This window comes from Artemia sp. Qi Xiang Cuo, chromosome 15 (genome assembly GCF_049724085.1).
Source record: "Artemia sp. Qi Xiang Cuo chromosome 15, ASM4972408v1, whole genome shotgun sequence".
Taxonomy (NCBI): domain Eukaryota; kingdom Metazoa; phylum Arthropoda; class Branchiopoda; order Anostraca; family Artemiidae; genus Artemia; species Artemia sp. Qi Xiang Cuo.
This window is the reverse complement of record NC_142808.1, coordinates 38,145,061-38,397,325: the sequence shown is the minus strand read 5'-3', so window position 1 is coordinate 38,397,325 and position 252,265 is coordinate 38,145,061. Positions and strand designations below refer to the sequence as shown.

General features: G+C 35.3%; 2 protein-coding genes across 3 annotated transcripts in view; both read right to left on the bottom strand.

Annotated features, from left to right (window-relative positions):
* Positions 1-29,439: 29,439 nt before the first annotated feature.
* Positions 29,440-217,934, bottom strand: LOC148943659 (nudC domain-containing protein 1). Of its 2 annotated transcripts, XM_089100915.1 has the most exons (11): positions 217,822-217,934; positions 186,359-186,513; positions 183,714-183,896; positions 179,102-179,309; positions 172,438-172,620; positions 167,596-167,803; positions 150,975-151,119; positions 144,520-144,648; positions 96,068-96,287; positions 67,141-67,366; positions 29,440-29,576 (listed from the first exon to the last, which is right to left on the bottom strand). In XM_089100915.1, exons 1-11 carry the CDS (start codon positions 217,931-217,933, stop codon positions 29,573-29,575), a joined length of 1,773 nt encoding a protein of 590 aa, XP_088957041.1. In that variant the 5' UTR covers position 217,934; the 3' UTR covers positions 29,440-29,572. The 2 variants fall into 2 exon arrangements, with proteins under 2 accessions (XP_088957041.1, XP_088957042.1); XM_089100916.1 differs by lacking the exon at positions 29,440-29,576 and having other exon boundaries at positions 67,137-67,366.
* Positions 217,935-234,350: 16,416 nt separating this feature from the next.
* Positions 234,351-252,265, bottom strand: part of LOC148943658 (uncharacterized) — an 88,919-nt gene continuing 71,004 nt past the window's right edge. The window contains exon 4 of the mRNA XM_089101059.1: positions 234,351-235,336. Coding sequence (XP_088957185.1) covers positions 234,697-235,336 — 640 coding nt within the window. The 3' untranslated portion in view covers positions 234,351-234,696. The remainder of the gene's footprint in view (positions 235,337-252,265) is intronic.

Genomic DNA, 252,265 nt, shown 5'->3' with positions numbered 1-252,265 from the left:
TGAGATGGCCGAAATTTGAGCTCGATTAAGCGACGTTAACCCGTGCTGCTCATCACTCAAAGTTTGAAAAAAAACCAAATTTTTGGCGAAAAAGCTGACACATGGAGCCATAACTCCAGAATGGGAAATAATAAAAACACGCTTAAAATCTTAAATGAAAGTGAATGTTGTTCTTGAAATTTGTTGGGGTATTCTAAGAACTTTACAGGTTTTTCCATAATTGGTCTCGGAATTAACATATTTTATTATTAAAAAGTATTTTGAAACTCAATTTCCAAACTTAATGAGTCTTATTCAAATTTAATCTTTTATTCTGTGGGGATTACCTGACTAGTTTACCAAAAAAAGTTCCGTTTGACATGTAAAAAGGAAAAGAAAACACATCATAAATATTGTACCCGGTAGACAGCATCTACCAGGAAATTGGGATCTTGGAGGAAATGAACTTCCCTGAAGAAGATTTAGAAAGTCCAGGACCATCTGAAAGCAAGAGGATGAAAGGCATTTGCAAGGGATGTTAAAGACATTTTAAACATGAAATTATCCATTTTGTTAGATTGATGTAAGGTATCCGATAGAAATGCCACGAGAATTTTAATAGCTACTCAAGAAGCACTAAATATTAACCCTCTTGAGTACAAAGTCTCGTAAGCTTCATTACACCATGGAAGGCAAATGTTCAGAGAACAATATATTAATTTCTTTTTGATACAGTAAATATTCCTGAAAAAGAGCCTCTAATTGTCCATTGGGAGAGTAAACTTTTACCAGGTGTTTAAAAAAATAAACAATGGAGCAAATAGCTATTACAATTTCATATGGTGAAAAGGAACAGTTGCTGAAATTTCCTGTAAGAGCAAACAGCTCTGGAGAGGAGCAAGCCATAGCCGTATATGAATGCTTGCATGAATGGGGTCTTTCCAACACCATCAAGGTGATGTGCTTCGATATTGCAGCATCCAACACGGGAAGACTCAAAGAAGCATACGTCATATTGGAACAAATGTTCAGAAGAGAGTTGTTATACCTAGCTTGCCGTCATCATATCTTGAAAATTCTGTTAAGAGGCGTATTCAACACAAAAATAGTATCAACCACTGGGCCTCATCCAGACATTTTTAAGAGATTCCTCACTGCTGGGCCTAAGATAGACAGCGGAAAATACGACACAGGTATCAGTGCCAATCTAGTACAAAAGCAGCTAACTCCAGAAGTCATTGCAAATGTTGCTGCTGAATTCGAAACCAAATTAACTTTGAGCCACCCCAGGCATGACCATAAGGAGCTATTGCAGTTGGCTCTTGTATTAATTGGATCTTTATGCGGCAATTTTGTGGCTTTCAGAACTCCAGGAGCCATTCATCAAGCTAGGTGATAAAGGCTATTTACTACTTTAAAAATGTTCATTTTTCGCCATTAATTTAAGATGTCTGAAGAAGAAGAAAGTTCTGGGCGTGCCATATCTGTTTTCTAGTGATTAATTAAAAAAAAAACTTTCCACAAAATAAATTTTTCAAAGAAAAGTAAAGAACTCCATTAAACCAAAAATGAGCAAAAATAAAATCAAATAATCTACCAAGCGTGAAACTACCACAAATCAGCATTGATAAATAAATGAAATCCAAAACGAACAGAAATTACAATAAATAACCGAGTCAAACTCAAAAAGAGAAGAAATTAACATGAGTAGGGCTCAAAAATCAAATAATCTACCAAGCGTGAAACTACCACAAATCAGCATTGATAAATAAATGAAATCCAAAACGAACAGAAATTACAATAAATAACCGAGTCAAACTCAAAAAGAGAAGAAATTAACATGAGTAGGGCTCAAAACTCCTATGCATTCCCAAGGCCAAAACAAAATTTGCACTTTACTGAAAAAACACAAATGAATGTGCATTGTGAGTTTAATATACATATACAGATATTTCGTAATCAAAATGTTAATATTATTTAATTTATTAAAGTTATAAAAGTAAAAACATTTATATTTTTTTCAGTAAAGTGCAAATTTTGTTCTGGCCTTGGGAAGGCATAGGGGTTTTGCGCCCAATTTATGTTAATTACCAACCAAGGCCAGAACATAATTTGCACTTTACTGAAAAAATATAAATGTTTTTACTTTAATCGATTTAATAAATCGAATAAAGTAAGCGTATTTGATAATAGATATCAATGTGTGCATGTTAAAATGACAGTGAACATTCATTTGTATTTTTTCAGGAAAATACAAAATATATTCTGGCCTTGGGAAAGCAAAGGGTTTTTGAATAATCATGTTAATTTCTGCTCGTTTTGAGTTTGACTCGGTTATTTGTTGTAATTTCTGTTCGTTTTGGATTTCATTTATTTATCAATGCTGATTTGTCGTAGTTTCACGCTTGGTAGATTATTTGATTTTATTTTTGCTCATTTTTGGTATAATGGAGTTCTTACTTTTCTTTGAAAAACTTGTTTTGTGGAAAAAGTTTTTTTTAATTAATTTCTGTTCGTTTTATATTGACATAGTCTTTTCAGGGAAAAAGAAAATAATACTTTAAATCTTTTCGTTTTTTTTAAGACTTTATGGTTTGGCCTGCTATTTGTACGCTGTAGAAAAATTTTCAGCAATTTTTAACAACATACACCCTTTTAAAAATCTGGACACAAATAGTGGTGTTTAATTTAATTTCATACCTTCTCTAGTTGACCTGAAATAGAAAACTTGATACCATTTGCCAAAAAAATCTGTTCACTTTCTTTGATTAATTAAAAAAAACTTTCCAAAAAATAAGTTTCAAAGAAAAGTAAAGGCAAATTTAAACTTAAGCTCAGGAGATACAAACACCTGTTAAAATTCAAACTCAAAACGACCAGAAATTACTAGGGTAAAGGCAACGATGATTCGACAGTGCAATTTCGGAACCACTGTCGAAATTTTCCTTCAAAACGGGATAGCTCAGCTTAGCCGTGACTTAGAGCGCCATCTCTTGGAGCTGTTGTTATATTTCGACGGTGCGAAACGTGGACACTATATCCGGTACACCCAGATAAGAAAAGAACATTCAATTTGGTCAGTTTACTGTTTTTAACACAACAGGAGCCACTGACAATTTTTTAGATTTGTGATGTTCAAACTATCACTACTTAATTATTTATTACCAGACTAAATTGTAGTAAGTGTCAATGTGTTAAGACATATATGCTCTTCTCGGACATCTAGTAGCATTAGCTTTTTCTTGATAAAATTAAATGAAAATGTCGACGGAAATTGCATTGTCGAAACTAGGTTCCAAGTGTCGAAAATTCTTGTTCGATGTAGTGGAATACCAGGCGGACTAAAAATGTTCCTTCAGCCGCATTCAAGCGTAAATATCGGCTTCTATCAAGGGATTTATTTCTTTGGCGAATATCTCGTAGTAACCTTGTCGAAATTTTGGACAGACAGCAACAGGCCCTGTCGAAATATAGGTGACTTTGTCGAAACTTCACTGAACATGTAAAACAGATGAGAAATAATAGGTGTCAAAATTCCAGGATCCACTGACGAAACCATAGGCACCATAGCTGTCGAATTTACGGTTGCTTCCTGTGCAGCAAGAGATTTTGATGATTATTATTTCTAATAATATTTCAGATGAAAGAACATTTAAACAAAAGGTTTTTTTTAAACTTTGAAGTTTTACTTACATACACTGTATTTTTCCATCATCTGAGGAACTGCCACATGGGCTCATACCATGCAGGGGCGTAAATTGCTATGGGACAGGAGGGGCACTTCCCCCCCCCCCGACCTGATTTTGCCCCCCCCCCCCCCCCCGACCTGATTTTGCCCCCCCCCCCCCTAGATTTTGTTAGATTATACCCTTATTTATGCTTCATCCGAATAAAAAATACAAATTATATCGAATACAAAATCTTATACGAAATGACGCGTAGGCCTAAGTTTGAGACGAAACTAAGAATCTGCTTGAGAAAATAAAATCCACTAAATCAAACAAACTTCTTAAATTTTTTGAGATCCACTCCCATTTTTCTAGGCCCTATCCCTTCTTAAATGCTGGTGAAACGATTTTGTTATACTAAATTTGTTATACTAAATACTATTTGTATTTAATAATGTCTATTAAAATTTTTGTACCGATTTTGTTATACCAAATACTATATACTTGAAACAATTTTGTTAGTTTTATTACTTCTACTTTTTGCATAGTCTTTTATACTTTTATACATTAAATGAAGTTGAAGAAAAACAAAGAAATAAGAATATACGTGTCAAATACACCAGGTTCCGCCCACAAGTATTCCCCAAGTATTGAGACACGTGTCGAATTGGGTTCCGACTTGCGTTAAAAACAGGTAACTTTTTATTGTGTCGAATTTGTACGTGTGAAATGCTCTAATTTCGAAAAACCGAAGTTTTGTACTCTTTCCAGACAAAATTTTAAATTCTTAGTCAAACATTTAGAATCCTAGATTTTTTTCTTATATACTAACACTCTTTTCAAGCCAACTGCCTTCAAATAAATACTGTTTGAGCAGAAAAACTGCTTTTTTACAAAAACTGTCAAATCATCGGTTCGACACCCAATATGGGTGTCGAATTGGGTTCCAACTTTTGTCGAAAACAGGTAACTTTTCTGTTGTTTCGAATTTGTAGGTGAAAATGCTCTAATTTCGGACAATTGGAGTTTTTTACCCTTTCCAGACAAAACTTCAAACTTCTCATCAAACAGTTAGATTCCTAGATCTTTTTCCTACATACTGAAACTCTTTTCAAACCGAAAGTCTTTAAATTAACACTTCTAGAGTAAAAAAACTGGTTTTTTACAAAAACTGTCAAATCATCGGTACCTTTACCCTATTAAAGAATAAATGAAACCCAAAACGAACAGAAATTAAATAAACAATCATAGCAAAAAACATACAACAAGTAATAATATAAATGAATAAATAGATCTTAAAGCGAGTAATGCTTAGGCTGAATATGAAAATCTAGCTTAAGACGAAAACAAATATTTTGCTATTAAAGTATAAATGAAACTTAAAACAAACAGAAATTAAATAACAATCAATGCGAACAAACACACAATGTTTATTAATATAAATGTATAAATAAGTCTTAAAACGAGTGAAACTTAAATTGAATATGTAAATCAAGTTTGAATCGAATAAAAATAACTACAAACAAGAGTTTGGATATTACCTCACTGCAGAAGCCTAAAACCTACTGCGTCATTGGCGCCTTGCTGGAAACAATGCTTTCATCAGTTAAGATTCTAGGGAATAAATCAGCATATGTAGATCAAAATCATAATTCACATTTTTTTTCAGTCAACTCATTTGAATTTTTTTTAATTAAAGTACAAATTATATTCTGGCTTTTAGAAAGCATATGGGTTTTTAATCCTATTCATGTTAATTTCTGCTCGTTTTGAGTTTGACTCTAATATTTATTTTAATTTTGGTTTGTTTTGGGTTTCATTTATTTATTGATACTGATTTGGGATAATTCTGGTCTTTGTAGATTGTAAAATAGTCTTGAAGCGATATGTTGAAAGCGTGAATAATACAACGACGGAATGGGGCTGCTTCAGGAATTAGCTTACATTTAACCCCCTAAATTTACCATATAAATAGAGGAATACCACTGAAATTTACGTGTGAGTGGTGGAACATGCAAGTGTTTCATGCAAGAAAATGCATGTTCCACAAAGTTTGAGGTGCAGTTTTCCGCTCAAATAGAAATGCCTAGAAGCCATAGAATGTTTTCATAAAAAACCAACACGATTAGTTAGAAAAAAATGGCAGAGTTAAAAAAAAAATGGCAAAACTATATGAGTCCTGAACAGTCTTGGAAAATGTACACAAAACCCAAATGAATATTATGTATATAATTACATTAATTGTTTGAAGAACCATGAGCTCAAGATTTTTTTTTTCACTGTAATTTTATTTTCATTTTCAATGCTGTAAGAACTGGAAAATAATAAATTTGTAATATACGAGTAATTCGTTTTCAGTAAAGCGCCAATGACGCAGTAAGTTTTAGGCTTCTGCAGTGTGGCGATACCCAAACTCTTGTTTGTAGTTATTTTTATTCGATTAAAAATTGATTTTTTTATTCAATTTAAGTTTCAATCGTTTTAATATTTATTTATTCATTTACATTAATATATATTGTATGTTTGTTCGCATTGATTGTTATTTAATTTCTGTTCGTTTTAAGTTTCATTTATACTTTAATAACAAAATATTTGTTTTCGTTTTAAGGTTGATTTGCATATTCAGTTTAAGCATTACTCGCTTTAAGATCTGTTTATTCATTTATATTATTACTTGCTGTATGTTTTTTGCTATGATTGTTCATTTAATTTCTGTTCGTTTTGGATTTCATTTATTCTTTAATAGTGATATCTGGTCGTTTTGAGTTTGAATTTTAAATGGTATTTTTATCTCCTGATCTTAAGTTTAAAATGGCCTTTACTATTCTTTGAAAAAATTATTTTTCTGAAAGTTTTTTTTAATTAATTTTTGTTCCTTTTTGATTGCAGAAATATTCAGGTTTTTATGGCATGGGGGGTGCTTACTGTCTGATTAATCTTGACTTTAAAAAACGGATCTAGAACTTTCAATTTAAATAGAATGAGGGTTTTTTCAAAGTCTATACGATTACCTCTTTGATAATAACCTTATATATGAACAATAGAGAGCTTGCATAACTTGTGGACAGCGATTGACAATAATGAATGGATTGAAAAAATAGCTCCAATAAGGGGGTTTAGACCATTGCACTTGCTGACACAAAGGGATCACGACTGTTTTGAATTGAACTTAATAGGAATTTGTGTGCCAAAGCAATTTCACATCTATCTCAGAGTATGTATTTTAACCTTATAATTGAATAATTATAATAGATTTCCTATGTGTTCTTCCCATACAAAGCCCCTTCCCATAAGTTATAAACCCCCTTTAATAAGTTATGCCCCAGGGCATAACTTACAACGCCTACCTCCGGGCCCTGGTGGGCTGTGTCGAACTTTGAACTATTTTAACAAAATTTCTATCTCAAAATGTTTATCTGATGCATTTATAGCGTGGAGGAGGGGGGGGGGGGCTAGTCACCCTCCAATCTCTTTCGACTCTTAAAAAGTGAACAAAAGTTTTAATTTTTCAGTCAAATGACACCTCTCCAAATTTTATGCAAGCATCCCTTCAATAAGAAATAATGGGAAGGATTCGGAGAATCCTTAAATTACAACTCTTGCCCTGAGGGCTGTGGGGGAGTTGTCATCCTCAAGGCCCTAATTTCCAGAGCTTAAAACTACGTTCAATAAAATGGCTATCTAAAAATTTTCATTGGATGTGTTTGGGGGAAAGTTAGGCGTGAGAGGGGGGCTGGTTGCCCTCAAATCACTTTCGACTATTAAAAAAGGCAGTAGCTCTTTAATTCCCAATCGAATTAGCCTTTTTTGAAATTTATACGACAACTTCTTCTATAAAAACATTAGATTCCCCCAGGGCCTAACTGAAAACCCTTGCCCTAAGGGTTGTGGGGGATTACCCTTCTCAAAAATATATTTTCTATTAGGAAATCAACTACGCTGAACGAAATGGCTATCTCGAAATTTTGATTGGATGTGTTTGGGGAAATGATCGGCGTGGGGGGGGGGCTAGTTACACTCCAATCACTTTCGACTATTAAAAAGGGCACTAGCTCTTTAATTTCCAATCGAATGAGCCTCTTTTGAAGTTTCTACGACAACACTTTCTATAAAAACCTTATATGCCCCCAGGGTATAACTTAAACCCCTTGCCTTGAGGGCTTTGGGGGAGTGTCTTCATCAAAAATACATTTTCTTTTGGGAAAACAACTACGCTGCACAAAATGGCTACCTCCAAATTTTTTTTGGATGTTTGTGGTGGAATGCTGGACGTGGGGGGGGGGGTTAGTTGCCCTCAAATAATTTTTGACAATTAAAAAGGGCACTAGCCCTTTTATTTCCAATCAATTGAGGCTGTTTTGAAGTTTCTACGATAACGCCTTCTGTAAAAACCTTATATGCCCCCAGGGCAAAACTTGAAACCCTTGCCCCGAGGGTCGTTGGGGAGTATCGTCCTCAAAAACATATTTTCTATCTGGAAATTAACTACGCTGAACAAAATAGCTATCTGAAAATTTTGATTGGATGTGTTTGGAGAAATGATGGGCGTGGGCGGGAGGGGGGCTAGTTACACTCCAATCACTTTCGACTATTAAAAAGGGCACTAGATCTTTAATTTCCAATCGAATGATTCCTTTTTGAAGTTTCTACGACAACGCTTTCTATAAAAAAAACTTATATGCCCCCAGGGCATAACTTACAACCCTTGCCCTGAGGGCTGTGGGGGGAGTGTCGTTCTCAAAAACATCATTTCCAGACTTTTTACCTAAGTTGAACAAAATGGCTATCTCAAAATTTTGATTGGATGTGTTTGGGGAGATGGTGGGTGTGAGAGGGGTGTTAGTTATCCTTCAATCACTTTCGGCTATTAAAAAGAGCACAAGCCCTTCTAATTTCCAACCGAATGAGCCCTTTTTGAAGTTTCTACAATATCACTAATAAATCACTATCACTGGGGTCATATAAGGTTTTCTATAAAAACCTTATATGACCCCAGGGCATAACTTACAACCCTTGCCCCGTGGGCTCTGAGGGGGGTTATCATCCTCAAAGACCTAATTTCTAAAATTTTTAACAGCGTTGAACAAAATGGCTATCTAAAAATTTTGATTGGATGTGTTTGGAGAAAAAGTGGGCCTGAGAGGGGGTTAGTTGCCCTCAAATCACTTTCGACTATTAAAAAGGGCACTAGCACTTTGAATTTCCAATCGAATGAGCGCTTTTTTAAGTTTATACGACAAAGCTTTCAATAAAACCTTATATACCCCAAGGGCATAGATTACAACCCTGGGAGTGTCATCCTCTTAGATATAATTTCTGAACCTTTTAACTAGTTTGAAGGAAATAGATATCTAAAAATTTTGGTTGGATGTGTTTGGATAAATGGTGGGTTTGGAAGGGGTGGTAGTTGCCTTACAATCATTTTTAACTATTAAAAAGGATCCTAGCCATTTAAATTTCTAATCGAATGAGCCATTTTTGAAGTTTCTACGACAACGCTTTCTATAAACAACCTTGTATGCCTCTAGGGCATAACTTACAACCTTTGCCCTGAGGGCTGTGGGGGGGGGGTTGTCATCCTCAAAGACCTAATTTCCAGAATTTTCAACTACGTTGAACAAAACGGTTATCTCAAAATTTTGATTGGATGTGTTTGGGGAAAAAGTTGGCGCGAGAGGGGGTTTAGTTGCCCTCCAATCACTTTCGACTATGAAAAAGGGAACTAGCCCTTTGAATTTCCAATCGAACGAGCCTTTTTTGAAGTTTCTACAACAACGCTTTATAAAAACCTTATTTGCCCCCAGGGCATAACTTACAACCCTTGCCCTGAGGGTTGTGGGGGAGTATCCTCCTCAAAAACATAATTTCTATCTGGAAATCAACCACGCTGAACAAAATGGCTATCTCAAAATTTTGATTGGATGTGTTTGGAGAAACGGTGGGCCTGGAAGGGGTGTTAGTTGCCTTCCAATCACTTTCGACTATTAAAAAGGTCACAAGCCACTTCAATTTTCAATCGAATGAGCCATTTTCGAAGTTTCTACGACAACTCCTTCGATACGAAGTGCCCTGGTCTAAAACCAAGAAAAAAAAAATAATAGATTGTGCCAACATCGTTCATTACTTTGGCAGCGCTATCGCGCTGCCTATGAAAATCTATTGTAAAGCTTCGTTCAATGCCCCAAAAGCTCATGTTGCACCGAAGCGAGATTTAGGTATTTTGCATATTTTTCTAAACTATAAAGAATATGACAACGGCATTGCAGAAATAGCTCTGACCAAATTTTTGAACCATTTGTGGTATTTGAAAGCAGAGTTGGTGGGATTCTCTTTTTTCGACCCCACCATTACAGACGACGAAACGTTGTTAACCGGTAATTAATTGCTCAGTAGCACCGACGAGCCATCAGGGCACACTAGGGTTGTAAGACCAAAAGTCAGTAAAGAAAAATTAAAACAGGTAGTTGATGGAGGGTTGGATTACTAACCAAAGGAATGTTTACATTCATTGACCAATTTAATATATAAACAAATTTTCTATGACAGCATCCAAACATCTGGTCTTAAAGTAATGGCTTCTAAGACGGATTGAAAATTGTCAAAAAATTAAAAGTAGTTAATGATATGGCTGAGCGTGGTGTTAAATTAATAAACGATTTTAAAGCCTTCTGACAAAAGATAAAGGCCAAGAGCAATATGTCCTCCAAGTTATGAGGAAATGCCGAGTATTGCATTCTGACGTTTCAAAAACTACTTTAACAAAAGCTCTAGAATAGATTAAATAACAATGTAAAATTATCAACTCATGATTGTACTACGTCTGTATCATTTTCGGGTCGGTTTTGTATGTATTATATACCTGACTTTTATATTAAAAAAAATGTCATTAGACTTAACTGTATTACTTTTGTATTATATTTCTGCTTTAAACTAAAAAATATACCAAAAAAAGCAAGATTTATCACTTAATAACAAAGTGCACTCCAACTGGTACCAGATCACGTGTTTGGGGCTAAATACTGTTGTAACTCGGTTTGACTTGTAATAAAAACAATTATGCATAAAATACGAATTTGGAAGAACAATATTGGCTTTCTTTTGAGAAATTAACCCGGTTTGCATTATTTATCGTTCCGGAGTTATAGCTCGATATGTCAACTTTTTGGCCAAAATTTGATTTTTTTCAAACTTTGAGCGACGAGCGGCACGGGTTAACGTCATTTAATCGAGGTAAAATTTCGGCTATCTCAATATCTGGAAAGGGTAATCGTTTCTTGGTGTTGAGACAACAAAATTCTGATATTTTTTCTCCTCCTTTATGAGATCTGGTCACCCTAATATACATTAGCGGCAATAAATGCCAGTGAAGATATCATGGAGAGAATCAAATGAAGTGACGAAAACTAGGTCATTTTTAGAGTAGCTGAAGGTGCATGGTGTCTAACTGAATTCATTTCGTTTGTCAGCATAGAAATATGGTCATTTTTTAACCTCAAGCAGATAGTTCCACATCAGCGGTGTCAATTGGGGGCATTTGCCCTCCCAGCTAGATTTTGAAAGATACCGTTTTGTATTTCCAGTGAAAAAAGACTAATTTGCACTCCCCCCTAGATTTTAAAAAATTCAGCCCCCTCCCGTCTAAATTTTCGTGCATTGACGCCACTACTCTACAATTCATGTTTGTTGAATCAGGATCAGGCAAGAATAGCCTTCTTCCAGGATTTAGTTACTGCCCAAGCCATTGAATGTAGAAAGATGAAGTAGGTCCACCTGCTTGATGGACACCCTGTGATGGATTTATTACAGGTATGACCAACTTAGCCTAGCAGTGAACTGTAGTTTCTGGGTTCCCTGGTGACTAATGCAGCAACATAGCAGGAGATCTGACCAGACGTGTGTTGAGAGGGATTCTAATAACTTTTAAGAATTTTTTTAAATATTGGAAAAGTTTATCAGAACCAATATTCCTAGATTTTTTTTTGCCAAATATTGTCTTTGTATACAAACGAAGATACATGCCAAGGGCCTCATCAGCCGCGCGAGTATGGGAGGTTTAAAACTTTAGTGAGAAAATAGATTACCTCTAAAGCTAATGGCCATAAAGATAGAGGTTTGATCCCCGAATATAGTGGGGAAGGGATGGAACCAAGCTCTACAACCGCCCTAATGCAAAGGTATAAGATAAACGCCGCGTTCAGCAGAGCTAATTGCAATAACGTATTGAATAATTGTGACTGTTGTGCTCTATTTAACGCAGTTTCAGCATTAAAATTAATTCCTTGCAAAAAAAAAAAAAAAAAAAAAAAAAAAAAAAAAAAATATTGCCAACCCATAAAAAAAAAAATATTGTCAAAAAAAAAAAAAAATATTGCCAACCCATAAAATCTTGGAAACTAACCAAAAATGTTGCTAGATTGTACTTAAGGACGAAATGCATTACACACAATACACGCAACTCCTACACCCAGTAAGCAAATAGTTAATTGCGATGAGTGATTTTAAGGATTATTCAGTAATTACAATTGCCTATTCAATACCGAAAATTGCAATATGCTTCCTGAACGCGGGGAAGTATTGTAGCCTTCATTCACTTAAATGGAAGTTGACTTATCTTTTTCCAAGAGAAACATGCGTTCACCGTCATGTATAAACTGAATTTGTTAAAAAGAATTAGTTGAGATTTTAAGGCCGAAAAAAGGATACTGGAGAGGCATATTCACCTAAGAAGCCTTAGCTTAGTAGCAAAATTGGAGGATACAAACTAGTGGCTATTTGGAAAGAGCTACAACATCTATTTCGTAACTATGAAACAGCAGACTGGTCGGCTCCTGAAGATGGTCTCAGAAAAAGGGTTACAGAAATGGACATTGACTAACTCAAAAACGTAAATTTCAATAATATCTAATAATGATGTTTAATTTCAAAAACAGTACGAAGTTGACAATCAGAGGCAATGCGATAGCGTTGCCTATAGTAAAGGTCATATGGCTCCAATGTTTTATTATTTTTTTCCCCAGAGGCACTTCATATGGAAGGGGTTGTCGTATAAAATTCAAAGGCGACCCATACGATTGGAAATCGAGAGTTCTAGTGCCCTTTTTAAGGGTCAAAAGTGATTGGAAGGCAACTAACATCCCTTCCACGCCCACCATCTCCCCAAACACATCCAATCAAAATTTTGTTCTACGTTGTTGATTTCCAGATAGAAAGTATGTTTTTAAGGAGGACACTGCCCCACAGCCCTCAGGGGAAGGGTTGTAAGTTATGCCCTGGGGGCATATAAGGTTTTTTATAAAAAGCTTTGTCGTAGAAACTTCAAAAAGAGCTCATTCGATTGGAAATTCAAAGGGCTAGTGACCTTTTTAATAGTCGAAAGTGATTGTAGGGTAACTAACTCCCCTGTAACGCCCACCTTTTCCCCAAACACATCCAATCAAAATTTGTAGATAGGCATTTTGTTCAACGTAGGTGAAAGTTCAGGAAATTAGGTCTTTGAGGATGACATCCCCCCCCCACAACCCTCAGGGCAAGGGTTGTAAGTTATGCCCTGAGGGTACATAAGATTTTTTATAAAAAGCGTTGTCGTAGAAACTTCAAAAAGGGCTCATTCGATTGGAAATTTAAATGGCTAGTGCCATTTTTAATAGTCGAAAGTGATTGGAAGGCAACTAACACCCCTTCCACGCCCACCATTTCCCCAAACAACGTAGCCATTTCCCCAAACAACGTAGTCATTTCCCCAAACAACGTATAATACCCATTTCATTAAAATAGTTCAAAGGTCAGATAAGAAAAATTGCTTTGTCGACGGAACCCGCCCGTACCTGGAGGCAGGCATTATGGGTAATGCTCTAGGAGCACATATAGTTCTTATGGAACGGATGCTCGTATAAACTTCGGAGAGGGCTCATTTGATTGGAAATTGAAAGTTCTTGTTCCCTTTTTAAGACTCAAAAGAGACCGGAGGGCAACTAACCCCCCCCCCCCTACTCCGTGCCCTAAATGCATCATATAAAAATTTGGAGATAGGCATTTTGTTAAAAATTGTTCAAAGGTCAGATAACAAAAACTCCAGTGTTGACACATCCTTCGTTAATCCGAGGGTATGTAGGTTAATTATCGCTCTGGGGGTATATAAGGTTGGTTGGGGCATAGAATTTACATGAGGTTCCTTGGGGAATTATTTGACGTTAAGTTAAAATTTTTTGTATACTTTTTAAGAGTCGAAAGGTGTTGGAGAGCAGCTAGCCTCCCCAAAGCTCCACTTATTTTTTTCAAGAGGCACTTTATACAAAAAGGATCGTCGCATAAAGTTCAAAGGGGGCTTATTCGATTGGAAATCGAGAGTTCTAGTGCCCTTTTTAAGAGTCAAAAGTGATCGGATGGCAACTAGCCCCCCATTTTATTAAAAATAGTTCAAAGGTCAGATAAGAAAAATTCCTGCGTCGACGCAATCCCCCAGGGCCCGGGGCAGGCGTTCCAAGTATTGCTCTGGGGGCATATATGGTTCTTATTGAAGGTATGCCCTTAAAAACTTCGGAGATGGCTCATTTGATGGGAAATTGAAGTTTCTAGTGCACTTTTAAAGAGTCAAAAGATACCAGAGGGCAACTAGCCCCCCCCCCCCCTCCATGCCCTTTTTTCCTCAAACCAATCCGATAAAAACTTCGAGAGAGCCTTTTAGTTTTCAGTAAAGCGCCAATGACGCAGTAGGTTTTAGACTTTTACAGTGAGAGAACGGGGCGATACCCAAACTCTTGTTTGTAGTGATTTTTGTTTGTTTCAAGCTTGATTTGCATATTCAATTTAAGTTTCGGTTGTTTTAAGATTTATTTATTTATTTACATTAATATCTATTGTATGTTTTTTTGCATCGATTGTTTATTTAATTTCTGTTCGTTTTAAGTTTCAATTAAACTTCAATAGGAAAATATTTTTTTTTCATTTTAAGCTTGATTTTCGTATTCAATTGAAACACTAATTGCTTTAAGATCTATTTATTCATTTATATTATTACTTGTTGTATGTTTTTTGCTATGGTTGTTGTATGTTTTTTGCTATGATTAATTTCTGTTCGTTTTGGGTTTCATTTATTCTTTAATAGTAATTTCTGGTCATTTTGAGTTTGAATTTTAAGAGGCATTTGTATCTGCTGAGCGTAAGTTTAGAATGGCCTTTACTTTTCTTTGAAAAACTTATTTTTCGGATTTTTTTTTAAATTAATATTGAGGAATATTCTATTTTCCTCAGTCTTCATAAGTTGAAGTAATTGAACGGGTGCTATGTATTTCGCCCGGAAAATCCCCCCCCACCCACTGAAAATTCATCCTTGTGAAAAATTGAACAACCACAGAGAAAGAATAAAATAGGTACCTTGAACTGAACGTCGATGAGATGTCCTAAGGGGTAACAAAATGACCAGATGTCTGATCTTTTAATAAAATTCACCACATTTTCTGAGCAAAAATGCGAATGAAACAAACCCGATCAGTAGGCAATGGTTAAGCGTCGCCTATAGTAAAGAGCAATAAGGCTGAAATGTTTTTTTTTTCTACCGAAGTGACTTCATATGGAAGGAATGGTCGCATAAACTTTGAAGGGTCTCATTTGATTGGAAATTGAAAGTTCTAGTGTCCTTTTTAAGAGCTAAAAGCGATAAGTGGGCAACCCGCCCGCCCCTCCCCCCCCCCCCGACTGCATATTTATTGGACCTTTCAATTATGATGAACCAAACAGTTATCTCAAAATCTCATTCGGATGTCTTTGGGGAAAAAAGGGATGTATGAACGGGGCTAGCTGCCTTCCAATCTGTTTGGTTTCTCAAAATTTCACTTAAACTTATAATTTTTGTTCAAGTGGGCCCTCTCCCGATCTTAAAGACCTTTGGTTTCATACGATTATCCCTGAAAAAAAAACCAAAAAAACCATGAATATCACAGATTTTTTAAGAAAAAATACAAAATTCCAATTTTCTTGTAGATGATAGTTATAGACCTCTACAATAGGGTACTCTGATGTTTTTGTACGATGCCTCAAAAGATGCATTTTAATGCGAAAACATCCTAACTCTCATTGAGTCTTCAGGTAATTACAGAATAAGTTTTAAGGAAGGGGAGGTAGACATTGATCTATAATTCCTCTTGATTTCCAGGAATATTTCTAGTCTATGTCGCTATTATGAAAGTAAAGAGCAATACGAAACCCCAAAACGAGCAGAGTTTATTCCTTATAGAAGGTAGACTGCCCCCTCCTCATCTCCAACCTCCCTCTCGTGGTCGTAGAAACCTGAGAATGCTGATAAGATCGGAAAATGAGAGTTCTAGTCCTCTTTTTAAATTCGAAAGTGCTTGGAGACCAACCAGCTCGCCATTTTGAGGTACTTATCTTGTACATTTTCTGTGATAGCTAAATTCTGCATATGGGGGTGTTTTCCATGGTAGGGGGAGAGTTTTCCACGAGGAAAACGTCGGTCCTGAATTGAACGGCTCACTAGTACAAAAAAGTTATTTTTTTTGTTCTGACAAAGAAAAATTTGATCAATAAAATATCTTTATCTTCGACTACAAATACAATTGACCATTAATTAATTCGCATATGAAGTTAATCTAAATGCAGTGAATTTTTACAACTGAAAATTTGCAGTATGTTAATTGGTTAAAAATTGGAATAAATTCACTGGAAAGTGAATCTCCCTATGTTGCCACGCAATACGTAACCGTAACCGATCATTAAAAATTCTATCATTCCCCTTGCTATTGGCGTGTAGGATCAATTCCGTACAATAACAATGGATAGAAAATGAACCTGTAATGCTGCATGTCTTTATGCTGTGATTGCTACTCAACAGAGAAGTAATGGCATTCCACAAACCAGGTTTTTTTTAAGGAGAGAAGCAAGTCATTCAAAGCTATTGTTCTTTACAAAGTCAGAGAAATATGGAAATATTGTTGTTGTTTTTTGCACAGGAAATATGACTACCGTGAATACGCAAATTTCCAAAAGATTATAGACAGCATGTGTTTTCGTTTTGCACTTTTTATGCATGCTTTGCTCATGTTTGCATTGCACATTTCCTCCACGTCATCAGCAAAGGTTTTATATAATGTTTGAAACAGGTTAAACCAGTCATTCAGGTCTGCTTCTCTAAGCTGATTGATTATTCCAATTGTTTCTATATTCTTGTTATATGCGTGGTGGCTTTTTTCCTACTTGTGTGTACAATTATTTTTCTGATAGATTGCTCATTTTCTGAGCAGCTTATTTTTCCGGTGAAAAATAAGCTTTGCTTACTCTGTCTTGAGTATGGGCATTCTTTATCCTCCATTCTTTCACAATATAAGCTCTAGAGTCTAGAGCGTGGGTCGGCAACCTTCTGTTGTAAAAGGGCCAAAATTTTACTTGGGGTTATTACGCGGGCCGCACTTAAGTCACATATAATTACACTGTAATGTAGTATTGTAGGTATACAATAAGAATTAGAGTATACCTATAATATTTATATACAATTATTTTAGGTTTAAAAACTAAACGCTTAATGTATGTTCTTACGACATTTATTGTACTTAATGCAATGAGATTTTTTGTTGTTGCATTTGACTTACATTTTCTTTTTACATTGGTTTGCATTTTTGTAGTAGAGATGCATAGTACTGGGTCTAAATGTATATCCGATCACCGAGAACAGTGTTTGTTTTTTCAATAATTTGGAATTGAAAATGTTTGCTCAAAAATATAAGTACTACCAAACATAGTAATTATTTGCTGATCAAACCTTTTTAAATCCTTGTGGTTTTCAGAGGGTTAACTTCCATAGAAATCCACCAAGTTTGTTTTTTCCTAAAAAGCTATTTTAAGTTTGGTATAACTTTGCAAATCTATCGCGTTGATTTGCAAATCACGGGATACATTATTGACATCCACTGCGAAGGGGGTTTCAAAAATATCCATCTTACGTGAAATCTTTTTTGACATCAGCAAACCGCTTTTCAATTTCAGATTGAACTTCTATTAATGTACTTTTCATTTTAGTAGTTTGCCAAAAAAAATTATATCAGCTTCTTCTACTGCTTTCTTGCAATTTGGAAATTGATTATTTTTGCTTGTAAGAGTGTATCGTGTAGATTCAGTTCTGTAATCGAATCAGTTAAAAACCCAAGATTTACAACCCACTGGTTGTTGTAAAGTTCGGGTATTACCTTCTCTTTCATCTCCAAGAAGTTACCAATTTCTTTCTTTAAATATAAAAATCGTTGAAGTACTGACCTTCGGCTTAGCCAGCTTACTCCACAATAATACATCCCGCCACCATATTCAGCTTTCACATCTTCAGAAAACTTTTCAAATTGGCGGTGAGTAAGCCCATGTTTTTTGTAAAATTAATAGCAGATATAACGGTGTCCATTATTTTTCTCGACGATAAAAGCTTGCAAAACAATTCTTCTTGATGGACAATGCAGTAAAATGTATATGGAACTTCAGATCCAGACTCTAGCAGTATGCTCTCGACTCTTCCAACGACACCTTTATTATGACCGCTCATGCTTTTTTCCGCCGTCCGTGGTGATGCTGACTAATTCATCCCAGCTCAAGCGGCATGAAACCGGAGCTTGTTCCAACTGGTGAAACACATCCTCCCCCTTTGTAGTTCCATTAAGACCGCATATTTTAAATAGCTCCTCATATACATGAAAGTTTTCATCAATCCCTCGTACAAATATTAAAAATAGTGCCGTATCCCACACTTCCATACTCTCGTCCATCACAAGAGAGAAGTGCGTAAAAGACTCACTTTATCCTTAAGTTGTTCACACAAGTTAGCGCCCAAGTCTTCGGTGCAGTGGGTGGAAGTTCTAGCAGAGAGATTAATGTTTTCAAATATTTTTCTGTTCCGGCTATACTTCCTCCGCAATAAGCTAAGACACACTCTTTGACAAGTTCACGGTCGGTAAATGGGCGACCATGCTTTACTTTTATTTATGCCACTTTGTAGCTTGCATGTAAATCTGATTTGCTTTTGTCTGTCACAACGTTAAAGATTTTCTGCTGATTTTTGAGTGACGATTTCAAGTTGATGATTTTGTTTTTTCGAGATTCACATCCAAGACAGTCAAATATAGTTTTGTGCTCAGCATCGTAATGTCGCTTCAGGTTATATTCCTTTACTGCGAAAATACTCTTTTGACAGATTAAACACAAAAGTTTTTCTTTAAATTCAATGAAAAAAAAATATAAAATTTTCCATGCCTCATTAAAAATCAGTCTTTCATCAACGATCTTTAAGTTTTTAGAAGCCGTCTTGGGTGTGCGAAAATAAGAACTAAAATATAGGCCTATGTGTATCTATTTTTGCGGAGCCTACCAGCCAGTCTATCCCTGCTTCTTTGGCATTGCTCTAGTTCTGAGTGATTGTCTTGCTGTTTGCTATAGCAAAGTTGTTGATACAGTCAAAGTCACAGGCACTGGCAGTTGTAGTTACAAGTAGTTGGGGTTTCAGTCGCAATCAATCACAGTCGCAAGCATTTGCAGTTGCAAGCAGTCACAAATTCAAACAGTTAAAAGCAGTTACAACTTGAAAAAGTAACAATAGCAGTAGTAGGCCTAATAATTGCATAAATAGTAGTTGTAGTGCCCGGCAAAGGATTTATTGCTTTCAACGGTCCCTCAGGTATTGTCCATATGCCTTTTTGACAACCTTCATGCATTGAGTGTATGCATTGAGTGTATTTTGATCTAGATACACTGCAATCTCCCTTAATAGTTTCACTTTAATGCCCTTAGTCATCCCACATATATTGCAGATAGACCATTTTAACACATATTTAGATAATGCGGTACTCCCTCATAAATCCCCTCAACAGATCTTGAAGTTTCAACTTAATATTTTTATCGGTTCCTAAGATATTGTAATGTGCCCCTTATGACAAACTTTGATGGACATAGCGTGTTTTCACTTAGTTCAACATCCCCAATAATATGCTCTGAAAATTCCAGCGTACCCCCTTTTTCGTGAGATATTGCACATACACCCTTCTCACAATCTGGATATGTATTGTAGCTTTTGATTTAGTTTTACTCGCCCTCTAGTTTTCCTAAACGTAGAAACTTAATACCATATTCTGTTCCTGAGACTTCGTATCTGTGCTCCTTTGACAACCTGGATATAATTAAGCCCTTTTTACGAAAATTACTCTTAGAAAAAAAAACTACCCTCGATTTTATAGATGGATTTCATCTGGTGCATACTGGGATATATCCCAGTGTGTAACTTTTTTCCTGTCTCACTATATACCAGATGACATCCATCTACAAAATCCAGCGTTATTTTTTTCTTCTTCTGAATATTCTGCCACAAGATGGCCATACAACAAGACCAGATAATTTGGCTTTCATTTGGTACCACAAGCCCTAAATTTTACTGGACTAATTACTCTGGATGGTGGAACCTCAAACTAACTATGCTAGATGGTGTTTACGAATTTTTTCGGGAATTCTAGATGGCGACCCCTTTCAGTCTGTTGTGTATTGGTATGGTGTGTAAAAGTGGTCCGTCAGGTGCGGTTCGCCGAGGATCTTGCGGGGCGCACCAAGACGCCTCGCGGCCCCGGGTTACCGACCCGTGGTCTAGAGAATAGGCTAGAGATTTTATCTTTTGAAATACATTATAACGTTTTTATTAAATTGTAATTATTTAAATAGTTGTGCAAATGTAACATTTCTTCTTTCACTAATTAAGGTTTTTGTCAAATTTAGAGTGAACTCTGATTTAATAAATACTATTGTTTGCAACTTTTGTTAGTTACAGTATGGTAGGCCTTTTAGCAAAGATATGTTAATAGCTCTGATATTCACCACACTTTAATTTTGGTCTCTTTTTTTTTTTAGAAAAAGGCAACAACCTCAAAACAGGAAATCAAACACTCGAGTGAAAATCAAAGCTGATTAGCTTTCAGCTTCATGCTTCAGAATTCTCATTACAGATTTCCAACCAGAATGAAAAAAAATCTAAAAAGTATTGTATACTCACCAGAAGTCACCATTAAAAAAAAAAAAAAATTTAAATTATGCAGAAAAGTTAGCTACAAAAAAAGAACCAGAATTTTTATGAGTCGTGTTTTTGCGCGGTAGATCTCTTTGGAAGCATGGAGCATCCGTCACATCCATCGCTCTGGACTAATTTTTAAAACAATTTCTTCATTCTTTTATTTTCTCGAAAGTTGCAATTAATTTCATTTTTATACAGTAATTTATGAAAAGGTCTAATAAGACCTAGTACTAGTAAAAGTAATGTTAACCTTCATTTTGTTGTTGTTGAGTAAGATATGCTTTACAATTGGATAGATTATATCCCATTCGTTTTGTATATTTTTTTTCTTAGGTGGCCGCCTACTTTTGAATATCGCCATCTGACAATCGTTAAAACCGGATAACCTGTCCGAGTCGTTTTTTTTATATGGTTTTATTAGGAGACCGCCTACTTTTGAATATTGCCATCTGACAATCGTGTTCACCTTTGGTGCCAAACTAATTGGCATTGAAATAGACTGATATTAGTGGATTTTATAGATTATTTTGGATATATATTATTGAATCTTTGGAGCATTTTTCCAACTAAATTTTTCCTTAAGGTTCTTTACTTAGATAAAGATAAATTGTTTTTACTTTTTTCCTATCTTTAATAGGAAATGCCTGCATTTAAAGAGTTTGATATCGCGTTAGCTAACTTCAAAAATTATCCTCATTGGCCAGTAAAGATACTAAAAGTGTCCAAGGATAGCAAAGGAAAGCCATCATATTTGGTATTTTGCTAAGGGACATATGACGAATACAGACTTGTTGAAGCCAACTTGGCAGAATATAATCCAAGCGTTAGCCGAACTTCAACAAAACAGACTGCAGGTGTAAAGGCTGCATTTGAGGAATTGAAAAATTCACCCGCTATTTATAAATCCCTTTCCAAGACATTTAATGCATTAACAATTAAGGAATCTAATACAGGAGAATGTGCTTCGTTGATGGATAAAATCACTTCTCCGGAATTGGACCTGGAAAAAACTAAGCGAGAGTTCCTGCAAAATATAACTAAGAAGGTTAATGAAAGGTTTTTGGATGCTGATTCCTTCCGCCAGTCATCCCACGACATTATCTGTCAAATATATGATGCAATTACTCTTGATTATATACCAAAATTTGAAAAAATTGAACAATCGCTGAAAACTTTTCACAATCAAATTATAAATCAAGAAGAGAAAATCATGAAAATGGAGATGAAACTAGATTCATTTGAACAAGAAGTGCTGCTTGATTCTCTAATTTTGCATGGTGTTAATCAACAGTCCGGATCTGACCTCCAATCAACAATTCTGCAGGTTTTCATAACCAAAATGAACCTGACTGAAATTAATGTTGCCCAAACTAGGAATGTCTACAGATTCAAAATGTCTCCTGCTTTAACCGACGCCTCCCTAAACGACAAAGTCCTTCCTGTTTTAGTTAAATTTGTGAATAGTGATATAGCGAAGAAAGTCTTCAAAGCTAAAGCTAGGTTAGCTTCAAGTTTCTCCTATCGGAATTTTCTTATCAAGAATTTTCCTATCGGAAGCATTGACAAAGAGCCGACGTGAGATCCTATATGCCGCTAAGGACAGATTTGGTCATAGAAATGTTTGGACTGATCGTGGGCAAATTTTGGCAAGGCCTAACGGTGAAAGTGTCACTAAAAAATTCATACTCTAGCCGACGGTGTTTAAGATTAAGTTTTTTTTTTTTTTTTTTTTTTTTTTTTGTTTTTTTTTTAGATATCTTTTGTATCCTGCCATTCATATATTCAGCGTACTTTATTTATGTTATGCCGATTATTTTTGTTTATATGTGTCTGTCTAATGATGTATTTTAGTTACAATTAACTTCAATCAAATTTATGGATTTCAATAATTATTCTTTTTTGTTACATGCCTGTTCTCACAAGTTATTGCGTCAGATTAGGATTTTAATCCTTTGTTATCTTGAAAATGTTCTTACTTGTTGTAGTCTCATGGATATATTAATGCAGTGGAGCTTTAGCGTTACATATTTTTTATTTTTTTTATTTCAGAAACTGATTAGTGTCATTATTGATTTAAAGAAATCACTAAATTTATCTGAAATTATTATAATCAATTTGTTCAATAATATAAAATATATATGTATCTTACTTATTGGCATGATTATTGTGATTTTATTTATTTATTTATGTCGTTAACCTTTGGTCTGGTGAGTTTGGTCGCGGAGCGGATCTACCATCCACCGTAAGTGAAATGATTAATTCTTTTAGTGACTAGTGTGATTTTAACTCTTTGGGCGAACGTTTTGTTGAGTTACAAAACAATCCTTTAGATATAGAAAGTATAATTAATAATGCAGTTGGAAGTAGAAATAGGAATTATAATGATCCTAAATCAGTTATTGAAAGTAAATATGTTTCGCAATTAAGTGGTTCTGCCTCTTCTAAACAAGATGGTATTTTCTCTGTGCTTCACCTAAACATTCAGGGACTTTGTTCCTCTTTTGATGAGCTGAAACGGATTGTCAGTGGTGGAAATCCGGATCTTATTGGTTTATGTCAAACTTTCCTGGATTCAAAAAAGGATATGCTTTTAGATATCCAAAGATTTAGGATGGAGAGGATGAACCGGAAACATATGGCGAAAGGTGGCCTTGCCCTGTATATTGCCGATCATCTTGTATATAATTTCCGAAGTGATTTGAGTAGAAATGAGGAAGGAATCTTTGAATCCCTTTTTATTGAGATTAAGTCAGGTTGTAAGGATTTAGTTGTCGGTTTGGTTTACAGATCCCCTAGTGGATCTATTCCTTCGTTTATGAAAATTCTGGAAGAGGTTTTGGACTTAGTCCAAAAGCATCCTTGCAAACTAATCCTTATGGGAGATTTCAACCTTAACCTGCTGGATCAAAATTCTACTTCGGCTGCAGATTTTTTGTCAATGATGCTTTCTGCGGGAACTCTACCTTCAGTTTGTATACCAACCCGAGTTACTGAGATACATGCATCACTTATTGATAATATTTTTTCGTCACTAGATGTCTTAGATAATTCGGTGATGATTAGTGATATTTCTGATCATTTCCCTGCTATTTCACGATATAGGACTGCTAATCGATCGCAGCGTAAAGCTTCGCCATCTAATCTCCCATTTTTCCGTTTTGGTGTCAGTGAGATCAGTCAACTTAAATCTCGTTTGACTGATCAGCCATGGGATAGTTTGGATTCTGAATCGGATTTTAACCGCTCTTTTGGTTTCTTTTATGATTCAGTAAAAGAAGGTATCCTAGAAGTTTGCCACCAGAATCCAAAGCCTCATACCTCGAAAAGGATAGTACTGCTGAATCCGTGGATGACTCCAGGTCTCCATAAAAGCTGGAAAAGGGAAAAATTATCTGTGGAAACTATACAAGGCTTCGTCTCTGCTTCTCATCATCAGCGGTTCAAGGCCTATAGGAATATATTTAATTCTCTGTGTCGGAAGGCCAAGTCTCAGTATTATCACAGGAAATTTTCTGAGTGTGGAAAGGATGTTGGGAAGACATGGAAAATTATTAATTCTGTACTTAAACCTACTACCCCTCCGCCTTCAGTTCCAACAACGCTGATAGTTGACGGTAAAATTGTCCAAGGAGAAGAAAATGTTCAGCTAGAGCTTACGTCTTATTTTGCTAATATAGGAAAAACGACTGCTTCATCTGTGAGCTCTACAACTCCTCGTTGCGACTTCAGAGCCTATCTTGGACCCCCATGTTTAAAGTCAATGGTCTTGAACCCTGTTTCTGAGTTTGAGGTAGCTCGGATCGTAAATGCACTTAAAGGTTCATCGTCTTCAGGGCCAGACAGAATTCCTACAAGGGTTATCTGTGCCGTTCTTCCTGCTATTTTGTCACCATTGACTAAGCTTGTCAATCTGTCTTTCGTGAATGGAATTTTCCCTGAATCACTCAAGCGATCTAAGGTTATAGTGCTATATAAAGGTGGGTCCCGGAGTGATCCTGCTAATTATAGGCCAATTTCTCTTCTATCTGTTTTCAGCAAAATTTGTGAGAAGGCTATGCTATCCAGGCTTCTTAGTTTTCTGGATGTAAAAATTTTTTTCCATGGTTTCCTGTTTGGATTCCGAGCGAATCACTCTACAGAGCATGCTGGAGCATCTCTCTTGAATTTCATTCATTCGGCAATAGATTTTGGTCTTATCTCGGCAGCTTTATTTTTGGATGTTCGTGAAGCTTTTGATTCTTTGACTCATCAGATTCTTCTTTGGAAATTATCGCATATTGGTATAAGATCAAATGTTTTCTCTTGGTTTGAATCATATCTTTCTGGTAGACTTATTTCAATTGATCCGCTTTTCCGGAGCCCTTCTGAAGTAGAGTATGGTGTCCCCCAGGGATCTGTTCTTGTCCCCGTTTTATTTCTGATTTATGTCAATGATCTGATTTCAGCAGTCAAGAACACCAGTCCTCTAGTATGCTGCAATCTTTGTCATCCGGATGTTCCTTCGTGTCCCAATGCTACTTCTAATGAAGATTGCCTCGTTGCTTTTGCTGACGACAGCACTTTTGGGACTCTAGGGAGGACGGAATGTGATGTCAGATCTAATCTGGTGGCAATATTTGAGAGAGTAGTTTCATGGTTTGAGGCGAATTACTTGGCCCTGAATGTTACCAAGTCACATTTTCTTATTTTTTCTCGAATTGGTGTAGCTTTCCCTCAACTGACACAGCTTCAGGTGTCACAAGGCTCCTTGTGTAGACCAAAGAATCGGTTGGTCCGGTTTCTTGGTATCTTGCTTGATGAGAACCTTTCGTTTAGACACACTATAGCCATGATTAGGGTTAATGTTTCACGGAGTTTGGGTGTCATTCGAAAACTCAAACACACCTTTCCTGGATCTATTCTGAAGCTTCTTTTTTTCTGCCTTGTCCAGTCATATGTCTCTTATTGTCCCATAGTCTGGATGTCTTTTTTTCCTTCTACACTGCGGTCGCTTTCTGTCATGTATGATAAAACACGGCGTCTGGTTATGGACACCAACCGTTCTTCACCTAGACCGCTTCTAAATCTACAGTCTATCTACATTCTTGTGCTTCTTTTGTTTTTCATCAGCTTCATGGCAATCTTCCAAAATCTCTTCAAAAAACTCCTCAGTTTATTTCTGATTCAGCTCCATATAACCTTCGTTCGTCACATAATATCTGCATTCATCCTACTCCCACTGTGCGGTCAGATTTCAATCCCCTCATCGCTTGTCATCAGGTTTGGAACTCCCTACCTTCTTCAGTACAGAAATGCCACTCGTTTGGCACTTTCAAGAGGATTCTTAAGGACCATTTAGTTTTTGTGGAGTTGATGTCCCCTGAATGTTTAGTTCTGTTTTATGGTGGTCTTCTCTGCGCTATGACTCCCAGGCCTCAGGTATGATTATCAATATTTATTGCTGAAACTTGTATAGTTCACTAAGGAGTAGCATTCATGAAGACGGGTTAAATTTTATTGCTTTCGCACCATTTTATTACAGTCCAATAATTATAAGCCTTATGACTGAAATAACCCATCAACGTCAATTTTGCTACCTAGCCTCAGAAATAAGCAGAACTGATTGAATTGGGATTTATATAGCTTTAAATACAAGCTTAAAATGGCTGTACATGGCTTAAGTTATGATATTCTTAATATCTTGGATAAGAGTTATAAACAACATCGTAACAGCTATTATGATGTTGGTTTTACCTGACAATACATATAATTCTGTTACGACGATAGGAATTCACTTATAGTAATAATAATTTTTTTTTTTTGAGTCTATTTAATATAATTAATATATTTAGTTTATTTATTCTAATGTTTTCTATAGTTTCCAGTTTATCTATATTTTCTTTTCTTCTCCTTCATATGTGAGTAAGTGATCATTTTAAATTTTCTTTTGTTTTTTATCTCTGAGTATGTAATTCATATATCGTCCCTCTGTACAGGTCAATGAGCCTTTGAGGGATTAATAACATGTAATATTGTATGTGTATTTAATGAAGAATAAAACTTATCTTATCTTATCAATCGCTAAAACCGGATAACCTGTCCGAGTTGTTTTTTTTATATCTTTTTATTAGGAGGCTGCCAACTTTTGAATATTTCCATCGGACAATCGTTAAAACCGGATAACCTGTCCGAGTCGTTTTTTTATATCTTTTTATTAGGAGGCTGCCTACTTTTGAATATTGCCATCGGACAGTCGCTAAAACCGGATAACCTGTCCGAGTTGTTTTTTTTTATATCTTTTTATTAGGAGGCTGCCTACTTTTGAATATTGCCATCGGACAGTCGTTAAAACCGGATAACCTGTCCGAGTCGTTTTTTTATATCTTTTTATTAGGAGGCCGCCTACTTTTGAATATTGCCATATGTAAATCGTTAAAACCGGATAGCCTGTCCGAGTCGTTTTTTATATCTTTTTATTAGGAGACCGCCTACTTTTGAATAATGCCATCGGACAATCGTTAAAACCGGATAGCCAGTCCGAGTTGTTTTTTTGTATCTTTTTATTAGGAGGCGGCCTACTTTTGAATATTGCCATCGGACAATCGTTAAAACCGGATAACCTGTCCGAGTCATTTTTATATCTTTTTATTAGGAGGCCGCCTACTTTTGAATATTGCCATCGGACAATTGTTAAAACCGGATGACCTGTCCGAGTCGTTTTTTATATCTTTTTATTAGGAGACCGCCTACTTTTGAATAATGCCATCGGACAATCGTTAAAACCGGATAGCCAGTCCGAGTTGTTTTTTTGTATCTTTTTATTAGGAGGCGGCCTACTTTTGAATATTGCCATCGGACAATCGTTAAAACCGGATAACCAGTCCGAGTCGTTTTTATATATATATATTTTTGTTAGGAGGCCGCCTACTTTTGAATATTGCCATCGGACAATCGTTAAAACCGGATAACCAATACGAGTAGTGTTTTTTACATCTTTTTATTAGGAGGCCACCTACTTTTGAATATTACCATCGGACAATCGTTAAAACCGGATAACCAGTCCGAGTCGTTTTTTCGCATCTTTTTATTAGTAGGCCGCCTACTTTGGAATATTTCCATCGGACAATCGTTAAAACCGGATAACCAGTCCGAGTCGTTTTTTATATCTTTTTATTAGGAGACCGCCTACTTTTGAATAATGCCATCTGACAATCGTTAAAACCGGATAGCCAGTCCGAGTTGTTTTTTATATCTTTTTATTAGGAGTCCGCCTACTTTTTAATATTGCCATCGGACTATCGCTAAAACCGGATAACCAGTCCGAGAGATTTTAACTTTTGAAATACGTTATAACATTTTTATTAAATTGTAATTATTTAAATAGTTGTGCAAATGTAACATTTCTTCTTTCACTAATTAAGGTTTTTGTCAAATTTAGAGTGAACTCTGATTTAATAAATACTATTGTTTGCAACTTTTGTTAGTTACAGTATGGTAGGCCTTTTAGCAAAGATATGTTAATAGCTCTGATATTCACCACACTTTAATTTTGGTCTCTTTTTTTTTTTAGAAAAAGGCAACAACCTCAAAACAGGAAATCAAACACTCGAGTGAAAATCAAAGCTGATTAGCTTTCAGCTTCATGCTTCAGAATTCTCATTACGAATTTATCTTGAAGATTGGCGCTTCAGCATACTAATTACAGATTTCCAACCAGAATGAAAAAATATAAAAAGTATTGTACACTCACCAGAAGTCACCCTTAAAAAAAAAAAAAAATTAAATTATGCAGAAAAGTTAGCTCCCAAAAAAGAACCAGAATTTTTATGAGTCATGTTTTTGCGCGGTCGATCTCTTTGGAAGCATGGAGCATCCGTCACATCCATCGCTCTGGACTAATTTTTAAACAATTTCTTCATTCTTTTATTTTCTCGAAAGTTGCAATTAATTTCATTTTTATATTGTAATTTATGAAAAGGTCTAATAAGACCTAGTCTAACGAGAGTCCCGTGCCACAATGTCCTAAAATACTAAGGCACATATTCAATAATTGTATTGCACAATATCGACAATTCGCGAAAATTTCAGGGAGGGGGACAAGTTCCTCATTTGTTTTGATTTACAATGAAAATGCCCCCCCCCTGGCTTGTTTCAACGAAAATGACCCCCAACAAGAAATTTTTAAGAATTAGGGGGATGGCACATAACACCCCCCTCCAATAGACACCACTGGTAATGCATGCTTTAATAAGATACTTATAACGGGACAATGAAATAAACTTACTTTACTCACTTACTGAAGACGAGGCACAGGATATTCAGCCTAACTCGGCACCAAGAAGCTCCTGGACAAGGTTCTGCCAAAGTGATCTGTCATCTATCTTCGGTCAAATGAGTTGAAGCCACGACTTGTCCCACTTGTAGCCATATTTCCGGAAACCGCCTAGCGTTTCGACATCTTCCTTCACGACGTTCTGCCATGACTAGATCTGGCCTCCCGGTTGTTTCTTCCAAGAGGAGGGAGGCACTGCAGTAAGAACCTGCCAAGTTAGGGTCTCCTCTGGGCCTAGTGTTACATGGCCAAACAACTTGAGGTGTCTTTCAAATAAATGAATTCGACAAAAAGTGGAAAATCGGTGGATCCGATAGAAAATATAGAAAATACTGCAACATTCTCTGTGTTTTGGAGCGGGAACAGACTCAAAGAACTCACATTCAGTGCATTGCAAAAAAGTTCAACGGGTACCCTTGTAAGGTTCTCATAGTCGAATATTATCATGCACACTTTAATGAATTATTTATATCAGTACAGTAAAATAAAAAAAAAAGAGGAAAAGAAGGCAATCAAAATTTAAATCAGGGCATAGTTTCAGGTAGCAATCTCTTGGAATCAGAATATCTCCATTTACCTGCAATGGAAAGAAACAGCGAAATGACTTGATTGTTATTTTTGAATAGAACATTTTATTTACAAAACTCACCGTCGTTATAAACAGTCATCCTGGTGTTGCACAAGATTTAACTTTTTAATAAAACAAACACTGTTTAGTGTCGTTTTGCAAAAACGAAATAAATTCATAATAGTAAATCAAGATTAAATATTAACAAACAAAAACACACATTGACATAACCAATGCTGATGAATCAAACTCTTTGCCATAAAATGATTGAATCAATCCTACCACTAATATTGATACGAACACTTGAAACTTTCCTTCTTACACTATTTTCACAAAATTAAATGTTCACAAAAGAGCAGTAGCGTGAGTTTGCGTAATTTATGTGCCATCTTTACCAATTTCATATACTTTTTCAAAGCACCTTCTTTAGTTGATAATTGACTTTTATTTGAGAATTAGTAAATTCTCAACACAAGAGCAAGAGCTACGGGGAATGCTGTTTAGACTGTTTCTCAGAAGTCAAGCCCAAGGAAGAGGCAAGTTATAAAAGTGAAAAATTGTTTTCAACAAATATTAAGTGATAACATAAATTCTATTAACATGCATCGTTTATGTACTTCACGGATTTTGCCCATTATAGCCACTTCTTTTCAGTGCACACCTAAGCACCATTTTCAGCCAGCGGTTTCCCATAACAAATTGCCAACCAGTTCCGTTTTGTGCGTTCACAACTCTGAGTTCAATACAAATCTACTAAAAACGGTATTCAGCCACAGTGTTCGCTCCTACGTTCAACCCAGGTTTGTTGAATCTGAAGCCCCCTGAAATACCGAGTTCAAACTCAGGACTCCACGAATCTTGGTGTCGAAATTCAAAAATGAAGAGAATATTCATGACTGAAACGAACATTATGAACCTAAAGTTAATGACAACCTTAAATATCTTAGCTTAGCAAATATCTATACATTTCTTAATCCAATTACCATAGTTATATGAGAGTATTGACTATAACCCAGTTCCTTTATTTCTTTGACATCAAAGAAATATGTTGAATTATAAAGCGCTTGTTCACGATGCAATTTAAAAAATTACTCTTCTATTTGCCTATAGCATAAAGCTTTTCCAGTAGAGCTTCAGATCCATGCTTGGCTCTAAATCCAATTTTTGATAACTCTTCTTGTGCAACACTCATGCAATCCCTGCTAGAACCCACTGAGCCTGGAAACGCGGCTCTAGAATAATACAGTCAAAAAGCAGGAAAATGTAGACATTTTGTTTAGTTTATTTATCATATTGGGCAAATTTGATTTCAACACTTTCGAATTGAAAGGCAGATTCGGGATACAGTCAATCAGAGATAAAGCATCAAAACGAGTGGTAGTCTGAATCAAATTGAACTCACAATTTGCTCTATACAAGTCCAGCGCTATTAGTGGATTATTACCTCTATTTTGTCAACATCACAAGGAATTGCACAATGCTTGTACTAAAATTATGCACTAAACTGCAAATGCTGTGAAGAAAATAAATTTTTAAACGATCGTGTATTCTTTAGCAATAAAGTCCTTTTGGTAAATATTCACCTACGAATAAAGCAAACTTACCACTCGATGCCTTTTTTTATACTCTTTCCCAATAAAATAATCATTTTCAGGCCCAAATTCAATTTTAAGCCCTTTACAGCATGGGCGCCCATATGGGGGGGCAGGGGGGGGGCTCCTGCCTCCCCTGGCTAAATGATGCTGCCTTTATTTTTATATTTTTGTTCTGAGAGTCGTATTCTATTATCATTAAAATTGTCAATTTAACGAGGTTGGCCCCCCCCTAGACTTCAGCTTATGGGCGCCCATGCTTTACAGATCCTCAGAGATGATATCTTTTTCTCTTATTTTAGATACGGCTTATATACCTCGGTTGGCGTCATTCTTGTTAAAACCGGTTTACCCGTAAATTGAATCGACAGTGGCAAATTCGAGAATCAGTAAGCAAATGAGAAATATATAATATGTGCTATATATTTGGGTGAGGTTAGAAAGGTTAGGTTAATTTAGGTTAAAATTGAATTTGCGCCAAAAACGATTATTATATTCGGAAAGACAATAAATCGAGTGGTATGTTCCAGGCACGTAAGCAAGGATCTGTTTCGGGGGGGGGGGCAAATTCTTCAAATCCCTTATTCTCTGAGAAGTATAAGAAACTTATGGGAAAACAAACAATAAAATCGTGAGATTTGGGGAGGGGACCGGAGGCCCCCCTGCGCACGTTCCTGATATATTCCTTTATTCGTTGGCCATTTATGTGAATTATTCAATATTTATCGTCCTTTTAGCACATAAATATATTATGAAAACTGTATAGCCAGTGATGATGATGTGGAAAGGGGTGATTAACAGTGTTGGCAACGATTTGAGATAAAATGTACCAGTTTTTCGACCAAAGTTGTACCACAAGAGATTAATTTGTGCCATCTGACAGTAGGTTAAAAATTAATCGGTCGAGTCGCTTTGCAACGCTAGCAGGTAGTTATGTTTAATTGATTTTGCTGAAAATTGAGAAAATGTTCTAGGGTAAGGGCAGGAAAAATAAAACCAAGGCAGTAGCAACCTCATAGCTTGAAATATGAAGAATGCTTCTATAGACTTTCTCAGCTTAACAATATAGCAGTACGAAACCACTAAAAGCATTTTAGAAGAAGGTTTCGGTAAAATTTTCTGAAAGCGTTCTCGAAGCTGATTGTTGGGAGTAATCCTTTCTTTCGAAATTTTGGACATTAAGGCGAAAAATGGATAAAGTAAGAAAGCCAATAACGCAGTGTCAACAACATATAATCCACCTATAGGATGAGTAACGAGCCCCAGAAGCTACAAAAAAAATTTATCAGCAATCACGCCATGAAAGTGGCTATCACCATAGATTCCAATAGGTCCACGGACTAGGATACCCAAAGGCGAGTTACGGGTAGACCACACAAGTCACTGGTCATTCTACATAAGTTCTTGGTCGATTCTACTAATCAGAACAAAATTAATTTAATAGAAGTATTTCGACTATGTTGCAGAAAAAAATCAGGTTAAACCGTACAAAGGTAATAAAATTGTAACATTTAAAATAGGAACATTTGTGCTAGTTTGTCATTTTGTCTGCTGTTCCTTCTTGTAGTCCAGCTTTTCCATATCCCCTTCCACAGTTTTCGACCTTGGATGCAGAACCATATTCAAGGGTGGTTTCCAAATCTTTGAGACGATCCGTTTTGCACTGAGAAGCCCGTTCAAGGTGGTGAAAGTGAAACGATTTCTAATGCTTGTTTTGTTCGAATTGACATCTGAGAAAGTTCGCTCAGCAGCAGTGGGAGCGTTTGGGAGAACAAGTAGGCTTAAAGTGAAACGCCCAAGCAGAGGAAAACGCTTTGCCCCATTAACATCTTTTGCCTGTAAACCCGAGTCCAAAACAAGGCTGGATCTGAGTGAATCGAACTACCAAGCTCAGAGCAAAAGGGTAATCTCTTCCACTCTTGGACGATATCTTCCAGGTCATTGTCACTCAGTAAATTCAGAAACTGAGCCAGAGGCGGTGCTAGGTTTGGGTGATTTTACTCTACTCCCATAGCATAGCGTAGATGAAGTCTATCAAAATTTCTTACCGATGAAAACCAGGAGTTAAAAAAAATGCTTTCTCTTCTCGTCACAGAGTACGACCAAAAATTTCCTACACTCTTTTTTAAACTCAACTGCAGCAGATAGAGATACCTTTTCTTTGGTAAATATCACTTCCAGTCCTTGACATCGACGTAGTAGCTGGTGTCATGTGGGCTTATGAGGCGGAATCATTTTTTTCGTATAACTAGGCAACAAAAAGTGGAATGCTATTGTCTTGTACACTTCAGAAAAACAATTATAGACAAGATGAATTTGGGTGTCTTTTGCATGAAATTGCTTGTTTAGGTCTTCGATATATTTCAAAATATACACCAGAAGGGCAAAGTAAGCATTGAAACCGCTGACAGCAGATTTTTTAGTATAGCAGTGGCCTTCTCCGGCTTGTTGGCTTCTTTAAGATTTTCCGCACGGAAGAATAAAGTCAAGCAATCCCACTGCTCCAAATTTCGAGCTACAACTGCTTGTCTAGAAAACCATCAAATTGCTATATGTCCCAAAATCCGATGTTCTTTTTAATTCCATTTGCTTCTGTAATTCTAAAATCTCACCGGCCCGTTTTGGGTTGCGGCAAATATAGCCGTATATATCCAGACAAAATCTTCAATTTCTTTTGGCAATTGTTTGCCGGCAGCACTAGTCCATATGTGAATGGAATGGCATGAACAAAACAACCAAGTACAAAAAAACTTGCACAGTCTTCTGACAGCTTCGCCTACACACCACCTTGTTCCCTCATCATAACCGATGCATTGTCAGCGGCAAATCCTATTAGGTTTGCCTTGGAACTCCAATTTCTTGAAAAAGTAGTTCAATTATGCCCCGGTAAATATCTTCGGCCATGGCCGCCCATAAAGGGGAGGGGGGAGGCTGGCTCCTGCCCCCTGGCTAAATGACGGTGTCATATATTTGTATTAATTTAAAAAAACTTTCCACAAAATAAGTTTTCAAATAAAAGTAAAGAGCTCTATTAAGCCAAAAATGGGCAGAAATAAAGTAAAATAATCTTCCAAGCCTAAAACTACCACAAATCACTATCAATAATTAAATGAAACTCAAAGCAAACAGAAATTAGAATAAATAGCCAAGTCAAACTCAAAACAACCAAAAATTGACATTAGAAGGGCTGACAACCCCTATGCCTTCTCAAGACCAGAACATAACTTAGGCTTTGCTCAAAAAAAAAAAAAAAAATGACTGCGGATTGTCAGTTTAATATACCTATACTGATGTTTATTCCTTAAAATAAAAAATGGTGAAAAAAAGTGAGTAAAAAAAGTTTTTTACTTATTTAATCAAAAAGGTGAAAACACTTAAACATATTTTGTTTTCAGTAAAGCGCAAATTATGTTCTGGTCTTGAGAAGGCATGGGGGTTATCAGCCCTACTAATGTTAGTTTTTGCTCGTTTCGAGTTTGACTCGGCTATTTATTCTAATTTCTGTTCATTTTAATTTTCATTTATTTATTCATAGTGATTTGTGATAGTTTTGCGCTTGAATGATTACTTGACCTCATTTCTGCCAATTTTTGGCTTAATGGAGCTCTGTACTTTTCTTTCTTTTGTGGAAAAAGTTTTTTTTTAGATGAATTTCTTTTGAATATTAATACTTTTGAATATTACCATCCGAATACTTTTGAATATTACCATCAGACAATCGTTAAAACCGGATAATCAGTCCTACTCATTTTTTTTATATCTTTTTATTAGGAGGCCGCCTACTTTTTAATATTGCGATCGGACAATCGTTAAAACCGGATAACCAGTCTGAGTCTTTTTTTTTACATCTTTTTATTAGGAGGCCCCCTACTTTTGAATATTGCCATCGGACAATCGTTAAAACCGGATAAACAGTCCGAGTCGGTTTTTAATATATTTTTATAAGGAGGCCGCCGACTTTTTAATATTGCAATCAGCCTATAGTTAAAACCGGATAAACAGTCCAAGTCGTTTTTTATATCTTTTTATTAGGAAGCGGCCTACTTTTGAATATTGCTATCGGACAATCGTTAAAACTGGATAGCCAGTCCGAGTTGTTTTTTTTATATCTTTTTATTAGGAGGCCGCATAATTTTTAATATTGCCATCGGACAATCGTTAAAACCGGATAACCAGTCCGAGTCGTTTTTTTCTATCTTTTTTATTAGGAAGCGGCCTACTTTTGAATATTGCCATCGGACAATCGTTAAAACCGGATAAACAGTCCGAGTCGTTTTTATATCTTTTTATTAGGAGGCGGCCTACTTTTGAATATTGCCATCGGGCAATCGTTAAAACCGGATAACCAGTCCGAATGTTTTATATATATATATATATATATATATATATATATATATATATATATATATATATATATATATATATATATATATATATATATATATATATATATATATATATATATATATATATATATATATATATTCATTAGGAGCCCGCCTAATTTTGAATATTGTCACTGGACAATCGTTAAAACCGGATAACCAGTCCGAGTCGTTTTTTTAAATTCTTTTTATTAGGAGGCCGAATACTTTTGAATATTACCATCAGACAATCGTTAAAACCGGATAATCAGTCCTACTCATTTTTTTTTTATATCTTTTTATTAGAAGGCCGCCTACTTTTTAATATTGCCATCGGACAATCGTTAAAACCGGATAACCAGTCCGAGTCTTTTTTTTACATCTTTTTCTTAGGAGGCCACCTAATTTTGAATATTGCCATCGGACAATTGTTAAAACCGGATAAACAGTCCGAGTCGGTTTTTATATCTTTTTATCAGGAGGCCGCTTACTTTTGAATATTGCCATCGGCCAATCGTTAAAACCGGATAAACAGTCCGAGTAGTTTTTTTTATATCTTTTTATTAGGAGGCCCCCTACTTTTGAATATTGCCATCGGACAATCGTTAAAACCGGATAAACAGTCCGAGTCGGTTTTTTATATCTTTTTATCAGGAGGCCGCCTACTTTTGAATGTTGCTATCGGCCAATCGTTAAAATCGGATAAACAGTCCGAGTCGTTTTTTTTTATATTTTTATTAGGAGGCCGCCTACTTTTTAATATTGCCAACGGACAATCGTTAAACAGTCCGAGTTGTTTTTTTTATATCTTTTTATTAGGAGGCAGCATAATTTTTAATATTGCCATCGGACAATCGTTAAAACCGGATAGCCAGTCCGAGTTGTTTTTTTATATCTTTTTATTAGGAGGCCGCCTACTTTTGAATATTGCCATCGGACAACCGTTAAAACCGGATAACCTGTCCGAGTCGTGTTTATATCTTTTTATTAGGAGGCCGCCTACTTTTGAATATTGCCATCGGACAATCGTTAAAACCGGATAGCCAGTCCGAGTTGTTTTTTTGTATCTTTTTATTAGGAGGCGGCCTACTTTTGAATATTGCCATCGGACAATCGTTAAAACCGGATAACCAGTCCGAGTCGTTTTTATTTATATATTTTTTTGTTAGGAGGCCGCCTACTTTTGAATATTGCCATCGGACAATCGTTAAAACCGGATAACCAATACGAGTCGTTTTTTACATCTTTTTATTAGGAGGCCACCTACTTTTGAATATTACCATCGGACAATCGTTAAAACCGGATAACCAGTCCGAGTCGTTTTTTCGCATCTTTTTATTAGTAGGCCGCCTACTTTGGAATATTGCCATCAGACAATCGTTAAAACCGGATAACCAGTCCGAGTCGTTTTTTATATCTTTTTATTAGGAGACCGCCTACTTTGGAATAATGCCATCGGACAATCGTTAAAACCGGATAAACAGTCCGAGTCGTTTTTATATCTTTTTATTAGGAGGCGGCCTACTTTTGAATATTGCCATCGGGCAATCGTTAAAACCGGATAACCAGTCCGAATGTTTTATATATATATATATATATATATATATATATATATATATATATATATATATATATATATATATATATATATATATATATATATATATATATATATATATATTCATTAGGAGCCCGCCTAATTTTGAATATTGTCACTGGACAATCGTTAAAACCGGATAACCAGTCCGAGTCGTGTTTTTAAATTCTTTTTTATTAGGAGGCCGAATACTTTTGAATATTACCATCAGACAATCGTTAAAACCGGATAATCAGTCCTACTCATTTTTTTTTTATATCTTTTTATTAGAATGCCGCCTACTTTTTAATATTGCCATCGGACAATCGTTAAAACCGGATAACTAGTCCGAGTCTTTTTTTTACATCTTTTTGTTAGAAGGCCGCCTACTTTTGAATATTGCCATCGGACAATTGTTAAAACCGGATAAACAGTCCGAGTAGGTTTTTTATATCTTTTTATCAGGAGGGCCACCTACTTTTGAATATTGCCATCGGCCAATAGTTGAAACCGGATAAACAGTCCGAGTCGTTTTTTTTTATATCTTTTTATTAGGAGGCGGCCTACTTTTGAATATTGCCATCACAAAATCGTTAAAACCGGATAACCAGTCCGAATGTTTATATATATATATATATATATATATATATATATATATATATATATATATATATATATATATATATATATATATATATATATATATATATATATATATATATATATATATATATATATATATATATATATATATACATATATATACATATCATATATACATATCCTTAAAACCAGATAACCAGCCCGAGTCGTTTTTTTATATCTTTTTGTTAGGAGGCGGCCTACTTTTGAATATTTCCATCGGACAATCGTTAAAACAGGATAACCAGTCCGAGTCGTTTTTTTTTATATATTTTTGTTAGGAGGCCGCCTACTTTTGAATATTGCCAACGGCCAATCGTTAAAACCGGATAACCAATCCGAGTGGTTTTTTTTACATCTTTTTATTGGTAGGCCGCCTACTTTGGAATATTGCCATCAGACAATAGTTAAAACCGGATAACTAGTCCGAGTCGTTTTTTATATCTTTTTATTAGGAGACCGCCTACTTTTGAATATTGCCATCGGACAATGGTTAAAACCGAATAACCATTCCGAATGTTTATATATATACATATATATATATATATGTATATATATATATATATATATATATATATATATATATATATATATATATATATATATATATATATATATTCATTAGGAGGCCGCCTACATTTGAATGTTGCCACCGGACAGTCATTAAAACCGGATAAACAGTCCGAGTCGGTTTTTTATATCTTTTTATCAGGAGGCCGCCTACGTTTGAATATTGCCATGGGCCAAACGTTAAACCGGAAAAACAGTCCGAGTCGTATTTTTATATCTTTTTATTAGGAGGCGGCCTACTTTTGAATATTGCCATCAGACATTCGTTAAAACCGGATAACCAGTCCGAGTCGTTTTTTTACATCTTTTTATTAGGAGGCCACCTACTTTTGAATATTACCATCGGACAATCGTTAAAACCGGATAACCAGTCCGAGTCGTTTTTTCGCATCTTTTTATTAGTAGGCCGCCTACTTTGGAATATTGCCATCGGACAATCGTTAAAACCGGATAACCAGTCCGAGTCGTTTTTTATATGTTTTTATTAGGAGGCCGCCTACTTTGGAATAATGCCATCGGACAATCGTTAAAACCGGATAAACAGTCCGAGTCGTTTTTATATCTTTTTATATGGAGGCGGCCTACTTTTGAGTATTGCCATCGGGCAATCGTTAGAACCAGATAACCAGTCCGAATGTTATATATATATATATATATATATATATATATATATATATATATATATATATATATATATATATATATATATATATATATATATATATATATATATATATATTCATTAGGAGCCCGCCTAATTTTGAATATTGTCACTGGACAATCGTTAAAACCGGATAACCAGTCCGAGTCGTTTTTTTAAATTCTTTTTATTATTAGGAGGCCGAATACTTTTGAATATTACCATCAGACAATCGTTAAAACCGGATAATCAGTCCTACTCATTTTTTTTATATCTTTTTATTAGAAGGCCGCCTTTTTTTTTAATATTGCCATCGGACAATCGTTAAAACAGGATAACCAGTCCGAGTTTTTTTTAAATATTTTTTTTAGGAGGCCGCCTACTTTAGAATATTGCCATCGGACAATTGTTAAAACCGGATAAACAGTCCGAGTCGGGTTTTTATATCTTTTTATAAGGAGGCCGCCTACTTTTGAATGTTGCCATCGGCCAATCGTTAAAATCGGATAAACAGTCCGAGTCGTTTTTTTATATCTTTTTATTAGGAGGCGGCCTACTTTTGAATATTGCCATCACACAATCGTTAAAACCGGATAACCAGTCTGAGTCTTTTTTATATCTTTTTATTAGGAGGCCCCCTACTTTTGAATATTGCCATCGGACAATCGTTAAAACCGGATAAACAGTCCGAGTCGTGTTTTTATATATTTTTTTAATGAGGCCGCCGACTTTTGAATATTTCTATAGGCCAAACGTTAAAAACGGATAAACAGTCAGAGTCGTTTTTTTATATCTTTTTATTAGGAAGCGGCCTATTTTTGAATATTGCCATCGGACAATCGTTAAAACCGGATAGCCAGTCCGAGTTGTTTTTTTATATCTTTTTATTAGGAGGCAGCATAATTTTGAATATTGCCATCGGACAATCGTTAAAACCGGATAACCAGTCCGAGTCGTTTTTTTATATCTTTTTATTAGGAAGTGGCCTATTTTTGAATATTGCCATCGGACAATCGTTAAAACCGGATAAACAGTCCGAGTCGTTTTTATATCTTTTTATTAGGAGGCGGCCTACTTTTTGGATATTGCCATAGGACAATCGTTAGAAACCAGTACGAATGTTTTATATATATATATATATTTATATATATATATATATATATATATATATATATATATATATATATATATATATATATATATATATATATATATATATATACATATATATATATATATACATATATATATATATATATATATATATATATATATATATATATATATATATATATATATATATATATATATATATATATATATATATATATATATATATATATATATATATATATATATATATATATATATATTCATTAGGAGCCCGCCTAATTTTGAATATTGCCACTGAACAATCGTTAAAACCGGATAACCAGTCCGAGTCGTTTTTTTAATTTTTTTTTTATGTGGCCGAATACTTTTGAATATTACCATCAGACAATCGTTAAAACCGTATAATCAGTCCGACTCATTTTTTTTATATCTTTTTATTAGAATGTCGCCTACTTTTTAATATTGCCATCGGACAATCGTTAAAACTGGATAACTTTCCGAGTCATTTTTTTACATCTTTTTGTTAGAAGGCCGCCTACTTTTGAATATTGCCATCGGACAATTGTTAAAACCGGATAAACAGTCCGAGTAGGTTTTTTATCTTTTTATCAGGAGGCCACTCTACTTTTGAATATTGCCATCGGCCAATCGTTAAAACCGGATAAACAGTCCGAGTCGGTTTTTTTTTATATCTTTTTTTATTAGGAGGCGGCCTACTTTTGAATATTGCCATCACAAGATCGTTAAAACCGGGTAACCGGATCCGGAATGTTTATATATATATATATATATATATATATATATATATATATATATATATATATATATATATATATATATATATATATATATATATATATATATATATATATATATATATATATATATATATACCAGATAACAAGTCCTGAGTCGTTTTATATTTTTTTTTTTTTATTAGGAGGCCCCCTCACTTTTGAATATTACCATCAGATAATCGTTAAAACCCCGGATAATTAGTCCTATTCCTTTTTTTTAAATATTTTTTTATTAGGAGGCCGCCTACGTTTTAATATTACCATCGGACAATCGTTAAAACCGGAGTAACCAGTCCGAGTGTTTTTTTTTGGCGTTTTTGTTAGGAGTGCCACCTACTTTTGAATATTGCCATCGGCCAATCTTTAAAACCAGATAACCAGCCCGAGTCGTTTTTTTTACATCTTTTTGTTAGGAGGCGGCCTACTTTTGAATATTTCCATCGGACAATCGTTAAAACAGGATAACCAGTCCGAGTCGTTTTTTTATATATTTTTGTTAGGAGGCCGCCTACTTTTGAATATTGCCATCGGCCAATCGTTAAAACCGGATAACCAATCCGAGTGGTTTTTTTTTACATCTTTTTATTGGTAGGCCGCCTACTTTGGAATATTGCCATCAGACAATCGTTAAAACCGGATAACTAGTCCGAGTCGTTTTTTATATCTTTTTATTAGGAGACCGCCTACTTTTGAATATTGCCATCGGACAATGGTTAAAACCGAATAACCATTCCGAATGTTTATATATATATATATATATATATATATATATATATATATATATATATATATATATATATATATATATATATATATATATATATATATATATATATATATATATATGCATTAGGAGGCCGCCTACATTTGAATGTTGCCACCGGACAATCGTTAAAACCGGATAAACAGTCCGAGTCGTTTATATATATGTATATATATATATATATATATATATATATATATATATATATATATATATATATATGTCATTAGGGAGGCCGCCTACATTTGAATGTTGCCACCGGACAATCGTTAAAACCGGATAAACAGTCCGAGTCGTTTATATATATATATATATATATATATATATATATATATATATATATATATATATATATATATATATATATATGTATATATATATATTCATTAGGGAGGCCACCTTCTTTTGAATATTGCCACCGGACAATCGTTAAAACCGGATAACCAGTCCGAGTCGTTTTTATATTTTTTTTATTAGGAGGCCCCCCTACTTTTGAATATTACCATCAGACAATCGTTAAAACCTGATAATCAGTCATACTCAATTTTTTTTTTAAATCTTTTTATTAGGAGGCCGCATACGTTTTAATATTGCCATCGGACAATCGTTAAAACCGGATAATCAGTCCGAGTGGGTTTTTTTATGTGTTTTTGGTAGGAGACCGCCTACTTTTGAATATTACCATCGGCCAATCTTTAAAACCGGATAACCAGCCCGAGTCGTTTTTTTATATCTTTTTGTTAGGAGGCCGCCTACTTTTGAATATTTCCATCGGACAATCGTTAAAACAGGATAACCAGTTCGAGTCGTTTTTTTATATCTTTTTATTAGGAGGCCGCCTACTTTTGAATATTGCCATCGGCCAATCGTTAAAACCAGATAACCAGTCCGAGTCGTTTTTTATATATTTTTGTTAGGAGGCCGCCTGCTTTTGAATATTGCCATCGGCCAATCGTTAAAACAGGATAACCAATTCGAGTCGTTTTTTTACATCTTTTTATTAGTAGGCCGCCTACTTTGGAATATTGCCATCAGACAATCGTTAAAACCGGATGACCAGTCCGAGTCGTTTTTTATATATTTTTATTAGGAGGCCGCCTACTTTGGAATAATTCCATCGGACAATCGTTAAAACCGGATAAACAGTCCGAGTCGTTTTTATATCTTTTTATTATGGAGGCGGCTTACTTTTTGAATATTGCCATCGGGCAATCGTTAAAACCGGATAACCAGTCCGAATGTTTTATATATATATATATATATATATATATATATATATATATATATATATATATATATATATATATATATATATATATATATATATATATATATATATATATATATATATATATATATATATATATATATATATATATATATTCATTAGGAGCCCGCCTAATTTTGAATATTGTCACTGGACAATCGTTAAAACCGGATAACCAGTCCGAGTCGTTTTTTTTAAATCTTTTTTATTATGAGGCCGAATACTTTTGAATATTACCATCAGACAATCGTTAAAACCGGATAATCAGTCCTACTCATTTTTTTTTTATATCTTTTTATTAGAATGCCGCCTACTTTTTAATATTGCCATTGGACAATCGTTAAAACCGGATAATTAGTCCGAGTCTTTTTTTTTTACATCTTTTTGTTAGAAGGCCGCCTACTTTTGAATATTGCCATCGGACAATTGTTAAAACCGGATAAACAATCCGAGTAGGTTTTTTATATCTTTTTATCAGGAGGGCCACCTACTTTTGAATATTGCCATCGGCCAATAGTTGAAACCGGATAAACAGTCCGAGTCGTTTTTTTTTATATCTTTTTATTAGGAGGCGGCCTACTTTTGAATATTGCCATCACAAAATCGTTAAAACCGGATAACCAGTCCGAATGTTTATATATATATATATATATATATATATATATATATATATATATATATATATATATATATATATATATATATATATATATATATATATATATATATATATATATATATATATATATATATATACATATATATATATATATATACATATATATATATATACATGTATATACACATATCCTTAAAACCAGATAACCAGCCCGAGTCGTTTTTTTTATATCTTTTTGTTAGGAGGCGGCCTACTTTTGAATATTTCCATCGGACAATCGTTAAAACAGGATAACCAGTCCGAGTCGTTTTTTTTATATATTTTTGTTAGGAGGCCGCCTACTTTTGAATATTGCCATCGGCCAATCGTTAGAACCGGATAACCAATCCGAGTGGTTTTTTTTTACATCTTTTTATTGGTAGGCCGCCTACTTTGGAATATTGCCATCAGACAATCGTTAAAACCGGATAACTAGTCCGAGTCGTTTTTTATATCTTTTTATTAGGAGACCGCTTACTTTTGAATATTGCCATCGGACAATGGTTAAAACCGAATAACCATTCCGAATGTTTATATATATACATATATATATATATATGTATATATATATATATATATATATATATATATATATATATATATATATATATATATATATATATTCATTAGGAGGCCGCCTACATTTGAATGTTATCACCGGACAGTCATTAAAACCGGATAAACAGTCCGAGTCGGTTTTTTATATCTTTTTATCAGGAGGCCGCCTACTTTTGAATATTGCCATGGGCCAATCGTTAAACCGGAAAAACAGTCCGAGTCATATTTTTATATCTTTTTATTAGGAGGCGGCCTACTTTTGAATATTGCCATCAGACATTCGTTAAAACCGGATAACCAGTCCGAGTCGTTTTTTTACATCTTTTTATTAGGAGGCCACCTACTTTTGAATATTACCATCGGACAATCGTTAAAACCGGATAACCAGTCCGAGTCGTTTTTTCGCATCTTTTTATTAGTAGGCCGCCTACTTTGAATATTGCCATCGGACAATCGTTAAAACCGGATAACCAGTCCGAGTCGTTTTTTATATGTTTTTATTAGGAGGCCGCCTACTTTGGAATAATGCCATCGGACAATCGTTAAAACCGGATAAACAGTCCGAGTCGTTTTTATATCTTTTTATATGGAGGCGGCCTACTTTTGAGTATTGCCATCGGGCAATCGTTAGAACCAGATAACCAGTCCGAATGTTATATATATATATATATATATATATATATATATATATATATATATATATATATATATATATATATATATATATATATATATATATATATATATATATATTCATTAGGAGCCCGCCTAATTTTGAATATTGTCACTGAACAATCGTTAAAACCGGATAACCAGTCCGAGTCGTTTTTTTAAATTCTTTTTATTATTGGAGGCCGAATACTTTTGAATATTACCATCAGACAATCGTTAAAACCGTATAATCAGTCCTACTCATTTTTTTTATATCTTTTTTATTAGAATGTCGCCTATTTTTTAATATTGCCATCGGACAATCGTTAAAACCGGATAACCAGTCCGAGTCATTTTTTACATCTTTTTGTTAGGAGGCCGCCTAATTTTGAATATTGCCATCGGACAATCGTTAAAACCGGATAAACAGTCCGAGTCGGTTTTTTATATATTTTTATAAGGATGCCGCTTACATTTTAATATTTCCATAGGCCCAAAGTTAAAACCGGATAAACAGTCCGAGTAGTTTTTTTTATATATTTTTATTAGGAGGCGGCCTACTTTTGAATATTGCCATCACACAATCGTTAAAACCGGATAAACAGTCTGAGTCTTTTCTTTTACATCTTTTTATTAGGAGGCCCCCTACTTTTGAATATTGCCATCGGACAATCGTTAAAACCGGATAAACAGTCCGAGTCGGTTTTTTATATATTTTTATAATGAGGCCGCTCACTTTTGAATATTGCCATCGGCCAATCGTTAAAAACGGATAAACAGTCCGAGTCGTTTTTTTATATCTTTTTATTAGGAAGCGGCCTATTTTTGAATATTGCCATCGGACAATCGTTAAAACCGGATAGCCAGTCCGAGTTGTTTTTTTATATCTTTTTATTAGGAGGCAGCATAATTTTTAATATTGCCATCGGAAAATCGTTAAAACCGGATAACCAGTCCGAGTCGTTTTTTTATATCTTTTTATTAGGAGGTGGCCTATTTTTGAATATTGCCATCGGACAATCGTTAAAACCGGATAAACAGTCCGAGTCGTTTTTATATCTTTTTATTAGGAGGCGGCCTACTTTTGGATATTGCCATAGGACAATCGTTAAAACCAGTACGAATGTTTTATATATATATATATTTATATATATATATATATATATATATATATATATATATATATATATATATATATATATATATATATATATATATATATATATATATATATATATACATATATATATATACATATATATATATATACATATATATATATATATATATATATATATATATATATATATATATATATATATATATATATATATATATATATATATATATATATATATATATATATTCGTAGAGCCCGCCTAATTTTGAATATTGCCACTGAACAATCGTTAAAACCGGATAACCAGTCCGAGTCGTGTTTTAAATTTTTTTTATTAGGAGGCCGAATACTTTTGAATATTACCATCAGACAATCGTTAAAACCGTATAATCAGTCCGACTCATTTTTTTTTATATCTTTTTATTAGAATGTCGCCTACTTTTTAATATTGCCATCGGACAATCGTTAAAACTGGATAACTTTCCGAGTCATTTTTTTTTACATCTTTTTGTTAGAAGGCCGCCTACTTTTGAATATTGCCATCGGACAATTGTTAAAACCGGATAAACAATCCGAGTCGGTTTTTTATATCTTTTTATCAGGAGGCCACCTACTTTTGAATATTGCCATCGGCCAATCGTTAAAACCGGATAAACAGTCCGAGTCGTTTTTTTTTTATATCTTTTTATTAGGAGGCGGCCTACTTTTGAATATTGCCATCACAAGATCGTTAAAACCGGATAACCAGTCCGAATTTTAATATATATATATATATATATATATATATATATATATATATATATATATATATATATATATATATATATATATATATATATATATATATATATATATATATATATATACCAGATAACAAGTCCGAGTCGTTTTTTATATTTTTTTTTATTAGGAGGCCCCCTACTTTTGAATATTACCATCAGATAATCGTTAAAACCGGATAATTAGTCCTATTCATTTTTTTAAATATTTTTTTATTAGGAGGCCGCCTACGTTTTAATATTACCATCGGACAATCATTAAAACCGGATAACCAGTCCGAGTGTTTTTTTTTTGCGTTTTTGTTAGGAGGCCACCTACTTTTGAATATTGCCATCGGCCAATCTTTAAAACCAGATAACCAGCCCGAGTCGTTTTTTTTTTTATATCTTTTTGTTAGGAGGCGGCCTACTTTTGAATATTTCCATCGGACAATCGTTAAAACAGGATAACCAGTCCGAGTCGTTTTTTTATATATTTTTGTTAGGAGGCCGCCTACTTTTGAATATTGCCAACGGCCAATCGTTAAAACCGGATAACCAATCCGAGTGGTTTTTTTTACATCTTTTTATTGGTAGGCCGCCTACTTTGGAATATTGCCATCAGACAATCGTTAAAACCGGATAACTAGTCCGAGTCGTTTTTTATATCTTTTTATTAGGAGACCGCCTACTTTTGAATATTGCCATCGGACAATGGTTAAAACCGAATAACCATTCCGAATGTTTATATATATATATATATATATATATATATATATATATATATATATATATATATATATATATATATATATATATATATATATATATATATATATATATATATATATATATATGCATTAGGAGGCCGCCTACATTTGAATGTTGCCACCGGACAATCGTTAAAACCGGATAAACAGTCCGAGTCGTTTATATATATATATATATATATATATATATATATATATATATATATATATATATATATATATATATGCATTAGGAGGCCGCCTACATTTGAATGTTGCCACCGGACAATCGTTAAAACCGGATAAACAGTCCGAGTCGTTTATATATATATATATATATATATATATATATATATATATATATATATATATATATATATATATATATATATATATATATTCATTAGGAGGCCACCTTCTTTTGAATATTGCCATCGGACAATCGTTAAAACAAGATAACCTGTCCGAGTCGTGGTTTTTATGTTTTTTTTTATGAGGCCCCCTACTTTTGAATATTACCATCAGACAATCGTTAAAACCTGATAATCAGTCATACTCAATTTTTTTTTTAAATCTTTTTATTAGGAGGCCGCATACGTTTTAATATTGCCATCGGACAATCGTTAAAACCGGATAATCAGTCCGAGTGGTTTTTTTTATGTGTTTTTTGTAGGAGACCGCCTACTTTTGAATATTACCATCGGCCAATCTTTAAAACCGGATAACCAGCCCGAGTCGTGTTTTTATATCTTTTTGTTAGGAGGCCGCCTACTTTTGAATATTTCCATCGGACAATCGTTAAAACAGGATAACCAGTCCGAGTCGGTTTTTTATATCTTTTTATTAGGAGGCCGCCTACTTTTGAATATTGCCATCGGACTATCGTTAAAACCGGATAACCAGTCCGAGTCGTTTTTTTTTTATATTTTTGTTAGGAGGCCGCCTGCTTTTGAATATTGCCATCGGCCAATCGTTAAAACAGGATAACCAATTCGAGTCGTTTTTTTACATCTTTTTATTAGTAGGCCGCCTACTTTGGAATATTGCCATCGGACAATCGTTAAAATCGGATAACTAGTCCGAGTCGTTTTTTTTATCTTTTTATTAGGAGACCACTTACTTTTGAATATTGCCATCGGACAATGGTTGAAACCGAATAACCATTCCGAATGTTTTTTATATATATATATATATACATGTTCATTAGGAAGCCGCCTACTTTTGAATATTGCCACCGGACAATCGTTAAAACCGGATAGCCAGTCCGAGTCGTTTTTTTTATATTTTTTTATTAGGAGGTCACCTACTTTTGAATCTTGCCATCAGACAATCGTTAAAACCAGATAATCAGTCCTACTCATTTTTTTTTATATCTTCTTATTAGGAGGCCGCCTAATTTTTAATATTGCAATCGGATAGTTGTTAAAACCGGATAACCAGTCCGAGTCATTTTTTTATATCTTTCTGTTAGGAGGCCGCCTACTTTTGGATATTGCCATCGGACAATCGTTAAAACCGGAAAACCAGTCCGAGTCAGTTTTTTATATCTTTTTATCAAGAGGCCGCCTACTTTTGAATATTGCCATCGGCCAATCGTTAAAACCGGATAACCAGTCCGAGTCGTTTTTTTTATATCTTTCTGTTAGGAGGCCGCCTACTTTTGAATATTGCCATCGGACAATCGTTCAAACCAGATAACCAGTCCGAGTCGGATTTTTATCTTTTTATTAGGAGGAAACCTACATTTGAATGTTACCATCGGCCAATCTTTAAAACCGGATAACTAGTCCGAGTCGTTTTTTTTATATATTTTTGTTAGGAGGCCGCCTACTTTTGAATATTGCCATCGGACAATCGTTAAAACCGGATAACCAATCCGAGTCGTTTTTTACATCTTTTTTTAGGAGGCCACCTACTTTCGAATATTACCATCGAACAATCAATAAAACCGGATAACCAGTTCGAGTCGGTTTTTTATATCTTTTTATTAGGAGGCCGCCTACTTTTGAATATTGCCATCGGCCAATCGTTAAAACCAGATAACCAGTCCGAGTCGTTTTTTATATATTTTTGTTAGGAGGCCGCCCGCTTTTGAATATTGCCATCGGCCAATCGTTAAAACAGGATAACCAATTCGAGTCGTTTTTTTACATCTTTTTATTAGTAGGCCGCCTACTTTGGAATATTGCCATCGGACAATCGTTAAAATCGGATAACTAGTCCGAGTCGTTTTTTATATCTTTTTATTAGGAGACCACCTACTTTTGAATATTGCCATCGGACAATGGTTGAAACCGAATAACCATTCCGAATGTTTTTTTTATATATAGACATTTTCATTAGGAAGCCGCCTACTTTTGAATATTGCCACCGGACAATCGTTAAAACCGGATAGCCAGTCCGAGTCGTTTTTTTTATACTTTTTTATTAGGAGGTCACCTACTTTTGAATCTTGCCATCAGACAATCGTTAAAACCAGATAATCAGTCCTACTCATTTTTTTTTTATATCTTCTTATTAGGAGGCCGCCTAATTTTTAATATTGCAATCGGATAGTTGTTAAAACCGGATAACCAGTCCGAGTCGTTTTTTTATATTTTTTTGTTAGGAGGCCGCCTACTTTTGGATATTGCCATCGGAAAATCGTTAAAACCGGAAAACCAGTCCGAGTCAGTTTTTTATATCTTTTTATCAAGAGGCCGCCTACTTTTGAATATTGCCATCGGCCAATCGTTAAAACCGGATAACCAGTCCGAGTCGTTTTTTTTATATCTTTCTGTTAGGAGGCCGCCTCACTTTTGAATATTGCCATCGGACAATCGTTCAAACCAGATAACCAGTCCGAGTCGGATTTTTATCTTTTTATTAGGAGGAAACCTACATTTGAATGTTACCATCGGACAATCTTTAAAACCGGATAACTAGTCCGAGTCGTTTTTTTTATATCTTTTTGTTAGGAGGCCGCCTACTTTTGAATATTGCCATCGGACAATCGTTAAAACCGGATAACCAATCCGAGTCGTTTTTTACATCTTTTTTTAGGAGGCCACCTACTTTCGAATATTACCATCGAACAATCAATAAAACCGGATAACCAGTTCGAGTCGTTTTTTCGCATATTTTTATTAGTAGGCCAACTACTTTGGAATATTGCCATCGGACAATCGTTAAAACCGGATGACCAGTCCGAGTCGTTTTTTATATCGTTTTATTAAGAGACCACCTACTTTTGAATATTGCCATCGGACAATCGTTAAAACCGGAAAACCAGTCCGAGTCGGTTTTTTATATCTTTTTATTAGGAAGCCGCCTACTTTTGAATATTGCCATCGGCCTATCGTTAAAACCGGATAACCAGTCCGAGTCGTTTTTTTAATATCTTCTTGTTAGGAGGCCGCTGCTTTTGAATATTGCCATGGGACAATCGTTAAAACTGGATAACCAGTCCGAGTCGTTTTTTTACATCTTTTTATTAGGAGGCCACCTACTTTTGAATATTACCATCGGACAATCTTTAAAACCGGATAACTAGTCTGAGTCATTTTTTCGCATCTTTTTATTAGTAGGCCACCTACTTTTGAATATTGCCATCGGGCAATCGTTAAAACCGGATAACCAGTCCGAGTTAGTTTTTACATCTTTCATTAGGAGGCCGCGTACTTTTGAATATTGCCATCAGACAATCGTTAAAACCGGATAACCAGTCCGAGTTGTTTTTTATATCTTTTTGTTAGGAGGCAGCCTACTTTTGAATATTGCCATCGGACAATCGTTAAAACCGGATAACCAGGCCGAGTCGTTTTATATATCTTTTTATTAGGAGGCCACCTACTTTTGAATATTGCCATCTGACAATCGTTAAAATTGGATAACCAGTCCGAGTCGTTCTTTTATATCTTTTTATTAGGATACCGCCATATTTTGAGTATTGCCATCATACAATCGTTAAAAACCGGATAACCAGTCCGAGTTGATTAAAACCGGCTTGATTTTCATTGATTGTTTATTTGTATGATTCAAGTTAACCGCAATTATGGGAGTGAAAGAGATATAACTTTCAGAATCTAAACAATCATTAGGAGAAGTGATAAAAATAAAATTGAATTCTCAGTAGTAATTTTAAATCGGAACTCTAATTGGCTAGAATTTAAAAACGCCATTTTGTTAAAAAAAATCTAATTAATCGGTTGTGTAAAACTTTCCAAATAGCCTGGATATAACATATGTAATGAAATTGGCTTATTATTATTCAAAATGTTCTTACTCAAATCGTTATACAATCTTAAGGCTTTAGAATGGCGCTAATTAATGAAAATGTATGGGGTGGGATGGAACGTATTTTTCAACATCTAGGGGGAACTCTACCCCCTGAGCCTGTTTTGTCAAGGTACGCTAGAAATATTTTAGTGTTGTAATTGCCAGATATTTAAGGGTATAATTGAAATTAGATTGAAATTTTTAGGTGCAATTTCCAATATTTTAGGTGTAAATTAATGTTTTAGGTGTAATTTTCAATAATATAGTGTAGTTAGTCATAATCAATATAATTAGGTGTAATATCAATATTTTAGGTGTAATTTCTGGGTAAATTTTTTTAAAGGTGCAATTTCCAATAGCTAAAACAGAACTTTCGCCGATCTTTGCCGATCGATATTAATGTTGTCATGTTGTGTTAAAACATTAACCGTTTTACTGCAAATAACAACAAATCCGTAGAGAACGTACAGCTAAAACAGATCTTTTTCCGATCGATATTAATGTTGTCATGTTGTGTTAAAACATTAACCGTGTTACTGCAAATAACAACAAATCCGTAGGGAACGTAAAGCTAAAACAGATCTTTTGCCGATCTTTGCCGATCGATATTAATGTTGTCATGTTGTGTTAAAACATTAACCGTGTTACTGCAAATAACAACAAATCCGGAGAGAACGTAATGCTAAAACAGATCTTTTGCCGATCTTTGCCGATCGATATTAATGTTGTCATGTTGTGTTAAAACATTAACCGTGTTACTGCAAATAACAACAAATCCGTAGAGAACGTAAAGCTAAAACAGATCTTTTGCCGATCTTTGCCGATCGATATTAATGTTGTCATGTTGTGTTAAAACATTAACAGTGTTACTGCAAATAACAACAAATCCGTAGGGATCGTAAAGCTAAAACAGATCTTTTGCCGATCTTTGCCGATCGATATTAATGTTGTCATGTTGTGTTAAAACATTAACCGTGTTACTGCAAATAACAACAAATCCGTAGAGAGCGTAAAGCTAAAACAGATCTTTTGCCGATCTTTGCCGATCGATATTAATGTTGTCATGTTGTGTTAAAACATTAACTGTGTTACTGCAAATAACAACAAATCCGAAGAGAACGTAAAGCTAAAAAAGATCATTTTGTGTTACAATTTTTTTTTTTATCATTTAACGCCAAATGAGAGTAAAACTTCGGTCCCTTAATTCTAACACACTATTTCAAAGTTATAAAATAGTCGAATTTTTTTTTCTTATATCTTTTCAAGGTATTTCTTATCATTATTCTTTCTTTAGCCTCAAACTCGCCTTAAACTTATCATACCAATAAATACTTATACGATTTGCAAAGACTTATTCACGAAATATACACAAATATTTCTTAAATTTAGATAAATATACAGGTTTTTTTCCCTTGGTAATATTGTTTTTAACTTAAAAGATTCCCTCAACAAAGGGAACTTCTTGGAACGACATTGATTATCTCTAGAATAATATCACCAAAAATAAGATAGAAAATTTTCCCTATAGAAATTCTAACAGCTAACCAGATTTTCCCTTCTTTTGTTCTATACTTTGTCATAATGAAAGCATCTGGGTTGATTTTATATTAAACTGAAAATATACACCGAAATTCTACTATTTTACAGCAAAAGATACTCTTTGATAAAGTTGAAAACTAATTTCAACTGTTTCTATAAAATTGAAGAGGATGTCTTTTTTTATTATATATAGGAAGATATTCCTCGTCATACTAAAACATAAAAATTGTGGATGATGAAATATATTAACACGTTGACCTCTTTACAACCATACAACTTTTAGTAAAACATTAGAGATAAATCACCTGTGTTTTAGAAAAAAACACTTGATAGAAGTTTTACACTTTACATTTCGATACGTTTATACAGTTAACATTTGCCGTTTTATAAGAGTGACGAGTAAAATTGCGGCCATTTCGTAACCCTTTCCAACCCTCCCCCCGTTGCAAGAAACCGGTTTAATAAAATTCTGGAGAAAAATTGGGCTATTTTTTCTAAAAATGTGTGCAAGTTCAGATGAATTTACTCAAATATTTACGGGAACAAAGTTTTAATGTTATTGAAAAATTTATTCAATAAACAGTCCATCAGTATTTGTATTTTCGGTCATATAATTTAATATTTGTATTAGTACATACTAATATAATGGTAGCAGGTTTATTATACTGATTAAAATCCCTCCCCGCCCTTAGACCATGTCAATACAATCCCCCTTCTAATAAGCTTTCCCTTTACTCCCTCTTATCTGCCAGATAGGGTCAGTCGTGCTAAGTTTCAGCCAAACGACCCATTTGTTAATGATTTCGGTTTAAATAGACAGAAAAGTGAAACACTGTACGTCGTAGTTCAGTATAGAAAGGCCATAAGGCTCCAATGTACTATTATGTCTTTTTCCTGAGGCACTTCTCATGGAAGGGTTGGTAGTAGAAACTTCGAAGGGGGCTCATTTGATTGAAAATTGGAAGTTCTAGTGCCTTTTTGAAGAGTCAAAAGTGATCGGGGGGCAACTAGCCCCCCCCCCCATGCCCCTTTTTCTCCAAATGTCCCTGATAAAAATTTTGAGATAGCCATTTTATTAAAAATAGTTCAAAATGAGATACTAAAAACTCCAAAGTCGACACAATTCCCCTAGAGCTTGGGGCCAGGCGTTGTGCCCTGGGGACATATATGGTTCTTATGGAAGGGGTGCTCGTGTAAACTTCAGAGAAGGCCAATTTGATTGGAAATTGAAAGTTCTAGTTCAACTTTTAAGAGTCAAAAGAGATCAAAGGGCAATTTAAGAGTCAAAGGGGATCAGAGGGCATCTACCGACACCCCCCCCCTACCCACTCTCTTTTCCTCAAATACATCCGATGAAAATTTTGAGATACCCATTTTGTTCAAAATAATCAAAACAATCAGATAACAAAACTTCGGGGTCAACATACCCCACCCCCCCAGAGCCCGGGGGAAGGGTTTTAACTTATGCCCCAGGGGACATATAAAGGTTTTAAGGAAGAGGTTGTCGTATAAGCTTCGGAGAGCAATCAAATGATACGAAATTGAAAATATCAAGTCCCTTTTTAAGATTCAAAAGTGATCAGATGGCAACTAACCCCCCCCCCCGTCCCACACGCCCTTTTCCCCAAGTGCAACTGATAAAAATTTTGTTCAAAATAGATCAAAGATCATATAACAAAAACTCCGGGGTTTAAAAAACCCAGAACCCCGGGGCAAGTGTTGCAAATTATGCCCCGGAGGCAGAAAGGGTTTTTGTGGAAAGGTAATCATACAAAATTCAGAAGAAGCTCACTCGACTGGAGGGCAACTAGCACCCCCTGCCCTCTTTTCCCCAAATCCAGCCGATCGAACTTTTGAGATTGCGAATTTTTTAAATTAGGTTCAAAGATCAAATAACAAAAATTCCGGGGTAGATGCGATCCTTAAGAGTCGGGGGCAGGTGTAGAAAGTTATGCCTTGGGGGCATATAAGGGATTTATTCGAGAGTTTTAAAACAGTTCCAAGATCAGATAAGCCCGACCCACACTCCCACTAAAAAAACCTGCTAATGACATTTTATTCCAAAAATTATGGAAGATGGCCCCTGTCCCTCCATAGCCCGATCCTCCTCCTCCTTCCCTCCTTAAACGCATCAATGATAAATAAAGGGAGCTGACCCCTGTTGCTCCCCTCTATGGCCCGACCCCCCGCCAATAAAAACAAAAAAACTTATTAACGATATTTTATTCTAAAAGTATGGGAGCTGACCCCCTGTCCCACCTCTTCCCCCCAAAAAAACTTATTGACAATATTTTATTCCAAAATTATGGAACTTACGCCTGGCCCTCAATGGTCCAATCCCCCCCCCCCAAAAAAAACAAATTATTAACGATATATTATTCCAAAACTTATGGTAGCTGACCCTTGGCCCTCCATGGCCTAATCCCCTTAGAAAAAACTTATCAATGATAAATCATGGGACTTAACCCCTGTTCCTCCTCAATGGCCCGACGCCCTCCTTCCAAAAAACTTATTTGCGATTCTTTGTTCCAAAAATCATGGGAGCTGACCCCTGGTATTCCCTCCACACCCCCCTCCACTAAAAAAAACTTATGAACGGCTTTCTACTCCAAAAATATGAGAGTTGACCTCTGGAACGACCCCTTTCAATCCCAAAATATTATTAACGGTTCTTTATTCCAGAACTCATGGGAGCTGACCCCTGGTCTTCCCTCCGTGACCCCCCTCCTCCCGCTAAAAACTTGTCAACGATATTTTATTTCGAAAATCATGGGAGCTGACCCCTGGCCCTCCTTTCAAGGCAACCCCCCCCCCCAAAAAAACAAACAAAAAAAAAACACATTAACAGAAATTTATATCAAAAATCGCGGGAGCCGATCCCTGGCCCGACGCCCCACCCCAAAAAACTTATTAACAGTATTTTTTTCAAAAATCATTGGAGCTGATCCCTGGCTCTCCCTCCATGCCTCCCCCCAAAAAAAATTAATAACGATATTTTATTCTAAAAAAAAATAAAGCCCTCCCTCCGTGTCCCAACCCCTCTCTCTCTAAAAAAAAAAATTATTAACGATATTTTATTCCAATAATCATGGGATCTTACCCCTGGCTCTCCCTGAAAAGAATATAAATGTTTTTACTTTTACAATAATATTAACATTTTGATTTACTAAATATATTAAACTGACAATGCATATTCATTTGTATTTTTTCCAGTAAAGTGCATATTTTGTTCTGGCCTTGGGAAGGCATAGGGCTCGTTTTGAGTTTGACTCGGTTATTTAATGCAATTTCTGTTCGTTTTGGGCTTCATTTATTTATCAATGCTGATTTGTGGTAGTTTCACGCTTGGTAGATAGCTTGATTTTATTTTTGCTCATTTTTTGTTTAATGAAGTTCTTTACTTTTCTTTGAAAAACTTATTTTGCGGAATTTTTTTTTAAAAATTAATTTCTGTTCGTTTTAGATTGACATAGTCTTTTCAGGGAAAAAGAAAATAATACCTTAAATCTTTTCGTTTTTTTTAAGACTATAAAGTTTGGCCTGCTATTTGTATACTGGAGAAAAATTTTCAGCAATTTTTAATAAAATACACCCTCTTAAAAATGTGAACACAAATAGTAGTGTTTAATTTAGTTTCATACCTCCTCTAGTTGACCTGAAATAGAAAACTTGATACCATTCTCAAAAACATATGTTTACTTTCTTTGATAGCTTGGTTACACTTACGCATTTTGATTTGGTTAAATTTTAAGAGCAGAAGTAACCCCGAAAGTTTGAACATAATACCCTCAGTCGTTCTTGGGATACTGCTGAGATGCCTTTTTGGCAAATAGCTTTAACACAGTGCATTTTTATTTAATCTTATGGCAACATTTAGTTTTTAAACATAATGGGAAAATGGGAGGGTGGGCGTGGGAGGGGGATTAGTTGCCCTCCAATCACTTTCGACTATTAAAAAGGGCATCAGCCCTTTCTATTTTCAAACGAATGAACTCTTTTTGAAGTTCCTACGACAACTCCTTCTATATACAGTGCCCTTGCCTATACAAAAACAACAAAAAAATAATACATTATACTAATTTCAATCTTTAATTTGAAAATGTCAAGCCTTCCAATCAGTTTCGATGTTTAAAAAGGGTACTAACTCTTTCGATATCCAATCAAATAAACCCCTTTTGAAACGGCCATGCTTTCTATTAGCACCTTGTATGCCTCCAGGGCATAAATTACAGCCTTTACCCCAAGAGCTGTTAGGGTGGTTGTCATCCTCTAAGACCTAATTTCCAGAACTTTCAACTACGTTAAACAAAATGGCAATCTCAAAATTTTGATTGGATGTGTTTGGGAAAATGGTGGGCGTGAGAGGGGCGTTAGTCACTCTCCAATCACTTTCAACTATTAAAAATGGCATTAGCCCATTCAATTTCCAATCAAATGAGCCCTTTTGAAGTTTCTACGACAATACTTTCAATAAAAACCTTATATACCCCAGAGGCATAACTTACAACCCTTGCCCTGAGGGCTGGGGTGTTCTCTAAGACCTAATTTCCAGAACTTTCTACAAAAACGGCTGTCTGAAAGTTTTAATTGGATGTGTTTGGAGTAATGATGGGCGTGAGAGGGGGGTTAGTTACCCTACAATCACTTCCGACTATTAAATAGGGTACTAGCCCTCTCAATTTCCAATTGAATGAGCTACTTTTGAAGTTTTACGCCTCTATCTATAAAAACCTTATATACCCCCAGGGCATAACTTACAACCTTTGCCCTTGGGACTCTGGGGGGTTTATCATCCTTAAATACATCATTTCCTGGACTTTCAACTACGTTGAACAAAATGGCTATCTCTAAACTTTGATTGAATGTTTTTGAGGAATTTCCAATAAAATGAGCTCTTTTTGAAATTTCTACAACAACTTTCTATATAAACCGTATATGCCCCTAGGTCACAACTTACAACCCTTGCAATAAGGGCTCTGAGGGGGTTATCATCCTGAAAGACCTAATTTCCAGAACTTTCAACTACGTTGAACAAAATGGATATCTGAAAATTTTAGTTGGATGTGTTTGAAAAAATGGTGGGCGTAAGAGGGGCGTTAGTCGCACTCCAATCACTTTCAACTTCTAAAAAAGCACTAGCCCTTTCAATTTCCAATTGAATGAGCCGTTTTGAAGTTTCTACGACAACGCTTTCAATAAAAGCCTTATATGCCCCCAGGGCATAACTTACACCCCTTGCCCTGAGGGCTGTGGGGGGGTTGTCATCCTTAAAGACCAAATTTCCAAAACTTTCAACTACGTTGAATAAAATGGTTATCTAAAAATTTTGATTGGATGTGTTTGGGGAAAGGGTTGGCGTGAAAGGGGGATTAGTTGCCCTCAAATCACTTTCGACAACTAAAATGGGTACTAGCCCTTTGAATTTCCAATCGAATGAGCCTTTTTTTGAGTTTCTACGAAAGATATTTCAATAAAAACCTTATATGCCCCCGGGCATAAATTATAACCCTTGCCCTGAAGACTATGGGGGGAATGTCCTGCTCAAAGGTATAATTTCATGAACTTTGAACTGCGTGGAACCAAATAGCTATCTCAAAATTTTTATTGGATTCGTTTGGGGAAATGATGGGCGTGGAAGGGGTGTTAGTCACCTTCCAATCACTTTCGACTATAACTGGCACTAGCCAGTTCAATCTCCAATTCAAAAAAGCCCTTTTTGAAGTTTCTACGACAATGCGTTCTATAAAAACCTTATATGCCCCCAGGCCATAAATTAAAACCCTTGCCCTGAGGGCTGTGGTTTGGGGGGGGGGGGGGAGGGGGTGTCATCCTCAAAGACCTAATTTCCAGAACTCAAAACTACTTTGAATAAAATGTCTATCTCAAAATCTTGATTGGATGTGTTTGGGGAAACGGTGGGCGTGAGAGAGGGGTTAGTTGGCCTCCAATGACTTTCGACTATTAAAAAGGGCACTATCCCTTTGCATTTCCAATCGAATGAGCCTTTTTTTAAGTTTCTACGACAACTCTTTCTATAAAAACCTTATATGCCCCCAGGGCGTAACTTACAGCCCTTGCCCTGAGGGCTGTGGGCGAGTTTCCTCCTCAAAAATATAATTTCTATCTGGAAATCAACTACTCTGAACAAAATGCCTATCTCAAAATTTTGAGTGGATATGTTTCGGGAAATGGTGGGCGTGGAAGGGGTGTTAGTTGCCTTCCAATCACTTTCGACTATTAAAAAGGGCACAAGCCACTCCAATTTCCAATTGAATGAGCCCTTTTCGAAGTTTCTATGGTAACTCCTTCGATACGAAGTGGCCTGGTATAAAAAAAATACACTGTGCCAACATCGTTCTTTACTTAGACAGCGCGATTGCTCTGCCTATGATAATTGTTTATATAATTTTTGTTCGTTTTGGGTTTCATTTATTCTTTAATAGTAATTTCTGGCCTTCTTTAGTTTGAGTTATTGTAGGTTTCTATTGCTTCTGATCTTAAGCTAATATGGCCTTGACTTTTCTTTGAAAAACTTCTTTTTCGGACAGTTTTTTTTAATTAATGTTTACAAACAGCCAAAAACTCTACAGTCAAAACAGCATGTTTACTCACCTTAGTTTCTAAATCATGAATATTTTCATTTTGCACGTATTTCTTTTGGCTCTTTCTGATTTTGTCTCCCTGAGTTCCCAAAAGAACATTATTCGCTTTTCATGGCACCAACTTTAGTCACCAAGTTTAACAGTTTTACTTTGTGCGTAAGGTAATTTATGATTTTCAAAAAATCTGGCAATTTATGCAGTTATGATTTTTGAACAAAAATCAAGTTGCCATCACACCATGGCTAATTGGGGAAAAGCCAAGAGAGATAGTCTGAGAGAGATAGCTTTTTTCAGAATTGTATAAAAATGATATCATTTTACTTGTTGATAGATAGTCTATCATCCACCCATCTATCCTAGGGCAGAACTAAGGTAGATAGTCATGGAATAAGGGTAATTCAAATAGTCTATGAATTTCTATGACCCATTTGAAGGCAATTGGAATACTTTTTCAGAATTGCATAAAAATGATGTCATTTCACTTGTTGATAGATAGTCTATCATCCATCCATCTGTCCTAGGGCAGAACTAAGGTAGATAGTAATGGAATAGAGTAATTCAAATAGTCTATGATTTTCTATTAGCTATTTGAAGGCAATTGGAGACCCCAAATAAAAATTTTTAAAAGATTTATGACGACCATATCCATAGGACTTGGAAGACAATTCAGCAAATGAGATTCTTCTCATTATATAAGCTTTGATTACTGGGAAAGCTTACTGGAATTGCAATGAGGATGATCAAGAATTTTGGGTTGACTCATGATACGGGGGACTAAATTTGCTTGGACTCACAGGCGAACATGTGACCTAAGCCAAATACTCACCGGCTTAGAACCACAGGCGGACTACCGTGTTTTAGTATTGATAAATGACGGACAAGTACCCTGGATTTGCAGGGGAACGTGGAGACTTATAGTATTCCTAGTGTTTGGGTAAACGGCTCGGGTAAACGACGGGAGTCAGTATGACTCTTATTGGACAAATACTTGTGTGTTAGCTTTTCAAAAGGCACGCCCATCAAGAGTCTCAGACAGGGTGGCCAAGTTTTAGAATTGACACATGATCGTTAAGTCGCCTGAAATCACAGGCAAACAAGCGTCCAAAGCCTAATAGGCCCCGCCCGCCTAGAGTGGGAAACAGAGGACTTTCTTGGATTTTTTTTTAATATACAAGAGCCATCAAATTTCCTATTTTAGGTATTTTCTAAACAATAGTGGCAATAAGAGAAGCGACTGATGAGACTAATGGTAATTAAAATAGTGGTAATTAACGATTACCAAATATAGCGAACGAAGACCACAGTACCTTTCCATCATAAATGTCAAAAACAAGAAGAACAATAGGGAATTCTTTTCGTAAGACAGTGCAATAAATTTTTTTAATGAATATTTCGGCCCTTTGTCCAAGGACCGTCCTCAGCAAAACATAAATATATAAAAGAAGAAAGACTTACAAAAACATACGACCAACAAAACTAAATAAATTTAAAACAGTCCCAGCATCCTTACTTCAGCGAAGTTCGACCAGGACAGATAAATAAAGTGAGATGAAACAAGGCGATTCATTGAAATGAAAGAAGAAGAATTAAAACATGTTTTTATTCCTAATCTTGCCTTTTTGGCAGCTAACCTTAAAGGTCTATTTGTGACTAATTCTGTCTAAATGTCTACTAAATGTTTTTTTTTAATATTTTGTAAGATCGTTTTTAATTAAATCTGTGTATAGAGTATTTAGTGAATATTCCCCCAAGTCCCTATTTAAGGAAATATTATTATTAGTCTTAAGTCTGATTTCAATTTCTTCTCGAACTACCTGCTTTATGCCTAGTTCATTGCTAATAAAAGCAAATTCTTCAAAATATAGTTTGTGGCTAGGATTTTCAAATAAATGGCTGCTTAAAGCAAAATCAAAAGAAACAGTAGCAATATTAGGATTTACGGTTTCAGTTCAGTTCAGTTTCATTTATCTTTATTTAAAAACAAAATACATAACTTACATAAAATTCCTGCCAGGAAAGAACAAAAAAGTATGCTTGGTTAGGGCAGGACATTGACTAATATTAGCTAAAAACAAACAGAAACAACCAATTAACTGAACGTATCAAGAAGAAAAAAGAGGACAAAATTAAACCAGTAAATGAATCAACCTATGGTTTCAACTTTAAAGGTAAAAAAAGAACAAGAGCGAGAAAGCAATAGGGAACGTGGAAAAAGGGAAAATAAAAATGGGGAGAAAAAAGAAATCTGGAGGACAGCACTAAACGCTTTTTCTTTAATGACCCTTCGCTGCTTGCTTAAAGGATATAAGATTATTTGAATTCAGGGTGTCTAAGATAGTCGGTGTAAAAAATCTAATTAAAAAAGATGTTTTTTTCGTAGAGGGCGCTTCTTGGACTGTGTCACAAGAATGTCGTGTGTCGTAAGTGTGCAAATTTCGATTTAATGTAAAAATATTTTAAAATGAAGATGGAAGAAGGTTATTGAAATACTTGAAACAAAAATTTGCAATCTGGAAATCTCGAGTCTTTGATACATCAAATATTTTGGTAAATTTGAAATGAAATTGACGTCCTCTGTGTATTGAACAGGTGGTATAATTTGAACTACCTCATTTTGGATGATTTGAACTATTTTATAACAAGAAATAAAGTTACTTGGCCATATGGAGCACCTGTAAGACAAATGGAGATGAAAAATAGAATAATAAATCATTTTCAGAATTTTGTTAGGGAAAGGAGATTTATGACGGCGGATGACTCCAAGGGATCTTGAGTTTATTGCCTACTAATTTTGGATGTTCTTTCCACGAAAGATCCTCATCAACAATAAATCCAAGATATCTACTGGTTTTTACTCTATTTATAATATTATTAGCTATTTTTAATTTTAGATCAGTTTCAATTGACGATATTCTAGAAAATAATACATAATTTGTCTTAGTCCAATTCAATATTAAAAAGTTTAAATCAATGCTTAAGATAAATTCGATAAAAGCTGTTTTCATTTTTGTAGACAAAGAGAACATGTTATCACAAGGCAAAAAAAGAATTATGTCACCTATATATATGTTCTGTTGTCGTCATACAAATAACATTTTTCTTGGTCAACATAAATAAGAAAAAGTAGGGGTCCCAGTATTGACCCTTGTGGCACTCCACAGGGTATAAAATGGCGCTCAGATGTTAGGTTTACATTATACAGAATTGGAGCTCTATTACAAAAATACGAATGAGACCATTTTAAAGGCACGTTTATCCATATTAATTTTAGAATCTGAAGTAATTTATCATTATTAATAATATCAAATGCTTTTTTAATGTCTAAGAATAATGTTGCCGGTATTAGGCCATTATCAAATGCATCATCCACCCGATCAACCAATTTTAAAATGGAAAGATCCGTTGAAAGTCCTTTCCGAAAACCGAAATGCGTTTTGCAAAGTACTTACTACTCCTGGACTTAATTATATATTCTTTTATGAACCACTTTCTCCTAAAGCTTGAAAAAAAAAGGCAGAATGGATATGGGCCGGTAATTGCTCGGGTCATTTTTTGACCTCCCTTTATGAAGCGTAATACACGTGCCACTTTAAACCTTTCTGGGAAAGTTCCCCTTTCAAGTAACACATTTATTAAATAAGCTAAAATAGGGATGACAATTTTTTTAGTTGCTTTAACTATTTTTAACGACACTTCATCCATTCCACAAAATAGCGATTTCGTTTTCGTAATTATTTCATTTATTTCATTTTCGTCACATTACGTAAACAGAAATTCAGAAGTTGTATTTCGAGGTGGGATTTTGGGGACGGGGGGCTTAATGATCTTTTAGCAGCTTCATGGCACAGTTTTGAAAAATACGTGCATAAATACGAAAAATACGTGCATGATTCCTCTGAAAAATACGTGCATAAATTTTCCGCAGTTTCTTTCGGATCATTAACAATTTCATCACCAAAAGTCATCTTTTTTATTTGCTCCTTCCTTTTTTATGGCCTAGTACTTCATTAATTTTTGTCCAGGTCTTTTTCATATATCTTTTAATTTCATTAAATTCCCTTTCATAATATGATTTTTCAAAATACCTTTTTATTTTATTCAGTCGATTTCGGTATTCTTTGAAAATCTGGAGTTTCTGATCCGTGGGGTCTTTTAGATAATCTTTATACAAATTATTCTTCATTTTTACAAAACAATAGTCGTCATCCATTCCTTCCTCGGAATATTTTTTTTCTTTCCCACCTGTTTAATTGGACAACACTTATTAAACTCCGTAAGAAAAGTATCCAGGAACGAATTATAAGCCTCATTTGCACACTTACTTTTAAAAACAACCGAAAAATCAACATGGTCTAAATTTCACCTAGTTTTTAAAACTATTTTCTGATAAATCTCAATATTTAAGCTCATTTTTTGGTGGCCTGATATTTAAAATGTCATGTTTGCCAATCAACATAAGTTGGTCTGATCCGTTATTAATAAGAACGTCAGTTTAACAATCTATTAATAATTGGCCATCAACAAATATACTGTCTATAGAGTTGCCAAAGACTGTGTTATTTTCGCGGGAATTGATACTAAAGGGTATAAACAAGACGACAACATTATGTTGAGAAAATCAACACGGCCATCTGAATTCAACAGATCAATATTAAAATCACCCGTCATAGCTGTATTTTTATTTTCTCTTGTAACTTTTGACAAAACACTTTCTAAACCTTCTATAAAATCATTACCTGAAAATGATGGTACTTTGTATACTATTCATATTATCAAATTTTCCGGGCTTGACGACCTTGTTTCAATAAACAGAGTTTCAACTTTTTTTTCAAGCCAGAGCGAAAGGTCATCTCTTACATTATAATCAAAGCTGCTTTTAATAAAAGCTGCTTTTTAATCAAAGCTGCTTTTTAATCACTTTTAATCAAAGCTGCTAGTCCTCCTCTCTAGTACATTTTAGGTGATTTCATCTTGATGGTGTTGTAGGCATTTCTCTAAATTCTGGTGAGTTCTACCTGCATAGCATTTGCCACAGTCCCATGGTTTTTGATAGACCCTTCTTTGGCGAGTAACTGGGGTTTTGTCTTTACCAGAATTAGGAAATTTAAAATTTTGAAATTATTGATAAATACTAAACACAGATTTTGTGTGCAGACTTTTTTAATATCCGTAGGCCTTGGAATTTTTGGGATGTATGGGAGAATAATTATGTTTGAGGGCTTATCGGGATTCTCACATGGTAAACTACCACTGATTTTACGGGAGTGTCTTTTCAGTCTACGGTTAATTGTATTATTAATAAATAAAATAGGATACCCATTTCCAAAAAGTATGTCCCTGATAAAGTTTAGTTCTGCTGTGATGCAGGAATTAGAACAAATGTTTAGGACATGATCGACGAGAGGGATTACGATAGCTCTTTCAACTTGTCGGGGGTGGTTGGATTTAAAATATAAACATCTATTGTTTTGTGTTGGCTTTCTGTAAATATTAAAATTGAGTTTATCTAAGCTACGAATAATTGAAACATCTAGGAATGAGATTTTATTTGCAATTTTAATTTCTAAGGTAAACTGTAAATTTCTATCATATGTATTAAGGTGATCTAAAAAACCCCAAAGTTCATTTCCCCCATAATTCTAAAGTGAAATTACGTCATTCATGTAACGTTACCAAAAGATATGTTCCAAGAAATATGAATTTAACACCCAATTTTCAATATGTTGTACATAAATATTCGCCAGTAACCCGGAGAGGGGTGCGCCGATCGATAAACCATTAATTTGATGGTAAAAAGAATTACGGAATTGGAAATGCATTGAATACCTGTTACAGAGTTTAACCAAGGTTATTAAGACCTCGTAGTCTATTCCTGTTGCTGAAGCTTCTATTAAATGATACTTTTCGTTTATTTTATTTCTAATAACTACTCAGATACGGCTACATCAATATTTCTATACATAGAAACAATGTCAAAACTACTTATAATTGTATTTTCTGAGATACATCCGTTTTTTAGTTTTTAGACTAAATCTTTCAAATATTGCTACTGTTTCTTTTGATTCTGCTTTAAGTAGCCACTTATTTCAAAACCCTAGCTACAAAATATTTTTTGAAGAATCCACCCTTATTAGCAATGAGCTAGGCATAAAGCAGGTAGTTTGAGGAGCAATTGAAATAAGACCTAATACTAATAATAATATTTCCTCAAATAAGGACTTGGGGGAATATTCACTAAATGCTCTATATTCAAATTTAATTAAAAACGATCTTACAAAATATTTAAAAAAAAACATTAGACATTAACACAGAACCAGTAACAAATAGACCATTGAGGTTAGCTGCCAAAAAGGAAAGATTAGCGATAAAAACGTGTTTTTAATTATTATTCTTTTCAATTTATTCTTTTCATAATATTTTTTTCAATTTATTATTCATTTCAATGAATTGCCTTGTTTATCTCACTTTATTTATTAGTCCTGGTTGAACTTCGCTGAAGTAAGGATGCCGGGACTGTTTTAAATTTATTTAGTTTTATTGGTCGTATGGTTTTGTAAGTATATTTATGTTTTGCTGAGGACGGCCCTTGGATATAGCGCCGAAATATTCATTTAAAATTTTACTCCACTGTCTTACGTAAAGAATTCCCTATTCTTCTTCTTGTTTTTGAGTTTTGTCCAAACTTGTTTTTGAGTTTTGTCCAATATTTTGACCAAATATTGTTAAATAGAACCAATTTTTTCTATGGCTGTCAAAAGTGATCATATATCCAAGGCCAAACAAATTTATCCTTAAGGAGCTCCAAATCCGTATAATCCAGAGCACAAATCCAAAGAACTAACAACTCCATTTTCTTAATGATACTTATTTCACATAAACATCAATTTTTAATGGCAACAACAAAAAAAGAATGTTTATTTTCTTTCTTTTTTTTTACAAAAACCCAACAAGCCTGCCAGATGATAGGCAAAAAAAGTAGCCTATATACTGTTTTGTCAGAATTACAAAACAGTTTGTCGCCTTATCAAAAATTCCAAGTCTACAAACAATTTAAATATCTATCGTTATAAGTCAGTTTTCTCACTATAAACGGTTTAATAGGATGCAGACATTATTGGATAAAATCAGTGGCATTAATTGTGGGAGGAAGGGGATTTTCAAGAACACCTTTTAGTTGCTTTCAACTGGAAGAACCCCTTCCCCTTACAATTAAAGAAATACTATTTTCGTATCTTCATCTTGTACCTTCATTAATAGAATGCAAACCGATCTTGCCCTATCCCCCCCCCCCCCTTCCTGTTGTTACACATTCATTAATCGATAAAACTGGATGAAATTAAAAAAGAAAAGGGCTTACAATTTAATTGTATAGAGGGAACTTTCAGTAATTACCAAAATGGATTTAGTCGTAGCATGAATTCCAAGGATGTTTTCAGTTCCTTCAAGTGCAACTACTTGTTGCCTCGCAACATGGCTAATTCTTTGAGAATTTTTGCGATTTCGAAGCTCAGACGCCAGGGCAGATGGTTGGTGATATATATAGACATGACGAACCGAATCGCATATCGCTGCATATGAATAATCTAAAAGAAAAAACTTGACTAATATTAATCAACATAAAAGTACATTTCAAGATGGTCTTTGTCCACGTTTATGGATTTCAATCTGACCTTTATATAAGAAACAAAAACCAGATATTTCGGTCACATATGCAGTGACCGTCATCAGTAGTAAAACTAAACTAAAACAATTAAAAACAATAGTTTATATACGAAACAAAATAAAACTACATATTGTATAATTCTCTAATTCTTTTCAAAGCAAAGGCGGAAGCTTGCCTCCTTGACCTTCTTGGACCCGGTTCATCAGCGTTCAATGAAATAACACTTGGACAAAGGTCAACTAAATTGGATGAATTGAACTTTATCAGATTTTAATAAATTATTGTAGATAGAGTTCAACCATAATTCACTTGTGTAACGATTCAAAGCTATATTCTTGAATAAGATTTTCTTTATTTCAAGAGCTTCACGAAAATTTTGCTTTAAACCCCGGTCCCTAGAAATCAAATAGACATTATCGAACAAAATAAAATGGCCTGGAAAATTGAAAATATGTTTCGAAAGGCTGAAGTAAAATTTTCAGACTTAGAACCTTGCTTTAAAGCCGATTAAATAGAATCTTCATGCTGTAATAATCTCATTTCCAAATTCCGGTTAGTACGTCCCACAAATGAGCTTCCGTAAGTACACGGGATCTGATAGACCCCACTTTGTTACCTCAATGGAGATAGATCCTTCCCAGAATTTAGAAAACTACCCACAGTATGATTACTCTTTAAAGCTACCTTTAGACCATTACTCTTTCTCCTGGTTTCTTTCTCCGTGAATGACGTGATTCCTGAATTGTCATTGCCGATAAATCCTGGAGGTGGGCCTATGCAATGCTAGGCGGGTTGTCATATTTATATTAATTATTTTAGTTTAATATGGTTTTGAGTTATTATTTTGTTGTGTTTTTTACTTCTTTGTTTTTTTTTTGTGATAGTATATTGGTATGAAGTAATGTTGTCTCGTGTTTTTTTTATCTTCTTTTTTTAAAAAAGATTTTGTGGATGGAATAATGTAAAAAAAACAAAATGAGAAAAAGTATTAATGGTGTATAATGTATATCGCGGTGCGGAGCGTACCGGGTTGTGATTGGAGTTCTTATGGATTGGTCTTGGCTTTCAGTGATACTAGGCCTGGAAACAGTAGTAGTGTTTTTTGGTTTTTATGAAGATATTTATGTTTCTTTTTTTGTTTTGCTGGTCTTTTGGGGCATGGTGTGGTTTCTCTTAACGTGGGATTAATATTTGATAATGGAAAGAGATAATCGTGAAATTCCATCATCAAGGTTAAAAGAATTTGAGCGGAATTCTCTTTCATTTCAGTCAATTTTTCAAACTATTGTAGCTGGTGATGATGATGATACTTCTAGTAATTTTGTTATCCCAAAAAATCAATATATATTTATGAATGAGCTGGTAAGAAAAAATGTAAATACAAGTAGGATGTCGTTTTGGAATTGCCGGGGTTGGAGGACTGCGCAGGATGTGATTGAAACGTTTTTGTCGGATTCAGATACAGATATATTAGGCTTATGTGAAACTTTTTTAGATGATTTTTCAATTGAAAATATACATGTAAAAGATTACCAATTTTTTCACATCGGTCGGAAAAGACAAAAACAAGGGGGTCTAGGTGTTTTGATTAAAAATTGCATACCAGCACGTATAAGGATTGATTTTTTGCCAATGAATATTGAAATGATTTTTGAATCTTGTGTAGTTGAATGCTCTTTTCCAAATAATCGGAAGTTTTTAATTGCAGTTATTTACCGTACTCCGTCATCCAGCCAGATGGAATTTAAAAATCATTTTGAAAGTATGTTGGATATATTAGCTAGTCTTAATACTCCTTATTTAGATATGGGTGATTTTAATATTGATTTAATGAAACTCCTATCTGCAGATCAGAATAGAATAGATAGAAATATTTTGCAGTTTTTGGAGGGCCCACTATCTTATGGACTAAACCCCGTATGTTTTGTGCCCTCTAGAATAGCTGATACATCATTTTCACTTATTGATAATATTTTTTCACCTTATAGTGCTGTTAATACATTTGTTATTCCTGATGATTCATCTGACCACTGTATAATTATGTCTGATTTTCTTATAAATTTTCCGCATAATAAAAAAATCAAACCAAGCGTAGAGATTTTTCACATAAAAATGTGTTAAGGTTAAAAGAAGGGCTTGGTGATGTTGATTGGAGTCCTGTAATTGATGAGAAGGATCCGAACCAATCATTAGATAAATTTTATTATATTATGAATGAAAAGCTTGATCTTTTTTGCCCATATAAGAGCCCGAGAGGAAAGAAACTTACCCCAAAAAAACCTTGGATAAATGAATCACTTTTGAGATCTATTAATGAGAAAAATCGTTTATTTAAAATTAGAATAAAATATCCCACGGAAATAAATATAACGCGTTTTAAAAATTATAAGAATATGCTGGTAAGGATCCAGAGAGTAAGTGATAGACTGTATTATGAAAAATGTTTTCGAAATTCAGATTCCCCTAGAAAAACTTAGAGTTTGATTAAAGCTAAAATTGGAAGAAATAAAAAGTTGTTACACCCTGAAGTGTTATTTGATATTAATGGTAAAGAATTTAGAGGACCACAAGCTGTTGCTAAGAAGTTTAGTGAATATTTTGCTAGTATTGGATCATCTGTTGTTTCAGGAGAAGTTGACCTTTCTTCCCCAAGGTCGCATAAAAAATATCTACCGCCCACTGAAGATACGAGCATATTTATGGCCCCGGTTACTTTTGCAGAATTTCAAAAGGTCATTAAGAATTTAAAAAATGGTAATTCATTGGGATATGATGAACTTTCAACTAATTTGCTAAAAAATATTGCAGGTGTAATTTTTGAACCATTGCTTCATATTTTAAATTTATGTATTTTCTCAGGTACATTTCCTAAAAGATGGAAAATTGCACGTGTAATACCATTGCATAAAAAAGGAGATAAATCTGATACAAATAATTATCGTCCTATTGTATCACCATTGTCAGATTAAAAATTTAAAGGAAGGATTACTAATTATCTAGATAAAATAAATTTTTTTACCAAATATCAGTTTGGATTTAGGGCAGGCCATTCGACGGAACAAGCAGTTGCAGCTCTTGTATTAGAAATAAATGACTGCTTAGATAGTAATTATCATGTATCTACTGTTTTTTATGATGTTAAAAAAGAATTTGACACTTTAAACCATGAAATTCTTTTTGATAAAATGGAAAATTCCGGTATAAGAGGGAAAGGACTAGATATAATAAGATCATACCTTTATGGACGTAAAATCATGGTAGATGTTGATGGTCATTTATCTAGTTTAAATGATCTTGAAGATATTGGTGTCCCACAAGGATCGGTATTAGGTCCGCTTTTATTTTTGATGTATATTAATGATCTTCCACGATGTTTGCAGGGAAATAATGGTCTTGCAATTTTATTTGCAGATTACACAGCTGTTTTTGTTAAAGCGAAGGATTCATCTACATTAATTCAAAATTTGTTTAACACTGTTAGTTCAGTTAATCGATGATTTGTTTCTAATTATTTAGTACCGAATTTTAAGAAGACTGAATTTATGGTTTTTGGTCATTCAAAACGTGCTACTAAAAAAATTTCATGTCAGGAGCTTCAAGTTGGTGAGCATAAAATACATAGAGTTCAATCAAATCGTTATTTAGGAGTTTTTATTGATCCCCTTTTGTCATTTCAAACTCATATTGATCATTTAAGGGTGAAACTTTCGCAAAATATTGGGTCTATGTATCGTTTGCAACATGTTTTTCCCTTTTCAATTTTAAAAATAATTTATCATTCTTTGATTGCTCCTTATTTAAATTATTGCACAATTATTTATTTAAATACTTTTTGGACGCATATAAAACCCCTACAGATCCTTCAAAATAAAGCAGTGAGAATACTTGGAAATTTTTTAAATCGTCCATCAAAACTTAGAGATGTATCGGAAACTGAAACATTATTTCTTTTCTTGAATTTATTAGATCTGAAACATATAAGAGAACTTATATATCAATATGGCATTTTAAAATACATGATCCTAGTAGTTATTTTTATGAAAAATCTCTGTTGATTCTGCCCCCTCCTTCGGCTCTTAGGTGTTCTGGAACATATCGAATTCCCTTTGTTAATTGTGAAAGATCTAGATTTTCAATTAGATACCAAATACCATTTATTTCAAATAAATATAGGCTGAAAGATAGAATTCAAATTGAGTCATTTCGGCAAATATCAGTTCTAAGGAAGAAAATATTAAAATTATGTATTGACCTGTGATGGTGGAATAGAATTTTTTTTTATTATTATTATTTTTTTTTTTGTTTATATTTGTTACCCATGTTGGGATAGCCTTCCATGCCCCACTTGTCCAGCGTTTGTTTTCTTTATGTTTGTTATGTTTTTTTTTTCTTTAACCAGGTTTTTTTTTTCTATTTCTATCTTTTGTTATGATGAGGAAATGTTTTTTTTTTATTTTTTTTTTTTTTTTTTTTTTTTTTTTTTTTTATTAATACCCAATTTTACGAGCTTTGGTGTCTGTTGGGGGTATATGTTTTTTTTTATGTTGATTTAATCAAATAAACAGTTCTTCTCCTTCTTCTTCTACTCAGTAAAATTCTTTTAAGTTTTTCACTTAGCCCGGGTATATATGGTTAGGAACAAAAAACATCCTTCTCCCGAGTATTTTCCAAGACTTCCTTAGAAATCTCTAGAAACCTTTTTCTTCTTTTTGAAAAATTTAACCATTCTAGATACATGTTACTTATAAGTATTTTTCTTAGAAAAGACAACTCCTCCTCAACAAATTTTGGAGAGCAAATACTAAAGATCCGGTCAATTAAAGAAATAATCAAACCAATTTTTACTTGGCGAGCGTGACCGGAACTATAACACAAAAATCTATTGTTATTTTTCGTTTTCTTTAAATTTTAAAATCCAGACTAATTTTCATTTTTTAAAGAAAAACATCAGGAAAAAGAAAAAAAAACTTTTATTTATCGTCATGGAAAGGAAATGTGGTCTTTAAAATTATCTACGTCACATTTAGGGGGATGATTTGACCAAAAATGTTTATAAATATATAAACACTCAGAAAAAAAACATGCAAATGTTACTAACCAGCAGGATTTTTTCTGCAATGTAAGAAAATAAGAATTAGGCCACCTTCACTAAAATTAAATTTCCATTTGGGCACTTTCAAGGAAGAAAAGTTCGAACGAAGCTTACATTTCAAGACTTTAAATCACATTATTAAGGATAAAAGTCGAAAAAGAGCTTTAATAGTGAGAGACAAACTTTCCATGGAAAATCTTATATAAAAAAAGGTTAGTGTAAATGACTTTTGTTTTATTCAACAAACAGGAAAAAATCACTTCAATCACGATCTTCGCATTTCCAGAGAAAGATTGCTAAAAAAAAGTTTTTGAAATTATCAACAAATAATGCGGTAATACCTTCGTCAATTCTTGGACCAGGTGGGTTTAATTTTTCATTAGAAACTTTAACGATACAAGACCAATCAGTGCTTGAAAAGGGTCCGAAATTTCGTTTTAAACCAGATAAAGTCCCCATGGAAGATATTATCTGGTCAATAGAAACGTCTTTGCATAAAAACGAAAGCCTAATAAAAGATGTTAGCTTAGTAAGAGCTTCTACCGTGAAAATCATTTCTAGTTTTGTATTGAAACCGGGTGGTTCAATTACCATTTCAAAAGCAGATAAGAGTAACACTCTAGTTGTGATGAATACTGAGAACTATGAATCAAAATTAAGGACTTTACTGAATGATGAACAAACATACAAGAAGCTATCGTATAATCCGACAGACTCTTTTACAAATAAGTTTAAGAACGAATTAAAGTGTTTGAAGTTTGAGGGAAGGAATTGCACCTCGACTTTATAACAAATGCCTGCCACGCAGTTCCTTGTGCCCTAAATTATATGGACTTCCCAAAATACATAAGCCTAACCTACCATTACGACCAATTGTGTCAAGTACAAGGTCACCAACAAGTGTTTTGAGCAAGGATTAGTGTCAATCTGTAAACCACTTTTGTCTACAAAAATTTCGTACATTAAGAATTCTTCGAATTTGGTTGAAAAACAGAAAAAAGTAGAAATTTCTTCAAGTTCTTTGCTTTCAAGCTTCGACATTGCATCAATGTACACAAATATTGATGTAGAAGCACCCGAAACTCTTTTTAGAAAGAAAACTATTAGACATTTGGATTTCTGTAGTGTATTTAAAAAGGTTGTGTAATAAGTTCTCTTTTTTTTCAATTTAGAGGAGAATTTTTTCCAACAAGTGAATGGTTTACCCATAGGGGCCCCTTTATCCCAATCATTAACTAATATTTTTGTGGAGAATATTGAAACAATTGCGTTAGATTCATATTTTTTTAAATATTTTTTGGGGCCAGTATATGGATGACATAATTTCAGTATGGGATTATGGGGAGGGGGAATTAAAAGGATTTTTGGAACATCTTAATTGTTGGGGGGGGGGATTTAAAGTTTACTGTTAAATTACAAGAGAAAGGGAAACTTTCTTTTCTTGATGTCCTACTTAAAAAAAACGAAAATAGTCTGTATTTTTAAATTTACAGAAAACCGACAAATAACAATAGATTTTTGTCTTATAATTCCGGTCACGCTCGCCAAGTAAAAATTGGTTTGATTATTTTTTATATGTACCCGGGTTAAGTGAAAAACATAAAACTATTTTACAGAGTAATGGTCTAAAGGTAGCTTTAAAAAGTAATAACACATTGGGTATTTTTCTAAATTCTTTGGGAATTTTTTATCCCTATTTGAACTTTTATTTAAGACAAGAACACAATTTGCGCTTTACTTTAAAAAAAAAAAAAAAAAAAAAAAAATGACAGTGGATTGTCTGTTAAAGTAACATAAAATGATATATCTTCGTTAAGGATTTGACAATTTTATTTATGAAAGTAAGACAGGTGAAAACAATTCAAACGAATTTATATGCCCCCAGGGAACAACTTAAAACCCTTGCCCTGAGGGTTCTGGGGGGAGGAGGGGTTGTCAACCTCAAAGACATAATTTCAAAACCTTTCAATTACGTTAAACTAAATGGCTATCTAAAGATTTGGATTGGATGGGTTTGGGGAAATGGTGAGCATGGGAGGGGGGTTAGTTGCCCTCCAATCACTTTCGAATATAAAAAGAGCACTAGCCCTTTCAATTTCCAATCGAATGAGCTCTTTTTGAAGTTTCTAAGACAACAAATGGCCATCTCAAAATTTCTATCAGATGCATTTCAGGAAAGTATGAGGTGGGGGGTGATATACCCCCTCCGATAACTCTGAATCTTACAAATGGCACTTGAACTTTTGATTACCAATCCAATGATCCCCCTCTAAGGTTATACGATCACCCTTTTTATATATACCATATATGACCCAGGGAATAACTTAAAACCCTTGACCTGAGGGTTCTGGGTGGGGAAAGGGTTGTCATCCTCAAAGACATACTTTCCAAACCTTTCAATTATGTTGAAATAAATGGCTATCTAAAAATTTGGATTGGATGGGTTTGGGGAAATGGTGGGCGTGGGAGGGGGGTTAGTTGCCCTCCAATCACTTTCGGCTATAAAAAGGGCACAAGCCCTTTCAATTTCCAATCGAACGATATTTTTTCGAAGTTTCAAAGAAAACCAAAGGCCATATCAAAATTTCTATCAGATGCAACTTACAAGTCTTGTCCTGAGGGCTGTAGGGGGTTGTCATCCTCAAAGACATAATTGCCGGACCTTTCAAGTACGTTCAATAAAACGGCTATTTCAAAATTTTGACTGGATGTGTTTGAGGAAATGGTGGGCGTGGAAGGGAGGTCAGTTGCCCTCCATCACTTTCGATTAATAAAAAGAGTACTAGCCCCTTTCAATTTCCAATCGAATGAGCTCTTTTTTAAGTTTCTGCGCGCTCCAAATGACGATAAAAAAAAGTTCAAATAGGGATAAAATCCTTTTAAAAGAAAGGAATAACTTTCACAAACAGTGATAAAATTTCACAAGAATGCTAGATATTTCGGTCACATATGCAGTGACCGTCATCAGTAGTAAAACTAAACTAAAACAATTAAAAACAAAAATGTATATTGTTTGAACAGTATGGTCTCCAAAATTATCTACCTACATGTGACCATCTAAAAATTTCTATCAGATGCATCTCAGGAAAATACGAGGTGTATGAGGGGGGGGGGGGTTATCCACCCTCTGATACCTCTGAATCTTAAAAAGAGCACCATAACTTCTGATTATCAATCCAACGAGCCCCCTCCGAAGTTTGAACGATCACCCTTTCTATACATGCCTTATATGCCCCCAGGGCATAACTTACCTTGCCTTAAGGGCTATTGGGGCTGTCATCCTTATAGACATAATTACTGGTCCTTTCAATTACGTTGAACAAAATGGCTATCTAAAAAAAATGATTGAATGTGTCTGGGGAAATGGTGGGCGAGGCAGGGGGCTTAGTTGCCCTCCAATCACTTTCGACTATTAAAAAGGGCACTGGTTCTTTCAATTTCCAATCAAATAAGCTCTTTTCGAAGTTTCTACGACAACAAATGGTCATCTCAAAATTTCTATCAGATGTATTTCTGGAAAATTCGAGGTGTAGTGGGGGGTATTCACCCTCCGATCACTCTGAGTCTTAAGAGTGACACTAGAATTTTTGATTACGCATGCAATAAGCCCCCTCCGAAGTTTATACGATTACTCTTTCTATATATACCTTGTGTGCCCCCAGGGCATAATTTACCTTGCCCTGAGGGCTATGGGAGGTTGTCAACCTCATAGACATAACTTCCGGTTCTTTCACTTACGTTCAAAAATTGCAAAATCCAAATTTGGATTAGATGTGTTTGGGGAAATGGTGAGTGAGCGACGGGGGTTAGTTACCCTCCAATCACTTTCAATTATAAAAAATGGCACAGACCCATTCAATTGCCAATCGAATGAGCTATTTTCGAAGTTTTCTACGATAACAAATGGTCATCTCAAAATTTCTATCTGATACATTTCGGGAAAATACGAGGCGTGGGGGGGGCATCCACCCTCTAATCGCTCTGAGTCTTGAAAAGGGCACTAGCACTTCTGATTACGAATCAATGAGCTACCTCCGAAGTTTATACGATCACCGTTTCTATATATACATTATATACCCCCATGGCATAACTTAAAACTCTTGCCCTGAGGACTGTGGCGGGGGGGGGGGGAGGGGGTTTTCATCCTTAAAGACATAATTTCCGGACCTTTCAATTACATTGAACAAAAGGGCTCTCTGAAAATTTTTATTGGATGTGATTGGGGAAATGGTGGGCGTGGGAGGGGGTTTAGTTGCCCTCTAATCACTTTCGACTATTAAAAAGGGCACTGCCTCTTTCAATTCCCAATAGAGAGAACACTTTTTGAAGTTTCTACGAATACGATTGACCATCGGAAAATTAAAATCAGATACATTTCGGGAAAATACGAGTTGTGATGGGGGGGGGGCATCCATCCTATGACCACTTTGAATCTTAAAAAGAGCAGTACCATTTCTGATTACCAATTCAATGTGACCCCTCAAAAGGTTATACTATCAAACTTTCTATATATATATATCTTATTTGCCCTCAGGGCATAAATTACAACCCTTACCCGGAGGGCTCGGGGAGGGGGTTAGCTGCCTTCCAATCAAATTCGACTGTTAAAAAGGGCACTGGCTCTTTCAATTTCCAATCGAATGAGCTGTTTTCGAAATTCCTTTGACAACAAACGGCCATCCCAAAATTTCTATCACATACATCTCGGTAAAATACGAGGTGTGGGGGGGGGTATCCACCCTATGATCACTTTGAATCTTAAACAGGGCACTAGAAATTCTGATCACTAATACAATGAGCCCCTCCGAAGTTTATACGATCACTCTTTCTACATATAACTAATATAACCCCAGGACATAATTCACAACCCTTGCCCTGAGGGCTCTGGGGGGAGAGATTTGTCATCCTCAAAGACATATTTTACGGACCTTTCAATTGCGTTGAACAAAATGGGTATCTAAAAATTTGGATTGGATGGGCTGGGGAAATGGTGGGCCTGGGAGGGGGGTTAGTTGCCCTCACATTACTTTCTACTATTAAAAAAAACATTAGCCCTTTCAATTTCCAATCGAATGAGCTCTTTTCAAAATTTCTACGCCAACAAGAGGCCATCTCAAAATTTATATCAGATGCATTTCGAGATGATCCCATTCCGGAATTTTACGACCACCCTTTCTATATATACCTTATACGCCCTAAAGGCATAACTTACAACGCTTGCCCTGAGGGCTAGGGGGGGGGGTCATCCTCAAAGACATAATTTCCGAACCTTTCAATTATGTTGAACAAAATGGCCATCTCAAAATGTTGATTGGATGTGTTTGGGGAAATGGTGGTCGTGGGAGGGGGATTATTTGCACTCCTATCACTTTTGACTGTTAATAAGGGCAGTAGCCCTTTCTATTTTGGATCGAATGAGCTCTTTTCGAAGTTTCAACGACAACAAACGTCCATCTCAAAATTTCTACCTGAAGCATTTCGGGAAAATACGGAGTGTGTGTACGGAGGGGGGGGGTATACACCCTCAGATCACTCTGAATCTCTAAGAGGGCACTAAAACTTCTGATTAGCAATCCAATGAGCCCCCTCAGAAGTTTATACGATGAGCCTTTCTATGTAAACCTTAAATGCACCCCAGAGAATAGCTTACAACCCTTGCCCTGCGGGCTTGGGGGGGGGGGGGTTGTCATCCTGAAAGAAATAATTTCCGGACCTTTCAACTACGTTGAATGGTGTGCGTGGGAAATGACGTGCATGGTAGGGGGTTAGTTGCCCTCCAATTACTTTCGACTATTAAAAAGGACATCAACGACCAACCCTTCGATACGCAGTAACCTGGTGAAAAAAAAAATAATAATACATTGTTCCCACATCACTCTTTACTTAGGCAGTGCTATATGATACGTTATATGCCCCCAGGGCATAACTTATAACCCTTGCCCTAAGGGCTGTGGGGGGTTTGTCACCATCAGAGACATAATTTCCGGACTTTTCAAGTACGCTGAACCAAATGGCTATCTCAAAATTTTGATTGGATGTGTTCGGGGAAATGATGGGCGAGAGAGGAGGGGTTAGTTCCCCTCCAATCACTTTCGACTATTAAAAATGGTACAAACCCTTCCAATTTCCAATCAAATGAGGCCTTTTCGAAGTTTCTACGACAACTCCTTCGATATGAAGTGCCTCGGTCAATAAGAAAAAAAAAAAAAAAAAAAAAAAACATTGTGCCCACATCACTCTTTACTCTGGTATCACCAAGAACGTCCTGAGGCTCATTTCATTGGGGAGGGGGGGGGGGACAATCTTCGTAAATTTTTACCGAATCGCTACATGATTTATGCTGAATTCTGCAGAAATCAAGAAGTTAGCTAAATTTCGGCCGATTTTTGCAAATTTTCTCGGCGAAAATTTTATCAAATGCCAAAAAAATTAGGGGGCGGAGTTCCCCTCCCCTCGAGACACCCCTGGGTATCGCTATTGTGCTGCCTATGATTACATAATGCAATATAAAATATGAAGACAAAACATAAACAATATAGACGTAATTTCAGTTCAGGCCTGGCCCTGTCTAGGGCTTTTCGGAACCCCACGAAATTCACTGGTAACCGTTCACCAGGTAAATGTGACAAGACATTTACGTAATAACTCCTTAGACAACATTGCATTTACATTTATAAACAAAATGAAATAAAAATATTTAAATAATTTCTTAAAAGTATAAAAAAACCGGAAAAACAGACATTGTTAAAATTAAAAATCTTAACGGTCGTTTATATATTTTCCCTTTCACTTAATTTATTGATATGAGGAACCTAAAACACAGTTATTGGTTACTTGTTTCAATTTGGTTTTGATTAATATAATTAGATTCTCATCAGTTATAAATGGATAATAGATTGCTAATAATTGCTAACACAATTATTAGAAACCAAATAATAAGAACTTAAAAATTATCCTAAGAGCATGAAGTTTTCGTTTAAGACAACTTTAAAAAACTATATTTCTTAAAAGTAGAGGACATTGTTTTTTAAATTAAAATAATCTTTCAATTTAATTACCCTTATTTATTTCTTCCAATTAATATTAATTACTTATTATAACACAATATTTCAAAATATGTTCACATCCTTTTATAGACTAATGTAGAGTTTGATGTCGTTAATCTGAATCCAAGTGGTCTCTTTCATTGTCTGCCCTTTTGCATTATCTACGAGTGCTGCTTAAATTACTTTTGTATTTTAACATTTTTTTCATTGTTTTGAAATAGTTTTTTTCTTTATGTCTTTAATTTGCTTTTATTTTCTTTTTCCTTATTTTGCTTCTTTTTGTATGTTCGTAACCAGACAATTAAACTAATCTTATCTTAATATCTCTTGATTGAATTAAATTACTTTATTCAAATAAAATACTTACTTGAACTTTTTTTTTATAAAGTAATTTCTTACAAAATTTTCACCGAATCCGAAATAAACGTGTACAAAGTACAATCTATAACGTCATGATCACTGTCAGTTACAAATTAGCTTGCCCGATTACAAGGTCCATTAATCTTCTATTTCTTCTAAAATGTCTACGTTGTTCTCAATAAGTCCCATTAATCATGAAAGACAGGAATACAGCACAGAAAGAAATGATAGAAAACAGAATAATAAAAAAAACGTGGAAAATCACACACAAAAACTATACAAATGAGTAGATGCAAGAGGATAGAACCGAAATTGAATCACAGCAGGTGAAAAAAGGAAAAGTTTTATAATGACAGTAATGGTAACAAAATTGAGATAATTAAGTCAATGTTAAAAAACAATCAAAAAAGTTTAAAATACCAAGGACGGTGAAAATTAAACTTGGTTATTTGAATTCGTTAAGTGAAAGATATACAACCACATGTATCTTAAAAAGCTCGGAAAAAATCAGGAATCAATGTTTAATGAAAAGACCTTCATTTGCAGCCATACAGTTTTGGGAGTAGAGGGCGGCAAATTAAAAAAAAAAAAAACATGGGTGAAAAATTAAGCTAGAAAAAATACACCCAAACATTTAAGGAGGTGTAGCTTTGCTGTAAAGGTAGGGTTGTCTTTGGCAATCAGCAGATTGTCAGTGTTTCAACTTCTACAGACGAAAACCAACGTCGAGCTGAACTAATGAGTTTGCGTATTTATTTTTACGGTTCAATGTGGCAACACTGACAGAGATGTGGCAATGCCCAAAGAGTATGGGTAGTTTATCAGAGTGGAAATTGGCGCTAGTGTTGACAAAAAAAAACTATCAACGCCATCTACCGGTTGGCGACACTTGGATTTTTTTAAGCTGTTTAATCATTTTTGATCAGGAACTGAAATCAGACACTTACTACTACCCTAATTTTACTAAGTAAACTTATTAAATTAATTATTCTTATTATTTCACTGGAAAAAATATCAAGTGTCAACCAACGTCAGATGGCGTTGATAGTTTTCTTTGTCAAAATTAGCACCAGTTCCAACTCTTATAAGTTACCCGTACTCTTTGGTAATGACTTAAAAGCTTTATAATTCCGAAACAAACCAAAAGAAAAAGCTTAGAAAATCGATGTTTTTAGGTGTGAATAAACCTAAGCTAGGATTAGGAGGTAAAAAATTTCTCCATTTTGATATCTTTGGTACTTGAACTCTAAAATATAGTGACAAAGCCAGCTTTAGCTATAACCAACTGAAAGGAAACATCATACGTTTTTTTTCCAAGATTAAAAAATCGACACAGCTTTAACAAAGAAATGAATCTGGAGACGACAAACTGGTCCATGGCTGGTATGAAGAAAAAGAAGAGAAACAATCAAACGAATCTTTCACCTGTGCAAAACAAGGTGTCTTCACCGTAAAAAAAAACGAGAGAGAAAGAAAAATAACAACTAGAATCTAAACTAAAAGAATACAAATACAAATTTAGAAATAAAACAATCCAACTAATATATATAAAAATAAGATTAAAAATTTGGAATTTAAAACAAACTTAATTTATTTTGCTCAGGAATAATCCTTCGGCTAGGATCCAATGCTGCTAATCTTTATGGTTTTTATTTAATTTATTCCAATTCAAATTTTACAAGACTTTGTTTTTGAATATGGCCTCATTTTTTAGGATAATGTCTAAGCTTCTAGTGTTTATATTAATCGTCAAATAGTCAGAAATATATCTTTTCTATTCCAATGCTTCCCTAACCCATTGCCTAAAACCTTTATTATTGGAGATGGCCGCTACTTTCTGGAATTGTACAAACAGTCGGAATGATAAAAATTTTGTTCAGCTAAAAGCGAAGCAAAAATTTCAGGAGGCTTTATAAACTTGAGAGCATTATATGGAATATCTATGCTTAATAAAACGTTCCACAAGCTATTGGTGGGTTTGGTGGGATGTAAAATTTATCACACGAGCAAGGAATGCTATACACCACTCGCTAAAATGCTACCATTGATATCTTTCTCAGAACTTGGAAAGCTACCCAATGGCCTGATCGATTTGAAACAAGTTTTAATGTTATGTAAAGTACGCTCAAATTTCTCACCAAAGACTGGTATGTAAGGTTAAGAAACAAATCTATTTGAAATTAAAGGTCATTTATAAATTTAATTGGATACTTAAAAAAAAAATTCGCAAGCTGATCAAGGGTCTGTGTTGCGAGGTACCGATCTCCTGATTCAATTCCTTCGACCGGGAGTGCAACACGTGGTAGGGGGAAAATCATCCAATACTTCCCGTGTCTTTTCCCCAGATTTCTCCGGGTACCCATTACGGCTGGGTCGAATCTGGCTGAGCTTCCAGGGTCACATTATTGACCACTGTTCCAACCAATTAACCAGTGACGCCAGGACTCGAACCCCTGACCTCAGGATTTCAAGACCGGAGCGCTAATCTGACGGTTAGCGCTACCAGTTGCAAAATAAAATGTCCTCAAATACAATAATTTACTGTCAAGACACTCTGGGGAACAAATTCTACACACCTTATCAACTAATGATATAGCTACTCTTTTTCTCACTGAAACAACATGCCATGAATGAAAGTTCAGATGTCTGCCTTTATCAGTTGGTTTTCTATTTGTTGTAAAAAATAAAGCGCCATTTCTTTTTATTTAGAAACCATCCAGAAAATGCAGCTTTTCCTGTTCTTCCAACTATAGTGTAAATTAATTTTTTGGTCAAATCTGTCTGAATCGTCGAGAAACAGACTTAGGGACTCAAATCCGTGGTTCCAAAGAGATAACATATCGTCCATGACCTTACCCCAGAATAAGTTACCAATGTCATTATAACTTCAATATCCATGCTTACCAAAGTTACATCCTGTAACAGCTCAAAATGCTTCTCTATTTTAGTTTTTAATATATAAATAAAAAAAAAGTTTTTATAAGTGAAAGTAAGGAAAGACATTAAAACTTAAAACAAACAGAAATTATTCCGTATATAAAATGGGCTGCCCCCTCCTCCACACCTCGCTCTTTATGCTAATATTTGACTCTTTCTCATAACTCGATTTTTTTAAACAATAAAAAACTTTAGCGTAAAGAGCAAGGCGCTGAGGAGGGGATGGCCCCTTTCATATACAGAATAATTTCTGTTCGTTTTAAGTTTTAATGTCGCTCCTTACTTTCAGTTAGAAAAACGCTGTCGTTTTTGACCCCCTTTGAAAATTCAAATATCCTAATTAAAAAATTTCAATAATCTTATTAATAAATTAGTAAATCATCGCTTAGACGATAATACAATTATCTGTAGTTTTGATGTTGTATCTATGTACACAAATTGTGAGGTAAAAAAATGCGAATCAAACAGTTCGTGGTAACGAACTGTAAGTAAGGAACGACCTGGGTCAATATTAACCAAAACTCTAAAAAAGTGGGAGGAACTTTCCATGGAGGATATTTTCATGGAGAAGGGACATTTCTATGAGGGGGTGCTAGATTTCCCAGCATTATTTAAAAAACGATCAGAAATTAAATAAAAAAAACAAGTTTTTTCAACTGAAAGTAAGGAGCAACGTTTTAAATTAAAATGAACAGAAATTATTACGTATATGAGGGGTTCTCCCCCAAGTCAATACCTAGCTCTTTACAATAAATTTTGTTTTGTACTTTCAAAGAAGCTATCTATTCTAATTAAACGGCCTTTGTGATTCGGGGGTCATTATTAAAGAATTGGAACAAACTTCGAACTTTAGCGTAAAGAGCGAGGTATTGAAATGGGGAGAACCCCTCATTTACGTAATAAAAATATACGAACATAGAAGTTCGTTACGTAAGTTATTTCGTAAGTTACGTCATATCAAAATTTTGAGAAAGCCATTTAGCCAAAAAAAGTAAAATTAATATGAAAATTTTATTTTAATTATTCATGTACGGTGAGCCAAAACCAAAGCTGCATTAATTCAAAATCGTTCAGAAATTAAATAAAAAAAAAAACAGTTTTTTTTAAGTGAAAGTAAGGAGCGACATTAAAACTTAAAACGAACAGAAATTATTCAAAATGAACAGAAATTACTTAATTTTTTAGATCAAATAAAGTAAAATTAATGAAACGAAGCACAAAGGGATATTTCTGAATTATACTAACCTAATCCCTTTCTACTTGTTCCAAAGAAATAATTATCAAGCACCTCTGAACGTAACATAGATTTAAATTGATTAAAATTATCAAGTCCTTTACGCCTTGACTAAGCGTCATTTCATTCTTCCATTACCAGAGCAAAGATAAAATGTTATCTGTTTACCGGTGAGGGACAAAAAATAATAGGGTAACAGGATACCAGTACATGGTAACTAGAAGTAAAACATTCAAGTTTTGTTGTTTGTTTCCCAATTTAAAATGTAAGCATATACTAACTCTATGGAACAATTATCAACTTAAAAAACTAGCCTGTATATTAATATCAGCATAAAAAAATTTCCTTACAAAGTGCCTATTTTGCTTATTTTCCAACTCTTAATCCATAATATGATGTGCTATAGCTAAAACTGGTTTTGTCCCTATATTTTAGAGTTTATGTACCAAGGACAGTAAAATAAACACTTTTTTTTTTAAACAAACAAAGATTGAAAAATCCAAGAGCCGCCAAACGCTAGATGGCGCTGATAGTTATTTTTTCTCAGCACTAGAGCCAGTCTCCACTCTTATAAGTTACCAATACTCATTGGGCATTACCCATCAGCGTTGCCACATGGAACCGTGAAAGTAAATAAGCAAACTAATTAATTTATATTTAATATGATGAGGGCTGAGTAATTAAAAAAAGTGAAAATTATTCGTACCTCATCACCTTTGAATAAAACAAAAGTAGATTGAGTTCATGACCCCAAAGTATATCTGTGCTAAGAATCGTTCTATAAAACTAATAGACAATTCTTTTTTAAATCTAATTATTAGTAAAAAATGATGTACTTTCTGGAAGAAATGTTTACACGAACTTCTAAGGTATTGAGTTTTTAAACAATACGCTAATCGAATCAAGAACGGAACATCAATATCTTATTCATGAATAAAAACTTGATTGTAGGAAAAAAACTATGAGATCGCAGCACTGGCGGATCCAGGGGGCCGAAGGGACCCCCCTTCTCGCCAAAAATTTTTTCTGGCGCCCTCTTTCTTTTTTTTTCTGTTTTTCAGTTTTTTTAAAATAAATTTGTCAATTTGATCAATTACCAAAAATGCTTATTGGCACCCTTGTCACATTATCCCCCCCCAACCAAGATTCTGCTCTAGATTCACCCCTGGATCGCAGATAAACAGTAAAAATGGAAGACTTTTTCTCAATTAACATTCCACTCCCAATTTTAAGCTTACAAAGTCTTCACATTTATTTGTTCCACGAATTTCACATTCCATTTTACTAATTTCTGCACCATAATTTCATTAGCTCAAATTAGAAAATATATTATCCCAAATTAGTCGAGCCTAAAATAGAATCCCAGAAATAACAGTGCTTTCACAAGAGGAATAACGAATCAAGAAGGAGACAAAAAAAATGAAGAGTAATTTGTTGGAATTAAATTAGCTCGAGCAACGGCTTTCAGAATTTTAAACGACAAAAGAAAGGGGCCATCCAACCATCAAGTCACATTAGAAAGTGTTTTTGAAGAAAGAAAGGCAACAAGACCGTTAATGCAACATTCTCTAACAGCGTTTGTAAAAGAAAAGCGAGAGAAACATCTGGGATGATTCGACCAAAGAGATGAAAAAGACCTCCACCAGAAAGAACAATTAAATTATTGAAGGGTAACCTTACTCCTGAATATTAGGTTTAATGAGATGCTAAATGAAATCAGAATTCCTAGCGTTACTTTCCATAACTAAATCTGCATAAGAAAATCCAGGGAAAAGGTAAAACAAAACTACCAGTTGAGTGTTGTTTATTAATTTACATTATAATCTACATTATTTATGAATTATATTTGGCTATATTACTCATATTGTATAATCAAAATATATTAGTTTATATTAACTTTTTTTTATATAAAAAATAACTAAAAATACTGGGCACCAACTTTGAAAACTCTCAAACGAGTAAGTAAAATTCTTTTCAGGGAAATAAATTCAGGTTTTGAATCCTCCATTTGCTTAAAAAACATATTGAATCAACCATGAAACAGCATTTTTAGCTAATTTTTTAAAAAGTCGTTAAAATTGGCGAAAAATCTTTCTATGATTATACTGGAAAAATACTTAAGTGAAATGTCACAAGATCAACCGTTTTTGTTTTTTGAATTATGACATAGCCAAAAATACATCTTATTACATATGCATTACATTAGTCGTTCGCATGACCCATTTTTAGTTGAACAGAAAACAATCAACATCAACCTGTTTCATTCTGTTATATTTGGCAAAAAGAATTGAAAGCAATCAGGGGCGGAACCAGGATTTTTTTAGGGGGGGGGGAAAAGGTTGATCCGATAAAAAAATTTAGGGGTGGGGCGCAAAATAGGTTGATCCGATAAACTTGCGTTAGGATCAAGTTTAATTGAAGCAAAGTTGAGTTAATTAAGTAAATTACACTACTTTAGACTAAGCTAGGAGGGGCACGCGCCCCCCCGTGGATCCGCCACTGAAAGCAATTCTAGTTACTTTAACTTGTTTAACTCCATAGAGGTATTAAAATTTATACAGAGCCAACACTCACTTTTTCTTATAAACAGCCCGGGGAGAGTTCCATGAGCGAAAATTCCTGAAAACGTAGGGGAAGAGGGGGGAGGGCAAAACATATTTTTCAAAATCTAAGGGAGGGTTTTTTTTGTTAACAATAGAAAGGATATATTTTCAATAAAAATACTAAAAAGGCCTTTTCCAAATTTAGAAAGTAAAAAAATCTAGGGTGCAACTACCACCCCCCCTCCCATGTGCAGCCCTTGACAGAATGCAAAGCCAGAACCTGCCTCTATCGGAACTATTTCGCATAAGACTAAAACTTGAACCTTCCAGAGGTAGTACAGAACTGATACTTAATGTAGTACTGAAAATTCAAACCTGCGGGGTAGTTTTGTAAGATTTAATATTTCCCCTTAATATTTTTAAATATTTTTCATTAATATTTTTTTCGCTGAATATTTAAAATACTTAATATTTTACAGACAACATAGATAGAAGCCGATTGTTGTACAAACAGCTTTCCTTTTACAAGTCACTTCAAAATTTTACACGCTTTGCAAAAGTGCAACTTCTTACGCTTAGCCGTAAGAGCTCCATGTGCAATACAAAAACAGCTAGTATTCTTAATACCAAATTTGATATGGTACAAAATTATCCATGATGACCAACTGTCACTGTGCTCTGTCAACGTCATGGTCACTGTCACGGTCAAATGTCCTCTGCTAAAACCTTGTATTTACACAAAACTCAATTTTAAGCATCTGATAGAACTCCATTAATATTGACATGGCAAGTCCAATGACCCAGTCAGACTTTTTCGATCTGCTATACTCTCAGAGGTACAACCTAGTATCTACAATGGTAAAAACATATTTTCACCAATGGTAAAAACTTATTTCATAATTGTAAAAAAAACATAGTTCACAATGGTAAAAACATATCTCACAATGGTAAAAACATATTTCACAATGGTAAAAACACATTTCTCAATGGTAAAAACACATTGAGAAAACCTATTTCATCAGTTTTCTAAAGCCAAAATCTAGGACGAAAATATTAGAACAGAAAACCTAGCATCCAAGTAGCAAAATCGAGGGGCAAAGACGGGAAAAGAATAGACTTCGGGAAACCGGTTGACAAATTCCCTGTTCCAACAATGAAAAAAAATCACTATTTTATGATATTCCTCGAAAACTTGAGAAAATCTAGACATTTCGTTTTTGCAGAAGGCAGTAAATGTATTCTTTTAGGTCATGTGGCAGATATTCATCAGCCAAATTTTCTCAGTTCATAGTTCTTAGAGTTTGTTTCGTGTGCACAATCATCTTCTAAAAAAACCACTCAGTTTTTCAGGTCGGCAAGTTTATCCTCATTTATTATACATTCTCATTCAAATGTAATGAACAAAATTAATCAAAAGTGCCCCCCTATAAAAAATATGAAAAAAGGGGAAAAATACGTTCCTATGGGTTCTAGGCCCGTTGTCTCCTATAGGTTGGACATGTGTATGTAAGTCATAAATAGATACAAGGGGACAAGTGATAAGGAGATTCTAATCTAAAGGACAGGTCGGGTATTTTTCTGGGGTTTCTATCCTGACAAACTAGAGCCAGCTTCAGTCATTTCAATCCATTCCTTTTTAAATAATTTCTTTAAAAAAAAAAGATCTTTTTTTAATTCCATGGTCTAACCTTATGTTTCAAATGAATGGTATTCTATGCGCAAACACAGAAGCAAACTTAGAAGATAAAGCAAACACAGACCTGCGAAATTAATTTCCGACAATTAAACTCCAATATCAGACAAAAAATTACTGGTTCAGTATACAATTTCTTTGTTTTTTAAGAAAATCTCCCAAACATCAAGTGATCTTAACAGACATCAAACCATCAGATTCAGCATTTCAGAGAGCCCTATTGTAGAGGTTTCAAGCTCCTGTATAAAAAAATGTGAAATTTTGTAATTTTGCCGGAAACATTCCAGTGATCCTAGAATATCGAAAGAGGGTTCATGTTATCGGTAATAAAAAGTTCTACTGTCCTTTTTAAGTAGCCAAAAATATTATAGAGCAGCTATCCCCCCTCCCACGCCCCTTTTCTCGAAGTCGTCAAATCAAAACTATCAAAATTTTTAGATAGCCATTTTATTCAGCATAGTCGAAAGATCTAATAACTCAAAATTTTGAGATAGCGGTTTATATTCAGCATAGTCAAAGGATCTAATATCTATGTCTTTAAGGACTACTTGACCCCCCACGAACCCCAGAGGAAGGGCTGTAAGCTAGGTACTTTGCCCATTGCTCAGTAAATCTTTGTCTACTTCTTTTCTATATCCCTTTTATATTGGCTGATGTAACGGTTTACGTAATTTCTCAAAGATAGTCAATAAACGTCGGTATATGGTCTTTATTTAATAACGTGAGAATACACATACAGAGAAAATAAAGTAGCAGAAGAACAAACAACTAAGACGAAGGCGAAAGATGGACTGACTTTCAAAGTATACACTTGGCCCCAACTCACTAGAATCTGAAGCCCCAGCGATTGGCTGTTCGACCAGCCTGGGAACGAACCGTTTCTCACGACAAGCCAAATTTGGGAAATTTAACTTAAAACAAGGGGGAGAATCTGTAAAGTATTTGGAATATAAATTCGAGTATTTGGAATATAAATTCGAGAATGTTTTTCCGGGTGTCTCATTTCTTAGAGATTTGGCAATTTTATGTGTCAACGAGAGCGGTCCAGGGGGGAGCTTTTGGGTCTACAGCTACGATCACCCATGGAAAAAAACGCAACCGTGATCTTTCTCCTGGCAAAAAATACAAAATTCCACATTTTTTCGGATAGGAGCTTGAAACTTCTATAGTAGGGTTCTCTGGTAGGCTGAATCTGATGGTGTGATTTTCATTAAAGTTCTATGACTTTTAGGGGGTGTTTCCCCCTTTGTCGAAAATAAGGCAAATTTTCTATATATTTGAAATCAGCATAAAAATCTGATTCTTTTGATGCATCTATTGGTTTAAAAATTCCGTTTTTTAGAGTTTCGGTGAATATTGAGCCGCGTCACTCCTTACTTACAGTTCTTTACACCACGAACTGTTTGATTACCTCTCGATAACTCAAATAACTCGAATAACTGATAACTCTCGATAACTCAAACCTCGATAACCTGAAATCCTCTATATCTCGAATGATTTTTAATCCCCTCGGAAAAACCTGTCTACGTCGACGAAAAAAACCATGCTTAAGTTGAATTAACTTTGCGGTTATATCTACCTCTATAAGTCGAAGTGACTTGAAAATTTTCTTCTTTAACTCGAAATTCAGTAGATAAGGCGTTATGTAATATTCACTTTACGTGAACAACTCAAAGTTTACCACTGTATCTCGAAGTTTTTCAAGGGACCTCTGTTAGACGAAACCCCGGTATGCAGGCTGCACCGTGTAAACTTTGATATGTATTAATTTTGTTTAACATAAATTTGTATTAGATTTTCTTAATGTGCAAGTGTCTATGTCCTAGCAAACTAAATTTATTATTGACATTTGAAAGTAAAGTCTTGATATGTCAAGTCTATAATACACTGATAAAGTTATTCTTAACTTTGTAGTGGCTATAGGGAGTAAATCTAGCAATTTTGTATCTCTGTAACCCCAATTTTATGTAGAATGACCTCTATAACTCGAACTATGCATAAGTCGAACTATACATAACTTAAAGAAAAATCGTGGTCCCGTGAATTTCGAATTAGCGAGAGTCGACTGTAATCCCAAATTACGAGAAACTCTTTGACACAAAGTACCTATATGCTCTTTAAAAAAATTTCACATAAAAAAACAATCGAAAGATACTGGCCGGAGCTTTAGTGATGAATTAAAAAAAAACTCTTTAGGCATGGACATTTTTTATATTTTTGGCCAAATGTTTGGTCAGTTTACGTCCAATCTTCGTCAAAACCCAATTTACAGTTTGCCAATAGTGTCTTGACCTAGGCACTAGCACTAGTGTCTTGACCATACTTATATGGGCGTACTTGATTGATGTTTTACATTGTGCGTTTTTTCTAGTATAAACATAAAAGTTAGCACCCGCATCCACATATTCGTTCATGCCTCTTTCATTAAAAAACAAAACAAAAAAAAAACTCTAACAGCAAAAGCGTATTTTGACTTGGATACGACCCCTGTAGTTATTAGAACTTGTTTATATCTTACTTTTTTTTTAGATAAACAGCACGGTTTCCGACCAAGGTGAGATGAACAGCATGGCTTCCGACCAAATAGGTCATGTGCTGACTTGATCTTTAGTCTTAGAATACTTATTGAAGAATCAAATGAATGGCAGACTGAAATCATAATGGTGTTCATCGATTTCTTGAAGGTTTTCGACTCATTCCATAGAGATTCACTGTGGAAAGTATTGCGCTACTATGGCTTCCCTGATAAAGTTGTCAGAATTCTGATGGCGTTATGCGATGAACAAATGTGCGCTGTTCGAACTGATGATGGGGACGTGACTGAGTGGTAAAAAGTCAACTCAGGCGTTCGACAGGGGTGCATTCTGTCACCAGCACTGTTTGCAATGCTCATTGATTTTATCTGCGGACGTGCAACTTCATAGGTGGCATCCAGTTGAATGAAAATCGCACTTTATTTTATGCAGACTTCGCAGACAATATAACACTCCTTTCTCACTTAAGAAAGGAGTTTCACTATAACATAAACGAGCTCTCGAAAGTAGGTGAACGAATAGGTTTGCCAATAAGCACGCAAAAGACGAAAATCATGCGCATTAATGTGAATAAACTATCAGCTGAGCCACTGACAGTTAAAGCAAAGTAAATTGAAGAGTTAGACATGTTTAGGTATCTTGGGAGTCTAGTGAGCACCGATTGAAGCCCCGAGCATGAAGTTGCCACACGTATCGCGTGCGCAGGAAGCGCCTTTGATAAGTTAAGAAACGTTTGGAGAAGTACCACTTTCTCTTTGAAGCTGAAACTGAGGCTCTTTAATAGTAATGTCCTATCAGTACTAGTGTATGGTTCTGAAAGTTAGAAAACAGCTAGAAAAAAGAATCCAAAGTTTTGAAAATAATTGTCTTCGACCGATTCTCGGAATCAACTGGACGGACAAAACTACCAACTCATTCATTACAGAGAAGATTAAACAACCCCTCGTTACTGATAGTCATAAGCAGTCAATGGCGATATTGGGGACACGTGGTTAGAATGGGCAGCAATCGTCTGCCTTATCATGTGTGGTGTTGGATTCCTCCAGTTCGATGACACGGACGACAGAAGGCTAAACCTGGACGATGCCTAGAAAAATACGCAGCGCTCTCAAGAACAACCCTTCATTAACTTTGGCCGAAGACACTGGAGAGGTCATCGTGGAGAGGCATCGTTGCCGCCTAATACGCTGACCGGCGTCGGAAGTCCTAAATCTAACTCTCCCCCCCCCGCATGCCTTTTTTCCCAAATGCAACCGGGAAGAATTTTGGGATAGCCATTTCGTTAAAAATAGCTAAAAAATCATAATAACACAAACTCCGGTGTCGACAAAACCCCCCAGGGCCCGGGATAGGCATTGTAAGTTATGCCCTGGGGAAATATATGGTTCTTATGGAACAGATGCTCGTATAAACTTCAAAGAGGGCTCACTTGATTGGAAATTCAAAGTTCTAGTTCACTTTTTAAGAGTCAAAAGAGGTCGGAGGGTAACTAGCCTCCCCCCCCCTCCGCTCTTTTTTCCTCAAACCCATTCAACAAGAACTCCAAGATAGCCATTTTTTTTAAAAACAGTTCAACGATCACATAACAAAAACTCCGGGGTCGACAAAACCCCCGAGGGCAGGTATTGTAAGCTATTCTCTGGGGGAATATATGGTACTTATGGAAGGGATACTCGTAAAAACTTAATAGATGGCTCATTTGATTGGAAATTGAAAGTTCTAGTTCACTTCTTAAGAGTCAAGAGATCGGAGGGCAACTACCCCCTCCCCCCCGTCCATGGGGTAGGCGTTGTAAGTGTTGTCCTAAGAGTGTATATGGTTCTTATGAAAAGGATGCTCATATAAACTTCAGAAAGGGCTCATTTGATTGGAAATTGAAAGTTCCAGTTCACTTTTTAAGAGTTAAGAGATCGGAGGGCCACTGCCCCCCCCCCCACCAAGCCTTTTTCTCCAAGCCCATCTGCTGCAAATTTTTAGACAGTCATTTCTTTAAATAGTTCAAAAATTAGATAACAAAAACTTTGGTTTTGGTTTTCGTTAACACAACCACCAGGGCCCGGGGGGTGGGCGTTGTAAGTGTTGTCCTGGGGGCGTATATGGTTTTTACGAAAGGAATGCTCGTAAAAACTTCAGAAAGGGCTCTTTTGATTTGGAAATTTAAAGTTCTAGTACACTGCTTAAGAGTAAAAAAGATATCCAAGGCCAACTAGCCTCCCCCACACACTCTGTTTTCCCCAAACACATCCAATAAAATTTTTTATTGGATTCCTGTGTCGATAAAAACCCCCAGAGCCCAAGGGCAGGCGTTGCAAGTTATACCCTGGTGGCATATATGGTCATTATGGAAAGGATTTTCGTATAGACTTCAGAGAGGGCTCATTTGATTGGAATTTGAAAGAACTAGTTAACTTTAAAGAGTCAAAAGAGATCGGAGGGCAACCCCCTCCCCCTTCCACACCCCTTTTTCCTCAAACCCATCCAATAAGATCATGGAGATGACCATTTTTTTTATTTTTCAAATATCATATAACAAAAGCTCCGGAGTTTATACAACCCCGTAAGCGCTGTAAGTTATGCCCTGGGGGCACATATGGTTCTTATGAAAGAGATGCTCGTATAAACTTCAGGAAGGGCTCATTTGATTGGCAATTGAAAGTTCAAGTTCACTTTTTAAGAGTCAAAAGAGATCCGAGGGCAACTAGCCCGCCCCACACGACTTTTTTCCAAACCCATCCGATGAAATTTTGATATTTAGTTAAAAATAGTTTAAAGGTCAGATAAAAAAAAAACTCTGCAATTGATACAACTCCCCAAGCCCCGGGGGCAGGCGTTCTAATTTATGCCCTGAGGGCATGTATGATTCCTATGAAAGGGATGCTCGTATAAACTTCATAGAGGGCTCAGTTGATTTGAAATTGAAAGTTCTAGTTCGCTTTTTAAGAGTCAAGAGATCGGAGGGCAACTAACCCCCCCCCCACGCCCTTATTTCCCCAGACCCATCTGCTACAATTTTGAGATAGCCATTTTTTTTAAATAGTTCAAAATTTAGATAACAAAAACTCCGGTGTCAACACAACCCCCAGGGTGCAAGGGGTAGGCGTTGTAAGTGTTGTCCTGGGGGCGTATATGGTTCTTATGAAAGGGATGCTCGTATAAACTTCAGAGAGGGCTCATTTGATTGGAAATAAAAAGTTATATTTCACTTTTTAAGAGTCAAAAGCTATCCAAGGGCAATTAGCCCCCCCCCCTACATACACACACAGCCTTTTTCCCCAAACCCATCCAATAAAAATATGGAGATAGTCATTTCGTTAAAAATAGTTCAATAGTCACATAAGAAATACTCCTGTGTCGATGCAGCTCCCCAGGGCCCGGGGGCAGGCGTTGCAATGGAATGGATGCTCGTATAAACTTCGGAGAGGGCTCATTTGATTGGAAATTGAAAGTTTGTGTTCACTTTTTTAGAGTCAAAAGAGATCGGAGGGCAACTAGCCCCCCCCCCCTCCACGCCCTATTTTACTCAAACCCATCCAATAAGAACATTGAGAGAGCTATTTTTTTCAAAATGGTTCAAAGATCATATAACCAAAACTCCGGGGTCGACACAATCCTTTAGGGCCCGAGGTAGGTGTCGTAAGTTATGCCTGTGGGGCTTATATAGCTGTTATGGAAGGCATGCTCGTATAACTTCAGAGAGGATTCATTTGATTGGAAATTGAAAGTTCTAGTTCAGCTTTTAAGAGTCGAAAGAGATCAGAGGGCAAATATTCCCCCCCCCCCCATCTTTCCCCCAAATGCATCCGATGAAAATTTTGAGATAGCCATTTTGTTAAAAATAATTCAAAGGTTAGATAAATAAACTCCGGTGTCGAAACAACATCCCAGGGCCCAAGGGCAGGCGTTGCAACATTATGCTCTAGAGGCATATATGGTTCTTAGGGAAGGGATGCTCGTATAAACTTCAGAGAGCACTCATTTGAATGGAAATTGAAAATTCTAGTTCAAATTTTAAGAGTCAAAAGAGATCGGAGGGTCACTAGCCACCCCCCTAGCCGTACAAGGTTCTTATGAAAGGGATGCTCGTATAAACTTCAAAGAAGGCTGATTTGATTAGAAATTAAAACTTCTAGTTCACTTTCTCAAAGTCAAAAGAGATCGGAGGGCAATTAGCCCCTCCCCCTCCAGGCCTTTATCTTCCCCAAATCCATCCGATAAAAATTTTGAGGTGACCATTTTGTTGAAAATAATTCAAAAATCAGATATTAAAACTCCGGGGTCGACACAGCCCCCAAGCGCTCGGGGACAGGCGTTGTAAGTTATGCCCTGGGGGCATATATGGTTCTTAAAGAAGGGGTGCTCGTATAAACCTCAAAGAGGGCTCATTTGATTGAAAATGGAGTTCTATTTACTTTTAAAGAGTCAGAAGAGATCAAAGGTTAATTAGAACCCTCCCCCCCACCGCGCCCTTTTTTCCCAAACCATCCTATAAAATTTTGAGATAGCCATTTTCTTAAAAAAAAAGTTGAAACATCACATAATAAGTTTTGATACTTTGATGAACATTTGATTTAAAAAAAAGTTTGAACTTGACATAAGGAACTCTTTAAAACTTGAAACTTTTTGAAATCAAAAACGAACAAAAATTAATTACAAAAACTTTCAGAAAAAGAAGTTTTTCAAAGAAAAATAAAGGCCATTTTAAAATTAAGATCAGCAGATAAAAATACCTGTTAAAATTCAAACTCAAAACGACCATAAATTACTATTAAAGAATAAATGAAACCCAAAACGAACAGAAATTAAATAAACAATCATAGCTAAAAAAAAACAACAAGTAATAATATAAATGAATAACTAAATCTTAAAGCGAGTAATGCTTCAATTTCATATGTAAATCAAGCTAAAAGAAAAAAAAAATATTTTGCTATTGAATTATATAGATTACTTCCCAGCCTTACCTCGATTGCCCTGAATACTGTAATTGAGATAAAATGTACAATAGTAGCAAAATCAAGACTACAAGATATATTCAACCACAAAATACAATCTTCATTTTGTTTCTTATTTGGATCTTCGAAGGATATATTTATTTTTGTCCTCCTGTAAAAACACAAACAAGCAAGTACGCCCTTTAGATTTCGGTCACCACAAGCACTCTGGGCCTAGATAGCGATAATCTTACCTTCAGGACAAACAGTAAACTTTCTCTGTTCCTTTGAAGCTTGCACGTAGCCTAAGGCTGGGAACGTTGCAACATGTTCTATTTTCCAGGTATTAGTCGTCTGGTCCACATCTTCGGGTTGCCAAACAATCCCATCCACATCATAACGGAGACAAACAGCTGGTGGCATATCAGGTCGAATCTGATTCCAAAAAAGGATCTGATAGCTTCCCACACTTGCCTGTAATTTAAAAGAAAGGAGTAGGCATCAGACATTTTTGTGTATTCTTTTTTTTTTTTACTTGTGTCAGTTCAAAAAAGTAACTAAGAAACCACTATATTTGGTACTACATGACTTTAGATATTCAGTAAAAACAGTACAAATAGAAAGGTGCTTCTTCTATATGGGCTCACATCGTCAAAGTGTAGTTTTGTTTATTTATATTCATATAAGCCCTGCAGTGTCAATTAATGTAGTTTCAGAGACTCCTATCTCACAATTAATGTAGTTTGAGGGACTAATTTTCGCATTCCAATTACTCAAACTTGGCTCTTCTATGTCAATCAATGTAGTCTGAGCGATGTAAATATGTCTCCTCTTTGATTTGTCCTAATACAAAGCCTAATATTTTTTCCATGCAACCTGCTAGGCTCCACAATTTAACTAATTATTTAAACTATTAGCAATGCAATGTCGAACGATGCAGTCTGGGAATCTCCAAAGAGGGGCATCGTTTGGGGGGGAGGGGTAGTCCCCACAATAATTTGGGGGAAAATATTATACAGCCCAATCCCCTTGACTATCCGGGTATGAACCACTCTTGCCCCCCAATAAAGAGGCTGGAGATTCACCCCTGTCTCCAAACGTCTCTTTTTCGACTCGTCTTGATTCAAAACTCAAAAAGCATTTTGTCTCCAACATAACCATCTAAGTTTCAAGCTAAGACTGTTCTAAGTTTGCTAAAAAAAAAACTTGGCCCTGCTCTGTCAATCGACGCAGTCTGGGGACAGGACAATGTGATTATTATTGGTGCACAGAAAAATAAATAAATAAACAAAAAAAATCAGATAGTTCACAAAATCAAATTTATTCAAGAATCTGCTAGACCGCAAAAATCAAGTGAGCGAGTTTTCGAGGCCTCTCTTGGGCTTAGTTTCATCAGCCATTATCCCATTCATTAGGGAGTTTTTCCCTTTTTCATTTTCCCTCTTCTTTTATTGTTGTATTAACCAACTCATATTTTATCTATTACAAACACATTTATAAAATTCATATTTTAAAGTTTTCCACGTGCGTATTTAATACCAAGAAGTCTTATTGCCCGGAGTTGGATTTTCAGCTCACCATTTCTTGACGCAAGGTACAAAAAGATCCCCGCAAAAGTTGATCTGAAAAACTCCACAAAGAGCATTTACACGCAACAATTATCCGATTGGCACAGCTTTCGTTCAATTTCCAAAGGCTCATTCATGGATTTTGGAGGGATATTAACTAGGGAAAACAATCATATAACCGTTATGCAATATAAAGTATATATTTTATACGTTGGAACTGACAATATTAATCCCACCCTAGTAAAACATTTGACCAGTATCGTCAATCAGGGGGGGGGGGTGAGTACGGAGAGGGGGCAGGGAGGTATTTGTTAACTATAAAAACCAATATTTACACCCATTATGCAATATAAAGTATATATTTCATACGTTGCAACTGACTTTATTAATCCCACCCTATTAAAACCTTTGACCTTTAGCGTCAATCGGAGAGGGTAAGGACAGAGGGGGGAGAGAGAGAGAGGTGTTATTTGTTCCCCAAAGATTTTTGCCCCCCCCCATATTATGAAAATCCCCTTTTTTGGTATTTTCATTGAAATGACTTTTTTTTGGTATTTTCATTGACCACATCGTAAAAATAACAAATTTCTCCCCCCCCCTAAATTTAGAAAATAAATTTTTGCTCCCCCCACTTATTTTTGGGAACTGACCCCACTGATTTGATCCCTCTTAAAGATGGGACCTATGAGTGTCTATAAATCTGGCGAATCAGCAACAAAAAACACAGAGTATCTATTTTTAAATGTAGCCCAGGTGGTATGCTTTGATTGAAAGGCTGACATCTAACCTAACTTGGTTTCAAAAAAGAAAGATGTGCCTTCTAATTTCGATCTCCTAAGACCGAAATATACTTCTTCATGAACAATTTGAAAAGTTTGGTTGTTATTGGTTATTAACAACTCACAAACATATAATCTTATCAAGCAAATTGAGTACTACGTAGATATGAAAAAAAAATCATATTTGTTAAGAAAGTTGTTTGTTTGAAAAAACAGTAGGGTGCAAAACAAGGTAACCAAACTTCACTTGTAGAAAAATAGGTAACATAAAATATCGAATAAGCTGCATCATTTGTTAAAGAACAAGGCTGCAAATGATCAGTCTAAGACTGGGCGTGCCACTTAGAGCCCAAATCGACTCACTCAATAACTTCAAGCTTTAGCTTCAAAGCAGTTGATTTTGTCTTAACTTTTTATATTCAAATAGAATTTACAAAAAAAGGACAAGGCTTACTATCATAAAATGACAAGTAATGAGTTTATCGGTTAATATTGAACAATTGATTAAGAAACCAAACCAAGTAACTCCGCTGTGAAATTTACCTAACTATATTCACTGTACTCAAAAATAAGCACATAAAAAGGACAAAACACCTCCCTTCTCTGTATTCTTTCCCTAATTTTACTCTTTTTTTTCGATTGTCTTGAAACTTCCAAGGATCCTTACCTGGGCTAAGGGGACTACAAATTTTGGTGTGATACCTCAAATGGTTCTCTGGCCTATAGCTGGGGGTGGTGCCCTACACTTACTTATGGTAATTTTTTGTTTGTTTTACGTTTTATCTGATCATCCATTTTAATTTCTATTCGCTTTGGGATTCATTCATTTATATATAGCAGTATTTGTTATATCTATGCATGTTATAATTATTTTCATTTTATTTTCATTTCGATTTTGGTTTAATTCATTCGTTGATAGTAATTTCTGTTCGTTTTAAGTTTGAATTGTTATAAGACTTTATTTTTGCTCATTTAAGGTTTTTAATATGGCCACTTACTTTTCTTTGAGGAACCTTTCTTAGACTTTTTTCTTAATTAATATTCAAACGATAGCAAATAAAAGAAAAATCTTAGCCCACCCCCGCTAAATCATTGGTACAACATCATTTCAATTAAGAATACCTGTTCCATTTCTTTTTTATTCACTGTTGCTAAACGAATAAATCAGCTTCGCTTTATAAAAAGCTCTAATGTAAATATTTATAAAATACTCAAAATTAGCTGTAGTTTTGGAATATACCAGCGCAAAGCATATGAGAAACTGATAAGATAAGAAACTCGCCTTCGTGCTGTCAAGCACATGCTTTATCACGAATGGTCTCACAGTTGTTACAAACGTTCACTCTGCACGTGAATCAGGTTACTTCCTCAATTACCCATACCTTTTGGATAAACTGAGCTTATACCTCATGGATCAAGCTAAACCAAAGGGGGAAAAGGAATTACTTCCCTATGATTCCGTGGTAAAAAGTGTGCTTTAATTTCGTTGGTTTACGTTTGCGACGTATTTCTGACAGCAACCAAGGAAATGTAATTTCTGGAGTGACATATAACCCCACCTTTTTAAAACCTGATTCTCTTGTGTGAACTAGCAAATTTTAAGCAAGTAAAGAGGACGAGGACTTAAATTCCTTCTATGTGGTTCATCTTCATACAATTTTTTTCCAATAGACAGCACGAAAATTTTTTGTGTCACAAGCCTTTTTTACTAGTAGTTCCTCTGTTTCTCTTTCTTTAAAATTGAACATGGGTTGCACCACGGTCTTCTAAAATGTAGGTTGTGTTGAAAATTAGTTAGGTGGACTCACAGTAACTAAATTTCGGTCCATCTGCTATGAAATAACAAACGGTTTCACAGACCTTATCAATCAGTACTGCAGGACTGATACCTTTACAAGGTTAGTTTGGACCATCAACAATACACATAAATTGCTTTGATTTCGGTGGCTAATGTATTCTCAGTATAACATATCCCACAGCGTTAATCGTCCCCACTTGGTATATTAAATTGCCTTTTGTGATTACCGAAAATTAAAGCTAGCCTCAATCGTGTTTACTTTTCAATACAAAGAAAGCTAAATATTGAAAATAATGTCTTGCATAAAATCAACTTCTCCAGATTTAAGACTATAAATAGTTTCAATCGTTGCGACCCCCCCCCCACCCCCCAATTTAAGACTAGACAGTGTCAATGGTTTTTAATCCAAAATAAATGCCCAAAGAAAAATAAACTATTCAAATAAATAATATGTTTTATAATGAGGGGGGGGGGGGTATGCTATCTCTAAAATAACTATTGTGAAACCATCGATCAGTTTCGCGTGGTCATCCCAACATATCTAGAGCTATTTTGGAAAAAGAGGACTTTTCTAGACTGAAAACAATATCAATCGTTTTTACTCCTCAATAGCTGGACAAGAAAAAGCTTTTAAAAAAGCACTTTGATTTTGAGCTGCCATGTTATTCTCAAGATAACAAATCTGGAAGCATCAATCATACTTACTTAGTCTGCAGGACAAGGTACATCGAAATTTCTTGGATAAAGAGGAGTTGGGAGATCAAGATAGAGAAAAACCCGTCTATACTCCAGCTTTTGAAAAACTTTTCCTACTTTTCGAAAAATGGTAGTTTTTTCCAAGCCAGCCCCCTCCCCCTCAGATACTCAACATATCTTTTGATCTTCCAATCGGTTTGCCTCTTTTGTTAGAATTAAGTAAAGATTTGGAATATTTGGGATGATGAGTTGAGTCACCATAGCTAAATCCTATTAAGGAGAGGTGGTCATTTGAGCATAGGGCGCAAAAGAAGCTTAAATATACAAATTATCGGTACATTTCATTTATTTTGTTAACATCGCAATAGCAGCAGTCACTTTCAAACGGTTCATGGCAACAAAACGTAAGCCAGGAGCCCAAGTAAGTCAAATAATAATAATAATAATAATATATATATATATATATATATATATATATATATATATATATATATATATATATATATAGTATATATATATATATATATATATATATATATATGTGTGTGTGTGTACATGTATATATATATCATAGTCACGTGTTTATTGTTGTTTTTTTCGTAGGTTCTCCATGGTTATGGTTATTACCAATGGTCCCCAGATATCGGGGGGAGGAGAGAAATTACTCGAAATGATGCAAAAACAACAGTTTTGGCCCGCACTGGATCAAAAAGCAAACGAGTGAAAATTATCAGATGGCCAGTCGATCTAGAATTATTGAAAAGCAATGCATTCAATCTCCTAGTTTCGGAGGTCACAATCCCGAGCTTTGGCAACTTGTTCGTGAAGCTAAACGCACACTAGATAAAATAATCTGGTACTTAGATAAATACTTTAAAGCTTGATTTAATTGAATTTATTAATTTGAATTTAATCATGGAATTTACTTACAATGTTGTATAAAAAAGAGTAAACGATATGGCACTAAAACGATATGGATCTATAGTCCAATCCAGCGGTGCTAATCTCCGTTTCATGATCCTCAAGCCAGGAAGTATAATGGGGGTTGGGGACCAGCCATCCTGTGCTTTTCCCTTTTATTTTTTCCAGACTTCTCCAAGTACTCGTTTAGAGCTGGGTCTGACTGACCCTACAGAGTCATGCCAATAACCCCCATTTCAGACACAATAATCAGCGACACCAGGACTCGAACCCCTCCCTAACGGACACAGATTACAAGCCCAGCGCGCTAACCAATCTTCATGGTTGTCTGAGTGATATCTACCTGTACCTCAGCTATTGGGGAGAAGGACATCTGAATTTTTCTGTGAGTAAGAGGGTAGACGGACTGCTTTGAATCCTTCAAAAGTACATTTTAGGTCCAAATCTTTAAAATTTTATAGAGCGTTAGATACATACAGAAGGAAAGGAAACGGGGGATTCCCACCTAATCCCCCTCCAGTGTGAGAAATATTTTTTGAATAAGCTCGTTATATGGGTGCTGCGTGGTAAGTGGTAACAGGTCTCCTCTTATCTGGAATTTAATTAAGAATTATTCTGAGCTGAGCACTAGTTATTCGGGAAGAGGGTCAGCAAATTTTTTATGAAAGGGCAAAGGGAGTGTCAGAGGCCTCAGAAATGAATTTCATTCCAAAATATTTTAATTTTTACTGAGCGTAGATGAATATAAAAAAAGGAGAGCATAATTTCAACCCTCGGTTTCCCTTCATCCTGAGGAACATTTTTCAAACAAGCATGTAATAAGGGTATTGCCTGGTGACAGCTCCCTCTTGTTACAGAAATATTTTAGGTGTAACATCAAGATTACATTCATATGCTTACCTGCAAACAAGTGGGAGGGGTGGGATATTCCCTATAAGAAAAATTTACACAACTCCCCTCAAAAACTGTAAAGATAATGTCACGAATATTCGTTTTCAATATTCCACTTTCCCCTTATGGTGCGCTTTTTCAGTGATGATCAAAGGATTGTAGTGTGAACATTAAACTTGAGAAAAAAAACAAGAATGAAGATTCTTTGATTGTGGGTAGCTAAGTTTTTCCCATGATAATACATCCATGGGTGTATGTAGCTTCTTCTCTAGCAGGGGGCAGCAGATTCTGTGATGAAGGGCGGGGGGCGGAAGTTATATTGGCAGTTCAAAAAACCTTACATTGTCAGCCAGTTCTGTCATACCTATGAAATCGTTATTAATAAGTAATCACCAAAAATCCTAAATCATCAATAAGGTTCTGCATTAATCAGTTTTCTTGGATTATAGCTAAAATTTTTTAAGACATTATAGATAATTGCTTCTTGTTTGACTTTTATTCTGTCATTCCAGCTGTTTATTTCCAGCTTTTTCAACCATCTACCTTTCATCAACTGCTTTTTTAGCCATCTACCTTATTTCAACTGCTTTTTCAACCATCTGCTTTTTCAGCCATTTCTAGTGTAAATTTGAAGTTCTAGGGGGGAGGGTAGAAGCTCCCCTCTGCCTCCCCCCCTTCCGTACGCCCATGAATACATATACAAGTATTAATTACCTCACCTTGTCTAGCATGAGATACATTGAATTGTCTTGGATAAAGTCAACTTCTTCAGATTTCAAATAGCAGACAAGCTCAATCGTTATACTTCAATAGTCCAACAGGAAAAATATTTTCTACACAAATAAAAACTTATCATTTCATGCTAGACCGGAAACCCTAAGAGAATCAAAATCCCTTTCGATTTGGAAAGCTAGGCAGTCAGGACAAATCAGGGGAACCAACTTGCATTGACAATCATACTTTATGAAAATGTCACAGAGAACACCAGGAAGGACGAAAGTTGGAGGAGTACATTAATATACTAGAGTGCAATATCGAAAAGACTGAAAAAATAAATAATAAAAAGATACAAAAGCAGATTCTCTTATTTGTCATGGATAACATAATAATGAAGAATTTCTTTAATTTGCAAGTATCAGAACCAGAACTTAATGTATTTTATTTTAATTTTGGTATGGTATCTATTTTCAAACCTCTTCAAGTGCTGAATAATAACGTGCTGTTTAATGTCGCTCAACAATTGATCATAATTTTAGTCATCAGAATTCGGGACATAATGTTAATGAAATTTATCAACTGCTTTTTTAGTCATCTACCTTTTTCAACTGATTTTTCGGGGGTTTTTGGGGGGGGGATAACAAATAAAAAAAAATCTTCTTAAACTGTTTTAAAAATTGGGTCTGCTATCGTTGTTTTTTCTCCGTTATTCCCTAAAAATATGTAAAAACCATATATTATTCTTGTATTCTCATAAATTCCTAGAATAAGGAAATACCAAAGATGAACACGGATTTGTTAGACCACATCATCCAAGGAAGATCGGAAGGAAATCATAAAAGTTTTCGAAAGATATATTACTCTAACTGGGACCGAGAGAATAATGAGATTGATAAACTTTAGAAAAACTCTGTGATTCTTTAATAAAAGGAAGCCATCTATGCCAATAAAGTAAAAAGGTGATATTTAAATTATAAAATGCACAAAGCCAAAATTGTACAAAAATAATCTTACAAGACCAATAAAACAAAATATCATTAAAAAGAAAGTGTTATGGAAAAGACAAAGAAGAATAAAAGTGAAATATGTAAACTGAAATTTTAACTTGATGTTAAGTCCTAAGAATTTATATAAAATGTGACTGTCAAGATTACAAAAGAAATCCTAATAAGACAAATAATACATCTTTAGTCGATCTCTTGAAAAAAACTGTTTATTGCTTTAATAAATCAAATGATTGATAGCAGTAAAATAGATGATAATCATAAATGCACAATGTAAACATTTCAGCCAAACAAAACCCAACGAAACGGCAAAAACACAATCTCACATAACAAAAAGATGGTAAACACGTAGAAGTATGAAGTAAAACGTCAAAGAGATACATTGTAACATTAGACCACATCGTCTGATAAGTAATTAAAGAAAATTCTAAAAAGCTGACAGAAATAAAAATTAAAAGAAGTGAGATAAAGAGTAGTACAAGACAGACAATCTATTCTTAGATGATCTAACAAAAAAATCAGAAAAATTGTAAAATTGAATATCTGACATCCTAAAAAATATTCCTCACAGTCAGAAATTTAGGGAATAACCCAAATTTAGGAAAAAATCTTAAGAAAAATATCACTGGAATGAGAACAGCAAACCTATCCCCCAATTCAACCAAAAATCTCACCACAATTTGCTAATGATTTTTACGAACTATATTTATTATGTTTCATTTTTAGGTAAGAGTTAAAGCTAGAGTATCGCATATAGTCCAATGTACCTTCAATATTTTTACTTTTTTTCCAGAGACTTAGCATGGAAGGAGTGGCCATAGAAACTCGGAAGGCAGCTCGTTCGATTGGAAATTGGCGGGTGCGATAACTATACTTTGAAAGAATGCTGTTTAGGGGGTTCGAATCGTACCTTTTTTTTATTTACCATTTAACTACTGTGTTATATCGAAATTTTTCTTTTTCATGTTTTGAAGTGTTCATTGATATAAACAAATCCTCATATTTGCTGTAAGCTAAAAAGTGACTATATAATTCCTGTATCAACAGTGAAGAACCAATATATCTAATACCTTGTGACAGCACAGTGGATACGGTCGTGCGTCTTGATTAAAGATTCTCTGGTTCAGTTCCGCGTGTAGCAAGAAATCTAGGTTGTATATTTATGGTCAGATTTAGAATGTCGTAAATATAAAAATATTTTTTTTCTTAATTCTTTGTTAACAGGGCAAAACTGCATCAAACAAAATGTTCACGGGCACAGGCTTCCTAAAATTTGGGCCACAAAATTCGTAAGAGCTGTTTTTGATTGACCCCAAACTTAAATCCTTAAGCCAAGGGGACCCCAATACCTTAACCCAGAAAAAAATTGGTTTCCCCGAAAACAGATTCCGACAAAGGAGCAAATTTTCTTCCGAAAAGCTTGATACCTATAGTCCTTGGTTTTAGAGTCATAGCCCTAATGTACAAAGACAAAACAGGACAAAACATTGGGCACTAAAAGGGGGCCATAAAGGAGCTAAGAACAAGTTTTTTTTTCTGACCAACTTGAAGCTAAAAACCGTAAGTCCTTGGATCAAGGGGCCTAATATTTAAATAATAACTTTGGCTTATAATGGGACCTAAGCACTTCTCCTTTCGGCTTAAAACCTATGTCCATAAGTCCATGGGTCGTGGTAATAGAAAAAATATTGTTTCCCCGAAAAAGTGATAAAAAAAAAACTATTTTCCCCCTAGTGCTCTGAAACTTAGACATGCAAGCTCCTGGGACAAGAAGACCCTCAAGCACAAAAGTAGTTAGGTTGGGGGCACGGCCTCCCTAAAACTGAGTTAAATTTATTTTATGGGAAAAGTAATAGTAATAATTTATTAATACTTACTATTTACCAAAGGAGCTGGTTTTATCAAACTCATTACTTTTGAAAGATACACAATATCATTTATTTAAAAGGAGGTTTACTCTCTGAAATATGGCCTAAGGCCTAAGCCTAGTTAAATGGTAGTGGGTTAGGTTAATAGAAAATGAAGCGTAACATTGATTAAGTATATTTTTAGATATTACAATTATGATATAAAACACAACAAAATACTTAGTGTAAAATCAGAAAATACATTTTATTTCTTTCTGTTTTTTTTTCTTTGAAAATTCAATGTTACTTTTAGGAATGAAGAAGGATACAAAGACTCTAATTGAAATACTGTATTTTTCTTTGCTTTAAAATACCAATTTTTTTTATCTCTTTTTCTTTTTTTCTCCGAAGTGCAAGTGTATTTTTGGTATGTGATTTATATGCCACAATTCGTAGATATAAGGATATTATGGGGTAAATGAGTTCTTTTTTTTCAATATGGTCATGTGAAGTTAGATATATTACTGAAGGTTATGAATATGGTTTTTGAAAAAAAGAAGTACCTAGCAATTATAGGAAACGTTTAACTAAATCCCTCTATAAGAAAGGTAATAAGAGTGAGTGTAGTAATTATAGAGGTCTTAGCCTGGTTACTGTAGAAAACCAATTACTTTGATGATGATACATTTTAGGATTAGAGAAACTTTATATAAAGTTTTAAGAGATGAACAGTGTGGTTTTAGGATGAGGAGAGGATGGGCTGAACAAATTTTCACTCTTAGACGAATATTTGATAAGTGCCTGTGTCATCCAACCCCTTTAGTCCTTAGCTTTATAGATTATAAGCAAGCGTTTGACTCAGCCGATAGAAGAGCTTGGGCAAAGGTCCTATCCTTATGTGGTATACCAGATAAATACATTACAGTGAATAGTGCTATGTGCGAGAATAACATCGCTGCAACTAGTGTTGGAAATGACGTTAGTAGCTGGTTTCGTACTAAATCAGAAGTTAGGCATGTTTGCGTTTTATGCCCATTTATATGGAACGTTTTGATGGACTTTGTCCTAAGGAACACGGCAAAGGCTTTGCGACAGCATGGAATTCAATGGAAAAGTAAAAATACCCTAGAATTAGATTATGCTGATGATTTGAGCGTCCTATATGAAAATATTATCAAAATAAACGATTTTAAGGGGGTTTGGAGAGCTCAGGTGCAAGAATAGGCTAGAAAGATAATGTTAAGAAGACTAAGTCGCTGAGACTGGGGATAAGTGATGGTGAATAGACGATGATGTATAAGAGAGGATCGATCAAGTAAATAACTTCACTTTACTTGGTAGAATTAGCAGTAAAGACAGTCGATGCAGTGAAGATGTTAGAAGTAGAACAGCTAAAGCCCAGGGTATTTTTTACAGGTGAAAAAAAAAATTGAAAGAATAGAAAAATATATCTGCGAATCAAGATTAGACTATTGGAAGCTACAGCGATGACACTGGTCAAGTATGGTTCAGAAAAGTGGGAAACCGAAATTCGAATGACGATTTATTTAATATTTTCATGAGGAATTGTCTATGAGTTTGGGTATCTGTCTGACAGACCGTACATCAAACATTAAGGTGTAAGCAAAATGTGGTTCAATTCCAGTTTCTAGGGCTATACTGAGAGAAAGGTAGAGATGGCTACGACACGTTCTGCAGATGAAAGATGACAGATTGCCAAAGGTCGGCTTTTTCGGCCAACCGTCTAGGGCCGAAAAAAGCTTGTCGTCCTCGAACTGGGTGGTAGGAGGTTGTAAAGAAGAGTTTGAGGGAAATAAACTTTGGGAGGGTGTAAAGAGGGGAGCTTTAAATAGATTGAGATGAAGGAGGAATGTGCCCAGCTGTATTGGCCTCAGTTAGCTTGGTGCTGCAGTAAGTTATCAGTAGTAGTAGTAGTAGCAGTAGATAGATAACTTTTATTTAAAAAAAAAATTAAATTAATAAATTTTTTTATAAACTGGCCGCGGGGGTGCTGGGCTCTATGTTTCGGCAAAAAAAAAAAAAAAAAAAAAATTCCGAAATAACAAATAAAGCATATAAAAAATGAAAAAAAAAGACACACATGGTAGGAGATAACAGAGGAGGCCACCCCAGCGCGAGAACACCACAACAAATTTCATACTAAAATCCAAATTCACCAATCCCAACATCCAGGCAAAGAAAAATTTTTGAAATATGTTTTTTCAAAGAAAATCGGCTCTTGAATCTTGGGGACACATCTATTAAATTAAATTTATTTGCAATATGAGGGATCTGGTATAGTAGCTATTCTTTAATTATGACAAGCCGCTACACCAATCAAGATGGGGTTTTCACTGACGTTGAGTCGTTTAAGCATTAAATGTAATCCTAACCAAAGTGTAGGTAAAGCCAACAATATGCTAACGTTTTCTAGGACAATTGATGTTCCAGGGGACTTGGGACGTTACCAAGGGACAATTATTTTATTCAAAACTGTTTCAACATGGAACAATGACGCAAATATGACTTTTATTGCAACTAATAAAACACTAAACGAATAAAAGGGTCATTTTGTTATTAGGCACGTATGCTAGTATCTATTTCATGTTGGGTGTTTAGTCAAAACCCTCTCAATGAGACGCATTATAGGGGAACATGAGAAGGTAAATTTATACTTTTTTTTTATAATTTAACTAGGAAGAAAATCAATGCATCACTTGATACTAGGGGTCGGCGCCGTTTCTGTTTCTGTTTTTTTTCTATCGTTTTCTGTTCCGTTTTTTTTGGGAAAACGGAAAAAACAGAAAAAAGGTAGCCGTTTTTTAAGTACCGTTCCTGTTTTTGTTTCGTTTTTTTTCTGGCCGTTTTTGCCGTTTCTGTTTTTTTAAACCCGTTTTTCTTCATTTTCCGTGTTTTGATTACGAATAGCACCATAGCGCAGCTTAGCGACTTTTATTGGATTAGCGATACTTGTCATCTATCGAAAAGCGCTGTCTTTACGTCTTCCGAAGAAAAGATTTGCTATTGAAGAAAACATTCGCCATAGTAAAAATTAATCTAAAGCAGTCTACTTGGATTTGCACCCTTTGGTTAGTCTTGGTAAGTAGATGGTTACCTGGTTGGGTAAAGGTGCAGATTAGCTACCCCAGTAGCGTAGGGTGCAGAGGCCCTGTAAATAGAACCAGGATATACACTAAAAAGTGATTTGTTTACATCCAGCTTCTACTGAACCCTATCTGTGCAAATTTACAGCCCAACTGACTGAATAATATACAGTAAGTAATAAGTTGTTTTTATCAGGGGTTGCTAAACTGCACGTTCACCCAGATTAGCTCCCCCTGTAGTGTAGGGCACAGAGGCCCTGCCAACAGAACCAGGATATACAGGGTGAGTTCCAACCATTTAATTTTCACTACCCTAGTAAGCCCTGTTGCACTAGTAGAAGTGGAACTACAGAAAATCTTTTATATCCAATTGTCAGATATAGGAGCTACTAAACGAATCTTGCTGATTTTGCCTCTGCTAGTGCTGCAGGGCTTACTAGGCATACGAGAAGTAAAAGGTTGGAACCCAGCCACAGTAAGAGATTTGTTTTTATCCTGTTCCTACTGGACAGTATATGTGCAACTTTACAGCCCAATTGACTGAATATACAGAAAGAAATAAGTTGTTTTATCAGGAGGAACTAATCTGCACCTTTACCCCTGGTTTCTCACATCAACATAATTGAATTAGTTGATTGAAATTTATAATCAAGGGACTGTTAAACAAAGGAGTAGGCTGAAGATGTTGATGATCTACCCTTCAGCATGAGGGTATAAAATTTCCAAATGACATGTTGATTTTAGGCATGTTCACTTGCAGCACCCAGGAAGGAAATGTGAATAGCCTCGATATTCTTTACCCTGCAAATGTCATATACTTTATTAAATATTTGGAGCAGCTTATTTCCAATGGTCTAATTAGTCAATCTATTATCTGCATTATAAAATCTTCTAGCTACATCAGAGAGTCCTGGGCCTACGATTTACCATTTCCTGTTATTATTAATATTATACTTTTATTTCCCTTAATATACCATATGAGGAGTATTCACAAATACAGAAAAAAAGATGCTTGCTTATGGAATAAAATTATGCTCTGTCCTACAGAGAAGTGTCTTTTTTGCTTGAATTGTTCTTCTTTCAAACTCGTGTTTACAATCACAGGAGTAACTAGACCTGCACTGCTCCATGCACTTAGTAATGGTATGCTTTGCAGGTACCGATACACATGCTGTCATAAACGGCATGAAATCTGGCAACAAATATTTCATCAAGTTCTGACTCAGAACTTGGAGAGGGCCCTCCATTAAAGAAAGTCAAGTTCTGGGAGCAACATGGGACCAGGAATAAGGGAGCAGCTGTAATTACCTGCAATTACTGCAAAAAAGATGTCAAGTCAAGAAAAGGGTCTGCAACATCGTTTAAAGATCACCTTATGGTTAAACACAAAATTGCTGAACAACCTAAACCAAGTACTGTTCCAAAGAAGTCACATTCTACAGCCTTGTCTCAGCTCAGCATGCCGAGCACATCATGTGAAACTAAGCCAACTCGATTTGAAGGTACTGGAAAGAAAAGGGATATAAGAAGTTTTTTTAAGTCAACGAAGCAGGAGCAGCTGAAGCTGAACAAGTTGTGTAGAAAAACGGTTTGCATTGACAAGCTTCCTATTTCAATATTTGAAAAACCAGGAGTAAAGGCTCTAATCTCTAAACTTACAGGAGGTCTTACTGGCCCATCAGCTCCTACTGTTGCAAGACATATAGTTACAGCAAAGAAAAGGAAGGTTAAGCAGCTCAAAGCTGAACTCCAGAAAGTCCGGAAAGTGAATTTTACCCAAGACTGCTGGTCTTCAAGAACGGGGTCTGGCTTTTTAGGTATTACAGCTCATTATGTGATGAAAAGCACTGATGGCAAGCTAACTTTGGTGCATAGAATCCTTGAGTTTAAGAGACTAAAAGTTGCTCACACTAGCGCCAAAATTCTTCGTGCAATCCGTAGTAGCCTCCAGAAGTTTAGAATTCTACGGAAAGTCTACTTTATAATTACTGATTCGGGAGCTAATATAGTAAAGGCTCTAAGAGACGGTGAAATTATGCGAAGCTCATGCTTTGCACACAACCTGCATAATGTGGTGACTAATGCCCTTAAGCTGTGGGAATGCAGAAACCAGGCAGATTTAGTGAGTGTTCCCCGCCTAAATGATTCAGGATCCAGTTCAAAATCTGATGACAACGTTGATACTGCTGAACAAGATGACTTTACTGACGTGATTGTAGATGATGACATTGAAGAAACTGGGTTTACCGACTGCAGTACTGATTATGATAGTAGCTCAGAATTACATGATCAAAACCTTTAAAGCGAGTATGAGATCTCAATACCTAGACAAAGAGGAATCTCTAGTGAAGTATTGATGCTAGGACCAGAACTGGTTAAAATAAGAAAGCAAGTTAGAATGCTGATAGTATCTTCCAAATCCCACGATCCTTTTGAAGGTATCTTCAAGACATATAATCTTAGTCCATCCATCACAAAAGACATGAATGTTCGATGGAACAGCACACTTACCATGATAGAAATGTATTGTGCCCGAAAAGAGCCACTGCGCGACTTCTTCAACCAAAACCTACGTGACGCTAAGATTAGAGAGCTCGAACTTCATAGCAATGAGTGGTCCATGATGGAAGCTGTCATTGAGGTTCTTCGCCCGTTCAAACAGGCAACAGTGATAGCTAGTGGATACAATTATGTTTCGGCAAGCAAAGTCGTGCTGATGATTAAGGGATTACTGTTGTTTGTCAGACTCCAGATACTAGTATTATGGCTGAGTCAATCAATGGGCTGAAGGAACTTCTAGTTGTTCAGCTCAGGAGATACGTTTCAGCCAGTCCTAAGTTTGATATGATGCTCTTGACAAGAGCTGGCTTTTTGGACCCTGCAATTTATGAAAAAAGGACACGTGTAAACATAGAGTCAGTTCGTCAGTCCATCTCCTCGCTTCTCCAGCAATTCATCTCCGAGCAGAGAAGCACAGAAGAACTCGATCCAATCCAATTGAACTCCAAATCTTTCCTATTGACGTCGCTCATACTAAGGCAGGGACTAACCGAAAAGGGTCACCAGAGACTCTTGATCAAGAACACAGCTTGTTTTCTAAGTTTCTCGACACGACTGGGTTACGGATGAACTCTACGAGGCAAAATGCCAACAGTATGAGCATTGACCGCGTGGCAACAAATATTATCAGGGCATATGAGGAGAGGATTCCTGTGTTTTTGAGCGAGAGACGAAGATCAGGACAAAATAATTCTGATCCGCTAGAATTTTGGTCTGATTACTGTTACACTTACCCAGAGTTACGTGAAATTTCATGTATTCATCTATCAGTCCCTGCAACTTCAGTACCCAGTGAGAGTGCATTTAGTATTACTGGGTACTTTACGCGAAAGCAGTGCTCACGAATGACTGCAAAGTCACTTGAACTCCGAATGTTTTTAAGTGATAAATTTTAATTTATGTGGTCTTTTCAATATTTGGTCTTTTTTTATATTTGGTCTTTTTTATTAATCTATATTAATAAATATTCACTTTACTCTCGTAAATCTAAAGAAACTGAAAAAAAACCAGAAATATCTGTTAAAACGGCCGTTTTTTAAGTAAAAACAGGTCGTTTATGTTTTTCGGTAAAAAAACGGAAAAACAGAAACGGATTTCCGTTTTTTTTCACCGTTTTCGTTTCTGTTCCGTTTTTTTATTGCCTTTTTTTACCGTTTCTGTTTTGGCCAAAAACAGACACGGTACCTACCGCTACTTGATACCTTTGTTATGCTCTTTCAAATATAATAATCATTTCTGGTGCAAATTCGAGTTGGAACCCTTAAAGGGACCCCAGAAGATAGATTACTATCTGTATAGTTTTTTGATTATGATTTAAATTTAAAACATTAATTAAAACTAATTAGATATAAAAATCTACTTTTGACTGAGCCCTTAAACAACTCTCTAGGATGTTTCAGTACCCTGCTAACAAAAAAAGAAATAACAGAAGAGAAAAGAGAACCCATCAGTATTACCCACACAAAAATGAGATTGTCCCCCTTGTTCTTAATATCCGCGGGTTTTCAACAATAGTGATTTCAGTGGTGTACTTTTTGTTTTACTGTGACGCCCTTTTTGAATGGTTTCAGGCTCATCTTAAAAATTTCTTGCAAATTTGTTTCAAAATAACGTTTTAATATTAAGATTAATCAAAAAATAATTACTGTTTGTGAATCATGTACATATAACAATTTTTGTCACAATAAAGTTCTTATACAAACATGTTTTCAAACTTTTGGTTGCTATGGGCTATTCTGAGCTCCTTTGAGGACTCAGAAAGAATTTGCCCCAAAAGCTATTTTATTTGGAAATTTGGCCCACGCCAATATTTGGAATTTTATTATATTTGCTCCACGCCCTCTACATCGCTCTATCATCCCAATGCACAAATACACCTATAAAGCAAGACAGAGGGTGCCATATGCACTAAAAAAGTGTGATTATGCTTGACAAAACACTCGGGTATCATAATCTAAATAATTTCAAACGTTAAACTAGTTCTTTTTTCGTGATTTTTTTTTTCAATTCTACTCTAGCTTGGTTTGCCGCCCCATGTGTGTCCTGCCCGGGGCACTTGTCCTCTCTTTTTCCCCGACCCATAGATCCGGCTGTGATACCAAATTGAAATCAAAATTTTCATTGTACGGAGCCATAATATCCTAGAAAAGTTGTGCTTACCGAGGGCACTGTATCCCATATTTTACTGTAAAGCACAGACAGTAAATTCCTCATCGTGTATTATAGCATTACCACATTGGGACCCCTACCTCCGTATTCGAGTCAAAACCCTTGTAAGGGATAGGATTTATGTGTTGAGAATCCTTCCAATGACATTTCTTGATGTCTTCAATTCCTTTTTAATCAACCGGGATCTTTTTAGAAAAGAAAAATTCTCTGCAACCAAACCTGAATTTTAATTATGTTACAGCAATATTTAGATATGATAGCTACCAAACTTTTTTAAATTAGTTTTAAGTAAGTGGAGCTTTTCCCACAAATAAAATACTTTATATAGGAAGATTAAAAGTTGTTATGTTGTGACGATATTTAAACACAATAGGCTCTTAGTTTTGATTCCATCTCCTAAGAGCAGATAAATAGGAATCAATTTGCTTTTAATCACCATGGCTTTAGCCTACAAAAAAAAAACCGTTTACATGTATGTAGGATCAATGCAACACAGAAATGATAGGAGGCTGTATAACATCATTTGGAAAAATAAATATACATTTTTTTTTTACTTTTCTTGTCAAGTTCCTTATAGTTTTCAATGGGCTTTCAGGATTTCGATAGAATGGAATCTTGTATTTTTATAGATACACCAATTGCGACTATAAATTTAGTCATTACTCTGTGATAAAGGGCTAAGAATAAACAGGTATATATTCATGTGACTTGAATAAACATATTTTTCTTACGTGTTTATTAATTAGTATACTCTATTAATACTCTAATAAATATTATACAGCTATTGCGCATTAGTTGGTCAGGTTAAACAATTTAAGCATTATTCAGCTTTGAAAAAATCAATATATGCACGTGTAAGGTTTTATCAACAGTAATAGTCATAATATGCACATAGGGCCTTTTGGTTAGTTCACCATCCCCCTCAACATATCCTGAAAGTTGTAGCTTAAGGCTCTAGGCCGTTCCTGACTTATTGCTGATGCATCCTTTGAAAATATACATTCACTTAGTTTGTCTTGATAATGTTCAATACCCCCTTAAATATTCCCTGAATGCTTCACCTTAATACTCCTAGCTTCAGTAGTAGCAATAGTTGTGGTGGTAGTAGTGGTAGCATTAGTATCAATATGCACAAAAAATCGTTTGTATTTTCAACGTCCTTGTCAACATACACTGGAAGTTTCAACTTAATACCCTAAGCGATTCCTGGGACATTGCTGATACGTCCTTTTGACAACCCGCATGCACATAATGTGTTTTGATATAGTTCAGCATCCTCTCGACATTTCCTGGAATTTTCACCTTAATACCCTTAGCTCTAGTGGTAGTAGCAGTAGTAGTAGTAGCAGTAATAATCCTAATACCAGTAGTAGTAGTAGTAGCAAGAGAAGTAGCAGTAGTAGTAACATGCCAACATTGTCTTTTGGTTAGTTCACCATCCATTACAACAAGCACTGTAAGTTTCAACTTAATACCCAAAGCCGTTCCAAATATATTCGTGATACACCTTTTTGACAGTCTGTTGAGAGTGTTTTGATTTGGTTTAGCTTCCCCCTTGGTATTCCTTGGAATTTTTGCCTTCTTATCCTTAAGTTTAACAGTAGTAGTAGTATTAGTCATAACAGCAATAGTAGGAGTATTAATAATAATAGCAGTAGTAGTATAGTAGTAGTAGCAGCAGTAGTAGCAATAGTAGGATTAGTAGTAGTACTAATAATAATAGCCGTAGTACTAGCAGTAAAAGTAGTATGCACATAGACTTTTGATCAGTTTGATCAGTCCCCCTCATCATGCTCTGGGAGGTTCAACTTAATGCTCTAATCCGTTCCTAAGAATGTGCTGATACGTCCTTTTGAAAACCTGTATACACATAGTGTGTTTTAATGTAGTTCAACTTCCACATCTACATTTCCTGATATTTTCCCCATAATACCCTTATCCTTATTAATAGCCACAATAGAAATAGCAGATGTAGTAGTAGTAGTAGCGTGCACATATTAACTTTTGATCAATTGGTCATCCCATCATTCCCTGAAAGTTCCAACTTAATACCCTAAGCTATTACTGAGATACACCGTTTTGACAACCTGCATGCACATGGTTTGTTTTTATTTAGTCCAACAATCCTCTCAATATTTCCTGAAACTTTCACCTTATTACCCTTAGTAGCATCATACTAATACCTCTTAATATAGCTTTTCATTGTGTTTTGCAACGAAATGAATCAAAATACGAATAAAATAAGATTTTACGATTCAAATGTGTGCCTTCCAATCCGGAATACCAAGTCTTGGCTCAAGGAAATGAATCATCTCAAGTAAAAGCTCTCAAAAATGCCCCTCAATATGACTTTTCACTGTCTTTTACAACGAAATTATACAAAATACGAACAAAATACGATTATATAATTCAAATGTGTGCCTTTCAGTAGTAGTATCATAGAAGTAGTAATAGTTATATTAGTAGTAGTAATAACAGTAGTAGCAGTAGTATCAGTAGCACTATTATTAGTAGCAGTAGTAGTATGCGCATATTGACTTTTGGTTAAATATCCCCCTAATTATGCCCTGGAAATTTCAACTTAATACTCTAACCCGTTCCCAAGATATTCATGATATCCCTTTTGACAATCTGTATGCACATCCCATAGTGTGTTTTGATGTAGCTCAACTTACCCCTCAGCATTTCCTGAGAATTTCACCTTAATATCCTCAGCCTTAGTAGTAGTCGCAATAGAATTAGTAGTCACAGTAGGAGCAGTAGTGGTAATGGTGGTAGGAGTAGTAGTGGCGTGCACGTATCATCCCCCTCAACATTCCCTGAAAGATTCAGCTTAAAACTCTAAGCCATTCGTGAGATACGTCCTTTTTGAAAACCTGCATGCACATAGTGTATTTTGATTTAGTCCAACACTCCCCGCAACGTTCCTTGAAAACTTTGCCTGAATGCTATTGGCCTTTTTGGATGAAGGGTCAGGCATGCCCCCCATTCCGCGATAACAAATACTGTATGTAAGCAACAGGCAAGTTGTATAACTTACAAGTCTTGCCCCAAGGGCTGTGGGGGAGGGGGTTGAAATCCCCTGACCTATAGTTATTGGACCTTCAACTATACTGGACAAAATGGCAATATCGAGATTTTGATTGGATGTCTTTAGGGAAACAGGGGCGTAGGAGGAGAATTGACTACCCATCGTTCACTTTTTACTCTTAAGAAGGGCATTAGTACTTTAAATTTTCGATTAAATGAGGTCCTTCCGAAGCTTCTACGGCAACTCCTTCCATATGAAGTGCCTTGGTGAAAAAATTATACATAGAGCTCACTCCGCTCTTTACTTGGGCAGCAGTATTACGCTGCCTATGACTATGCTTAGGTGTATACCCTAAGAATGTTTTTCTTTATAAAAATCCACAAACTTTTTAATTGCTCCCTGATTCACCCGCATGTTCTATGCTGCGAGGAATATTAGCTTTTTCATCTTTACTAGAAACTCTTAAGATGCAGTCATGTACAGTCAAGGTAAATTAATGATCATGCTTTCAATCTATTAGTACTGATTATCAGCGCTGATCAGTTAAAACCCAATAATGTCGCTCCTTTGATTACAGCTATCTTAACGGTTCCTTTCGTCTTGCTTCATTTCTAGATTTTGCCACGAAATCAAAGAAAAACAAAAAAGGAAATGAAAATACCAGCAATGTTTCCAGAAAAAAAACAGTTTATTAGAATAACATAATTTTTTTTTACTTGCAATTTTGTTTTACTATTTTAGAAAATTGGTAAAATTGTAGGTCTGTAGTAGACAAACATACTCCTCGTGCTAGACAAAGGTCTGATAGTAACATTGATACTTCTCGCAGGCGTGAACTGAAATAAAACCAAAAGAACTCGGATATGACTTTTAGAACTCCCAGACTTTATCCCTTTTTCCAATAATTTAAAGAAACATTCATATTTAACTACTATTAGTCAGTGCATTATGACGTACAACTTTTATATTTTAATTCTTAAGTTGAATTATTTCGTTGAATTGATCTCTTATTTTTCTTTCTTAATTGAGTTGAATTTATATCGATTATTTTTATTTCAACTACATATCACTGCTTTGGTCGTTTGCTAGTAGTTTGATTATTAATTAGTGCTAGATTATTATTATCAGTATTAAAAATTTAGATCCATTTATGGTTGGGACTGGGAATAGGTAGTGGAGCTTTAAGGTAATGGAGTTAGCACATCCTGAAGTAGAGCTACTATATATTAATTCTTAAGTTCAATTCTCTTGTTGAATTGATCTTTTAATTTTCTTTCTTTATTGAATTAAAAAAAAAACAAGTTTTTTTTTAACTGAAAGTAAGGAACGTCATTAAAACTTAAAACGAACAGAAATTATTCTGTATATGAAATGGTCTGATCCCTCCTCAACGTTTAGCTCTTTACGCTAATTTTTTTTTGTTTTAAAAAACAAAGTTGTGTGACAGAATCAAACTTTAGCGTAAAGAGCGAGGCATTGAGGAGGGGACAGCCCCTTTCATATACGGAATAATTTCTGTTCGTTTTAAGTTTTAATGTCGTTCCTTACTTTCAGTTAAATAAAACTTGTTTTTTTTTTATTTAATTTCTGAACGTTTTTGAATTAATGCAGCTAAAACGAAACTAAAACGAAATTTGCATATTAATTTTACTTTTTTTGGCTAAATGGCTTTCTGGAAATTTTTTTTCTAACGTAACTTACAAAGTAACTTACGTAACGAACTTCTATATTCGCATATTTTTATTACGTATATTCGTGAGTTTGTCCCCTAGTCAATACCTCGGTCTTTACGCTAAAGTTCGAATTTTGTTCGAATCACAAACCCTTGAATCACAAAGGCCGGTTAATTAGAATATATAGCTCTTTTGAAAGTACAAAAAAAAAACTTTAGCGTAAATGGCGAGGTATTGAATAGGGGGTGAACCCCCTCATATACGTAATAATTTCTGTTCGTTTTAAGTTTTAATTTTGCTTCTTACTTTCAGTTGAAAAATTTTTTTTTTTATTTAATTTCTGATCGTTTTTTAAATAATGCTGGGAAATCCAGTGCCCCCTTCATAGAAATGTCCCATCCCCCAAATAAACATCCTCCGTGGAAGGATCCTCCCGCGACCCCCCCCCCAAACACCAGAAAAAATCCCTCCTGAAACGTCTGTATACTTCCCATTAACCAATACTAGCCTATATGTAAACAATGGGCTAAGTTCATAACTTGCAGCCCTTCTCCCGGAAACTGTGGGAGATTCAGACATCCTCAAAGACATATTTATTAGGTTTTCGACTATGCTGAACAAATTGGCTATCTCCAAATTTTGATTGGGTGACTTCGGAAAAAATGAGCGTGGGAGGGGGTCAAGTTGCCCTTCAATTTCTTGGTCACTTAAGAAGGGTACTGGAACTTTTAATTTCCGTTCAGATGAGCCCTCTCACGATACTCTATGACTACTGGATCGAAACGATCACCCCTGGAAAAAAAACAACAAAACAAATAGACAACCACCCGTGATCTTTCTTCTGGTAAAAAATACAAAATTCTACATTTTTGCAGATAGGAGTTTGAAACTTCTCTAGAAGGGTTCTCTGATACGTTGAAGCTGATGGTGTCATTTTCATTGGTGCTTTACTGAAAACCGATTTTATTACAAATATTTTCTTTTGTACTCAATATTGAAAATAAATATTAAAATTATAGTGAAATTTTGAACTGATGAGCTTTCAGCAATTAATATCATTATACATCATATATTCAGTTTAATTTATTAGTTCTTTCTAAATTTGTTCAAGACGAATATAGTTTCACTACAAACAAGAGTTTGGATACTGCCCCCTTCCTTAAATTTAAATAAAAACCAAAAGCCTACTGTGTCATTGGCGCTTCACTGAAAACGAATTATAATACAAATATTTTCTTTTCCAGTCAAACAGTTCGTGGTAACGAACTGTAAGTAAGGAGCGACCCGGCTCAATGGTAACCGAAACTCTAGAAAACGGGTTTTTGATACCAATAGATACATCAAAAGAATCAGATTACAATGCTGATTTCAAATATATAATTTTCATCAAGTTTAGTGCTACCCATCAAAAGTTACGCGCCTGAGAAAATTTGGCTGATTTTGAAAAATAGGGGGAAAGACCCCCTAAAAATTATATAAATTTAATAAAAATTACATCATTAGATTTAGCATGCTAGAGAACCGTGCTGTAGTTATTACAAGATCCTAATTGCAAAAATGTGAACTTTTTCATTTTTTGCCAGAAAAAAGATCATGGATGAGTGTTTTTTTTTTTTTTTTTTCCAGGGGTGATAGTATCCACCCAGTAGTCCCAGAATATCGTGGGAGGGCTCATTGGAACGAATATTAAAAATTTTATTTTCCTATCTAAGTTACCAAAAAAAATGGAAGGCAACCAGGCCCCCTGCCACGCTCATTTTTTTCCCAAATTCATCTGATCCAAATTGTGAAATAGCCATCTTGTTCAGCATGGTCGAAAATATGATAAATATGTCTTTTAGGATGACTTAATCCCCCGAAGTCCCCGGGGAGAGGGCTAAAAGTTATGAACTTTACCCAATCTTAACATATAGCATTGGTTAATGGGAAGTATACAGACGTTTTCAGGAGGGTTTTTTTCTGGTAGTGAGGGGGGGAGGTGGTTCGGGAGTTATGTTGGAGGATCTGTCCATGAAGGAAGTTTTCATGGGGGAAGGGAAATTGCCATGAAGAGAGCGCCGGACTTGCCAGCATTATTTATTGATTATTGGGGCGTATACAGACATTTTCAGGAAGGATTTTTTTCTGGATGATGGGGCTGGAGGTGGGGGTTACTTGGGAGACTCTTTCTGAGGAGGGAGTTCCTTTGGCGTAGGGGAAATTTCTATGAGGGGGGCGCCGGATTTCCAAGCATTATTTAAAAAACGATCAGAAATTAAATTTAAAAAAAATAAGTTTTTTTCAACTGAAAATAAGAAGCAACATTAGAACTTAAAACGAACAGAAATTATAATGTGTATGAGGGGGTTCTCCCCCAAGTCAATACCTCGCTCTTTACGCTACAGTTTTTTTTAGTGCTTTCAAAAGAGCTAGCTATTCTAACTAAACGGCCTTTGTGATTCAGGGGTTTGTGAATTAAATTTGTTTTTAACTCTTAACGTAAAGAGCAAGGTATTGACTGAGGGGAGACCCCCCTCATATACGTAATAACATATACGTAATAAAAAAACAATAAAAAAACAAGCGATACGGCTCAATAGTGATCGAAACTTTTAAAAACGGAATTTTGATGTAAATAAATGTATCAAAAGAATGTGTTTATAACGCTGATTCTAAATATATAAATGTTATTAAGTTTAGTATTACTCATCAAAGGCTACGAGCCTGAGAAAATTTACTCGATTTTTTAAAGAGGGGGGAAAAATGCCCTACAAGTGAAAGAGCTTTGTTGGAAATCACACTATCGTGTTAACTATATTAGAAAACCCTATGTTATTGGTTTCATGCTCATATCGGAAAAAGTCTTTAATTTTTTAGTTTTTTTTAAAAGATAAATTTACAAATATAGACTTTAATTGCATAAGTTAACGTTCTAACTAAGGGATAACCAAATCTAGTGACATCAATTTAGCAAAAAAAGTAAAAATTTCATGCAAATTTTGTTTACTTACTGAATGACGGTGAGCCAAAATAAAAGCTGCATTAACTAAAAGACGATCAGAAATTAAATAAAAAAAACAAGTTTTTTAAACTGCAAGTAACGAGCGACATTAAAACTTAAAACGAACAGAAAATATTTCGTATATGAAAGGGGTTGTCCCCTCCTCAACGCCGCGCTCTTTACGCTAAAGTTTGACTTTTTCTCATAAATCTACTTTTTAAAAAAATAAAAAAAATTAGCTTAACTAGAGGGACGTTGACGAGAGAACCGCCAAATTAAAAAATTTATTATTATCTGTTATTTTTAATTTTTAATGTCGCTCCTTACTTTCTGTTTTAAAAACTTGTTTTTTTTTATTTAATTCTTACAGCATTGAAAATAAAAATAAAATTAGAGTGAAATAAATTCTTGAACTGATGGATCTTGCAACAGTTCATATCATTATATATTAAATATTTAATTTGAATTTTATTTCGTTTATATATTCCAGGACTGCTCAAGACACGTGTAGCTTTCAGTAAATCGCCAAGGATACAGCAGGCTTTAGGCTTTTACAATGAGGAAAGGAGGCGAAACCAAACTCTTGTTTGTAGTGATTTTTATTCGTTTCAAGCTTGATTTGCATATTAAATTTAAAGTTCACTCTTTTTAAGTTTTATTTATCCATTTACATTAGGATTAACTGTATGTTTATTTGCATTTATTGTTTATCTGATTTCTGTTCGTTTTAAGTTTCATATATACTTAAATAGCAAAATATTTTTTTTCATTTTAAGCTTGATTTTCATATTCCAATCTAAGCATTACTCGCTTTAGGATCTATTTATTCATTTATATTATTGCTTATTGTATGTTTTTTTCGTATGATTGTTTATTTAATTTCTGTTCGTTTTGGGTTTCATTTATTCTTTAATAGTAATTTCTGGTCGTTTTGAGTTTGAATTTTAATATGTATTTGTATCTGCTGATCTTAAGTTTAAAATGGCCTTTACTTTTCTTTGAAAAACTTATTTTTCGGAAAGTTTTTTTAAATTAATTTTTGTTCGTTTTTGATTGCAAGAAGTTTCAAGTTTTTACGAAATTCCTTATTTCAAAATCAAACTTAAAAAAAATCAAATGTTCATCAGAGCATCAAAACTGGTATCAAAGTAACAATATCAAAGTGAAAAAAGTTTGCCCCCTTTGAAGTATATACGACGACCCCTTTTATATGAAGTGCCTCAGGAAAAAAATAAATGCAGTGTGGGGGGAGGCTAGCTGCCCTCCAACCACGTTTTACTCTTAAAAAGTGAATTAAAACTTTCAATTTCCAATCAAATGAGCTCTCTATGAAGTTTCTACGAGCATCCCTTCCATAACAACCATATATGCCCCACGGACATAACTTACAACGCCTACCCTCGGTCCCGGGGGGGGGGGGGCTGTTTCGATACCGGTACTTTTTTTATCTGAACTTTGAACCATTTTTAACAAAATGTCCAGCTCAAAATATTTTTCTGATGCATTTAGAGCGTGGAGGGCGGGGGGGTGGGGCTAGTTGCCCTCCGATCTCTTTTGACTCTTAAAAAATGAACGAGAACTTTCAATCTCCAATCAAATGAACCGATGTTTTTACGAGCATCCCTTCCATAAAAACGATATATGCCCCCAGAGCACTACTTACAACGCCAGCCTCCGGGCCCTGGGGGAGGGGGTTGCATCGACACATGAGTTTTTCTTATCTGACCTTTAAATTATTTTTAATGAAATGGCTATTTTAAAAGTTTTATCGGATAGGCTTGGGAAAAAAAGGGTGTGGGGGGGCTAGTCGTTCTCGGATATCTTTTGACTCTTAAAAGTGAACTAGGACTTTTAATATCCAATCAAATGAGCCCTCTCTGAAGTTTATACGAACATCCGTTTCATAAGAACCATACACGCCCCCAGGACAACACTTATAACGCCTACCCCTTGGGCGCTGGGGTGTTGGGTTGACACCGGAATTTTTGTTATATGATCTTTGAACTATTTTTAACAAAATATCTATCTGAATCTTTCAATGATTCATATAAAATGACATCCTGAATCTTTCAATGCTAAAAAAAAATCCATCGTTTTCGCAGAATGTGGACACTCTCGTTGCTTTCGCTGATGACAGTACCATTGGTACTGTAGTAGGAACTGAGTCTGAGATGCTTCTCAAAATTAGTTGACCTTTTTGAGAGAGTCGTTCTTTGGTTAGATACAAATTGCCTTGCACTAAATGTTGCTAAGTCAGGTTTTTTAATTTTGTCCCGTATTTCTCTGGCGTGCCCTGAGTTAACTAATATCCAGCTTTCAAGGGGCTCTCTCAGTAGACCTAAGGATCGATATGTCCGATTTCTCGGTATTCTTCTCGATGAAAACCTTTCATTCAAGCATCATATTGTACTAAATCTCATGAAGACTCAAGGAGCCATGAAATTTTGAGGAAACTGAAACATATTTTACCCGAATCAGTTCTAAAAATTTTGTTTCATTGTTTAGTTCAGTCCTACGTCTCTTATTGCCCTACAATATGGATGTCAACTTTATCTTCTTTTTTGAAACCACTTTCTAAGTTATATGATAAGGCAAGAAGGCTGAAACAGGAAACAAATTGTACTAAAACTAACCCAACTAGCCTATTACTTGATTTGCTGTCTCTCTACATTCTTTCGTGTGCGTTTTTCACTTTTCATCAAATTCATGGTGATGTTCAGACAGCCCTTCAAACTACTCCTTCTTTCGTCACTGATAGGTCTTCGCATCATCTTCGCAATTCAAAGAATATTAATATTTTATTTACTCCATCGGTGAGGTCTGACTTTAATCCATTAACTGCTTGTCATATCGTTCGGAATAGCCTACCTGAGTCAGCTCAAGAATGTCACTCGTTTGGTACTTTCAAAAGAATCTTAATAAATTTTTTAATGTCTTGATTTTTCATATTTAAATATATTTCTGTTAATTTTATTATTATTATTTGGGGGAGGGGGGTGACACTAGCCTGGGTTGGAAACATTTGTAGTAAGGAGTACTGAGTTTGTCTAATATTTTTTGTGGTTGGTTTCAAATATATATTTAGAATTTGGTTTAATTTATTGGATTGTCCTACATCTTTTTTTTTGTTTGGGGGGGGGGGTCTCATAAAATCACTTTTTGTTTGGGCTTTTTAATTATTGTTTTTTCTCTGCTTTGTTTTGTGGGCCTGTGTGTGTGTTGCGTCTCTGAAAGGTTGAAATGCAATACATTATATTGAAAATACTCTTTTTTTTTTCTTTTTTTTTTATAGTAATTATGCCATTTCTGTTTTTCCCCTGTTTTTTTTTTTTTTCCTGGCCATAGAAGCTTACGAGGGGTTCTATATTGATGTGTTTTTGTCGTAAATTTATTGGTTGAATAAAATGATTGATTGATTGATCATAGGGTGATCCACGCGGAATAAATTGATTGCTTGTTAGTCCCCTGCTTAGTTTTTGATTTTTTGATATATTTTTTTTGCTTCTTTATTTTTATGTGGATCATTGTATTTTATGATTTTTTTTTTATTTATTGATTTTTTATTTTTTTTAGTAATTATGCCATTTCTGTTTTTCCCCTGTTTTTTTTCACTGGCCATAGAACCTTACGATGGGTTCTATATTGATGTGTTTTTGTCGTAAATTTATTGGTTGAATAAAATGATTGATTGATCATAGGGTGATCCACACGGAATAAATTGATTGCTTGTTAGTCCCCTGCTTGGTTTTTTATTTTTGGATTTTTTTTTTTTGCTTCTTTATTTTTATGTGGATCATTGTATTTTATGATTTTTTTTTTATTTATTGATTATTTTTTTTTCCTTGTGTTGAGTCTCTTAAGGGTGTGAATGTATGATGTTGAACATGTTTTTGTTTCATATGTATTTGTTTCATTTTTGTTTCTCCCCTGTTTTTTACCTGGTCATAGAGTCTTAAAGGGGAGTTTATATTGTGGTATCTTTTGTTAAGTTGGTTGATTGAATAAATTGATTGATAGACTATCTCAAAATTTTTATAGGATGCATTCGGGAAAAACAAGGTGGGGGGGGGGGATTTTGGCTAGTTCGGCTGTCCTCCGACAAAACCTAGTATCTACATCTGAGTAAGGCATAGCCAGCCTATAGTGTACTACTGTCACACCTGGTAATAAAACTGATAAAATATTCTCACCTTTTATTGTCCAACTCTTGCTGTTCTTTGCTTTCCTTTTGGCAAGAGCTACCATCAATTTTGCTCTGTACATTTTTACCGTCTTTGAAAACAACGAAGTGATGATGTTCATTGTATGGTGCTGCTGATTGTTTTCACTGATAAAGTGTAATTTGTCAGATACTAGATTTTGGCGTAAATGTCGATTTGCTAGGTATGACACGAAAATAATGGTGAGCTCCTGTGTGTATACTAGGTAATATCAATGAAACTATGCATCGGAGAATAATTTCGTTTGCACCATTGGATTCCTCGTGGTCTAATTAGGTGGGATCCACTGTTAACTAAAATTCAAATTTTTTGTAGATACTATGTTCTGTCAGAGGACACCCGAGTTGTCCTCCAATCTTTTTTGACTCTCAAAAACTGAAATAGAACTTTCAATTTCAATCAAATTAGCCCTCTCTGAAGTTTTTACGAGCATCCCTTCAATAAGAACCATATTCCCCCAGGGAATAACTTACAACGTCTGCCTTGGGGCCCTGGGGGGCTGTGTCAACACCGGAGTTTCTTTATATGGTCTTTGAACTATTTTGTAAAAAAATGGCTATCTCAAAATTCTTATCAGATGGGTTTGAGAAAAAAGGGCGTGGAAGCGGAGGGAGGGGGCTAGGTGCCCTCCAATCTCTTTAAAACTCTTAAAAAGTGAACTAGAACTTACAATTTCCAATCAAATGAGCTCCCTTTGAAGTTTATACGACTACCCCTTATTTAAGAACCGTATGTGCCCCCAGGGCATGACTTACAACGCCTGCCCCGGGCCCTGGGGGGGGGGGTTGTGTCGACACTGGAATTTTTGTTATATGATCTTTGAACTATTTTTAACAAAATATCTATCTGAAAATTTTTATCGGATGCATTTGGGAAAAAAAGAGCGTGGGAGCGGCTGATTATCCTCTGATATCTTTTGACGCTTAAAAATTGAAATAGAATTTTCAATTTCCAATCAAATGAGCCCTCTCTGAAGTCTATACGACCATTTCTTCCATAACAACCATGTATGTCCCCAGGGCATAAGTTATAACCTTTGCCCTGAAGACCTTGGGGGGGGGGAGTATCATACTCAAATATATAATCTCCAAAACTTTCAACTACGCTGAACAAAATGGCTATCACAAAATGTTGATTGGATGGGATCGGGGGAATGGTGGGCGTGGAAGAAGTGTTAGTTGCCTTCCAATCACTTTCGACTATTAAAAAGGGCACTAGTCATTCAAATTTCCACTTGAAACGAACCCTTTTTGAAGTTTCTACGGCAACGCTTTCTATAAAAACCTTATATGCCCCCAGGGCATAACTTACAACCCTTGCCCTGAGGGCTGTCGGGGGGGGTTCATCCTCAAAGACCTAATTTCCAGAATTTTTCAACCACGTTGAACAAAATGGCTGTCTCAATATGTTGATTGAATATGTTTGGGGGAATGGTGAGTGTGAGAGGGACATTAGTTGCTCTCCAAACGTTTCCGATTGTTAAAAAGGGCACTAGTCATTTCAATTTCTAGTCGAATGAGCCCGTTTTGCAGTTTATACATCAGAGCCTTCAATAAAAACCTTTTATGCTCCCAGGGCATAACTTACAACCCTTGCCTTAAGGGCTCTGGGGGAACTGTCCTCCACAAAAACATAATTTCAATCTGGAAATCAACTACGTGGATCAAAATGGCTATCTCAAAATTTTGATTGCATGTGTTTAGGGAAATGGTGGGCGTGGAAGGGTTATTCGTTGCCTTCCAATCACTTTTGACCGATAAAAAGGGCTCTAGAACTCTCGATTTCCAATTGAATGAGCCCCCTTTGAAGTTTTTACGACGACCCCCTCCATATGAAGTGCCTCTGGGAAAATAATAATAATAAAACATTGGAGCCGAATGGCCTTTACTGTAGGCAACGCTATAGCGTTGCTTCTGATAAAGGGATGGACAGATGTTCTCACAGGCGTCTTCTTTTAAGCGTTTCGAGAACATAGAAGCAATTCCAACCTCTCACCTCGGGAGTTTTGGTTGCCATGTTCAATGAAGTCACAATTACTACCCGGACACAACACTTACGGTAGTTTTTAATTTTAACTCGCATTTACAGATCAGAATCAAAATCAAATATGAATCCTTCAATAGTTTCCAAGTGAAAGGCAGATCACAGTTTCTTTCCAATTTTACGTGAGCAGCAATAGTTACCACGGATTGGCATATTCAGTGAACATAGTAAAATGTAATTGATTATGGTCAGTAGGTTGAAACAGAAACAGAAAAAAAGGGTGAAGCCAAACGCAAGTTAATTTCTAAAGTTGGAGCGGTTACAGTAAATTAAAGTAGGCATTGTAGAAATAATAGAAGGATAAAACAGTTCCAGGAATAAGATCTTTCCGGGGACCTAGGGACAAGAACTTTACTATGTAGGGATTGTGAAAGGGTTATAGAGATTTATCAATCTGAAGAGTGGGTTTGGGGACGATTCTCAGAATTAAATAAAATCGTTTTTATTTTTAGAAGTTCACATTTTGACATTTTTATATATACCGCAAAAAGACTTGTTGAGCAAACTTAATTGGATAGCAAAAAAAATAATTTCTTCTTTATTAATCCTAAACTTAAAAAAATAATTATTTTCTATCTTTTTCCACTCACTGTACACTTCCTTAAGATCCTAATCCTGCTAAATAATCCTCCACAACTGTTTCATTACAAAGAACAACCTTTTCTTCATAAATGTCAATCCAACGACTGTAATAATAACTTCTTACAGTGGTTCTTTCTCAGATTACTTTCTAAGAATCATTTCAAAGCAATTAGAAAAGAAAATTGCCATGAGAATACTACACTTTAAGTAAAGGGAGAAACGTGGATGATTATGAATGTCTGGTACTGTTTCTAAGCCAAAATTTGTTTCTTAATAGGCTTGAGAAACCTTGAAAAGTATACAGCATAAAATATAAAGTATATAGCTTGCGCGCCTTCACAGTGACTTTTCCCGAGGTTTCCTAACCAAAGACATGCAGCTAACAGCACTGCAGGGTAACCTTGAGGGTTGGCACACTTCGGGGATATTATAACTTAGTAAACAACAATGCATTTGCACTGTGTTCTGATTAATGAATAATTCTTCTGGGTTTGGTCTGTTTTGTTGGGTCTTTTTTGGCCGAAAAAACCTTTCCTAGCTAATATATCTATTATGAGTTACCTCCCCGTAATAGCATAATATTTATAGACATGAATATATAATGAATCAGAGGTAATCATCTTAAGAAGGTCTGTGCAGGATTTCGATTTTTGTTGAGAGAAGAGCATTGCCAAGTGTGGAAAACCCTGTTATGACCAAGGTGGGTCCAGGAGTGTACAAATCATCCATTCGATTGGAAGTCCCAGCGACTTCTTGCTTTCAGGTTCTAAGCTGACATGAACACTTGGTTTAAACTGGAGAAGATGTTTTAGTCTCCGTCCTGTACTGATTCTGGGACCATTGCTTTTCCTTAGGTCATAATAATTGCAATGACTTAAATAATATGCAGCTTGGAATGTTACAACGTTAAAAAACTACTATCATATTGACATTTTGATGGAAAAATTCAGGCAATTGAACTGGACTTACTAGGAGTTTCAGAAACTCATATCTTAGGGGCAGGAAACATGACATTTTGTGAAATGGAACTTATTTGCTCAGGCACAAAGGATGTGGCGCATAGTTTCTGAACTATGCACCATTCATCAAGAGGGCTCATGATGAATAAGGAAGTTGCTAATTTTTGTTTAGGTCAGAAAGAATTAGTAATAGAATGCTAGTTGCTCATTCTATGACTAAAATAGCAGGGTATCAGACATAGTAGTACATGCCTCTGTAGACCAGACTGGTGAAGGTAGTAGTGACTCAACTGAATTTTACTTACAGCTACAGGAACAAATAGACAGGGTCCCAGGTAGAAATATGTTATTTTATTTGGGGATATTAATGTACAAGTCGGTAGAAACAAGGATAGATAAATTTACCTAATCTAGGTAAATTTGGTGCACGAAACGGAAACAGTAATGGTTACAGACTGCTGGAATTTTGCAAGTATATCAATCTAGCTATAATCAATATAGTACGTGGTTATAAAAATACTCTTAAGTTAACATGGTATTCACATGATTTTAAGACAGTTAAGCTAATTGATTATGCTATTGTAAACCGAAGACAGACAGGATCGATGCAAGATACTAGGTTAGATAGGAGTGCTTTTGCTGATGTAAAAAGTAAAGATAACTATCTAATAGTGGCTAGGGTTAATATAAAGCTAAAATTTTGGAAGGATAGCTAATTTCCGAGAAGCTTTGACGTTGGTAGATTCCAGGATGAGAATTTAAGAAAAACTTTCCAGGAACAGTTGCATACTAAATTTGAGAGATTACAATTTGGCAATGTAGAAGATGGACGGAATAATTTTAGAAAAATTGTTTGTTAAGTCGCTCATGGTGTCTCAGGGGAGAAAGGTAGAAACGCAGAAAGAAATATTAGTGAAAATATTCCATGTTCAATAGAGAAGAGGAGGGGCTTGCACAAGAATTATTTGGATGATAGATCATATGAAAATAAGAGGATTGTAAAGAAAGTGAAAAAGCATTAAAGCATTAAATTAAAGAGACGTGAAGTGGAAGTCATGAATAAAATTGCAGAAGATCTGGAAGATTCAGCCAGACGGCATAAAGAGGCATGTTAATAAATTAAGAGAAAATAGTCAATCTGGACGTGTCCCAGTTAAAGATAGGAACGGGGCCAGCATTAATTATAAGAAAAGAGTTAAAGAGAGATGGGCAAAACCTTTTGAGAATGTGCTAAACCGCGATAGAGTTCCAGGAAAACGCACAGAAAATAATGCAAAAGTTTTGACGCTTTGGATGCGACGAAAGATCTATTTTGTGAGGACGAATTAGTAACAGTACAAAAAAGGGCTTCAAAGTAGTTCGTGAAAAGACCACTCAAAAGTGTGTCATCGATCTCATCTTCCCAGATATTTCCGATTTCTATAATGATCCAGTAACGCTGCCGAGTCTTGGTAAAAGTAAACACTTCTGTGTGCACTGGTGTCCCAGTGAGCGAAAAAGGGGACAGGAACCAAGCAATTTTTTTTAAGCCGTTCTCCGACTGAGTCTGTTCGCTAAATAGGCTATTTCTAAAAACTGAAAAAGTTTGTACGAAAAGTGAAATGTCAACGACATGTATAGAATATTTCCCACTAATATACGGATAGCTTATGATGTATATTTTCCAGAGAAGACGGTCAAAATAAACTCAGCTGACAAACCCAGGGTTAACTCACGCCTGAAAAGGCTGATACGCAAACACAACAGGCTCCATAACAAGGGAAAGATAGGCAATTTCTCCCAAGCTGAGAAATCAAGTGGTCTACGAATGTAGGTTGGCTGAGAAGTCCTAAGACGACCTATATCCTTAACCCCTATTGTATCTAAAGTTTTCGAACATTTTCTAAAGAAATGGTTAATAGAAGATTTCTATGATAAAATAGATCCCTGTCAATATGGATTTATCAAAGAATCTAGCACAGTGCAATATCTCATCAAAATTGTGGAAGAAGCCCAAGAACATCTAGAAAATAAAGATGCATTTGTAGAAATATTGCAAGCAGACTTAGAAAAGGTTTTCGACAAATCAAGCCATCTGAATATTATTGAGTCAATGACAGATTTTAGAGCTTTCTTAGTTCGGATAGTTTATATATGTTTTTACACAGACGGCAACAGTGTGTTAGTGCTGATGGGTACAATCGGATTTTCTTGAGCTTTTCTGTGGAATACCCCAAAGTACCAAAACGGGACCTGTTTAATACTGGGTAACAAAATTGCGACTTGGCATGAAAAGAGAGCAAAGTTTGCAGATGATTTATCATTGCTGATACTTCACAAGCTAGGACCCATGATTAGCACGGGTGGCATAATTCGCCGTTTGGACGCTGACTGCGAAGAAAAACGGCTTTCAATTAATATGAAAAGTCAGCACTTATGAGAGTCTCGTTTTTCAAAAAAGAAGTTCCTAGTCAAAGTGATATAAATGTGCCAATTGTAAATAATATGACAATTTTAGGTGTGATTTTTAACTCAAAAATAGCATGGATGGATCATGTAAATAATAGTAATAAGAAGACGAATATAGCGTTGCGTAATCTAGTTACAATTCGGCGATTCGGTTTTAGTCGTTTTCCACTGTTGAATTTTTATAAACTGTACATTCTAAGTATTTTAGAGTATGCTGGTCCTGCGTGGCATCCGGGCCTAAGTAAAGTAAAGAAATCACCTTGAGAATGTGCAGAAACGAGCTACCCGTGTGATATTAGGTCCGGAATTCACAAATTATTATGATAGCCATAAAATCCTAGGCCTAGAAAGACTTGATGCCAGGTGACACCAGCTTACAATGCCCTTTGGACAGAAGCTTTTGGAGTCAAGCAGGCATCGAGGCTTGCTCCCTGAACCGGCACGAACAGGGTTTAATACAAGGCACCAGAACAAACTAGAGCCCTGTATGCCCGCGGTTACCAACCGATCCAGATTGTCTTTTCGACAATATTTCGTGTCTCATTTTAATATGTAAGTGACAAGGAAGACTGAATATTTAAATCATATTTTGTTTCTCATTTAATTCATGTTATTTGACATAATAAATTCGTATCGTATCGTATCGTAAGTAATAAGGCCTCAAGTAGTGATAGTGTGGTAAATGAGTTTTTTACATATGGTGATTATGAAGTTAGAGATAATTTACTGAAGATTATGAGTATGATTTTTGAACAAGGGGAAGTATGTAGTGATTTTAGCAAAACTTCAATTAAATCCCCCTATGACAAAGATTATAAGAGTGAGTGTGGTAATTGTAGACATTAGCTTGATTTCTGTAGGAAGCAAATTACTTAGTATGATGATACTTTTTAGACTTAAAGATATTGAAGATAAAGTCTTAAGAGATGGACGGTGTGGTTTTAGAAAGGGTAGAGAATGCGTCGACCAAACTTCCACCCCTAGGCTACTAATAGAGAAGTGCCTGAGTCATCAAAACTCTTTAGTCCACAGTTTTACAACTTTTGGGCAAGCGCTTGGTTCAGCTGACAGAAAAGCTTGAGCAAAGCTCCTAGCCTTATATTGGATTAAATAAAAAAAAGCAAGTTTTTTAACTGAAAGTAAGGAGCAACATTAAAACTTAAAACGAACAGAAATTATTCCGCATATGAAAAAGGCTGTCCCCTCCTCAACGTCTCGTTCTTTACGCTAAAGTTTTTTATTGTTTTGAAAAATAGAGTTGTGAGAGATTCAAACTTTATCGTAAAGAACATGGCGTTGAGGAGGGGACAGCCCCTTTCATATACGGAATAATTTCTGTTGGTTTAGAATGTAGTGCTAATCAGGTGGTAAACTCCAGCTAATGCTAAATACGAATATAAGTTTTAGATTGCTCCTTACTTCCAGTTAAAAAAAACTTATTTTTTTTATTTAATTTCCGAACTTTTTGAATTGATACAGGTTTTGATTTTGGCTCACCATACATGAATAATTGAAACGAAATTTGCACATTAATTTTACTTCTTTTTTTGGTTAAATGGCTTTGTCGAAAGTTCTTTAATTTTATTTACGAATGTTTTTATTAGTAACAAATATGCGTAACTTACGAATTAACTTCCGTAACGAACTTCTATATCCATATATTTTTAATACGTAGGCTATATTAGGGGGTTCGCCCCCTATTCAATACCTCGCTCTTTATGCTAAAATTCAAATTCTGTTCCAATTCTTTAAAAAATTAACCCTTATCACAAAGGCCGTTAATTAGAATTAATAGCTCTTATGAAGGTACTAAAAAATCTTTAGCGTAAAGAGCGAGGTATTGACTAGGGGCGTTTTTTTTATTTAATTTCTGATCGTTTCTTTAAATAATGCTGGGAAAACCGGCACATCTTCATAGCAATGTCCCTTCCCCCATGAAAACTTCTTCCCACGTAACCCCCGAACCCCCCCCCCCCCCACTACCAGCAAAAATTCCCCCTGAAAATGTCTGTATACTTCCCAATAACCAATACTATATGTAAACATTGGGCAAAGTTCATAACTTGCAGCCCTTCCCCCGGGGACTGAAGGGGATTAAGTCATCCTCAAAGACATAGTTATTATATTTTTCGACCATGCTGAACAAGATACCTGTCTCAAAATTTTGATCGGGTGACTTTGTGAAAAAATGAGCGTGGGAGGGGGCCTAGTTGCCCTCCATTTTTTGGTTACTTACAAAGGGCAATAGAACTTTCAATTTCTGTTCAAATGAGCCCTCTTGCGATATTATAAGACCAATGGGTCGATTGGATAACCCCTGGGGAAAAGAAAAAAAAAAAAAAAAAAGAAACAAATAAAAAATTAAACACGCATTCGGGATCTTTCTTCTGGCAAAAAATACAAAATTCAACTTTTTTGCAGATAGGAGCTTAAAACCTCTACAATAGGTTCTCTGATACGCTGAATCTGATGGTGTGATCTTCATTAAGGTTCTATGACTTTTAGGGGTGTTTCCCCCTTTTTTCGAAAATCAGGCAAATTTTCTTAGGCGCGTAACTTTTGATGGGTAGGACTAAACTTGATAAAACTTATATGTTGAAATCAACATAAAAATCCAATTCTTTTGATGTATCTATTGGTATCAAAATTTCGTCTTTTAGAGTGTTGGTTACTATTGAGCCGAGTCACCCCTTACAGTTCGTTACCACGAACAGTTCGTGGTAACGAACTGTTTGATACCAAATAAATACATAAAAGTGATTAGTGATATGTACGAGAATAACATTACTGCGGTTAAGGTAGGAAATGAGATTTAGTAGCTGGTTTCGTATTCAAGACTAGGCTAAGACTAAGGACAAGTGAAGGTGAAGAGGTGATGTTTGGGTAACAAGAATCGATCAAGTTGATAGCGTCAATTACAAAAACAGTGTTATTAGCAAAGACGGTTGCGTAGTTAAGTTGTTAAAAGTAGAATAGCCAAGGTCCAGCTTCTATTAGTGTTTTTCTCTTTATCTTCTTCGTTTTTTTTTTTTTTTTTTTTTTTTTAGTTTGCCCTTCAGTGAAGGGCAAACAGCTTAGCAGAAGTCTTTAGCAATATATTCGTTTTCCTTTATCTTCAAAGTCTGAAAACTTTCCTGCTTTCTGTTCCTTTTGTTTCTTTGGTAAGATGTTTCAAACAGTTCGTGGTAACGAACTGTAAGTAAGGAGCGACCCGGCTCAATGGTAACCGAAACTCTAAAAAACGGATACCAATAGATACATCAAAAGAATCAGATTTTAATGATGATTTCAAATATATAAGTTTTATCAAGTTTAGTCTTACCCCTCATAAGTTACGTGCCTTAGAAAATTTGGCTCATTTTCGAAAAAATGGGGAAAGACCCCCTAAAAGTTATAGAACCTTAATGAAAATAACACCATCACATTCAGCGTATCAGAGAACCCTACTGTTGAGGTTTCAAGCTCCTATCTACAAAAATGTGGCATTTTCCATTTTTTGCCAGAAGAAAGATCACGGATGCGTGTTTATTTTTTAATTTTTTTGTTGTTTTTTTTTTTCCAGGGATAATCGTATTGAGCCAGTGGTCCTAGAATATCATAGGAGGGCTCATTGGAACTTACTTTGTACTTGTACTTGTGGCGGGAATCAGGCGTTTCCACCTCGCCCGGCATCGGTGATCTTGGAGACCTTCTTGGACCATGTTGAGCGATCTTCTGCCAGCTGCTCTGCAAAAGCGAGCCACTGAGTTGACCATCTTTGTCCGAACTTTCTGAATCCCCCGATAGTTTCAAGGTCTGACTTGGCCCGGTTCCACCAGTTCTTCCTCTGTCCTCCTTGGCGTCTCTTCCAGGAGCTAATAGGCTCGACTAGAAGTATTTGGCAAGGCATGTATTCTGGCGGCTTCCGTAATACATGGCCCAACCATTTCAAACGGCGTTCTTTAATAGTGAGCGCAAAATCTCTCTGAATATTGCACATTCGACGTAGATCCGCGTTGGAGATACGGCCCACGCAGCTGTATTCTGAGAATTCTTCGCAGACAGGTATGCTCAAACACCTTCAGTGTATTCTCATGCTGTAGTTTTACCGACCATGTTTCGCATCCGTAAAGGAGAACGGTGCGGACTAGTGCCATGTAGATTCGAACTTTCGTTCGGACACTGACTTCGCGGCCATTCCAAAAGGGTTTCCGAAGGGAGGCAAAGACTGTCTGCGCTTTCTGTATTCTCTGTTGGATATCAGCGTCGGAAGATCCGTCAATACATATCTGGGAGCCTAGGTATGTGAAACGGTTGACTTTTTCCAGCTGAACATGATTGAAAGTTAGTGTGAATGGTCCTGTGTCGTGGTTAATAGTCATGAATTTCGTTTTCTCTGTGCGGCTCATTAGAACGGAAATTAAAAGTTCTAGTGCCCTTTTTAAGTGACCAAAAAAAATTGAGGGCAATTAGGCCCCCTCCCACGCTCATTTTTTCCCAAAGTCACCCAATTAAAATTTTGAGATAGCCATTTTGTTCAGCATAGTCGAAAATAAATAGATATTTCTTTTAGGATGACTTAATCCCCCACAGTTCCCAGGGGAAGGGCTGCAAGTTATGAACTTTGCCCATTGCTTACATATTGCATTGGTTATTGGGAAGAATACAGGCATTTTCAGGAAGGATTTTTTTCTGGTGGGGCGGGGGGTTGGAGGAGTGGGTTACCATGGAGAATCTTTCTGTGGAGGATGTTTCTTTGAGGTAAGGGACATTTCTATGAAGAGGGCGCCGGATTTCCAAGCATTTTTTAAAAAACGATCAGAAATTAAAGTAAAAAAAAAACAAGTTTTTTCAACTGAAAGTAAGAAGCAACATTCAAACTTAAAACGAACAGAAATTATTCCATATATGAAAGGGGCCGTCCCCTCCTCAACGCCTCGCTCTTTACGCTAAAGTTTGACTCTGTCTCACAACTTTATTTTTTTTTTTACAATAAAAAACTTTAGCGTAAAGAGCGAGGCGTTGAGAGGTGACGGCCCTTTCGTATACGGAATAATTTCTGTTCTTTTTAAGTTTTAATGTCGCTGCTTACTTTCAGTTTAAAAAACTTGTTTTTTTGTTTTTTTTTAGTAGAGATGACGCAGTGGGTACACAGTGGGTAAAGAAAGTCAATAAAACAGGTTAGTCACTGCTGTTAAGCGACCACAAATACATACAACAATAACAAGTACATTATTTTTTTTAATACTTTTGAGATTATTTATGACAGAAAGGGGAAAAGTTCAACATCATATTTCGATGGTATTTTATATGCTTGAATTTCGCATTAGAAATTAAGTTGAAATTTTAATCAGAAAACAAACCTGACAATCCGGTCTCCACCAATAAACTGTTCGTTAATAAAAAAATAGGGAACTATAGAACATCCAGATTGTGGAGGGAGGAGGGGAAGCAGGGGCTAAAATTTTCCGGTTTATAGCATCAAAATTAGGATCAAATTTAAAAGGAAAGTGAAAATTTATCTTCCCCATAATGTGGCAAAAACATGACTTTGTTAAAGGGTGGTCACAGCTTTATCATTGCCACTCGAGAAATCGTTAAAAATATATATTTAGATCATGTTGGTATGACCATTTAGTCTATTTTTATTTTCTAGATTTTCAAGAGTCGTTGCCGTTTCAAATCGCAGCCTCTTCTACAGTAAGCGCTTGTTTTTGCTTCTTTTTGAAGAGCTTAGTCATAGGTAGCGCGCCAGCGCTGCCAAAGTGCAGATGGAAGTGGGAATAATGTTTTTTTTGTTTTTTTTTTTCTCCATACCCGGGCACTTCGTATCGAAGGATTTGTCGTAGAAACTTCGAAAAGGGCTCATTCGATTGGAAATTGGAGTGGCTAGTGCCCTTTTTAATAGTCGAAAGTAATTGGAGGGCAACTAGCGCCCCCCCTCACCCATCATTCTCCCAAGCACATCCAATCAAAACTTTGAGATAGCCAATTTGTTCAGCGTAGTTGATTTCCAGATAGAAATTATGTTTTTGAGGAAGACACTCCCCCACAGCCTTCGGGGCAAGGGTTGTAAGTTATGCCCTGGGGGCATATAAGATGTTTATAGAAGGCGTTGTCGTAGAGACTTCAAAAAAGGCTCGTTCAATTGTAAATTTAAAGGGCTAGTGCCCTTTTTTATAGTTTTTAATTAAAGCTATCAAGTATTTTTGAATTAAAGTTATCAAGTATTTTGCAGTAGGTTGCATAGGTTGCATCAAGCCATGGCCAATTGTAGACAGAGAAAAGCCAAGACAGATAGTCCAAGTATTTGAGAGGCAAATGTTTAAATTTGTTAAATAAAATGTTAAATAAAATGTGCCGGGGCACAGGTAAATAGCAGGAGTATGCATGACTCTCTTATTGGACACATACTTGTTTGTTAGTTTTTGGAAGGCATGCCTGCCTAGAGTCTCAGGCATGCTGACCAAGAATTCAAAATTGACATAAGACCGTTAGATTGCCTGTAATTGGAGGGCAACTAGCCCACCCCCACGCCCATTATTTCCCCAAACACATCCAATCGAAATTTTGAGATAGCCATTTTGTTCATTTCTATTTTGTTCAGCTGATTTCCAGATACAAAATATGTTTTTGAGGAGGACACTCCCCCACAGCCCTCAGGGCAAGGGTTATAAGCTATGCCCCGAGGGCATATAAGGTTTTTAAAGAAGGCGTTGTCGTAGAAACTTCAAAAAAGCTCATTCCTTTGGAAATTCAAAGGGCTAGTGCCCTTTTTAATAGTCGAAAGTAATTGAAGGGCAACTAGCCCCCCCACGCCCATCATTCCCCCAAATACACCCAATAAAAGTTTTGAGATAGCCATTTTGTTCAGCGTAGTTGACTTCCAGATAGAAAATATATTTTTGAGGAGGACACTCCCCCACAACCCAACCACAACCACAAGGGCAAGGATTATAAGTTATGCCCTGGGGGAATATAAAGTTTTTATTGAAATATTTGTCGTAGAAACTTAAAAAAGGGCTCATTCGATCTGAAATTTAAAGTTCTAGTACCCTTTTTAATAGTTGAAAGTGATTTGCGGGCAACTAACCCCCCTCTCACGTCCACCTTTTCCCCAAACACATCCAATCAAAATTTTTAGATCGCCATTTTATTCAACGTATTTGAAAGTTTTGGAAATTAGGTCTTTAAGGTTGACAACCCCTACCTCCACAGCCCTCAGAGCAAGGGTTGTACGTTATGCCCTGGGGGCATGTAAAGTTTTTATTGAAAGCGTTGTCGTAGAAACTTCAAAAGGGCTCATTCAATCGGTAATTGAAAGAGCTTGTGCCTTTTTTTATAGTTGAAAGTGATTGGATAGCGACTAACGCCCCTCTCACGCCCACCATTTTCCCAAACACATCGAATTAAAATTTTTAGATATCCAATTTGTTCAACGTAGTTGAAAGTTCTGGAAATTAGGTCTTTTAGGATCATAACCCCCTCAGAGCCCTCAGTGCAAGGGTTGTAAGTTATGCCCTGGTGCATATAAAGTTTTTATTGAAAGAGTTGTCGTAGAAACTTCAAAAGAGCTCATTCAATTGGAAATTGAAAGGGCTGGTGGCTTTTTTAATAGTTAAAGTGATTGGAGAGCGACTAACGCCCCTCTCACGCCCACCATTTTCGAAAACATATCCAATCAAAATTTTGATATCCATTTTGTTCAACATAGTTGAACGTTCTGGAAATTAGGTCTTTTAGGATGATAACCCCCTCAGAGCCCTCAGTGCAAGGGTTGTAAGTTATGCCCTAGCATATAAGGTTTATATAGAAAGTTGTTGTATAAATCATCGGCAGCACGATCGCGCTACCTAAGTACAGAACGGGGACACTTGAGAACGAGACAAGAAACGGGGACTAAGTAAATAGGAGGACACCCCCCCCACAACCCTCAGGGCAAGGGTTTTAAGTTATGCCCTGGGGGCATATAAGAACGATGTTGGCACATTGTATTATTTATTAATTTTTTCCTTTAGAGCAGGGTACTTCGTATCGAAGAAGCTGTAGTAGAAACTTCGAAAAGCGTTCATTCAATTGGAAATTGGAGTGGCTTGTGCCCTTTTTAATAGTCGAAAGTAATTGGAAGGCGACTAGCACCCCTTCCGACTAACAACTCTCTTTATATAGAAAGTTGTTATAGAAATTTCAAAAAGGACTCATTTGATTGGAAACTAAAATTGCCCTTTTCAATAGTTGAAAGTGAGAGGAGAGTAATTAACCCCTCTTAAGCCCATCATTTTCCCAAAAACATTAAATCAAAGTTTAGAGATAGCCATTTTGTTCAACGTAGTTGAAAGTTCTGGAAATTACGTATTAAAGGATGACAAACCCCCCAAAGTCCCAAGGGCAAAGGTTGTAAGTTCTGCCCTGGGGGCATATAAGGTTTGATAGAGTTGTCGTAAAACTTCAAAAGGGGCTCATTCAATTCGAAATTGAAAGGGCTAATGCCCTTTGTAATAGTCGAAAGTGATTGGAGGGTAACTAACCCCCCTCTCACGCCCATCACTCCTCAAAATACATCCAATCAAAATTTTCAGATAGCCATTTTGTTCAACGTAGTAGAAAGTTTTGGAAATTATGTCTTTGAGAATGACACCCCCACCCCCCCCAGCACTCAGGGCAAGGGTTGTAAGTTATGCCCTGGAACATATAAGATTTTTATTGAAGGTTTTGTCGTAAAAACTTCAAAAGGGTTCATTTGATTTGAAATTGGAAGGGCTAGGGCCATTTTTAATGGTTGAAAGTGATTGGAGAGTGACTACCGCCTCTCTCACGCCCACCATTTCTTCAAACACAGCCAATCACAATTTGGAGATAGCTATTTTGTTTAAAGTAGTTGAAATTTGTAGACATTCGGTCTTAAAGGATGACAACCACCCTAACGGACCTTAAGGTAAGGGTTGTAATTCATGCCCTGGGGGCATATAAGGTGTTTATAGAAAGCGTTATCGTTTCGAAAGCTCTCATTTGATTGAAAATTGAAAGGCCTAGTGCCCTTTTTAATAGTCGAAAGTGATTGGAAGGCTTGACATTTTTACAGTAAAGATCGAAGTGGGTATGATGTATTATTTTTTGTTGTTGCTGTTGTTTAGACCAGGGCACTTCTTATCGAAGGAATTGTCTAGGGAACTTCGAAAAGGGCTCATTCGATTGAAAATAGAAAGGGCTGATGCCCTTTTTATTAGTCGACAGTGATTTGAGGGTAACTAGTTCTCTTCCTACTACCACCCTCACATGCCAAACCATCTATTTCTGCTCTTAAAATTTAATCAATTCAAAATAGCTTAAGGGTATCCAAGCTACCGAACAAAGTAAACAGATTTTTTTGCAAACGGTATCAAGTTTTCTATTTCCGGTCAACTAGAGGAGGTATGAAACTAAATTAAACAGTACTATTTGTGTCCAGATTTTTAAAAGGGTGTATGTTGTTAAAAATTGCTGAAAATTTTTCTTCATCATACAATTAGCAGGCCAAACTATTAAGTCTTAAAAAACGAAAAGATTTAAAGCATTATTTTCTTTTTCCCTGAAAAAACTATGTAAATATAAAACGAACAGCAATTAATTAAAAAAAAATTTCCACAATAAGTTTTTCAAAGAAAAGTAAAGAACTCCATTAAACAAAAAATGAGCAGAAATAAAATCAAATAATCTACCAAGCGTAAAACTACCACCAATCAGCAACGATAAATAAATGAAACCCAAACCAAACAGAAATTACAATAATTAACCAAGTCAAACTCGAAACGAGCAGAAGTTAACATAAGTTGGGCGCAAAACCCCTATGCCTTCCCAAGGCCAGAACAAAATTTTTACTTTACTGAAAAAATACAAATGAATGTGCATTGTCAGTTTAATATACATATACTGATATTTAGAAATCAAAATGTTAATATTATTTAATTTATTAAAGTTATAAAAGCAAAAGCAATATGATAGATATAAAAACCAAATTAACTTCCCGATAGGCAGCAGATAACTTGCTTTTAAATATCGATTTGTTCTAATTTTTTGGCGAGTTACTTCTTTTTATTATCATCTCTTCATTCACTTTTTAGGAAATATTTCGAAAGGTAACGATGATTCTTCCTTTTATTCTCCGCCCAGCGGGATGCTAGTTTATTAAATTTCCCCTCTAATGACGACCTTTTCAATTTGTCATAAACAGCTGTTGATAATGTTCTTGCTTGGAGTAGCATGGACAGGATCGAACTAACATTGGATTTCAACACATTGTAAAAACAAAGATCTCCATCCAAGAGCGATAATATATCTCAGCATATTACAGCCATTAAATGAGAAAAATTGTAAAAACAGGAACTAATACGGACAATTATTATTTTTTTTTTTTCATCAAGGATACCAAGTATACAACCTACCCACACTTACCAAAATATTACCTCAAAATTACCTTCATATCACTAAAATCCTTAAACTCGAGCAGTCAAAATTTAAAATATTTAATTTGTGGGGCGTTCACCATCCAATTACCTAAATTCAATATCCACCAAGCCGTTTTGCAGGGTGCTATCCTATCATAGAGTAACGACAGAGGAGCCAAATTGTCTCTTAAAGATTATTTGGATTCAGGTGGCACCTCTTTTATACTCTTGCATAATCTTTAAAATTCATATTAAGTTTGAAACATAAGACCAATATTTTTGTTCACCAAAAAAAAAAACACCAATAATAAAATAGAATAATAAACACACCAATGACAGTTACATGGTTGAAAGTGGTACACTGATTACTTTTCTTTCTGTTTTTTTTTTTAATCTCACTCCGTCTCCTTTCAGGGACACTAACTTCTTACTTTTCGAAAATGGTAACTGTCTTTAAGTGTCTATGTAACCTTAATTATCTACGCTAAAGCTGAAATCAATTATATAAATGCTATTCTTTTGCTATTTTTCATAAAAACTGATGTTCGTATCCAACATACATTTGATGGTGTTTTGAATTTATAATATGCATAGTTAAAATAAAATGAATTGAAAATAACGGAAAAAACTTCTAATTGAGACAATTATTCGCAATGTTTGATTCTTAATTAAAGTATGCATTTTATTTTGTATTTCTCTAAAATTTAACTTAAAATCCTTTGCAGCAAGCAAGAATAATATCATAATATTCTGCCAAGTTGTTTTTTAATCTAATAAGCGTTGCTTCTCTAAATTCAGCGTTGAAGATCAACTACAGAATACGGCCTTGTCTCTGGTAGTAAAGGCCGCAGATTTCCGACTGCATACTATTAAGCCTTTCTTCCGTAATAAATTCAACCTTGAAAATCAACTATAGGATACAGCCTGGATACAGCCTTGTCTCTGGTAAATAGCGACGAAGACCAGACTGCCTTTCCATCAATAACAACAAGTAGAACAATAGGGAAGTTTTGTATCAGACAGTGGAATACAACTTTACATGAGTATTTCGACCCTATGTCCAAGGGCAAAAAAAGCAAAAATACAAAAAAGAAACTTGCATTAAAAGGCGAACTTTAAAACTAAAAATATTTTCAAAAAAACTTTTAAAACAGCCCTAGCATCATTACTTGAACAAAGTTCAACCAGGAATGATAGATAAAGTGAAGCGAGATGATAAAATTCATTCAAACGAAATAAAAATAATTAAATACACGCTTTCGAAGCTAATCTTGCTTTTTTGTCGGCAAGCCTCAAATGCCTTTTTGTGGCGGATTCACTATTATTGTCTGTTGGTTTAGCAATATATTTTTTAGATCCATTTTTTAGTCTTAAAGTTCGCATTTCAATGTAAGTTTCTTTTTTATAGTTTTGCTTGTGTTGTGCTGATGACGGCCCTTGGACACAGGGCCGAAATAATCATTTAAAGTTGTATTCCACTGTCTGATACAAAACTTCCCTATTGTTCTACTTGTTGTTCATTTCTTGTCTCTGGTTTTAAAATCCGCAAATCTCCGACAACATACTATTAAGCGTTGCTTCTGTAAATTCAGCCTTGAAGATCAACTATAGTTTACATCATTGTCTCTGGCAGTAAAAGACACAAATTTCTGATTACATACTATTAAGCCTTCTTCCGTAATAAAGTCAACCTTGAAAATCAACTATGGGATACATACTTGTCTCTGGCAGTAAATGCCGCAAATTTCCAACAGCATACTATCCAGCGTTGCTTCTGTAAATTCAGCCTTGAAGATCAACTATAGAATACGGCCTTGTCTCTGGTAGTAAAGGTTGCAGATTTTCGATTGAATACTATTAAGCCTTTCTTCCGTAATTTCAGCCTTAAAAATCAACTATAGGATACGTCCGGGATACGGCTTCGTCTCGGGTAGAAAAAGCCGCAAATTTCTGACTGCACAGCATCATGCCTTTTTTTTTACAGATATAGCCGTGAAAATTGTATGACATATATTACGATAGTGTTGATTTAAAACTATAGTTGATTTTTAAGGCTGAATTTACGGAAGAAACCTTTAATAGTATGAAGATGGAAATCTGAAGCTTTACTACCAGAGATGTATGTTTTTCAAAGTGATTTCATTTTACAAAATGAAGTGAAAATATAGTACAGGGTGAGACCTTTAATGAAGATAGTGTACGAATGCCTTAACTAGAAGTTTTAACCGTTAGTATATTTTCCTTTCTACTTTATCATATCTACCATGAAGTGTTAGAAAAAAAAACATCGAAAGTGATTAGAAATAAAACTTACCCTATGAGTAATGTTATGATTTTCTCCATTCATTCGACAGAAGAAACTAAAAGCAGCAGGGTAGAGATCACACTCTTCAAGCTGTTCACTGTTAAAACCCCTTCTTTGTGTCACTTCATCTTCACCAACCTACGAGGAAAAAAGAAAGTATACAAGTCCACAAAAATAAAAAATAAAAGTGATATAACAAATACAGAAGAATATTAGAATATTGCAGAAATATGGAGACTTTGAAGGTCGACGGATCCCTTCCCCCCTTCCCCAAACGCAAGTTCCTGATGTTGTCAAATTTACGTAAATAAATGATATGCTACATATTTTTATTACTAAGAGTTCGTCCATTCAGAGGTTAAACTGAAAAAAAAAAACAGAACAGAAATAACTTTCTTCGAGCTGTTCAATGCTATATCCCCTTTTCTGTGTCATTGCAACTTCGCCAATCAATGAAGAAGAAACAAATATAGAAGCTCGCCAAAAAACAAAAAACTTTACACAAAAATATAGAAGAATATAGGAAAATTCCAAAAAATTTGGGAGTTTGAAGGTCGAAGGACCCTCCTCTCCTTCCCACCTCAGCGCAAGCTCTGATCTCGTCGAAAATATCTAAACAAAGCATATGCTACGGTTTTGTATTACCAAGGGCTCGTTCTCGTTCTCAAGATATTTTACTAATTACCAAAAGTTAACTCGACAGACTGAAATCAAAGAAGCACAGTTTAGATCTGTTCAAAAGTTCACTGTCAAAACACCTTCTTTGCGTTACTTCATCTTTACAACTGAATAGGGAAAAAAGAAACAAACACTCCAAACCATAAAAGAAAGAGAACCATAAAAAAAAGTATATTGGTGAGAATACGAAAAAGAGAGCCCATCTTTACACCCAATGTGTGGGTGTATAAAGGAAAGTGTGCTTCTATTTGATGTGCCAGTGCAAAACATTTAAAGATTTCAGAGATAATGGGTGTGTTCCAGAACTAAATAGCCGTCAATGATTTGTGAATTATTTGTTATTACCTTCAGTCTATAAAGGCGGATAACATTAAATTTAACCCCTAAAATGCTTAAATATATAAAAGAGGCTGATATTGTATTCTGTTCTGCGCTTATTGTAATTAATGTTAAAAAACTTGTTAAAAAAAGTAAAGGCAATATTAAACTTAAGATCGGAAGAAATAGAAACCTACAGTAACTCAAGCTCAAAACAACCAGAAATTAAATAAACAATCAGCAAACACACATACAACAGGTACTAATATAAATGAATAAATAAATTTCGAAACGAGTAAAGCTTAAGATGAATATGCAAATCAAACTTAAAACGAACAAAAATATATTGCTATTGAGACATAAATGAAACTCAAAACGAACAGAAATTAAATAAACAATCAAAGCAAAAAAACAAACAATAGTTACTAATATAAATGAATAAATACATTTTAAAACGAGTGAAACCTAAACTGAAAATGCAAATCCAGCTTGAAACGAACAAAAATCTCTACAAAGAATAGTTTGGGTTTTGCCTCCTTCTGTCACTCTAAAACTCTAAAACCAACTGCGTCATTGGCACTTTACTAAAAACTATGTGTGTGTCTTGGACAGTCTTGAAAAGGACAACTAAAATCGAATTGAATGTTTGATATATAATGCTATTAATTTTTGAAAGACCATCAGTTCAAGATTTCATTTCGCTGTAGTTTTATTTTCATTTTCAATGCTACAATTTCATTTTCAATACGGGAAAAGAAAATATTTGTAATATAATTCGTTTTCGGTGAAGCACCAATGGCATAGTAGGTTTTAGACTAGTACAGTTAGGAAAGGGGGTAGTGTCCAAACTCTTGTTTGTAGTGAAGCTATATTTGTTTTGAACAGTCAAAGAGCAAATAAAATTAAACTAAATATTTGATATGTAATTACATTAATTGCTGAAAGCTCATCAGTTCAAAATTAAATTTTACTGTAATTTTATGTTTATTTTCGATGTTGTAGTAAGTACAAAAGAAAATATTCGTAATATAATTCGTTTTCAGTAAAGCGCCAATGATGCAGTAGGTTTTAGACTTTTACAGTCAAAAGAAGGAGGCAAAACTCAAACTCTTCTTTGTAAAGATTCTTGTTCGTTTCAGGCTTGAGTTGCATATTCAATTTTAAGTTTCAATTGTTTTAAGATTTATTTACTCATTTATATTAGTAGCTATTGTTTGTTTAATTCTTATGATTGTTTATTTGGCTTCTGTTTGTTTTGAGTTTCATTTGTGCGTCAATAGAAAAATATTTTTGTTGATCGTAAGCTTTATTCTCATATTCAATTTAAGCTTTATTCATTTTGAGATTTATTTATTCATTTATGTTAGTACCTGATATATTAGAACCTGTTATATTAGAACCTGTTATATTAGAACCTGTTATATTAGAACCTATGTTTTTTTGCTGATTGTTTATTAAATTTCTGCTCGTTTTAGGTTTTATTTATTCTTTAATAGTAATTTCTGGTCGTTTTAAGTTCGAGTTATTGTAGGTTTCTATTTCTTCTGATCTTAATTTAAATATGGCCTTTACTTTTCTTTAGAAAACTTCTTTTTCAGAAAGCTTTTTTTAAATTAATTTCTGTTCGTTTTTTACTGCCTAAGTTTCAAATTTTTAAATTTCCTAATTTTTTAAAACTAATGAATTAAACTGAATATTGGATATACAATAATATTAATTGCTGAAAGCTCACCAGCTCAAGATTTTGTTTCACCCAAACCGGATTTAAAGCTTTGGCTCCTCTAGGCCCAAGCGTTTTTGCCACTCTATTTTTGAAAGATTTTCGGAGAAATCTCCAAAATATCAGGGGTAGTAAAGGTTACAGAGCCTAGTGGGCCTATTGAGTTAACTTTTGACTCATAAAAAGGCAACTAGAACTTTCAATTTCCAATCAAATGAGCCACCTTCAAAGTTTATACGACCAACCCTTATATAAAAATCTTATACGCCTCCGGGGCACAACTTAAAACACTTGCGCCCGGACTCTGGGGGCAAGTGTTTGCCCTCGTATGTCGACCCCGGAGTTTTTTTTTATCGGATGTTTGAACTGTTTAAAATAATGGCTATCTCAGAATTTGTATCGGATGGGTTTGGGAAAAAAGGCTAGGGGTGGGGCTAGTTGCCCTCGGATCTCTTTTGACTATTAAAAAGTGAACTACAACTTTCAATTTCCAATCAAATGAGCCCTCTCTGAAGTTTTTATGAGCATCCCTTCCATAAAACCATATATGCCCCCGGAACATAACTTACAACGCCTACACCCCGGGCCCTGGGCGCCTGGGTCGACACCTGAGTTTTTCTTATCTGAACTTTGAATTATTTTTAACAAAATGGCTATCTAAAAACTCTTATCGGATGGATTTAAAAAAAAAACGCTTGGAGGGGCTAGTTGCCCTCAGGTCTCTTTTGACCCTTAAAAAGTGAACTAGAACTTTCAATTTCCAAGCAAATTTGCCCCCTCTGAAGTTTATACGAGCATCCCTTTCATAACAACCATATATGCCCTCAAGGCATAACTTACAACGCCTGCCCTTGGGCCCTGAAGGGTTTTGTCGACCCCGGAGTTTTCGTTATATCATCTTTGATCTATTTTAAAAAATGGCTATCGGATGGATTTGGGGAAAAAAGGACGTGGGGGGCTAGTTGCCCTCCAATCTCTTTTGACTCTTAACAATTGAGCTAGAACTTTTAATTTCCAATCAAATCAGCCTGACGTTTATACGAGCATCCTCTGAAGTTTATAGGAGCATCCCTTCCATAAGAGCCATATATACTCTTAGGACACAACTTACAACGTCAGCCCCCAGGCCCTAGGGGTTGTATCGACACCGTAGTTTTTCTTATCTGACCTTCGAATTATTTATAACAAAATAACTGTCTCACAATTTTTATCGGATGGGGTTGGGGGAAAAATGACAAGAGGGGGGGGGGGACTAGCTGCCATTGGATCTCTTTTGACTCTTAAAATTTGAACTAAAACTTTCTATTTCCAATAAAATGAGCCCTCTCTGAAGTTATACGAGCATCCCGTCCATAAGAACCATATATGCCCCCAGGGCATAACTTAGAACTTCTGCCCCCGGGTCCTGGGGGGTTGTGTTGACACTGGAGTTTTTGTAATCTGACCTTTGAACTATTTTTTACAAAATGGCTATCTCACAATTTTATAGAATGCATTTGGAGGAAAAGGGACGTGGGGGGCTCGGTGCCCTCAGATCTTTTTTGACGCTTAAAAACTGAACTAGAACTTTTAATTTCCAATCAAATGAGCCCTCTCTGAAGTTTTTGCGAGCATCCCTTCCATAACAGCTATGTATACCCCCCAGGAATAACATACAACGCCTTCCCGCGGGCCTTGGGGGTTGTGTTGACCCCGGAGTTTTCGTTATATAATCTTTGAACTATTTAAAAAATGGCTATCTTAAAGTTCTTATCGGATGGGTTTGAGAAAAAAAGAGCTTGGAGGGGGGGGGCTAGTTGCTCACCGATCTCTTTTGATCCTTAAAAAGTGAACTAGAATTTTCAATTTCCAATCAAATAATCCCTCTCTGAAGCTTACAAGAGCATCCCTAACACAAGAGCCATGTATACCCCCAAGGCATAACTTGCAACGCCTGCCCCGGGCCTTGGGGGGTAGTGTCGACACTAGAGTTCTTGTTATATGATCTTTGAACCATTTTTAAAAAATTGGCTATCTCAAAATTTTTGGTACCCATTGCCTTGAAACAAAAATAATAACAAATAATCACAAATAATGAACAAAAATAATTACAAATAATTGAACAAAAATAATAACAAATAATTACTAATAATGAACAAAAATAACAACAAAGAATTACAAATAATGAACGAAAATAACAACAAATAATTAATTATTATTAATGATAATCGGGTTCTAAAGTAAAGCTAAACTCTTTGGATATCTGGGTTTTTCTATATATATATATATATATATATATATATATATATATATATATATATATATATATATATATATATATATATATATATATATATATATATATAAATATATATATATATATATATATATATATATATATATATATATATATATATATATATATATATATATATATATATATATATATATATATATATATATATATATATATATATATATATATATATATATATATATATATATATATATATATATATATATATATATATATATATATATATATATATATATATATATATATATATTATAATTTTTTAAATGAAAGTAAGGAAAGACGTTGAAACTTCAAACGAACAGAAACTATCCCAAGCATATGGAGGGTTGCTACTCCCTCAAGCCCTCCTCCGCTCTTTACACTAAGGTGTAAAGAGCGGAGACCTTTTCATAGAAAAGGTCTGAAAAGGTCTTATGAAAAGGTCTCATTTGAGACCTTTTCACAGCATTTCCGTGTGTTGCAGCACCCCATAATATACTGGATAACATCTGCTCGTTTGAAGTTTTAACGTTACCCTTTCTTTCAATTGATTTTTTTTTATTATTTATTTATTTAATTTAATTCATTAAAGATGAATAGCTCTAATAAAGGATGTGAGTAGCAATAGAAAATACGGTAAAAAGGCCGCAATTGCTTTTTCAATTACAACAGCACTATTTGATTACGCACATTGATTGACCATTTGATTGATAATTCGGTTACCAGGTTGATTGCACAGCGTTTTCCTTCTGTTTCTCAGCACTCCTTTCTAATGTCGAGAAAATGGCACCAGCTGCACTGACAGCATTGAACCCTGTGATACTAAACATTTTCACACTAAAGTTGAGTCATCTTCAATGACTTTATATTTGCAAAATCCTACATTTGGTAAAGTCAAAGATTATTTTTGACGAATTGAGTACCCAACAAGAGGCACATCACATGTCATAAGAGACCGATTTAACCCGTTATGGGAACATCTTCGGTGAATGAAGTTACCATGTACATTGATAACCTCATTGTCAACTCCCAGACAACTAGGGGCCTACTGAGTCTACCGCTGCACAAACTGTTGGCGATCATCAGATGTACCCCTGCAACAAGTACTGCCAACGGAAAATCAACGTGACTTCAGGAAAAAGGATTACTAGGAGCACATAAGGTTTTATCCATCCCTCCAAAACAAAGACTGAAGTGCTTGACATCACTCATTGTTTGGCTCATGGGACAAAAAAAAAAGAAAAAACAAAGAGAATCTAATACCTTGCCCGAAGAAATAAGGAACCTTATATCGAGAAGTAAAATATTTTGTGGAGCTAAGACTGCAGTGCTTGCTATAATCCACTTTGACTTCAAGCCTATATATTCTCAGAAAAAGGCGAGTTAAAATACAGCCTTTTGGCAAAACTGAAACATTATTGCTTTTGAAATTTCCGATTATGGCTTATACGATGGAATAAGGATTATATTTACAATTCTTTCAGAGGTCAGGTGCGCTAATTTATCATGAATGTCTGCTGCAACACTTGGATCAATTGTTTCTTCTCCCCTTGAGTCTCCTAGAACTACTTGTTTCCATTTTTCTGTTCCGCTGGCTTTTGTCAACAGTATTTCGAGCCTAAAATAAAAGAAACGAATTCAGGCTTGTGATTCTACCTTTTCTTTTATTTCACTCTAGAGATTCATATGAGGAGAAGTGGTCTGGAAATTATTTTAAACTTAGTACCTATGAAATGTGCATTCTTGTAACGCTTATCACTTTTATAACTTGTTTTTGCTCGACTTACATGTATAAATATAAATGAAAACTGCACAAAAGTACTGCCACCTTTTTTGAACTGCCACTGATAGACAATCATTAATTACCACAAATTTGAAATGAAAACATTAATGCAGCTAATATCCTGTATTACCTTGGCAAGGAAAACAACCTTTTATCCATGTTATTAAACCCAGGTCAGTTTTATCCCTAGGTCTAATCAATGCGGTAATGTCGAGCCCTCCTCTTGTTGCTCAAATCGAATCAATAAGTGCTTTAAGACTAATTTTATTTCTGTAAGTAGACTGCCCAATTAAGAAAAGAAATCAGCAGTTAAGTACAATGTATGAATGAATTGTGTTTTCAATAGAATGAGTGATTTTCTATTAAAGAAAAATTAACACTTCGAAAGCGAACCCCACTGTAAAAATAGATCCCAAAGTGAAATAAACAACCGGTTTTAGCTGCAAAAGTTGCAAATATTTTGTTAAAAGAACTTACTTTCGGTTGGATATTCTCAAAACCAAGGGCTCAAGCTGTCACCCGAGTCAGGTCAGCCATGTATGTATTTTTGTGGTACTAAAAGGACCTTTTTTTTATTTCGGAATTATATAAACGAAAACAATAGTACCTTTACAAAAAAGAACATCGACCAAATCATAAAATGAACATAAATGATAGAATATTGAAGGGGTCCCCTATCCCCCCAGCAGTTCCATAAAGCAAAAAGGGTGCAATTTGCCCTTTATTTAAACTTGCGAAAATAAAAAGATGGGAAGGGGGAACTCGATTCATAAGCAAGTTGATGAATTAAACCCTCTTCGACCTTATTAAAAAATTACAAAAAGACATTAATAATACAAAAAAAGTTTACTAACGACAGTATGGCCCAATAAACTTAAAAACTCCGAACTAATTTCAATGGTCCTCTTTGTTCACCCAGTGTGATAAACTGTAATTTTGACCCAACAAAACAAAAGCACTAAATGACCGTATAAAATTGACGGAAGTTGCCAATTACAATGCTGTGCTATGGCTGGGATAAAGTATGATGGACAGGGAAATTGAAAACTGATTTTTAAATTGGTTAGGTGGAAACTTGCATAATCATACATCGAAAAACTCAGTTTTTTTAAGCCTCCATATGCAATTATGCAGTTTTTAGTAGTAGTGGGCGTCATATTTCAAAAAAGAATGTGGGTGAAAATTCAGGGGAAAATGAGCTAAAAACACGTGGCACCAAACGGCTTAAGAAAGTATGGCTTAAATGAGCTAAAAACACGTTTTAGCTATAAAAAAATGACCTAAAAAAACGTTTTACCTAAAAAAATATTTTTAGCGTTTTAGCTAAAAGTATAATGTTTTTACTTTTATAACTTTAAAAAATCAAATAATATTAATACTTTGATTACGAAATATCAGTATATGTATATTAAACTGACAACGCACATTCGTTTGTATTTTTTCCAGTAAAGTGCAAATTATGTTCTGGCCTTGGGAAGGCATAGGGGTATTGAGCCATACTTATGTGTATTTCTGCTCGTTTTGAGTTTGACTCGGTTATTTATTGTAATTTCTGTTAGTTTAGGGTTTCATTTATTTATCGATGCAGAGTTGTGGTAGTTTCACGCTTGGTAGATTATTTGATTTAATTTTTACTCATTTTTGGTTTAATGGAGTTCTTTAACTTTTCTTTAAAAAAATTATTTTGTGGAAAAAGTTTTTTTAATTAATTTCTGTTCGTTTTATATTGACTTTGTATTTTAAGGGAAAAGAAAATAATTCTTTAAATCATTTCGTTTTTTTAAGACTTTATAGTTTGGCCTGCTATTTGTATTCTGGAGAAAAATTTTCAGTAATTTTTAACAAAATACACCCTTTTAAAAATCAGGACACAAAAAGTAGTGTTTAATTTAGTTTCAAACCTCCTTTAGCTGGCCTGAAATGGAAAACTTGATACCATTCGCAAAAAAATTTCGTTTACTTTCTTTGATCGCTTGGACACACTTACACTATTTTGATTTGGTTAAATTTTAAGAGCAGAAGTAGCCCCGAAATTTTGAACATAATACCCTCAGTCATTCCTGGGATACTGCTGAGATGCCTTATTGGGAATTAGCATTAACACGGTGCATTTTGATTTAATCTTAAGGCAACATTTAGTTTTTAAACATAATGGGCAAATGGGAGGGTGGGTGTGAGAGTGAGAATAGTTGCCCTCCAATCACTTTCAACCATTAAAAAGGGCATTAGCCCTTTCTATTTTCAATCGCATGAGCCCTTTCGAAGTTCCTAGGACAACTCCTTCGATACGAAGTGCCCTGGTCTAAACAAGAAAATAACAAAATAATAATACATTGTACCCACATTGATCTTTACTATAAAAATGTCAAGCCTTCCAATCACTTTTAAGAACTTTCAACTACGTTAAACAAAATGGCTATCTCAAAACTTTGATTGGATGTGTTTGGGGAAATGGTGGGCGTGAGAGGGGCAGTAGTTGCTCCCCAATCACTTTCAACTATTAAAAAAGGAACACTAGTCCTTTCAATTTCCAGTCAAATGAGCCCTATTTGAAGTTTTTACATCAACACTTTCTATAAAAACATTATATGCCCCAGGGCAGAACTTACAACCCTTGACCTGAGGGCTGTGAGGGGGTTGTGATCCTCAAATACATAATTTCCGGACCTTTCCACTAGGTTAAACAAAATGGCTATCTCAAAATTTTCATTGGATGTGTTTGGGGAAATGGTGGGTGTGAGAGGGGTGTTAGTTATCCTCAAGTCAGTGTCAATCATTAAAAAGGGCATAATTGTTCTAGATCCCAAACGAATGATTTCTATTCTTATTTCTCTACGATGACACTTTCTATAAAAAAAAAACCTTATAGGCCCCCAGGGCAATGCATAAAATACTTGCCATGTAGACTGTGAGGGGAGTGTTAATATCAAAAACATACTGGTCGGATTTCTTAGAAGATCTAAACCACATTGGAGTCTCATTAGTTTGACTGTATATGTGTGGGGAAATGATGGGTATGAGAGGGGTGTTAGTTATCTTCCAATCACTTTCGATGATTAAAAAGGGCACAAGCCCTTCTAATTTCCAATCGAATGAGCCCTTTTTGGAGTTTTTACAACATACCTATCTATAAAAACCTCATACTGCCCCAGGGCATAACTTACAATCCATGCCCCGAGGGCTCTGAGGGGTTATCATCCTCAAGGACCTATTTTCTAAAACTTTTAACTACATTAAACAAAATGGCCATCTAAACATTTTGATTCGATATGTTTGGGGAAAAGGTGAGCGTGAGAGAGGGGTTAGTTGCCCTCAAATCACTTTCGACAATTAAAAAGGGCACTAGCCCTTTGAATTTCCAATCGAATAAGCCCTTTAAAGTTTCTACGAAAAAAGCTTTCAATAAAAACCTTATATGCCCCCAGAACTTAACTTACAACCCTTACCCTGAGGGCTCTGGGGGGAGTGTCATCCTCTTAGATATAATTTCCGGACCTTTTAACTACTTTGGACAAAATGGCTGTCTCAAAAATGTGATTGGATGTGTCTAGACAAATGGCGTGCGTGGAAGGGGTGCTAGTTGCCTGCCAATCACTTTCGACTATTAAAAAATCCGTTTCAATTTCCAATCAAATGAGCCCTTTTTGAAGTTTCTACGTCAACGCTTTCTATAAAAAACCTTATATGCCCCAAGGGCATAACTTACAACCCTTGCCCTGAGGGCTATGGGGGGGGGGTTGTCATCCTCAAAGACCTAATTTCCAGAACTTTCAACAACGTTGGATGTGTTTGGGGAAAAGGTGGGCGTGAGAGGGGGGTTAGTTGCCCTCCAATGACTTCCGACTATTAATAAGGGCACTAGAACTTTGAATTTCCCATCAAACGAGCCTTTTTTGAAGTTTCCATGACAACGCTTTTTGTAAAAAAAAAAACCTTATATGCCCCCAGGGCATAATTTAAAACCCTTGCCCTGAGGGATGTGGGGGAGTGTCCTTCTCAAAAACATAATTTCTATCTGGAAATCAACTACGCTGAACAAAACGGCAATCTCAAAATTTTGATTGGATGTGTTTGGGGAAATGGTGGGTATGGAAGGGGTGTTAGTTGCCTTCCAATCACTTTCGACTATTAAAAGGGCACAAGCCACTCCAATTTCCAATCGAATGAGCACTTTTTGAAGTTTTTAGGACAACTCCTTCCATACGAAGTGCCCTGGTCTAAGACCTAGAAACCAAAAAAATAATACATTGTACCAACATCGTTCTTTACTTAGGCAGCGCTATTGCGCTGCCTATGATTTGATCTTCGCACGATATGATTTAAATTAGACGTCAAAATTGCATTTAACCAACGAAACAGGCAGGTTCTGCAAAGAACAGAACTTGCCAATAACCTAAATGGTAAACATGCAAATTATATCATAGGCAGCGCGTTCGCGCTGCCTAAGTAAAGACCGATGTGGGCACAATGTTTTTTTTCTTTTGGTTTTTTCTCCATACCCGGGGACTTCGTATCGAAGGAGTCATCCTAGAAACTTCGAAAAGGGCTCATTCGATTGGAAATTGGAGTGGCTAGTGCCCTTTTTAATAGTCGAAAGTGATTGGAGTGCAACTAGCCCCGCCCCCCCCACGCCCATCATTCCCCCAAACACATCCAATCAAAATTTTGAGGTAGCCATTTTGTTCAGCGCAATTGATTCCCAGACAGAAAATATTTTTTTGAGGAGGACACCCCCCCAGAACCCTCAGGGCAAGGGTTTTAAGTTATGCCCTGGGGTCATATAAGGTTTTTTATAGAAGGCGTTGTCATAGAAACTTCATAACAGGCTCATTCGATTGGAAATTCAAAGGGCTAGTACCCTTTTTAATAGTCGAAAGTGATTGGAGGGCAACTAGCCCCCCCCCCAAGCCCATCATTCCCCCAAACACATCCAATCAAAATTTTGAGATAGCCATTTTGTTCAGCGTAGTTGATTTCCAGATAGAGAATATGTTTTTGAGAAGGACACTCCCCCAAAACCCTCAGGGCAAGGGTTTTAATGCCCTAGGGGCATATAAGGTTTATACAGAAGACATTGTCGTAGAAACTTCAAAACAGGCTCATTCGATTGGAAATTCAAAGGGCTAGTACCCTTTTTAATAGTCGAAAGTGATTGGAGGGCAACTAGACCCCCCCCCCACGCCCAGCAATCCCCCAAACACATCCAATCAAAATTTTGAGACAGCCGTTTTGTTCAGCGTACTTGATTTCCAGATAGAAAATATGTTTTTGAGGAGAACACTCCCCCACAACCATCAGGGCAAGGGTTTTAAGTTATGCCCTGGGGGCATAAACTGTTTTTATAGAAGGCGTTGTCGTAGAAACTTCAAAACAGGCTCATTGGATTGGAAATCCAAAAGGGCTAGTACCTTTTTTCATAGTCTAAAGCGATCGGAGGGCAACTAGCCCCCCCACACCCTTCATTCCTCCAAACACATCCAATCAAAATTTTGAGATAGCCATTTTGTTGAGCGTAGTTGATTTCCAGATAGAAAATATGTTTTTGAGGAGGACACTCCCACTATCCCTCAGGGCAAGGGTTTTAAGTTATGCCCTGGGGGTATATAAGGTTTTTAAAGAAGGCGTTGCCGTAGAATCTTCAATAAAAGCTCATTCAACTGGAAATTTAAAGGGCTAGTGCCCTTTTTAATAGTCGAAATTGATTGGAGGCCCAATAGCCCCCCCCCCCCCCTAATTACCCCAAACCCATCCAAACAAAATTTTGAGATAACCATTTTGTTCAGCGTAGTTGATTTCCAGATAATAAATATGTTTTTGAGGAGGACACTCCCCTAAAGCCCTCAGGGCAAGGGTTTTAAGTTATGCCCTGGGGGTATATAAGGTTTTTATAGAAGGCGTTGTCGTAGAAACTTCAAAACGTGCTCATTCGATTGGACATTCAAAGGGCTAGTACACTTTTTAATAGTAGAAAGTGATTGGAGGGCAACTAGCCCCCCCCACCACACACACATCCAAAACATCATTTTGGATGTGGACAAGAATATCATTCCCCCAAAAACATCCAATAAAAATTTTGAGATAGCTATTTTGTTCAGGGTAGTTGATTTCCAGATAGAAAACATATTTTTGAGGAGGACACTCCCCCACAACCCTCAGGGCAAGGATTATAAGTTATGCCCTGGGGGCATATAAGGTTATTATTGAAATCTTTGTCGTAGAAACAAAGATTTCTTACTTCTAAAGATTAGAAGTAAAGAACGATGTGGGCACAATCTGTTGTTTTTTTGTTTTTTCTCCATACCCGGGCACTTCGTATCGAAGGAGTTGTCGTAGAAACTTCGTAAAGGGCCCCTTCGATTCGAAATGGGAGTGGCTAGTGCCCTTTTCAATAGTCGAAACTGATTGGAGGGCAACTAGCCCCCCCCCACGCTAATCATTCCGCCAAACACATCCAATAAAAATTTTGAGATAGCCATTTTGTTCAGCGTAGTTGATTTCCATATAGAAAATATGTTTTTGAGGAGGTCACTCCCCCAAAACCCTCTAGGCAAGGGTTTTAAGTTATGCCCTGGGGGAATATACGGTTTTCATAGAAGGCGTTGTCGTAGAAACTTAAAAAAAGGCTCATTCGATTGGAAATTCAAAGGGCTAGTACCATTTTTAATAGTCGAAAGTGATTGGAGGGCAACTAGCCCCCTATTGAGATAGCCATTTTATTCCGCGTAGTTGATTTCCAGATAGAAAATATGTTTTTGAGGAGGACACTCCCCCACAACCCTCAGGGCAAGAGTAGTTATGCCATGGGGGCATATAAGGTTTTTATAGAAGGCGTTGTCGTAGAAACTTCAAAACAGGCTCATTCGATTGGAAATTCAAAGGGCTAGCGCCCTTTTTAATAGTCGAAAGTGATTGGAGGGCAACTAGCCCCCCCCCCCGGCCCATCATTCCCCCAAAGACATCCAATCAAAATTTTAAGATATCTATTTTGTTCAGCGTACTTGATTTCCACATAGAAAATATGTTTTTGAGGAGGACACTCCCCCACAACCATCAGGTCAAGGCTTTTAAGTTATGCCCTGGGGGCATATAAGGTTTTATAGAAGGCGTTGTAGTAGAAACATCAAAAAATGCTCATTCGATTGGAAATTCAAGGGCTAGCGCCCTTTCTGATAGTCGAAACTGATTGGAGGGTAACTAGCCCCCCCACGCCTATCATTCCCCCAAACACATCCATTCATACATTTGAGACAGCCGTTTTGTTCAGCATAATTGATTTCCAGATAAATAAATATGTTTTTTAGGAGGAACTCCCCAACATCCCTCAGAGCAAGGGTTTTAAGTTATGCCCTGGGGGTATATAAGGTTTTTGAAGAAGGCGTTGTCGTAGAAACTTCAACAAAAGCTCATTGGACTGGAAATTCAAAGGGCTAGTGTCCTTTTTAATAGTCGAAAGTGATTGGAGGGCAACTAGCCCCCCCCCCCACAAACATCCAAAACATCATTTTGGATGTGGACAAGAATATCATTCCCCCAAACACATCCAATAAAATTTTGAGATAGCCATTTTGTTCAAGGGTAGTTGATTTCCACATAGAAAATATGTTTTTGAGGAGGACACTCCCCCACAACCATCAGGGCAAGGATTATAAGTTATGCCCGGGGGGCATATAAGGTTTTTATTGAAATCTTTGTCAAAGAAACAAAGATTTCTTACTTCTAAAGATTAGAAGTAAAGAACGATGTGGGCACAATGTGTGTTTTTTTGGTTTTTTCTCCATGCCCGAGCACTTCCTATCGAAAAATTGTCGTAGAAACTTCGAAAACGGCTCATTCGATTGGAAATGGGAGTGGCTAGTGCCCTTTATAATAGTCGATATTGATTGGAGGGCAACTAGCCCCTCCCCCCACGCTCATCATTCCCCCAAACACATCCAATCAAAATTTTGAGAAAGCCATTTTGTTCAGCGTAGTTGATTTCCAGATAGAAAATATGTTTTTGAGTAGGAAACTCCCCCACAACCCACAGGGCAAGGGTTTTAAGTTAAGCCCTGGGGGCATATAAGATTTTATAGAAGGCTTTGTTGTAGAAACTCCAAAACAGGCTCATTCGATTGGAAATTCAAAGGGCTAGTACCTTTTTTCATAGTCTAAAGCGATCGGAGGGCGACTAGCCCCCCCCACACCCTTCATTCCTCCAAACACATCCAATCAAAATTTTGAGATAGCCATTTTGTTGAGCGTAGTTGATTTCCAGATAGAAAATATGTTTTTGAGGAGGACACTCCCACTATCCCTCAGGGCAAGGGTTTTAAGTTATGCCCTGGGGGTATATAAGGTTTTTAAAGAAGGCGTTGCCGTAGAATCTTCAATAAAAGCTCATTCAACTGGAAATTTAAAGGGCTAGTGCCCTTTTTAATAGTCGAAATTGATTGGAGGCCAAATAGCCCCCCCCCACCCATAATTCGCCCAAACACATCCAATCAAAATTTTGAGATAACCATTTTGTTCAGCGTAGTTGATTTCCAGATAATAAATATGTTTTTGAGGAGGACACTCCCCTAAAGCCCTCAGGGCTAGGGTTTTAAGTTATGCCATGGGGGTATATAAGGTTTTTATAGAAGGCGTTGTCGCAGAAACTTCAAAACATGCTCATTCGATTGGAAATTCAAAGGGCTAGTACACTTTTTAATAGTCGAAAGTGATTGGAGGGCAACTAGCCCCCCCCCCCCACACACACACACATCCGAAACATCATTTTGGATGTGGACGGGAACATCATTCCCCCAAAAACATCCAATAAAAATTTTGAGATAGCTATTTTCTTCAGGGTAGTTGATTTCCAGATAGAAAACATCTTTTTGAGGAGGACACTCCCCCACAGCCCTCAGGGCAAGGATTCTAAGTTGTGCCCTGGGGGCTTATAAGGTTTTTATTAAAATCTTTGTCGTAGAAACAAAGATTTCTTACTTCTAAAGATTAGAAGTAAAGAACGATGTGGGCACAATCTGTTGTTTTTTTGTTTTTTCTCCATACCCGGGCACTTCGTATCGAAGGAGTTGTCGTAGAAACTTCGTAAAGGGCCCCTTCGATTCGAAATGGGAGTGGCTAGTGCCCTTTTCAATAGTCGAAACTGATTGGAGGGCAACTAGGCCCCCCCCGGCCCATCATTCCCCCAAAGACATCCAATCAAAATTTTAAGATATCTATTTTGTTCAGCGTACTTGATTTCCACATAGAAAATATGTTTTTGAGGAGGTCATTCCCCCACAACCATCAGGGCAAGGGTTTTAAGTTATGCCCTGGAGGCATATAAGGTTTTATTAGAAGGCGTTGTCGCAGAAACTTCAAAACAGGCTCATTCGATTGGAAATTCAAAGGGCTAGTACCCTTTTTGATAGTCGAAAGTGATTGAAGGGCAACTAGCCCCCCCACGCCCTTCATTCGCCCAAACACATCCAATAAAAATTTTGAGATAGCCATTTTGTTCAGCGTAGTTGATTTCCAGATAGATAAATATGTTTTTTAGGAGGAACTCCCCAACATCCCTCAGAGCAAGGGTTTTAAGTTATGCCCTGGGGGTATATAAGGTTTTTAAAGAAGGTGTTGTCGTAGAAACTTCAATAAAAGCTCATTCGACTGGAAATTCAAAGGGCTAGTTCCCTTTTTAATAGTCGAAAGTGATTCGAGGGCAACTAGCCCCCCCCCCCCACAAACATCCAAAACATCATTTTGGATGTGGACAAGAATATCATTCCCCCAAACACATCCAATAAAAATTTTGAGATAGCCATTTTGTTCAGGGTAGTTGATTTCCAGATAGAAAACATATTTTTGAGGAGGACACTCCCCCACAACCATCAGGGCAAGGATTATAAGTTATGCCCGGGGGGCATATAAGGTTTTTATTGAAATCTTTGTCAAAGAAACAAAGATTTCTTACTTCTAAAGATTAGAAGTAAAGAACGATGTGGGCACAATGTGTGTTTTTTGGTTTTTTCTCCATGCCCGAGCACTTCCTATCGAAAAATTGTCGTGGAAACTTCGAAAACGGCTCATTCGATTGGAAATGGGAGTGGCTAGTGCCCTTTATAATAGTCGATATTGATTGGAGGGCAACTAGCCCCTCCCCCCACGCCAATCAGTCCGCCAAACACAGCCCATCAAAATTTTGGAATAGCACTTTCGTTCAGCGGAGTTGATTTGCTTATAGAAAATTTACTTTTGAGGAGGAAACTCCCCCACAACCATCAGGGTAAGGGTTTTAAGCTATGCCCTGAGGGAATATAATTTTTCCATAGAAGTCGTTGTCGTAGAAACTTAAAAAAAGGCTCATTCGATTGGAAATTCAAAGGGCTCGTGCCCTTTTGAAAATTCGGAAGTGATTGGAGGGCAACTATCCCCCCCCCAAGCCCATCATTCCCCCCAACACATCCAATCAAAATTTTGAGATAGCCATTTTGTTCAGCGTACTTGATTTCCAGATAGAAAATATGTTTTTGAGGAGGACACTCCCCCACAACCCTCAGGGCAAAGATTTTAATTTATGCCCTTGGGGCGTGTAAAGTCTTTATTGAAGGCGTTGTCGTAGAAACTTCGAAATAGGCTCATTCGATTGGAAATCAAAAGGGCTAGTACCTTTTTTAATAGTCAACAGTGATTGGAGGGCAGCTAGCCCCCCCGTCCCCCACGCCCGTCATTCCCCCAAACACAACCAATCAAAATTGTGAAATAGCCATTTGGTTCAGCGTAGTTGATTACCAGATAGAAAATATTTTTTTGAGGAGGTCACTCCCCAACATCCCTCAGGGCAAGGGTTTTAAGTTATGCCCTGGGGGTATATAACGTTTTTAAAGAAGGCATTGTCGTAGAAACTTCAATAAAAGCTCATTCGACTGGAAATTCAAAGGGCTAGTGCCGTTTTTAATAGTTGAAAGTGATTGGAAGGCAACAAGCCCCCCTCACACCCATCATTCCCCCAAACACATCCAATAAAAATTTTGAGATAGCGATTTTGTTCAGGGTAGTTGATTTCCAGATAGAAAACATATTTTTGAGGAGGACACTCTCCCAGAACCCTCAGGGCAAGGATTATAAGTTATGCCCTGGGGGTATATAAGGTTTTTATTGAAATCTTTGTCGTACAAACGTGAAAAGGGGCTTATTCAAACTGAAATTCAAAGGGCTTTTGCTCTTTTTAATAGTCAAAATTGATTTAAAGGCAACTAGCCACTCTCTGACGCCCACCTTTCCTCCAAACACACCCAATCAAAATTTTTAGATAGCCATTCGATTCAAGGTAGTCGTATGTTTCGCAAATTAGGTCCTTAAAGATGACATCCCCTCCCCCCATGGCCTTCAGGGCAAGGGTTTTAAGTTATGTCCTAGGGGCATGTAAAGTTTTTTATTGAAAGCGTTGTCGTAGAAACTTCAAAAGGGCTCATTCAATTGGAAATTGAAAGGGCTAGTTTCTTTTTTAATAGTTGAAAGTGATTGGATAGCAACTAACGCCCCTCTCATGCCCACCATTTTCCCAAGCCCATGGAATCACTTTTGATAGGTGTCCTTGATGGTCTAGGGTGAAGGAAGTCTTTAATATTTGTTCGATTCGTATTTGAGCCGCCTTCAGGTGCAAGATGTAAGGGTTGTAATCTATGGCATGGGGGCATACAAAGTTTTTATTGACAGTGTTTTTAAAGAAATTTCAAAAGGGCTCATACAATCGTAAATTGGAGTGGCTGGTGCCCTTTTTAATAGTCGAAAGAGATTGGAGGGTAACTAGCCCCCCCCCGCACATCATCCCCCAAACACATCCAATCAAAATTTTGAGATAGCCATTTTCTTCAGCGTAGTTGATTTCCAGATAGAAAATATGTTTTTGAGGAGGACACTCCCCCACAACCCTCAGGGCAAGGGTTCTAAGTTATGCCCTGGGGGCATATAAGGTTTTTTGTAGAAGTAGTTGTCGTAGAAACTTCTAAACAGGCTCATTCAATTGGAAATTCAAAGGGCTAGTACCCTTTTTAATACTCGAAAGTGATTGGGGGGCAACTAGGCCCCATCACGCCCATCATTCCCCCAAACACATCCAATCAAAATTTTGAGATAGCCATTTTGTTCAGCGTAGTTGATTCCCAGATAGAAGATATGTTTTTGAGGACGACATTCCCCCACAACCCTCAGGGCAAGGGTTTTAAGTTATGCCCTGGAGGCATATAAGGTTTTTATAGAAGGCGTTGTCGCAGAAACTTCGAAAAGGGCTCATTCGATTGGAAATTGGAGTGGCTAGTGCCTTTTTTAATAGTCAAAATGATTGGAGGGCAACTAGCCCCCCCCTGCCCCTAATTTCCCCAAACGCATCAAATAAACATTTTGAGATAGCCATTTTGTTCAGCGTAGCTTATTTCCGGATAGAAAATATGTTTTTGAGGAAGACACTCCCTCACAGCTCTTAGGGCAAGGGTTTTAAGTTATGCCCTGGGGGCATATAAGGTTTTTATAAAAGGCGTTGTCGTAGAAACTTCAAAACAAACTCATTCAATTAAAATTCAAAGGACTAGTGCCCTTTTTAGTAGCCGAAAGTGATTGGAGGGCAACTAGCCCCCCCCCATACATCTAAAACATCATTTTGGATGTGGAAGGGAACATCATTCCCCCAAACACACCCAATAAAAATCTTGAGATAGCCATTTTGCTCAGGGTAGTTGATTTCCAGATAAAAAACACATTTTTGAGGAGGACACTCCCCCACAACCCTCAGGGCAAGGATTATAAGTTATGCCCTGGGGGCATATAAGGTTTTTATTGAAATATTTCTCGTAGAAACAAAGATTTCTTACTTCTAAAGATTAGAAGTAAAGAACGATGTGGGCACAATGTGTTTTTACTCCATACCCGGGCACTTTGTATCGAAGGAGTTGTAGTAAAAACTTCAAAACAGGCTCAGTCGATTGGAAACAGGCTCAGTCGATTGGCCTACGCCCATCCTTCCCCCAAACACATCCAATCAAAATTTTGAGATAGCCATTTTATTCAGCGTAGTTGAATTCCAGATAGAAAATATGTTTTTGAGGAGGAAAATCCCCCACAACCTTCAGGGCAAGGGTTTTAAGTTATGCCCTGGGGGCTAGCCATTTTATTCAGCGTAGTTGAATTCCAGATAGAAAATATGTTTTTGAGGAGGACAATCCCCCACAACCCTCAGGGCGAGTGTTTTAAGTTATGCCCTGGGGGCATATAAGGTTTTTATAGAAGGCGTTGTCGTAGAAACTTCAAAACAGGCTCATTCGATTGGAAATTCGAAGGACTAGTACCCTTTTTAATGGTCAAAAGTGATTGAGGGCAACTAGCCCCCCCCACGCCCATCATTCCCCCAAACACAACCAAACAAAATTTTGAGATAACGATTTTGTTCAGAGTAGTTGAATTCCTGATCGCAAATATGTTTTTGAGAAGGACACTCCCTCACAACCCTCAGGGCAAGGGTTTTAAGTTATACCCTGGGAGCATATAAGGAGAAGGCGTTGTCGTAGAAACTTTCAAACAGGCTCTTTCGATTGTAAATTCAACAGTCTCGTGCCCTTTTTAAGAGTCGAAAGTGATTAGAGGGCAACTAGCTCCCCCCCCCCCACGCCCATCATTCCTCCAAACACATCCAATCAAAATTTTGAGATAGCTATTTTGTTCAGCTTAATTGATTTTCAAATAGAAAATATGTTTTTGAGGAGGACACTCCCCTACAACCCTCAGGGCAAGGGTTTTAAGTTATGCCCTGGGTCATATAAGGTGTTTATAGAAGTCGTTGTCGCAGAAACTTCAAAACAGGCTCATTCGATTGGAAATTCAAAGGGTTAGTACCCTTTTTAATAGTAGAAAGTGATTGGAGGGCAACTAGCCCCCCCACACGCCCTTCATTCCCCCAAATACATCCACTCGAAATTTTGAGATAGCCAACTTGTTCAGCGTAGTTGATTTTCAGATAGAAAAAATGTTTTTGGGGAGGACACTCCCCCACATCCCTCAGGGCACGGGTTTTAAGTTATGCGCTGGGGGCATATAAGGTTTTTAAAGAAGGCGTTGTCGTAGAATTTTATAGCAAAGACCGATGTGGGTATAATGTATTATTTTTTTGTTGTTGATGTTGTTTAGACCAGGGCACTTTGTATCGAAGGAGTTGTCGTAGGAACTTCGAAAAGGGTTCATTCGATTGAAAATAGTAAGGGATGATGCCCTTTTTCATAGCCGAAAGTGATTGGAGGGAAACTAATCCCCTTCCCCCGCCCCCCCTCCCATTTGACATTATGTTTCAAAACTAAATGTTGCCATAAGATTAAATCAAAATCCACTGTGTAAATGCTAATTACCAATAAGGCATCACAGCAGTATCCCAAGAACGACTGAGGGTATTATCTTCAAACTTTTGGGGCTGCTTCTGCTCTTAAAATTTAACCAAATCAAAATAGCATAAGTGTATCCAATCTATCAAAGAAAGTAAACAGATTTTTTGGCGAATGGTATCAAGTTTCCCATTTCAGTTCAACTAGAGGAGGTATGAAACTAAATTAAACGCTACTATTTGTGTCCAAATTTTTAAGAGTGTGTATGTTGTTAAAAATTGCTGAAAATTTTTCTCCAGTATACAAATAGCAGGCCAAAATATAAATTCTTAAAAAAACGAAAATATTTAAAGCATTATTTTCTTTTTCTCTGAAAAGACTATGTCAATATAAAACGAAAAGAAATTAAGTAAAAAAACATTTTCCACAAAATAAGTTTTTCAAAGAAAAGCAAAGAACTCCATTAAACAAAAAATGAGAAAAAATCAAATAATCTACCAAGCATGAAACTACCATAAATCAGCATTGTTAAAAAAAAAGATGAAACCCAAAACGAACAGAAATTACAATAAATAACCGAGTGAAGCTCAAAACGAGAAGAGATTAACATAAGTTGGGCTCAAAACCCCTATGCCTTCCCAAGGCCAGAACACAATTTGCACTGTACTGAAAAAAAATACAAATGAATGTGCATTGTCAGTTTAATATACATATACTGATATTTAGTAATCAAAATGTTAATATTATTTGATTTATTAAAGTTATAAAAGTAAAAACATTTATATTTTAATCAGTAAAGTGCAAATTGTGTTCTGGCCTAGGGAAGGCATATGAGTTTTGAGCCCAACTTATGTTAATCTCTGCTCGTTTTGAGTTTGATTCGGTTATTTATTGTAATTTCTGTTCGTTTTGGGTTTCATTTATTTATCGATGCTTATTTGTGGTAGTTTCACGCTTGGTATATTATTTGATTTTATTTTGCTCATTTTTTGTTTAACGGAGTTCTTTACGTTTATTTGAAAAACTTATTTTGTGGAAAAAGTTTTTTTAATTAATAAAAAAAAAGCATCGGAGATTAGGGTTCCCTCTCTCTAAAAATTCCCTATGACGAATGGACTGATGTAGATAATTTCGAAGACCACGCTGCATTTCCATGACGATAAATAAAAGTTCAAGTGGGGATTAATCCTTTTAATAGACAGTGACAAATTTCACAAAAAAATACTAGATATTTCGGCCACATATGCCACGTTTTTATCCATTCGGTCACTTTCTTATTCATTAAAGTTTCTATCTGTTTTTAATCTAATTTCTTCATTTAAGTTCACTTCTGTTATTAATTTGATCTTCATACGATATGATTTAAATTAGACGTCAAAATTCCATTTAACCAACGAAACAGGCAGGTTCTGCAAAGAGCAGAACTTGTCAATCACAGAAATGGTAAGCATACAAATTATAAAAAAAAAGCATCGGAGATTAGGGATTCCCTCTCTCTAAAAACTTCCCTATGACAAATGGTCTGACGTAAATGATTTCGATGACCACAATGCATTTCCATAACGATAAATAAAAGTTCAAATAGGGATAAATCCTTTTAATATACAGTGATGAATTTCACATAAAAATACTAGATATTTCGGTCACATATGCAGTCACCGTCATCAGAATAAAGTAGTACATCAGTAGTAGGTATTCCAATCAGTAGTATTAGAAGCTGAAATAGAGCCAGAAAGCAAAGTGCTTGAAGGAGAAAAATTTAAGGAAATCAGCTTTTCCACATAATTTCAAGCCACAAGCGAAGCATAAATATGCTTTACCTAAGGTAAAATAAGCAATTTGGAAAAAGGTAAATCAGGTAGTGTAACTTTTAAATAATGTCAGCTTTATGATGTAAGTAGAATAAGACAAGCTTTAACTCAACGGACAGCCCTAAAAACTCACTTGAAAATTAAAAGAATGAATAATCAAAACCTACTTTTGATCAGAAAGTATATATGTAGAAGCATCAGGCTGACATACTCCTCCTAGTTCTCCTTCGAGAAGAGGGATATCTTTGAAGGAAACATGAATTCGACGAGGATGAACTTCAAAATTTATATTTTGTCTAATAGCACCAGAAGGGAGATTGAAGTAGACAGTAACATCCTCGGGTGTTTGAAACCAAAGATAATCCGGCTTGGATTCTGGAAAATGATTCGAAATAAACAAATAATATAAAGAGTAAAACAAATGAAAAAACACAAAAAATTAAACAAATAACCACCCACAAGAATCAGCTGCTTCACTCTTTCATAAATATAGTCATAATTAGACTTACGGCTAAAGATTTTGGATGCCCCAGTGTGAATCGTTCCCAGCTCCCAGTCATGTCTAAAGAAATCATTACTCTGCTACGCCTTAACTTTCAGATTCAAACCGGTGCTTCAAACCTGACATTTTTAAATTTGATACTCACTTTCAGAATAAGAGCCAAAAAATCTTATGATGAGAAATCACAATTAAAATTGTCTTGTAACTTCCTTGCTCTTGCTCATTTTTTTCCTTTCTTTTTTTTCTTTGGGATTTTATTTTTCTCTGTGTCGTTGTGAAACCTGCCATTTTTAAATCTGATACTCATTTTCAGATTAAGAGTGAATAAATCCTATGATGAGAAGTTGCAATTAAAGTTGCCTTTTAACTTCCTTGCCGTTGCTAATTTTTTGCAATTAAATTGTCACTAAGTAATTAAATGTCACTTTGCAATTAAGGCGTTGCAATTAAACTGTCACTTTGCATCGGCGTCATTTGAGAAATTCATCGTGTTCCACATCAGCGTCACCCGTTCAAGGGACCGTTCGTCCGTTCCTTGCAATTTCATGGGCTTGCTCTTCAAGTAACCATCATCTAGTTAGTCTTTGCTTTTTGGCTAGTCCATGCCAAAACTAAAGCATGGCTTCAATCTTTTATTGAATGTGGAGAATTTGAGGATCAAATATTAAATAATCATGATTACAACAAAATTGCAAACCTATCAAGAAGAGATTAGAGCTCGATAAATAAGCTTAATGCACAAATCAAAAGGATGCAAGGATAAGTTACACAAAGACCTTCAGACAACAAAGAAAAAGAAAAAAGAGGCACCAAAGATCAGCATGGTTATAATAAAATCAAAAATCAACGCTATCTCTATCATTCATAAGACCTCACCCCTTGACAGAATAAATCTTAACTATGTTCAGTTTACTATATCTTTAGTTTACTTCAGTGACCTAAATTTTCATTGATGAATAATTCATTAGATTAAGGATTATTTCAGCCACATTTGGTTCATCTTACCACATTCAGTACATTATTCAGTTCACCAGTTGATTATTTCAGTCATATTCAGTTCATCTGTATCGTCAGGGATCTTGTAGCACAGTGAAAATCAGCCCCTTTATCATTTAATTAAAGGAAGATAAAGCTTCTTAGAACGAACACAGACAAAGGAAACAGGAACCTTAGCGAAAGCTACGTCATGGGAATACTTAGATGGAAGATGAAGTGTTATAATACTACGCTGCTATTGGTAAATTATTAAGTTATAAATAACTAAGACATTCAAAACACGAACTTGACATTTTGAAAAAACGACCCAGAAAGTTTTTCATTGCAGTTTTTCATGCAGAGTGGTTTTACTACAACTTTTATTAGTGGCTATGTTTCTCTCTTATTATGACCATACTGGGTGCGCTACCTGGTCTCAGCTGATCCCAAATCATGCTCCTCATAATTAACTTTCAACTTTGCAAAAAAAAAAAGAAAAAAGAGGACAAGTAATAATATAAGTCCAACCATTTTGGCTTCACACCTGAATGCCTTTATCAACGAGAAGAAAGTAAAGATATAAATAATAAAAAAATAGCTTTAACACGCATATAAAAAAGATGAGAAAAAATCAGAAGAAACAAAATGAAAACGAAAGAAATTCACGCTTCATAAGCTACAATTGTTGTTTTTATACAAGTCCAGTATCACAAATCAGATAACAAAACACAAGGCAGGGTGACTGCTACATACCATTATGTATGTCTGAGTTGTACATGATATATCAAATGACAATACAGACAATCACAATCACAATTCACAATCACAAGGTAGGGTGTAAAGCAATCACCCTACCTTGTATTTCGGCTGCGTAAATTATCATATTGTACCTATCATTTCAGTGATTTGTAATTTAAACAATGGTTTGATTTAAACAATAATGTTGTTTAAATGATTGTTTAAATACTCATTTAAACAATAATGAATTGAAATAACAATGTGATTTAAATAATGATTAGCGACTTATGAAAAGTAATCTGTGAATTTCTTTAGCGATCAAAGCAACATATATAATTTATGAAAACCACATATCACAAGACAACTTAGACACACGAAACAGTTTATAGAATTCACCCTCCCTCGTGTTATATTGCGGGAATTATCGTACCGCACCCTCTTAAAAGCAACAGCTATAGTTTATCAATTAATATCGTATCAGAAAACAACTCACAGACATATAATATTCAAACAGTTAATATTCGCACTATATTACAAAAGTAAAATATATTTTACGATTCAAAACGAACCATTTTCTAAGCTGGTAATAGCATTCAACGTTAAGAAAATGGATTTATTTAACTTACAGTGTGATCAAACGAAATCAGAGCCCAACTCCTACCAACAAGATTAGCAAAACAGCACTTATTAGTCTATTCATTAGGTATGCGACATTCATCGCTTTGGAACAAATTTTTCCGCTTTTCAACATAAAACTACATCCAAGCCCTCCGTAGTTTTGTACTTCCAGTTAGGTGGAAATGCAATTACAAAGGAAATACTGGCGGAAATTATCAGTAATATACTAAGAAATATAATCGAACCGAAAAAAGATTGAAGTCAGATCGAAACAAGCAACATCTCTGTACAGGCCATATAATACGGTCTGTAGAGAGGCCGTACAGAGGCTCTGGTCAACGTTTTGCGGTTCAGAGGCCGTAAATGAGAGACTTCGTCTTGATTGAGTCAACTTGATCAGGCTATAACCCTTAGTTCACCAAGAGTTTAAAACTCTAGCTTTTCACTTAATTTGAGCCTATGAGCCTATTTATTTGAAGTTCTCAGAAAAAGGGAAACGTACTCCAAATTTAACTAGCAAAGATATGGTGCCACCTATCTCAAATTATGAACAGAATTAAGGAACAGCAGCAAATCAGTTAGAGAACTAGCCACAGCATTAAGACCCAAATTACCAAATTATACAATTATTATTATTCCTATGCTAATACCACACTCTCTTAACGTGTCCGTTTTTTGAAATAAACATAAGCAAGTGTAAAAAAAACAACAAAAAACTATTCATCTCAGTTTATTCTCCAAAGTAACTGCTACTTTCATACACAGCGTAACTTTTGCTTGTACAGCATACACGGAATAAATTACAAACGGCGTGATGTCACACACCAAAGTAGTTGTCGCTTGTGAGGCCTAGCCTCACAAGCAAACCTAGCCTTTTCGATAATTAAAATTGACAACCAAATTTTATCCAGTTCTCCCCTTTCCAACTCTTTGCCGATTGCAATTGTTATTGTTATATACCAACCCACAAGCAACGGGGGGGGGGGGGGGATTCTCCCTGGGATTCTTCTAAAAAAAACTTCTATTTCCGAACATAAACATTGCATGTTCTTTAGAAGTTGTTAAAGAAACAATATAAACTGACTACATAAAGTCAGGGTTCAAACCAGTACATCAAGCTGTGAAATTAAAAAAAAGAAAAGCTAATTAGGCTGGTGAATAGCTTAAATATCAACACTGATACCAGTAGAGAGCATAACAATCTAATGAGTTACGTAGCTACATTACGTAACTTACGTAATGAGTTACGTAAGCTACGTTATGTTACGCAGTTACGTAACATCTAATGAGTTATTTAGCTACGTTACGTTACGTAGTTACGTAGCTTACATGAGTAAAGAAAATTTTAAGTAAGTCTGATTTTTATCTACTTTTAAGTAGTGCTGAATTATTACAAAACTACAAGTACGTACCATTAAGGCGAAAGTGACAAAGTCAGAGATATTGCCAACAACGCTGACCACATTCAGCCCAAAATCTTCAAAGAAAAATAGCAAAATCTCTCTTTCAATAAAACACATAAAAATTGCCATAATTTTAACATACAATAACATTTTGGCGCAAAAAAGATATTTTTGCAATTTGAATAATATTTCCAAGTTCAAGCATCATTGGAGATTACGCCTGTCATAAAATGTGCTGATTGAGCCAGTGAAAGTAATACCTGTTTCAAACGTCAAAAGGAAGCAACAGTCTGAACGGAAAATAGTTTCAAATGTAGTTTCAGGAAAACTGATTTCGTATGTGAAAACTATCCTTTATCTACTGGTATTAATTCTAAACTGACTTTGCCAGTAAATATAAAGACATTGTTAAGATTGTATTCTTACTATTCAACCAAATGCCTTTTTTATGATTTGCGTTTTGAGGGATGCAGTGGCCTGGTTTGATGTGAACATATCCGCCTTTTTTCAGCATCTATATTCTTTGGCAGGAAAACACAGCAGTGTCAACCCAGAATGTGTCGGAGGGTAGAGGAAATTAAAAAGACTTTCGATCTGGGGCATCTTATTCTCAACCTCACGAGGGTTATTTTAAGAAAACGGAACACCCCTGGCTTTAAGTGATTCTGCTTTTTGTCGCATATGTAAGGACTGAACTTTTCTTCGACAGAAGGATACAGATGTGCCTACCTAGAATTTGTTGACGAGACTAGAAGAATTTTTAAAAACATTACCCTTTTCTTCTCCAGGTTCTTTCATTTCAATCTCGGGAGGTTTCAAACTGTCATAAACCATCGCAAAAGGTTCTTGAGCAATAAACGCAATGGATTCTCCCTTTGGAAGGAGGGAGGCAAAATCCACTCCCTTAGAAAAAGCCAAACGTCGAATTCTTCCCCAGCTCCATCCAGTAGCACCGTCTGAAAAAAAACAAAACATTTTGCTACTTTTTTCAACTGAAGCAGTAAATCGAAAAGTAAAAGAAAGAAGTGTAAAATAGAGGAAACTTTGAGAGTTAATAGAAATTAAATGGAAATTTATTTCTTTAATAAAAATTTAAAATATCAACGAAACTGACAATGAAGCGTTTCTTTTTTACAATGCATAGTAAATCTTTTAGCAATTACAAACAATTTTGAAATTATTTTAAAACGGAAAATATATTAATGCTTTCAACTTGTACCACATATTTGTGACATGGATGGTCATCGCTCATTAAACAAAGGACTGTTAGTTCCATCATCATCATTTTATTCATACCAGAATGGTATTTTACAGGCACTAATAACGTTTGTTTGGGCCAAGAAGCTTAGCTTGTTGGAGCCCTGCCAATATAATGTTGAAGTACCACAAATACAATAAACAATACAATTACACAATACTAAAAAAAGAAAAATGAGAAAACAGAGAATATACACTAGAATACAGTAAAATTTAGTAACAAGAGATGGATACACCAGGAATGTATATAAAATCACAAAAAAAAAGAAAGGAAAAAATAGCAATGGCAAGGAAGTTAAAGTTCAGATGATTACTAAATACCCGGTAATTTTAAAATAAGAAATAATAATAATAAGAAATATATTAAATATTATAAATATATAATTATATATATATATAATATATATATATATATATATATATATATATATATATATATATATATATATATATATATATATATATATATATATATATATATATATATATATATATATATATATATATATATATATATATATATATATATATATATATATATATATATATATCCTAAATTAATTAATTAAAAAAAAAATTACAGAATATTAAATTATATATATATATGGATCCTAAATTAATTCAGTGACCGGAGTAATTGTGCAACCATTCTGTCATAACATTTCATACGGATTAAAAATGTTGTAATCTACTGACCTAGTTTCTGGACATTTATTTACACTTTACAAAAATAGATTTGTGCTGATTTCAATTTTGCGTAACCATAATTGACAAGCAGAAGAGGGGCAGTAAACCCGTGGCAAGTGCCGTTGTACCTGCCGGGAGAGTCTCCCTTAAATTGCGGGGATAAGGTAACGGGGGCTGACGCTTCCCTTGTCTTTTGGGGTGATATTTTTTTTGTTCAAGCCAATTATGTCTCCAAAAGTGTGCCCTAACTGTGAACGTTCTTTGGGGAAAGGCACGCTGTTGCAATGCACTAAGTGTTCCAATTTGTTTCATCCCTCTTGTTCAGGGATCACCGTTTCCGATAGAAAGAATACTCCTAACTGGATCTGTTCTATTTGCAAAGCCGCTACCGAATTTTCTAGTGACCCAATAGAGAGTGAGCACCCAAATTCTTCAATAAATATGCTGACGCCACTGAATGCCGTAACCCCTGCGTCTCAAGAACCTCTCTTGGCTGTTAGCCAGGAAGCACCTGTGATTAACGATTCGACTGATAATCATTGCCCAAATGAACAGGTAAAGCGGAATAATTTTGCCTGCGATGATTCTTCTGATTCATTCTGTGATTTTTCAAAAACCTTCGTAATTACAGATGGGATTTCTCATGTAATTGTGAACTCTGCCCTGTTTTTTATTTGCGATGCATTTGCGAATGGTATTCCAGAAACGGAGCTTATTGAAACTGTGGCGAACTTTTACAGCCTTGAGGCTTTGGTGAATGCGAAAAATCTGCTTTGGAAATTTTCTGGAATTCCTATAAAGAGAGTAATGAGACGTGGCAACGCTGCGGAACTTGCTACAGCAAAAGATATTATGAAGATGGTCACGGATCTTGACCAGAAAGGTTTCAAATGGCCTGTATTAGTGCCTTGCTCATTCAGAGACTGCCCTTTATTAAAATCTGATTCCAATGTACGTTTGGATCGACTTGTTAGTGATTATGGCAGAAAGCTGGAGAAATCCATTACTTCTCTTGAAAGAATTGAACAAGACTTACAGTCCTCGCTGTCGAAGTGTTCAGCCAACTTGGGCTCCCCCTCCCCTCCCCTTTAAATTCACCTGATTGGCCTCCTCTCCCCATCAGCTCTGATTCAGTAGAGACTATTACTATCGCTAATCCGCCAGCCTCGTTACGTGACCCTGTTTCCAGGAAAAATGAATTGGACAAATTCGGCTCGGGCTGTATAAAGCAAATAAAAAAGACCAATGATTTGATTTTTATCACTGTGGCGGCTGAATCTGGGAAAAAGTTTTCTTGTGATCTAAAGGATTCCTTCCCTGATTGTCTTATCAATACTAGAAAGCCTAAGTTTTTCGGAATAATCCGTGGTGTGGATATCGAGTTCGACATTGAAGCTCTAGCAGCCACTTTGCCTGGGATTCTGGAGTTCAGGCGCCTTGGAATGTCGAGAACAATAAAGGTGTCGTTTGAGTCCGAAGCATTTTTAAAATATTATATCGTCCATGGGATTAAGTTCGGTTACGAGCTCTACAGAGTTGAGAAAGACAAGGTGCTTCCAAAACGATGTTTCGCATGTCAAAGTCCCTCTCACACCGAAAAAAACTGTGATTCTTCTACTCTGAAGTGTTCTCGTTGCAGTGGAAATCATAGATCAACGAAGAATACTCCATGTACTAACCCCATTCGTTGTGCAAATTGCAACTCAACTAACCACCCGTCTTACAGTTTCAGTTGCCCTGCTATGAAAAAGCTTTTTAAATGAATATTGGTTCTACGATTACGTCCTTTAATTCGAATGGAGTCATTGGCAAATTTGTAGTGCTGAATGAATTTGTTTCTGAAAATAGTTCAATACTATGTTTGCAAGAGCATCATTTGTTGGACCATTCTTTGAATATGTTAAGTTCCCTTTCAAGTCTACATGATATATTTACCGTTCCTGCGAGGCCTACCGGAGGCCGCCCTGCGGGTGGCATTGCTACATTTGTTCCTAAAGAATTTAGTGCTATTTTATCTTGTGCTGATGAGTCTTTTCTTGCCTGCAAACTTTTTGATTGTGTTTTGGTCAATTGCTATTTGCCTACTGACTATCATGTTGATTCGTCTTTTGAAGCCTTTACGTCAGCTTGCCATAGACTTAGTAGCTTTATTGCCCTATTAGATTCGAGTTTACGTATTTTTATTTTTGGTGATTTTAACTGTGATCTTGAGAGTGTAAATGAACGTAGCACAATTTTATTTTCATCTTTACCAAATTTTAATATCTGCCGTAAGACACTTGATTTTACTTATTCTCATTGGAGTGGGAGTACGAGTAATATTGACCATGTACTTTTTAATTTTTCCCCATCTATTATAGTAAAAGTTATCCCGGATTTCCCGATAAGTGATCATTTACCTATTCAGTTTTTGACATCGTTTTCTGTAATTCATGATTCTGTTTCTGCTTCTAATTTTATTCCAATTCGCCCTAAATATTTTGAGAGAATTATCTGGGATGAAAAACTGATTCCGGCTTACCAAGATAAAGTTGATTCTTTAGCTCGAAAAGTAGTTGTACCTGATATTCTGAAGTGTCATAAAGATAACATAGAGCTTGAGCTTAACTGCATATATCTTCAGTTATTACATTGCTTAAAATATGGTGCTAAAGAAACTTTTGGAGTTAAAAAGTGTAAACCCAATGTTGAAAAACCTTTTTGGTCGTCAAATCCGTTTCTTGTACATGCTAATCATGAATCTAAATTAGCTTTTAGACATTGGAAAAATAGTGGAAAACCGCGTGATCTTCATCCGGCTTTTCTATGCATGAAAAAAAGAAGGCAATTTTCCAGTCGGAGCTTCGTCGTCATAATAATATTTTGCTTATGGATGCTTCGTCTGAATTTGATATGAATAAAAAGAAACTTTGTAAAGCTCTACGTTCAACAAAGAGAGTTAATGAACCTTCTAAAAAGAATGTCCCTTCTCTTTTTGAGTGGGAAACTCATTTTGTAAACCTTTCGAAATCTTGTGATGATCCTGAACAACTTTCGCATGTTGATATAATTTTAAACAGTTCTTTTAATTCGCATGATTTTTCTATTTCGTTTGATTCTTTGTTGGGTGCATGCCGTAATTTAAAGCCACAATCCTCTAAAGACCATGATGGGATTTTTTCAAATCATGTGAAATTTGCTCCAACTTCTTTTCTTCTTCTTCTGTTGACTTTTTTTAATCTTATTCTCAAGTTTGGTAATGTTCCCCCGTCTTTTAGGATTGGGGTGGTAACTCCTATTCTAAAATCTGGTAAAAGAGATCTCCGTTCTTGTGATTCGTATAGGCCGATAACGAAGGGTTCTATGATTGGTAAACTTTTTGAATTATGTATAAAGGATCTTTTTGATTATTTGGATGTTGGTCTTAATCAAGTAGGGTTCAAAAAAGGAATGGGTTGCGACCATGCGCATGCAACGTTTGATACTATAATTAAGGAGTCAAGATCTACTGGCTCCCCACTTTATACACTTTTAATTGATATAAAAGGAGCTTTTGACAATATTTCGCATGCTTCCGCTCTTTCAGCTCTTATTTCTGGTGGGATTCCCCTTTCTGTGGTTAGAGTTCTTAGATCTTGGTATTCGGGGCTTAGGATAAAAATTTTTGCACATACTTCTGATTCTCTTTCTAATCCAATTTCCGTGGGTCGGGGCGTGAGACAGGGTGGGGTTTTATCTCCTTATATATTTAACGCATGTCTGGCGGAGTGTCTTCGTTCTTTATCTACAACCCTTATTTCTTGGGGACGGGATGTGTCTTTTCTTGCATATGCTGATGATATTATCCTATTGAGCCGTTCTAAAGCTAGTCTAATTAAGAATTTTAATTCCCTTTCTAGTCTGCTTAATGTTCGTGGCCTTTCTATTAGTATTAAAAAATGTCAATATTTTCCCGTTAATGTTAATGACCGAGCTGAATTAATTTGCGATAGAAATATATCATTTCCGGTTTCTGATGCTGTTGTTTATCTTGGGTTACCTTATTCTGCTTCAGCTTGTGAATCTAAGTCGATGCTAATTTTACATATTCAAGAAAAAATTAGAAAGGCGTTTGGTTCCATAATACGGCTACGTGGTGTTTATCGTCGTGAAATTCTAGGTTCTCTTTTTAATGCAGTAGCCCTCCCGCATGTTCTTTATCCTTCCTTTCTTCTTCGAGATTTTAAAATTTGTGATTTTTCAGCAATTCGCGTTTGTTATTTTAAATATTGTAAGTTTTTACTTGGTTTTCCAATTTCCTTTAGTAATACTGAATTAGTTTCAAATTTTAAAATTAAAGAGCCGTTGGAAATAGCCAAGGTAAAAATAAATAATTTTTACCGTAAATCTGAAAATATACTTTATGTTCATAATCTTTTTCCTTTTTTTTCTATAGTTTAAAAAGTGCATGATTTCATTATTACTATTTGTTGCATTTGATTAGGTTTTCTTTTGGGCAACTTGTAAATTGTTGCTATGTTTGATGGTGTGTTATTTGGATTTTTGAAGATTTATTTAATTATCTTTTATACTCCTCGTTTTTGAGGGAAATAAATAAATAATAATAATATATATATATATATATATATATATATATATATATATATATATATATATATATATATATATATATATATATATATATATATATATATATATATATATATATATATATATATCGGCTCAGCTGGAAAGAGTTCCATTGAAAAGAGGGAAAATTTCTGCGGCCGTCGAGAGTAAGAAGAACTGTCAAGAAGAATGAAGTAGGGATGATGCGTATTTGTGTGATGAAGGAAGGACGAACAGAGCCTGGAACAAGTCGCAGCTCTAATCACATACTATATTGTTTTAGGATGCTCGTACTGCCATTATTACCTCCTACTTCAAAATAGGGACTTTAAGAACCCTTAAAAATTAACTTTGTTAAAAATCAAGAAATTGATTTATGTACTAGCCACACCCCTATCGGCACAAAGGACAAATGTTCCAATTCAAAGACAAAAACACAGTTTTGGGGGGCATTTCAATGAAATTTTCGATCCTGTGCGCCATTGATTTTGCGTTATGAAGTTTTTTGGCACATGTTGTTACTTATTAGATTTATTTTGAGTTCTCTTTTCTTAAAACTCTAGTGATATAATGCAGGAATACGAAGGAATACTTATTATGGCCTTACTATACAAATTTCCAACGATATTTAATTTAGATGGACCAATAACTTACACCTAGAACAGTTCTTCTAATTAACCGTAAGGTTATAAGAGAAGGACAGACCTCCTCCCGATTAGATTATGATCAGAATACCGAAAATCAACTTAAAACTATTAAAGACCTCATGGGAGGAGGCCAAAGCAAAACGTTTTAACGAGATAGGACGGATATCTACAGAAATATAAAATATACAAAGCGTTCGTTAATTAAACATACTTTCTTCTTAAATAGATATGGACATGAGTAAAAAACCTTAAATTTTACCATAATCAAAAGTGACCCATTCAAGAAGTGTGACGAAGGACGAATCTTCAGCTTCAGGTAGCGGTACGTGAATCTCAACATCTTCCCGTTGCTCCACTCTTAGTAGGAGACAATGTAGGCCAATGAAATCTGGACTTTCAGGGTCATGGAGAGCATGTATCACTGAGAAGGGTTTTTTGCCTGGTATTGGACTAAAGGAGTATTCCAACTAAAAGATAAAAAAAAAGATAATAAACAAAATTAATGCTACAATCATTTACTATGGATCAAAATACGAAAGAAATAATTAGCAGGAGACCAGAATCCAAGGTGGCGAGCGCATGCTGCAGAAAGCATAAGAATAAAAATAGAGAAGTGGATTCTAAATTACTTTAAGAAATCAGAATTAGGTAATGAAACCACATACTAAATTAAACTCTAACAACCAATCACATAAAAAAAACATTACGTGTCATGATATGAAACTTCAAAAAAAAGTTAGGAGAAACGGAAGACTAAAGAGAACAGTCTGCTTAGTCAGTTTTACGGTATACAGCAGAACCCAAAACAAGTCTCTTTCTTAGTATCCTTAATATGTACAATATCCCCAAGGTCGTATCCTGGGGGGGTTACCCGGTTTGAACCCCCCCCCCCCCAAAATTTCTGACCGAGTCGAAAATTAGTCGAAAAAACGGTTCTGATCAGCTTACGCGGGATGTTACGCAGGATGTTTACCCGAAAAATCGGGTAAACCCTCCCCCCCCCCCCGAACAAAAATCCTGAATCCGCTCTTGAATATCCCATATACGTTTCATTTTTTTCAAACTTTTCCTTAAGTACAAAAATAACAGATTGGACCTAATCCTTTTTCAAATAAAATTTTTTGGTATCTTTCCTCACTTTCCTATATTAGTTTATTCTGTTTTTGAATTTTCGTTTGTTTTTCTATAAACAAAAAGAAAAATTGAGAATTAATATCCGAACATTCATCTTATTGATGTTTTCAATCCCCTCCTCTTCGAAAACCTTATGACCCCCCCCCCCCCACCCACCCAATAGCAGCTTTACCTATGTGCACCTATTTGCACGTGGTAACTGGAATAAATGAAGAGTTTGAAGTAATTCTTAACAAAATGGACAAAATCGACTTTCCAGTTTTGTTTTTGTTTACTTTTTTTCGTACACAAGATTAACCAGAACAGACAATGCCTTGAGTCTTGTTTATTTTATAACATACTTGGCAACACCAACCCCATCGAAAGTTCCCGTCCTTTACAAATCCTTTAAAAAATTGTCCGTCTTTTACTAGTCTTTTAAGCATTGAACTCTCGTCTGGTAAAGCCTGCATTTTTCAAGTTTTGGATATAGCGATCTTTTTTATTTTTGGAGCGGATGAAATGGGGTTAATGAAGTCAATTTTTTACCGTCTTTGCCACTCATTTTCTCCTGGGCGTAGATACTAGGGTAACGCTAAAGTGTCTGCATTATAGTTTGGCTTTCCAAAACCGGAAAATCCGGTTTTTATCCCTTGTAAATGCTAGGTCGTATCTCAGAAAGCATACCAGACGCAAAAAAAAATTGGACTGCGCCATTGGACTCACTTTTGGGAGATTAGGTCAGGTCTATCTTTACACCAAAATCAAATTTTGCGGAAATACCAGGTTTTGTTGGAGGATAGCCACATTCCAGTAACACCTGAACTTTTCCTTGAATAGAAGGAGAAAAATCGTTGATGAAATAGCTCTGTTAGAGGTAATTCTAGGTGGATGTGCAGAGCCAAAATAAGCTATTCTTTACAGATGGAATGCCTGAGTAATTAGGAATTTCCTCCCCTAAATAACCAGACCAAGCTGGGTTGGTACGGGTTTGCCTTGTCACCCTAACAAACGATGCCATAAAAATAAACGCTCCTCATAATTTGTAGATAAGTCTTTGACACGAGTTCAAAACCTGCCTTTAGAGGTATTAGTCTGGCTTCAGAGCTGAAGCATGTCCCATCTGGATCATCCGGAGTGGCGTTAGAGCGGACTTCCGGGGCACCAGTATAAAGTGACAAGCCTTATTCAGCAACAGGTTTTGTGTAAGACTTACATAGAGTGATGACTAATCTGGATGGAAGAAGCCTTTTGGACCAAAATAAATATACCATCTTTTTAATACTGGGGGAATACATCCAAAAGAGGTGGACAATTAAAGGAGAAAGACACTAATTCCCATAAGGTGAAACTCACAAACTCTTTTGGTGGCTTTAGCCTATTCTTAAATCAAACTCTGGACGACATTTGAGTGAGGCCCATCAATCTGGAAAACAGGTAATCAAATTCTTCGTTTTTACGGCATGAAAATTAAATATCCAAATAAATAGCTTATAGAACTATACCAAAGAGTATGGGAAACTTGTAAAGAGTTGGCACACAAACTAATGTCGAAAAGAAAAACCCCCAATGCCATCTGACATTTGATAACTTGTTCCTTTTTTGCCCTACCCTGAACTATTGAGCCACACTAGTCAGAGTAGATGTAACGCTAGACTATCAATCCAATGTTCTTCAGGACGAAGGTTCAAGTCCTGGTGTCGCCAATCTTTTGGCTCGAAGTGAATCTGCCGCCGTGAATCTGAAAAGCTTAGGGTTAAATAGATTCCCACGTATTACATGAATTTTAAATGTCAGGTGAGTCGGAAAAACGCCTCGTCCTTTTGCACGTAAAAGTAAAAAAGTAAAAGCACTCTAAACTACTGCACGCTTGTCTTTCAGGTTAAACTCAATTCGCCTACTTAGCCTGCCAAAATTTTTCAAGCTAACCTATGGGTACTTTGCACAGACTAGATTTTGATTCTTTTTTCTTTTGCCGAATTTCTTTTTAATTTCCCACTGTTTCAATGAAGTCACCAGACGCTACCCCACAGCATAGTTTTTAACTATCTCCCTCTGTTATACCAGAGATGATCCAATAGTGTTGGGATATCCCGTCTTTCAATAATAAATACAAAACAAGTTCAAAACAACAATTATTTTTGAACTTTTTGCATTATTATTAAAACAGGGAAATAAATATAACATTAAAACTGAATTAGGTTAGTCACAGGCCTACTGACTACCTTCATGAATCATTTATATTAAAATATTGAAACTTCAGCCTTATACATAACTATTTTCATAAATCCCTGTTTCTGGATGGATATGTGAATGACATTTTACTTCTATTGGATCACGGCGAAACTTGAAAATCAGAACAGGAGTTCTGTCAATTTTTTCCGTTGCTACTGGGGGGGGGGATCTCAACGAGGTATACCATAAAAGTTTGATATAGCAATCCTGGAGAACGATTTGTTATTTTATTTATGCCGACTCTTTCTTGGATGAGTTTCTGCAGCAGTTTTGTTTTAGCTCGAAAGAAAATTTGATACAAGTCCCTTGCTCCTCCACCTATCGCAAGTTATAACCGGACATTATCGATTATGCTATTTTTCAAATAATAGAAAAGGTTAGTAAGTGGAGAATGTGTTTCTAGCGACAGCCAAACTTGTTGCCTCTTCCTGTTTACTTGCCCTATTTACTTTTTAACAACATTTCGGTTTGGAACTAGAAATCCAATCTTTAGGAATTAATTTCCCATTTTGTCCTGAATTTAGTAGTTTCTGGCCAAGTATTAAGGAAATTTTTGAATAGGTTTATGTACTCTACTACAAGATTGATATTTGATTGTTATCTTTGATTGTGGCATTTAGTTGTTACATCATTCTAGTTTCTTTTCAGTGTTAGTTCCAGTGTTTTTAGTGTTAATTCGAAGATTATTAGTAGTTAAATACTTGTAATGGTTTAATCACTTAATAAAAATCCATTCATTCAATTCCCTTGCTCTTTATAATCTGCAATTTGGGTAAGCTTAAAAACTGCCAAAAAACTACATCCCAAAGTTACAAAAACGTATAAAACTCGAAAGCGCGGTCTCTCTTGACCATTCTTGCTCAACTGATGCCCAACGCCACGCAAAAAAATCTAATCTTAACATATTGAAACAATTTTTTTTTAATCGAAAAGACGAGACAACCATTATCAAAAACCAAAAATAATAACTCTAAAATACAACGAAATAAAGAACGTAGAAATGACAGGATTTTTTCCATATAAATTTTGATGGATTAAGGATCTGGGTTTTGTAGTTAAAATTACAAATCACTTAAGTGAGGTAAAGGATTTATATCAGAAAAATTGTCTTTATTTTCTTTATTTAAAATTCCTCATTGCTTAACTTCAAGTGTTCCAAAAGAACCAGTGGAAAATCTTTATTCTTCTAGCGGCCATCTTTTCAAATTTATAAAAAATCAACGTACAGAAACTGAGCATAAAAAGATTTCACAGGACCTTTTTCATGTCTGTCATGATCAGAGGCACCAATTCGAGAAAACTTAGGGGGAGCAAGAATTTTTTTGGTCTTTTTATGAAGATCTAAAAAAATAAATTCAAAATTTAGGGGGATTTTGTTATTTATCTGATGAAAATACCAAAATAGGTATTTCTCAAAATTAAGGGGGCAATTTTCGTAACCCTATTCCTCCAATTAGTAACCCTGGATGGGGTGAATTAATCTCGATAAAGCCTATAAAGTACATTGTTGGTTGAATACTGACCTCCCACTTCATCTGTCCACGTCTATCTCCAGTATGAATTAAGTATAAGCTGCCTGCACCATCTGATGCAACACAAACACCTGCTGAAGCAAATCTCATTGTATAATTATAGCGACCTTTGTTTCTGACAGTTTCAAGAGCTGGAAATTCCCACACTTCTTTTACACCGGAATTAATGCTTGTCTAGAAAAAATAATTTACCATGACTTATCATCAAAAGATCTCCAAATATAATTCAAACTGTATAACCATTGGTTTGAATTTTTCCAAAGAAACTCACCTATTCGCTAGACCCTCGTCCAAACGACATTGCTTAGACGAATCTGGTATAATCTACTATAAATAACATCTCAGATTATTTTAGATTTTATTTACATATTATTGTACATATCAGATTACGAGTCTCAACATGATAATATTAAAGAACAGTTGACACATACTACAATGACAAATACTCAGTTTATCTGTAACATCTATCCAAATTTAAATACTTATGATCATCCTAATTTTGTGTACACTGTAGCAACGCTCCCCGGTTGTGCTATTTAATAAGAAGTTTTCTGCCTATTCACCGTCAAGGAAGTTACTGCCTCCTATAAGTTCCTGTCTCCCCACTGACATCTGTGCCTAATATCTAGCATATAGTTCCTTATTTTGGTGCTTATTTCTAAGTTAAAACAGTTCTTAGAAATGACGATAATAACGTGAAATTTTAGCACTAAGTGACTCCAGGATGACCAAATTAGAAAACTAGAAAATTATGCAGAAGAGCCAAGTAGGCTTCACATCCAGTAGGGCTCACGATTCTTTTTTTCCTTTTTTATAATGTGTTGCAAACCCCAGACGACATAAATTTAAAACTATATATTGCATTAGCATACAAAAAATACATTTAAGAGAGATCCAAGTGAAAAGTAATACACACCAAGTAGAAGAAAAGCTGCTGCAATCTATTATCTATTACCACTGACTGCAAGACTGCAATATCTGGCAAAGCAATATAGCTTTAAATGTTAAGAAATTCTAGAAGCCACGAAAAGTAAAAAATTAAATGTTCCAAAAAAGTTTCAAAATAACAAAACAGCTGTAACGACTCTAGGTAGAGTAGAGTAACTTTTTATTTACAACAAAACAAACACTGTTAATCAACAAAAACACAAATATCTTATGCCATAATTAAGCACATTGCCTATTACAAAGAAAAGGAACAATCATTCTGCAGACTACATTTTTAATGATTTAAACGGCTACTTCTTCCCGAAAAAAAAGAAACACAAAACCAACCTGACATTACGAAGTTGCAACGTTTTTCTTTAATACATTAGAAAACTGAGCCTTATCAGGGCACTCTCGAATTGGTAATAATAAAGAGTTTCATACTTTTGGTCCCACGTGACGAAGGCTAAAACTGGCCCTTAAATTTATTAAAACCAAGGAAAAATCTCAAACTAAGAACTAGATTAAAGCAATCTATAATTTCTTTGAATAAAATTTACTCCTCGTCAATTGTCTTGGATAAGTTTCTTAGTGTCTTTTGCGCTTGTACAAATAATAACAACGCATGATGTCTACTGCTCAATGGACAGTTCCACCCGTCGCTCACAGTGACTTGAGCTATCAACCACCTGGATCATCGAAATAAATTTCAGGCAGAAACATCTCCCCTAGCTGAAATTTGTACCTGCATTGTAAATATAAATGACATAATGCTATTACGAAGAAATACAACTGCGAAGAATTAGCTGATGAAAAAGGGCATCGTAAAAAACATGAGCAAGGAACAGGGTAAGAAGAACAACATAAAGAACAAAGAACAAGATGGATTGTAAAATCAGCATTAAACAGTTCTGTTTAAAGCTGGTAGAACGCCAACTTTAACCCCAGTTCCGTCTTTACAAAGAAATGAGAAGAATATTTGCATAGTCCTAATCTTTGGGAGAATCTGAACTCTTGAAGAAACTGGATCAGCTCCTCGGAGGGAACGCCACTTATAACATTATACCTTTAACATAATGAATGAATGATTTTTATTGCCCAACAAGAAGTAAACGATTTACAAAGATAGAGTATGAAAAGAAAAAAAAGAAAGAAAATCACACATAAAACATTAGAAACAAAATAAAAGAGATGCTTCCAAGGACACTAAACAAAAAAAAACTTAATGCACCACTAGTGAAGTACTATGGCGAGATATATGGTGTGGTACAGATCTAATGTACACTTGAATCGGTTAATTCTACCGCTAAACAATACAAAGGTCTACTATTATATATTTTTCCGAGACACGCGTCTTCTTCTTCCACGGAAGAAGTATTTTCCATACTTGAAGAACGTTGAATGGATTGTATGTTTATCCTTTTCAATCAGAATAATCCAGAAATGAGAAACCACCACAACATGTGGCATTACAAAAGCGCAATAAAGCCATGCAAGGACAAAACCATTGTACAGACATTTCCAACAAACTAGCATACCGCACCTTTTGCAAACGTCTTAGAGAAGGGTGAAATTAGTAATTTACACATAGACTTAATAGCAGACGCAATCGGTAGGCGGAGATATAGAAGCTGTTAAGCAGAAACAATTTCTTTTTCATATAATATACTCTTGCTACACTTTTAATGAGATAGGTAAAAAGAAATTACATTTGAATTAACAGATGTGTGAAAAATGCTGCCATCTGCGACAAAATAAGCACTGTTTTCATTCCAAGGGTCTTTGATAAGATGATTATGAAGGCCAAAAACCTTTGCATGGTGCACAGAGTAATATTCATCACTAGGCTGAACATGGGTAATACCTGAAAAAAAGAAGAGATGTAACAGCTCAATAGACTAATATACTATAACCAGTCTTAATGTACCAAGTACATCAATAAAAAAATGGCCACTGGACTCCTCTTAGGTTTTTTTATACCTGAAAACCATGATCTCCAGAAATGTCATTTTGATTGTTCAGAAATTATGATTTTTTAGGGCAGTACTAAAAGTTCCCCGATTTTTCCAAATCAAGCTGTAAAAAAAGAATAAGCAAAACTAGTTAGCTTACTTTTTTCGTCTGTAAAAATTGCAACTACAACAGTGTGTTCATTCCCCAAGACAGCAACAACTTCAAAGAAAATTCACATACAGGTTTGTGCAAGTTTCCAGTTAACCAATTCAAACAATTAAATTTCAATTTTTCATGTTCCACTTTTAAGACAAAATATTGTAAACTCATAAATTTCATTGAGACACAATGATGAGACACCTGATCTATATTACTTAATAAATCTTCATTTCCAGAATTGGAAATTTAAAGTTTACAAAATGTAATCACATTAAGTATGAAATAAAAGATTTCAAAGATTCAAGCAAAGGGATGGAATGAATGAAGGGATGATAACTCTTGGCTAAGGACACAAAGAGAAATTAAAAGTGTTGGATCCAGACAGATATATAAAAGGAAAAAAGAATTGCAAAGACAAGAGATTTTATTGATGTGTGGTGCTTCCAATACATTATTGAACTATATCAGAAAAAATCAAGCGGACTGCTGAAAGCAAGGAATTAAACTCTAAAAATAAAACTTGTTGGGAATCTTGGGGGCCAGGCTCCTCCCCATAAATACGCAGCTGCGAGTGACATCCCTTGATGAAATCATAGCCTACTAAATGACACAGTATCTGCACTGGGTTCTGATTAATGGATAATTTTTCAGGGTTCAGTCTGTTTTTGTGGGCATTTCCAGGCTGAAAAACTTTTTCCTAGATAATTTATCCACTAGGGGTTGCCTCTCTGTATTAGCATAGTATTTGTAGACATGGATTTATGAGTTGGAGGTAATAGACTTGAGATTGTCTGTGCAGGATTTCAACTCTTGTTGATAAAAGTACATTGGCATGTGCTAAACACCATATTGTGACCAATATGGGCCCAGGATTGTACAAAGCCTCCATTCAACTGGAGGTCCCAGGGACTTCTTCCTGTCCAGTTTTAAGCCAGCTTAAGCGCTTCTGTGTACACTTTAGAAGATTTATTAATCCCCATTTTGCACTCTTTCTGGGACCATTGCTTATTCTGAGGCTAAGATAATTTCAATGATTATAAAGAATATGAAGATTGCACCTTGGAATGTTACAATGTTAAAAAACAACTATTATATCAACACTTTGACTGAAAAATTCAGATGCTTCAAACCCGACTAATTAAAATTTTCAAAAGCTCATAGCCCAGGGGAAGGAAATATGAAATGGGTGATATAGAATTTATTTAGTCAGGCAGGAAGGATGGGGTCCATAGACAGGGAGTAAGGCTCATGATGAACAAGGAGGCTGCTAAGCCTTGTTCAGGTTGTGAAGGTATTAATAATAGAATGCTAGTCACTTATTTTATGACTAAGAGTACAAGGTATCAGTCATAGTAGTATATGTGGAACTGACTGATGGTTTTTTCTGATGCCCACTTTACCCCCAAACATATCCAATCAAAATTTTGAAATAACCATTTTGTTCTAATAGCCATTTTGTTAGGTCAAGAAATTATGTCTCTGAGGATGACAAACTTCCCACAGCCCCCAGGGCAAAGGTTGCAAGTTATGCCCTGCGGGCTTATAAGGTTTTTGTAGAATGTGTTGTCATAAAAACTTCAAAAAGGGCTATTTTGATTGGATATTGAGAGGGCTATTGCTTTTTTTTAATAGTCGAAATTAATTGGAGAGAGAATCACCCCCCCCCCCCCCACGCCCATTATTTCCCGAACACTTCAATTCAACATTTTGATATAGCCATTTTATTCAATGTAGTTGAAAGGTCTGGATATTATGTCTTTGAGGATGACAACCCGCCCCCCCCCCCGAAGCTCTCAGTATAAGGGGTTGTAAGTTATGCCCTTGGGATATGTACAGTTTTTATAGAAAGTTTTGTCGTAAAAGCTTCAAAAAATGCTCATTCGATTGGAAATGGAGAGCACTAGTGCCTTTCTTATTAGTCAAAAGTGGTAAGAGGGCAATTGCCCCCCCCCCTCACGCCTATCATTTCCCAAAACACTTCCGAACAAAATTTGGAGAGGGCCGTTTCGTTCAACGCATTTGAATGGTCCTGGAATTATGTCTTTGAGGATAACAAATCCCCCCGGCCCTCTAGGCAAGGATTGTAAGGTTTGCCCTGGAGGTCTATAAGGTTTTTATAGAAAGCCTGGTCATATAAACTTCAGAGGGGGCTTAATGGATTGGTAAACAGACACTCTAGTGCTCTTTTTAAGAGTCAAAGTTATCGGAATGCAGCTACCCCCCCCCCACACACACACACACACACACGCACATATCGTATTGCCCCAGACTGCATCTAATAAAAATCTTGAGATAGTCATTATATCCAAAATAGTCTAAATATCATATGACAAGGCCTTTGGGATTGGAACAAACCCCAAGGATTAGGGGCAAGGGTTGTAAGTCATGCCCAGGGGTATTTAAGGATTTTATGGAAGGGATGATTGTTCAAAATTAGAAGACTCTCATTTGGTTTAAATCTGGAAGTTCTAGTTCCTTTTTAAGTGTTAAAAGTGATGGACGGCATTTAGCCCCCCCCCTCTTCTACAGCCTCTCCTTTCACCAAACGCATCTGTATGAAATTATGAGACAGCGATTTTTTTCAAAATAGTCCAATGAATATATAATAATGTCTCTAGGGATGACACAACCCCCCAGCGCCCTGGGGATAGGGTCGTAAGTTATTTTATGAGGGTATATAAGGTTTTTATTGAATGGGCGGTCGTATAAACATCAGATGGGGCTTATTTGATTTGAAGCTGGAAGTTACAGCACCCTTTTTAAGAGTCAAAGTGACTTGAGAGCAAACAGCCCCCCCCTCCATGCTCAGCATTTTCCTTAACACCTCCAATAAAAAATTGGAGATTACAATTTTATTCATTGTAGTTGAAGGTTTTGAAAATTATGTCTGTGAAAAGGACAATCCCCTCCCCCCCCCTATCACTCTCAGAGAAAGGTTTTTATGTTATACCCTTGGGGCATATAAGGTTCTTAAAAAAAAGTTGGTCGTGTATGCTTTCGAAGGGACCCATTGGATTTGTAACCATAAGTTCTAGTGCCTTCTTTAAGAGTCAAAGTGATCACAGTGCAGCTCGCCCCCCCCTCCTACACACACACACACACACACACACACACATACACACACACACACACACACACACCCACACACATTGCGTTTTCCTGAGATGAATCCAATAGATATTTTGAGACAGTCCTTTTATTCAAAATAGTCCAAATACCAAATAACAAGTGCACCAGCAGTAGAATACCATATATTTAAAATACAAGATTCTTTCCTTCTAAAGATGATTCGGGCAGAAATTAAACGTTCCCTAATTGAGTTCAAATAACGCTTCCAAGAATATAGATTTTTAATCGGAAAAAAGAGAAACGGTGTTCTATCGTCAGTAAAACAATGAGGCTAGTCGTTCGAATTTTGCTAAGATAATTGTAGCAAAAAAAATGCAATGCACAACATTTCTAAGGAAGTTTAAAAGGCAAAAAAATCGTGTGAACGACCGAGTCATCTGAAAAATCTTAAAGAATTCATTGGACGAAAGATTTACATCCTTGGTCCTCTTGGGCCAGTGGCAGGCAGGCCGTACAGTACAGGACGAAAGAACTGCGTTTGGGAGTGGGGTTTATGTGCCTTTTTAATTTTAATCTCTATCCAGATTTGAAGCGATTAGTACCTTAGAGCTAGAGAGATTCAGACGAATTTATTGTATTTTGGTCACCGTTATTGTCATAGAAGTGACCTGTTCCTGTACGACTAAGCATGTAAGTTCAATAAATCTATTGTCTTTTTATCTGTGTTTATTTCATTTATATGTCTGCGTCTAGTCCAATAATAGGTAACTAGTTCGTAAGTATCCAAGATAAACGCTCCCAAAGGAATCTGATCTCCAGATAGCCCGAGACGAAGAGGCCACGCTTCTTCATCCCTAGAAGTACCAAAGGTTGTCATTGCCACATCTTGGAAAGAGTTTCTAACCCCTGCTAGCCGATAAGAATTCGTATCTTTTAAGTGAGATCTAATTCCGCCGCGGAAACAAAGCTTTGAGACGTCAAAATTTATAGTTCAATAATTCTTAATTCCTCGTAATTTTTGATGGATTAAATCAAATGAAATAATTCAAAGAGATTCAAAATCAGCATTAAAATACAATTCGATTAATATGTATATCAGAGAAATTACGGCATCTTTCTCAAGTATAAGAAATAAGAAAGAGTTAAATAAACCTCGGCCATTCATATTTGACTTACTGAGAAAGCAAGATATTGTTTTTGATTGATACAAATATACTTAATCTCAACATTGATTTTATTATCACAACATACGACAAATATTTTCTTCAATAAATTTCTTAATTGGTACAAATGGCACGTGTCGGAAATTGGAGGAAAACTGCGAACTAGTTAGGCTATTTAAACTTTGTAATTTGACTTTAATTGTTGGAGAGATACAGACGTGTAAGTAAATTGATTAGGCCTATAACCGCTAGACTACGATAGGAAACCCCTTATATCTCATAGGAGATAATAGCCTACCCCAAAATAGGTTAAGTAAAATTTTAAGTTGATATAAACGCAAAAAAAAAATATGGACGATCTCAGTGAATTACTAATAGTGCAAAAGTTAGTCGCAAAAAATATAGAGATTGCAAAATCTATCCCAGAATACAATGGACTGTCAGATATTGACAAATTTTATATCCAATTGACCCAGTTTGTACAATTAACAAAAACAGACGTTGGAGCATTAAAAGACATGCTCCTACTACGATTAAAAGGTCAGGCCTTAACCTTTCTAAAACAGGTCGAACATACCATAGGCAATAACGCCAACTTGCCAATAAATACGGTTGATGACTTGTTAAAAGCATTCAAAGAGAGATTTATAGAAACCAGTTCTATAAATAAATTAAAACACGGAGTAGTAAGCTTTGATTTTTCACAAAATATAAGGAAATATCTTGATAAGATACGCATTACTGTAAAATCGAAATACGGAAGTGGTTCGGGGCAACTGCATGAAAAAGTCATACTAAATACGTTTTTGCAAGGGCTACCCCCAAAACTATATAGAGCAGTAATATCCAAAAATATTCAGAAGTTAAATCTTGCAGTCAGAGAGATAGAGCTATTAATCGAAGATGATAAAATGGCTGCTAATCACAGTAGTGCAAAAAAAGATAGCCTGGGTAATTCAAAGGTACACCCAATTTTCAAGTGTGATCAAGCGTCCTGCATTTTTTTTCCAAGGAACAACTCCCCTGTAGCACAAAGAAACAAAACGCCAGAACCCGCTAGGCAAAAAACAGTATGTTTTCAGCCCATTAACCCTACGATAATAAAGTGCTATAACTGCAATCGTGTTGGCCACATAGCAAGAGAGTGCCCCTATGTCCCCAATCCCATACCAAGAAATGCTGTCGGTAATACGCAAAATTATGGTAACCATTTGTTCAGAAGAACAAATTTTAGCACCGGTCGTGCAATAGGCTATAGCCAGGGGGGATTGCGCCAATCAGTACCTTATAATGCATACCAACCAAATTTGTATAACCCTCCCCCCAACAGGCAAATTAATTACCGGTTTGAAAACCCAAATACTCGCCAAGGCCAATATAATGCGAGAATGCAATATAGAAATCATGAAAATTTGCCGAAGAGAAACGAAAATTTTGTAAGCCAACGGTATTGGCAGTCAACTCCAGCAAACGGCACTGACACGAGACATCCACGTTACCATAATAATACATGGAGAAGACAGACAGACTTAAATCATTTAAATATGCCTACGGAACCTAATACGCCAGAATATCTATTACAGGCATCGACAAATGAAATAAATCCCCAGGAAAACGTTTCAGGCCCCTCAGAAACATAAGTTGGACCCAGAGGGTGCCAAGAATATTTAATAGGTCCAAAACAATATTAGTGCCCTCCTGTAGTGATATTATTAACAAGTTACCTATATTTAATGATTTTTGTGTAGAAAACGTTTACTTTACGGACTTAGTTGACAGCGGAGCTACTGTAAATATCATAAACTCTTGCATATTCAATATGTTGCCTCTGCACATTAGGCGACAAAGGAACCCTAATTATCCCAATTTAACAAGCGTGACAGGTCACAAATTAAATGCAAAAGGGTCAATTTGCCTAAACATAAAAAGAGACAATAGAACATTCACGACACATTTTATTATATGTGATAATCTCCCATATGAAGCTATTATAGGGGCAAATTTTCTAAGGTCTAATAGAATACTATTAGACGTAGCCAACGAGAGGTTGGTCTACCCAGCTAAGGTAGGGGAAGAAAGAAATTTCTACCTTAAGAAATCGTAACAGAGGTTACGAAGATAACATAACAGTAAACAAACTTTCTAGTGGTATAATGTCGAAGTATTTTGAACCTCATGTCTCGCAAAGACATGGCATAATTGGAAACTTATTCAATTACCCTTGGAGATATTGCAGAAATGAATTATATTTAAATAATAACAGTATTAAAGCTACGAAAATAAAAGTAGGAAATATGCAACAGTACAGATCAAATGAAATTAAGAAAATAGCAGAATTGTGGAAGAACATAATACAACCTAACGCGACGCCATAAGATGCCACAATGATGCAGCATAGCACCGCTATGAATCTTATAAACAATGAAAATGAAGAAAAATATTATGGATTTGAGATATAGAAAACCAAAATCCCTCCAAAAACAATGCAAAAAATTTAAATATCACAAATGATCGAGCCCGTTGTTAGCAAATCAGAAATATGATTTGCGACACCGTCTGAAATACCTGAAAATCTGTAATGCGAGGAACAGATTATACCTTATGACACAGGGGAAGGTTTTATTTGGGTAACCAAAAACCATGAAAACGATACAATCACAATTAAAAAGGGAACTTGTTTAGTCCAAATCAAGGTTTTAACGAAAATGATTGAAATAGATGGGAAAATTCTAAGAGAAACCTAGTTAACGGTATTAAAACTTCAAGTAACTAATCTCGTTTGACTAAATCTCAATTCTTTTACATATTTAAAATTGATCATACTGAGGAATTGTAACATAATAAAAATTTTTGCTAATTATGTAAATTTATGTTTTTATTTTCTGAATCTTAGGTTTATATCGGTTTATTTCAATTTTACTAATATTAATTTTTAACAACCGGTAATCTCGTAGAAAAACAACAATATCGTATGCCATATAAGCACAAAGAGTGGCAAAAAAATAAAATTCAGGAATTAGAAAAAAACGAAATTATACGCCCAAGTATAAGCCCGTATAGTGCACCAGTGATCCTAGTACCAAAAAAGAATGGCGATCTTAGACTTGTAGTAGATTATAGGGCTCTCAACAAACAAGTAGTTAGCGAAAAATTTCCTCTACCAAGAATAGACGAAATTCTTGACTCAATTTCAAGCAAAAACAAAATTTTTACTTATTTGGACCTTACCAAAGGCTACGACCAAGTGAAAATAGCCGAAAAGGATGTCCATAAAACTGCATTTTCATCACACGAATATGGATTGTTTGAATACTTAAAAGTACCATTTGGGCTTTAAACTAATTGAAGCATAATATTTAGACCCCCATTGCACTCGTTAAGAGGATTAAAGGTTATAAATCATTTCTTTGATGATATTGTATGCATAGGAAAAAACACTGAGCAGCACTTAAATACATCAGCTGAGGTGTTCAAGAATTTCAGGTGAGGAAGTTTAAAATCCCATGCTAAGAACGTAACTTTATTGCAATCAAAAATTAAATTTTTAGGAGTACTAGTAACACAGGGAGAGATATCCCCAGACCCTGATAAAATAAAATACGTTGAAAACCTCGAGCCCCCCAGAACAAAGAAAGAATTAAGAGGAATTTTTGGCCTTACAGGCTACTTTAGAAAATTCGTACGCAATTATGTCCAAATTGCGAAACCCCTCACGGAATTCACCAAAGGAAACTCCCATAATGTTACCTGGTCCCAGGAAGCTCAAACTTCCCTAGACCGTCTTAAAAAGGCACTCACTTCCGAACCAATTTTGTCACTCCCTGATTTCGAAAATGGGAAATTTGTGGTCACCACTGATGCTACTTCAAAAGGCATAGGCGCAATTCTTTCGCAAATAATCCCAGAAGGAAACCCTAACCCTCTACAGGGAACACCCAAACAAATAGAAAAAGTTATATGCTATTCAAGTAAAACTTTATCAAAAGGCGAATAATAGAATTACTATCTATTATCTACCACTTGGACAAATATAGGCATTATTTAATTTGTAGACAATTTATATTACGATCAGACCGTAAAAGCTTGCAGTACCTGCGCACATTTAAAAACCCCACGGGCATTCTAGCTAGATGGATCATGAAAATCCAAGACCTAGACTATGAATTTGAACATTTAAAGGGAAAACAAAACGCAGCTTGCGACTTTTTGAGTAGATACCCAGAAAAAAGTCCATCGGAAACTGAAGAAAATGAAGTTAATGCTATTAATGCTAAAAGGAAACATGGATGTAAGAAAAACAAATTCAAAGACGCAGTAAAAGAAAATAAGATTAACTATTGTCCCTTGTCTTTGGAAAATATAAAAAGAAAGCAAAAAAAGGACGAAGTGTGTGTAGCACTAATTGATTATTTTGTGAATGATAAAGCATTACCGGATAAATTCAAAACTCTTAGAAAAGAGATAGATAATTTTTACTACGACCTTGATGAAGAAACACTGTGTAGAATTGTGACTACTAACACAAATGGAAACCAAACCTCGATAATACCTGTATTATCACAAAACTTGAAAGGGCCTGCATTTGAATATTTTCATGCGGACACAGGTGGACATTTAGGAGCTATGAAAACGTTCCATAAGTTAAAACAATACTTTTACGTGCAATCGGCACTGACTAAACTTAAAGACTTGTTAAGCACATGCGAAGCATGTAATTTGAGAAAAATCCCCCCAGCCTATCCAAATCCTCCAATGGGAAGGGTCCCGGTGGCCAATTACCCCTTCGATATTATCTCATTTGACCTATACGGGACAAGTGGAGGCTTACCTGTTTCTAGCAGAGGCCACACTTGTATTTGTTCGGTTATAGATCATTTTTCCGGATTTATCTTTGCAAAAGCCTTAAAAAATTAAGGTGCTTATGCCACAAGTAAGGCATTAGCAAAATTATTTTTACAATTCGGCATTCCTAATAAAATTTTGAGCGACAATGGGAGCAATTTTGTTGCAAAAGTAACAAAAGATTTAATGAGTTTCCTTAATATAGAGAAAATGGTGACAGCGCCGTACCATCCACAAGCTAATGGCAAAATAGAAAACAGGCATAAAATATTTTCGAACGTACAAAGTATTTATACGAAAGACAATAGGAGCGACTGGGATAAATTCTTACCCTATTTAACTAAATTAATCAACACTGCTTATTCTTAAACAACCATAAACAAGCAATTTTATTTACTTCTTGGTCGCGATTTTAGAATCCCTTATGATGATATTTTTGAGTATCAGCATTATTATAACAACTCGGAAGATTATAAACAAGAATTCATAAATAGGATGAGGAAAACTTATAAAATAGGTAGGCAAGAGCTGGAAAAATGTAAAATAAACCAAGAGCTAAGAAACCAGCCCAAATTTAAGGGGGATATAAATTTCAAAGTAGGAGACTTCATTTACCTAAAGAACGAGGCAAAAACAGAAGGAAAAAAACTTTCCAACAAATATTCTTGACCATACAGCACAGTCAACAAGTATGATAATGAATGTACATTTAAAATAGAAAACCCATTTTAAGCAAAAGTGGAAGAACTTAAAAGGTGCATGTTAGCCGAATAAAAAGAGCCAAATTTCCAGAGAGATGGGTACCGCATCCCGTTTCTACTGATTCGTCAGATTCGAAAAATGAACCCCCAAGGCCGAGATTGGTAGGGATAAAACCCTCTAATTTAAAACAAGATTATTTTTAAAATGACAGTGATTAACAACACATTGAAGAGTTTCTGGCGGTGGAAAATCTAGTTATTTCTGAGAAGAAATCCCCACTACCTGAATTTTTCCATGAAACAAAAACGCCAGTAGGTCAAAAAAATTTGTCATCAGCGGGCACAAGAAATTTAGATTATACATTATATCCAAAAAAACCGTTTTTACTCCATATAATTTCGACCCCAAGTCCCCCCAAAAGATTTCCAGACGATATGGTTTCCCGTGCAAAACCGATAGAAAGGCCCCTCTCTTTACAGGAATAATTAAACAGAGCCGCAGAAACCCCCGGTATTGCTGTAAAGAAAACGCTTCCCAAAGACTTAAATAAAACAAACCAGCGAGAAGTTGATGATCTAAAAATCTTTCAAATTAACCTAAGTCAAAGCGTTGGACCCAAGACCAAGACTCCCAAGGAAGTACATCTAAGTCATTATTATGATAGCATTGTGTTCAAGGCCAAACCCAAACATTGGAATACATGGAGGGGCCCTTTAGTGTAAAAAATATCTCATCCCCCTGAAGACATGGCATTCAAACAATGGAGAAACCCCGAAAAAACTATTGATTCCTCCCAAAGCTCTCAAGAATCTTTTAAATCATCCAAGTTGAAAACTCGAGGCAGAGACTTAGGGAATAAACCTTCTACTTCCAAGGGAGTAGAAAGTTGCGAAGGGATGGCAGGTGATACCACAAAAAGTACCACCTCTCAGAAGTCTAATCGGGATACGTCAGTAGCCAGTTCTTAAAAATCTAAAGTTAAATCAGACCCTGTATTAGTTAAGCAAATGGGGAAATCAAGGTTGACCTCATCATCCACACACGGTAAACAAACGAAATCAAACGTGTACTAGTTTTTTAAAAAACAATTAAAAAAATTTGACATTTTTTCGCTACAAAACCTGAAAAAGAAAAAACCAAAACAACCAGAGGATAAAATCACGACACAGTCAGGTAGAACGGTTGAAAAAGCTGACAGTTGGAAATATCCCTATTTAACGTAAAGACAAATCTCAAAGATAATAAATGTAACACCGTAATAAATTTAACAGTGTGAATTTAGAGTTAACCAAGTAAGGAATTGATTAAGTTTTAGATGTCTTACTTTTGTTAGTGTTACTTCTATGCCCTTTCAAAGGCTAAAAGAAAGGTTGGAACAAAAAATAACCAAATGTAGGAGGCTCGTGGTCGACTGAGAACGACAAGTGGTGTTGGACCACGTTTTGTGGGAAGCCTGGGGAGAAACTCAGGCCATTTAGCGCTTATTTTGTTGAGTTTTGGCGGTCCCCTCGGATTTTCTATGAAAAATCGACCCAGGTCCAAACAAAAAAAAAACAACAACATATTTTCAACTTATATTCTACAAAGGAACTATGGAAATCATCCCCTACTCAGTATCAAGTTGTGTAATTAAACCTAATTAGACGTACCCCGTTTCGTGGGTGGTGTGGGGGGAGGTCTCGCAAAAAGACAAGTTTTGTTTTTTTTTGACGACTTCTTCCCTTATTTTTACCGTGAAAAAAATCGACCCAGGTCCAAACTGTGAGCATTATCAGATCATAACAATGGAGTCAAAACCTACTCGAAGGGCGATAATTGATACAGAGTTCATTAGCATAATGAACGCGAAGGAAAACATTATATATTCGGCAGCTATGTTAGTCGTGGACGAAAAAGGAAATCAAATATATGAGAATGAATGGGATGTAACCTACAACCTTAAAGGGTACGCACCCCACACCTATAAGTATGGTTTAGCGCTTGCAAATTCCCCCAAGTATCGCCCGGATAGAGGGGAGGTCAAAACAAAATATAGGAAAAGAAGCGCAAAGCAACTTGGCTGTCTACAATTATTGATAAGACGCCTACAAAAGAACCTCAATATCAAGTATTTCTATTGCAAGGGACCCACCCATACAGACTTATTACTCCTTGATAAATGTAGAGCCCCCAAAATTTGCTATAACCTCGAAAAAAATCCCCAATGTGTCAAGTATTAAGGCATACATCACCCTTTAGTGGAAATCCAACATTACAAACAATTTTTATTTAACCCTGAATCTGAAGAATAAAAATCCCTCGGTAGCAAATTATTCCTGAAACGTATGAAAACTTACAAAAGGAAAAGAGACGCCCATAAAAATAGTAGCAAGAAAATCAAGAAAAGATTGTAAACTCAAAACTACCCATTAGTAGGTAACTTTAGAAGAAATTAACCTCCCATGCATAAACTATTTTGTCATAGTGTAGATTATAATTATTTTAGGCCTACACACAAAATAGGATACCAGTGTAATTATGTGCTGCACGCCTGCTTACTCATATGTTCCTTACTCAAAAAAAAAAAATAAATAAATAAATAAATTATATATCGATTACTAGCTAAGCTTTAAAGTCATATCTCAACCAGTCTTAGAGGTATATCACGACCAGAATTAAGCTCTGAAGTCCTAACTTTACTTTCCTAACCTATCTAATCATTAAATAATCATTCTGTTCTACGCTTACAAATCAGTTTTCTTCGGCAAATGCCACAAAATGATTACATAATAAGAAATAAACTAAGTAAAAATTAAGGTACCTTGAAAAGAATTTTGCAAAAACAAAAAATAAAAACAATAAATGATAAATTAATTCTAGAAACAAACAACAAGATGAGGCCTAAGAATATCATCCTAATCCTCGTTGTTCACGCAGTGGCCCAAGATATTGTAAAACATGGAGTAATATTCAAGCATGAAAATTCACTGCTAGTTAGCCATGACGCATGGAAAATCTTTATGCAATTGGATCCCAAACCTTTTGAAACCTTGTTCCAGCAAGTAACAAGGCTAGAAAAAAACACGAATGAACTCAAAGAATCGATATTTCAATACCTTAGATCGAACAAAGGACTACAGGCCAGTAAAATCACCCATAATAAAGATAATAAATAGTTTCCAACTTCAGTTGTACACAAACAAAAATCAAAATTCGTAATAGATGACCCTGATGAAAAAAGAACAGGAATTGACATAGCACTTGGAACGAGCACTGAGGAAGACAGATAGAAAAGACTGGCGGATAATATGGAAGACTTGGCAAAACACGTTACTAAAACAAAATTGACACAAAACCCTAAACTACTGACTACAGGGAAAGGAAAACCTTACGATGGAAATTACACAACGAACAACGAACAACCGTTACCCAATCTAAACGAGAAAAGTACACAAAAAATTTCAACTCATCAAGCCTACTTAATACTATATGGACAAAGATTACAAGCCCTATTTGAATTATTCAACACGGAAGTACAAAAATTAAAACAAAGTACCACGAAGATTTTCGAAGTATTCTTTCAAAGAAATAAATACCGTAGATCTACAGGTCTAGTTCCCATCATCGGAGAACTCGCCTCCCAACTTTTCGGTTTAACGACAGAGGAAGACCTAAACAGCCTAAGGGAAAGTGTAAGAAAGTTGAACAATGCCATGAACGTAACATTACACGTTCAAGAGATACAAGCCAGCGTAGCAAATTACCAAAGAGATAAAATTGACATGATATCTAAGAGAATCTCAAAAACTATAGACGTAATGAATTACTTAAGGAATGAAGTGGACCGCGTGGTAATAGACGCGAGCTTAACCTTGATTTCACTAGATACAATTACCATGTCATTACTAAATTTGGCGACAGACGTCAGCAAGTTCGAGTTTGCACTATTTGCAATCACGGGAGGAATTTTGTCCTACGACCTAGTAGATCCTTCTAGCCTAAAAAGTATGCTAGACAAAATAAAAACGCACCTAACGTTTGGCTTACATTTGCCCATAGAACCAGAAGTATCAAATTTATTCCATTACTATACTAAATTAAAAGTCCACGTCACGGAAATAAATGAACAGCGATTTGCGGTAGTAACAATTCCTCTGATAAATCAAAAATCCGTTTACGACCTGTACAAAATTTCGACTTTCCTGGCTAACATAAATAAAACGAATTCATCTATGACTATCACGCCTGAAGCAGAGTACTTGCTTATCGATCAAGATAGACGAAAATACGCCCTAGCCAATCCACAAGACTTAAAAGAGTGCGTACCATTCAAAAACTTAGTATGCCAACTCACGTTACCTATTTACAATGTCAAGTCTGGATCCTGTATGTTAGATATATTTTTGAAAGACACACAACAGCAAGAAACACCGAATTCATGCGAAGCCATGGTAGGAAGTACTAAACGAGAAATATTCATTCACCTTAGAAATGACCTTTGGTTGTTCTCAGTTCCAAGAGAAACTGTTGGAACTCTGTCTTGTTACAATAATACAGAAAGAATAGACCCAAGTTACAAAACAGAATTACTATTACAAAATGTGGGTACGATAACCATAAAACAAGGGTGTCGACTCGTAACTAAAAAGTCAACCGTCCGAACGCCGTTAATTACGACGAGCACAAAGATAATAAGTCCCAAAATAACTAACTTTAAGGCGATCAACCTGTCGTACACTATTCCCAATATAGAAAACGAGGAAATAAAAACCTCGATATGGTCAAAAATAGAAAAGAATAAAGGGACAATAAGGCTTGCAAAAATAAAAGAAGCATTAGATTCGCAGATTCCCCTATTTACAAATGAAGACCAAAGATTAGCGTATGTAGATAATAAATACGGATTGTTCTCGACCAATTCCTGGTGGAACATACTATTGGCCGTATGTTTCATATTCGCAACTTCCCTGACCATAAGAACCCTATTGACTTTTAATTACGGAAAAGTCCTAAGAATAAGAAGACGAAAACCAAGAGAAGAACACGGGGAAACAGCTGAAATGCTGAGGTTAAACCCGGAGCCCCATGAGAACGCCTAAGCCAAAAAATAGGGAAGACATCAGAAAACTAGTGGGTATAGAGGACTCCACTAGTTCTTGTTATGTCTTGCTCCCTCATTGTAGTATCGTTTGCGTAAAACTGTGCGGTTATGACGCTGCACATGCGTTTCTTATACAGCACGGACTTCCGTGAACAATGCAGGCATGAAAAATATTGTAAAATTTAGACCTCAAACTTAATAATGTAGGGTAAATTATGTTTATTTAATATCGATATTTCCGTTCTCAAAACAAATTTGAAGACATCTCTATTTTAAATTTTTAAATTTTCATTGTGAGTACTAATATTAGTGTATTTATTTAACTCTGTCTCATAGCTTAGAAATTAATATACCCAATAATGCGTGAATTATTGTATGTGTATTTACTTCAAAGAACTTGTGATTCTGCCGCGTTATTTTTATTACAGGAAGTAAATGGCAAATTGGTTATTGAGTATTACAATGAGCTGCCTAGTACAGATACGACCCAGTAGCATCTGTTTTCATCATATCTCAACCAACGAAGAGTACTCACCATAACTCCAGGCGAGTTCCATCCCAGCTTCGTCTACGAAAACAACAGTTACCTTCGATTGTCATTTCTTCGACTATGAACCATATTATGTATCAGGTAACACTATATTTGAACCTCATTATCAAGTGCTTTAACGAACTATATAATCACATAGACGTTGAGAAACCCATTGGCCAGTACAAGATATAAATACGTAGATATCACTCTGGATACTCACTATGGACCCCAGAATAATTTGACAATATAGTGATGATGTTTGAAGCTAAACGATATTAAATGATATTTAAAGTTAAATGACACTTAAAGACATTTGAAGATATTCGAAGACGAAATTAAAGACAATTTGAAGTTTAATTCTGAGAACTTCATCGATCAGCACAAGATAAACGATATTTGAAGTTAAATGACACTTAAAGACATTTGAAGATATTTGAAGCAGAAATTAAAGACAATTTGAACTTTAACTCTCAGAACACCATCGAGAAGTACAAGATAAACGATATTTAACGATATTTGAAGTTAAAAGATACTTAAAGACATTTGAAGATATTTGAAGCTGAAGTTAAAGACAATTTGAAGTTTAATTATGAGAACCCCATTGATCAACACACGATATTTAATGATGGTTAAAGTTAAATGATATTTGAAGATGTTTGAAGTTGAATTTAAAGACAATATATTAAAAGAGTCACAATAGTATGACGACAACCCGTTTCAAAAGGCACAAATGAACAATTTTACGCAAGAATACATTCTCTATGTACCTCAAAAATCCTAAAAATTATATGCTAAGGAGAAAAACACCAACACCTATAGTGGGAAGGATCATTTCTCAGTTGACTATTAGAACGATATTTAACGGTCATATCCCAGTTGACTATTAGGGAAAACTTACCGTGTAAAGACAGCTAGACTCGAACTGTTCCATGAAGAAACCATAACGTAAGTGCTTCGAAATTTTTTGCCACGACAAAAGGAGTGAAGGACAGTAATTTACAACAGAAGGGTGTAGTACACTAAGGACACGAAAGGTGATGAATAGATGTGAAACTACATGTGTCACTTCCTAATAGCTTTGACAATTCAAACATCCCAATAGTGAAAGTGTTTTAAGGTCATCAGTGAATATGATGAACCAAATATTGTATGTTATAAATCATTCATGTATGTACCACAAGTAGAATTAGGTGTAATATTATCATGTTATTCATTCAACGTAGTGTAGATAGTATGTAGTACGTCATATAGACAGCAAAATCAAAAAAAAAACTAATGTAAAAGTAGAATAGTCCCAACCTTGTTGGAAATGTAAAAATAATCAGTGTTAGATATAGAAAAAAAAATCTTTAGTATAGTAGCTAACCTAGAACCATAAATAATCTTAGTCCGGTAGATGAATTTTAGATAGGGATGTGGAATAAAATAAGAAAAATAATTGAAAAAAAATTTAAGCTCTCCTAATGAGCAGTCACTAATGACAGGACGTCATTATTTCACGGGAAGAATGATGTGCACCAGCAGTAAAATACCATATATTTAAAATACAATATTTTTTCTTTATAAAGATGATTCGGGAAGAAACTAACCTTCCCATAATGAATTTCAAATACCGCTTCAAAGAGTATAAATTTTTAATCGGCAAAACGAGAAACGGCTTTCTATAGTCAGTAAAACAATGACGCTAGTCATTCGAATTTTGCTAAGATAACTGTAGCAAAGAAATGTAATACACAACATTTCTAAGGAAGTTTAAAAGACAAAAAAAATCTTGTGAACGCCTGAGTCATCTGAAAAATCTTAAAGAATTCATTGGACGAAAGATTTACACCCTTGGTCCTCTTGGGCCAATGGCAGCCAGTCCTTACAGTACAGGACGAAAGAACTGCGTTTGGGAGTGAGGTAAATGTGCCTTTTTAATTTTAATCTCTATCCAGATTTGAAGCGATTAGTACCTTAGAACTAGAGAGATTCAGACGAATTTAATTTATATTGATCACCGTTACTGCCATACAAGTGACCTTTTCCTGTGCAACTAAGCACTTAATTTCAATAAATCTATTGTCTTTTCATCTATGTTTATTTTATTTATATGTCTGCGTCTAGTCCCATAATAGATAATTAGTTCGTAAGTCTCAAAGGTAAACGCTCCCAAAGGAATCTGATCTCCAGATAGCTCAAGAAAGAAGAGGCCACGCTTCTTCATCCATAAAAGTACCAAAGGTTGTCATCGCCACAGCTTGGAAAGAGTTTCTAACCCCTGCTAGCCTATAAGAATTCGTATCTTTTAAGTGAGATCTAATTCCGCCGCGGAAACAAAGCTTTGAGACGTCAAAATTTATAGTTCAATAATTCTTAATTCCTAGCAATTTTTGATGGATTAAATCAAATAAAATAATTCCAAGAGATTCAAAATCAGCATTAAAATACAATTCGATTAATATGTACATAAGAGAAATTCCAGTATCCGGCTCAAGTATAAGAAATAAGAAATAAGGAAAGAAACCTATGTCATTCATATCTGACTTACTGAGAAAACAAGGTTTTGTTTTGATTGATAAGAATACATTTGATCTCAACACTATTTTTTTTATTACAAACCATAACAAATATTATCTTCAATAAATTTTTCCATCGCTACACAAGGCTTTTGAGGTTGATATAAACCACCAGAGCCTGAGGAGGAGGGTTGAAAGTTATGCCCCTGGAGCATTTAAAGTTCTTATGGAAGGGATAGTTGTATAAGCTTTAGAGGTGGCTTGTTTGGTTGAAATTGGAAGTTCCAGTTCCCTTTTAAGAGTCAATAGTGATGGAGGTCAAGCAGCACCCCCGCCCCACCTAACTACCCCTCTTTTCACCAAATACACTTGATTCAAATTGTGCAAAGGAAATTTTGTTTAAAATAGACCAAAGAACATAAAACAATGCTTCCAGGGTAGGCAACACCCCCCAGAGTCCTGGGGCAAGGGCTTTAAGCTATGCCCTGGTCGCATATAAAGTTTTTATGGCATGGGTGGTTGTATTAAATTCAAATGGGTTTCATTTGATTTTAAATTAGAAGTTATAGCCCTCTTTTTAAGAGTAAAATTGGTTTGAGAGAAACCTCCCCCTGCCCCACGCCCATCATTTCCCATAACAAATATCCAAACAAAGTTTTGAGATATCAGTTTTTCAGCATTGTTGAAAGGTTCAGTAATTATGCATAGCAATAGTTGCTGTAGCAGTAGTAGCATTAGTACCAGTATGCAAATAGCAAGTGTTTTCAAAATCCCCTTCAACAAAAGATGAAATTTTTAACCTAATACCATCAACTGGTCCTCGAGCATTGCTGATACATCCTCTAGACAACCTATATGGGCATAGTGTGTTTCAATTTATTTCAATACAATTACAATACTTCCGAACATTTTTGCCTTAATACCGTTAGGTTTATTAGTTGTAGTAGTAGCATCAGTAAATATAGTAGTAGTGTAGGAGTACAGTTAATAGTAGTAGTCTTGGCTTTAGTAGTAGTAATAGTAATAGTAGCAGTAGTTGTAGGAGTAGAAGCATTCGTATTATGATGCAAATATTTTCTTTTGGTTGGCTCAACATCCCCCACAACAAGTGTCGAAAGTTTTAAGTTCACACACAAAACTGTTCCTAAGATATTGCTGATAGGCCCTTTTGACAACCTGCAAATGGATGCCAGGTTTTCATATGTACAACAGGAATAATCTCTGAAAATTTCACCTTCATACCTTCATAGGTTGTGGATTTTGAGCTAGCCAGAAGACACTGTGTATATTCATTTAATGCTGCTTCTAGGGTTACTGTAACTAACAAAACTAATGGCATTAAGTTGAAACTTTTAGGAAACGTATAGAGGAATTTTCAATTAAACAAAAAACCTATATGCATGCAGGTATTAAAAGGGCATATAAGCACTATAGGGCATAAAAGGACCTAGGGAGCGATGCTCTATCATAGCCAGTGTCGTTGATATTTTAAAGGAACTAATTTGATTGAAAATTAAAAGTTCTAGTGCCCTCTTAAGAGTCAAAAGTGATTGGAGGGCAATCAGCCCTCCTCTTTAGCTCATAATTTTCCAGACACTTCCAGTCAAAATTTTAAGACAATCATTTATTTCAGCATAGCTGAACGGCATGGTATCTATATTTTTATGGTTATTGGGTAGGTCAACCCCTCACAGTTGTTTAATTTCTTTCATATTCTGAAAAACTAAATTTTACATAGAAATCAAATCAAAACGCACTGTTTGTATGCTGGTTGCAAATAAGACATCTCATCCATATAACAAGAACAACAGAGGGGGTTAGGTTAAAATTGGTCAACTTCTACTCTTAAAAATTTACTAAATCAAAAGAGTGTAATTGTATCCAGGCTGTGAAAGAGCATAGATATAAATTTTTGGGAATGTATTAACTTTTATTTATCATGTCAACTAGAGGATGTATATGACTAAATTAAACACTACTATTTGTATCATGTTTTTCAAAAGAGTTTATGTTGTTCAAAAATTGCTGAAAACGTTTCTCCAGTACATAAATAGCAGGCCAAACTATAAATTCTTTTAAGGGACAACTGGAAAGATTCAAGCTATTATTTTCTTTTTCCCTGAGAAGACCATGTCAATGTAAACAAACAGAAATTAATTAAAAAACTTTTTCCACAAAATAAGTTTTCCAAAAAAAGCAAAGAACTCCATTAAACCATAAATGAACAAAAATAGAATCAAACACTCTACCAAGCATACATCTTGCACAAATCAGTATCTACAAATATATTAAATTTAAAATGAACAAAAATTAAAACAAATAACAGAGTCAACTCGAAACGAGCTGAAAACAATATGAATAGAGTTGAAAAACCACATGCTTTCTAAAAGCCAAAATATAATTTGTACTTTACTGAAAAAAATTCATTTAAATGTTTTCACTTTTATAAATTTAAGGAATTAAAAATTCAATTTCATTTGTAGGTCAGAAAAATGGACTGCTCTTTTGAATCTATTCTCCTTTATGGACCTTTGCTGAGGATTATCTCTAATGAATCTTTGATTTGCAATATTTTAAGTATGCTGTTTTGATTATTACACCAGGGTACATTTTTGGCCTTGAATTAATTCCTGAAAGTTTTAGTCATCTAACTACACATATTTGGAAAGAGCAAGGATTTGCACAGTGGGCAAATACTTCTATTTTATCCTTCAGAAGAGTCAGGCAACTGCAATCTTACCCTTGGATTTAGCATTAACTAGAAAATGCAGCCTAGCCCTAAGAGTAGGCTATTATAATATTAACTTCAGAAGGGCTGTAACCCTATGGTGCTAACCTCATGAACAGTTCAGCCATGATGCAAAACAAAGCCAAATTGAAAAAAAAGCAAAATTGTGTTGCCAATAGCCTAGGGCTTCACCAGGCCTTACTAGGGAAGATGGGTGGGGAAAAAAAGTAAAATTCTAGTTTAGTTACTTTTCACTATTTTGGAGTGGTTGAGATGGGGAAATGAAACTTTCAGTAATGAGCCCAGGGCCAAAAATAGGTAAATATTTTGCTGTTCATATTATAAACTTATGAATAAAGTGAACATACCACTAGATGCAATTTTTTATGCTCTTTCTGAATATAATAATCATTTCTCTCGTAAAATCAATTTTAAGCCCTTTTAGTACCTTTGAAAATAATAATATCATTCTAATTTTTTGGATATAAAAATGGGTTATAACATTTGTTTTAAACTTATTATTTCATTGTAAATCTATTGATTGTGAATTGTAACATTAATTTGTCAAGATAAGTTGAATAAAAAAATTCAAAACATATCTGCCATTTTTTTTACTTATTCTGTTAGGCCACTTAAAAACTGTTATAACATTTATAACATTTAAATGTTTCTATTTTTATAAATTTAAGAACCTAAAAATTCAATAAAGCCATTGAGAGGCATGTTCACTTTACTCAATAGTGGCATGGGAGGGGGTTAAGCAAAGCATATATTAAAAATATAACCTAAACAAACCTACCATAGAAAGGGGTAACTTTGAACGTTAGGGGTAACTTTGAATAAAATCAGTAATAAATATTAAGCGCTCTCCATTGCACGACGGTGGAATTGCTCGTTCGAACTTATTACTAGATTATTGCTAGATGGCGTCTGAATCAGTTGGTAGTTGTTGAAAACAGCGTCTGACAAAATCTTATCTTGTTAATTGCAAGAGAATTTGAGCAGTTCAAAAATGTGAAAAAGTGCTAAAAGTAAGTTACCCTTTTTTGCTTAGATAAGCTAGACTAGGATTTTCATTTTGACATTTTTCTATAGCTGAGGAGCCGAATGGTTAGGTTTTCTGGTAAAATCTCTTCCTAATTCCATAGGTTCAATATGGCGGCAGTGTTCAATGTTTCCTGCAAGTATTTTGTTTTTTGGGGATAACTTTGAACATTTGTTCAAAGCTAGCCTTGTAAATAAAATAAAAGTTCAAAATAGGGATAAAATCCTTTTTAATAGACAGTGTATAGAAAATTCACAAAAAATACCAGATATTTTGGTCACATATACAGTGACCGTCATCAGTAGTAAAACAGTTTTACTACTAATGACGGTGACTGTATATGTGACCGAAATATCTGGTATTTTTTGTGAATTTTCTATACACTGTCTATTACAAAGGATTTTATTCCTATTTTGAACTTTTATTTTATCGTCATGGAAAGGCAGTGTGGTCTCCGAAATTATCTACGTTAGCCTTGTCTTTCTACAATATGGATTTCAATGTTCTGTGCTGGCCAATTGTAAAAATTAGCATTGAATTGGTGTAATAATAATTGATTTTTAACCCACTTTTAAGCAAAGCAAGTGGAGTAAATAACACTAAAAGAGTTTGCTCTGCTATTCAGACCTTTAGGAAACCATTGTAAATCTGTTGATCCAAGAAAAACGCAAATCAAGCTCAGCTGTTAAACTGGGTTTTAGCTACTAATTATGTTTTCGACCACTTCCTAATTCTTTCAGGCCTTCTTTTGTTTCTTCTTTGATGGAAGCCTATTAGCAATCAATGGGAGTAGTGAGGGAAATCTCATGAACCAAAATTGAAGTTTCTGTATTACTTTGCTCCAATAGAGCTTTCGTGAACAATTTGAAAGAGTCGTCTTTCACAGATTGCTGTGCAAAGACGGCTGACAATTGTAAATAAAAATTGGTGGGATTTTCTCCGTCTTTTTTGGAAAAACCTAGAATTGTAAAATTATTTGAGTTGTACATATTTTTTCTTTGAAAATTTTGGTTTTATTTCCTTCTGGTTTCATTGTTGCCAAATACCCCTCCAGAACAATGAATGAAACAAAGGGAGCAATATCCCTAATGATATGTGGAAATGCAGGAGGCAAACTGCTTCCACCATTTGTGTGCTATAAAGCTGAGGGCATGTTTAGGTCATGGTGTACAGGAGGCCCTAAAAGAGCTCAGTATGCTGTATGTAAGTCCAGATGGTTTGAGAGCAAAGTTTTTGAAGAGTGGTTTATGTTGCTGGCACTCCCTCACCAGAAGAAGAGAGCACGAGTGAAAGTTTTGCTGGGTGACAACCTGTCTTTCCACTTTTCTGCCAAAGTGTTGAAAGCCTGCAGAGAAAACAGCATTTGCTTAGTATGCCTCCCCCCAAACACTACAGATATACTGCAACCAATGGACGTTGTTTTTTTTTTTTTTTTGCTACAATGCAAAGAGCATGGAGGAAAATGCTTGATGATTACAAAACGGACAACCCAAACAAACCGCAGTAAGAAAAGACAAATTCCCCCAGCTTTTAAAGCTACTCCTGGAAATTCTAGCCACAAATGGAAAAGCAAATCTTAAAATTAGCTTTGCCAAGTGCTTTTCACGCTCCAGAGTCCTCCAGAACCACCCACTTTTGGCCCAATATGCTCCACACGAGGTTGCAAACAATGTCAGCAAAGTTTTATTGTATGTCCCACAAGCCTGCAGATTTAAAAAATCTGTGAGGAACGTCACGCGCAAACGTCTAAGCGTCACACCAGGGAAAAGTATTGGAGACACAGAGGATTCAAGTCATTCAAGTTGCAAGTCCGACATAACTGACGTCCCAACAGGATGCAACAGCGAGTCTGAAATGGAAGTTGATGAGTCTGCGAGTGGTGGGCTCTCTATGCTGTCGAGCGGAGAAGTAGCCACAACAGGTTCAAACTACCCACCAGCCTCCATGGATGGACTATGGTTCATTGCAAAGTTCTTCATGGGCTGTAATTACAAGTATTTCGCAGTTTTGAAGGTACATGCTCCTTCCTCTTACGGCTCGCTAAACGTGATCTGCCAGCAAAAAAACAAGAATGGATCCTTCTATTTTCCAAGGGTGAAACACTCAGCATCAATTCATCCTGACCAGGTACAGAATGATCTTCCAGCCCCCTGACTCACTCACGGCGCAAAATTTGTATTTTATCATGACTTTGGTCAGCTGATACTGCACTAATTTGAATCTCTTTTGCCTTTTTACTTTAGAAGTAATGCTTTTCTCCCAGTAAACGAGTTTTTTTTTAACTGGAAGCTTACACCAGAAGAGCTCATTGACTGTTCAAAGTTACCTGTTGAAGTGTTTGAGTGTTCAAAGTTAAACACCCCTTGAGGTAACTTTGAACACCATTTTTAGATTGGTGTAGCTCTAACAACATGAAGACTAGCAGTTTGGGACAGTTGCCATTCAGAATAACGTATGCCCCAAACGCCAAAAATAGTTTTGAGTAAATACTAGTTTAAAGAAAAATATCGCAGAAAACATCAATTTTTCACAATTTTTAGTTCAAAGTTACCCTGTTCCATGGTACTTTAAGCTAACCAAACCTATCTAGCCTAAACGTATGATGAAAATAGAGTATTTTATTATCAAAATTGTGAAAACTACAACTTGGAAATATGCTCCCAGAACACAGAAATGTCCTCAAGAATCATGTTAAATTAACTTGGCCTTCTGCCTTTATTTCTGCCTTCCAAATATACTCTACTAAGTATGAATGTAAATGATGGCGGGATGTACCTTGGTGCTGTTTGTTCCTCCACTTTGAGGAACCTGACATTCTCTTTACTTTATGGGTAGAGGCACTAGTTGCTGGGTTGACAAAATTATTTTTGTAGTTCAATTTCAAATGAGTGAAACCTGCTTGTTCCAGCTCAGTTTGTTGTAGCCCTTCCAACAATCTGGAATGATTCTTGAACATCCATGGTGAGACATTATATTCTATCACGAGTCAAAGTAAACTAACCAGTTTCTCAAGAGTTACATTAATAATGAACTAAAATGAGCTAGGTCAAGAATTGCATTAATAATGAACTTTTCTTTGTCTTTGAGATGGTCAGCCAACACTGAAGCTCCCAATTTAATAATTCACAAATGACCTTCAAAATTTCGCTAATAAAGTATTCTGTTTTCATCATATCTTATTGTCACCAAACTTCTCTTGTTAAGTGTGTTTTATATAACAGACAAGTACCAAATTTTTTATCTAACTTAATTGTGACAAAGCAATGCTTTTGGATTATATAACTTTAAAAAAATGGATTTCTAATCAAATAGTAAGTTTGAAACCAACATTTTAAGACTTTTATATACCCCCAAATTAGAAATTTTTTGGTCATTTTAAAGGGCTCAAGAAGGGCTTAAATTTGAATTTGAAAGAGGAGCAATTATTATATTCTTATAGTGCAAAAAAAAGGCATTAAGTGGCATTTGTAACTCAATAATATGAACATCAAAATATTTACCCAAAATATACTCTGAGAAGGTATTGCCAAGCTTCTATGTTAACCATCTTCTGAGTTTTAAGTCTTAGAAATTTGCCTACTAGACAGGTCTATACCTATTGAAATTTTGACAAAACAACATTTTACTTTAATTTTAAATTATCAGTTTCTTTTTCTTTGGTTTTTGGCTAGTTCTGAAAAGGCAATTCATGTTGCTTGAGTAGAATTTTAAGCCATATCAATTACTTTTTTTCTAAATTTAGGAAATGTATTTGCAGAACTTTGAAACATCATAATTGGGATTGAACAAAGTTGTAAAGCTGAAAACAGTTTCCTTGTCCTTCATTTAAGCTGAAGATCTATTCTGCAAGGTTTCACTTTTACAACACAAGATTTATAAAGGTCACTAAAATTCACTACCTTCTAGAGGGAGACAAAGGGGAGATATGTACTTCAAAATACCTTCCCATGGCATGCTTTAGCCTATAGACCCATCCCTGAAAGTCATTTTCCTAACCTAACCCCTTTCCAAGATAGCAAAATTTAGCTCAACTAGAATTTTACAGGGTAAAATTCTACTTAAGCCACTTTTGGCTATCTTGGAAAGGGGTTAGGTTAGGAAAATGAAACTTTTGGGGATGGGTCTACAGGCTAAAGTATGGGTAAATTTTTTGTTATTCATATTATTGACTTACAAATAAAGTAAACATACCACTTGATGCCTTTTTTATGCTCTTTTCAAATATAATAATTATTTTTGTTGGAAACAAATTTTATCCCCCACCCCTATATATGCCAATTCAAGGTATAGATTTGCACATTAGGGGGTGGGGGAAAAGTTTAAACTTACCTCTTATTTACATCAGAAATAAAATTTATCCCCACCCCCCTAATGTGCAAATATATACCCTGAATTGATATATATAGGGGTGGGGTAAAATTCATTTAAGACAAAAATTATTATTATATTTAGAAAGAGCACAAAAAAGGCATTGTGCAAAAAATTTACCAAAGTATGTCCTAGGGAGGTATTTTGAAGTACCTACATCCACTCCTTCTCTTTCTAGAGGGACCTGACCTTTGATGACCTTTAAATCTGTGTGCTATAAAAGGGAAACCATGAAAAATAGATCTTCTGCTTAAATGAGGTACAACAAAGCTGTGTTCAGCTTCAAAACTTTGCTCAATCCAAATTTATAAGGTTTTAAAGATATGCAAATACATTTCCTAAATTTTGAAAAAAAAACCATATACATGGCTCAAAATTCTACTCAAATAACAGGAATTGCATTTTCAGAGCTAAAGCCAGAAAAAAAGAAGCTGATAACTGAAAATTAAGGCAAAATATTGTTATGTCAAAATTTCAATAGGTATAGACATCTCATGGGTAAAATTCTACTTTAGTTACTTTTGGCTATCTTGGAAAGGGGTTGGGTTAGGAAAATGAAACTTTCAGGGATGGATCTACATGCTAAGGATGCATTTCATCCTATATTACTATCATAATTATAAATCACTGCTTACCTTACACAACTTCAGCTTTTAACCTTGTTCATTAAAATATATTCCAAAATCCTATTTTCATTTAACAATCCATTTAACTTATTTACTATATAGCTGACATTGCTTATCAAACCCGTTTTGTGATGTCACAACTTTGTTTATCATAACCCCTTTAACAGTAGAATGCAGGTGCCATGGGGTAGAAGGCAACTCTGTGTTGATAAGCCGTTTAAACTTTATTAATTAGGGAAAGGATTTGAAAAGAGATAGACCAGTAAAAAAATCCAAAGTATTTTTAGAGGACAAATTATGTCCTCTAAAAATACTTTGTTAAAGAAGATGTTTTTATTTTTATAGGTCCATGCGCTCATGAAGGGAAGAGGTTTTTAAAATCCCCCTTCCCCCCAAACTCAAAATTTTACTTTAGAAGTTTTTTTTAATATTTCTAAAGCGCTAAAACATAGAGCACTACAAACATCAGAATCAACTTTAAAGGAAAATTTATGTCATGGGAAGATGTTCTTAAAATCCCCCTTCCCCCCAAACTCAAAATTTTCCAAAATTCTACTTTAGAAGCTTTTTTAAATATTTCTAAGGTGCTAAGACATAGAGCACTACAAACATCAGAATCGACTTCAGAGGACAAATTATGTCATGGAGAGATGTTTTTGAAATCCCCCTTTGCCCCATACCCAAAATTTTCCAAAATTCTACTTTAGAGGCTTTTTTAAATATTTCTAAAGTCAGCACTCTATGTCTTAGTTCTTTAGAAATATTTAAAAAAGCTTCTAAAGTAGAATTTTGTAAAATTTTGAGTTTGGGGGGAAGGAGGATTTCAAGAACATCTTCCCATAACATAATTTGTCCTCTGAAAGTTGATTCTGATGTTTGTAGTGCTCTATGTCTTAGCGCTTTAGAAATATTTAAAAAAGCTTCTAAAGTAAAATTTTGGAAAATTTTGAGTCTAGGGGGAAGGGGGATTTCAAAAACATCTTCCTATAACATAATTTGTCCTCTGAAGTCTATTCTGATATTTGTAGCGCTCTATCTATTAGTGCTTTAGAAATATTTAAAAAAGCTTCTAAAGTAGAATTTTGGAAAATTTTGAGTTTGGGGGGAAGGGGGATTTCAAAAACATCTTCCCATAACATAACTTGTCCTCTAAAGTTGATTATGATGTTTGTAGCGCTCTATGTCTTAGCCCTTTAGAAATATTTAAAAAAGCTTCTAAAGTAGAATTTTGGAAAATTTTGAGTTTGGGGCAAAAGGGGATTTCAAAAAAATTTTGAGTTTGGGGGGAAGGGGGAATTACTGTAGAATTAATTTGGCCTCTAAAGTTGATTCTGCTGTTTTTAGTGCACTATCTGTTAGTGCTTTGGAAATATTTAAAAAGCTTCTAGAGTTTAATTTTAGAAAATTTTGACTTTGGGAGAAGGGGGATTTCAAAAACATCTCCCCATGACATAACTTGTCCTCTAAAGTTGATTCTGATGTTTGTAGCAGTCTATGTCTTAGCGCTTTAGAAATATTTAAAAAAGCCCCTAAAGTATAATTTTGAGTTTGGGGGGAAGGGGGATTTCAAAAACATCTTCCCATTACTTAACTTCTATTCTAAAATCAATTCTGTTATTTGTAGTGCTCTATCTATTAGTGCCTTATAAATATTTAAAAAAGTTTCTAAAGAAGAATTTTGTAAAGTTTTGAGTTTGGGGAGAGGGGGATTTAAAGAACATCTTCCTATGATATAACTTGTCTTCTAAAGTCGATTCTGATGTTTGTAGCGCTCTATGTCTTAGCGCTTTATAAATATTTAAAAAAGCTTCTAAAGTATAACTTTGGAAAACTTTGAGTTTGGGGGGAAGGGGGAATTATTGTAGAATTAATTTGGCCTCTAAAGTCAATTCTGCTGTTTTTAGTGCACTATCTGTTAGTGCTTTGGAAATATTTAAAAAGCTTCTAGAGAAGAATTTTTGAAAATTTTGAGTTTGGGGGGGAAAGGGGATTTCAAAAACATCTCCCAATGACATAACTTATCCTCTAAAGTCAATTCTGATGTTTGTAGCGGTCTATGTCTTAGTGCTTTAGAAATATTTAAAAAAGCCTCTAAAGTAGAATTTTTGGAAATTTTGAGTAGCCTATGGGGCAAGGGGGGACTTCAAAAACATCTTCCCATGACATAAATTGTCCTCTAAAGTCAATTCTGATGTTTGTAGCACTCTATGTCTTAGCGCTTTAGAAATATTTAAAAAAGCTTCTAAAATAGAATTTTGGGAAATTTTGAGTTTGGGGGAAGAAGGATTTCAAGAACATCTTCCCGTAACATAATTTGTCCTCTGAAAGTCGATTCTGATGTTTATAGCGCTCTATGTCTTAGCGCTTTAGAAATATTAAAAAAAACTTCTAAAGTAAAATTTTGGAAAATTTTGAGTTTGGGGGGAAGGGCGATTTCAAAAACATCTTCCCATAACATAATTTGTCCTCTGAAGTTGATTCTGATGTTTGTAGTGCTCTATATCTTAGTGCTTTAGAAATATTTAAAAAAGCTTGTAAAGTAAAATTTTGAGTTTGAGGGGAAGGGGGATTTTAAAAACCTCTTCCCTTCATGAGCACATGGACCTATAAAAATAAAAACATCTCATAACATAATTTGTCCTCTAAAAACAATTTGGATTTTTTTACTGGTCTATCCCTTGTCAAATCCTTTCCCTAATCAATAAAGTTTAAATGGCTTATCAACACCTTAAATTACCTTAAATCGCACTTGCTAGCGATAGGACGAATCCTGTGTCCGCCAGCTTCAGTGATGATAGTTAATCATCATTTGTGGTATCCCAAATGGTGCACCACAGTTTGTTGAGCCACTCTCTATCCACTGATGACTTAAACGCATCCACGCTGGTAGAGGTTACTGTTTTTTCACTAAGGGGGTTCCACAAGCTGACAACTCTATTTGAGAAGAACTTGTTCCTTAGTCTGGTGTTGGCTCATTTTCGGAATTGCTTTTGAGAATGACCACGAGTTCTGTTTGAATTGTCCAGGTGGAAAAGGCCAGGAATGGTATCCTCAGCATTTAGGAGCTTGTATGCTGTAATCACATCGCCTTGTTTGCGACGATATGTTAGAGATGGTATTCTAAGCTTACGGAGACGGGAAGACAGGAGTTGCTTTTTACCCCATGGCACCTGCATGCAACTGTTAAAGGGGTTATGATAAGCAAAGTTGTGACATCACAAACAGGTTTGATAAGCAATGTCAGCTATATAGTAAATAAGTTAAATGGATTGTTAAATGAAAATAGGATTTTGGAATATATTTTAATGAACAAGGTTAAAAGCTGAAGTTGTGAAAGGTAAGCAGTGATTTATAATTATGATAGAAATATAGGATGAAATGTTAGCTAAAACAACTAGTAATGTGCAGTAATTTACCATTATATAGAGGGGGGAAGCAGTGGAGGTAGGTACTTCAAAGTACCTTCCCTGGACATACCTTGGTAATTATCTACCAAATCATATTATTGAGTTATGACTAAAGTGAATACACCATTTGATGCCTTTTTTTATGCTGATTACGAATATAATTAGCATTTCTATCAAAAATGAGTTTCAGCCCCCCCCTAAATATGCCAATTCAGGGTTAGGTTAGGTATAGCCTATATAGGGGGGGGGCTGAAATTCATTTCTGATAGAAATGCTTATTATATTCGTAATCAGCATTAAAAAAGGCATCAAATGGTGTATTCACTTTATTCCTAACTCAATAGGCCTAATATGATTTGGTAGATATTTACCCATACCTTAGCATGTAGATCCATCCCTGAAAGTTTCATTTTCCTAACCCAACCCATTTCCAAGATAGCCAAAAGTAACTAAGGTCAATATCTACCAAATCATATTAGGCTATTGTGTTAGGACTAAAGTGAATACACCATTCGATGCCTTTTTTTATGCTGATTACAAATATAATAAGCATTTCTATCAGAAATGAATTTCAGCCCCCCCTATACATGCCAATTCAGGGTTAGGTTGGGTATAGCCTATCTAGGGGGGAGGCTGAAATTCATTTCTGATAGAAATGCTTATTATATTCATAATCAGCATAAAAAAATACATCAAATGGTGTATTCACTTTATTCCTAACTCAATAATATGATTTGGTAGATATTGACCATAACTAAAGTAGGCTACCCATATTTTAGCCTGTAGATCCATTCCTAAAAGTTTCATTTTCCTAGCCTAACCCCTTTCCAAGATATCCAATAGTATAATTTTACCTTTTAAAGAAATAAAATTGAATAGAGAACTTAATAGTGTTCATATTTTATCTGAATTCTACCCTACCCAATAGGCCTAGAATACACCCACTGCCAAGCTATTGAAATTTCCTCCCTCTCAATAAACAGTTAATGCTAAAACCTACTTTTAAGAAGCTTATTCTCCTCTATTGAAAGCTTTTCAAGATTCAGCTTATAACCTTCAAAGGTGGTGTCAATAAGATCTCTATCAACTTTTAGTTCAAATACAGAGGCCATGTTTCACACAATTTGAAATATACAGACAGCGTTGCGATTTATAAATTGATTTGTAAATGCCCTGACCCTGTCCAAACAATTAGTTGAACCCTCACCGAAGAAAAAAATTCTGGGTACGGCCTTGCCTTTGTTAGACTGTGCAAAAGCAATAGATAAGGTGTGTTAGAATCAAAACAGAAATTATTAACCGACTGATGCTTTTTCTGAGCAATGAAAAAGAACTAGCAGTAGTGTTTGGCGAAAACAGATAAAAATGTCTTCTGGATGGTGTGAAAATGAGATGTCGAGTGTCCGAAAGCACAGTTCAGGGCTTTGCTCTATGCAATGTGTTCATAAGTGAAGCATGGCAAATAAAATGAGCCTTTATAACTTCCGTCCCGGGAAGTTATGATGTTGGTAGTAGTCCCCGAAGCCACGCCATGCCGATGACGGCGGCAAATGTGTGACAGTATTGGCAGCGGCGCGCCACCAGGCGTGCAGAAATTTTTTTGGGGGCGCGCCGACGATTTTAGACAGGCGGCGTGCCATGGCGCGCCGATTTTTCTAATTAAAAATAATAATAAAAATTCCACTTCACCAAGCACGTTCAACCTCGATTTTAGTAAGGATTTTTAAATGGTTGGCTAAAAACATACAAGAACAATATGACATAACAAGAATTTTTTGGGCCGTGTGGAAAGTGTTTATGTTCACCGTCAATCAGACCAAGTAGAATTCTCATTTTTAGCCACTACACCCAGGGAAACCTATGTTGTTTTAATGTTTAACATCACATTGTTCCTATAAAGTCCCTTGTTAGTCATTTTCTTCTTGTTAATTATTTGGTATAATGTGTGTATAACTTTAAAATTTTTAAGTTAAAACATCTCTTGTTCATAAAATATATAAAAAAAGTAATTGAAAAAACAAAAAAACAAATAACAACATCAAAAAAAAACTTTATACAAATCAGATACAATGGTTTAAAAACACCAACAATTTTAAATAAGCGGCTACATCACTTCAGTTACCACTGATGTAACAAAAGCGAGTTTTTTCACTCCGCCTGGAGCCATAGACCTGTTTGCCGTCACTATCAGTCCTGTCATGCTAAAAAGCCAATTAGCTGGGGCACATGTGGCTGATACAGCCAGAACTTGACGAGCGTAAACTGCCACTCGCGGGATCTGATAGTAGTACAGGACTTTGGGGTCCCACAGAATGCCGCAAATGGGCTTCTTCTTTGTATCTGCTGAAATAAGTTGTTTTATAAGGGAGAACAAACCTGCACCTTCACCATAGGGCTCCTGCGCACTACACTACAGGAGGAACTAAACTGCACCTTTGCCCTCTTTTCTTATCAACACGGAATAACCCTCCGAAATTCTTTTCTGAAAGAAGTGGTCAATATATAACGTTTTAAGTCAAAGTTTAAGGCTACTTCAACTTCAGTGTGCCCTGCTAACTGTGCAAAAAAATGTAATTCATTTCTATAGATATATTTCTATACTAGCTCTAGATAATCTACCAAGTGGGAAACTACCGCAAATCAGCATCGATAAATAAATGAAACCCAAAACGAACAAAAATAACAATAGAGTCAAACTCAAAACGAGCAGAAATTAACATAATTTGGGTTCAAAACCCCTATGCCTTCCCAAGGCCAGAACATAATTTTCACTTTACTGAAAAAATATAAATGTTTGTAATTTTATAACTTTAATAAATCAAATAATATTAACATTTTTATTGCTATATATCAGTATATTTATATTAAACTGACAATGCATATTCATTTGTATTTTTTTCAGTTAAGTAAAAATTATGTTCTGGCATTGGGAAGGCATAGGGTTTTTGAGCCCAACTTATGTTAATTTCTGCTCGTTTTGAGTTTGACTCGGTTATTTATTGTAATTTCTGATCGATTTGGGTTTGATTTATTTATCGATGCTGATTTGTGGTAGTTTCACGCTTTGTAGATTATTTGACTTTAATTTTGCTCATTTTTGGTTTAATGGAGTTCTTTAATTTTCTTTGAAAAAACTTATTTTTTGGAAACAGTTTTTTTAATTAATTTCTGTTCGTTTTATATTGACATAGTCTTTTCAGGGAAAAAGAAAATCATACTTTAAATCTTTTTGTTTTTTTAAGAATTTATAGTTCGGCCTGCTATTTGTTTGTTGGAAAACAATTTTCAGCAAAATTTAACAACATAGACCCTTATAAAAATCTGGACACAAATAATAGTGCTTAATTTAGTTTCATACCTCCTCTAGTTGACCTGAAATGGAAAACTTGATAACATTCGCAAACAAATTTGTTTACTTTCTTTGATAGCTTGGGTACACTTACGCCATTTTGATTCGGTCAAATTTTAGGAGCTGAAGAAGCCCTGAAAGTTTGAACATAATACCCTCAGTCGTTCTTGGGATACTGCTGAGATGCCTTATTGGGAATCAGCATAAACACAGTGCATTTTGATTTAATCTTAAGGCAACATTTACTTTTTAAACATAACGGCAAATGGGAGGGTGGGCGTTAAAGGGGGATTAGTTTCCCTCCAATCACTTTCGACTATTAAAAAGGACATCAGCCCTTTCTATTTTCAATCGAATGAGCCCTTTTTAAGTTCCTACGACAACTTCTTCGATACGAAGTGCCCTGGTCTAAACAACAACAAAAAAATGATACATTATACCCACATCGATCTCTACTATAAAAATGTCAAGCCTTCCAATCACTTTCGATTATTAGAAAGGGCACTAGGCTTTTCGATTTCCAATCTAATGATCCCTTTTTGAGTTTCTACGACAACGCTTTCTATAAACACCGTATATGACCCCAGGGCATAAATTAAAACCTTTACCCTAAGGGCTGTGAGGATGGTTGTCATCCTCTAAGACCTAATTTCCAGAACTTTCAACTACGTTAAACAAAATGGGTATCCCAAAATTTTGATTGTATGTGTTTCGGGAAATGGTGGGCGTGGAAGGGGTGTCAGTTGCCTTCCAATCATTTTCGACTATTAGAAAGGGCACAAGCCACTCCAATCTCTAATTGACATAGACATAGACATAGACATAGGTTTATTAAGATCGAACAGCGTAGCCATGGCTAATTTATGTCGTCTTTACAACAATATGAGAAGAAAATAATAAATAATACATAAGAACACTTCATAAAAACACTCAACACGTGAATTCAAATAACACTAAGTCTTGTTGTATGCTTCAACGAAAAAGGGGACAAACGTGTTTTTGTAGCGGTTGGTCCTGCAGACAGGGGGTTGTAGCTTCGACTGGGATCTGGTTCTTTGGTTAACAGGAGCATCAGGTGGGAGGATCAGTCTGTGATGGGGCGAAGATAGCAGTGACTTGCCGAGGGACATGATCAGTGATAATCGTCTGTCGCTGAGAGATTCAAGGTTCAGTTCTTGCAAGAGTTTGTTGTAGTCGTCACTTCTGTTACCAACGATTATGTTAACAGCTCGTTTCTGCAAAGATTCAAGGTCATCGCAAAGGTAGTGGATGCTCTGGACAAAAGGTCCCCAGACAGCGACGGCATATTCGAGTAGAGGTCTCACATACGTAATATAGGCATTTTTTAGGCTTTGAGTGTCGCAGCCAAACCTGCGCATCAGGACTAGGGTCTGAAGTGATGCATTGCCAGCCTTAATAACCTTCTCCACAAAAAAAAAAACAAAAAAAAAAATAAATAATACATTGTACCAACATTGTTGTTTACTTAGACATCTCGATTGCGCTGCCTATGACAACAACCTGAATTGCCTAATGCTCTTTTACCTACCTCTTTTCATCCGAAAAATCAGAAAGAAAAATGAACAGAATTTTAAAGTGGAAGCTAGAATTTTTGTTTCAAGAAAAATTTCTTCTTCTCCTTCCTATGAACCGATATTCATGGCGAGCCCAAGATGACAGTATTTTTTTTTAAGAAACCGATTAGCCGGGATGACGGTTGAAGCCCGGAGGTCGATATCGATAACCAAAAAATAGAAAAAAAACGGCGGCGTATTAGTGACGCCGCCGCCGATAGAATCAGCGGCGGCGTCAGCACGCTGATGCAAGCTCGGGGGCGCGCCGCCGTTTTTTTTCGGCGGCGCGCCGCCGATTTTCGGCGCGGCTTCGGGGTCTAGTTGGTAGACTCTAGGATCGGAAGTTGAGAGAAACTTTCCAGGAACAGTTGAATACTAAACTTCAGAGTTTAAAATTTGATAATGTGGAAGATGGTTGAATAATTTTAGAAAAATAATTTGTGAAGTTGTCATAGGGAAGGAAGCTAGGACTGTAGCTAAGAATATTATTGAAAAGGCTTTATTTTAAATAGGAAGGAGAAAGGGCTTTTAAAAGAATTATCTGAGTAATAGATCACCTGAAAACAAAAGGAATGTAAAGAAAGTGGAGAAAGCTTTGAAATATGAACTAAGGAGGTGTGAAGTGGAGGCCATGGATAAAATTGCCGAGGATCTGGAAGATGCAGCTAGACGGCATAATAGTAACATATTATACTGGTATGGCAATAAATTGAGAGGGAATAATCAATCCGGACTTGGCCCAGTTAAAGATAGGAATGGGCCACAATTAGTGATAAGCAAAGAATTAAAGAGAGATGGGCAGAACATTTTGAGGATTTGCTAAACCGAGATAGAGTTGCAGGAAAAGATATAGAGGAAAATGAAAAAGTGTGTGATACCTTGGATTTGTTTTGCGAGGAAGAATTAATAACTGTACTAAAAGGATTAAAAAATAATAAGGCTCCAGGTGCTTATAGGGTAGTAAATGAGTTTCTTAAATATGGTGGCTCTGAGGTTAGAAATAAATTAATGAAGATTATGAATATGATTTTTGAAAAAGGGGAAGTACCAAATGATTTTAGAAAAACATTAATTAAGCCACTTTACAAGAAAGGTGATTTGAAATTTAAATTCCAAATCCAACTAACAGACCTGACAAAGAAGCCCAAGAATCAGCTCAGAGACATACAAAAAAATGTATCAAGGGTCTCTACAAAACTTCCTTACCCCTTCTTATATCACGGAATAAAATTGCCCATTTTGGTGTCCTAGAGAGGAAATAAGATTACTACGTTCAAGCTCCTAAACAATGAAAAGTCGAGCCCAAATATCTTTCAACCATATATCAACATCAACCATATCTTTGAGAGATAGGAGGAAATGTTCTTGGGCAAGCCAAGTTAAACATATTTTGGAAAGTTGTGGAGAAGCTAGGCTGTGGGAAGGGAGAATGGTTAAGTTATAGAAAAGGGGACGGTAGCAAACATGTCAAGTTTATGTTAGAGAGTCAGGAGATCCAGAAATGGTATTGTGTTATATCCTCGTCCCCTTCTCTATCTCTGTATGCTAGTATTAAGGACATATGGGGGGAGGAAGTGTATTTTAAGGAGGGGCTCAGTTGGGAGGAATTAAAGTGGGTAATATCGGTATGGGGAAATGTTTTAGCATTTGGAGACGGGAGAAAATATTTGGGAAAGATTAGGTCGAAGGCTAGTCCCTATTTTTGTCCGATGTGTGGGGACGAAAAGGATGATTTAATTCATTTTTTTTTGTTTATGTAAGGAGTTAAAAGGTTTGAGAGAGGAAATTTTTCCGGGGTGGTTCAAAAGGGAGGAATGGGTGGGTAATATATTAAGAGATAGTAATTTTGTGGGGATAATGAATTTGGGACGGTTTATTGGATTGGGCATGAAGCATAGAGATCATTTTCTTTAGATTGATTTTTTATTTTATTTTTGTTTTGTTTATAATAAGGGTGTTTCATTTATTATTTTTTAAGTGTAGTGTGTATTAACTATGGCCCAGTAGGGCTTTTAGTGCTAATAAATCATATCATATCATGTCATGTCATATCATATTATATAGCTCTTCAAGTAGGACAGGACACAATCCCTAAAATTCTCAAGAAGCGTAGTAAAATGGGTTTGTGTAGTAGTTTTTTTTTTCAAACTGAGTGCCAAACTTGTGGATGTCATTTGACGAATAAACGGTTTCTTCCGCCGATGTTGATGTACATAAATCATCAGCTGATAAGGAATGGTGCAGCAAGTCTTGGCAAACGGTTGAGGACTCACCTGAAGAGTTATATCACTATGTTCAATGAATAACGGCCACAGGATCATCCTATCGCTGGCAAGTGTGATTTAAGATGATAGAAAGTATTATACTTAGAGACTAAAATAACGCAAACTTGTTGATTACAGTGCTGCCATTACAAGTGAAAAACATTATCATCCAACTGGAAGACAAATAAAGGCACGGATGCCGTCAACCACAATAGGCTCTATTTTTGTAACATGCTTGATCTATGCTGGGGAGCCTGTAACCCCAATGTTCGGGGGTGCGTGACAATAGATATTACCAAATTGATTATTGTTTTCAACAGCTGCTTTTACCTGACGAATAATAAATATAATGCCCGAATTTTTTGTTCCTTATTACTTGGAGAACTATTGCATCTTATGTTCCTTTACTGTATAAAGCATTTACACAATATATCTATCCAATAGAGTTAATTTCGACTGGATTTTTCATTAGCTAACTTGTCTGACAGCACGTTACATTTAGTGTTTTCAGGCAAAATAGTTTAGAACAGTGGTTTCATATTGTCCTTCCGTAACATAAACAAATTAACTTTAAAATATGAAATTGTCTATGATTAAACAACTGAAAATGATCCACCACGTGGAAAAAAAATATTAAAATTGAAGAGAAAAAAAATAAAAAAAATTCTGTCGAAATTTAAGAACTATATTTTTTCCAAACAAAATATAGATAACTACTTTAAGGCTTCATTCAACTAGCTATAGAAGCGGAACAGGTAAAATTTTATCCCTACTTCATATTGAAGAATATTTTGGAATGAATCTTGAGGAATAACTCCCCTCTCATTACTGAAATACATGAAGTGCAAAATTTAAGTTTACATTCATATGCTTACCTACACAAAAGTAGGAGAGGTGTGTGTGGGGGGGGGGAGGATTCCAATAAAATAGTTTTTTCGAAGAACTAACATGGGAAGAACTAATATGGGTTTGGTATTTCAGCCCCCTCCTTGGTTTTGACAAATATTTGGCAGCAAGGGCACATCGAGGATTTTGTTTGGGGGGAGGGGGGTTACAAAAAAGCTTTATTACAAGGATAGCTGTTATTTTCGGCGGATTGTAATACAAATGTTAAACTTGAATGTAAACAAAAAGAATTGAGAAAGGGAATGGTAGCCTTCCTCAATATTAGGAGAGTCTTAAATCAAACATTTCATATTAATCAACTGTAAATAAAGAGTAATTCTTGTCAATTGAAACCTAAACTTAAAAAAATAATGCTTTGATTGCAATATATTGAACAAACACCTTTAGTTTTTCATTATTTACTCTAATTGCTTTTTTCTAAGTGTTTTAAGAATAAACTCTCTTACAGAAGAGCAATATGATACACTGCTTCGATAACGAAAATGTTTATTTGTTCTTATTTGTTTTAAATAACCAAATTTTTAGATCAAACGCTTTGAAAGATGATCCGTAAATCCAACTCCTGAAATACCAACTGGTTATGTATATTGAGCTACAAATGGTTTCAAGAAATTGCCAGTTATACAATAGCGTAAAAAAAAAGGTAAAGTGGTTGTCAGCTTCCTTATTACTTAGATAGTTTGTGTTTTTTTTTTAATTTTTACTGTTGCTTTTTACTTCCGTTTAAAAAAATTGTATGTCTTTAGATTTCACCTTAGTATAAAGTTTTTTATCTTCTGTAAATCATTTTTCCCGGAAGGTATATTATAGAACAGTAATAAAATTATATAGAACAGTATATTATTATATAATCATATTATAAAATATTTATCTAAGCACTGCTGATAGGTAGATTCCATCGTACATATTGTATTCTAGTGTTCTTTTAAAGGGTCGAAACTGATCATAGGAAAACTAGATGCCCATTCAATGCCCTTATTACCTAGACAGCACTATATAGCATTGGATAAAAATTGCAAGATAATTATTTTAATTATTTGTTTGGCAGTAAAAAAAAAATGTTTCTGGAGAATGACGAGGTAAATGCAGCCCCAGAGGTATGGGCCTCAAACTACGCAAATAGCCCAATTAATATAGCTGCTTCACGAATAAATTTTAAAATAGAGGTAGGCATATTGTATCTTGTTGAAATAAGAGTCATAGAAGGATTTTCAATCGGTCTTATTGATGGTTCTAAAGTGAGGAGCTTGGGCTGTCTCCCTTCCGATTTCCTCGCCACCCATTGTTTTTTATTATTATTATTGAAAGTGGTGCAAATGGGCTTCTGAGCTGAATCATTATAAATCGTGCTAGACCTATGTTGCAGTATAGTAAAAAATAAGTTCAATCGTGTGCATGTCGCCATGAGGTTGTATTCCCATTTTCATTTGTTTAAATTTATAGTACAATATACTATTTGAATTTTTAGGGTCTTGGTTTAAAAATTATTTTAAATAACGTGTTCATGTTTCTAGTTTATTAGTTTACCTTAACTTTGGGTGATCCAGCTCCCAAAGCTTTGGGTTTTCAAAAGCTTCATAAAATTGAGTTTTTGCAATTTATGTTTTTTTTTTTGTACTGGATTTCTCGATTTATAATCTTCTTTGCTTTAAGTTTTAGTCAAATCGGCCTTTTTTGCGCTTTCTAAGTTTTAGTTTCAGCCTTATTTTTTGCTGAAGGAGTTTGGTGTTTCAATCAAATCGTTGCAGTCACCAACCCTCTCCCTTAATAAACTCATGAGTATATTCCCAGACAAGCTCTGGTCATATTTAAAATTTATATTTATCTAAGTACAGCTGGACGCTTATAACTGAACTTCAGTAATGCACCTGCTTCGCTTTAACCATATGTTGTATGTTGCTGTCAAGCTTGACTGACAAGCGTTTAAATTGAGAATATGCGTCCTGTCCTACTTAAGAAAAAAGGGGTATATTTACAATTTATAAGGAAATTATGTTTTTAGGTGTTTTCCATGAAACAAAATAAATGCCAATTTGATAACTAATCTTATAAGAAACATATTCTACTCTCTAAATCATCTCCAGCGTCCTCTATATTAGAGAATAGTAGTCAAATATTTTTGTACGGAAACATATATATATATATATATATATATATATATATATATATATATATATATATATATATATATATATATATATATATATATATATATATATATATATATATATATATATATATATATATATATATATATATATATATATATATATAAAATATATATATATATATACAAACACAAATATATATATATATATATATATATATATATATATATATATATATATATATATATATATATATACACGTAACATACTTTTAGGTCCTATTCAAAGAAATATATGTTGTAAAGTCGTGTTGTTCATGATAGATTTTCACGCAAAAAAAAAACAATCAAACAGTTCGTTGTAACGAACTGTAAGTAAGGAGCGACCCGGCTCAATGGTAACCGAAACTCTAGAAAACGGGGTTTTGATACCAATAGATACCTGAAAAGAATCAGATTTCAATACTGAATTCAAATATATAGCTTTCAACAAGTTTAATCCTTCAAAAGTTACCTATCAAAAGTTACGCGCCTGAGAAAATTTGGCTGATTTTCGAAAAAAGGGGGAAAGACCCCCTAAAAATTCTAGAACCTTAATGAAAATCAGACCATCATATTCAGCGTATATGAGAACCCTACTGTAGAGGTTTCAAGCTCCTATCTACAAAAATTTGGAATTTTGCATTTTTGCCAGAAGAAAGATCACGGATGCGTGTTTATTTGTTTTTTTTTTTGTTTTTTTTTCCCCAGGGGTGATCGTATCGGCCCAGTGGTCCTTGAATACCGTGGGATGACTCATTGGAACTGAAATTAAAAGTTCTAGTTCCCTTTTTAGGTGACCAAAAAAATAGAGGGAAACTAGGCCCCCTCCCACCCTCTTTTTTTCCCAAAGTCACCTGATCAAAATTTTGTGGTAGAAATTCTGTTCAGCATGGTTGAAAATATGATAACTATGTCCTTTAGGATGACTTAATCCCCTGAAGTCCCCGGGGGGAGGGCTGAAAGTTATGAACTTTACCCAATGTTAACATATAGTATTGGTTATTAGGAAGTATAAAGACATTTTCAGGGGGATTTAATCTGGTAGTAGGGCGGGGGGTGGGTCGGGGGTTATGTGGGAAGATCTTTCCATGAAGGAAGTTTTCATGGGGGAAGGGACATTGCTATGAAGGGGGTGCCGGATTTACCAGCATTATTTAAAAAAAGATCAGAAATTAAATCTAAAAAAAACAAGTTTTCCAACTGAAAATAAGGAAAACATCAAAACTTAAAACGAAAAGAAAATATTACGTATATGATTGGGTCCCCCCCCCCTAGTCAATAGCTCGCTCTTTAAGTCAAAGATTTTTTAGTACTTTCATAAGAGCTATTTATTCTAAATTACGGCCTTTGTGATTAAGAGGTCATTTTTAAAGAATCGGAACAAAATTCGAACTTTAGCTTTAGGGGGCGAGTCCCCTAATATACATAATAAAAATATATGAATATAGAAGTTCGTTACGTAAGCTAATTCGTAAGTTACGTATATTTATTACTAATAAAAGCGTTCGTAAATAAAATTACGAACGAACACAGAGCCATTTGGCTTTGCTCTTAAAAGCCATTTAACCAAATAAAAGTAAAATTAATATGCAATTTTTTTTTTTACTATTCATGTACGTTGAGCCAAAATAAAAACCTGCATTAATTCAAAAACGTTCAAAAATTAAATAAAAAAACAAGTTTTTTTTAACTGAAAGTAAGAAACGACGTTAAAACTTAAAACGAACAGAAATTATTCCATATTTGAAAGGGGCTGTCCCCTCCTCAACGCCTCGCTCTTTACGCTAAAGTTTTTTATTGTTTAAAAAAAGAGTTGTGAGAAATTCAAACTTTAGCGTAAATAGCGAGGCGTTGAGGAGGGGCAACCCCTTTTAAATATGGAATAATTTCTGTTCGTTTAAGTTTCAAAAGATAAGTTTCAAAAGATAAAGATAACAAAGATAAAAAAATAAGTTCTGTTCGTTTAAGTAAAACTAGACAATTTGACAATCAACTGCTAACAATAATAAGAATCTACCACTACTAACAATCTACTACTAACTACAAACAATTTAGCAATTAATAATTGTGCAAAAAATCTTGGGTTCAACTTCTATTCTAGCAGCAACAAGCAATGTTCTTTATTCAGCATGCAGAATAGAAGAAAACGATAGACCCTAATTAAACCCCGTTTTCTTATTGTCCATATTATGCAACATACCATTTAACAGCACCAATTATTGAGCAGGTAGTGACCCTACCACAAAATGTTCTAGTGGGTTCAACTGTTCAAAAAAAATCAACTGTATTTTTTCAACTTATTTTTTTTGGGGGGGGGGTTCATACTTCTTATAGTTTCTCACCTTGCAAGAAACTCTAAATTCCTGCAATAAAGCGTTAAGTAACAAAATACTTCAGGCTTTCAACTGACCACAGCCTAAGGTCTAAGGTTGTAAAGAACTGTAAGTAAAGAACGACTTGTGTAGCCTATAGTAGCAAAAATTTTGATTTTAATTTTTAGTAAATATAAAAATTTATTTTAAATATCTCGAATTCATTAGTTTAAAATCACTCATAAGAAGCTACGAGTCTGAGAAAATTTGCTTAATTTAAGAAAAAGCGGTGACAACCTTGAAAAAAATTCCAGACTCATGTTTAAAAACTTAAAAACAGGTTTAAAAACTATCTTGCGAAGGCTTTATGCTCCTATATGCAATTAAATAAAAAAAAGCTTTTTTTAACTAAAAGTAAGGAGCGACATCAAAACCTAAGGCGAGCAGAAATTATTCCGCATATGAAGGGGGCTGCCCCCTCCTCAACCCCTCACTCTTTAAGCAAATTTTTTTATTGTTTTAAAAAACAAAGTTGTGAGACAGAGTAGAACTTTAGCATAAAGAGCGAGGGATTAAGGAGGGAGCAGCCCCCTTCATATACAGAATGATTTCTGTTCGTTTTAAGTTTTAATGTTGCTACTTACTTTCAGTTAAAAAAACTTGTTTTTTTAATTTTAATTTCTAAACGTTGGAGTTAATGCAGCTTTTATTTCGGCTCACCGTACATGAATAATTAAAACGAAATTTTCATATTAATTTTACTTTTTTTTGGCTAAATGGCTTTCTCGAAATTTTTTTCTGACGTAACTTACGAATTTACTTAAGTAACGAACTTCTGTATCCATATATTTTTATTACGTATATTACGTGGTTCGTCCACTAGTCAATACTTTGCTCTTTACGCTAAGTTCAAATTTTGTTCCAATTCTTTAAGAATGACCTCCTAATCACAAAGGCCGTTAATTAGAATAAATAGATCTGGTGAAAGTAAAAAAAAACACTAGCGTAAAGAGTGAGGTAATAATTAGGGAGTGAACCCAATCATATACGCATTAATTTCTGTTCGTTTTAAAATTTTGATGTTGCTCCTTACTTTCAGTTGAAAAAATTGTTTTTATTTTTAATTATTAAATTTCTGATCGTTTTTTAAAATAATGCTGGGAAATCTTGCACCCCCTTCATAGCAATGTCTCTTCCCCCATGAAAACTTCCTCCATGGAAATATCCTCCTACGTAACACCCTCCCCCCCCCCCAAACTACCAAAAAAAAACCTGAAAACTTCTGTATACTTCCCTATAACCAATACTATATGTAAGCATTGGGCAAATTTCGTAACTTGCAGACCTTCCCCCGAGGACTGTGGGGGATTATATCATCCTCAAAGACAAAGTTATTGAATTTTCGACCATGCTGAACAAAATGGCTATCTCAAAATTTTGATCAGATGACTTTGGAAAAAATGAGCGTGGGAGGGGGCCTAGTTGCCCTCCTTTTTTTGGTCACTTAAAAAGGGCACTAGGACTTTTAATTTACGTTCGAATGAGCCCTTCTTTAAAAATGACCGCTTAATCACAAAGGCCGTTAATTAGAATAAATAGCTCTTATGAAAGTACTAATAAATATTTGGCTTAAAGCGTGAGGTATTGACTAGGGAGTGAGCCCAATCATATATGTAATATTTTCCGTTCGTTTAAAGTTTTGATGTTGCGGCTGTTGTAGTTGAAAAGCTTGTTTTTTTTATATTTAATTTCTGATCTTTTTTTAAATAATGCTGGGAAGTCCGGCGTCCCCTTCATAGCAATGTCCCTTCCCCCATGAAAACGTCCTTCATGGAAAGATCCTCCCACATAACACCCGCCCCCACCCCCACCCCCCCTACCCGGGAAAAACACCCCAGAAAACGTCTGTATACTTCCCAATAACTAATGCCATGTGTTAACATTTGGTAAAATTCATAACTTTCAGCCCTCCCCCCGGGAGCTTTGGGGGATTAAGTCATCCTAAAAGACATACTTAAAATATTTTCGAACATGCTGAACAAAATGGCTGTCTCAAAATTTTGATCAGGTGACTTTGTGAAAAAATGAGCGTGGGAGGGGGCCTAGTTGCCCTCCATTTTTTGGTCACTTAAAAAGGGCACTAGGACTTTTAATTTACGTTCGAATGAGCCCTACCGCGATATTCTAGGTCCAATGGTTTCGATACGATCACCCCGGGCGAAAAAAAAAACAACAAAAAAAACAAAAACAAATAAACACGCATCCGTGATCTTTGTTCTGGTAAAAATAAAAAATTCCACATTTTTGGAGATATGAGCTTGAAACATCTATAGTAGTGTTCTCTGATACACTGAATCTGATGGTGTGATTTTTATTAAAGTTCTATGACTTTTAGGGGTTGTTTCCCCCCTTTATCGAAAATAAGGTAAATTTTCTCAGGCACGTAACTTTTGATTGGCAAGATTAAACTTGATGAAATATATATATTTTAAATCAGCATAAAAATTTTATTCTTTTTGATGTATTTATTGGTATCAATATTCCGTTTTTTAGAGTTTCGGTTACTATTGAGCCGGGTGGCTACTTACTTACAGTTCCTTACCACGAACTGTTTGAAAATACAGCGTGCAAACATTTACGAAATTTTTTGACCCAACCTTGGCCGAAATGCTATCGAGTAAAAATTTTGAGATTGGGAATTAATTGAGAATCATTAAAAGGTATATGCATACAACCTACAAGTTCCATAATTTAACAAAGCAAAGTGCCGATTTTTGGTATTTTGAGCCGCAAAACCGAAATTTTGGCCCAAACAGGGCCTAAAAAAGTATCGAAGGAAAATTCTGACCTAGTCAATATCAGACGCACAGCTACCAAAAATCTGCATGATTTCCCTATGAATTTTTGACTTAATAAGTTCTAGTCATGAAGGGGCTTGAACCTTTGAAGACATTTATATTGTTTTAAGAATCTTATTTCAGCCCAAATTTCTTTCTTCAATTTGTAATTATAATTGACGGAAACTTCAGGAAGAAGCAGTGGAGAACAATGGAACTGTGTACACGTACAATGTAAAAGATGGAAGAGGCTCATTTGAACATAGATTAAAAATCACGTGCCTTTTAAGTCCTGAAAGAGATCACGTTACAGCAAAGTGACATATTTTGGACCTGTACGCAAAAAGATGGATGAAAATCAGCTACTGTTATGTGTCTTGCTCTAGTAAGCACAGGTGAGAAATGGCTGTGATAATTGTGTGAAGAATTCTATAAAGGAATCAGCTAGTTGAACACCCTTTTTTATTGATTTTTGATTGAAGCTTCTTTTTTATTGAATCCAAAAGAACTGTACTAAATAATTAAGATGCAAACTATAACATTTTGATGCCAAAAATATGGTTGTTAAACTTCCCTCTCTGGATTATCAGCTAGGGGCAAATCAGGCATGGAGACTCTAACTTTTTTTTTAAGCAGGCATAGACCTAGTATTTTCGATTTCGAGTAAGCCTAGAACATACATAACACTAACATCACTAAAGTTTTGGTCAAAATGTTTTTTTTTGGACGAAATTTTCCGTTTCATTGTCCAGCCGGAACGCATCTGAAGGAAAATTCCGATTTCCACATTCAGTAATTGAACTGGCCTAAGAAACTGATAGTTGCTAATCTGGATATCTTGTCCAAATAATGGATTTTTCAGACGAAATTCCAATGATGAATACACAAATAAGTTCTAAGATAACCTGCAGACTAGATCTAACAATTAATGCAAAGAAAAAATCCATTAACAGAAAAAAAGACATTTTGAACATTAACTGGCGAATGTCGACATTCACGAATTTTGGACAGTCACGGTAACATATACATATATAGGTTAAGTTTCTTTTTTTGTCGAATGCATGGTTTGAAGACACCAACATGTCAAACTTAGTACGGGACACTTTATTTGTTTGTAAAACGTCTTACGATCAATTTTGATCCCAATTCTGACTAAGGTCACTTTTTATTTTTATTTTAGTGGCTTTATGCGGGGCTCCCACGGCGTCAATAAAGTTAATAAGGGTTTTTCTTGAAAGTGCAAACCATAAAGTTTGTGTACTCACACAAGAATTTCACCTTTTTGACTTTACTGCAATTTTTCATGGAAAGCAACTGAAATTGCCAGGGATGGAGCTGAGAAAAACATCTTTTTAAGAATTTTTCCCCTTTAATAATAAATGAAAATATTTTTTGTGTAACCCTTATTCTTTTACCAAGCAACAAATTTAAACAAGTATACACTATAATATTTGTAGACACTAATTTGTATTTTGTATATTTGATATTTTCCACACGTCTTGTGCTATTGGTTGAACTTTGCGGACTTTCTTGAAAAAGTTGACTAAGGTTCAACTTTTTTCCGACAGCAATAAGTCAACAAATTTATGCGACGAAAACGGTTTATTAACTTTGTGGATAGCTTTATTAACTTTATTGACGCTGTGGGAGCCCCGCATTAGAGTTAGAGCGCTTGATTAGCTCTCAACTGCATATATTAACAAAGGAGTTGCCCACATACAAAAATCGTTTGTACTCTATGGTTCGTGCTATGCGTGAACAATCTCATTGATCTCCTGCTACTCTATCTCCTGATAACAATTCTCTTTTTCAGAACATATTAACATGTTTTCACCGTAGGGGAGGGGCCAATTAACTCCCTGCTCACTCCTCATATAATAAAACAAATAAAATTACTGGACATCCCATCCACCAGTTGCAATAAAGTGCTCCACAAAGCTCTGTTGCTATACATTTTCTTTGTAGTTTGTTTTGTGGACTTTGGCAGTTTGCACAATGAAAGTTTCATCTGCTGACGATTCCACCCTATAATTACTAAACTAAAAAAAAGTCAACACAGTTTACGGTGCTTTCACATAGACAGGGTTTAATTGACCTAAAAAACGTAAGATTTATGGGAAATAATTAAAATACTTAAATAATGATTTCTTGCAATCTATTATTCCATAATAATAAAATTTAGAATTCCTTGCAAATAAATCCTTTCACGAACTGCAACTAATTAAAATGGTTCTATCTATATAACATTGATCGACTTTTCCTCTTAATAATTTCATGTTCAATTGTCAGACTTCGTCCTTTTTGATTGCAGTTGCGTGAAACTTGGTATAACGTTTTCACACAAAATTAAAGCTAAAAAACACACTTTTTTTTTTACAATTTTTCCGCTAGATCAATATTCACCCAAAATCTCATCAGTTTTGCTCACTGGCACATCACTTGGGAAAAATAACAGATTAAAAAAGAATCTGTGGTTTATTGGTGTCAACGCACTATGTAACTTAAAACAACACCCAACACTATACCAAATGCTATAACGGCTAATATAGACCACAACACTAATATATTACCTTTACAACAATTTTTGTATGTCACTAGTTCTTGCTTTTTCTCGACTGGAGGTGGTATTTTAGGTGGTAGAGGTGGTGTCGTTCCTTTTTGGTCTTTTTTCTCTGTTAGTGCCATACGAGGTCTTTGCAAAGGTGGCAGTAAGTTCGGTGGTGGGATTGGTGGTAATGACGGTGCTTTATGGGGCATCATAATCACTGATCCTCGAACAGAGGCAGCTCTAGTACCGGCAGGAGGTGGTAAACGGTATCCCATAAATTGTCCAGGGCCATACAAGTTAAAGTCATGCACTGAAGCAGCCCTTCGCATCCCTGGATGATGTGCTGGATACATGGCTGGGTATGGTGTTGGTGCAAAGGGCAAGGGATGGTACATATGCATCCCATGTACAGGTGGTATGGAATTTGCTCCATGTACAGGACATGGCTCACCATCCCACGTGGAAGCTGCTCCATACACCATTTGCCCATAAGGTGTTGGAGCTATTGGGGCAAGGAGCGGCATGGATGCAGTCGAGTGCATTGTCCCTCGTGTTTCAGGTCTGATGATTTCTTTCCTGAAAAAAATATTTTAACTATGATTATATATATACATACATAGATTTGGGTTACATGGAAATTGGAACATACACGACATGGGACTACAAATCTTCCTTCCTGTATGTTCTGCATAACGACAGATTAAGTCTGCATGCATTACACAACTTGCAGGCTTATGTGAATAGGTTTTACGTTTATGCTACGTTGTTTAATATTTATTGATATTTACGTAGGGAAGCAAACTTAAACCCAAGGAAAAATAATCATTAATGTCCAGTACCTAAGCCGTGGAGCAAGTTTCAAATTAAGCCAACACTCAAATGCTCTGTCTCGTTCAGAATGCTCTTCACTTACCTCGTACAGATTTACTTTCGGATGACAAGGATTAAAAAAACGGATCCCAGCAAAAACTAAAGCGGCTTAAAACTATAATGGTTTCACTTACTCTAAATAAAATAAAAAACACAAAACTGAAACCAGTCATTTTCTTATGACATCTTCATGCCACTTCATGCAGCATATTACCTACAATTTGGCACGCAATTATAGGACTTGGGGACAGGAGCGAATCTCCAGCATTTTTATCGGGGGAAGGGGGGAGAAGGGTCCATAACTGGATAGTCAAAGGGCATGGGATGTGTAATATTTTTTTCTCCACATTATTGGGGGGGGGGGCAACCGCCCCCCTTGCCCCCCCCAAACGACACCCCTGCTTGGAGAGCTTGTGTTTGTTAAAATTCGGCCTCTAGAAGGCTCTGTTAAATTGAAGGCTTTTTCAAATTCGGTACCATATTTTAAAGCAAACACTTAGGCATAGGCAAATGCTTAAATAATAAAAGGAAATGCCAAGAGCTTGTGCTACTATTAATTTAAGGTTTTGTGAAGTTTACTTCTAACACCCATTTATGTATAATGTATTTCTGAGAGTGATGCCTCTACTGCAACTTTTTGTTTCATAGCAGATTAAGTTATCAAGCAGCCAAAAGGATGTACACAACTATTTTTCTTTCTGCTGGAAATTAAATGTAATTGAAATCTAACACTTTTGAAAAGTAAAAAGCAATTATGAAGAAGGCTGTTAAAGTTGTTTGTTCTGTAATTTTTTTTGCAGATGCTTAAAAAACCAGTAATCAGGGAACCAGATCATATCAGGGATCAGGGAACTTTTGGATACGAGCCTTTGAGCCCTTCCTTCCTCAATCCTTGATATTTGTGAGACTGTCTAGATTGTCTGAGATTTCATCTGTTTGATTATTTTTTTGAATAAGTCACATCCCCCTCCTCACGATAAAATCCCCCCATATATACCTAACACTTGGATACATTTAATGTGGCCCCAAAAATGTTTCCTTTACCCCAAAAATTCAGATATTAACAAACAAGAATGTACTCATAGGGGAGTTATGGCATGTATCCTCTCCTAAATTTGGAGGTGTTTACTATTTTCGTGAATAGCTTATAATTCCAGTGTGATCCTCCTACTTTGGCATGTAACTTAAAAAATATCCCCCCTTAAGTTGGCCCCTTCCTACATAATGAAATCCTTCGTACGTGTCAGTTCACTACCTTTTCAGATTTTTGCATTATAAGAACAAAAAAATTTTTTTATCCGATTACTTTTTTCACCCTTAAAACCCATCAAAGATTAGGATGTACTGCAAATATGTTTGCAGCCCTAATCTTATAGGATGCCCGTTAAACCGACCTTCTAGCGTTATTATGTCTGATTAAGTGAAAACTAATCTAAATTCAGCTCAATATTGATTTTGATGGATTATTTTACTATCATAATTATGGTTACTAGAGCAAACCATCAACCTTCAAAAATAGCTTAAGGTTGCCGTGAGTGATTCAACGTACGTTGATGACTGTCTAGCTTGATTATGTCCTTCCGTCAAAATTGCGTTTTTACCTTGGCCCGATGTTGGAACGGAAACAAGATTAACTTTTGGTTCCCATTGATGCGATTTTTTTTTTCACGCAAAACGGCTGACGGATAGCAGATGTCGGAAAATCGCAAAAACATTCACACAGAAACGGTTCACTGCAGCCGTTGAAACGCAAAAATATTATGCGATATTTAAATAGGAATAGGCTAAACCAAGCCCTAGAAGCCAAAAAAAACATTCAAAAACATTCTGTATTAGCTTAAGCCAGCCATGCCTAAAAAAGAATATAATTCTCATCTTCTATGCTCATTTCTCTGGAAATATTCCCCTAGGCCTCGAGTATTAAATACTTATATTAATGTTGTTTGTCAAAAATTAATGGAATACTTCTGATAAATATGATTAGTTTCTCAGTTACTTGCAATTTATGGTTCTACAAAGCTTTCAATTCAGAATGACGGATGCGATTCTCAATGGCACAGTAGAAATATCTTCAACTCAGCCGTTGAACCGTTGTGACGCAGAAACTTACAGCGAAAAACGCAGGAAATTTGACGGATCATGCAAAAACGGCTATTTTTGCGTGAAACCACATCAGTGGGAACCCAGAGTAAAACTTTAATTTTCATATTCAAAAATAACTGTTCTAGGGTACGATGTTTTCCACTGAGTAATTTGGCCTCGCCGTTCTGTGGCTGCAACAGAAATTTGGGAGTGGGAATGCATTTTTTTTATATTTAGGGGGGCTAAATTTGTTATTTTTTAATTTTTCCAATCAAAATACTTGATAAGGCCCCGTCCAACCAAGAAAAAGCATTTTTTTAAATCTAGGGGGGATCTTCCCCCTGATTGGTCAACCACAAAATCTTATGTTTGAAAGTTGGAATAAAAAGACATATATTTTAGCTTACCCTACTAACAACTCAACACCACAAAGTAGCTTGAATTCTATCTGATTTTTTATTAGCCAAAACCATTTCAAAAAGCATATATTCTGGTAATCAACTATTATTAATTGTTTTTATCTTACAGCTTATTATTTTGCATTGATCGCCCATAAGTCATGTTAATTATAAAGGACGTCACCCAACCCCATCTGTTATTGTCATTAGTTATAATCGGTCGACATGGAAAGCACCCTAGGGAATCAGCTCACAAGTTGAGTAAAGTAAGAGTATCAAAATTGTCTTATGATTTTTGTCACCTAGAAGTGATTTATACCAAAAGGATGACTTTTTAATAAAATTAAAGCTAATTCTGGGAATATTAGTTCTAAAAGTGATATATTACTTGATGAGCCAGAAAGGAAGAACTTATTTCGGGGAGAGGATCCATATCTTAGTGAGAAGGTCCATTCAAAGATATAAGCCGGGTATTTATTTGTCATAGTCAGGCGACGCCAACCAAGGACTGTCAGAACCAATTACTCATCATTGCAGGACTGAAAGGGAGTTTTGTAAGGACCGCAATATTTGACTGCACCCTGATTGGTTACTGATTTTAGCATGTTGAACTTCACCTGAAAGAGGCAGATGAAGACAGGGACAGAGAAACAAGCAACGGGGAGGGGGAAAGTTGTCCTCTGCCTCTGTATGTTAATACATTCTAAGACCGCACTGGCTATACATGACGTGTGAAAAACAAGAAAAAATAATAAATGAATAATAAAATTGTATAGCCGAGAAAATTAGGGTAATGTCAGCCAGTGAACAGAAAAAGAAGCGAAAGTGACAGAAGCAGATATTTTGGCAAGGAACTCGGCCTAGGCGTCTTCGGTGCTCTGTTCGAGTTTACTTCAAAAGGTTAGTTTTTTCTTCTTTTTTTGAGCATTGAAGATGGCTTGGTAGATGTCCTTGTCGAAATATCTGCTTCTGTCATTTTCTCTTCTTTTCTATCCACTGGCTGACATTACCTTGTTTTCCTCGGGTAATTAATTCTATTATTTATTTTGATTTTCTTGTTGGCCACCCCCTCTATATGCTCCTGGTGGGAGGTAAGAAAATGTCACAAAAAATCAGTAAATTACATCGACTTAAGGTTATTAAAACTGGAATGATACATTTTGTAAAGGGTTTTATGGAATAGAAGGAGTAGTGACAACCAGTGATTTAAAACCAACTCCTGTGGTCATAATTATAACAAGTATAAAAATTGAACACAGTGACTGTTGTGCATATACATGATTAGTCCATTTTTTAGGGGAAGAAGATATTAGAATTTTAATCCTACAGTGGCATGTTATTCAAGAGTGGCAATTTAACATTTGCCTGTTAAATTCAGACTAGTTAATAACTGCGATAATATCCTTTAGTGCCTCAAAAGGTTTTAGTGCCCCCTCTCCACCGCCACATGGCATCATATCAAAGTTTTAAGATGGTCATTTTAATCAGAAGAGTTGTAAGTTCAGAACACAGTGCCTCTGGGGATAACACGGACATGTTGCGAGGGTTCCATCTCTTTCGTCAATGTTGCATGAGTTCCATCTCCAATCCCAAGCAGTACATACTCGCTTCTGAACCCCTTTGGTAAAAGACAATAACGATAATATTTATTTTTAAAATGCTATCAAAGCTTTGAGAGAGCCGAAGTCGCTTCGTACAAAAAAAACTTTAAACAAGAAATTAAGCACCGAATAAATACATATAACAAGAGAGGCGCCAATGGGGAAGGGGGCGTTTGCTCCCTATATTTTGACAAAGAAGTTTTTCTCATATTTTTGTAAAATGCCTTGTTTTGTTGTTTTATTTCAAAATAATCGAAAAAAAACAACAAAAAATTACAGTAGTAATCAACATTATATTTCTATGGGGCCCCCGTACCAAACAGGTTTTTCTGGCAGGTAAACATTTCTACAGGTCATTACACCTTTCAAAGAGACGGGTTTTCTATTGTGACATCGATTTTTTGGAGGTCAAACTCATAGATACATGTTTATTTATTTTTTTTTTTTTTAAACTGGTATTTTTTCAATGAAGTCCATAGCACTTTGCAGAAGCCCGTGAATGTAGGACTGAAAGTCCAATTACTAATCAAGTTAGTATGACCGCCATTTTTGATCTGGTTAAGTGGGTATAATCTGGTTTGGTTTGTTCTTGCGAGAGGATTACTCAATTTACATCTTAGTGTTAACTGAGCAATGACTAAAGGAACATTTGAAGGTGGAAAAAAAAAGGGGTAATTAGCGATTGGATAATTTTAACAAGAAATGACCGAAAAGTGTTTTGGTTTGCACAGTGTTGTCAATTTTAAATAGTTTAGAAATAAAAAAAATAACAAGAAATGGCTGAAAAGTGTTTTGAGGGAGTTGAGTTGCACGAGGGTTCAGTTACATACGGATTCAGTTACACGGGGATTAGTTAAATGGGGTAGAGTAGCACGGAGGTTCAGTTGTACAGGGTTTCGGTTATCCCGGGGTTCAGTTACCTGGGGGGTTCAGTTGTACGGGTTTTCGGTTATCCAGGGGTCCAGTGACATGGGGGGTTCAGTTATTTTTTCTGATTTTGCGTGTTTTCGCAAGAAAATAACTGGTCTTTTAGCAAACTTAGCCATAGCTACCTGAAACTCAGCATAAATATCTTCATTTTTAATCTAATTGCATAGCTACTAAAGGAACATTGAACATTTTTTCTGATTTTGTGTGACCACCCGGCACCCCAAAGACTCCTGAGCCTCCATTATAATACTTTTTAAGATTTGATTATATCTTTTCAGAACAAATTATTATTTTAGGGAATTATTTCGGTGAAACAGTTAGAGACATTTGAACGGTGTTGTGAGGTCCCTTAACACAACCCCAAAGGGCTCCGATCCCCCCCGCCCCACCCCGAAGGAAGCCCCCGGACAGCAAAGGTTCTCTGGACCCCCAAAGGACCCCCGGTGCCCCGATGCCTCCTGATTTGTTGTATCTTTTAAAAGAGCTTTACAGGGTTTAAGAGACTCAGTTGCCTGATTCCGTGTGGTTTTTCTTTACTTGGTGGTCATTTGTTGTATCTTTTAAAAGAGCTTTACAGGGTTTGAGAGATTCAGTTGCCTAATTCCGTGTGATTTTTCTTTACTTGATGGTCATTAAAAACGAAATTTTTGTGTTAAATCAGTAGTTTTTGTATCTTTTAAAAGAGCTTTACAGGTTTGAGAGACTCATTGCCAATTCCGTGTTTTCCTTTACTGTGCATTAAAAACGAAATTTTTGTGTTAAATCAGTAGTTTTTGTATCTTTTAAAAGAGCTTTACGGGGATTGAGAGACTCAGTTGCCGGATTCCGTGTGGTTTTCCTTTACTTGGTAGTAATTAAAAACAAAATTTTTGTTTTAAATCAGTATTTTTTGTATCTTTTAAAAGAGCTTTACAGGGTTTGAGAGACTCAGTTGCCTAATTCCGTGTGGTTTTTCTTTACTTGGTGGTAATTAAAAACAAAATTTGTGTGTTAAATCAGTAGTTTTTGTATCTTTTAAAAGAGCTTTATGGGGTTTGAGAGACTCAGTTGCAGGATTCCGAGTTGTTTTCCTTTACTTGGTGGTCATTAACAATTAAATTTTTGTGTTAAATAAGTAGTTTTTGTATCTTTTAAAAGAGCTTTAAGGGGTTTGAGAGACTCAGTTGCCTGATTCCGTGTGGTTTTTCTTTACTTGGTGGTCATTAAAAAAAAAATGTTTGTGTTAAATCAGTAGTTTTTGTATCTTTTAAAAGAGCTTTACGGGGATTGAGAGACTCAGTTGCCTAATTCCGTGTGGTTTTTCTTTACTTGGTGGTGATTAAAAACGAAATTTTTGTGTTAAATCAGTAGTTTTTGTAACTTTTAAAAGAGCTTTCAGGGGTTTGAGAGACTTAGTTGTCTGAGTCCGTGTGGTTTTTATTTACTTGGTGGTCAGTTTTTGTATCTTTTAAAAGAGCTTTACGGAGTTTGAGAGACTCAGTTGCCTAATTCTGTGTGTTTTTCCTTTACTTGGTGGTCATTAAAAACGAAATTTTTGTGTTAAATCAATAGTTTTTGTATCTTTTAAAAGAGCTTTAAGGGGTTTGAGAGACTCAGTTGCCTGATTCCATGTGGTTTTTCTTTACTTGGTGGTCATTTGTTGTATCTTTTAAAAGAGCTTTACAGAGTTTGAGAGACTAAGTTGCCTAATTCCGTGTGGTTTTCCTTTACTTGGTGATCATTAAAAACGAAATTTTTGTGTTAAATCAGTAGTTTTTGTATCTTTTAAAAGAGCTTTAAGGGGTTTGAGAGACTCAGTTGCCTGATTCCGCGTGGTTTTTCTTTACTTGGTGGTCATTTTTTGTATCTTTTAAAAGATCTTTAAAGTGTTTGAGAGACTCAGTTGCATAATTCAGAGTTTTTTTTCTCTTCTTGATGTTCATTAAAATATAATTTTGAATTTTATATATGTCTTTTTTTTATCTTTTAAGAGATCTTGAGGGTGTTTGAGAGACTCAGTTGACTGATTCCGTGTGTTTTTTATTTACTTGGTGGTCATTAAAAACGAAATTTTTTTTTTAAATAAGTAGTTTTTGTATCTTTTAAAAGAGCTTTACGGGGATTGAGAGACTCAGTTTTACCTTGTCACAGTTACATTTTCGTGATTTTTCAAAGTTCATTTGGAATTTCTTTCGTTGAAATGCAAGAGTTGGAATATTTCAGTAGTGTTTGTTTGGGGTTTACCTTGTCACACTTACATTTTCTTGATTTTTTAAAGTTCATTTTAAATTTCTTTCGCTGAAATGCAAGAGTTGGAATATTTCAGTAGTGTTTGGTTGTGGTTTACCTTGTCACAGTTACATTTTCTTGATTTTTCAAAGTTCATTTTGAATTTCTTTCGTTGAAATGCAAGAGTTGGAATATTTCAGTAGTGTTTGGTTGTGGTTTACCTTGTCACAGTTACATTTTCTTGATTTTTCAAAGTTCATTTTGAATTTCTTTCGCTGAAATGCAAGAGTTGGAATATTTCAGTAGTGTTTGGTTGTGGTTTACCTTGTCACAGTTACATTTTCTTGATTTTTCAAAGTTCATTTTGAATTTCTTTCGCTGAAATGCAAGAGTTGGAATATTTCAGTAGTGTTTGGTTGTGGTTTACCTTGTCACAGTTACATTTTCTTGATTTTTCAAAGTTCATTTTGAATTTCTTTCGTTGAAATGCAAGAGTTGGAATATTTCAGTAGTGTTTGGTTGTGGTTTACCTTGTCACAGTTACATTTTCTTGATTTTTCAAAGTTCATTTTGAATTTCTTTCGCTGAAATGCAAGAGTTGGAATATTTCAGTAGTGTTTGGTTGTGGTTTACCTTGTCACAGTTACATTTTCTTGATTTTTCAAAGTTCATTTTGAATTTCTTTCGTTGAAATGCAAGAGTTGGAATATTTCAGTAGTGTTTGGTTGTGGTTTACCTTGTCACAGTTACATTTTCTTGATTTTTCAAAGTTCATTTTGAATTTCTTTCGTTGAAATGCAAGAGTTGGAATATTTCAGTAGTGTTTGGTTGTGGTTTACCTTGTCACAGTTACATTTTCTTGATTTTTCAAAGTTCATTTTGAATTTCTTTCGTTGAAATGCAAGAGTTGGAATATTTCAGTAGTGTTTGGTTGTGGTTTACCTTGTCACAGTTACATTTTCTTGATTTTTCAAAGTTCATTTTGAATTTCTTTCGTTGAAATGCAAGAGTTGGAATATTTCAGTAGTGTTTGGTTGTGGTTTACCTTGTCACAGTTACATTTTCTTGATTTTTCAAAGTTCATTTTGAATTTCTTTCGTTGAAATGCAAGAGTTGGAATATTTCAGTAGTGTTTGGTTGTGGTTTACCTTGTCACAGTTACATTTTCTTGATTTTTCAAAGTTCATTTTGAATTTCTTTCGTTGAAATGCAAGAGTTGGAATATTTCAGTAGTGTTTGGTTGTGGTTTACCTTGTCACAGTTACATTTTCTTGATTTTTCAAAGTTCATTTTGAATTTCTTTCGTTGAAATGCAAGAGTTGGAATATTTCAGTTGTGTTTCGTTGTGGTATACCTTGTCACAGTTACATTGTCTTGCTTTTTCAAAGTTCATTTTGATTTTCTATCGTTGAAATGCAAGAGTTGGAATATTTCAGTAGTGTTTGGTTGTGGTTTAACTGTGTCACAGTTACTATTTTGTGATTATTTAACGTTTATTTTGAATTTATTTCGTTGAAATCCAAGAGTTGGAATATTTCAGTAGTGTTTGGTTGTGGTTTACCTTGTCACAGTTACATTTTCTTCATTTTTCAAAGTTCATTTTGAATTTATTTCGTTGAAATTCAAGAGTTGGAATATTTCAGTAGTGTTTGGTTGTGATCTACCATGTCACAGTTACATTTTCTTGATTTTTCAAAGTTCATTTTGAATTTCTTTCGTTGAGATGCAAGAGTTGGAATATTTCAGTAGTGTTTGGTTGTAGTTTACCATGTCACAGTTACATTTTCATGATTTTTCAAAGTTCATTTCAATTTCTTTAGTTGAAATGCAAGAGTTGGAATATTTAAGTAGTGTTTGGTTGTGGTTTACCATGTCAAAGTTACATTTTCTTGATTTTTCAAAGTTCATTTTGAATTTCTTTCATTGAAATGCAAGATTTGGAATATTTCAGTAGTGTTTGGTTGTGGTTTACCTTGTCACAGTTACATTTTCTTGATTTTTCAAAGTTCATTTTGAATTTCTTTCGTTGAAATGCAAGAGTTGGAATATTTCAGTAGTGTTTGGATGTGGTTTACCTAGTAACATATACAATATATTTATTATTCAAAGTTAATTTTGAATTTCTTTCGTTGAAATGCATGAGTTGGAATATTTAAGTAGTGTTTGGTTGTGTTTTACCTTGTCACATTTACATTTTCTTGATTTTTCAAAGTTCATTTTAATTTCTTTAGTTGAAATGCAAGAGTTTGAATATTTAAGTAGTTTTTGTTTGTGGTTTACCTTGTAACAATTACAGTTTATTTATTTTTCAAAGTTCATTTTGAATTTCTTTCGTTGAAATGCAAGAATTGGAATATTTCAGTAGTGTTTGGTTGTGATTTACCTTGTCAGATTTTCATTTTCATGATTTTTCAAAGTTCATTTTGAATTTCTTTCGTTGAAATGAAAGATTTGGAATATTTCAGTAGTGTTTGGTTATGGTTTAGCTTGTCACAGTTACATTTTCTTGATTTTTCAAAGTTCATTTGGAATTTCTTTCCTCGTAATGCAAGAGTTTGAATATTTCAGTAGTGTTTGGTTCTGGTTTACCTTGTCAAAGCTACATTTTCTTGATTTTTCAAAGTTCATTTTGAATTTCTTTCATTGAAATGCAAGAGTTGGAATATTTCAGTAGTGTTTGGTTGTGGTTTACCTTGTCACAGTTACCTTTTCTTGATTTTTCTAAGTTCAATTTGAATTTCTTTCGTTGAAATGCAAGTGTTGTAATATTTCAGTGTCACATTTACATTTTCTTGATTTTTCAAAGTTCATTTTGAAGTTCTTTCGTTGAAATGCAAGAGTTGTAATATTTCAGTAGTGTCTGGTTATGGTTTACCTTGTCACAGTTACATTTTCTTGATTTTTCAAAGTTCATTTTGAATTTCTTTCGTTGAAATACAAGAGTTGGAATATTTCAGTAGTGTTTGGTTATGGTTTACCTTGTCACAGTTACATTTTCTTGATTTTTCAAAGTTCATTTTGAATTTCTTTCGTTGAAATGCAAGAGTTGGAATATTTCAGTAGTGTTTGGTTGTGGTTTACCTTGTCACAGTTACATTTTCTTGATTTTTCAAAGTTCATTTTGAATTTCTTTCCTTGAAATGCAAGAGTTGGAATATTTCAGTAGTGTTTGGTTGTGGTTTACCTCGTCACAGTTACAGTTTCTTGATTTTTCAAAGTTCATTTTGAATTTCTTTCGTTGAAATGCAAGAGTTGGAATGTTTAAGTTGAGTTTCGTTGTGGTTTAAATTGTCACAGTTACATTTTCTTGATTTTTCAAAGTTCATTTTGAATTTCTTTCATTGAAATGCAAGTGTTGGAATATTTCAGTAGTGTTTGGTTGTGGTTTACCTTGTCACAGTTACATTTTCTTGATTTTTCAAAGTTTATTTTGAATTTCTTTCGCTGAAATGCAAGAGTTGGAATATTTCAATAGTGTTTCATGGTGGTTTACCTTGTCAGAGTTACATTTTCTTGATTTTTCAAAATTCATTTTGATTTTCTTTGGTTGAAATGCAAGAGTTGGAGTATTTCAGTAGTGTTTGATTGTGGTTTACCTTGTCACAGTTATCCAAACAGACAGAGATATCCAAAAAGTTGGGTTGATCTAGGTTCACTTAGAGTGGCGCGCCACTCTAAGTGAACCTAGATCAACCCAACTTTTTGGATATCTCTCTCACTATGACTCTGTTTGTATGTCGTGTCTGTGCGTGTCTCGTCTCTATGTGTGTGTGTCATCTCTGTGGGTGTGTTGTCTAAAAAACCAGTCTGGTTGAAAACGTAGAGTTTTCGTACTGCTCACTTTTTTGCAATGTGTAGGAACCAGCGGGGAATCCCCGCTCGTTTGGAAAGGTGCCAAGGAAAGGCATGCAAATAGCATGTAGTTTAAAAACGTGTTTAATCGTGTTTCTTGAATGATTCAAAATGAACTTTGAAAAATCAAGAAAATGTAACTGTGACAGGGTAAACCACAAGCAAACACTACTGAAATATTCCAACTCTTGCATTTCAAGGAAAGAAATTCAAAATGAACTTTGAAAAATCAGGAAAATTTAATTGTTAATTTGTAAAAATCTTCATAAATATTATGATCTCTAACCCATATTTCATTACAACGAATGAAATTCTATAAGATCTTTTAAAAATCAATAAAATGTAACTCTGACAATGTTAACCACGACAAAACACGAATGAAATATTCCAATTCTTGCATTTCAACGAAAGAAATTCAAAATGAACTTTGAAAAATCAAGAAAATGTAACTGTGACAAGGTAAACCACAACCAAACACTACTGAAATATTCCAACTCTTGCACTTCAACGAAAGAAATTCAAAATGAACTTTGAAAAATCAAGAAAATGTAACTGTGACAAGGTAAACCACAACCAAACACTACTGAAATATTCCAACTCTTGCATTTCAACGAAAGAAATTCAAAATGAACTTTGAAAAATCAAGAAAATGTAACTGTGACAAGGTAAACCACAACCAAACACTACTGAAATATTCCAACTCTTGCATTTCAATGAAAGAAATTCAAAATGAACTTTGAAAAATCAAGAAAATGTAACTGTGACAAGGTAAACCACAACCAAACACTACTGAAATATTCCAACTCTTGCATTTCAACGAAAGAAATTCAAAATGAACTTTGAAAAATCAAGAAAATGTAACTGTGACAAGGTAAACCATAACCAAACACTACTGAAATATTCCAACTCTTGCATTTCAACGAAAGAAATTCAAAATGAACTTTGAAAAATCAAGAAAATGTAACTGTGACAAGGTAAACCACAACCAAACACTACTGAAATATTCCAACTCTTGCATTTCAACGAAAGAAATTCAAAATGAACTTTGAAAAATCAAGAAAATGTAACTGTGACACTGAAATATTCCAACTCTTGCATTTCCAGCGAAAGAAATTCAAAATGAACTTTGAAAAATCAAGAAAATGTAACTGTGACAAGGTAAACCACAACCAAACACTACTGAAATATTCCAACTCTTGCATTTCAACGAAAGAAATTCAAAATGAACTTTGAAAAATCAAGAAAATGTAACTGTGACAAGGTAAACCACAACCAAACACTACTGAAATATTCCAACTCTTGCATTTCAACGAAAGAAATTCAAAATGAACTTTGAAAAATCAAGAAAATGTAACTGTGACAAGGTAAACTACAACCACACACTACTGAAATAATCCAAATCTTTCATTTCAACTAAAGCAATTCAAAATTAACTCTGAAAAATCAAGAAAATGTAACTGTGACAAGGTAAACCACGACAAAACACAACTGAAATATTCCAACTCTTGCATTTCAACGAAAGAAATTCATAATGAACTTTGAAAAATCAAGAAAATGGAACTTTGACATGGTAAACCACAATCAAACACTACTGAAATATTCCAACTCTTGCATTTCAACGAAAGAAATTCAAAATGAACTTTGAAAAATCAAGAAGATGTAACTGTGACAAGGTAAACCACAACCAAACACTACTGAAATATTCCAACTCTTGCATTTCAACGAAAGAAATTCAAAATGAACTTTGAAAAATCAAGAAAATGTAACTGTGACAAGGTAAACCATAACCAAACACTACTGAAATATTCCAACTCTTGCATTTCAACGAAAGAAATTCAAAATGAACTTTGAAAAATCAAGAAAATGTAACTGTGACAAGGTAAACCACAACCAAACACTACTGAAATATTCCAACTCTTGCATTTCAACGAAAGAAATTCAAAATGAACTTTGAAAAATCAAGAAAATGTAACTGTGACAAGGTAAACCACAACCAAACACTACTGAAATATTCCAACTCTTGCATTTCAACGAAAGAAATTCAAAATGAACTTTGAAAAATCAAGAAAATGTAACTGTGACAAGGTAAACCACAACCAAACACTACTGAAATATTCCAACTCTTGCATTTCAACGAAAGAAATTCAAAATGAACTTTGAAAAATCAAGAAAATGTAACTGTGACAAGGTAAACCACAACCAAACACTACTGAAATATTCCAACTCTTGCATTTCAACGAAAGAAATTCAAAATGAACTTTGAAAAATCAAGAAAATGTAACTGTGACAAGGTAAACCACAACCAAACACTACTGAAATATTCCAACTCTTGCATTTCAACGAAAGAAATTCAAAATGAACTTTGAAAAATCAAGAAAATGTAACTGTGACAAGGTAAACCACAACCAAACACTACTGAAATATTCCAACTCTTGCATTTCAACGAAAGAAATTCAAAATGAACTTTGAAAAATCAAGAAAATGTAACTGTGACAAGGTAAACCACAACCAAACACTACTGAAATATTCCAACTCTTGCATTTCAACGAAAGAAATTCAAAATGAACTTTGAAAAATCAAGAAAATGTAACTGTGACAAGGTAAACCACAACCAAACACTACTGAAATATTCCAACTCTTGCATTTCAACGAAAGAAATTCAAAATGAACTTTGAAAAATCAAGAAAATGTAACTGTGACAAGGTAAACCACAACCAAACACTACTGAAATATTCCAACTCTTGCATTTCAACGAAAGAAATTCAAAATGAACTTTGAAAAATCAAGAAAATGTAACTGTGACAAGGTAAACCACAACCAAACACTACTGAAATATTCCAACTCTTGCATTTCAACGAAAGAAATTCAAAATGAACTTTGAAAAATCAAGAAAATGTAACTGTGACAAGGTAAACCACAACCAAACACTACTGAAATATTCCAACTCTTGCATTTCAACGAAAGAAATTCAAAATGAACTTTGAAAAATCAAGAAAATGTAACTGTGACAAGGTAAACCACAACCAAACACTACTGAAATATTCCAACTCTTGCATTTCAACGAAAGAAATTCAAAATGAACTTTGAAAAATCAAGAAAATGTAACTGTGACAAGGTAAACCACAACCAAACACTACTGAAATATTCCAACTCTTGCATTTCAACGAAAGAAATTCAAAATGAACTTTGAAAAATCAAGAAAATGTAACTGTGACAAGGTAAACCACAACCAAACACTACTGAAATATTCCAACTCTTGCATTTCAACGAAAGAAATTCAAAATGAACTTTGAAAAATCAAGAAAATGTAACTGTGACAAGGTAAACCACAACCAAACACTACTGAAATATTCCAACTCTTGCATTTCAACGAAAGAAATTCAAAATGAACTTTGAAAAATCAAGAAAATGTAACTGTGACAAGGTAAACCACAACCAAACACTACTGAAATATTCCAACTCTTGCATTTCAGCGAAAGAAATTCAAAATGAACTTTGAAAAATCAAGAAAATGTAACTGTGACAAGGTAAACCACAACCAAACACTACTGAAATATTCCAACTCTTGCATTTCAACGAAAGAAATTCAAAATGAACTTTGAAAAATCAAGAAAATGTAACTGTGACAAGGTAAACCACAACCAAACACTACTGAAATATTCCAACTCTTGCATTTCAGCGAAAGAAATTCAAAATGAACTTTGAAAAATCAAGAAAATGTAACTGTGACAAGGTAAACCACAACCAAACACTACTGAAATATTCCAACTCTTGCATTTCAACGAAAGAAATTCAAAATGAACTTTGAAAAATCAAGAAAATGTAACTGTGACAAGGTAAACCACAACCAAACACTACTGAAATATTCCAACTCTTGCATTTCAGCGAAAGAAATTCAAAATGAACTTTGAAAAATCAAGAAAATGTAACTGTGACAAGGTAAACCACAACCAAACACTACTGAAATATTCCAACTCTTGCATTTCAGCGAAAGAAATTCAAAATGAACTTTGAAAAATCAAGAAAATGTAACTGTGACAAGGTAAACCACAACCAAACACTACTGAAATATTCCAACTCTTGCATTTCAACGAAAGAAATTCAAAATGAACTTTGAAAAATCAAGAAAATGTAACTGTGACAAGGTAAAACTGAGTCTCTCAATCCCCGTAAAGTTCTTTTAAAAGATACAAAAACTACTAATTTAACACAAAAATTTCGTTTTTAATGACCACCAAGTAAAGAAAAACTACTCGGAATCCGGCAACTGAGTCTCTCAAACCCCTTAAAGCTCTTTTAAAAGATACACAAACTACTTCTTTAACACAACAATTTCGTTTTTAATGACCATCAAGTAAAGAAAAATCACACTGAATTAGGCAACTGAGTCTCTCAAACACAGTAAAGCACTATAAAAAGATACTACTAATGACCACCAAGTAAAGAAAAACCACACGGAATCAGGCAACTGAGTCTCTCAAACCCCTTAAAGCTCTTTTAAAAGATACAAAAACTACTTATTTAAAAAAAAATTTTATTTTTTAATTACCAAAACTTAAATGAAAAACACACGTAAATAGGAAACTTAGTATCTAAATCCCTGTATATTTATTTTAAAATATACAACAAATGACCACCAAGTAAAGAAAAAACACAGGGAATCAGGCAACTGAGTCTCTCAAACCCCGTAAAGCTCTTTTAAAAGATACAAAAACTAATTATTTAACACAAAAATTTCGATTTTAATGACCACCACGTACAGTAAAACCACATGGAATTAGGCAACTGAGTCTCTCAATCCCCGTAAAGCTCTTTTAAAAGATACAAAAAATAATTATTTAACACAAAAATTTCGTTTTTAATTACAACAATTTAAATGAAAACAACACGGAATCAGGCAACTGAGTCTCTCAAACCCCGTAAAGCTCTTTTAAAAGATACAAAAACTACTTATTTAACGCAAAAATTTAGTTTTTATTTACCACCAAGTAAAGGAACACCACATGGAATCTGGCAACTGAGTCTCTCAATCCCTGTAAACCTCTTTTAAAAGATACAAAAACTACTAATATAACACAAAAATTTCGTTTTTAATGACCAACAAGTAAAGGAAAACCACACGGAAATAGGCAACTGAGTCTCTCAAACCCTGTAAAGCTCTTTTAAAAGATACAAAAACTACTGATTTAACACAAAAATTTCGTTTTTAATGACTACCAAGTAAAGGAAAACCACACGGAATGCGGCAACTGAGTCTCTCAATCCCCGTAAAGCTCTTTTAAAAGATACAAAAACTACTGATTTAACACAAAAATTTCGTTTTTAATGACCACCAAGTAAAGGAAAACCACACGGAATTAGGCAACTGAGTCTCTCAAACCCTGTAAAGCTCTTTTAAGATACAAAAACTACTGATTTAACACAAAAATTTCGTTTTTAATGACCATCAAGTAAAGAAAAATCACACGGAATTAGGCAACTGAGTCTCTCAAACCCTGTAAAGCTCTTTTAAAAGATACAACAAATGACCACCAAGTAAAGAAAAACCACACGGAATCAGGCAA

What these genes read in the sequence shown, in the direction of transcription:
- LOC148943659 (XM_089100915.1), bottom strand. Translation starts at nt 217,933, where the DNA reads ATGGCCTCTGTATTTGAACTAAAAGTTGATAGAGATCTTATTGACACC. An exon ending in GGAGAATAAGCTTCTTAAAA is followed by an intron (nt 186,514 to 217,821) that starts GTAGGTTTTAGC and finishes TCTTTTTTTCAG; the next exon opens with GTATTACCCATGTTCAGCCT. An exon ending in AGAACCTGGAGAAGAAAAGG is followed by an intron (nt 167,804 to 172,437) that starts GTAATGTTTTTA and finishes ATCATTTTCCAG; the next exon opens with AATCCAAGCCGGATTATCTT.